This window comes from Apteryx mantelli, chromosome 7 (genome assembly GCF_036417845.1).
Source record: "Apteryx mantelli isolate bAptMan1 chromosome 7, bAptMan1.hap1, whole genome shotgun sequence".
In the NCBI taxonomy this organism is placed as follows: Eukaryota; Metazoa; Chordata; class Aves; order Apterygiformes; family Apterygidae; genus Apteryx; species Apteryx mantelli.
The window spans coordinates 36,649,485-36,937,842 of NC_089984.1; the positions used below are offsets into that span (position 1 = coordinate 36,649,485).

At 37.4% G+C, this 288,358-nt stretch overlaps 5 protein-coding genes across 5 annotated transcripts in view; 4 read left to right on the forward strand and 1 right to left on the reverse strand.

The window, feature by feature from the left end:
- Window positions 1-307: 307 nt before the first annotated feature.
- Window positions 308-143,814, reverse strand: GFRA1 (GDNF family receptor alpha 1). Its single transcript, XM_013948689.2, is given in 10 exon segments — window positions 308-2,525; window positions 3,741-3,797; window positions 26,941-27,119; window positions 31,171-31,305; window positions 36,705-36,814; window positions 53,648-53,987; window positions 140,565-140,648; window positions 141,962-142,264; window positions 143,357-143,408; window positions 143,411-143,814. Coding segments are annotated over 10 exon segments (1,470 nt in total). The 5' UTR covers window positions 143,459-143,814; the 3' UTR covers window positions 308-2,363.
- Window positions 143,815-170,113: 26,299 nt separating this feature from the next.
- CCDC172 (coiled-coil domain containing 172) lies at window positions 170,114-193,957 on the forward strand. The gene is made up of 8 exons (XM_013948668.1): window positions 170,114-170,192; window positions 170,440-170,525; window positions 173,993-174,109; window positions 175,557-175,722; window positions 177,722-177,823; window positions 178,550-178,652; window positions 192,989-193,076; window positions 193,925-193,957. The coding sequence occupies exons 1-8, from the start codon at window positions 170,114-170,116 to the stop codon at window positions 193,955-193,957; spliced, it is 774 nt and encodes a 257-aa protein (XP_013804122.1).
- Window positions 193,958-220,329: 26,372 nt separating this feature from the next.
- Window positions 220,330-238,612, forward strand: LOC106489482 (pancreatic lipase-related protein 2-like). Its single transcript, XM_067299614.1, has 13 exons — window positions 220,330-220,389; window positions 220,563-220,611; window positions 222,088-222,242; window positions 224,499-224,624; window positions 226,003-226,137; window positions 227,275-227,383; window positions 228,535-228,654; window positions 228,745-228,867; window positions 231,564-231,679; window positions 233,218-233,347; window positions 234,722-234,833; window positions 237,572-237,734; window positions 238,538-238,612. Exons 1-13 carry the CDS (start codon window positions 220,330-220,332, stop codon window positions 238,610-238,612), a joined length of 1,473 nt encoding a protein of 490 aa, XP_067155715.1.
- A 15,281-nt stretch (window positions 238,613-253,893) lies between these two features.
- LOC106489483 (pancreatic lipase-related protein 2-like) lies at window positions 253,894-267,418 on the forward strand. The gene is made up of 13 exons (XM_067299615.1): window positions 253,894-253,980; window positions 254,466-254,514; window positions 255,298-255,452; window positions 257,044-257,169; window positions 258,582-258,716; window positions 260,958-261,066; window positions 262,327-262,443; window positions 262,534-262,656; window positions 263,510-263,628; window positions 264,449-264,578; window positions 264,851-264,962; window positions 266,051-266,218; window positions 267,355-267,418. Exons 1-13 carry the CDS (start codon window positions 253,894-253,896, stop codon window positions 267,416-267,418), a joined length of 1,494 nt encoding a protein of 497 aa, XP_067155716.1.
- A 5,183-nt stretch (window positions 267,419-272,601) lies between these two features.
- LOC106489494 (inactive pancreatic lipase-related protein 1-like) overlaps window positions 272,602-288,358 on the forward strand; it is a 15,952-nt gene continuing 195 nt past the window's right edge. Inside the window, exons 1-11 of the mRNA XM_013948680.1 lie at window positions 272,602-272,650; window positions 273,484-273,638; window positions 274,209-274,334; window positions 276,545-276,679; window positions 277,797-277,905; window positions 280,663-280,782; window positions 281,016-281,135; window positions 282,573-282,691; window positions 283,850-283,979; window positions 285,264-285,375; window positions 287,139-287,306. Of these exons, the coding sequence (XP_013804134.1) occupies window positions 272,602-272,650; window positions 273,484-273,638; window positions 274,209-274,334; window positions 276,545-276,679; window positions 277,797-277,905; window positions 280,663-280,782; window positions 281,016-281,135; window positions 282,573-282,691; window positions 283,850-283,979; window positions 285,264-285,375; window positions 287,139-287,306 (1,343 nt within the window). The remainder of the gene's footprint in view (window positions 272,651-273,483; window positions 273,639-274,208; window positions 274,335-276,544; window positions 276,680-277,796; window positions 277,906-280,662; window positions 280,783-281,015; window positions 281,136-282,572; window positions 282,692-283,849; window positions 283,980-285,263; window positions 285,376-287,138; window positions 287,307-288,358) is intronic.

The following is a 288,358-nucleotide window of genomic DNA, read 5'->3' on the forward strand; positions in this document are numbered from 1 at the left end:
TGTCAAAGCTGTAATAATTGGTATAAAATGTAATAGAGATACTGTAATCAAAACAAATGTATAACAGCTTCAAAAAGGTATGTGTTATACTAGGAGATTATTAAAATTCCTGATACTGCTTAAAATGTTTAATACGATGAATACAAATGATATTTTAAAGAAAGCTTTGTGGGCCAAAGATAGATTTAATAATTGTAATGTTTATGAATTTGTTTTGAAAATATTTTTAATTGGATAATGTCAGAATTCTGAATTATAATGCTATGTTCATTAGCATTTCAATAGGTTATACTATCAACTCCTTTTGGCATAAAAGAATTTGATTTATTTTTTAAATCATGAATCTCGTAATCTTTTCTGTTGTCACTAGTTTTCAGTAATTTGATTAGCTTCTACAAGAGGAGCAACAGGAACCACACGGGCTTTGCTGGTAATGATATGCTATACATTTCTTCTCCAAAAGCAGCTCTGATGCCTTTGAAAGCAATTTTCCATTTCTTATCAGCACAGAATTAAAGAGTAATATTGTCTAATTTGTTACGTTTGGTGGCAAGCAGTATCCTAGAATTCTGTCAAACCCACAGTGCTTTGAAACCTATATTATTATGTGACCATAATCAAGAGTACATAAATGAATTTTAGAATTTCTGAAAGTGTTTATTAGCTTGAAGAAAAAGCTCAAAAGATGAACTTGTCAATAGCTTTAATAATCTGTTAGTAAAATGTGTATTTTGCATACTCCCAAACATCATTGCAGTTTATAAATCAGTAATTTGTAGTATATAATTGTATTGTAAATAACTGATCTGGACATTTCAAAGCAGACCTGCACACAATTGTGTAAGTCTTAACATAAATCCGTAAATTTAACATGATGAACTCTTTGCCTGGCAAAGTTATCTTCTACTTTCAATACAAACAAAAACAGATTACTGTTGATCATTTGGACATAACTGCTTGTAACAGTCACCAAGCCATCACAGTAAGGTACAAAGACAGCCCTTAGGAGAAATTCTGCCTATTGGATGACATTTAAAGCTTTAAAGAATCCCTTCTAGATACTGCAGAAAATCATCATGAGCCAGCATACGCTGTCAATGTCACTGAGTAAAAATCAAAGTGATCAAACCATGTATAGTGGCAATATTCCATCCAAACTATTTAAACAATTTATGGGACTGGTCTTGCAAACAGTTCATCATGTCAACAACCCCATGGACTGCAGCAGGAATTACAGGTGTGAGAAAAGCTTGTCTTGTGGGTAAGCATGTATGAATCTGCCTTGTAACTGGATCAATAATCCTTTTGTGTTGATTTTAGCAGTTTAAGAAACAAAGCTCAACTTAAATGATGTCTTACCACCTCTCTTCCCTCTACAACGGTGTGATAATAGAACTCAGGTATAAACTCCTGTAACTTTTTGAGCTGACGTTATCATCTGTGCATAAGCAGATAACACTGTTTTAGTAGAGCAAATAAAACTGTATGGCATTTTTATTGAACAAACAGCAAAATAACTGGACTATATTATCACAATGGAAGCACAGAAGACCAGTAACTGTACAGCTGAAACCCTGTAGAAAAATTTGTTTCTACTGCTTATCCTCAAATTTAAAGAAACATTATGAAGCTTTCACAATGGCAGTTTCTTGTTAATTTAAAGACTCTTCACCCTTGTTAAGGCTAGATGATTATAATTAAAAATTAGATGTAATGTTAGAAAGTTCTATGCCACACTATTTTTATGAAAATTTAACTGAAAGATGTACATTATACCTGTATGCGACTTATAATGGCTTCTCAGCAGGGAATGCAGAATCACTTACAGTACATAAACATTTAAAGAGGAAAATGATAATACACTGAAAGAGTTTAACATCAGTAGCAATTTATCAAACGAAGACGTTTCATCAAGTCCACTCTCTGGGAGAACATTCAATGTTAGACAAAAACCTGGCATCCTTGATAGTCTGAAGTTCAATGAATTTGAAAACCAAAACCATTCAATAAGATAAATAGGATCTTAAGAAAACTGCCATCCTCCTTCTCAGGTAAGGGCCAGAATTAAAATAATAATTATTAAAATAATCCAACCAGGTCGCTTTACAGGCAAATTTACACACTGTCTCTTTAAAACACTGCATGCCCAAAAGCCTTTTTGGGTTTGGAATGTAGCACTGCACCAAGTATTTCACAAAGCCTCTAAATATCACAAGAAGCTTTTTTAGAGAGAAAAAAAATTCCAGCTGACTGAAACTGTTCTAGCAGGAGTGCCTCAGCTTAGCTCCCAGACCTGGAATTCCAGATAAACAACAGAGGACAGGAAACGGATTTTTTTTTTTACATGTCCTTTTGTAATGCAGCTACAAGATGACTGATGAACTTAGGAACAAAGAGAGTGAGAGTGCGATTGTTATCCGAATGAGCGGTGTGCTTAGATAGAAGCTTGTAGGAAGAGCAAACGAATTCTCTGAAGATATGTGACTGGTGGAGACTCCTGCTGTGTTGTCTTTCCCAATAGCATTCTGCAAAACATAATACTTCCCTTGGTTATCATAACACATTTTCATTGCAAATTATTTAAATTTATGTCATGAAATTTTGTTTACAGTGTCACCTGTATTTCATGGTCAGATTGAAAGATATGAAAGGTATAAAACCCAACATCAAAATGACAGTAGTTTCTAAATTATTTTTTTCTTGTAAGGACAAAAACACCATTAACGTATAACAGTATGGCAAGACTCAAAAAGGGAAGAAAGTATTAAAAAGATCCTAGTCTAAGAGTGGGTCCATGTGTAAAACCTACTCTGGTTAAGTACAGTATTTTTTTAAAGAGATCTGCATTTATCATGCCAGGTTATTTTAAAAAGCAGATGCTGTGAAACCACAACTTCTTTGTAGCCAACAGAACAACTTGTTTGATAAAAAGTTAGTTCAGGATGTAAATAGATAAAATCTAGTCCATGGGATCAGAAAAGATTGATGTTTCTAACCTACAAGAAAATGTTTTTTCTTAAGCCTTTTTTTCCCTTAATTGCCGTATTTTTATAGGTCTGGTCTTCTTTGCTACTAATAATAAAGCAGTGGGCATATACTGGCAGATTATAGTGAACTATCCAAGGAAGAGGTGTAACAGAAGTATTGTTCATTGCTTATCATCCCTAGTAAAAGTAACCAGATATAATCACAGAATCAGAACAGTTTAGACTGGAAGGGACCTCTGAAAGTCATGTAGTCCAACCTGCTCCAAGCAAAGTTGCTCAACCCTGTCAGTTCAGGATTTGAAAATCTCCAAGGATGCAGTTTTTACAGTTTCTCTGGACCCCTGTTCTGGTGCTTAACCACTCTCCTTAGGATTTCCTTTCTTTCCTTATATCTCATCAGATTTTCTCTTGTAAATTTTGACTGTTGCCTCTTGTCCTTCCTCTACAAACCTCTGAAAAAGAGTCTGGCTACATCTCCTCAGTATGCCCCTTTGCACAGCTGAAGTCAGCAGTGAGATCTGCCTTAGCCATCTCTTCTCCACCCTAACCAACCCCAGCTCCCTCAGCCTCTCCTTGTGTGCCAAGAAGCTGCCATTGCTGCATGGTGGGCTAGTATCAGTGATGGCACTAACCTCACAAAGAGGGCACAGGACTCCCCCATGCTGCAGAGGCAACAGGCCAAGATTTAGTTTCAGGGTTTTATATTAAGGGGAGATATCTGTGCTGAGAAATGTTTAGGATCCACACTCTTACCTCATTAAGACAGAGCTCTGTATCTATAGATTCATTGGATTTCCGCTTCTTCTGTGCCTATGAACAAATGTAAAAGTTAGTCCCTATACACTGATATGTATAGTATCACAAAAGTTAGATAAATTCACAGGGGTTGTCATATTCCTATGACTTTCACAGTATAGTACATTATTAGCAAATAAACTCTCTTAATGTAACAGCATATTTTCCAATAAGATCCGCATTTTGATTTGAAATTTACAACAAAACCGTAAACAGTCAGTTAAGGATACGATGTACTCCCTAATTAGAGTGATGAGTGCCATCAGCTGCACAGAACATGTTATGTTCTGGGGGCTCTTAAAAATCGTGTTGGATCTTCATGAGAAGAAATGATATATGACAGTTAATTACTGTAATATTACTGAATATTAACAATCTATTCTATTCTTAAGTTTTATGAAAATAAATAACATTGGAATGTTTTATTCATGATAATACTTGTAATTTATCCATGTGTTATTACAACAAATACAAATATAATTTTAACATATTGCACGGCTGCCACAGAGCCTCTTCTGGAAAGTTACAAAAAGAACGTTTAATGTCATTTAACATATTTATGTGTAAGTCAAATTGAGCGGTTTGTTTACATTATGTTCAGAGATAATTATAAATGGAATATTATAAATGCAGGAATATTTTAGATGATCAAAGCCTACAAAAAAGAATCTGATGTATCTTTAGCCATATCTTATGATAAACATCTATCTGTTACTATCACTGTATGCTCTCACACACACTGACTCAAATAAGTAATGTTTCTGATGGCAGCATCATAGATAATGAAAGCAATAGTATGCACTCTGTCTAGCATCATAAGATATTTAATATTTCTATTGCTCATGTGAACTTGACGGGGCTGGAACTTTTCTTCCGTTATATAATAGCAATATCTATCCCCATGGTGCTGACAGTATTTCCAATAAATGTTGCTGAGGTTGATTTAAGTACTCTAGTGAATCTCAATATCATTTCATTTCTTTGTATATTTTGGAAACATAAACAGTGTTCTTTTATAGGAGCTACTTGTGTTAAAAGTACAATCGAGTCTTATAATAGAAGACTTGGATTTATACAACAAAACTACTGACAGCACTAGCATGTCTGGTATTTCCATCTGGAAGTTTTGTTGGACTTGCAATTTATTTCCTGCACAAAATGAGGATCTAAATCTCACTGTGTTATACAGACCGATGTTCCACATACAGATATTTTATTTTATATCTGAGAGTCTGCCTATAAAATATTCTTCAACCCTAATTATTAATTTTAAAAAGTTAAAATTTAAAAATTAAAAAAAAAAATATTAAATTTAAAAATAAAGAAACTGAAATTCTCATTAGTAAACATATTCCCTGCCTTTCATGATATTTTAATGTTTATTTATTTATTTTTATATTTATAAATAGACATATTACAGACAACTAAAAAACAGAAACAGCTGGAATTTAAGTGAGCGACAGCCTAGCTATGGTAAGAATGCATATAGATATATATGCTAGTTTTAAAAATATATGATAAAATAATAGCTCAATTCATTAATAAAAACCCTTCTTGCAATCTTTCTCTTACATACCCTCTCTTCTAATTAGTACCATTAAGTTAGTCACAGTAAGCATAAATTTAGCTATCTAAATGGAAGAAGAAATAAATGCCTGGAAGCAAATTTGCTAAAACAAGAAGCAACATACTGAAGCATTCCTGCTTTTTTTTTCCTAAACAGAGAGCTGTTTGTCCAGGTAAGGAAACTCATGGCAAATATTGGCAACTCGGTAGATTTTAATTCCAGCTGGCTGGCTACAAGGGAGAAGGGTGAAGAAGGAGAATCCAAACTGGATGTCAGTCCTAATTTTCTTATATCCTGCATATCCACACTACATTGAATTGGAATGTGAGGCTTCAAAAGAGGTATGAGTAGATATTCAGATCTTGAAGTGTAAACTGTAAGGCCCATACAAGTCTGGTGTTTTCTAGTTTGTCATTCAGTGTTAAATTTCCAAGTCCACCCAAGCTTCTGTCTATTGGAAGCATCGTGCTGTGTTGCATACGCCTGCCTAGGGTTCAGAACACTGTGCGAACTACAAGGGTACTGTTCCTTGTTGGTCTCAGCCTAACATCAAAGTTAGAATTTTCACTCGTTCAGTGCAAAGTGTGTTCCTCAAATAAGAAAAGAGAAAAATGTCATCATTTTGTCTCTATGCAAAATCTTTCTTTACTTCATTCAGCCTGATAAGCAATAGAGTGCAGCAACTAAAGCACATCTATCTTTTAGAAAACTATTTTAAGGGTAAAATCAACAGCTAGAAACAAAATCAACATAAATAAGCACTTTTCAATAATTTTGGTCAACACTCCCTAGCTTTAATTTGGAAGGTACTATTTATCTGTATCCATATACTTAATGCAGTCATTCTAACAACAACGCTTATTCATACATGTCTTCTATTATAGAAAGCCCTTCTTTCTTAGGATTGAAAAGTAATTTTAATAATCAGGCAGGCTTTTCTCCCATGGAAAATGTCTTCCTTTTAAAAATACAGCAAAAAAGCAGCCTCTTTTGGGGGGCGGGGAGAAGGTGGAGGGAAAGAGATTTTCAGAAAAAAAAATCACTTTGAGGATGAGATGAGGCATTATATGCCAAGTTTCAAATTGGAAGAGTACATTTTTACTGTTGAGTTATAAACCTGTAAAAACAGGCTATAATGGAAATGCTGGCATAGGCTGCCCTACTATAATACAACAGTACATCTCTAAATCACAAGTAATGGGGAGAAAAAAAAAAACTATGTGTAGAAGAAAGTGCTATAGGAAGCTTATGTCCTGTAATTACAGCCTAAGGGGAAAATTCTTCCTGCCCCATTCCCAGGCTCAAAGGGCTCTATACATAGCAGAACTGCTGTATTTGTGCTTTGGGGTGAGTGAACGCCTTATCAGAGGTGAAAAATCAGGGCTTGGATATTATGCCAATTGCTTTGGTGGAAGTACACTCAGATGGGGAGACACGCATTTGAATTATGAAGGATGTCCTGAGCCATCAGCTGTTTACTGTACAACATCTTCCATTACCTTAAAAAAATTAAATCAATAGGAAGCTGTGCCCCTCACAGACGGTTGCAGACAATTCTGACAGGGAATATCTGCACCATCAGCAAGGAAGAGAACTTGGGAAAAGAGAGTTGTACGTTATGCGAGATTCCAAAGATTCACCACCAAACACCCATCTCAGGTCTCCTGCATGTTTAAAGTATAGGCAAGAAGGTATCTTCAAATATGCTGGAAGTAACTATTTCCATATTAGTACAATAGCACACACAAATGGCTAGTAAGTCTGTATTCAAACTTTTCAATCTTAATATAAAGCTCTTATCTGCTGACAAGAAAATCTATGGGAATTTCCTCATTAAATAAAACACAAGCAGGGTTGGGCTGATTAAAAAAATAATTAAAAAACAGTGAAAGAAAAGCAGCTTAAAATAACTTGTTAAACATATGAAAAGAGGTATGAGATCTTTTCTACTGGGGTAAAATAACATCTGCTAATGACTTATACACTCAGCTGTGACATGCTGCTGACTGTAAAATGAAGTTATGTCAGATGGGTTGACACTCACCCTGGCTTCGCAGGGAACTACAGTTCAGTAATGTGAGCTGCTCTGATGAAGCTGCCCCCATACTGCCAACAACCTTGCACTCACTTAAGCTTTTATATTCTGTAAAAATGAACATCTGCTTTTACAGAAAATCTCATCGCTGTAGTAGCAAAAGCAACAGATGATATTTAGAGAGAGAAGCATATTCGTGCACCTCATGATGAGCTTCAGTACATTGTACATTAGTCACACAAGCCTTATTTTAGCCTTGGCAACCTTTAGCTTTTAATATCCACACTAAAAGTGTTTGACTTAGTCAAGGACTGGTGACAGACCAGCTGCATGTCCATAAAGAAAAAGCTCATGCCTAGAAAAAAAAATCTTACTTCTTTTTCTCCTAGAAAGAAAGGAGAATCAGGACCAGCAGAGCAGTTAGTGGTTTGCCTAAAGGAGAAAGGAATACTGCTTGTAGAGAGATTTCTCCTCCAGTCTTCCTTTAGGATTTATTTAAGACAGACTCTGCGGACCTCCCTGTTTTCCTCTAACCTCAATGTCTCCAAAATGGGTTCATTCATAAGTCCTTGCTCAAACACACCCTAACCTCATCTTCTCTTTTCCTCCATCTAATGACCATCATAAAATCCTCCCAAACCTAGTAACGCTCTGCTTCCCAGCCCCCAAATTCCTTTACCTCCTTCCTTTGCAGACACTAGAGCCCTGGATTTATTCCCGGGAAAGCTATCTTGCAATTATGAATCCAACTTCCACAAACCACAGCACTGCAGGGTTAATAAATGCATTAAACATTGCAACAGTATTTCACCAGGAGTCAGTATAGAATGCACATTATTTATGGCTTGTCATCCAGCAATATTTTTTATGTATACACTATAGCATGCATATCTATGTTACTTGCAGCATGTAAAAGGTCTGACTGGGGACTGTTCCAAACAGAGGTGAGCTTTAATTTGGAGGGAGGGGAGGGAAGGCAAAGCATGTAAAGGGAACTGAATACCTTGGACCTGAATGCAAACAGACACAGAATGAGCATCTGACCTCAGAAACCAGTTTCTCGCTGTTAGCTACACTCTCTGGGCTTTATGAATTTTATGGAACTTACTGCTTAGATATTACAGTGAGAGGTAACAGAAATATGGTTACAATAAAAATCTGTTATGTGGGTTCTTTTTTCAGATAATTTTAATGAGTGTGCCTTTGTCCTCTCCTGAGATGCCTGGTTAGTTATGCTCATTAACAAGGTTTTCTGAAGAAGAGGGACAAATCCCCCAGAACACATCCTTCAGATGGCCATACTTCTGAAGTAGCTATAACAAATGAGGACGCATGTTCTTCTTGTTCTTTTCTTCTATTGATAAGAGAGATTTACTATGCAACTAGCCTGTTTTTCTAACAGTGGGATACAAACAATAAGCACAGAAATACACAGACTGTAAAAACACAATCAGTTTAACTCTTCTGCACTCACTAAGTGCTAGGTGCATCTATCACAACTGTCAATAGTATCTTCTTATTAGCACAGCACAACCATGCCATGCTGCACTGTAAATTACTTTCAACAGGGAAAACAAAGTGCATGTCAGAGGCACAGGCCACTAAAATAAGGATCCAATTCAGCATAAAATAATTTTGAAGACTATACCACACAGCCAGGGTGAAAAGCTATTTAAGCCATAAAAACAATCAGCTTTGCACAGTCTTAGAATAAGTCAAATCTTTTTTCCTGGTTCTTCTTTTTTTTTCCTGATGAATCAGCCCTAGATATGCAAGCTTGTGGCATGAGATTATTGGTGGTCATGTAGTGTGTAAGGGCACTACGTTCTGCCATCCCACTTTGCACAGTAAATAAAGTACCTTTTAGAAACAAGCATTACCAGGACACTGCCGGTATTAGTCTCCAAAGGTAGGTAGGTAAGACTCAGCACAGTAAGAATCAAACCACCAATTTTTCAGCTGGGAACATTAAATAATACAAACCAATTATTCCCTTGTGTCCAAATACGCATTGGGGAAACATACAAATGGCTTTAAACTTTAGGCTGCAATGTACTGAAATGAACAGTCTATCAGCCAGTCAGTTCAGATCCCACCATCTCCTAACACTAACCTCTCATCCCCCGCAGCTTTGTACCTTCCCGAACTTTCACAGTTTGTCCCACAATCTCCTGCAAGGGTCTTGTTTGAATTCCCCCTGCAGCTTTCCCACAGCTGGGCACAGCAGCAGGACCTGGGCAGTCCTGAGCACTGGATGATGCCACCACTGCCTTCAGGCCCCGCCACCCACAGCTTTGCCAGTTCAAGCATTCAGAAACGATGAGTCAGGCCCGATCCCAAGCCAACAGACAGCTGCTCAGTGGGCAGCATTGCCCACTCAGACTCATCTTAAGAAAGCTCTGGCTTTCTTAAGGGTACACATATTGCATGTATAAAAAAGTCCTCTTACCCCCTGACGCCAATAGATTATCAGTGTTTTTGAGTGCTTAAGCATCAGAAACAAGGTAATAAAGAATAGAGGGAATGTGAAAGCAGGGAAGTTCATATTCTGGTCAGGAAAGAAAAAAAGGGATGGTGGCTCTCCTAAGAACATTTCCAAGCATTCGTTCAGGATAAAAGGGGGTTGAAAAGAAAGGGCTTCACCCCAGGGTGTGCAAGAGGAATCTCCTGGGAAGAAGGGCTGGAATACATATACAACCTTGTTCTGATAAAATCAGCTTTCTCACTCTTCAGTCACTAGAACCTCCCATTCTGTGCTGGGGATTAAATAAGGAGGGAGCTCTGTGGTCCCCTGTGGATACTCTACTGCTCAGTTTCTGCAGGACTGGATCAGATGGGCTGGGAATGGTGTCTCTTCCCCAGAGCAGCTGGATAAGTATGGATCAAATTAGCTCTAGTTTAATAGGTATCCAGAGCAGATATTTGGATCTCTTGATGACTCTAGTTGCAAATCGACTTAGCAGCAGACATCACCTTAGAAATGGGCCTAAGAGTTGATAAAGTCCACCAGAGGTGGAAGACAATCTCCTCCCTCCAACCTCTTCAGTCTTAAGAAGATGAGAAAATTTGATTTGGAGAGAGGGAAGGCTGGAAGTAAGCCTCCCCAAAGGAGCAGAAACAAGTGTGGAAAGAAGGAAAGGTGACCTGTACTGTATAAATTATTGCTGGATCACTCCCAGATGAATTATGTTAATAAAGCTGCAGCCTAATTAAGTCTCATCCCTCACTGCATTCACATGGCTGGGACAATATGGCACAAAAACTGCCTAACATTGCTCTTAAAGATTTTATAAAAAACAGAACCTATCAGAAATACCAAACTGATCAAACAGCTTACAGACACAGAGATCTTCAAATATTTATTTCAAGCAATTAGTCTCTGAGTGAGCACAGTACAAAATATGACACCCAGCCAAGTCAACTGAACTGACTGACTTACCTTTCATGGCAGTACAGCAACTTGTTACAATTTTGTTTTCATGTTCAGTCATTCATTACTTGAGTAAAATGAATTTGTATAGTCCTAGATTCCTGCTTCCTATTTTTAGAGAATATTATGCAATGCTCCTAATATGGTCTTTTTATGGATTTGCCTCAAGCAAATATTTTTGCATTAAGAAGGACAGAGGAGAAAACAGAATACTAAAAAGCATAGATGGAATAAGTTTTGCTAGGTTAATATCACAATGGCTTAGGCTGCCTTTTTTTTTTTTTTTTCTCCAGCTATCAAATTGAAAAGTCATGTAATCCAGAGTCTAGTTGTCTGGGATTTTATTATTAAAACTCATTTCCCTAGTGATTTACCACAACTATCAGCCCAGTGACATACACAGCAGTTACAGGTAGCATCTGGCTATTGTGCACCGAACATCATTTAAAGAAAAGAAACATGAACACAAAGCCATTACAATTCCAGTTAAAAGACATATTCAGATTTTAATCTTGAACAAAGGTAAGCCATTGAAGAACTACAGATCCTGCAGCACTTCCTCAGGCTGGAGTGTGTGCCCTTGCATGTCCGAATACGCAAACAAAGTTGTTCGGTTTGGCAGGCAGGTAGAGTACCTACCTCCCCTATTAGGCTAGGCTACCTGGTGCACTGGAGTGTGGAGTAAACATTCCTGGGCAGCTGTCAGCCAAGGCTACTATGGGACTAGAAGCAGCTCAGCCAGAACAGCACAGACCTGTATTGTGCTAATGAGCCTTGAAAAGAGACACCACACTAATGCAGCTATATTGCCTCTACACCATATTTAATATTTGCATGCGTATTGTCACAGGTAGTTGCTAGCTGGAGGGTTGCTGCATTGTGCTCCTCCGTGCTGGCAGGCTTACACTAAGCATGTTACAAGCAAGTTCTCATTCACATTCACCAGAAGATATTAGGATGGTACGCAGCTGGGACTGTCAGCTAAGACAAGCTTGGGAGCCTCACAAGGCAAAAGCAGAGTTGCACGGAGAAAGCTCAGTGGGGAAGCCGTGCATGGTGCTGGCTGTATCAGTCAGCCTCATGAGACATCCAGCCCCAAGCTGTCAGTAGGTGGAGGAGACTAAGAAAACAAGGTCACGCATCTCCTTCACACTCCAGCAGCAGGACCAGGGGTGCTGTCCTCTGGTCCTGCAGCTGGAAGGAAAGATCAGTCAAGCTTGCCTGAACACCAGCCTGCATAAGGCCTAGAGCGCTGAGCATTACATTCTGCTATGCCAACCTTAAGCAACTGATATTATTGCTGGTTTCCTGAGCACTCCATTTACTCATAAATTTTAAAGGGAAGGGAGGAACCATGAACATCTGCTTTTAGTTAAGTGACTAAAAATGCTCAGGATTTTTGTCTTTCTTAACCATATGTGTATGTGCATGTGCTGTGAGTAGTGGCACAGACACACACACAAAGAAAACACAGCGGTCAGCCTTAAAAAGGTTTAGAAAACACTTCAGATAACAAGTAACTTTGCTGCAATTACAGTGAGGTAAAAGGAAGGCTGCAGATATTAAAGTAACCTTGGATGGAAAGGAAGAAGAAATTAGCCAACTATTTGAGGTGCCCACCATATAGCTAAGCCCGCACATCCTCAGTTTTATTTATACATATCACTCCCAGTATATTAGCTTTCCTACATCTGTAGTTGTGTGGCTATGCCTGTTACTGAGACCCATTAAATCATGACATGATTTAGAGATTTTTTTTTTAAGTAATTCAATCTTGAACAGCTGTGATTTGGATTAATTGATGAATTTTGCATTTTTGGCTCCAAACAATCTGCTCTCCAGAAGTGCCACTGAAATAGAAATTTAAAGCATTTTCTCCCTGTTCTTCTAATGCTGTAGCTGAATTATGCAGGTGCACAGATGTACCCTCAGAACTGGCAAGGCTGAAATTTTAGTGAACTTGCTACACTACCTCAGAATCTACATTCCTTTTTAGCACTGAAAATACCATTCAGAATAAAAATATGAGGAAGAAGATTATTTTTAAAAAACACAATCAAGTTTATCAAGGTTGGACAATAATGAAAACAGGCTATGGCACACTGTGTTTTTGACAAAGAGCTGTTCTGCAAGAATTCAGCTAGAGCCACACAAGTAGCATGGTTGAAGGAGAGAAAAATCAAACCTTTTCTCTAAATATTAGGGATGAAATCCTAACCCTAATTCGTAGGTAGTAGTGGCCTTCCTCATATCCACTATTTGCACATGAACAATGCTCTCACACAGAACAATTACACTGGAGTTAATGAAGCTATTCAAGTAAGCAGAGATACTCTTCTGTGAGAGGAGTCTGCAGAATCATGACTTTACTAGGAAGATGTCTTACTGTTTACTGGGCAGATCCCATTGCACCAATGGGAATTCTTCCACTGGCTAGACTGCAGCAAGTGAAAATACAAAGTAACTGCCTAACATCATCTGTGTATATGGTCTCAAATTTGAGCTCACTAAGAAGTACTGAGAAACATGTTTCCATAACTGAAAGCATTTCTGAGACACAAAAAATATTGAGAATTTTAAATGTTTAACAATTATAACCATATTAAAATAATTCTGAGCCTATAATAATCAGATCATGCAAATAATTATCAGATTATGCAAAACTGTATTCACAGGATATAATCCATTTTGTTTCATCACATAAATCATCCACAGAAGAGACAGAGGCTTACATTCCTGTCTATATTTAATAAACCAGAAAATATAAATGCAAGTGATTGAGATCAACAGTATCATTTCAGGTAAACTTTGTAAGGTTTCCATACTAGACTGGAATAAGGTTTTGAAGATTTATTTTGAGTAGTTTGCCTACTTTTTGAAGTATTATATTGGGGCAGACTGCAGAGTTCAGGGTATTATTAATAAATAATTAATACAGCTTTATAGTTATAGGTAGCTAGTTTAATCTAACTCAGGTCAATACTGACAACTATTTAGTAAGATTTTTGAAATGAGTGGGTGGTTCTCAACTCCTTCTCTTAGAGGACAGGTTCAGTCCAAAAAAGTGGCACAAATTTGCCTGTCAGGCAGTGTACTTCATCAAGAGAGACTGAAGAATTAATGGGATATAGGTTCATAACATCACAAAGCACTTAGGCTGTTTCCCCATGTCTTTCATTTCCCTTTCTGTGAGATAAGCTGCTATGTTAAAAAGGGTAAGTTCTTCCATATCCTGAGATTTTCTAATTCCATTGCAAACCCTAGAAGAGAAATTTTGAAGGTGCCCTGTGCTACCAAATTTTAACATGCTTTTGTGGGACCCAAGAGAGAGATTAGAAGGTTTCACCTAGAAAAACATCTTTAGAGTGCTATCTAAAGAGGACCTTGATTAATGATGGTTGGCAGCAAATATCTCCCTGAATGCACAGTAGTTTTATTAATAGTTGAGGTGAGTAGAAAACAAGTGGATGGTATTTTTTGATCTACCTATTGGTAGATTCTTATATGGTAGGAAATCTACCTATATGGTAAATTTTTGATCTACCTATTCCTATACCTAATACTTGCATGCATCAGCTTTGCCTGACTAGCAATGTTCAGTGTCAATAAATTGTCATCGAGTCATTTCCAGAAAGGGAGGTTCCAAAAAAATGCATCTGGACATGCATCGACCTCAGCAGCAATACGACCTCTCATATTACTCCTACCTCTGAAGACCAGCGTGTGGAAAGTTGAAACTAAGACAGCATTATTAGAGATGAGGGATGAGTGTATTGTCTATGCAGATTGTGTCTGTTGTATATTACCATATGTATACTGTATATGCAGTGCAGATCATTTCTCACACCAGCATTGATACTGCACTGGTGTATTTGGCTGTCCCAGTGAGAAGCGAAGTTGTGGGCTGAAGAAATACCATGTTCAGTGGCCCAGCTGGGATTAGCCTCTCTAGTATTTGAGAACAGCATCCTTAAAAGGGATCTGGGGTATCACTATGCTGCTCACATGGTCACCACTCTAACAGCAAAGTACATAGTATTTCTGATATGCTGTGCATGGATGAATGCAATTGCACTACAACAGGCTGTGTACGTAACAAAGGGCAACAGATGATGAATGAGAACTTTCAGAGCATATGAGCAGATGTGTCTCGTGTTGAACAGGCTTGGAGATTATTTGGAGTTGTAACTTTGGCAGTTGTTCTCTTTAAATGTTCATGAAACACCAGAGTCCAGTCTACTGTTAGTGATGTGTGCCAGCATAGCTTGTCTTTCAGGGGCTGTTCATGCAGCGTGGACCCATGGCTACCAGTTCAGCTCCCAAAGAACAGAGCTCTCTCACAGAGGCCACTTATCAAAGAGCTGTCAAAACAAATACAAAATACAAAACCGTATCTCACCTGAAGGTGAAAGGCCTTTGCTTAATTAGTAATTCCTTAGTATCCTCATTAAACTCATACACTGGGTATGATTTTATTTAAACCTTTTCAGTTGTGTCTATAACAATCTGAATTTCTCATCTGCAAATAAGCATGGCTGAATCCTCAGGAATAATCAGGAAAACTTAATTAAAAGTACTAGGTGTTAGACTGGCTCTTGATGAGAGTATGATTCTGCAAATAGTTGCAAGAATATGCCAAACTAATTAAGCTCCAAATCTGTATGAAAAAGGGACAATTTTTCCTTCTAAATTTGCATTTTGACTTCTGAAATTGCATACAGGCAGTTCCCTACATGAAAAAATCCTTGCATTTGCCCTCAGAATATTTATTCCCAATGGGTTTCAAGAATTTAAGATATATGCAACCTTTCAATGCACTTCTTTTCTAGAGGAAGGCAACCCATGGTAAAAACCATACTAAACACTGTTGATCAGAACTTGTCTGATTAAACAAGTTTTTTGAATGCATACATAGGATTTATGCAGACACAAATTTAGGATCAAATTTTCACTGCTTTGCATTCATTTGTGTATGCTTAATTTATACACCCACTTATACAACTTACTGCATAAATCAGCACTTATGGCGGCAGCTAGCTATATAAGGCCTACCTGGTACACCTCATACCTGCCGTGTACACTACAAATTTGAATGCACACATTTCAAATCTGAGCATGAATTCAGTACATGCAAATGTTTACATGCATGTGGTAAGGCATATCTAGCCTTAAATTAGAGGCAATTTGAAGCTTCTGAAAATGTCAATCTGGAAAAAAATGTACAGTGCAATGCCACACTTAGCAAATTACTGCCCTGAATACCTAATTCTGTTTTAAGACATGAGAGAGGATAATTCTATAATTCTTTAGGATACATGCTAAGTGAACCTATGAAAAAATATCCTACATTATACACAACAGCCAGTCTGTTTATCTGTAGTTCACAGAAAGAGCTAAGGACACAGGAGGGCTTAACCTGAGGTGGAATTATTAGACCTAGTCCACTGATTAGAACTACAATCTGGCGTGAAACTGCTAGGATCTCATTCTCCAAAGTACAAACTTAAATAAACATTTTGAACTCCCATTGATTCTGAAAGCAAGGAACCAAAATGTGTGTCAGCTTATGTTCTAGAACTCAATAGCAGGTTGAAAAATGTTGCAGAGTAAATGGTTTAAGGGTAATGCAGAGATCTATTATTCAGGTAAAGCAGCTGATTAAAAGTCATAGGGATAAAAGGTAAGTAGGGGATAAGAGATGTGATTTATTTCCAGTATTTGATTATAAATGTGCACTGAAGACTGTAAGGAAAATGAGCAGACAGGTTAAAAGCAGAATAGAACTATATTTATGTTCAGATCTTTTGTTACCATTAATGTTTTTTATTAAGAGTATATGTTAGACAATTTGGTTAAAAGACTGTGTTTCATTTTCTCTCCTATAAACTCGGTTTGACTACTTGAAAGATTTAGGCATGCTAAGGAAAAGGTTCCAAACTTTAGGTCTTCAACTATATGCTATTTTTGCAGCTATGCTACTTTGTCATCAGTGTACAGTTTACAATGGTTACTTATTATAGTACCAGTTTCCTATGGGCTCTTCTATATTTCATTTACTGCTGGTTACAAGGAAGAAACTATTCCTAAAAAATCTTCATTACTATTATCGAAATGCTTTTGAACATATCTGCCACATGATAACTGAGAGCCTGTTTAGTTTATTTTTTAAGAACATTAGCTTATGGGTTATATAGAGAGATTAAAGAATGATGAATATATAAGGAGTAACTGATAATTCTAACACACAGTTGGTGGTAATTACGATGCATAAAACTGTGGAGTTATGTAAACAGAACCAGAATTTGATTAGGTCATGTGATTGCCTCAAATTAAATGACTTTATCTGCAAAAACATAGTTCATGTATTTGGGCTCGCTGTGGGTAGAAGGCAGCAAAGCATCCTTTTTAATCAAGGGTAGGAAGCGGGATTGCTTCAGACTTTCTCCCAAACCAACATACAGACGTACCCCAATCTCTTATTGCACCCCAGTATGGCCACAACCCTCCGCCCCTTCCCCAGCCTCCACTGTAGCTTTCAAAGCAGCTAAGTCAGTTATGGCACGGTGACTCCTCCTGTGCCACACAGGCACAACATCTCTTCTGCTCGGTCTTCTATGGCTTTTTTTTTTTCCCCCCTGTATCTGCATTTAGCCATTATATCAGACATGGGGAATACAGAAAAATTTATGCTGATGAATTTCATACCAAAATGATTCTAAGAGTCAGTTGAATGCCCAAAGATTAAAAAGCAGATCTGCAAGAAGAAAGCTCCCCCCTCCAGCAAAAAAAAAAAAAAAAAGGGGGGGAAGGCACAGACAGAAAATGGATCTAATAAAGACTAATTTTTAACTAGAAGTGATATTTCAGAGATGGAGTAGATAACCCCATAAACTGAAACTAACAGGCCCACAACTAACATCACATAAACAGGCAGAATTAGTCTTGGTTATTGTTTCCTGAGAGGGAACTTTCCTCCCATAGGAACACAGTGTATTTCTTGAGTTTCTATTTGCACCAGTAGGGAGGGCTTTCAAGAGCACAGGCACAGGTTTTAAAAAGGATAATCATGTTTACAGGTTCTTATATGTTTAAGGGAATCTCTTTCTCTACATGTAGTGTGATTTTCTTTGCTGATACTACAGGGAAAGTAATGTTGCCATGAGACTAAGGATGAACACAGCTGCAACATCCACTCCCTTAAATGGCAAGATGCTGAAAGTATGCTTAAACCTAATATTATATGATTCATTCTGGCATAAAGGGAGAGAATATAGCAAATGCCTTCAAATCCATTTTCATCTAGTGAGTAACATCAAATCATGCTTTTTATTTTTCTTTAACTACGATATCTGCACTGGAATGCCTAAATTCATACACCTTTCTAGAATGCTTTTTTAATTCTGTAAAATTCATAACAATTATTCAGCTAAAACCACCAACAAGTCATCCTGAACATCTGAAGTTACCAAGACAATTAAACGTGCATAAGACTCTACAGACTTGAGGCCTGGGTTGTACTGGGGAGAACTCTGCCAGATAACTCTTCAAGACCTACAATAACAAGGCAGGAGCTTCTACCTACTACCACCATAAGAGCAGTAATAGAATAGTAACACTAAATTATCGACACAATTTTTATCTCCTTTACAATTATTTTGGACTGAAAATACATCAAAATCATAAGTCAAATGGAACAGTCTGTTGAGGTGTAGCAGTTAGCATGAGTTAGGCCTAGTTAGCATACTGTTAGCATAAGTCCATAAACTTTAACTGACTTTTTGCTGTAGTAGAAGTAGACAAAATATGGTCAATCACTTGTCCCAAATAATAAAATAGTCAAATATAGCCAAACTAAGCAAGCCACCAGTTGATCACCAAGAAGTTCAAGTGATCAGAAGTGTCCATGACCATGAGCAGATTGTGAGCACCACCAACAGCAACAACATATTGTTTTCTCATAGAAAACAACAGCACAATTTGAATGGAGTAGTCATCAGCAAGGTATGCTCTAACCAGTCCAGTAACTAAGGACACTTAAGAACGCTAGTGAACAGATATTTTGGAAAAAGACTCCAGGAAAGGCAGCCCCTAAACTCTACACCAGGATCTTTAATCTGTGATTAAAGCACTTTGGTATCCAAATCCATTTAGCCTCCACACTGTCCTTTGGTCTTAAACCATGACACTGGGAAACAAAACTATCAATATCCACTTCAATCATGGTGATTAAATACACGTTTCACTTATAAAAATATCATGAAATTGGCAGCAACTTAAGCAAATCCCTTTGTTTGTCTTGTAAATAAAAATTCATTGCAAAAAATGGCAGAATTGATGAAGAAATATTTTATTTGACAAATGTTAAACAATTTTGGCAACTATCAAGCTATTCTGATGCTTTAGGAAAAAACATCTCTGAATCAACAATTGTATCAAATACCTGAGATTTGTACCAATCCTTTGCTTTGGCTTTCCTCATGTAGCTCTGTGTATATACTTCTTGAGGATAACATAGTGCATTAACATAGTTTATAATAGTAAAGTATTTATCATTTGTAGAGCACTCAAACATACTATGTGGTTTTCAGAATAAATAAAGGCTATGAGGTGTTAGCTTTACTGAAGTCAACTGCAATTCATTGGGGCTTTAAAGTCAGTAGTATCTTTTCATTATCAGCCTGTACAATATCTAGTACGATAGGATTCTGATCTATAAGTAGAACTGCAAATTATTCCAGGAAAAAACAAAAAAGAAGTACTAATGACTTCCAGGATTCTATTCTTGCTCTGTGTTCCATTAGAAACATCACTGCATCATTTTCTCTTGCCTGTGTTTGCTTTGCAACAGCATCAGTCTGCTGGCATAACTGGAGATACTTTTACTTATGCAAGTGTAAATGGAAACAGAGTCATGGACAGAACCTAGTATTTGCTAATGACAAACAATGTGTTTTAAACAAAATACTTTGTCAGGTTCCATAAATGCACAATATATTATGAACTGTACTTCTAAAGACAATATGATTAAACATCTACCATCACAATGCCATATCCTAGAATTTTATTAGTAGTCATTATGTTTTAAAATTAAATTATAATGCTATGCTCCATTTTACAGCTGTTTTTTGCAGGTTGTAGTGAGCTATCTGTTATAAGAGGGAAGTATGTGATGGACTAGATATTTGATTGAGAACTGAAGTTGTCTGGCATTAGGAATACCTTTAATATGATGAAGAACCATATAAAGTAATAACTTGGGCTATGAATAGCTTGATTTGGCTTGATCTGATGTGATTCAATTTTCTGATTCTGGTTTATTCTAGTGCTTTGTATTTTTGTGGGTATTTCTATAATAGGATACCTATGTGAAATGTAGAAACAACTGTGGCTTAGGGGAATACTGCAAATGGTACATCTGCTTTCAGTAGCAATAATTTGCAAAATTCTTTCTGAGAGTAAAAACTATAATCTGTCCATAGAAATTTCAACTTTCTGTAAAGGTATGCAATACACTTTAATAAAATGGTATTTTTGTAAGTCATTAAATTGGTTTTTAGGAACCTCACACTCACTTTCAATTGAACAATTATTAAACTATAAAACAAAATTACATGATTCCTAAAACTACAATCTGGAGTTTTACAGTCTACTATAAAGCTTTGTATTATTATAATTCACTAAAGATGCTTAGACTATTAAACTTTTAAAAAATGAACTGTAAAATATTTTATCATTGACAAAATAATTCTGAAATATTATGCTCTCCAATGGTATATGTGTACCATATTTTGGTATAATGGGAAGCGTACTTACAAAAAAGCATTATTTAAATTGTCGTTCTAATATGGAAAATAAACCATTTTGCTATCTTTCAGTAACAGAAGTTTATTAAACCTGATTTCCAACATATTTCTACATTAAAAATGTTTAACCAGAGAACTGATCATTAAATATAAGGTCAATTTTTTAAGAGAGCTCTATGTGCCAAAGAGACTGAACATTAACTGATGCACATCTGTATAGCTGTGATGACAACAGAGCCATGCTGATTTACACCAGCTGAGAGTTTTCACCTGTATTTTACTCCACAAATTGTAACAGAATTTGTAAGTAGGCCCTATGTCCAAGGAGGAAATTAAACTAAGGCTGGTAAATGAAAACAATTTTCTACTGGCTACTAATGTCTGATGTTTCACAGCAACACTGACACTAATATGACACATCTGGGCCTATAGGATATGATACTTGGCTATATCCTCAAACTGTTCCTCTGATGTCAAAAGACAGGCAAAAGGTTCCCTGTACTGAGAAGTTAATCAGCTAGCTTAATCAGATCTTAACTTCAGCAGGATTTCAACAAGCTTGAAAATGATCCATCTTGTGTGGTCCTGAAACTCTTTGGCAAAGGCAGCGCAGCACACAAGTGCAGTCTTGTTCCGAGCAGGAGCAGTCATCATACCATAATACAGATGTATGTATATGTTCATTGCAAACCAGCTTTTTGCCACTGAAGTTCCCTGTTTGAAACAGCAATGCAGGAGGACTGCTGATGGCTTTCACACCTGGAAACTCCAAGACACTGGCTGTACAGCCTGAGAACCTAGACCCACCCACCTCTTATTGCACCTAACTTTCTTCAGTTGTGTCTGGAAGGTGCAAGAAGTGTGCATTACACACAGTCATGGGGAACCTTATTCTCCTCAGAGCACATTTTCTTAGGATGCACTCTGCCATAGTGCTGAAGCAAATGAAGATTAACTTCACTGGAATCAATGTCAATGGACAAAGCAGTCTCAAGTTTGGTGAAACACAGGATTTAGTTCAGTGGTCCCCGAATTAGAAGGGTAAGACTAAAGATGAAACTTTAAATTATCCCTAGCTGTCAGATATTAATCTGAAAATGCAAAGCACACAAGACTTCTTTAGGTAATACAGAAGTGTTGCTGAGGTAAATTAAAAAATGTTGATTTTTTAGAAGAAAAGCTGCCAATAGGTATTCTGTAAATCATTTGTGCCAGCAGGCTGTCCCCATTATGTCAACTAATCCTGGAAAAAAGGGAGGTAAATTTAAATCTTCTCATATGAAACATCTAATCAATATTCTAATTTTGGTTTTTTTTTGTTTTGGGGTTGGTTTTTTTTTTTAATTTGTTCTGGCACAGCAATGGGTGTTTTATATTCCTGCTATTCTTTTGCCCCAGACTGAAACTTTCTGAATAGGAGCAATGTCTGGTGGAAGATGCCCAAATAAGAGTCCTCCTGAGGGACAGACCTGGCAGGGCATTTGAAAGGAGAGCACTTGTTTTCTGCAAAATGCAAAAGAAACAGAAAGATCACAGGCTAAGTGAAGGGAGCAGGGAAAGAGGGTGCCAGCCACATGGAATAGCTAATACTGGTGCTATAAAGTTCACTTTGTCTTTATTCCAGAGTACTGTTTCAGCAATTGTACTAGTCCTTAATCAACAGAACACCTACATGCTTCCTGTGTTTCCTATTTATGTTCACCCACCACCCAATTACCAATCCATGAAGCTCTACCCCTGCTGTGACTTGATCCTCAGACCATTACATCGAAGCTTTTAAGCCTCTCCTAACACCTACATATTGATTTATAATAATAATATTTAGCACACAGGTAGCTACATTAAGTAATTATAGACAGTATTTCAAACACAGGATTAGCAGATCCTTACCCAGCGCTGAGGATCTGCAACACTTAAACCTACAGCAAGCTAAAAGCACAGACATTTTCAATCTGTGAACCACATTTAAGTCCTTGTCTCCTCAGAGAACTGAGTCCTGTCTCCTGTTTTTGTCCTAAGACTTGTCATAACCGATTTTTCTTGAAGTCCTTAAAGTTCTGAAATTATGTGAATTTGTGGGAACCCCAGCTTTCTTCTGATGAAGGAAAAAAAAAGATTTCTGAAAAGAACAGTTTGAAATATGATCTACTTGTATTCTAAAGACTCACAAATCATACAAGCAAATAGAAAGAATTCACTTATCTACGTTTCTAAATTTTTTTTTTTGCTTCTTGTACTCCACAAAATACCTGTGCATTTTAATTCCTATCTCTCTCTTTTTTTTTTTTTCTGCTGAGAATACAAAAATATTCACATTCTGGACTTGACTGCGAAGTATCTGCCTTCAGTATAAAGGGCCATGCATCTCAGTTATATCTGTGCCCACTGCCCACACTTCTTCAGAAGCAAAGAAATCTTAAATTCCCTCAATGCTGAATTAAGTTTTACTAGATCAAGACACTTATAATAAATGTGATAAGAGAAAGAACAGAACTAGCTAGGGAGCTGATAGATTTTGATGCACAAAGTCAGATTTAAATGTCCTTAATCACAGCAATTTCTATCATTTTGAGTCTTGTGCAAAATGTCCTCTACACTATTATAGCAAATCCTGTTAAAAAGTCTGCATTTTTTATTTATCTATGATGATGTTGTAGTAACATTTGGTCTAATCTACTCTAATCTATCATTTGAATTTTATATTATTATGATATTTCAGTTCCCTTCACCTCTCCTAAATATAGAAACAGCAGTTTTCTTGAAGAATACTTTGGGGAGTACAAGTCAAACTCATCCTTTTGTCCTTTTCAAATAATTCAACACGATGGATCAAGCAGTGGTGGTAGAATGCAAGACTGAAGCACCATAATCTTTTGGGGTTGGAGTGCTGAACATGAGTTATGATTGAGAATGAAGGAGAAACAAAATGTCAGTTAAATAGAAAGCATTAGAGTACAGTTATCAGAGAAAAGATAGGGATGACAATTGCTTAATAAAATCTGTCTGTATAAGGATGACGTTGGTATTCACCCTTTTTCCTTCTTTCTTTTTGTACAACATAGCTTACCAATTATTTTTATATGTTGCTGATCATCCTTTGCATGGTGTTTAGCATCTTAAAAAATATTTGAATTTAGCATTTCATATAAATCTAACCATTATTTACTCTTTGCCTGTCATTAGCAAACTTTCTTAAAGGTTTATAAAAATTTATAAAAGAGTTTATAAGACGCTTCTTGAAGTTAATCATCTTCCTGGAGAAGATGGAGTGCTGATTTAATTTGGGGATAGAAATAAGAGTATATTATATTACAGAAAGTAATGCATATGTAAACACAAAATAAGCATATATCAGAAATCAACATATCTCTGCACCAATGTGAAATAGGAAAAATACCGCCATAATAGGAGAACCTACAAAATGCTTGTAACAATGGTAATTTTAAATGAAAACCAACTTCTAAATGGTATCACGGAAGCAAAAATGATGTAGAAGTCCTTCAACAGGTATTTGAAATAAATACTGAATTCTGATGAACAGCAAGCGTTTTCTTTAAGCACTCATAACCCTTCCAGATTCCCAGGCATGCAAGAGAACACAGCACAATGACAAAACCATTAGTGTATTCTTTCGTAGTGTGTTTATGCTTTTCATATGACTGTTCTGAACAAGCCAGAAAAAAATGTATCAAAAATCACTCAGCCGGTGACACTCTTGGCAGATTAGTTAATGCCCTGTATTTTACTACCTCAGGAGGTTAGTATTTGTTCATTTCTACGGCTATTTATACTCATCAATCACTTCCTGCTCTTTCCTACTTACTGTATTTTTCAAATCTACTAACTACGATAGGCAGCCTTGAACCACCTCAATGATAACTTTCTTCTGCCCTGTCTGTCACTGTCTTTTTGTACTGAAGCAAATGCTTTTAATTCTACTTTTCACAATATTTAGGCTATATTCCCATTTTGAAATATTTCAGCTCAAATGCTAAGTGTATAACAAAGCCCTTCAGATTGTTTTTGGTAGCACAAGTGCATGTTTTGAAAATACTACAAAGGCATATTTTTCATGGGAGGAAAGTCTTGGAATGAATATGTTTGTCCAAGTGCGATATGAATGCCTCCAGTTCTTTTGTAAAATTTGAACTGAGGTTTAAGTTTCACATGCAAAGTGGCGCCATACTGTCCAACAAGCACAGGACTCTCTTTTTAAAAAAGGGGAGGAAGAGAGCTTGGTTTGGCTCAATTTGTAAGTTATTTTTTGAAAAATGCAATAAAATATAAAAGCTTTGTTCTTTTTGTTCCAGTTCTGACACAGGGAAGTAGCTAGCACCAGCATGTTGTATTTCACAAGAATAAAACTGCTTGATTCACATAACTTTGGTGACCTTTCAGTGCAGACATCTCTACAGCTTCTGCAAACCAGCAGATCATTTATTTAAACCAAGTTGTTTTCCCAAGAGATCCTTTACTTCTTGCGTCATTACTGATCAAGTATATAAGGGATACATTTGAAGTTTGACAAACTGGTATGGGATGTGACTTTAAAATGTCAGAGCATCAGGAGTAAGGTGGGGAGGACAGGGAAAGAATTTCATTCATTTTCAAAACACTCGGACATATATTCAGGGCTGGGGAACATTTGCAAGTCAAATGGAAACCAATGGGATTTGTGATTCCTTATCATTTCTTCAGTTCATTATTTATTGTGCGTACTTTGGTAGCATCTGGAGGCCTTATTCTACAAGGGACTGTACAAACACTGGAGGCAAACATGATTTCTGCCATAAAACAACTTTTTAATATAACATGAAGCGAATCAATAATATCCCGTCAAGTTCTTGCTTTAAATACAAGATGTTCCAAGTTCCAGCTTTAAAAGATTAAATTTCTTTTAGCCTATTTTTTTCTAGTTAAATGACTACTGCATATGGAAATATGCATGTATGCCTACAACTATCACTCTCTTCTCAATAGCATACAAAGCTTAACTAATAATGAGTGTACAGTTATGCAAAAATAGAATCAAAATTAAACAACCTAAACTCAACACCATCTATCACTAAACCCATATACTTGAGACTCAGTAATGCCAGTGGGGAGTGTTAATTCATATGAAATTTGCCAATGTGGTATGCAAAGTAAATGAAAACAAAAAAAAGGATTAAGATGAGAGAGTGGTGAAGGAAAAATTAAGAAGTGAAATACATTTCTGAGATATATGAACTATCTCTTGAAGTGAATGTGGAAACTCTGATACTGTTTAACATCTAAAGTACAGAATCAAATGTTTTATAAGCAAGTGAAATGTGAATGTTATCTCATAAGAAGACGATGAGTGTGGAAGTGTATGTGAATCGAAGATAAAGGCATCTTCATACCAGATGAAACTTTTAAACCTTGAACTTTGAGACTTTCATTAGTACCATATAGCAATTGTCCTTCTGTAAGGATACAACTAAAAATGGGCCAGACTGATCTACCCAGACCTAATTTGGTAATTTTAAATCACCAGAAATTTTTATAATACAGGATTTCTACAATCTTCGGGCCTAGAGATGCTTTCAGTTTACACTTCCTTTTTCCTCATGCTCTTTCCTGCCTAGATTTTGTAATTCTCTCCTGCCCAAATTCTCCAGGCTTTCTAAGAGCTGCATATACTGCCTAGCAAGTGGCTAGCTTCTTTAATAACCAGAATTGATGACATATCATGAACTGGCTGACTGAAGTGCCAAAGAATATGGCTGCATCCATCGGCCAAAACTTCATCAAGACTTTGAGTCCAATTCAACAGAGTACCTGAACCAGCACAGCTTGTATCTTTGTCTAGTTTCCGCACCATGTAGTTTGTAGCATCCCATATTCCCCAATATCTACACCTACTCAGCCTAAATAAATAAGTCTATTTGCACTAACATAACGAAATAGCTGGAAGAAGGCAACACGACATGCTAGCTCACATTAAGACTTATCTTTGAATTTGGATTATGCAGGGGATTAATTTCATCCGACCTACACTGGCAGACCCTCACTGGTTTGGAGAGTGCCATGTTCATATCCAAAACTGTGATAACAGAATAAATCCAATGCCCTGTTTCTGAGCCATGGAGCCAATGCAATCCACTCTAAAATATGCATGTTATTTTACCTAAAATATGAGTCTGATATTTTACAATGTATCAAGCTTGTAACTACAATGTCAGAATAAACAGATATTTTAACCAAAGTGGATATCTATTCATGCAACAGCAGATGACTCTATATATGAATCTACGAACAATTTCCTTTTATGCACTGCAGCAATTACAAGGCTCTCTCACCTGCAAGTTTGCACATGCTGGAGAATCATTGTGGGTTGGTATTTCATTGTTGGTGGTCTCTGAACCCATACTTTTAAGTCTGGAAGCTGTTGTAGTTGTGGCTGTAGTGGTCTGTACAGGTAGGATTGGCTGCCACACATTCACATCAGTACCATTGCCAAAGGCCTGAATTGCATTTTCTGAAAAATACATTACGGATGAATTTCAACTTATAAACAAATGGTAGAAAGCAGAACTGATATTTTTTTTAAATCAATGCTAAAGAGTACAGGTAAATGGAATATTGTTCTTCCATGGAAAACGTTGATATATAGAAATTCAATTTTTATTTAGAAAAGTAAATTAATTTTTGACACATCAGAAACATGAACTAAGAGGATTCAAAATTAATAATAACATACCTAATCAGATATGGCATCTTCTGTGCAATATTCTCAGTCATTCCTGACAGAACCTATAAAACTTACTGTAATCATGTTTGCTACCATCTAAAAGCCTAAAAAATTTACTATTGAGATTTAAAATTTAGCTTGAATGTTATGTCCTAATTCAGACAGGTGATGTTACATAGCAAACTACAAACAGAGAGTAGGCAACATATCAGTTTCTACAGCTTGTTGTATTAAACCAATATGTCCATAACTACAAAATGGTTTAACTAAGACAATCTTTTCCTTAAAATTTTTAATCAAAACCTGCATAATTAGGTCAGGGAAGCATGCTTCAACTAAAACTTTGGAATATAAAAGCTAAAAAGTTTTCACAGTTTCATGGGATTAAAGAATGTGTTTATAGCAAGAGTAAATTGGTTGCTTTTTTATAAACAAATAGAGAAATAGTTTTTAATCAGGTCTTTGGGGATTCAACATGGATTTAGGGATTTCTTATTTCAAATTCATTGTATAAGAAATCAAACAATTTCACTGGGGACTAATATGTGGAAGTTATTAATACTACTTCTCATTGGCATTCCTTGCCTTATAAAATAATTTACATTTAATTCTCATTTTAGAAAGATGTACTTTATTCTAATACTAGTTCTTAGAACTCCAACAAGCACAGAGATGGATTTATAAAAGGCACCACAATTAGTTAGCTTGATGGAGACAAAGTGGGAAGAATAGAGTGATATTTTTACTGGTTTTACCTAAAAAAGGCAACATATAAAGCAATATATTCCACTCAAAGTATTCATAAGTGTCTGAATGCCTTCCTAAATTAACCGCTAACTGTTTCCATTATTGTAAGAATCACAAAAATATATGCAGTCCTTCCACCTTTCTAAACAGAAATGGTTTTGTAATTAGCCATCTTTAATTATGTCTTCAGTGGTCCCATATTGCCATAAATTTTTTTAAACACATTCCTCATATATACCCCCAAAACACCATATGACTGCAAAAACATGCTTCAGATGTCTAACTGCTCTAATGAAGGGCTCTTTCAATACTCTCTGTTAACTCATTGCTTTATGTTTTTCCTTCCACTTGCCAATTCTTTCTACCAACTGCAGTATAAAGCAGGTGTGAACAAATCCTTCAAAAACCACTTAATTATCTTGACTCCAATTCAGTTCAGCAGGAATTCTAGAGTATGCAAAAATTTGTAGGATCAGGCTATAGGGATTAGAATAACTGAAAACTGAACACATTGTCAAGTCATTTGCTTTTGGAGTAACTAAAATAAAATCTTAAGATGGATTTCCAGAATTTGAAGGGCACCAAACCATACTTGTAGAGGCAGTAATTAGGATTACAGTAATATTTTCAGTAAACTTGCATCTTTGAATAAACAGGAAAAAAGTATAAGCAAGGTAATACACAATCCCAAATTTTAGGGTGGAGTGTATTTTATTTGTGCCCTATTAATCTGGATTTTTAGCTGCAAAATTGAATCACTTTCACAGTTCTGAGATAAGACCCATTTTCTGCAAGCCCACATAGACACACATTTTCAAACACATGTATATAGAAAAGCCAGGTGCCTCAGTACCATATTTAACTTTATTGGGACTAGTCACTAAAACAAACTGGAATTTTCGCTAGTATTTTCACATCAACCTTTCAAAAGCAAAATTTCAACTCCAGTTTCAACTTAACTTCTGTTGCAAAAGGCTTTTCTACTCTAGAGTGGAATTTCTGGGCAACAGCATACAGAGATGCAAGAAAGGCCAAGATTTCAGGTGTTTACGTGGGACATGGGAGGCTCAGGTTCATATTCCAGCCCCACATCAGGCACAGTAGGCTCCTGGGTCTCCTGCTTTCTGAGTCCCCTAACCCTCAGGCTATAGTCTAGTCTAGAGTGCAGGTGTCTGTTGTCTGAGCTGTTCCACTTCACATAAATAACCAAATAACTCTTGGAATAAATATTTAAGCTAGGTTTTCCACATTTTCTGTAAATGCCCTAAATCACTGGTTTACTTCCTAGTCTGAAGATGAAGAAGATTCTAGCAAAAAAGAGCAACAAGAAATTCCCAAAGGTGTCAGTTTCATCCCATGTGGAAAAGGAATTTTTTTTTTTGTCAAAAAAAAGGAGGGGGTATTTTAATTCCTCAGCCAATAAACAAATGCCATCTTTTCCAGGCACTGAAAGGCTATTAATGACAACAATAACAAAAAAATTTGAACTTTTCCCCTTCTCTGTGAAGGAAAGAACATTTTATTAAACCAGAAACACCTTTAATTTCATCATGAATAAGAGGTCTCTCACAGCTAAGAGGACTATAATTTGTCTCGCAGTGACCTCTAAAGTCATTGATTTGTCTTCATTAAAGCAACAAAAGAGAGGACAAAGGATCGGTTTGTCTTTAAGGTCTAAAGGGAATCTGTAGCATTATAGCAATTAATACATTCACAAATGAATGAAATCTGAAGTATAACACTATATACACAAGGTAGCACTGTTAGGTTTGAAGGAAGTCTGATGCTATATTCTTAACTGTTCTTTTATAAAATCACAGCCTGAATTTTTTTTTTTTTTAATTAAATGATCTTTATTAATTCTTTCAGACTTCCAAAGCTTACTAAATAAAATGGCAATTCAGGTCACTCACTTTTTGTCCACACAGCTCACCACGTTTTAACAAAAGTGCTGCTTGCTGAGAAACTATGAGCAGAGATTTTTAGACTCCGTCCTAAAATGCAGACCGAACCCTGCATTAGCAGTAACACAAGTATACAGGACTGGATGGGACATTCTTGATCATTGAGTTCATTCTCTATTTTTGCAAAGAGCAACAATGTATGATTCTTCTCATAACCTGATGAAGCCTGACTTTTAAAACAGTAAGAATTTTTCCTCTCAAAACTCCTGTTGGAAGCCTTTTTGGCAACTTTACAGTGATGGTTAAAAATTTTCCAATTTCAAGCCTAAATATGTGTGGCCAGTATCTCCCTTTTTGATCTTATGCCAACATTGTCCTACAGCTTAAGTAATTCTCTTCCCTCCCTTTGCTTGCCCCTCTAATATAATTTCAGAGGACAATCATGTACCCTTTCAACTTTTGTTCTGCTGGGCTAGGGAAGCCAAGATCTTTTGGTCTCATTTATCTGAAATTAAAACTCTGGTGCACACTCCACATCATCCAATTAAGCTGCTCCAGGCAGACAGGAAATTTGAAAAGAGAACCTGCCAAAATCGACTCCACTGAACCATTCTGAAATTTATAATAGCCTCTAATTTGGAAGTGAGTTTGACCGAAAAAAAAAATCAATAAGTTAACAAAATCTTGAAAACAGGTACCATCAAGATACATTGAAAACAGGCACTTGAGATCAAGTAGCCTAAAAAAAATTTAAGCTTGGCCATAAATTACACACACAATCCAATTTATACTTACCTACAGCAAATCCTTCATAAACTACGTCTCTTTTATATGAAGTTCTTAAACTGTACACAAGCCCCTCAGGTGCTTCAATTTTTTGGTACAGATGCTCCCTGACTGCTAGGGTTAAAACATGATCTGTGATGTAACATTTTTCTATATGATATACCTTTGTTATTTGGAATTTTTTCAAATAGCTTCTCATGTTTGCAGTCTTAAACATCAACCATAGAATCAGGCATATTTGCTCAAGCTCTTTTAATTCTAGTTCTTATACCTACAGCAGAACCATGTTTATAAAATGCAGAGAGATTTTCTTGATGTATCACGACATACTTAAATGGTAAAACGATTCCAGAAGAACACAATAAAACACATTTAAAGACATATTATAATTTTATACTCACTAAGGCATGTGTTGTCCTGGAAAAAATTCAGAAATTTCTGGCATTCGTCTATGTCATTACCACTGTTGCTGCAGTCACACCACGGGGCAACGCTGAGACTACTCGAGTCTATGTAGTTTGGTGTCATCACTGTGCCTATTATTAAACAGTAAAGCACAGTACTGTGAGTAATCTTTGTAATGAAATATTCTTTCCATACTAAGAAGGTAAGAAACAACAATTGGTAAGTCATGTATTCAGAGCTGTAATCACAATACAGACCAATGGTAGGGCTCTAAAATGTGGACTTAAAAAGTTCCTGGCTCCCTCTGCCATCTGACCCCCAGTCCTGTAAACCCATTTGCTTCTGCTGAAAAGGAAGGAGGGTTTATCTGGACAGGTTTATACTGCAGTACTATATAGAGCTGCATCAGCAGGATTGAGAAGCAGAAAATTGTGGCACAGGCGTTGGAAGGATTGGAAGGGGATAGGAACCTCTTAAAAGAGCTTTGCTGTCAAAGCAATCACATGTTGACTTGCATCCTGAGAGTCACGCTGAATATTAGCACCCATTTTTCTTCGTTGCTTGTTTTTTTTCTCATTTTTTTTCTAGTGGCAAATAAATGGTTGAAACTAAACCTCTAGACCTGAGCCTCCTCTCTGAGTCTGCAGCCAGCCTGAAAAAACAGTTCTGAAACACATGAACAAGTAGACTACTAGCCATACTGAGAAGAGTCCTAATACATCTTGAACAGGTTATGGTGATGAACAAAGCAAAAAGATAATCAGCATGTGTAAAAAGGTACAGGAGATTTTTTGCAGGTAATAAATTACTATTATTCTTGCTTTTAGTGTCACTACTTCTTAAGTGCAACTGTCAGCAACTTACAACAGCAGGTTTTTTCTAAATCTAACAAATCCTAGGGTAAATACTCTCACATTCATATGACAACTCAAGTCTATCAAGAATTGGATGAAACCAAAGAATGAGTTCTGTGTCCAAAAAGAAATATAGGTAGTGCTCACCACTGATCTAGATCAGATAGCTGTTACATGATCAGCACTTAATCAAACCACTGGTGTCACTGAAGACGTTGCCCTGATAGACCAGTGATTTCAAATTCCCCTAAGGACTTTATTTTATTTGTCTCATCAAGCAGGAAAAAGTAAACAGAAAGGGGCAGCTATTCCAGAAGTGCATTGAGGACAGCATTTTCAGGAAACAAGTTCCTCACTTGGTAATCTACAGTTCTAGGACAGGCCATATACCAAGAGGAAGTGTGATTGCATCTCCTCGAACCTGATATCAAAGTAGTCATTAGGAAGATGGACTGGATGAAGGATAAATATTAGAGACCCAAAGTGTACGCTAGAAGAGAAAATTTTGTCCATAGGTCTAGGGCTCAAGAGTCTTTAACACCACTAGGGAAAGGCCTATCCAACACCAAGCTAAAAGAAGAAACACTAGAAATAACAGAAATCACAGAATGATGTCAAATAGCCTTTCAGTCACCAAGCACCACTGGGAACTGAACAAATCAACATGCAATCTTTTCATACATGAGGTGGGAGACAAAGGAGAACAGACAGTAAGGGCTGGCCTGAGAAAGGCAAAAATGTATGTCAGAATAAAGGTAATGCAAATGCAGTCAGCAAAAGAATCTTTTGTCTTGTTTTGGGGTATTATTAAATTAGAATGCTATCCCATAGCTTTATGTACTTGCAAATTTTAACAGATAGTTCCAGTAATAATTGCTCAAATTCTACATGAGATCAGCACATGAGTAAACAGCACAGTCGAAAATTTATTAAATGGAGGTGAAGAATTTAGTAAAATAGGCAAATATCACTTGCACCACTAATGAAAACTTGACAGTAGATAAATAAGAATAAGAATGCTGTTAAATTAAAATAAAACAAATGAAAATAAATATCCATTATTTGTTTGATGGTTCAGCACATTATTTCAACGATGTGACACTCATGACTTGAAAAGAAACAAGTGAGGTAAAATGAAAAGCAAGAGGATTTTGCCAATGGAAAGAAAACAGTAAATTAAAAAAAAAAAAAAAAGGCTAAGTAGCAAATACTTAGTGAAGGTTTAAGAAAACAGAAAGGTATTGAGGAAGCTAAAAAGGTCACTAAGGTAAGATCTTCTTATCCCAAAGAGGTAGTAAGGTCATCAAAATGGGTCTAGAGAGAGACTAAAAGTGTAAGAGACACCAAGCTACAATTTAAGGTTGATGAATACAGAAAAGACAGGACAAGGAATGTGCACATACAGCACACAAACTACATGTAGCTAAAACACAGTGGCTGAAAGAGCAGCTAGCAGAAAATCAGTGTCATTTAAACCTGGGGGCAGACGTGAACCCAAGCGGATTATATGCTTGGTTTCCTGGGGTGGTTTTTCTTTTTTTTTGCCGTGTGTGTGTGTGTGTGTGTGTGTGTGTGTGTTTCCCCACTAGCTAGCATCTTGGAAATCTGGCTGAAGGATACTAACAAATCAGAGAAACCATAGTGGGTGGCATAGTGGTCGCCCATAGTGGGCGATACTAGGTTTATTGTGTTCCCTATATCAAATAGTTACCTAGTGGTCTCAATAGTAGGCAGTCAGGTCTCCGTATTTTAGTCAAAAGCAGATTTGACCTGAACACAGCTAAGAGGTTGCTCAGACTAGGATCAGTTAAGAATGAGGAGATGGATGGTGGGTCCAGGAAGGAGGGCAAGTGACTGAAGTTCCTTTGACCCTCATGTGACACTGAACAAATGAAATCCAATGACAGGAATTGGCCAAAGACCAGCAAAGGCTGTCAAATGCAGCGAGCACCAAGACCTGAATAACAAGAAAGCCAGCAGAGCAGGCAGTCCTTTTGCAGGTTGGAGGTAGAAAATAGCTTAGCAAGTGAGCATTATCATAGAAACCATTGGATCCAGTCCTAAACACTGGGTACAGGATTGAGAAGTATGCACCCTGTTCTGCAATTCCAGTTTATTCACACAAATTCTCAAGAAATTCCACAGAATTCCAGGGCAATTGGATGGATTTTGCTGAAACTTTGAAAATTTGTCTGCAAATGAATGTTAAAGGATATTTTAAGTCATCAGTTACAGCAATACCAAATTGATGTGGGAGTGCAGACAGGTCCAGATAGCTTAACTAGGCTGTAACCATTGCACAGGGTCTAACCACTGCACAGGGTCTCAAACATGGGTATCTCCTGTTTTATTTTACATTTAATAATCTTTATCTTTTCCCTTTACATGATATCATTTAAAAATATTAATTGATCTTTTTGACTATAATAAGGAGCCAAAAGTAATGCACTAAGTTTTTCAAAATTCCTGTAAAATAAAATATCTCTAAAATTATGTATACAACACCCTGATGCAAACTTTAAAACACACTATATAGTCTGTTCTCCATTTTACTGGTATAGCACCTCACCTACAAAAACTGTGCCTGACTCTACTCACACTTATGTCATTTGTTTCAGGAGGGAGTCTACTAAGTTCACTGAAGTTAACTCCAATTTACATCAGTGTATGTGACAACAGAATCACATCCTTCCATAGAGAAACTTCATTTTCCTGAATAAACTCTGTGGAGGTACAATTTTTGTTACCTTTAATGAAAAGACTAAATGAAAAAAATATTTGATCTTAATGAACTATATTTTACCTTAATTAAAACACTTGGAGATCCTGGAGGTCTTATGAATGAATGAACCTGTAACAGCTTGTTACCTCAAGTCTGTTAATCTCTTCTTTCTACATTTTCTACATATTAAGCAGCCAGTAGAAAGATTATACCTCTGATTTTGATCTCAGACAGCCTTTTACAAATTTGATGGGTCTTCACATAATTTCCTCCAGTTCTATATCAGCCTGATATCAGAAGCAGGAGTTTACTGCTTCAGAACACACAAGTTTTGTTTTGGTACTTTTGTTGACTTATCAAATTATCTCTCAAGAGGTAAAAACTCTTGTAACACTACTCAGGTCCCATCTATCATGTGGCATGTGTCTGGGGACTGATAGGAAAGAAGAAAACTGTTTATTTTTCCCTTTGAAAATTAGGTCGCCTTTTGATTTCACTTCCTCTGGGATCCATTCCATGTCTTTGATGTCTGAAAGTGTTTTGCAGTATGGTCATCCACAGGAACACAAAAACATCTGACTATATGAACTGGCTCATCCTTAACGTTAAATTAAAAAAACGTACTCAACAAAATCCTCAGCAAAATTTACTAGATCCAGCAAGAACTTATTGGCAGCTCTTACCCAGAAGTATCTATTAGTACCAGTTACTCTTTGCCAGCAGCTAGTTTTTATTCTCATTGACTAGATCAGATTTCCAGACTATTCAATTCTTTGAGAATCAAATGACATTCTGTCATAACTGTTCATATGCTATACCCTCTGCATACTTTTTAGATCTGTTAAACCTCAGAAGTATGCCCTTTGAAACCATCATACCTTATCTTGCCAGTTGCTCCATGGACTTACCTCACTTTTTAGATGCTACAGTAATAAAAATGATAGCAATAAGCCAGTGAATATGGCTTTCAGTCATTTTTTAGCAAAAACAACCTATTTCAGAAATATTTTATTTTGGATATTATCTCAAAAGAGATTTTTTTAATTTGCTTCAGAGGCTCAGCTAGGACCTTCACACCCAACAGAAGGGGCTATTACTGCATTGCAGCAGGTGCAGGCTGTAAGCTTAAAAACATCTTATCTGACGGCCTTTTTAAAAATTTGTTTGAGAGTTTTGACATTCGCTTATTCTTTATTGCCCAGCTATGATATCTCTACAGCAAGTTCACCTTTCTGAGATGATCTCTCTCATTCAGGAATCAAATACTGTGTGTGGCGTATGGAATCTGACTTGCTTATAAGCTTCCTTGTGCCAGTTTACAGTCAGGCAGGTGACAGCAAGCAAAACGAAATATATTGGAGAGGGAGAGGATTTCAGAAGATAAATCTGGTCTCAGTTAACCTCCATTGACAAGCATGTCAGAAAACACTTAGAAGGGACAGAAGGAGATCATGGAAAGCACAGCAGTTGGAAGTGAAAAAGAACCAAGCTGGTTTATTGTCGCATTCCTCAAATGTCCTGTAAACTTTTCCTGAAGACCTAAAGAAGTATTTTACTCGACCTTGAGATGACAGCTGCAAAAACAAGCAAGCTCTAGTTTCTTCTGCTCTTTTAAACTTCTTATTTCTGAGTCTTGTCCAAATTCAACCACTTTAATAAGGCTTGTTTTGTAAGCTTAACTTGTATTTGTTTTTCCACATTCAAGCACCTTTCTCTCCCTGTCCTCTACCCTTAATTTGCTTGCAATCTACAAATTTACTCCAGTAATCTATGTAAGGTAAAACAAGGCCCACACATTTAGGCCCATACAATTGGAGAATTTTGCCTAGAATCATATTGTACAGTATGACGAAGAGTATTACCTTTCACTGGTTTTATTTCATGTGGGCCTTCAAAATATTTTTTGAGTGTTTTTGTAGACCGATCAAGCCCCCACCCCTCCCTGTGTTCTTACCAATAAGCCCCGAGTAAGCGAGGAGGCAGTCAGCATAGTTCTCCTTCAGACAGCTACTAACAGACCGTGACTCAGGCTGGCAGTTTGTGAAAAAATCTGCAAGGCGAGATCTGCAACATGGTAAGAAAAAATGAGTATCTTTAAAAATCAAGCCTGCAGGCATCCTTACCTTTTACACTCTTTTTCTCTTTGTACAATGCTTAATATTCTTTACCTTAAATATATATTGGAAACCCTTCAATTGATGAGAGTCCCTTTTTAAGACCCATCTGTCTTTTCAGAATCCATTTATGCAGTCAGAACTAAAAAGCATTAGGAAAAAGAAAGACAGCAAAAGGGACAGAACAACAGGGAAATGCACGTCCTTTACTAAAAAGAAATGTTCTGCATTTTCATGCCAAGAAAAGACAAAGAGAGAATTTATCATAAGAGTGGTCATTTTGCCTGGATATGAACTCTGACTGAAATCTGTTATTCTATATGAATAGAACACAGTATCTGCTGTTTTACTGCTTACACAAAACTGTATGCTTGTGCTCACAGAGTCCCCTTACTACATGACTTGAGTCTGCTTTAGTACTGCCCTGGGTTTCCAGGGAATGGGCTTACCCATCCTCTGCATTAGCCTGCAGAACAAGCTGGCTGAACTGGGGTTGCAGGCAGATCCAGATGGCATGATCTACAGAGCTCCCTGGAGCAACTGTACTGAGATCTATTTGTTCTTGTAAAATGTCCATTTACCAGAAGTCGACAGCATTGTGCCCAGGGCTCAAAAGAAGGGAATGTGAGCTCTACACCCAGTTCTGCTAGTGAATGGCCACACAATCTTCACTTACCTCTGTCACCTACTCTCCGAGAAGAGGGATCACTACTTACCTATGACTAAGATTGAAGCGGTATCACAATTAGCAGATTATTAATACTTTGGAAATCAAAGACAAGAACTAGCAGCCAGGAACTCTTCACTTGCACTTTAAAGGCCACATAACGGTTACATTCAGATCTACTGTAAAATTTGAGAGGCTTCACTGACCTGTATCAAGGTCCCACATCACATGGCCAACCCTCCTGTCCATCTTGGCCTGCTCTCATCAGCTGTGCTAGGGCTTTGTATGCTTCTTGGACCAATGACTTTTATTTATTTAAAAAGTGTAATTTACACCTTTGATTCCATGAACAAAATTATTCAGCCTCCCTAGTTCAATCTCCTCCTCTGTGAAACAGGGATGAAAATATTCTCTTGAATAAAACTACTCACAGTGATGTTTCAGGACAAGGCATTTAATCTTGGCAAAGCCCTTTCAAAATCAGAATAATACCATCTATGCTTTTCCAGCATCAATCTAGCATTATGTAGATTCTCAATATAAATGCTCTTTTTTATTTTTGCAACGAAAACACAAAAGTTAGTAGAACCAAGTGATTTGCACAGATTTACTTTATTTGTTGACATGCTCTAGAGACTAATTATTTTTGTTTGCCTTATTGTTTTACCTATCTCAGATGCGGAGTGGATGTACATCATTAATTGGCCTGAAAGTACTGATAGGCAAACTTCAAAAGGTTCAAAGGCTTAGTTTCAGAAAGCATCTTATAAATAGACTGTATTCAAACTGTATCTGAATTTATTCAAGCTGTTCTCATGACCTCTTTTTAGTTTCATCCCTCTCTAACTCTACTGATTGACACCAGCAAAACAGTGCTTGTCTCCAAACCACAGTTAACTGTAAGTATTTCACTATTTCTCTTCCCTTATCTAACCATTTAACCCTGAGCTGGACATCTCTACGTACTAGTTGCCTTTAATAGCTTTAGAAAGTCAAGCTCTCCACAGATTCTTCAAGACATCCTAAATGTACACATTCTAAATTTCCTTAAAATCTCTACCTATTTGGTGAATATATACTGTGCCTACCAGGTGACAGGCTGAGAAGAGATGGATTCCAAGGAACAGGCAGAGATAAACAGCACCATGAAGAGAATCTGGGCAAGGAAACCCCTTTGTCACTATATTAATTTATTCTCTTGGTCAATAATTAAGATAGTTGCTGGGATCTAGCCTTCTGAGCAACTGGGAAAACAGACTATGGAGGGTTTCTAAGGACTTTAAAAGTTCTACAAATACCTAGATGAAGCCTGTTTTAGGATAGAAGATAGCATATTAAATCTATCTTGTATGAAACCTTTGCCATGGTAGCAAGAGCAAGACTGCTCTCATGCAGTACTTTTGTGTTTCTAAAACACAGTGGTTCCTCAGATTTAAATTTCATTGTTTATGTAAACTTGCAAAGACCCCAAATACATCCTTTCGGAGACGAAATAATATAATCAGTGTCTTGAAAATCCTGAAAACATTTTTGGCTATCATTTCATTATTTTTAATTGTCCAGTTCTCTGTTAGATTATTAGGTGCATTGGTTCATGTAATATACTCTTCTTTTCTCAATGTTTTTAAGGACTGATAAGTGTGGATTAACACCAGTCATTTACTATCCAGTCTGCTTAAAGAATTTATTTGCTGTAGTAAACCCTTAAGGAGGCTAAGAATTTCTCTGATGATCCCTTTTGCATACAGCTTGATTTCTGCGTTAATTTCTGAAGAATTTTTGTGGTCATAAAAGTTAATGAACTGACAATGTTGCACATTTAAGTTTTCATAAACCAAATACAGCTCAGACAGCTGTGGTCCAAACATTACTAAACATCTTCATACACTCCCCATCTCTAGCGAGTCATCCAAAATTCATACTACCAAAATTTTTGCTCTCTCTTGAGCTGTTAACTACACCTAATATTTGTGTGGATTAATTTCCACCAGTGATACAGTAAAGATCAACAAGTAAAATGGAGACAGACCTCCATCCTCCATAAATAACTCCATCAATTTCACTGAAGGTCTGCTGATTAATGTTCACTGAAGGTCTAGCTCCAAACATTTCCAGTAGAGTGACACTGATGAAAGTGTGCCCATCAGCAATACCAGAATAGTGGTACTGCTATTTATCTAGAGAGAGACAAACTAGCTTAATTAGGAACAGAAAACTCATTTCCTAAATATATATATATATATATATATATTGCATATGGTATTAAGAATCATTTAGACAGTAGAGACAAGCCTTTTAGGGATGATTATAAGAAACAATAAGACGATGCTAGTCCTATAAAAAATATACATTCCACGTTAACTTAGTGTTCCTTCAACAGGAAGCAACTTGTGGGGAGTAACTTGTGGTTAAGTGTCTTGGACTTTCTCCAGCCCTTGACTGAGCAGTTCAGTAAACTGAAGGACAAACAGTTGAGTTCTAACTTAGCCCTGATAAATCTCCTCAGAGTTAACTGCATATCTTATAGAAAGCTTACTTAAATATTTTGTATACCATGAACTGAAAAAATAAGAATAATCCTATTGGCTAATTCAACGAAAATCTGCTCAAACAGCAAACAGTGTGAGAAAAAGAGAAAAAAATTCCAAACCTCCTATTCACTAGTGCTTTGTATTAGCACCAATAAAATCATTTGTAACAGTTAAAAGTACAAGGAAAACAATGCTAATTTGTTTTCTTTAAGATACTGGTTCTTCCAATACACAGCAGGATAAATCAAAACTTTCAAATTTTGCTTACAAATAAGTTTTGCTAATAGCAGAATTGTGTTTAATCTGCATACAGTTTTTGAGGCAATTTAACTTTATATTAGCACAATCTGTTGTGTAGGCGACATTTATTAGGTTTCACTATTTTTTATTCTCAAAGTTTTATAAAAGTTCTTTGATGTTCTGAAATTACCTTTGATATTTATCAGTTCCACCTCTTTAAAGTTAGTTAATCAAACTTTGGTATTGGCTGCACAGAAATGCATATTGCAATATTTAAAAATACAATCTCAGTAATGAATTAGCATTAAATTTCTAAAAATGCATTTTTATTTTGGATCTGCTGTAAATTGTGGCCTAATAGAAAGCAGCAATATGAACCAAACACGTGACGCCTCCTCAAGAAGTACCCTTAATGCTGGGCTAGCAGGTGTTGACTTCTCTTACTGATTTTTTTCTCTCTGTCTGTATGGATTTTGGGTTACTTTGTACCTAGGGGTTGAGCCTCGAGAGACAGAAATCTCTCTTAGCCTTGCCTTCAGAGTGGTGGTAAGAAGGATAGGTATGAAACTCTTCAGACTGAGCAACTGTTGAATCTGTATTTGCACTAACTGCATTCAACTACGCTATGAAGTCAAAGTGAGTGGTTGTAACTACTTGCTCTGTTGGTGAATGCAGGCAGCTACGGCTGCTGTCCTCTGCACTCATGTCAGTGATGTTAGGTAAAGTCTGCACCTACTGGCTATCCTCTCTCTTTGCATCGCTGGTTGTGTTTAGGTATCTATTTATGGCTCAACAGCAGTAACACAACGGATATACAAATGGCAAAGCTGAGTGACTGGGGTGCTACACTAATTAGTCAAAGCTGCTCTAGCGTCTAGACACCATTTGGCAGACACAGTATAGTCACGGAAGGAAAGTGCTACATCAATATTCAAAACAGAAGAAAAGCATAAATCTGATGCTGAAAAATTTCAGACTAAGTAAATGAATATGTGCCATAGTGATAAATGACATCATTATAGAAAAAACAAGCCAAAGTACTTGTTCTTCTTTTGTGGGGGTCAAATACAGTGTCCTGCTCTGTAGCTACAAATAGCTCCCATATAGGAAGGGTGGTACTATTTCAAGTGGGAGGTATTGGGATGCGATAGCGGCAAGAGCAGCTGGTCTGTGCCCAAACTAATGGGTTCATTGCTGCAGGAGCTTTTCACTTTCCTTCTCTTTCATAAACACACAGTGAGTTGGCAGTGAAAAACAGAGGCAAAGGCTACATAAGAAACTCTATCAGACTATTTCAGCCAGTGAGCTGAAAAAAGACTCTGAAGAGCTTCAGCACAAGAGAGATGACCCTACCAGAACCTGGTAATTTAGATTTGACCCATCCATGAGGACATTTTGCATTAAAAGTCACTAGAGCTGCATAATACGAATATGATATCTTCTTATTTATGTACACACCCTATTGAGCAGCTGTGAGCAACTATGAATTTTGACAGCTTAATTAGCCTTTTTTATACTGTCATTTTTACATATATTAATTAACCAGCAGCTTTATTTTTATTTATTTATTTTTCTTGGAAAACAGGTTAGTTTTCCCTTGGCTTTTAGCCTCCTTCTCAAACAGTTACAGTGTCAGTGCCCTGCGGGCATTGCCAGCCCTTACTCACCCTGCTCATCTGCCCCAGGGCCTCCCCACACCCTGCCCAGCCTCAGGCCCCCATTTCAGCTCAGCCCAGGGCCGTCAGTCCCTGCCCACGATGCCGCAGCGGTGCTGGGCTCCAGCCCCGTCACGGTCCTGCCCCTTCCTGGCCATGGGCCCGGCCAACCCCACCGCTGAAGCACGGGCGACCACCCGACCCGACCTCGGCCCATCGCTGTCGCCGCAGTGGTGCGCAATGCCCGGGACTGGGACTGCCCCCGGTGCCCTGCTCCCGCGCGGGCGGTGGGATGAGCCTGGGCGGTGAGGCCCTGCCCTGCCCCACGGGAGCCCCTGCCGCTGCCGGTCCCAGGGAGCCCCCAGCCCGCAGGGCACCCTGACACACAGGTCAGCATTTGTACTTTTGGTCAGATGAGAAGGAGGGTAAAAATTTAAAGATTTAATGACTGACCATTTGGCTCCCAAGACCTGAATACTGAAAGCAGTTTCTCTCACGTTAGCCATTACAAATCTTTTGCAACACTGACAAACACCATTACAGAATGTTGGAACCCAAACATCAGCTACCGAATGAGAGAGGCTGTTTTTTATCTGGTTTTGCTTCTGTTTTGCTATTTTAAATGACTTGCAGTTTAAACCCACGCAAATATTTGATTCTGGATTTATCTGTAAAAATTATGTAGTTCATCTGGAAGTACAAAAAAGTCAATCCTCAATTACATAGAGGCAGCCTATGCAGATTGTGAAACAACCGGATACAGAAACAAACACCAGAGACCATGTAGACATGAGACATGTTCAGATGTCTCTCAGAATCAAGAATGCTCCAAGCATCCAGCAAAGACACGACAGTCCACCAAGACTTACTACTCCAGTTGGTGCTAAGCACTTATACTTGATCAAATTGGCTTCTGCAAAGCTAGTTGACTCTGTACCATGTTCCCCACCATGTCTGATAGCATGTATGTTATCCAGGCTTTTTACTTACCAGGGGCATTTTAGACATCTAATACCCAGATAACGGAGAACTAACTACTAGAAAGACAGACATGCAAAATTAAAACATTTCCACCTGTGCATATCTGTATCATATTTTAGAACTAACAATACATACATTGTATTCTGTTTTGATATTAAACAAACTCATTTTTCTGATTAATAAGTGCTGTAAAATAAAAATATTCCATGTCCATGTTTTGCTACTGTATTTTATGCAAAGCAAAAAAAAAGTTATATAGGATTTTCTCTTAATATTATCCTTTTCCCTTGCTCAGGTTAACTGCTAGAGACCTGTTAGATCCTTTTATAGAATGTCTGCTACAGCAAATACAAAGAACTTCCCAAAACACTAATCTCATAGTTTATCAATGTTAGGTAAAACCCATAAGTAACTCAAGATCATGCGTTAGAGAAATTTTAGTTTAAGATACTTGGTGTCCTCTGGGTTTAAGGAAAACTATTAAACTCAAACATGATTCTAAACCGGTATGGTTTATTTGTAATTTGGTAACAAAAATATTTTTATACTACTGACCTTTTGTATAATAAAACCAATTTTGAAAAATATGGTGCAAATCCTGAGCAAAAGGTAATGCAATAAAGAATTAGAACAGTGATTTTATGATGCAGTGACACAAAACAGAATTTTCTCTTTCTGCTTTCAAAAAATTATCTCAGACCATATTTTAGAGGCCTGTTTGAGAGAACATCTGGAAAGCATTCCACAGGAAATCAAACCTATATTAAATATGTTTTGTGGGGCTCTGTTTCCCTGCATTGACTTTAAGCATGCATAATGCATTTCTGTCTTCTCAACTGCAAATAAAATACTTCTCTGAGAATCTCCTACAAAATGATAGGCTGAACTGACAATCCATGATTTCTAGAAGGGGATGCCGGTAAGATTTTTATTTAGTTTATCCATCTCTGTAACAAAGCTCTCCAAAAACACGAACAAATCCACTAGCTACTTTCTGAGTACTATGATTTTGTATATTTTCATTTTATTTCCTTTATGTTGCTTAATTTGGAGTTTCTATATATAAATGACTGTCATGTTTAAAGATGTCCAAGTATCAAAGTGTTTCTTGATAGCACATTATACAGGAAAGAACCAGTCCATTACGGATAGAGTTGTTCTCACTTCATTAACTGGACATACAAGAGTGTCTTTGAATTACAGCCTGGAAACCTAAGAAAATCATCGTCACTCTCAAAAAACAAGCCAAAGAAATTAGTGCCACTGCAATTCCTTGAATGTGTCGCTGGATGCTTAGGTATTTATTAACAACTATGTCACGAGCGCGCATTGAAAGGATGTGGTACCAAGCACCCGGAAAAGATGTCCATGACAATATTCTCTGTAACCACTTGAATAAACTATAATTGAAGGCAACTCGCTCAAGCATGAGGCTGCTGTGGAGTTTGGAAACAGTAAATAATCTAAAAAGTGCAATGCAAGCATCCAGGTTCTCTGTTGACCACAAAGGCATTTGCTGGCAAAAATATGATGCACTAGATCATCAGGTTTCCTCAGATTAGTTAGGGATTGTTTTTGCATCCTTGAGTGGCACTGTGATATGTGTGGTGGCATCCCTGAATGGAATAGTTCTGTGCCCTCGTCTGTTGTCAGAGACCTGGCTAAAGGAAAGAAAGGCTGCACAGGGTGTTGCACTTAGTTGTGCCGAGTCTGTGGGCAGCTGACATAGCTGAAACTCATCCTCAAGCTACTCTGAGCTGGTCTTGAGGACTCAGACAACAAATACCAGATCATAACCACAGTAGATAAAAGCAGATTACAGTTTCTTTTATGGGAAACTCTTTTTCATGCACAAAACAGCCTCATCAAAAAGCAAGTCACAAAGTTCTGGTGCTATCAAACCAATACAGCATTGATCTTACTCAATATGTTTTCCTTGCTTTTAGTAGATACATGGATGTATAACGCTAGTAAGAAAAGCACTGATTTATAGTATAAGATTGGAAAATAAACCATTTTTACCAGTTAAGGATGATGTGGATGTCTTAACGGTTTTTTTTGTCTCCCCTGGCAAAAAACCTGAACACAGCCACTGAGGCTAAAAAAGCTGACAGCCTGTGATATATCCAGATGTTTACAGGAGTTCATCTGGAAGATATTGTCCATTTTGAAGAATGTTTTGCAATGCTGTATGAATGCCAGTTACTGAGACACAACGCCAGCATTTCACAATGCTTGATTAGAAAGGGGAGCATCGGAACTGAGAGGACAATCACTGTAAGCTGTACTCGAATCAGAACAAAAGAAAACAATTCAAATGATACGGTTAAGTTTTAATTTAGCAGAAGTCTATGTCACATGTGCTTTATAATATAAAAGCCTGTTTTAATGGTTTATAGCATATGCTTGAACAAATAAAGTATAAGCACTAATACAGAAATGTAAGGTCATATATTAATCTTAAATGTGACCTCAGGCAGGGTCACAGTAAGCTCACACAAAAAATTTGTGTTTAACAATAAACACACACCAGGAAACTTTTTGTGTCTCTTATTTTAAAGCCGGCAGATAATCAAAGCATAGGAAACAACTACCTTCTGTGTCAAGAAGTCTTTCCAGACATTGGTACCTTTAAATCTGGCTTCCATTTAACAGTAAGTTACTCCGTTAGTAACACAGTAGTGTTTAAAATATAATAAAAGCAAAGCAATTTCTATTTAATAAATATTAAAATGCTCAGATTCAAAAACATACATGTAGATGTCACTTGTTCTGTTGAGAAACAAGGTACTATTTTTAGTTCCTGTGCTTACATTTTCTTGCAGCTATTTTAATAGATGAACTGTCACCAGAAATATTCTCTCACTGGGGCCTGATGTAGAGTGAAATAAATAACATTTACAAAGTCCAACATAATGGAATGGTAAAATCCGTTGACATTCTTTTAATTAGCACTGCCTGAAGATTTACCTACATAGAACAGGAATAGCTAAATTCATCCCTGGAAAAAATCCACTGAAGTCACTGATGTCAGAGGAAGTATACTGGGTATGGACTTGATATAATAGCTCTGCTATTCACATTAAATATACAGCAGCTTCTTGCCTGTAGTATATAGATGGTTTGAGGTAAATGAGAAAATATTTTGCTTTGTTAAAGAAAACACTATTTCTTTGCCCCAGAAACAACAAGTTAGCCAAATGTGACTATCAGATGGAGTGTGTATGAAAAGGGATCAAATCTTCTCTTCACCAGATTGAACAGATTAGTGAGCAGAAACTACTCGTGCAAACATGTGGATGCTAAATTTCTGCTTTCACAAACTTCCATTAACAATTTCACAAATCAGTTGTAGCACTACCCTTACTGGAACCCCATCCAGCAAAGCAATTAAGTGCTTGCTTAATACTAACAACATGCGAAGTTCCAAGTTTAGAAGCTCTATTAAAAAGTTTAGTGCCAAATTTAACTTTCATGGTTTTGAGTAATTTTGACTAAACAGGATGAAACTGCTTCTGCAACATATGTAGTTTAATATTCCCCCCAATGATAGAGGAACAAAACAAAATGGGCCAAACTTGCCCTGCTGTAACTTTTCTTCCTGGGTGGTGTTTCTAATCTGTAGTCTTCATGTTTATTGTACTATGCAGGCAGTCTTCATTTCCCACTTAGAAAGAAAAAATAAGCCTTTCAGACAGAATGATACACAAACAGATGACTGGCCATATTTAGATGTTCCAAATTCCCCCAAGTTCCCAGAGCTAATGTTTTCTAGTGGCTGTGAGTACTTAGGCCACTGAATCATTTTGGGAATCAAGGGACTGACGTGGAATGTAGGGTATCTAAATACCACCCATTAAAGTCAAATCATTTGTATCCCAGTTTATTTTATGATTGCTGTATGTTCACACTCATAGATACTTTATTCCGTCTTTCTATTTTGTAACTCTGTAGACAGGTAATAATGAATATTCAGTGGTACAGTTAGTTCTTAAAAATAATCAGAAAGGGACAGGAAGACTTCAGCAACATCAGAAAGACTGTGAAAGCTACACCATGCAAAACGTAAGTTGGCTGAACCAAATCGCTCTGACAATGCTAAGGCATAACTTCTACCTTATACACAGAAGGGCACAAAAGAACTTTCTCTTGGTTAGTGGGTTTCAGGAATGAGCCAAGGTTCTAGCTGAGTGAAAGGGATGCTGCTTTGAAAGTATCAGGCTTGCCTGACAAAGGACCTCAGTGTAAAGATAGTGTCTACTTACTGCTTCTTAAAGCATAAAACCAGTGTGTGTGAGGATCTCTTGACCGTTAAAGCACAAAGTGATGTTAAACTTTGGTGCAGGAATAAAGCTGAGCCATTTTTTCTAATTACTATATTCTTGCTTGCTTCTTTGCTCCTTTAGGAAAAATGTCAATCATCCAGCAAGCTTTTAATCTTCAAGACTCTCTTAAGCAGAACACAGAGAGTAGAAATGAGGACTGGCCAAACAGATCTTGGCACCACAGAATGAGATCTATCTATACTGTAACGGGGACAAAGCCGTCTTGTTTTGCTGAGTGTTCTGATTTTTAGATTCCAAAGGGATTTAGGGATATGCTTTAAGGAGGAACTGCTTGATTCATTTTGAATTTTATTCAGAGGGAAGAAATTTAAAATGACCTTTGTTTACGGGGTGGAGGGAGAGACAAAAAGTAATACTACATCTATTTCAGTCTGCTAAAGAAAAGCATCATGGTAATGAATCATATAAGGGATTAGAAGGAAAGAAAATAATATCTGATATTGCAGCATTTTCTATCTTTATTTTGCTTTGACTTGAAAGGTTTTTGCTTATTTTGCAGAGATTGCATTCATCTTTTTTCCAGGCTAGCAATTCCCCCCACACATACTCTACTACACCATCATGTTTCCCCTGCAAAGCACAACAGATTCTGTCCCACCTTCATCCAGATCTCATTCTAACTGAATTTTATGAACTGTGATCATTCCTTACTATTAGTTCATTAAAATGAATTAACACATTTGTTTTTCTAAATAAGTGTGGTACCTCTAGCTATACATACATACATACATATATATATAAACTGTGCTTCTCCAAGTTAAGGCTATGCTCACAGACATGAGGTGAGCTTGTCAGCACGCTGCAGTATATGGGCCACAAGCTAGGTTTGCTGTTGTATGCAGCTTTTCCTCTCCCACTTGGTATTGTGCAGCCACGGGGTCCTTCCTCACAAAGCCCTGCTGTGGTGTGCAGCGAGGGCAGAGAGGATTTGCAGGTAGCCTGAGCTCTGGCTAACGCTGTTACACTGCAGGCTTCCTACATCTAGTGCAGGGTGAGTCAGGCAGCACATGAGGTTTTTCACCCACTCCCTGACTCAGTCTCCTAAGATACAATATAGACACAGTCTGCATGTCTCTAGAAATCAAGAATGTCCCTGTTTCCATGTCCTTAACAGCATTACAAAAGCTATGTTGTTGTCCTGGTTTTGTATACCCACAGAAAAACAGTAATCTGAAGGAGCTGCCAGACAGCTTTGAGTGCCAAACTGATATAAATACCCTTCAAGGACGCAGCTCCTGCTCTGTTCTACAGACGTGTATAATGCTACTCTATCCTTCATGAAAATATCCAGTGAATGTCCTTTTAACACCTAAAGCTAGAGCCGGTCTGAGACTGAGCAGTCAAACTTAGTAGCTGGCCAACTGAACTGTAACTCATATAAGCTACAAGGCTCAGAGAGTGGGGTAGCACCTATGTTTTTCCTCTCATCTTCTGAATTACAGATGATCACTGGGCTGTGGCAGGATATTATGGGAGGAAAAGAACAGCACGCAGAAGAGCAGGTGAGGGGGGACTGTAAGTGGCTGTAATAGAGAGAATTCAAATGTGTCAGAGAGGCAGTAAAAGTTAGATAATGACCAGGAGATCCAGAAAAAGGAGATGAAAGGAGACTAAGCAAAGGGAGAGGCATGTGAGGAACGCAAGGGAAGAAGTGAGAAAAACGAAAGAAAAGTCTAAGGAACAGAAAACTTCAAGCAAAAGGCATATTTCTCCTCCCTTCCCCCACCCTCCAACCACACGCACACACATCCCTTTAGTGCACTCCTCCTTGGTACTTATTAACACTGTAATTGAAGAATGCTCCCTCCTAACACGAGATGCTGGGCTCCCCCTCTTCTATAGCAGGACAAAAAAGGCTGACTGCATATTTATAACATCTCATCATAAATTTACCTACAATATTGAACCGCCACCTCCTCTGGCAAATCTCATCCATGAGGGTGTATGGTTTGCAGTCAGTAAGGTTATGTATTACAGGAACAATCCAGAAGTCTTGCACAGAAAAGCCACTTTTACAAACAGGAACTGGTATAAAGCATTTGCAGATTTGCACATGCCTTATAGAAAACAGGCACAGAGATAGTACCTTTCCATGGTAGATTATCATTAAAAATGTCCAACAGAATATAAAGAAGAAAAATTAATTTCTTGGCAAGTTTCTAACATTTTCAGAAAACACAGAGAGCAGCTGAGCTTTTGTTCTAGCTTTACTGTGCATGAATTCTTTTATGCAATGATGGAAATGTTTGCATATCTGCACACGACGTTCTTATACCTGTAGATGCAGATATCTTTCCTACAGAATTGAATGGGTCGTTGCAACAAAATTAAGACTGGATAGCACAGCTGACCGGACACTGGTGACCAGATACTGCTGTCAGCAGTATCTAAAAGTGTTTATAAGAATGTGCCAATGAAAATACATTTGTAAAAATTTGGTTCTCCAAATACATAGCAGCAAAAACATCTTTACAGGGTTTTCAATGCAATGACACCTCCATTGAAACCTAACAGGATATTTCACTATTGTTCTTCAGACATCATGTGTCAAAAAAGTTATTTAAATATATTTTGCAGCCATTTTATCTTTTCTTTTCAATATCACATATCTGTAGCCAGTAACATGCACTAACTACAAAACTAACGGCAAATCTTTAGGAATATTAATTTTAGCTAAGAAAAAAGCCCTTGTTGCTGATTTCTGAAATTAGTCAGGAATCTATCTGGCTATCTCACACCAAAAATGAGCCAAAATGCTTTGACCAACCATTCTGAGTATAGTCACTGTGGAGGAGAAGAAACTTATGTTCTATTACTAGATTCTTATTTTAACAAAAATTGACTTGTATTATTCTACCATTCCTTTCAGATCTTTACATCACATGACTGTATTGGTACTGTTCAATTTTTCTGTTCTTTTAATAAATAATGTGTCTGTATTGCTATCATTCTGCTCAGCACCTCATGAATGTATTAAGAAGACAGAGGAGATATGCAAACTCAAAACAGATTATTAAAAAGACCAGACTAATGACTCACATTTTCATTACTCAAAGAAAATTGTATTCTGAAGTACTGTCAAATACGACACTGGAAAAAATGAAGCACACCGTCCTATGTGTATTTACTGTATTCTGCTTTATTTACAGCAGAACAGTGTTTTTTAAATATGCCAGTCAACTTTCTGAAGTTTAAGTGGTGGCTGAAGCAATCAGAATAGGATTCAGACATTTGACCTATTCCAGGATGACATAGTTCGTGAAAGTTTTTGACAGTACGCTGACTTTCCTTATAAATTTTGTTTATGTTTATAATAAGAAAAAAGTCTAACTGCTTCTTTTATTTGGCTTTTTTTTTTTTCAGTTGGCATTTACAGGCATGCCTGAAAGACTCCAATATCTTTCAAAGCTGGATATGGAATGGGATACAAGGAGAGGCAGCAGAAAAATGATAATGAAAATGAACCATTCAGTATTTTGATGAAGTTTGAAAATTAGGACTGTTTACATGAGTCAGAACTTACTTGCATTTCTTGACATTTCTGGTCCCTTTTTCCCTCGATCAAGAATTTATGTTATATAACAGATGAATGAATGAATATAAAGAAAAAACAATCAGCAGCAAAGTGTCCTATCGTCTCAGTAATGAGTTGGTGGTACCTGCAGTTCAGCTGAATTGCTTCCCTGTTCAAAACTCTGTTTCAAAAACAGATTCAGTGATGTGTGCATCCAGGGCAAAGCTTTTAAAGAGCATCCCAAACTGAATGTTTAAATACATATTTGCATAGGCCTATGCAATATTTTATACGTGAATATGGGCAGATTCAAATCTTGCTTTTCTGAGTAAGCAGCGTTCATGAGAGAGTGCTTTCAGAGACCTTTTAGAATTTATCCCCCTTTTCTTAACTAGCATTAAGAAAAAGCTGTAATGGAAGTAACACGCAAGCAAATAATAGTTTCTAAATGACTGCGTTTCACAGTAGTCAGAACACATTCCCAACTTATTCACTCATTTAGGTATTCTTTCTGATTTCAAAAGGAAATTGAAATTATTAGAGTCAGAATTACGCGTCTAGTGGCTACTGCTTTTCATTATTCTAAACATATCTGGAATTACTATGTAAGCTGATGTTTATCCATGCTAATACTCCTCCTCCCTTTCCTTCCTCCCCTCCTCAAGTCCCTCTTTTCCTGCAGACCAAGGGGAACAAATCACAGCTGACTCCTCGTGAGTACATGGATTGGAGCATCTCTGGTGCTGATTTCTCCTCTTCATGACAGTAGAGACAGAGGTACTAAATATACTAGCGGTTTAGACAACCTAGGAGGTATTAATGTCTACATAAGAAGACTCTCTGCAGCACATCACATTTATTGTATCTCCAGGTGTAGGACAGAAGTGCTGCACTCTCACCCTGCTCCCACAAGCATTTGCCCACCTTTTCCATTGTACCACTGCTGTCCCTCTCCCTAACAGCCACGCATTACCAAGCCATGAAAGAGTCCAAACTATTTAAGATGGCATTTTAAAGAAAAGAAACCACAGCAAGGACCTACAAAGAAATCCATTTTCACCCCAGTGCCTGTTGCAACTTTGGGCACCAGGAACAGACATTTTACCAAGCTTGCCTCTGCAGCTTTGGAATGGAAAAAACACAACATCAGTGCAAGACTCATAAAGCCTAATTAAATAAAATGACATTTAAAAATTACCTGCTGAGATAACATTAGACCAAAGCTGACCAAAAGAAAGCACAATCAAAAGAGAAGCAATGGCATTCATTTAACTAAGGAATTCCTGACACCACTACAGCAGGAATATTAGGAAGAACTTTCCCTATAAAATCCTCTCCCCCATTTGATTGGCACTGTAACAATTTGGAATTTTTTCAGAAAACACAGTAAAGATGCTGTCATTCTGCTACTTAACAGGGAGTGTATATAGGAAAGACAATATACATAAGCAAAAAGACTAATGACACAACATGGAAACGGAAAACTGGTGGTTCTGAGACCCAACTTATATAAGCTTATATAAGCTGTAATAGCATTATCTATGAAGGTGCTGAATGCAATTCACTGGGCTCAAATGAAAACCCTCCACCGATTTCAGGCTGCACTAGTTTGTGTCAGCACGAAACCGGCTCCTGACTTCCCCAAAGCCATAGCGGGTAGAGAGCTGCTCTCCTCCTCACCTGCGAACAACCCTCAGGCACATCTGACCAGCTATGGTTAAAAGTCTAAGATCAGGAGAGGAGACCTCATATTCAAAATTCTAAATATTTTACAAGGCACATATGTGTAACTGCTTATCAAGGTATCTACAAACATAACTTCACTGTCCTTGACATATGAAAACAGCGTTTATTGCCTTCCTTACTAATTCACAGAATTTGATAATCCACAATGAATTTACACATTAGAAATGAGCGAGATTCTTGGGTACAACTTCATTAATGAGACATTAGCACAACAGCATTCTTATATAAACATACACGATGTTAAGCAGGCCTAAAACATTTCCTAAGGGCAGAGAGGTTTCTGTATGCCACTGAATAAGCATGGTATGACAACTTGCGGGGAACCTGTTAAAAGCAAGGGACCCAGCTTGTCCTGGGAAGCTGCGCTCTGTGCAGCCTCTCTCCTTCTGAACACAGAGAGGAGGAAAAAGAGTGGGAATTAGGTCACTGAATCAATGACCCTCCAGCTATAGCAGCCTAGCACTTTTGACAGGGGAAGGCAGATAAAACATCCCCCAAGCCTAAAACAGCTCTTAAGGTAGTAGAAGCTGGTCCACAAATGTGAATTCTTCTCCTTTCCCTGAAGAACCCCCCCGACAGCCTGTGTACTATGACGATATATATGAAGTTCCATGTGTGGCTTGTGTCCACAGACGGTTACTATTTGTGTCAGTTTGTGTCAGTAGTAACTAGACAGTTACTACTTGCTCACATGCAAGGTTACAATGAAAATAAAACCCACTATAATGAATAATTCTATTTTCACCTGGTCACTGATAGGGAATAAAAATCATTCTGAGATATCATTTCACAGAGACAATAAGGGAAAGGTTCCCAACAAAAATCTATAAGAAACAGATTTCTGTTTCGGTATCTTTCCTGGGGCTTTAAAGATTCTTCCATAATGAGAGTGAGTAGCTGTGAACAGTTTTGGAGAAGGCGCACACTGTAACCAGATGCAGGCTTTTGTTATTCTGTTAAAGATGTCAAAGGCTTTTGCTCTTTTCCCTGATTTATCCTACTCCCTAGTGGATATTCTGACCCTCAGTTCTGGCAATTCCAGCAGTACCAAAAAGTTCTTTCTGGTACCTCATTAATCATTCCCCTGCCATGTGCTATCTTACCTGCAGATGTAATTCTTCTTGCAGGATTCTTGTAAATTCAGGCAGTTTGGTTTCTCCCTGTCCTCATATGAACACACAGGAACAATAGTCTGCCGTCTCCTTTCTGTACAGGCTACGTCTCGACAGGAGCAGAAGAGCATCCCGTAGCTGTGCTTTGGGGGAACTTTGTCAAAAAATAGCCGGAGGGCCTTATGACACTTCCGCTTGTTACAGATTTCATTAGACGTGCTGCTGGTGCAGGGGGTTATGTAAGCAGATCTGAACCTCTTGCAGGTATCATTTAGGTTACAAGCTTTTGCTGCATCCAAGCAGTTGTTCCCCTTTGAAAGTACTGGCTCCACTAGAAAAAACAACACAACAGCAGTAAGAAATGTGTCACATTTATACTGTGCTTTGATGTTTGTGTTTATTTCACTGTTAATGAGATCCTGAGTATATATTTGTTACATAGAAAACTTCCAGTGCCAGAAACTGTGACCAGTGCTTATGTTTCTTTGGGTAATGGTTTAACAAGTGAGCAAGAGCACAAGCATGCGTTAAGATCGGAATGCTGGCAAATGAATGCTGATTACACTAAGCAGGCTGTAATTTATCGTCTTTGTAGCAGACATGCAGGGTGAATATTGTGTAAGACTTGGCCCCACTAGAAAGCTGTCAAAATCACTGGTAAGTTGGAAGAGATACATTTGGCCGATTGCACAAGAACACAATGAGAATACGGGTTCCTAACTTTGATTTTGTAAACCAGTTACTTTGTGATGTCCTAATCTTTCCTTACACAGTAAAAATGACATTCTGAGTCTTCATCAAGTAGCATAACATTTAAATTTAATTTGTGTACTCTGCAGAGTATAAAAGCCATTGGCCTATTACTACAGCTTTTGAGGTACAAAGCAGCCCACACAGCCAGAAAGGTAAGCACGTGCAGCCCTACAATTGTGAGCTATTGCCAGCCAAAAGGCCTGTAAAATCCATGCTTTGTTCAAGATATTCCTATAAAGTCTGCAGTCTGCAGATATCATCTGAACCCTAGAAGTTTTATGAAGTTTACAAGCTTTGAAGAAGTTGGCATAGAATTAACAAGTCACTGTTACAGACATATATGAAAACAAGGAGTATTTCTCTCTTTTACACACACACACACACACACACACACACAGGTGACACACTACAACAAGTTATAGGAAAAATATTCACATAAAAGCTAAGACTGTAATTATAGATTTAATTTTATAATATATTATCCAGATATTAAATAAACAACATATGCTTTGCTTGAAAATGAAAACAACTGGTGTTAGTGTGCAAAATTCAATTAAGAATAATCTTAATGCTGTTGTGGATATTGGGAATGCCAATGTCACAGATCCAAGAAAACACAGTAACTTCCTATTGCTACAGAATTTGCAAGCTGAACAAAACTTGTTTTGCAAATATCTAAAACCCTGCAGCAACCTCTTAGAAGGGCAAGCCAGAGGTAAAACATCTCAAACAAGATCTAAAGTTCTAACTTGTTCCTAAAAAAAAGCTTTTAATCTAGATCTTCCGCCTTTTCCCCAAAACTCAGTCCAAAGCCCTTTTACAACTCAATGTCCCTCCTCTCCATTCTTCTGCCACTTTGTCTCACCTTTCTAGATCAGGATGTCAACCTTTTCCCTTTTTCATGGCAGAGAAAGATGATGTGGCTTGGCCAGCACAGTGCTCAGAGGTATTGCAGTTGCCGTGCCTAAGACTGACCCTGGATGCTAGCACACACAAATACAACACTTGCTACTATCTCACATATCTTACACATCCAGAAATGACCCAAACCATAAATGACATGCATTCAATTTGTTTTTCACTCTAGCAATATGCTGTAACTACATTCAGTGGGTTTGTATATTTAGCATTTGTATATTTAACATCCGCACTCTAAGTCCTTCCCAATATCAGTTTCCTGCACAATAAACTGCAACTGTTTGCTTATTGTCACAAATTACAAAACTAAAAAGATGCAACATCTGACTATAAATTACCACAGCCAAGCATTTCTTATACTGGTTTCCCACAGCTTAAGCAGCACCAGATCCAGAAGAAATAGCATATCCAAAACACATCACTCTCATAAAATTGTAACACTGTTATATAGAATGTTGTATTATATTAACACAAAACTGTAATCTTAACTATGCACTCTAGAAGTTTTTTTCCTGTAATGCAGTATAGAGAATTATATGTTAAGTACAAATATAATTACCATGTAATCTGCAGGGCATGTAATTATGTAATATATGAATAGTACATGCTAATTACTATGTGATTACAGAGTAATTACATAGTAATTTTGTGCCCAGAAGACAACTGCCGAATTCTACTCTTTAAAAAAATATTTCGTGGAGGAGCTCTAAATAGGGCATACCAACACAAACAGACTCCAACTTACTCTATGATACATTATAAAACATTCTTTACAAATAACCAAGATTCAATAAAGCAGGCTCTACAGCTCTTTGCTCAGAATCATATACCTGTTTTCCATTAAGGGTCCAAAATATAGTAAATGCTGCTACAGAATTAAAAAGCAATGTGAGTGAATATGAGTACCTTAAAAACCAAAAGTGACAGGTTAATGAATCTTTTTTAAAAATAGAGCATAAGCCAAAATCAATGAAAACATAAACAGCAAAGAAAGTTATCTTGAATGAAAATTGCATTAGGTACAAACTGCTCATAAAACCACCTTGATACTTACATTCATTCATATACTTTGCACAGTTGATATCTACCCAAGACTCACATTCCTCTACATGTCACCTCTGAACTGGGACCAGTTGTTTGTGGTTTTTTTAACTACCTATGGCTGTAACTTGCTTAATTTAGCTATTTGCCACTTGCCTTTTCTATTTTGATACATATGTCTCTAGTTATTGACTCTGGCATATTTATCATCACATTACACAGACTATTTCTACCTTTCAAAACCAAAACTAGCATCCAGCACATATAAGACTAGCACCCAGCACATATAAGATCTGCATCAACCACATTTGAATTAAATATGACTGTCTAAACAAATGCCTCTCATTATTGTTAGCTTCTCCCAAGCTTTTAAATCATGTTTTGATGTAAAATTTACAAACCAGAACACACTTTATGCTTTAGTTTTTATTACAAAAGTACAATGTAATTATTCCTAAGTCCTGTGGTAAGTATAGTTAAGAATACTGAGAATATTTTTGGAGATTACTTACACAGCAGTAATACATAATGTCAAAATTTCACCCCACTCCTGTTTTGCAAAGCTTAAATTATTAAGACAGGCAGAAGTTTGGCTCTTGCTAGGTACTGACTACATTAGAGCAAATGGAGCTAATCCAGAGCTACTTTTCCTGTCAGCATCCCTCTGAAAAGGTCTGTGTAAGGAGATCTTGCTTCTGTTCCCTCCTCCCTTGGGGCACTCGGGTATGGAGTGGGGGCAGTCAGACCCAGCAGCCTGGCAGAGGTAAGGAGTCCTGCCCATGATCATTTTCCCATCCAGTGTTTTTTTCTCTCCTAAGTCTGCTTTGCCTAGTGCCCATTTTGGAAATCTCAGCCAAACCTTGCAGCTCTCAGTTCCTGCCAAATTACTGCAGACTCTGAGGTAAGTTATTTCCAGTCAGTTGACAAGCGATACCCTGTCCCTTTGCGTGAGGCACTGCTTCTCACTTGCAGCTATGGGCACAGCAGAGCAGCTTCTGCAAAAAACGAGACACAGCCTATCAGCAAAAGTAACCAGCAGCTGCAAGCTGCTTTGCTGCTATGGGCACTAGCCTGCTGTGGTGCAAGGCAGAGCCACCACATAATTTTTAAGAACTCAACTGTAGCCAGGAGCTGCTGTCTTGGTAGGAAAGCAGCAGCTCCCAACATCTGCAAACTTAGGATTCCCAAAAACTTCCTTCTGCCAGGCGGTTTGCCCTATAACATGTGCAGAAACTCCAGGACAGCAACAATCAGCTGACTGATACTAACTTACCTCCATATGGATCACCAGCTCCCAGCTCCTTTGCTGTGTGTATAACACTTGAATGCAAGGCGAGATGATTTTAGACCAACTTTACCGAAGAAAAAACAGGCCCTATATTGTAGTATAAGCTGCTACCACTTTGGCACTTGTCATCTCCTGAAGTCCCCCACCCCGACTCACAGTTTTCACAGCTGCAGCAGTTCTGGACTCAGGCTCCTGTTCAGCCTTGGGAAAAACAGCAGAAAGGAGCCAGCCAAACACTTCATTCTTTTATTCAGAGATTTTCTAAAGTTTTAATAGGGCTTCCTCTGCCCTGTATGATATTCCTTGTGCTTCACTCTCTTTCAAATAGTCTCTTCACCTTAATCTTTCATCTTTCTTGGATTTCCATTTCCATTTCATTTCTGCATGTAGTAAGCCTTCTGGCTATCTCTACAACTCCTGTTAACCCCATGGTTCACTAGAAGGGATTCTCAGAGGATCTTAGGAGCTTCTTATTCATATGCCTAATAGGTGGAAGGAATGGAAGAACTATCACTTGTTCTATAAGATTCATATTAAACTGCAATTTACATAAAAACAATTTACTGAGGTTGCCATTAAAATTACAATTACTATTTGGAAGTAATTAGCATTAGTAGGCTTTCTAGGGTATTTAGTGCAGAGACTGCTGTAAAAAGAGCAGTATATGTTAATGTGATGGAAGGCAAAATTGCAAAGCGATAGAGGTGACCACATGGGTATGTGCCTACTCCAAAGCAGGTGCAGAATACTGCATGTAGAAACCAAAGACCAACCAGGATAAGGAGCACCTTGATCCTACTTGTATAGAAGGGCAGCTATGAGCTTCACCAAAGCACTTGTGCTTTGTAACAAGAGCAGATTAAAAAAAAATAACAAGAACATGGGAAAGATTGTCATCTGCACCTAAATGGTTACAAATAAACTCCCATTTTCTTTGACAAAACAGAAATGCCTAAACTGATACTTTAAGTACCTGAGTCCAAAGCCATAACATTTAAAATTCCTGGTCAGTCCTTCCCAATGCTGGGCTGGCTATGCAAGTCTTTGATACCACAAACTACTACAGGGACTTTAGGGACTAAAGGTCCCTAAAGTTCTTCTCTGAATACACTCACAGATCTGCCCTGAGTTGAGTGGATAAAGACAATCTCCTGTCCAAGTCATATAGAGATCAAAACATATACATTGCTTCGTGTGAACCAACAGACATGATCTGGAAGTATTCATCGCTCAACTGTGATATAACCCAGGCAGAAAACAACAAGAGAGAGCATGATGCTTCAGCCCAAGGATGAGAGCTCTCCTGGGTAGGCAGAATGCTGGGTTGTGGCCTGTGTCAGAACAGAGAGTTATTTCCCTTACAAGAACAATGACTGGAAAGCAGAAAGACTACTGCCTTAATTTTAAGTCTGCAGAGGCATGATCCTACTTGCACTCTCTTCTAATCCCATAAACAATATAATCCTTTCTATACTATAGCTCTTCCCCTTTCTTCCAGGCCAGCCAGCTTACCTCTTACTCCATAGGGCACTCTCCCGGGCTTTGTGAAAACCTGTAAGGAGGCACACAGAACACAGGCCTCTCGCTTTCTGAGAGAGTGCACTGATCACTAACTTAATGAATAAAGCACCATGGTATCTCCAGCTAGGTGCCCTTTAAAAGAAGAGCCCTGCTCCGTTCTTCCATGCAGCTCTCTACTCCCAGGAGCATACACTGAATGCTGAGCGGACAAATGCTCCTGCCTGAGACTGAATCTGGCTCCTCAAGACCAAAGACTTCCAACAAATCTCAGGCTTTTGGGTTTAGTATTTCCTACTGTCTACCTAGACATTTGTCACACAGGATTTTGGAGGGTTTTTTTTGTTTTTGGATCAGCACTCCAGGATATACAGTACACACTTTGTAAGGACTCTGGGTATCTTACTACGGATTTTAGATACCATCCAGGGGCAGGGGTTCCTAACTTTTAGGTGCCTAAATACATCTTTTGGTCTATTCCTAGATGTGTAATTCTACTAAGGGAGCCACATGCCCATGTGTTGTGCCTTGCACTGTTCAAGTTCACCATTGGATCTGGGGTCTAATGCTTAGCAGGACTCTTGTCTCCATTCAGAGTTAGATCCCGCTACCATTCAAGTTGACCATTTGCCAGTGGACAGTGCAGATAAAGACTGTAAGAGCAAAGTCCTACAGCTGGACCTGCACTGATGAAAATGGGGAGAACTGATGTCACAGGATTTCCTTTGGTACTTTCAGTCTTCCTTGGGGAAGGATGGGGAAAGGGTAAGAAGAAAACTCAGAAATGATTGCTTAAGTTGGCTGAGGAACATCTACTCTGACTTACAGGTTATATAAGAGGAAAGTTTTGTAACCCTACTATGAACTGATTTAAAGTTTTGTTCCATAAGAGCAGAGATGGAGAGGAAACCCTGCTTCCTAGTATTAACAACTTTGTGGTCTGCTGCTTAAATTCATTCTGTCCTCACTCACACAAATATGCTGATCTGCTACAAATATAATGAAAGCTCATGCAAGGGTCCCTAATTTTCCATGTGTAACTGAGGACTGCAGTTTTGCACTGTATTCATACCAGCACAGTTAAATCCATTTTATTCACTAGAGGTATTCTGAATTTTCAATAATCTAAGTTACAAGAATTTGGTTCTTTAATGCTACTTTCACTTCTGTCCAAGGTATCTCACATAGGAGACAGAAACGTACAAATAAAATCAGAAGCTGCTAAACAAAGAAATTTCAAACTGCTGCTAACTAATCCTATCACTGTTTCTCACATTACTGCACCAATGATTTCAATTCTACCCTAAAGGGTTTTTAGGGTGTAAATGTTCTTTTAATCTACACTACACTAGTATTCAAATGAATTATGCCTGACCAGGACCGTATACAGAATATATTCTTCTGGAGGAGAGATCTCCAGTCATTCCATATACAATTCACGCTCTGTACTGAATCAGAGACTGGTTTTGTGATGTGGAAGGCTATCACCACGGTTTCAGCTGAGTTCTTCTAATTAATTTCCCTTGAAATATTCAAAGTGGATCTGTGTTACTGCATATGCTCTCCAGTTAAACTGTTCAGTATTTTATTATTAGCTAAATACTAAGTCAACAGAATTAAGAAGGAACTTGCACACACAGAAATACAGAATAAACCTGTGAAAATACTCAGACCTACACAGTTACCATGAGAAGTGATTTACTGCATGCAAGTTCTCAAGACACAGTGAGGGACTGTTTACCAAAGTCATGCCAATTTACAGGGTAACTTTCAGCATTTCTTTTTATTACTGCAGAATTGAATTCACAACTTGTTTCCTCTTTTCCTCAGACTTGATTAATTACCATGTTAACATAACTACTGTTCTCTTGCTTATAATGGGCTCACTCTAAAGTGCTGCTCCAGCAAAATAAACCAAGAGAAAGCTTCTAGCTCTTTGCTCCAGCACTGCAATCCTTTCTAATCTTACTATTTTTCAAATTTATGTTCCATTCCAATAAAGCTTCTGCGAATATTATAGCAAATCAGATAATACAAGGTTATGACCCTTGTAATTGATCCTTCAAGGTTCTTTTTGCTTTTTTCCAGTTGACATGGTAAAAATTACATTTAAATGTGCTTGTTGACACTTGAGAATTCACTTTGTTGGTCATATACACTGTGTCAGAGAGATTACGTTACATAATGATGCATTTCTAGTGCTTTATTTCTTCTATACCTACAACCCCATTAAGCTGTAAGCAAACCTCCCCTGGGCTGTAAGACTACAAGTATCAAGGGGGCAATGCTCCCACACTGTTCAGTGGGAGTGTAGCTGCAGAAAGGATTACGTGAGGATACAGGGCTAAACATTAGCTACTATTTAAAAATATGAAAATATTAAAAATATATCCAAATAAATATAAGTGGCTTAAAAAAATCAGAAGTTAAATTTTCCTTTGTGGTAATACACAGACCATGTGTACTAGCACCAAAAATCAGTTACCTGTAGCAATGGTTTCTGTATCACAAGACCACTTGAATAAAGTGATTAATTGGACTGTCTCAGTAAATGTGATCATTACACTTTTAATTAACCTTCTATACCTCTTGCACCTTTTCATTTTGTTATACATTAGATTTTTGCGGTTTTCCAGTTATTATGCTTGACTAAGCTTAAAACAATGCAAAGCTCTGTTAGAAGGAAAAACAGTTCAAACAGCTCTTACTGTTCCTAGTGAGAAAATACTGTGGATACTGTCATCATGAGGGTAGTTATAAATCAGATGGAGGACAGACATTCTGAACTCTGTGGCTACGTTCCCACCTAATTTTTGTTTTGGCAGCCTACTGTTATTTAATGGCTCTGGATACCAGGAAACTGGCTTTCGAACATTCTTTCTCAACCTAGTTATAATTACTCCATATAAATCATACAATGATCAATTATAATAATCTTAGGTTCATCCATTATTTAAACTTAGCATTTGAATCTACACAGCAGGAGTGCAGGAAATTCCAGAGTCTTCTCTCTGCTCACTAACAACTGCTGTATTCCTGAAGTAATGCCAGTTACTGAAAAAAGGGGCCAGATATGCTCTCAGCTATGTCATGGAAAACTGAAATAACCACAGATTTCAGCTGAGGAAAGGTTTTTGGCCCCAAACAAATATATATTTTTTCCAACCACACTAGCTTCCTGTTGTTGAAGCTAAAAATCACAGTGAAATTTTGCTTTCATTTACCTTGGTACACCAAAATCAGAGGAGTTCCTCTACATTTACATGCACTAAGAGCACACTATGTTATAATTTTAAGATGGCCTAGATTTCTCATATACATATACATACAGATACATTTATATATGTTCAAGTATACGTACATAAAATATTTCAATACTATTTTGTTTCATGTCTCCTTTCACAACAAAACTACACATGCATTTATTAGTTTGTATAAGAAATAATTCAAATGTTTTTGTCTAACTTAAGATTGATCCTAAGATATCTGAGCTCAATGTGATCAGAAAGATAAGTCTGATACAAAGAGGAGAGATACTGAAAGGAAATGAACTTTCACAAAGGCTCAAGAACAACATCCACACATTTTTCAGAAAAACTTTAAAACTATAACTCAATTTAAATTAGTAATAGGAACTTTTAGACAAACTATTTTAATAAACTATACCTTTTTGTGACTATACAAATACTAAGTTCCCAATCACTGCTTTTTTGTACCCTGCCCTATTTCAGTCTCAGTCATACTTGCTATAAAATGTTAATATAGGGCCTGTTTTCAAGTCTAAAATTTTGAAAATTTCTAACACATTTTTTAGAGTTTTAACTGCATGCCAAGAATTGGTTTGTGAATAAAGCATTATTTTTCAGTTATGCTTTCTTCATTTTCATTAGCAATAAAGCTGTAAAAATGCAGAAGGTGAACACATAAAAAGTGCTGGCAAAATTAAAAAAAAATAAAGTGATGCTTTCAGACATGCAAAACTGCATTTATTTCTCAGCATCAAAAGAAAGAGTAGTGGGTGTACCAAGGGGAAAGAGGTCAGAGGTTAGAATGTCTGCCACAACAGAAAAAGGTCTGACAAAGCAGACATTTACACCATAAATGAACATGCAAATAAGTACAACTCCAATACTTTGAACCAAAATATAGATCTCTAAGTCCATATTTGGGCAAGAAATGAAATTCGTTTATGGACAAAATACAAGTAAGAGCTCAGCAAATGGTGCATAACTAAAAACTAACTGGTAGAATTTTCAAAAATTCTTAAATAGAGGGGACCCTCTATAAGGGGACCCTCTATATCTAAGAGATACAAAAGCTCCTCCTGATAGGTCTAGCTGGGAACTCCATTTAGGTCATCAGGTAGATAGATGCACAGTGGAGGAACCAAGGAAATTCTCCGTGCTCCTCAGTGGAGCAAGAATTTTAGATTCAAACAGAGAAAGCAGATGACAAAGGAGAGCTGCTCGCAGCAGGAAGGAAATTCTAGAAGGAAAAAAACTCATAGATGGTAAAGCTGGTATTCATATTTGATCTTAGGACCATAAGGCTAGAAGGAGCTTCATAAAATAACCCCTCCTCCTGTCCCACAGCAGGACCAACTATAGCCAGAACAAATCCTGACTAATGCTTCCTTGGACGGACATAAATCCATGGGACCAGAAGGGATGCAAGCAAGAGTGCTGAAAGGAGCAAGCTCATCACATTGTGAGGCTGCTCTCATTTTTGTAACATCATGGCAATCAGGGAAACTTCGTGATGATGGAAATAAGGCAAACTTCACACCTATCTTCAAGAAGGGCAAATAGGAGGATACAGGGAATGGCAGGTGGGTCAGCCTAACCTCATTTGCAGGGATGGTTATGGAGCAAGCCATCCTTAAAGCCACGTTCATGCACATGAAAGACAAAAAAGTGACTAAAAACAGTCGGCATGGATTTACCAAGGTCAAATCAGGCTGAATGCCTTCTGCAATTTGATGACTGGCTGAGTGGACAGAAGGAGAGCAAAGTGTCACTTACGCTGACTTTAGTAAGGCTTTTGATAAAATCTTCCATATTATCATTGTAGCCAAATTGGAAAGATATAGTTTGGACAGTTGGACTGCAGGATGGGTGGAGCTGGCCGTGCTTTGAATGGGGAATAGGACTGGATGACCTAGAGAAGGTCTCTTCCCACCTAAATTACCCTATGATTCTATGATCTAACCTGTTCTTCAATATCTCCAATGAAGAGCCCACAGCCTCTCTAGATAGCTATCTAGTGCTTCCCAATGCATCCTATTAAAAGTTTTTCCTGATATCTTATCTACATATCATTTCCTACAATGGAATCCCACTATTTCTTTCCTAACTCTACTCACTATCTCTTAGCAATGACTTTTTAATTTCTTACAAAGTGGCATCCCCCCATCACTCCACTCTTCTTTTAAGCTATTGCTTTCCAATCTCTTCATTATTTCCTTATAAGTCATGTTTTCTAGATGTCTAAGCTTGTGCTGTTTTATTCCCAGATTTGAAATAAAATGGAGATTACTGACATATCCACTGACTGGGAGTTACTGTACTACTTGTACTCAGGAGATCACTACAGACAGACAAAACCTGTTAATTCAAGAGTTGCCGAAGAATAACTTACTCCAGCCTCAAGCAATACCAGCGTAGTTAGGGATGGTTTACACGCACTGACTGTCTACTGAAGGAGTATACATTAGCTTATCTATGACAGCAGCTTGCTCCTGATGGCTATAACCTGAAAAAAGAGTCAAAGTACATAAAACCTTAGTAGAAAAGTTATCCTGCTTATTCTACAGTACTATTCTTTTGGAAGGAAAATCAAGAGAAGACAAAAGGCTGGAGAAGTGATTGTGAATTGAATCTGACAACAGCAACTGATGGGACAAATCAGGAAACATTCAAAAGCAGGGAGTGGGGAAAAGATGTGCTTTCCAGCATAACAACCAGAAAGCTCTACCTTCTCAAAAACTCTTCCACTACTCCTATCAGATAGACACAGATGAATCTATGGTCATAACAAAAGTACATTAGCACAAGTAAAAGATGAGACTAAAATAACAGTGAAAGTAACGTAGTAACAGAGATGAGGCACATGCTGTAATAGCGGCAGCAGCAGTCACAGTTGGACAAAGGTGGCCATCATGGCAGCAGAGAGAGCCATAGAGTCAGAGAACAGCAAGAGTCACAGCAACTGCAGAGGCACCAAATCACCACCCTTTCACTACTGCTAGTAAAAACTATTTGGGGCAATTATCTGGCCTATCCACCAAACAATAAGAGCCTCATTCCACTAATCCACCACCAGCTGCTCTTCTTTCCTGTATCAGTTGGCCTCAATGCAATCCTGCTGAATAAGAAAAAACACACCATGATGTGAAGACGGCAACCCTGGTAACTCAGTAAGCTGCAGTCACTGTGTTGCTGCTCACTTCATCTTAAGACTCATTGCTGAGACTTCAAAAGCTGAGAATCAAGGAGAAATGTACATTGAGGCAGATGCACTTAATGGAAAAGGGAAACAGGATACTTTAGAAAGTAGTAACTTAAGTGATACTGAGTTGCAGACTTAGAAATGTTAATGATGGTCACTGTTCTACTGTGTGTGTAGAAGATAAAGCAGTACAAAATGAAGATAAGACATCTATACATGATGTATGTCACTTACCTACATGCAGCTGGGGGGTTATTAACTTGAAATCATTAAGTTATTTAATAGATTAGAAAATAGCATTGCCTACTGTCTGCGCTAGATTCCTTTAACTTCCATTTATGTCACATAATACATGTGACACACAGGTCCTTCAGTGTTCTGCTCTTTGCTCTGTCCTCTACTGATTCTCTTTCCTGAACTAGTCTAGTTTACCTTTACCTCTTACAATTTTTCAACTTTTTTTTTTTTGGAACGTAAAAATGTAGTTCCTTCTGAAAAAAGGAAAGCAGGAAATCGAACTTCACAGCCCTCATGCACCATTGTTGAGGGGCTGCCCCCACGTCTCAGATGTGTTATTTAGTGTCTGGCCTGAAGCCCACTAAACACGGCCCTTTGACTTCCATTTGCTTCAATAATTTGCTCTGGATCAAGGTTTTTTGCCCTAATTCAGCCTGTGTTTTAGACCCATTTAAAGCAACTTAAGCATTTTATTAAGTGCTATCATGAATTTGGCATCAGATTACATTATCCTTGGCTTCATTTTTAACTCTAAAATACACATGGAAAACATGGGCTTCTATTTAGTGTACAAGTTTACAAATGTGTGAATGCATATGTACACAGAAGTAAAATAAATAAAAGAGAAAACTAGCACTGTACTGACATTAAAAGTAATTATTTCAATATTCAAGCACTAAAATAAAACTAAGTTAAATGACAACACCACTTACATTTAACTAGCTATTTTTTTTCAGAGTCGCTTCATATATGCACATACACACTACTGAATTGCAGTCAGTTCTGGAATGGAGAGTTATAGCTATCCACCAGCAATGCTGTACAAGAGGCACTGGAGAGGCAAGGAGATGAGGTGAAGTGAGAGCGTATAATCCTGTAGCTGAAGCTATAATAATTACCCAAATCAGGGTTGTGGTTTTTTTTTCAAGATTAACATTCCTACTCAGGTAAAAAGAGTTACTGCCACTCATTGAAAGCATGAGACTGACAACAACACAGCTTCCATCCTGCTGGGACACTTGTTCAGTATTGACTTAGATGGTTGTGAAGCTAACAAGTCACCCAGATACACTTCTGAAACACTAACACCCCAGTATAAACATTAACAGAAGTAATGAATGCATTCATTGTGGATGCAATCAATATGGTGTTGCTGAGACAACAATTGTACAGTGTACACTAACTGGACAGTGGTACAGTTATTCCTCTGGCATATAACACAGCAGATGGATCACTGCAGGACGTAGTAACATGGAGACTACAGCTCCCTTAACATCCTTGCATACACGTCTCTACTTTATGACAGTTGCACTGGCATTACGGTGTTACTGAGGCCATGAAGGAACGTCGGGCGAGTCTTGTCTCCAGAGGCTTGGTATTGCTAATTTCTCTCTGCAAATTTTGATGTAAGTAACCAAATGGAGCAGAAAACTTTCTTAAGCTTCCGTTTCCCACTTTTCTCCACTATCTTTTCCTTGAAGAATGAATTCAGTACAACTGTTAGGAAAATCCTGTTAGAAGGTTTAAGGTACCTAGAACCAGTGTCCCTCGCGAACAGGTTGATGATCAGGTACGCGAGCACTAGGAAGCAGTATTGAATACTTGGGTACTTTTTTTCCTCATTCCTGTTGGAGATAGGAGATTAACAGTACCCTATGTATATTTACTCTTTTTTTTTCAAGTGTATTACTGTATAAATTTAACATGCACCCTCATCCCTGTTGAAACCAAAAAAAAAGTTTGTTCAAATACCTAATGACTAGTGTCAACAGCAGTATTTTTGCATTTGAATATACTTACAAGTGTACATATTTAGTTTAAAAAATGGTACCAGGATTAAAGCCTTGCAAACTAAACTAAACCTGCATCTTGAAGCTATTGCTGTTCTGAAACTATTGCTAGCTCTGGAAGAGATACAAAATAAAAAAGAAGAAAAAGCCCAAACCTCTAAAACAAACCCAACACACAAAAAGAAGTATTGAGGAGAAAACAAAATCTCCAAATTCACTATATGTTGCATCCCACCACACACACTAGGTACTGCATGTGCATTTCACCATCAGCAGCAACTCTTACTCTCCAAGGCCCTCGTACAACCGTGACGCTTTCTCACATTCTTTAAGCGTAAATCCAGTACAATAGCACAGTCTCTTCTGTAATTCAAGAGCAAGAGAGAAATTAAGAACTCTATTGAAAGCAACACAAAAACTTTAATAAAATGAATCATTATTAGCTGTTAAAGCTAAAACGATGTAGAAAGGAGAGTTATCCACAGTGCAGTAGTGCACCAGTAAATAAATAAAGTACAAAAGTCCCACATATTTGACATTTGAAGAACAAAACTATCCATCAGTGTCTTGGCATAGATCGATCAAACAGAATGCTACTGCCGAAAATCTAATAGTAGGATGGTAATAATGTAGCCATAAAACCTCTACTCTATAATTGACTGCTTCCACTTCAAGCTAACATGTCTGAACGAGTGACTAATGTTCACCTAAAGATTTCACTTGCATTGAATGACAATCAGTTACACCTCACACTATTCTCTGCAGATTGCTTATGCCAGATAATTGTCAAGGGACATGAGCCAGAGAGGGAATAGTCCACTTAAATAAAGAAATTCATGTGAAGAATTGCATGATAATCTCAAAAGGAAATATAGCTTTGCATCTGATTGTAAAATACAATGCAATACTCTACTTCAGACAATGCAACACCTTCCTGAAGCAGAAGCATCAGTAGTGACTCCATAAGTCACAGTAAGTTCTATATTTCAAATAGGTACTTAAGCTTTCAGCAAGGTATAAAAAATACACTGTATCCTTTCCAAAATTACAGCCTATATTCTTTGAATACAGAACATATTTCTGAGAATTTGCAGAAAAATTACAAGCTTTGGTCAGATTTTGCTTTGCTGTAGAGGGGAAAATAAAGAAATTCCGCTGAAAGTCAAAAGAGTTTATCAGTGTTATAAAAACAAACAGAACTATACACTTCAATGAAATGACTTGTCTTTACAACTTACTTTTGTGATCTTACAGAGCAGAATATCTTAAAAATAGTATTAGATAACACACAGATTTTTTGCTTTAATTCAGGAAACCAAGATGAACTTAAGCGTATTTCTGTATTTTCCTGAATGGGAGTCTATGTTAGAAAAAGAATCCGCTTTGTACACTTTTGAGGCTAGAATGAGAAACTTAAATTTACTTTGTAAGTTTCACTACATATATATATATATGTGTATGTATATAAATAAAATATACACACACACACATACACATATACACACACACACAAATATATATATATATATATATATATGTAGGTATATATAAATTAAAATGTTTGGAACTCTCTAATGGACCATGAGCATAAGTCAGATTGCTCTGTTGCCTTTGATATATACTTAAAGGTAATTGGCTAGTCTTAGTGATGTATTTTTAAAGAGCTACCTATTGATTAATAATGTTTCAGTATTAATATAACCACTTCACGTGGATTAAGAAACATCAATAACAGAAACCCATATTTATCCACAAAATTAACTGGATATAGATCTGTTGCTTTAAGTCAAATGGGGTGCGTCCACTCATTATTTTACAAGAGGAATGAGACAACTGTAACAGTTAAAATTAAAGCAAAACTTGGTTTTATATTTTAGCTGCATACAATGGATACAGCTCACACTTTTATGCTCTTGCAGAATGCATGAAGAAAGCATGCAAAAGCAAATTCTCACCAGCTGGAATCTGTGACACAGCAGTTTCACATAAAGGGGCCTTCTGTGCAAATGCTGGACAAAATGAAATGTATATTTCAAACAGAGGTGTGTTTTCCTTTTTAATCCAGTTAAAAATGGATTAAACCAGTACATGATACTGTAATCTGATCCATATAGCCAGAGCTCTTACAGTCACACTCATCTCACTGTTACCCAACAGGCTCCATAAGGATACAGAGGTCTGCTGATTTAAAGAGATATTTGAAAACAATACCCTGACCTGTGGGCGGTGGGCCATCACACAAATATATAACTGAACATGAAAAACTGCCTGCAGGTGAAATGCTCAAAGTTATCTACCTGAGAGTAGAGTTCTGTGTTAATTATGTGAGCAAAAAACTCAGGTAAGTTCCACAAGAGGAAATGGTGGAAAAAACAGTGTCGTGTCTTCTTCCTGCAAACACTAATGAACAAATTCAGAAAGAACCCTTTATCAATTATGTTAAAAAGCAGTTAAAACCAGAATTGTGCTATGAAATCTTAATGAGATTAGAGAAATTCAGGTCTGGAAGGGACTGTAAATGCTATCTTGTTCATCCTTCAGTGGTGAGCAAAGCTGAATCCATCTTTTGCAAAATATCTGTCTGAATTTCACAATGGAAGGGATGCCACAACCTCCAGGGTATTAGCTCCAGTGCTTAGTCTTTAAGTTAGATTCTTTTTTCCCTAATATGTTGCCTAAACATCATGTACTACAGTTCGGACCAATTGACAATTACCTTGTCACTGAGGATATTAGACTGCTTTGACATCTGTTCTTGCTGAATCCACATCGACTCTCCTTACCACCTTACCATCCTCTAGGTGCTTTCAAATCAAGCTTTTTAATACTTTGTTCTATTATCTTCCTAAGCACTGAAGTTGGGAACTGGACATAATTCCCTGGCCACCTTTTTTTCTAGTTTTATTTTGTTGATGGTATATATATGTGCATGTGTGTGTGTGCGTGTATGTGTGTGTGTATATATATATATATATGTATATGTATGTATACACACTTATGGGTATATATATGTGTGGCGTTTTTTTAATAAGATGGGTACTATGTTAGTCTTCCCCTGATCCGCTGGGACGTCCCCTTTCTTCCATGAGTTCTGAAAGATAACTGGAAATGGTTTAGTGATAGCTTCGGCTTGTTTAAGCACTCTAGAGTGAATTTCATCAAACATTTCAAAAGCATTTTCAGGCCATTAGAAGAAAAAAAGTAAACACTTGTGCATTTTTGTTCCTTTTTATTCAACAAGGACTTTAACTTGAAAACGGAAATATAAATCTTTAACATCAATTGTTTTATTGTACTATGTCACATGATAACACACCATACGTTACATGCCAAACATCTTAAACTGCCTTCCTAAATAATTTGCCAAGTTATGTTGAATACTTTTTAGATGATCTTCCGCCAGTAGACAATAGCAGTTCTTAAAGTTAGCAATCTCTTTTTTCATGTCCAATATGCAAAGAGCATCAAGGAATAAATAGACACAGGAAGTGAGGCCTAATGTATTGACAGTCTCTGGTTGTTTTGTGCTACTCTGGAAAACAAACCTTCACCCTAACTTTTCAGTCAAGCCAGATTTCTGCCAACTTTGTGTCATGAAAGTGGTGCGCAGAACTAGAAGCACTTGGACAAATCAGATCCTGAAATAGAATAAAGCTTGCCCAAACTTTATTCCTGTCGTTTCATGTTTGATTAAAGACATAAATAGATAGCCTTTCCATAGAAATTAACTAAAGCCACCTACAACAAAAACAGGATCTTCCAATGTGCATTCACATTTCTAGAGCTTCAAAGCCCCAAGCCGTGATCAAACTGTCTTTATCCAAAAGATATCATAAGGCTACCAGAGCAGGACAAGCTATCTGCCACTAGTTATCCCATAACTTCTCCTGAACTTGTACCAAGCCATCAGAATGAAATAAGGATCTCTTGAATCTCAAAAACATGAAACTACTCACCTCTTTCCATATTTTCCTGAGCAGCAAGCTGGGCTATTTGATCTCTCTTCTGGTCAGCATATGAGCAAACTATCTAAGCTGGGACAATGGTGACTAGGGCTACTGCTACAGGGGCATGTGATACTGCTAAAGAAACACAGCAAATCCAAACGGAGTCTCCACAATGGTAAGGGAGATCACAAATAAAATCACGCACTGCCCAGAGTGAAGAGGGTATCTTAGTCATGACCTACAGTGCTATGTGGCTGTGGACACAGCAAATCAAGGACTTCCAAAAGGTGTCCTTTTCAATCAGACCAGCAAGGGACTTCTTCACAGCACCTGTCCACCACAAAACTAGATGATTTGTTGAGCCTTAGGGATAACAGGGTCTCTTCTATCAGTTCAGAAAACTAGTGACAACACCTGGACTGGAGGAGCTAATCAGTTAGCACCCCAAAGGCCTATCTCCCTAAAGCTGTCAGTCAGTCAGAGCCCAGGGAGCTCCAAACCTGCTCCCTTAGCCCTTCCCGTTTACCCGTAAAATTGCAAGAACCCAGTGAAGGTGCAGTACCAGGAGCATCAGCTTCCATTTTTGAAGGGCTCCTGAAAGAGGAGTCAGTCTGCTCAGCATTTGGCCCTTGAGTCATGGAGAGCTGAAAAGGGATGGGATCAGGCAATGTCACTTCAAATCAAATGTACTGTGTGGACTTCAGATGGGAGCCTAACCCCTTACATGGTCCTCCAGCTGCAAAGTTTTGGAAAACCCTGCTATGAATGATGGAGATATAGTTCCTGGATTAAGCACTTTGTCCTTCCCTCACAAGGAATTATTTTTCAATGCAAATTAAGGTGCTGAGATAGACATACTATATTAGAATGGCTCTTAGGAGAGTTCCTGTCTCCTCAGAGTTTGTAAAAGCTTAAAATAAGCTCAATAACAGAAGCATCCATTCCACATTATAATAGTCTATGTCATCCTGTCTCCACAGTTAGATCCCACAGGCTTCTGAGTACCAGTGGAGGAAGGGGAAAGTAAAGGAAACAGAGCTTACGATAATCCACAATTTATTGTGGATACGCATGTTCTAAAAGTGCAGCTATGGCAGAAACAACACTGGATTAACTGCCTCAAGAGATATATAACTTAAAAAAAAATCTCTATTTTATTTCTTCACTAAGAATAATTCTAAGGTCATTTTTGTCTTTTTGCGAAGAATAAAATAGTCATTTTGCTAGTTCGTCTTCATCCAAATACTTCTGTAATTCTCATTATTAGTTGGACTGTTGCTTTAAAAGCTCATCTCATATGTAAAACTTGCTATTGATGGGATGTTGTAAAGCATGTTGAGAAGAAGTAACATGGTACTATACCAAATGAAGTTTAACATTTTCTTGCTTTCCTTTCAGCAACCCCACAAGTGCTTTATATTTTGATACAATATTTTTATGCAATGCAGAGTTGTATGTCACAATGACCCACCCAAATTCTAACAAGTTAAACAGATCCGTAAGAACCAATTCAGAAAACAAGCTAAGACACTAAGAAAAAAGCCATTAAACACGCAGAGAAAGCTTTTACCAGGGCAGAGGAATAGGTCAAGTTGTGCAAAAAGGAAATGTAAGAAGCAGTTTAATGGCCTTAAATGCATCAGTATTTTTAAAGCATTTTTTTTTTCATATGAAAGGATGAACACAGTACCTAAAAGCTACTATATTTAACTGGACAAATGAGTGACCATTGTTTATCACTACATTACTCCAGGCTCTAGGTTCATATCAAAAAAATTACTACTTATTTGAAATCAACCAGCCAAAGCACTTTCATATATTTAAAATACACATTTTTCTGAATTTTCATCCAAGATTCCTCACTGTCATTTTTGAGAAATGGCAGCAAATTAATAAGGATCTCTATCCATGGTTGAAAATAGTTTTTGTATAACAATGAAGTCATTACTCTTTTTATTTCTGTAAATTCCATGAGAGCAAGAAATAGAAGCACAATAAAAATCTTTTTCATAACAGTTGATTAGAAAATATGGCCTGCAGAAAGCCTAGCTCTCATTGCACTTTGCACATTAAGAATCCAAATACGTTACCAAAGTTGGGATTTTAACCCCCCACAGCTTCAGCACAAAGACGCACATTAATAAGATACAATTTAGATTTGCATTTTTTAATAAGCAAGGGGATCAAAGAAAACTTGAGTGCTGAAGGGCTGTTAAACCATGTGCAAATTCAAACATTGAGGTATACTACAGAATGAAGACACATTTGCACTAAAGTAAGAGTAGTGAGGTTTTCCAGAATTCGTGGTGAACTAAATATTCTTTGTGAACTGTATGCCTGCACCTAATAGGTCTGGGAGAGAAGCAGGTGCATTCAAATTGCACCAAATATTTCTGTGATGTGCATAATATTAATGGTTGATGACAAATCAGCAGAGATGGCAGTGGACCAGCAATGAAAGGATTCATCTTTGTAATAACCTAATACTGCTCTCATTAAAGATGTTGGTCTGTTTCTACATGAGTGTATGAATATCTTAAACTATCATATAATTTTGCTCAGACATCAGGATGGCGTATCTCATTAAGGTGGCTATACTGCTGTAATCTTATGGGAGTAACCGTTAGTTAGTATTGGTACACTAACTACCACAGACTGAGAAAAAGACTACCGATAGTCTGACTTTAAAAATAGCTACGTATGCACATCTTCAGTTCCCATGAGACGGTTGTGCTACCTCCTAAATGGCAGAACATAAACCAGTACCAGGACTTCTGGCATTTGTTTTTATCTAGGAAACCTGACAAGTACACAAAGGGGTATATGGTTGTTGAAAAGGGCACCAAGAAAACAAGGAGGAAATGGCCTTGACGGGCTAATGACAAACATTCTCTTCTGCAAAGCTGTTTTACATTTTTTGAAGAATTGGGTTCAGAAGCTAAAGCTGCCTCCAGGCGTGACCAGCATTTACTCATCAGATCACCACAGGCCTCAATGACCTTGGCAGTCTTACAAGGATCATATTTTCACAGGGATGAACTGTTCCTGAACAATTTCTCCAGTCAGGATTTCTATCAATGTCAGGCACACTTGTCTTCTCATTCTACCTTTCTTTTCTTGATTAAACATATTTACTGTGGATATTTAAAAGAGAAACAAGTCTTTACTAACATGCAGGTTTAATAAAATGAAATCCATCAATCACAGAACTAAAATAGTGTTTGCAGCTATCACACTCTTCACCGTTCACAAGCTTTGTTCTCTTCCTCTACCTTCTGTCTATCCTAGTGATTTACTTTGTAAGTTCATCAGGATAGGGTTTATCTAGTATTCCATGTTTGCATACTGCCTTGCAGAAAGGAACTTCATTCCCAAATGGCTCTTGAACATTACTGTAATAAACCTGATTTGTATGTGAATTATCTCCATCACTCTTACAAAGAGCATCAGAAGATAGTATCTTTACAAAGAATCACTTTCCATACTTTAATGTCAGAGTGGAGCAATGGTATATATTTATTGTAATCTTCCAATTCCAGGACTTTCTCAGGAATGTTGAGGGTAAAATGCTCATCCCCACAACTGGAATATAGAATGGACTATACTCTCTGCTTGCAGTTAGCCTCATAAAAATCTAGAGCAACTTTATTGCTCCACTGAGAGAGCTCAAATTCTGTCTTATGCCTTCTCCCACCTTTAAAAGAGACCAACACAGAAAAAGAAATCTAATCTACAGCTCTTTAAGAGTCACGCAGAAAAAATAATTTTTTTTTAATTCTTTTTTCTGCATAAATAATGTATAATAGATATCCTGAGAAGTCTGTTCTAGCATCCATGGAGCAGTCCCTATACAAACACACATATAGAGTTTATAAGCAGGAGTCAGGATTTAGTTCTTAATTACCAGTTCCTGTCTTGCCTTCCACTTGTATCAATAGCAAATTAATTGATACCATGCCACATACACACCTATCTTGCTACACTGAAGTTTAATGGAGAGAAGGAAGGTAAAAAATGTCCTGTGAAGCTGCTGTTATTGGATCCTGTTGGACAGGTATAGACTCTTCTGTTCTGATTCACTACAGAAATCTCTCTACTCTTAAATTCTTAACAAGTGTATAAATCACAAGAGGCTGAACAGAACCATTGCTCTGTATCTGAACATTATACATTCTGCTCTTTTTAATGGAAGATGAACTTGGATAAAAACATCACCAGAAAGCCTGACTGAAAACTTGCCCTAATTTTTGCTAGTTTTCAACAACACATTTATTAAGCCATATTTTCAGTCACAGAAATACAAGAACAAATGAATAAATCTGCTTCTCTGAAAGCAATACAAGAGTTAAATTTCTGGATTCAACAACAATTCATCTAGTGCCCTGTGAAAAATTTAAAGCATGGCTGCTTGAATGTAAGATGGCACTAGTATCACATGGCACAGTAATCATGCTGGATACATACTTGAATTACTCACTGGGACAGATCCATCAAGCTTTATGGAGCTGGTAAAAACAAATGGCTAAAAAGATCAACTTTAGTTTATGAATCTGGCCCATAGAAAGACAGACAGAAGCACTCATTCAAATCAGCTTCTAGCACAATAGTTGAAAACAAGCACCAGACAATGAAACAAACTGGTGTTTGATCTAGTACTATTCAATATATTTTAAACATGTTATAGTATGTATTGTTATATATGTATTATTCAAAAAATATTCCATTTAGGTATTGAAAAAGTTGGTATGATATTAATGCCAAATCTTAACAAAAACATTTTTGTCTCAATCAAAGGGAAAAAAAATACACAAAATTCCTTTTTTTTTTTTTTCAGCACTGTAACAGGATAGATTGCATGGATACTGAATTGTAAACTAGCTAGAATAAAAGAATCACCCTTTTAATGAGGGTAATATATCATGACAATGTCAATTTGATTAATGTAATGGGGCCACATTTCAGAAAAAGGAAATTACAGGTCGTTAGGGTAAGTTTAAATTATGTTAAGGGTTTGAATGATTTTCTTCATTTTGCTACGAATTTATCAAATATTTTTCTTCGAATGCCTTATGTTTTGCTTTAAAATCTTACACCATTCTTCTTGCCTCCAAGCAAATTATAATTTAACCCAGAATTTGACAGGCATGATATGTAAAGCCTTGTCTGGTTATACAGCATCTGGATTGATTAGAAAAGAAAAAAAAACTGAGAATCTACGATGACAAAAAGCTTCTTTTTATTAATATAGTTATACACAACTCCTCTCCCCCCCCCCAATAGTGTTTTACTAAACATACAGTTGGATAAGATTTGTGCCTCAGAAACAGAAACAAAAAATGACAAGCAAGACAAGGCACAAAAGTTTAAAGAATGAGAATGACGATTTTGAAGGCAGAGGAGGCAGCTTAGGGAATGCACAGTATAAAAGAGCAATAGGAAAAGCAAAACGGAAGCAATGTATAACATACAGAGAGGCAACCGGAGCAGAATATGTATGTAGGGAAGAGCAAGAACACTGGAGGTTTTAAAGGTAGAGGCAAAGAGCTTGAATGAGATATGGTAAAAGATAAGGAGAACATCTACGGAATTCACAAAGCTAACAAAAACAAAGAAACTGCTAGGCTTCCAAAAATGAATAATTTCATACATCTCTACTGACAGAGTTTGAAAAAAAATGTATGTGAAGGAATGAGATTCTCCTTACTACTGAAGATGGCAGAGAGCATGAATATAAACAGAGTGGAAGAACAGAATCACCAGAGGCAGAGAAGATGCCCCAGAAGAGAGGGATGATTGGAGAAAGAGGGAATCAATTCATACACATCCGTGAAAGCGCTTTCTTTTTGTGAGGGGAGAGAGGGCCTATTACTTTGTCTGAGCAAATCCAGGAGGGCATAAAGCACGACTACCAGAAATTCATGGCCAGCTCCAGTGACCTCAAGTCGCAGTACAAGAAAGGTGTGTCAGTTAAAACCAATTCAGATCATATCATGTCTGCACACTAAATGCCTCTGTGCTATCCTGCACTTTGAAAGCTGCTGCAGAGTGGCTGCCTTGCTCTACCCTTTCTGCACACCACAAAGGGCATCTCCCAAATGTAGTCAGATTTCATTATGAGGGTTTGGAATTTTGGAATCTTCCTACGGGATTATTTTGCCCCATTTATCTACAGATGTTGTTTTAAACTAAAATTAAGTCGTCTATTTCTTCAAGCAACTGGAAAAAGACTGAGAAAATCCAGCAAGTTTCACTATGAATTTTTGCAAATACTGATTTGTCTTTGATTTGAAGTAGGCAAATCATAATTGAAATCATCAGACCTAAACATAGCTTTTTATTTTTGATGTTTGAGTAATTCTCCTTTTTTTAAATAAATACATGCCTCTTCCTGCTACCACATGAATACCACACGAATATTAAAGAATTTATCATTTTCCCTTCTAACATCTCAGGGGGGCAGCATTATAGCTCCAATTTATAGCTATGGAATCTAGGCTCAGAAAAAAACTGTTTATGACTTGTTAGGATCACCCATGAAATCTGTGTGTTAACAAGGGATTGAAGAGAAATCTTGAGCAGAATCTCAGGTCCTCCAGTATTGTCTTAACCATAATATCATCTTTCCATACAACATTTTGATATATCCAAACGTTCTAGTTAACATTACAAATAAATGGACATAGGCATAGGTCTAAGCAGTATTAAATAATGATTCTTTTGTGGGTCCCAAAATTCCAAAATATAATTAAGTTTTTAAGGTTACATTATTAAGAATTGTTAAGAAATCTTTCTCATGCATTTTAGAGCAGAAATCCCAACCAGTCTCGAATGATGTTCCAAGCCAATTTGAAATTTATATTTTCATCCAGTTAGTGATTCATCACTCAAATGCTAAGTCCCTATTCTGACAGGCTTCCCAGTAACATTTATAGACTAAGCCAACGTTAATTTTGTTCCAGTGCAGACAGTTGAAAAAGGTTCTTAAACCAATTCATTTTTTTCTTCTTAAAATGGCCATGACAGTTTTTCAGGAAACATATTTGAAAAGGCTGAACACACTTCAATTGTCAGTGTTAAAACACTGATCCATAAGCAATAAACCAATACACAATACTATACAGCATGACAAGGACTGCTGTAAGTCTACTTGTCTGTAAGAGTTAGAATTCTAAATGGGTTACAGATCAATGGCCAATGTACAATTTAGAAAGTGTATACTCTCTTTAACCAATGCCTACAAATATTGGAAATGAAGCATACCAAAATCTTGAGTACTCTGATGTTTTCTACAAATGTCAAGAGGTCAGTTAGAGGAGTATGGCTGAAATACTGCTTAAATAGTATCAAGATAGTCAAAGTTCAGTAGCAGCTGGGAAAGCTATTTCAGTATCTTTGGATCCTACACAATTCATAAGAAGTTAATCAGATTCCTATTTGTCACTAATATTCTTCTAAAGGAATATTCTTGAGCACACTATTTAGTATTCCAGCTTACCTTCTAGCAGACTTTCAAATAAACTTTGTCTGAAAACTAAGGCAAACCACTTTGTAGCTGGGACATGACAACAAGACATTTCTATCCATGATCAAAAAGCTCATAGTCATACAGCTAGCATCTGTTTTTAAGACTGTTCACAGATAATCCACCTGTAAATTGAAATGAAAAGAAAAAAAGAAATTTTGCTGATCAAAGATTACAAATTTTAACCTAAAAGATATTTAACAGGTCATGTTCTTGTGCATGAATACGTGGAGACACAAACATGCTAGGTACACACCAGAATGTTAAACTCAACCTACCGATGTACAGTAACATTTCATAACTAGTATTAAGTGCAGTGAGTCTTTACCTTGTTCAGCTGCTACAGTAAGCAAGCTTATAATACTGTTCTTCCATTACATCATGAGAATGTAAGTACCAAAACACAGCAGTCTCTGCGGTAATGTGGAGTACATAAAGAGGCTGATGGACAATGGGAGGGAGAGCATGAAAAATGGCAGTGGACATTTAGTACTGTATAAAAGAAAAAGGCCACTGCTAATTTCCCAAGGGATGAGTCTATTTAACTGTCACATCTGGAATCCACTTTTAAATATCATTAAGGGAGTTGGTTTTCAAAGAAAGGCTATAAATTGAAGTGTCCTGAAATCACTATGCAACACTGTTTACCTAGCAGAGTGGCTGCAGGTTTTACAGCTGTGTGTTGGATACCAATGGCCACAAGAATCAGTAACCCAAAGGGACGTTCACATGGATGCTCCACCCGCCCAGGGACTTTCGCAAAAGCAAAGAAGCTGAACACCAGCCAACGAGTATGAAAGGCTCAAAGACAGTTCTAGAGCTATTAATACAACAAGAGACTCCTGTGGGCCAAAAAGTCTATGTCAAAGTATTTCTTTTAAAGGATTCTCATCATGATAACGACGCTCCAGCCAAGCGGCTGGCTGAAAGAGCAACAAAGGACAACAGCAGGAATTTCACTGATGTGGTGTTTGAAAAATATCTCACACATAAAAAACATTCTGTTTTCAGAACATTCTGTTTTTTCTAACAAAATACAGGACCTACTTTACTCAGGAAAAAACTTACTCAAAAAAGTCTACTAAAGACGTTCAAGGTTAGTGGGAACTTTGAATTAGTAAAGGGACTCAAGATTCAATCTACTTCTATTCATCTGTGTACACATGCACTTCACACTGAATTTAAAAGCCCCCAAAACAAATGAACAAGCAAACCTCATAGTTTCGGAAAGGTCAAAAGCACTTTGATTACCAACAGCATTGGTGAAGTGTTTTGGACTGCTACTGTAATCATCTTTAGCATTATGGCAAAGATGAAAAAATAGAGAGCGGCAGACAAGGTACAAAGAAAGACACTATTTCTCCTGCAAACGCATACGTGAATTCTGCATGTGCTAGTTTGCTTTGAGCTATGTTAGGTCATACTGTGTGACACACATTTGACCTGATATAAGATTTAGAAGGACACCCCTATCAAAATATGTTTATAAACTGCCTGCAGAATTAGTCAACTGCATTTTGCCTACATCTGAACTAGATGCAGGATATTCATTTGTAGACCCAAAGGTTAACTGCAGTAAAGGAATGCTGCTGGATTCACTTCATGTAGGAAACATAACTGGTGTTCATTCTATTGCCACCATATTAATCACTACTTTGTTTGAATATGGAACTTGGGAATTAAGGCTATTTTCATCAGGCTGTTTGAATAATACAGTACAACATCTTTACCTAATTATTGTTTTTAAATTATAACGAAGAAAGGAAAACTTAAGACAAATGAAAAACAAAAATGAATTGGTCCGTTTACATCTGTACACAGAACACAGCAATGAATAACACCGATTGCTGTTATAAAACAACATTTACACTTGAGTAAATGAGGTGTTACACTCTACTGGAGGAACATAACTGTGGCATCTTGGAGAGCACTGTTTAAAACAGCAGCATACATAATTTGTATTTACAGAAATTCATATTTTTATTTCCATCTATCACTCCATGACTCTCTACAAGCTAACTTTTACACAGGTGTTCCCAAGGAGAACACGTATGGGCTTTCATTCTGCTTATAGATTTCTTCTTTTACCTTAACGTCCTCAGAAAGAGGATAACCAGATAAAGATACATAAATTGGAAGGGACTATTCCTGCAGAGTGGAAATTTAGCATAGGCTCCCATCTTCCTTTGGTGTGGTATTCTTGCCTGGAATTTCCCCCATGCACCCAGGGACTTTCAAACCCAACTCCATGTGGTATTCATAGAATGAAATGCCAGGCATTGCCATTTTTTAGCTTAAGTTTTCAGACTGCAAGAAGAAAATATGCTTCATAGGTAAAGTGTGATGGGTATGGGTAATCTGTCCAATTTCAATTTAGTTGATATATTAGACTGGATTTTTAATTCTCTGTTTATCTGCAGACAAAAGACTACGTTCTTAAATACATGGCTGAACTGTTCAAGTGAAACAGAGATCAAAATGCTAATTGAGTCTTCTCCCAGAAAGGTTCTGCTTAGATCTGTTACAATACAAAGGGCCAGTTGATGTACGCAAGAAATTTTGTTTATTCCGTACAAACCATATAGATAGGTTAATTAAAAATGCACAAAGGATTTGTTTTCTATATATCAAGCCTAGGGGTTCTTGGCACAGTGTTTAAATAGGTGCATAAAAGGGCAATGAAGGGAAAATAGATATGCATCCTGAAAAAGGTACTTTTAAAAGAAAATCAATATCATAGGCAAGAGAAAAGATGGAAATTATAATTTGTATATGCAAATGAGAGGGTATTTGGAATATGAGCTAATGTAAATTTTTTACCTTTTTAATCCAGTCCATTCTGAGACTTTAAACTTCAGCATACTATAATGAACAGATAAAGATAAAAAAGCAGGTATCATGAGAGGCCCCCACACAAAGAAGGTTGTGAGAAGTCTTGCATCCTTTGCACAGTGCATACAGGCTGCCTTATTAGGGAGCAGAAGGCCAAAGGCAGAGCAGAGCCAGATTCTCTCACTCTCTGATCCGGAGAACAAGTAATGCATTTCCTAAGACAGGTGAGTCTGGGTAAAGCCCCTTTCAGAATTCATCTGGTTTAATTTAGGCATAGTCAGGACTAGAGTAAGTGCCATAAAAGGACTGTGCTGGCCAGACATATTACAGTTCTGACACTGAAACCAGCTCCAACAGAAGCTGGTCATTTCATATCCAGAAAACATCTTTTCAATGTAATGAAAGATAATTGCTTTTGACTTTTGTAGCTATAACCATTTTTCTTTACTTGTATCCAGATGCAAAGTATTTAGGCTCCCAAGCTTGTGAAAACTTAGGGCCTGAAACAGTGTGTAGATACTTTGCTTGACTGAGGCCTTGGAGTTTAAGCCAATCTTTATTAGAGTCAGGAAAAAGAATCTAATGGATTTTACGGATAAAAACCCTGATGTGTCATTGACTTGTATTTTCTGTTTTCTCACTTTTCTATAAAAAGCTGATAAATACTTCTATTGCTTAATCTAAGATGGGAAATATCTCTAGCTGGCACACTTGAAGGAAACAGAACTCTGTTCTCCAGAGAAGCGGAGAAAGATCAACTTTAACCGCCAGAAGATTGTGGTTTTCTTCAGAACAACTATAGGCAAGGGCCACTGCATAGACAAATGGAGACAGCTTGTCAAAGCTCAAATATGAAACACCAAAAGCATACCTCCAGTGATAGACACCCAAAACAAAGGGCACAAAGTTATTTGCAGGAAACTTAAGATACTACAGAACTAATTCTGTTATAGTAACAGAGTCTTTCTACATCCCATGTTCCAAAATTCTGTATTGCTGACAAAATAAATCTCAGTAATAGAAAAGTAGGATCTTAAATTCGTGTACAACATAGGTAAACTTTGAAGAATGTTTTGGAAGGGAGTAACAGATGAGAGGCAAGCAGAGTAGTAAATGGCATGTGTAAAGGTATGTTGGACTAATACAGGAATAGAAGACAATGAACAGATAAGAGACTCACAATTCAAATTGAATTATTTAGAAAAGTATTCATACAATATGAGAAAGCACTGCTTTAAACACACAAAAAAAAATTTAAATGACTGATTTTACATGCTGAATGTTGATCATGTAAATATGATTTACAGAATACAGATCAAAAAAAAAGTTCTTAAAAATACCAGTTTTACCTCCACCTTCCCTACAGGTAGAGAGTTTCACTGTCTATTGCACACTTTTTTACCATTTCTCTGGACACACTTAAAATATTAAAAAAAGCAAACAAGGGTAACTGATACTCTGTAAGTACAGACAAATTTACAGCTCTAAGCTGGAAGTTGGTCTGAGCTGGAAGCTTTCTTTGGCAAGAGAATTGCAACCACTAATTCCTTCAGAATGTAAGCTTTTACTAAAATGAGAAGCACATTAAGAGCAAAATGGTATACCATGTTACCTCATCTTATGCTTCTTAATAAAAGCAATGTTATTTTTAGAGTTACCAAACAAACCCAGCTCCTCTTGAGTCACTGGTAGCTGGGGAAATGTGGCAACTCTGAAAATCACCTTGATTTGAGTACCTAGATAGTAACTGAAATGCCTACCTTTAGGTACACACGTTTGAAATATCTGGCCACTGTTTATTAGCCCCTGCTGTTTACAAAGGCAATCTCCCAAAAGGGAATTGAATGTAAAGCAAATGAAGAACTATCCTTACTGAAGCTGCTGAGGTGGAGGTGTGTGACAAAAATCAAAACCAAAGACAAAAAACAACTGACAAAATAACACAGCCCCAGCCTCTCAGCAGGTGCTTACAGCTTTGCCAAAGTGGCAAAAAATTAAAATTGACAACACTCCTGTCATAACATGGGTACCATTAAGAAACATGCAGGGCTTTTGCAAAGCTTTCAAAAGTCATGTTTTTCCCATGCTTCTGTAACCTGGAAAATCTAGGATTGGAAGCACAGGTTAGCACTGACTCCACTTTTTAGGGAAGAAAACACAGCAGAAGTGGAGTCAGAGGAATGCTATAGGGCCCAGGACTCCACTTGCCTTTCCAAATCCAGAAAATAAAGCAGTGGTGAGCACTAAATAGTAGAGAAGATGGGCCCTTTACGTATGCCAGAAGGACTGGAGGAGAGGTAGAGATGGGGAGGGAGAGAAATAACATAACAAGGACACTTCAGCTTCCATTTCTGGCCTGCTTATGCAAATTCTCGGAAAGCAAAAGAAGAGAGAAGAAAGCAGAAAGAAGATGCAGAAGAGATGTAATTTATAAGCAATTTACTAATTAAAATCTTTTATGAAATCTAGACTCTCAAACTGAGCTCTGAAGCAAAAGTGGGTGAAAGCTCTAGGTGCCGAGAAGGAAAATTACATTCCCTCTGAGGTGTTGTCAGAAAGTCAAACTTTTGGCCCTCCGTGTCCTTCCTTCAAATTTAAATGCCGTTTTCTGCTAGTAGCTGTTTAGAACCTGTTTCTCAGAAATATTTCAAACATATCTTTTAGCTGGAAACTAAGCATCTAATCCAAAGTTGTGAAGTTCCAGGCCCCTGCTCAGCTGCTGCCAGAGAGACAAGGTCCATAAGCACTTAGTTTACAACACTGAAGTTTCCACATGTTTGAGCTTAGACTTTGGACCAGCCTGACAGTCATCCAATTTAATCATTAGAATCAACCAATTGAGTTATTTCTGTGAAATGCAAAAGCCGTCCTCGGAACAGAAGTGGAACTCTGTACTCCACTTCCCCAAGAGAAGGCTAACCACTAGATTACAGGATCATTATCACTCCTACTTCTCATCTCCTCTGTATTACAGGGCATAAGTCCTTGTGTGGACATGGGGCCTAACTAATTTTTCAAACCTGACATAATGCATGTGTCCAAACACATTTAAGCACTTTCCAACTAGGAGGAAAAAAATGGGGGGGAAAAAAAAAAAAGGAAGAAAAACAAATGAAACATGAAACAAGGTAGAAAGGAAGAAGAAAAAAGGAAAAAAAGGAAGAAAAAAAAAAGAAGGGGATACTTGAACATTTCAAAACTACCCTCCCCCTCAAGTTCTTGAACTGTATCCATCCCAGCACTGTCTCAACACTTGAGGGCACAGGAAAATCCTGATTAAATGGACAGGGCTTGGAATAAATCCAAAAGATCAAAACCTCAAGCTTAGTTAAAAAGTACCTAGCATTGTGTAGGACTTACTCTCAGTGCTATGTAGATCTTAAACTAAAATAAAGGCAGAATTGTATGTTGCTTGTTCAAAAGAGACGTAAAGACCTTATTTTTCAAGTACAAATTGTACGCAACTTTACTAGTATGAATTCTGTCAAGTGGTCCATAGAATAAATTTGCACACAGTTCAACATAACATGTGCACATTAAATAGGATTTGGCATTAAAAGACCCAACATTGAATGGAAATCGAAAATAAATGCCCACATTCTCCCCAGAAGACTATTCACCCCAAGGCCTTAGGCATTAATTTAAGTGAATGAGGAAGCCACTAGGGCAGCTGTCGGTAGCTTATTTGATTTGTGAATAAACAATGGCTTCATTTTAAATGCTATTTACTCCTACTCCATACTAATGTAAAAATCGAAAACACAAAAAAGAACTGACTATTTAAAAACACACATTTTTTAAAAAGGTTTTGCCCTGCAAAGTTCTTCATTTCAACATGGTAGGAAAACAAAATAATAAGAACTTCTGTTGCATTATTAATTTTTAACTGCTACTAATGGTAAGAAGCCCTGAGGTTGTATCTTATAGCTAATTGATATTGTGCATTTGGCTGTATATTAATGAGAAGTTAGGGTATCATAGGTCATTCCAATAACATCTTTGGGCTTGTCAGCTTGAATTATGTATCTTTACATCTGTAGAAAACAGTGGCAATATGATAATTACAGTAGTTGATACATGTTGTTATAACTTGTTCGTACAATCAGGTACATCATGTCCAAAGTGCAGATGCCAATCCAGTCTGGCACTAATAATCCATCAAACAGATTATTAATTATGAACAGTTTCTATGCAAAGGGAAGCATTTAGTGACACAATGAATTTTCATACTGGATGACAGTCATTTCTTCCTGATGTTATAAAGATGTTATCACAGCTCAAAAGCAACCATCTCCCTGGTGCTAGAAGATGAAAATGAAGGCCTTTACCTTATACATCCATATACAAAGTGTTGAATTTTACATGTAGGTGTGTAAAAAAGCAGTAGGTGCTCATGAATTTGCAGATACCTAGATATGAAATCTCATGCAACTGTATTTAGGTTTCACATAAAACTGCTTCATATTATCAGGATTCATATTTGTATGTAGATTTTACCTTGTACACAATTCAGAGAGGATCTGTTTAGAAAGATGCAATTTTATGGCCTTTCTCTGGCAGAACATACATGCAGGATACTTTTTGGTTTCCTTGTAATTTGTGTTTTAAAAGGCACAGCAACACTGCTGCCCCAGTCTATGCTCACTTTCTAATTCACATATAGACATCTTGTCCTATGATCAGATTCTTGTTTGAAGTGCAACAGAGATATGGGAGTCCAAGCAAAGATGAGGAATTTACATAAAAGAAAAGAAAGTGTTTTAAACAATGAGCAAATTGTATCTGTCCATGAATGCAAAATCTGACTATAAAGTAAACTGAGTGTACAAGTTAAATATGCCCTTGTGCAACTAGCACTTACAGCAGCTGATAACCCAAGATGAAACTGTCCTTGAAAGCATTACAGTGACAATCCATGGATAAATTGTTCTCGAACAATTTCTCCCATATATATTAAGCACAAAAAGGCTTGTTTTCAACACACACCATACAAGGTTAATCTTTTTGTTTTCCCTGGTAAACATGAGTATTCAGGATAGCAAAAGAAAAAAATCCTACTGAGCAGCTCCCATTCTGATCTCTCTTGCTAAGATATAAATCTAGAACAATTCTGCTGAGATCTATAAAGGTGCTCTGAATTTACACTCTATTAATAAAGATCAGAATCTAGCCTTACATATGCAAATACATGGTTAATCTCTCAAAAGACCCGAGCCCACATGTACACTAAAGATCAACAAGCATTTGACTGCACAAAATATCAGTGTTTAGGGAAAGAAAAAAGCACAAAGAGAAACAGAGGGCAGCCACTCCTGTCCATGCACAACGAACCTGTCCAATACTCAGGACATTTCAGATTTTCCATCCGTGCGCAAGCCAACTGTGTAGCACGTGTAGGGAGAGAATACGACTCTTCGCAGTGCTTGCTGTGCACGGCTATGTGAGACTTCATGTGCAGACCAGTTTCAGCTGGACTGCCAGATGTCTGAGATTTATGGACATATGGCAGCCTACACAGTAGCATCCACACTTTTGGGATATCCAGGAAACCCAGATAAAACTCTTAAGTTCTTGAAATCTACATGGACAAAACGTGTGTGTGAAAAAAGGAATGTGTCCAGGAGAATGCAGATGAATGGCGCCACAGTACGGATTCTCTCAGATTCAGAGAAGAGCCATAACCCCCACTATTTTTTCTTTCTGAGTTATGAAGCAGAGCTTACCAGGTCGGGAAAGGGTATATTTGATATAGTGAAAGCGTACTGACAGAGAGTATGTTTTGTCTAACGTTTAATACCTAACACATTCCTGAGGTATTGCTCAGGTAATTCAGTTTCACATTTTTTCCTTCTTGGACTGATAGTTAACAACAGAGGCACAAAGGAGCCCCGGCTGAGCAGGTCAGAGTTGGAGCAATGTGAGCTTTATGTTGTTGTATCCACTGTAGAGGATAAAATCGGAAAAGAAAGGGAGGTGAGTTGTTCGAAAAATTTCTCTCATCTATAGAGTCAGGGCTACAATCAAACTATGCATGTTATATAATGCCTCAGCATGTTATTTCTGTTGAGCCACATTAACTGTGCTCACCTTCTGAATCTGCAGCAAGCTTCAGGTAATGCAAATTACATCGGTTACTCTGGGCTAAACTACAGTGAATCACCTCCTTCTGGCACGAGTTAGGAACTCACAGAGACAAGAGTCACAGCTCAGTTGATGTGCAGTAACTTCTGAACCTCAGTTTCTCGTGTCAGACATCAGAGAAACATGAATCACAGCATGGCTGCGGGAGGAGTCTCCAGCGACTAATCTTACTTAGCCGAACAATGCTTTTCGAACATTTGTATTTTCATTCCTTATTTTGTTTCACAAGTGTTTAGGCAAAAGAATTCTGCTGTGTTCTTGGATTCCAAAAATTAAGCACTGAATCTATATTTCAGTAGCTAAACAGAGCTGGTCTGTTTCTCAGTATCATCAAAGCACTGCGCTTTCAGCCAGGGCTTTTCAAGTTCAACTGCTCTTCCCCACTCCCTCAAAAATTATTCATCTTTTTCCTTGCATAAAGAGTGCTCAGATTAATAAGACATGGAAGAAATGCCCTTGTAAAAGAAAAAGGGAGGGACAGACAGACAGACACCACACTCACTTAGGCCTAACAACAGGCCTTTTCATTAATTATCTTCCTAATGATGGTGTCTTGAATAATGCTGCAAAATTTCATTCAAAATCTAACTACTCACTGGGGGAAAAGTGTATTTTATCTTGTTCCCTCAAGAACTCTGAAGCCATCTTCCTCATATTTATATTCTAATCTTTCTATGCTCACTTGTAAAAGCTGATAATTAGGAAAGCCTCTTTGATGGTCAGAAGCTGCACACTATTTCTGTGTGCATGGTAACAGGATGAATCACTGACTGCACTAATCCTGTAATAGTGTTAAAGGTCCCATGCGACGGTTACTGTGAACGCTAAACCTGCCCTATATTATGCTATTTCCCACTAATCCTAAGAAAATTAATGTTAATTTATCATGAAAAAAAGGTTAATTACACATTTACTTCTGATTTAGGCACATTAGACCAGACTCACAAATAATACAGCGTTTTATTTAATTTTTTTTAAAGGAGGATTTCTCTTTTAGCATTCAATCAGGGACAATACTCAGAAATCATACATACGGTGGTGGTGGTGTGGACCCAGAGGCAGAACAATGACAAGACTCAATGACAATTCTAACTAACCTTCTGTTCCCATTTAAAAATACTTTGGCTTATGTTCTTAATATAAGACTTACAACAGTATCTGTTTTATCTTTTAACTTTTCTGCTACTAGTTTTCAAGTATATGTTGAATGCCGCGTTTGGTTCAGATAACGGATTCAAGATATTTAATTTCCCTTTTGTTGCTTATTAAAATATTAACTTACAGAATAAAATGTGTTCCCTCATGAAATATTTTATTGTAATTAAATCACAGCATTTACTTAACATGAAACAACAACAACAACCCTCCACCCACATTTGGAATGATTTATTAATATTAGCAGGATCTAATCCTTAAGTACAATCTTGGCATTTTACCCGGGGTCATGTAATAGCTGCACTACATACTATAGAAACCAGCTTGCAGAAATTGCTCACTGTTCACCCAGTTACAGTGGAAGCCTGTAGTAACGTGATGGTGCTCAAAGCTTTTCTGACAAAGAAGAGATAAATTAATTGAAAAATCTTTTGCTGAACTACCCAGTATATTAATTCCAATACCAACGTAGCTAACTGGTTCTGTATGACTGGCAAAACTACACTGACACGCAATTTCTTTGTTGCGGATGCAAGTAGCATACTTTTTTGAAACTAAAGGCCTAGATTGCTATTACATCTTCCATCAGGTTCTCATAATAAAGCACCCAAAAGGCACAACTTTTTCCCAAGTGCTAACTCAAAAACACATTTCATATAAGGTGTTTTTTTAAATAAGTGTTTTTAATAACCACTTTTGCCTAAGAGGAAATGTAATTTTTCACATTTTCCTCAAGAGTCGCATGTATGCTGTGAGCATGTCTCACAAAGGGTTTTTTTTGCCTCAGACTGTCTGACCAGGCTCATTTATGACCAAATTCACATCCAATTTCGGCAGGTGCAGTTCCACTAACTATATCATCTCAAACTTTCTCGATTTGCCAGTTGTCTTAACTACTGGAAGCAGAGGTGTTTAAAGCAACTGCTTCCACTGAGGGCTATTTACAATATCGTTTTGACAGGCCACCTCCTAGAGAAAACGACAGAGCCTTGTCTCTTCGAAGTGTGGGATACAAGAAAGTAAGTGTGGTTTTTTTGTTGTTGTTGTTGTTTTTAAGATCAACAAACAGTTGGTTTAATGACTGTCTTATTCAATGTACATTAATCAACAGGCACATCTTCTGAACTCCCTACTGCAAGCTTCAGTATCAGGCTACCTCCCTACTTTCTTAAGCAAATCATTATCCACGTTAGGGATCCCTAAGCCTATTCCCTTACAACTGAGACATGCTTCCTAAAATCATCCTTTAGTCCAGTGGTCTGGGTTCTTCTCTGTCCCACTGCAAGGAAGCATCTGCAAATTCCTTAAATATTGCACAAGTTGTGCAGTACTACACTGTATCTGCCAGGAGATGATATCGGGGGTCACCCACTGCCTTCAGCCAAAACCAAGCAACAAAGGCAATAATGCACATCACTAACATTTCTCAGTCACAGAGGTTAAAATTTAATTGACCAGAAATGGAAGAAGTTAAACAGACATCAACTATATCATCTGCATATATTCCAGTGTTTTCTCTGGTAAACTTTAACCTCTACTATATCATTGTTTATAGTTAAATATATACATTTATAAAACAATGTGGATCTGGCCAATTAATATTACTAAAGTGGCATTTACATTTTTGCTTACTTTTATTTTAAATGTGCCACAGTAATATGTGATGAAAGATCACTTAAAATTCAGCTGCTTTTCAGAAAAATTATACTGCCCAATTATTAACAGACAAGGTCTATCTAATTTCCTGCATCTTCCAAATAGCCTTTTAAAATCGTTTCTCTGCTTAATATCCTATAAATTTTTTGTTAGAAACATTCTTCAGTGTCTGTGATAGGAAAACTGTTCTGAAAATCAATAGTCTGCCTACTTTTGTGACTGTAGCATGTTATATATCATAATCCTGTTTTATAAGAGTCTAAAATGAGCTAAAACAGATTTAATTCTAAGATTCAGAATTCAGACTAATAGGTTTTAATTTAAGAAAATATCTGTCACTGTGAATAAGCAAACAAATGGATTAGATTTTTCAGTTTTATTCCTTGGGCCATAAGTGTTAATCTCTCCACAGAACCAACATAATATACCACTATAGATTATCAAATGTGACTACTCAGTGCTGTGAATTATTCATTTGAAAGGTTATGCACCAGTGATAATATAAATTATTAAAAAAAAACCTCATATAACATTTTAATAAGCTTTAAAAAATGGTTCCTCTCCCAGTGTTTAAACTTAAAATAATATTTAGTGTCTCAGAAGGAATTATGGATTTATTGGATGTGTTCAAAAGTCCTGCCATAAGGTATCTAAGACTTCAGGGGAAACTGATCATCTAAATGCTCTTTAAGATGTACTTGCTCAATAAATTAAAGATGATACATGTACATTTCTCTCAAAGGCTTCTAATCAAATTATTCCCATACATGCAAAGAGCTGTTAACTATTTACAGTTTATGAGAAAACCTAGGAATTTTTGCCTGTGCTGCAGAAGAAGGATCTCAAGGAGGAACATCCAGGACAAGCAAGTATATGTACCGACACAGCACTTTGGAGCAAGGCAAAGGAAGCTCAGGTTCCATTAGGACCACCCAATGCAGTACCTGAACTCAGTCCTATGTTGCAGTATACCTGCACTACTCACCCCAATGCAGATAACTATCAGAATGAGAAAGGTTGTAATAGTCCTTTTTAAGATTCTGAAAGCATGGCCAGAGTTTTTAAAACATAGTGATTTGGGGTATCTTACCTGTGAAAAAAAGTGAGAGACTGCTGAAAGGAGTCTGATTTTCTGATTTTCAACCCTTAGAAATTAAGGTCCTTTTAAAATATTTTCAAAAGGATAATCTAAAATTGAAACATAAAAAGTTTCTAGTTGCATTTTAAAATCTTAGTCTTCAATTCTTACATCTGCATTTTAGTGTTGTCAAGTGAATTTTGATTTATTTTAGTTCAGAATATAAGATATGATAATAACTTAAAATGATTATATTTGAAAATAAAGTGGTTGAATCATGGAAGGAAAATTTAGAATTTCTTCATCTACTTGTTGATAGCACCCATCTGTAATCTTTTTCTACTCACTCAAATGTAATAATCTGAATCAAGTTAGACCTGAGGGAGTAATACTACACATTGGACTGAATGCTTTATAGCAAAATCTAAGGATGCTTCTAAGCAGCAAGAATGGAATGACAGGATGTTCCAGTTGAGCTTCCACTATTTAAGACAGATTTTTCTTTTCCTTTTCCTGCAAAACAGAAACCAGCATTTTAACTATATGTGTAATGGAGAAGTTCAACTCATAAAATACTTTTTGTTTTATCTTGCCTCTTCAGGTATAGTACATATGCTTTTTTCTGTCTCCAGGCCTCACGATTATGATTTTTAAGTATTCTGTTCAGAATCCCCTTCCAAATTCCATACTGGGTAAAGTTTTGATTCTTGTATTAAATTAAGAATGTTCTTAGTAAAATCATGCTTTCTTGAACAATTCCAACGTCAGGCTCTTTATTTTACTGCATTCAAGGGCCCAGGTGTGGAACAAGCAGTATTTGTTCCCTCTGGGATTCCACAGGTCAGCATTCCCATTTTCCTATTTTTGCTTCCATTGCTCTCCAGTGCAAAATCTCAGCCACTTCTCTTCCTCCCTGCTCCTTTCTCTGGGAGTTCACCTGCCCTCGGCTTCCAGTACCATTTCAACACTGATGAATCACCAGTCTTCACTTGAATCTTTCATTTCCCATACATCCCATGCTATCTTGCTTCTTCGCCCGCTTCTCAAACACACAATTTTGATGTCAGACTCAGCCTCTTGAAAATTGAACTTCTTATCTATTCTTCCAGTTCTCACCTCCTTGCCATTACTGTTGACAATATCACTATCTTTCTCAATCCTTAGATTTCAAATTTCATGGCCTATTCAACTCTTTTCTCCATCGCCTTGCCTGCTCAAGCTGTCATCAAATCCTATCAGTACTTCTCTATGACATCTCCAGTATCCATGGTGTCCTTTCCAATCCTTCCATTAAAATCTTTGTCCAAGACTTAATCATTACTTGCATCAGTTAAAGCAAATTCCTGTTTAAGGTCTTCTTGACCTGCTCCAATACATCTAAAATACAGCTGCTAAAATAATTACCTTCCTGGCCTGCACTGACCGTGCCACACGTTACCCATTACTTTCTGTATCAAGCTCAAGATCCTGATTCTTACTTCCAAAATCTTGTACTCTCTTAATTACTCTTTTCTATATTTTTGTCCTTAACTACTCCTTTCCACTGCTTCCTGCAAATTGACTTACTATTCCTTTATTGTTTCCTGCTTCTCTCAAAATCTCATACATGCTGCCACATTGCTAAATATACAAAATGTCTGTTTCTGCCCTTCCAAAACACAATGCTTTCATGCTTACTGAGCTATCTCCTCTTAAAATTTTTTGCTTCCCCTCACCTCCAGTTATTCAATATAACAACATTCATACCTTTATTTTTAAAAGGAAAGTAGGCATCATAATTCAAACACTTTTCAGACTTTCTAGGCTGTTTTTGCTGCTCCACCTGTTGAGTGTTCTCATCCCAAGGCTCTCCCATCTTTGTTGTCCAATCACTACGTTTATAGATATACTTGCAACTTCATGATAGAAATGATGGGCCAAATTATTTCCTGGAGTTGAAATTAGCACAAACAAATCATCTTACAAGAATGACAATATTGTGAAATGGTTTTTCTTAAAAAAAAAAAAAAAAAAAGACCCCCCCCAACCTATGGGGAACATCGGAGTAGCCTCAACCTGTAAGATAGATAGAAAAGATGTTCAGGTGTTCAGAAAATGTGGAAGTAAAGTCAACTTCTTAATTCATTCAATATATTACTTATGAACAGATCACTCCGGTGATTATACGGCTCCTGTGATTCTGCCAAGGGTACAGACAAATAGGGAGAATTTATAATGATCTTAAGTAAGTATTAGCTAAGCAGTTTCAAGATTCCTGTCTCTTTTAAATTACCTAATTTATTTCTTTACATTTCCAGCTATTATGAGGAGAATATACATTTCTTGCTCATTCTACAAATTATTCTCTCCTCCACTATTTCCAGTGCTTTTAGAATATATTTAGTTCCTTCAGATATCTACTAAACTTTCCAAGAGATGCATGTAATTTTTGCAAGGAACATTATAAAGATAAATTGAATTACAGTTAAGGAGCTGCACTGCACTATTTAAAATATACCCACGACCTAGTGATATACAGGATTTATAAGAAAGATCAGAGTGAAATGCATCTTTCTACAACACTTGAGTATAACTTAAATTCTTTTGAAATGCCAGGAGCTTTCATAGGATATTATTTCACACTGTTAAAGTTACTTCTTTTGCCACTATTATCTTGTGTATCTTTGTATGCATTTTCAGTTATGTACTTTTTTTTAAATCTATTTAATATTTATATAGACCTTTTTAGTTTTGTCTTCTCTACCCACTGTATGCCCATCATCTAGTCTTTGGTGTTTTTTCTACAGAACAATTACAGCATGCTTTTGTGGAAAAGCACACCTCATAATTATGCATACAAGACACTGGTACCTGACAAACTTGTATAATTCCTTCACGCTACAGAAAAAATAATGCCTCAGTTATCGTGATCAGTATATTATTGGAGCAAGTGTACCATGCAGTTTGAATAGCCTCTGTTAGTAAAATTCAAAAGAAATGCCATACCAGGAGAACAAAGTCAATTACTTAAAAAAAATATGCAGGTTGACTTTTAAATTGTGGTTTTTATTGTAACAAAATTTCCCTAAAAATACGTTATCTAAAGATAAATCTGAATTTATGATGAACTATGTTAAAAGCATACACTTACTATAATCTCTTACACTGAAAGAATTTGAACCACGTACATGAAAGCAGTACATGTTTATAGTCAGCATTTTAAAGAAAGCTGAATCAGAACAGCTTACTGCATTCAGCATACTCAGAAAGAACATGTTCTTTGTTTCACTTTATCCTACTAGTTCATTCAAAGCTGTCTTGGAATTGAAAAATTGAGAAAATTTGTCTTCTTTTTAACAATCCATGAATAAAGTGAGGTGCAAGAAATCTCCTCACTCAAATCTCATAGGACATGGTAAACTGAAACTATCAGTTTACTCCTCTATATATTTCATTGCAAATCAATAGTATTTAATGTTTACTAACAACTGAAAAAAATCAATCTTTCTTTAGAAAAATCATGAAAAAATAAAAATGCAAATGAAGATTTAAATCAATTAGGCAAATAGAGGCTACTTTTAAGCCGTGATTTAAATCAAGATTAGAATTGCTGACTTAAATTAATCCACTCCAGACCAATGTAATATCATATTAACTTACGTAGCAATGCATATGTTCAAAGTCCTTTATAAAAAGCTGCACATTAATTTTATCTGCAGGACAGCTGCAGAGGTTTTATTCCTATGAAGCAGATGGAGAAACTGAGACAGAGATATCAGTCAGCAAGTCAGTGGTATATCTACAGCCTTGAACTAAGGTCTGCTGATCAACCAGCACTTCCTTCTTTGAAGAAAAAGGGTGATGGTCGTCAGCTGAACCACCCTGCAGATTGTCTGTCTGCACATTTGGACACTGCTTCTGAGCAGACAACTGAAGGCATGTGAAACCTGAACAAGGACTCCAGGAACAGGCCAACTTCTATATCATATAATCACCATCTTTCAAATAAATTATTTGTGCATGGACATGCGATTATTCCAGAAACAGCGATAGAGACTTAAAAGCCTATTACCTACAAGGCATTTGACATCACCCCTACAGAAGAGACGTTATAATGGATTAGGTGAATGCTGGCAGCCCCCCCTTTTATGTGAAATCATCCTGCACTAGTAATTCAAACTGAGCTCCACTGAAAAAGGCTCAGAGTCATCACCTAACCTACTACAGAAGCTCAGATATGGGGAAAGGTAATATCCAGTAAAGGAGTGGTTAAGAATAATTGAGCCCAGCAGTTTCATAAGCTTCACCGGTAACTTCCCAGGGGATCCCAAAGGTATCTCTAGCTACACTTCTGATTGTTGTCATACCTCACTTGGGGCAAAAGATTTTCTGGAAAGGAATGAATCATATCATTATTATTATTATAATCCATTTTACAAATTCAGCAGTATTTTCAAGCTTCTGATCAGCACAGACAATACTGGAAGCTACTATTTTAGAGCACTGCAGCGAGCAAAACTTTCTCAAAAATGAAAGACACTTCTCCCAAAACCCAACTCCACTGGAGCATGATTTTTCATGATGATAGAACACATTTAAATATAAAATTCAGTACTCTGGTCGGAAAACCTATTTATACAACAAATGCAAAGAAAGTAATAAAACTTAAAGAAGTGGCCTGCCTCTCAATCAAATGTTTTACTGTTTCAGAATTTCATAGGTAACTTGATGTTACAAATATTTAATTCAAAGGTTTTTCTAACTACGAAGACTATTGAGCACTAAAGCAAGAAGGAAAACAGGGTTAAACTAAAGGTGAAATGAACTGATTATGACAGTTGTGAATCAATCCTCCATTACTGACTGAGCTATTTCAGCAGCATGTAATAGATTCTGATTAAGCTCTTTAAGTTGAATTATAATGCGCTATTAGAAGACTACTCAATAAATATTTTTTCAAGGCCCAGTAGCAAATTTTATCAGCAACCACTAATTTTTACCAAGGTCTGATCAGTAACCTTACCAAGGTCTTCTCTCAGGAAGCAATGAGCCAGCTTAAACTTTACCAGACCTACTAACAAAACCTTCAAGATGACTGCAAAGCTCAGAGTTCTGGCAGCATATGGGAGTTTCTGCCCATATAGCTGGTAAGAAATATGGGATCTCCCATAGGAAAGTTCCAGACATCACATACCTGGAACATGGGAAAATTCCAGGCAAAATTTGCCTGTGCTCTGGATCTGGACTGGAGCTTCCCTGTTCAGTAGTCCTGCACTATTGTAAAGTTATCAGATGCTATGGCAAACATTTAGAAACAGAGACATGAACAACTTAAGCAAGATTTCAAATCAGTTTATAGAGTGCTCCTACCAGTAGAAAGTGATTATCACAGAATACTGTTGCTCCTTTACTGCACAATAGATTTTGAGACACTGCATTCATTCACTTTCCTACTGGAAGAGATACAGGCCACAAAGTATTTTTTACGCTTACCACAAAATATAAGCAGGACTATCAACATTTACTAGAAATGGCAACAGCTAGAACAAAATGGCACTCCAGCAGCTCCATCTTCAGAAACCCTAGGTAGGAAACAACCGTGTCTAACTTAGAGACAGCAAACAGCTCTCTCCCTGACTTATGGGTCATGTTGGGGAGAAAGAATGTTTCTTTTATGAAACTCCTAACTGAGAAGATATTTCACTGTTGAATTCTGGTTTAACTTTACCTATCCACCCTTATCCTAACAATCATTACAGATTTCTTAGTGTAGGAATCTCATTAATAAACACACATTTTCCTAAATGCTTCAAATAGCTAGTCTTGGTACTGAGAATCACATAGCCAAGGCAGTCCAAGCTTAGCAGTCCAAGAGCTTTTCCCAAGCTCCCAGCTGTATTTTTACAGTCTGCACTACACTGCATGCCATTGAGACTACACTGCAAACAAATCCAAATTGAATTCAAATGCTTGCACGCTGAATGCAATGTGAACACACCCTATCTAAACCACGAGGTTTCTCAGATTATAATATAAAGCAGTGCACAGTCATAGGGTAACTCAGATGAGCCTGATCATAAAATCCCCTTAGCCTTATAATAAAAGTGATTCCTCAAGCAGGTTTGCTAGACAGAATACCAATAAAAGCTGTCATCTCTGAAAACCTATTGAGAAGACTTTACTTTTCCAACCCACTCAATTGTCATCCAAGGTTGTGGATGTTGTAGTCATCCTTCATGACTTCTACTGAGTACAGTCTTTGGGTCAGGTTCTTCAATGGCATGGTTTAATGTCACTGCTATCTGTTTTTAATCTCGTCTCTGAAAATTTTTATTTTAACTGCTAATATTTATCAGTACAGATAGACATCAGAATATGTTTCAGCATCTCCTTTGTTTTAACAGTATTTTTTTCTATGTTTTTGTTTCACGTAGAATAGTAAGTAGCAGTTGTATTTTCTTACAGCTCATAAATAATTACAGATTGTGAATAACAAATACCATTTTTTTTAATCCTTTCTCATATTCATACACACCACAGGAGGAAAAAGAAATTTACCCTCCAGAGCCCAGGTGTGGGAGTGCATGTCTTGGCATTGTGTGTCATGGAACCATCTGAGACAAAGGGGCTACATCCATCCTCTTACATTCATTTTATATATATATATATATATATATATATATATATATGCACACACACACACACATAAACATCAATGACATCATGCACCTTTAATGCTTTTCTGATAAATTCAGGCAGCTGGTCTTTGAATCAAGTTTTGAAATCCCACCAGTCTGGAGCAAGGAGGAATCTGGAGCAGGTGAATAAGTTGTACAGGGAATTTCTAAATTCCTCCACTGAATTATTGTTTCATTATTTTTTAGTTCCATTAAAAAGAATTGGAAGTGGTTCATTTACATAATAAAACCAAATCTTTAAGTGTTGGTTTACAGCAAGCTAAAATTCATGCAGTCCCCAGATATTTACAGCTAAAGACTGGCTGAAAAAATACCCCAGGTGACCTACACTTCTGTGTCAGTACATGATGAGACTAGTTCTCTCTCAAGGAGGGCTTTCTAAATCTGTATGAGCAACCTGAGTAGCACACAAGTGAATAGGGAACCAATTTATTCTTTGGAGAATTAGTGCTGTATACCCTCTGAATCCTATAACATCAAGTAATGCAAACAGTTGCACTGGACACTAGTTATGAGCTTCCAAGTCATCTTTGGAGTTATCCCAGTATAGCTCAGTTGTTATTTTGTTATTGCAGTAACAAAATGTGGGGTTACACATGGGCATAAATAACCTGGTTCACAGAGAAATGGCTATAGTTGGACTGAAAAACTACTGCCAGCAACTGATTTTTAAGGAATACTGTTTACCAATTTAAACAGATGAACATACCCAAAACCACCTCTGAATTTTCCTCTCCCCAACATGGAGGATTCTCCAGCTTTTATGTGCATCCCAAGATAAATGGTTTTATCTTCATTTATGTGAGTTATTTCATTGTCATTCAGGTTTTGATCTGTCTAGACTATGGGCAATCAGACTTTTGTATCATCATTTCTAAAGGAACAGCACTGCTCAGAATCACCCACACAATGCAATTTCGTCTAAATCTTATTGTCCCCCCCGCCCCCAGGTTTTTACATAGACGAATAAGCAGCCCACCAATGAATGCTCACCACCCAGCTGAGCATTAAAGATGGACAAACAACTGTCCAGGACCATCCACTCATACATCTCTTGGAAGCATAAAGGAAACTCTCCCACCTACTCCAACTGGAGTCCATGGGCAGGTCACTAAGCACTGTCACAAAGCTGCTGTAAAGTTTATAATAGCTTTGCTTTAAATCTGTCCACTTTAATAATAACTTAGAAGAGATTCTTTTCTATGAGTAACAGCTTTTAAAAGGAACAGAATCAACTTCCAAGTACGAATTTAAAGTAGTTTCATGCAATATGCCTGACTCCAAATTACCCTGTTAGGTTTGAGGACTTTACCTGCACACATCCACACATGCAGAAATACTGTTCTCCTTTAGTCTTCAGACTTTAGGCTTCAGTGAAAGACACCAACAAAAACAGTGAAGAAGACTATGCACAGAATGCTGTTGCACATAAAATGCATGCCTTGGAAGAGCAGAGGAACTGTGTGTTCTCATAAAAAGTGATTTGTAACAGAGTAGGTTTGCAAAGATACTCTCTTGATCTACCAAGGAAAGGATACTGAAATGCAATCATATAGCAAGATTGTCCATCTTGTTTGCAACCCATGCTTACAGAGGTTTGATGATTTCTGGCAGTTTAGTTATTGACAGACCTAACTTCACTGTGCCCTTCGTTGTGCCCATTTGTCTTAATGGATGAAGAGCTATGAGGTCAGAGAAGCCTGTATGCTAAAAATCACCAGTAAATGGCTTGCCACTGACCTTCTAAATAGGCTTATATGCAAATGTTCCTTAAAATAAGGAAACAACTTATTTTTTACATTTTTAAAACATATACTCCTAACTGTAATACAACTAAGTATATTAATTAAACATTATATAGAGTAGGGTGCTTTGCAGAAGATCTGTTAACTCAAGAGCTACCTTTCATATAGGTATATAGGGTAAAAATACATCTTTGTAATTATAGCTATAAAAATTCTACCCTTACACTTTCTGATATTTTAAAAATGGTATATAGACATCTTGAGGTGTCCAACTATGTTTGTACTCCAGGACAGATGAAATGTGATATGTGATTTTTTTTCCAAAGAGCAAAATAGCAAGAGAAGGAAAAAAAAGTGTTATTTCATATATAGACAGTGACAGTTTCTAATTATTGATGCATCACTAAGCAAGGTTTTGCTAACAGCTAAATGAGCTATTGCACTTACAAAATGAGGGCACGCGGCATATCTGATTAGTTTTACTTACATGTCTATGATATTATGTAATTCCAGAAGGCTGATATCTCTTTATCTTTTGGAACTGTGTGCCACTTAAAGAAACAGTTGTATTAAATGCCATATTGTTTTCTACCCAATTATCTTTTGCATTCAGCATGCAAATGGAAAAATGCTGAATGCTCATTTTAAGTCCTATATATCATCATCGTAATTAATTGTAAGCAAACTTCTGCTTGCGTTTGTCACGCACAGAACATAAAAGAAATTAACTATTCCTGGCAAATTAAGGTACAGTATTCCAAGAAATCTGCTTTTTGCAAACTAATGAAACAATTTTTAACAATTTTTATTACAAGCATCTGTGAGCTCCCACCAGGCAGCACGAACAGACTTGTTTCTGCTTATATTGCTCAGTTCCAAGCTAATGTCCCTTAAAGCTGTTAGGCTGAAAGCCAATGCAAGATATATTCACAGAGAGACCTGACCCTTCTCCCTACAACTAATAAAGTCTCCTGGAAGTTTTCAGGTAATCGTCTATGTGAGATTCTTATTAGCAAAACTTTGCCTTCTTCCCCAACCATATTTGGTGAGTTACACTCTTCAGATGGTACAAATTATGTACAGGAACTGAACACACAGCAATATAAAAGAAACAGACTGAAAGGGAAACTATCTACAAAATATTTGAAAAGTCAAATAAATAAATAAAATCTAAATCTAGAAGTCTCTTTTTCTTGGCATTTATACTAAATAATGGTTTTACTTTTCTGCTTACCAAATCTCAGGTCGTCTTCAGAGAATTTGGCTGCCTGTGAATTCTGTTCTTAATTTCTTTGTTCCTACACTTCACATATATGAAGGAATATTTCTGTGAGTTATTAGATAGTATAAGTTCTTAGCCACTGAAATACCACAGGTGTGGTGTTTTGGGGTTTGTTTGTTTGTTTCTTTTACCTGTATTACTCGTTAAAGATTTAAACAACAGAGGCCACTGGTTGGCTGCTATTGACTACCCTCTTTCCTGAGAAAATTTTATGTTTCTGCTACTGCAACCACAAAAAACATTGCAAAAACTTGCATCAATAGCTTCAGTAAACAGATTGATGGAAGCTATTTGATTTTACAGTTGGTAAATTATGTGTAGCTGAGTCTCTGAGCACTGGAAATAGAAGGGGAAATAAAACCAAAGAAACCACAGGGGTCAAGACTTCTAGAGCAGGGAGCCTAAATTTAGGCTTCCTTGTCCATATTTGTATACTTAAGCAAACAGTACTTGACTCTTCTGGAACAACTATAATCTATACTTAAAATTAATATAATTATATAATGTGGATTGCTCTGTTGGTGAACGGCCAAACTCAGAACTGAATCTAGGATTTCTGACTCCAAGGCCAATGCCCTATCTGTGGAAAAACACTGGCTGAACAAGAATCATTTAATGCATGACTGAAAGTCCCTCTCATGGAAAAAGAGAAGATGACAAAAAGAGAAGATCACAAAACAAAAAGAAAAAAAAAGAAAAAAAATCAGTAGAAGAAAGAGCTGAAAATACAGGCTGCCTGAGTCAAAGTGATACAGCATGACAACAGCTTGGAGGAGTGGATCAATTTCTAACAAAAAGCATTATTTGCAGGTAAGATCTTTCCTCTGAATATTGTCTCAGAGAAGATCTGCAAGAACATGGACACAAATTCCGTGGGAACAATAAAAGTACTAACCTGCATGGTCTTCTCAGAAGCCATTACTTGTAACATGTTGCAGTTCAGAATACCTTGCACAGGATAGAGTAACAGGTTATTTGGCAAGAGCTCAGAAACTATGCATTTTTGTTATGTGAAAATTCTTGTTAGGTACTGTCAACAAGTCTACGGCCACAGATTTCATATATATGGGATAATGCAGTACATTATGCAAGTACTTGCTCATCTCTATCCGTAAGTTATTACACAATGTTTACTGATGAAGAAATGCAGACCACACTGTAAGATTAATTCAAGCTGATTTTATGAATTTAAATCAAAAAGTTCCATCTAGTTACCAAAACAACTATATTTTACAGTAGAGATTAGCTAAAATGGACAACTTCAGTTCCAAATTATTTGTTGGAAGTTTAGGGCTGCAAATTGTAAGAATTAGGGCATAAAGAAACTATGAGGTTTTATAGCTAACAAAGTTGAACCCCAGGATATTTATGACTTGATCCTGAATATTATCTAGATTCAGGATTAATTTAGGGATCATTTATCTGATAGTTTAAAAAGAAGCTTTTAGCCTACACTAAAGGATGAATGGATACATAAAACAACAAATAAGCAAAATTTTACAGAAAGCAGTGACATTACCGCTTGAGCTCCTTGCACTAAGGTGTGTACAGGAGTTTTAAACCAAACAACCAAACTCTGTTAAAGAGCAAACAGCTTGAGTATAATGAAGTAGAATTTATTTTCATAATGATCAAATTCTAACACTAAATGTTCTGAAAGGCACAAATGGCAATTAGACAGCTAAGTCCCCTGGGAGTCTTCAAATTTCTCCTTCCTTAATGAAATTGAGATAAGCCCAAAAGAAAAGGGACATGTTGCTAATTCATTTTTGCTACATCTTCATAAACATGGAACAAGCCAGATAAGAAAGTATTCTGATAAAACAGTGGAAGGGTGGAGGGAAAGTTAAATTTTAAAGTTTATTCCCTTCCCATATAGTAAAAGGGCAAGTGTCACATTCAGAACAGTTTGGCATAAACATAGTAATTTCTGGATAGCTGCCAACACTAAGGTTAAAAAGCAACATTACACAAGACTTCCATGATGACAGCCTACCAGGAGGCATTTGTTGAAAATTGCTTTGCCGATCATTTAGTCAGCAAAAAAAAAAAAGAAAAAAAAAGAACATACAGTTCTAGTTATGTTAGAACTATGTTGAGTCTGTATCTATACATGATTCAATTGTAAGCTTATAAAGCCCCCATACAGCTACAATCAATGTAAAAGCCTAGTATTTCTGTTCTGTTCTTTTATATCAGAAAGCCCTATGTATTTTCACCATATGCAGCTCCAATAAGTGTGTGTAATTACAAGGGAAGTACGATCTAAGATTTAGATTCAAGTTTCAAAAATTAAATTAAAATGACTTTTTTGACAACAGGCAACAAAGTTTTCACCAGTTACACTGCAAACAAGCCTTAAATCTTGCAACATCAAATAAAACAACATGTTTTAACTATACTCTTTTACTCTGTTGGAAATGACAACTTAGGCAGTGCAAGTACTAAATGGTAGTATTTTAACTGCACTATATATGTCTGTCTTTGAAAGTCCACTAAATACATGTAAATCTTTTATAATAGTTTGAAAGAAATAAGAATAAAGGACTAAACCTCAAATTTTCAAAGAGGTCCATATAGACTTTGTCATTTGGCTCTCATTTAAATTATCGGGATTTAATCAGCTATTTCCCAGAATACTGCTTCAAAAAAGCAGGGCTAAATGGTCAGAAGTTAATTTTTTTATATGGTCAACAAATTAATACTCATTAATACTCAAATTAATACTGGCAAAGAGAAATTAGAATTCTGATCTTTTCAAGGGTTGCTGTGTGTTGGTATCACTAGTGATTTAAGAAAATGTCAACTTTTGTTGTTTCCTTTTTTAAGAATTAGCCAGAATCTCCAAGTGAAACTCAGTTTAAAGTGATTCTACCTTGCAATCAGTGGGCAAGAGTTTATATATGTGCTCCTTCAAAATATGCTACATTATACAACTGTTTTTTTTTCTTTTTAGGCCAATCCTAAAGCAAAAGCATGTGCTTTTGCAACAGTCTCAGTAATATATTTGTTTACTTATCCATGATGTGTAGAAAGTGTGTTTTTTTTAACAAAATTCCTACTTCTTTCTCAAGAAACTATAGTTTCTCAGAGGAAAAACAAAGATAGACAACCCACTAATGCATTCCTAAATCCACAGAGAATTCATAGATCTCTCATTAGCTCTCCTCTTTTAAAGTATTACTTAGGAAGTTTTTCTCAATAACTTGCTTGCAGTAAAATAAAACAGTAAAAAGTGATATTTGGTCTAAGTAAAGGATTAACTTACATTAGCATGATTTTTCCTTGTCACAACTGGATAAGGGTCCAGTGCAACTCATATTAAATCAAAGGAGAAACTATTTAGTACTTTACACATAAGTTGGTCTCTAATCTAACATTACATATTTATACATCATATTTATATAAAGGAAGAAAGAAAAAGCATTGTCTGATGGTGGAATCAGGTTTATATTTGCTTACACAGTGTAAAAGAATTTCAAGTTTCTTGCTGTGTGATAGCCTGTACCAAAAGCTTCTCTATAAGAAGTAGGAACCTCTGATATTTTTACCCCACTGGTACAAACTGTACTACTGGAGATTAAAACCATGAGGTTTGCTATGTCAGACTTACAAAAAACAAATGATAATACTGAGAAGTTTTGTGGAATTACTGCCATTTGAAAACAGTTCCTTTTCCCAAGACTTGTAGTAATAATGCTCCTAGGAGGACCAGACACACAACAAACTTTTTGCATCCATAATTAGGAAAAAAAATTGCTCCTGCAACTCCAGAAATATTGATCTGGATTATGCTGAGTTCAGTTCATACTTTTTTCATCAAATGTTTCTACCCCTAATAAGTTCATACACCAAATTCCAAATACAGCACGCCACAAATAGCTGTAAATTTAGTGGTGTTTTATTCACTTTCACACAAAGCAATGTTGGCCCTAAATTTGACCTCTTTTATCATACCAATTAGCCTGTGACTATCAGCCTTTTTAGTTCCATAAAAGCAAAAAAAAAAAAACCACCCAAGCATCAAATTTGTGCCAACATTCACAGACAGGCCTGAGACACATGATTAAGGAGACAGATACTATGTGAAAATCCCATTAAATCAAAGGGAAAAAAACATCCCCCAGATTTAATACAGGGGGGAAAAAAAAAACAAATCAGGTTTGTGCAAATTAACCCTGACATGACAAGAAGATAGACAAATCTAACCTTAGTGAGTGACATGCAGCCATGACATTCCACATAAAGAGGTGTATTTAAAGAGAACCAGAGAATTCTCCCTTTTTCAGCTGAGCATCAAACAAACATAAGTGAGAAGAATCTCTTGGGCCTTTGAAAGAATCATTTCTATCCCTCTGTGCAGCTGTTAACTGTTCTACCTGGATATCATCACCTCCTTCTGCAAAAAGGTGTGCTTTCACATAAAGTATCTTCCAAATGGGTAAACTGATTTGGATAACACTAGTAATACAAAAATATGAAAATACAAATATCTGTACTTATGTGTAAAACTTTTGAGTCAGTTTGGGTGGAAATCTTTCTATTTTAAAAGGCAGACTGAGAAAGAAAAAAATGTGAAGGAAGGAGAGATATATGTAATGGTCAAAAGAGAGACTGTGGTGTCAGGAAGGCACAAAAGGAAAGGAGAACACAATCAATATCACACAGCCGCTAGTCCAAAGGTTCAGAATTTGCAAATGTGTTGTCACAATGTTGTTAATGCTGCTGTAATTTATCATATTCAGAGGCTGCTGGGTCAAAAAAAAACAGTCAAGCTCCTCTGAGGAAGCAAAGTTTAATGTAGAGATTAGAATGCCTTCACTCACCATATGTAATGTCACAGCAGCAGCGAAACAGCTGTGGAGCTACGACATACCTGCTTCTGCTATGTAAATATCTTGCTGCAATACTGGCCAATAATTCGTGTGCTCACAGGCTCACCAACTGCTACTGCCAACCTTCTCAACAACTTCAACACACCACTGTGAAAACAGCCAGCATGGAAGTTTTGGCTCTCCACTGCTTGCACCTATCCCATAAATCAAAGTGCCGCAGCTGTGAAGTTTTTTTACACTTTCAACACTTGCACTCCAGCAAAAAGAGGGACTGGACTTGCTCCAAAGGACATTACTTCTATAGGCTTTTAGAAGGACAAAATAGATAACAATTTCACTCTGACCTCTAACCTTATAATGTTGCCACTTAATAAAAACAGCCACATGAATGGCAACTGGAAAAGAACTCAAAATCCACTGACTACTGCATATACAGTGCTCATCTATTCCTTTTCTGATTTTCTGATTTCTGCGCTATCGTAATGCAGAAAGCATCTCAGAATGAATTCAGAATTTGCTTACAAAGCATACGTACACACATGTACAGAACCAAACAGCCTGGTAATTTAGGCTATTTTACACCTATTATTACACTTCAGAAAATATGCTTCTGAATATTCCATAGTGGTCTAAACAGGACACAGGGCAATGGGAAATGGTGTCAAAATGCAATAGCACTTTCTTAGGGAATGTGAAATGGCATCTTGAACAAAGACAACTCTTTCAAACTCATGGTCCACAGGCTGCAACATTTAAGAACCAATCTCAGGGAGTTTGAGAGGTTTATGAAAGGATTTCTATGACAGTGTGGATGGCAGAATTTCAAAATTGGAGAGCCACTGAACTGTTATTTATATTCACCAGCAAAACACACCACAAACACACAATTAAAAATAAGAGCTGTAGAGACACCCTACTAAACATAAAAATGAAAAGTAAATCATTGGTAGGGTAAAAATAGACAATTGGCAACAGAGAAAAGGGAATCTATTTATATTTTACAAGTCAAATAAGCAGCAACTTTCAATAAAATAAAATGCATCAGGTCAAAAACCTCCCTCATCAACTTTCAGATCCTTCAGGCCTTGTCTCAGTAAGGGCTTACTGTACCTTGTATGGGGCACTAAGCATAACCAGACTTCTCTATTATGTTAAGAGTAGTAAGAGTCAAGACAAAAGAAACTCACTTATGGTGGCTCCCATGGAGGATATCTGGGATCTGCCAGACTGAAAAAAGAAAACCCAAGAAATCACAGATTTTTTCATGTAGACTAAGAGGTCTAGCTACAGCTGTAAGTAGAATTTCAATGAAACAACAGCAAATGCTGTTCAACATTCTGCTTCTCCAGCAGTGCAAAGCATAAAAACAGCCAAATGTATCCTTTTTACAACACAGCAGCAGAAGCTACTCCAGGGATGCGTTTGGACCATGGAGGGTTTCTTTGTTGAGTATTCAGGATCAAGTACAACAGCAAAGTCTGGACCAGAGGGTACCAGGTGCTACTAGGCTGCTAGATAGTGCACAGGAGCGCAGATGCCAAGCATCTCTGCATGTGTCCTGTCTACTGGTGGACTGAGAGGCATTACCAGCAGCCTCACAAATAGCATATTCCACATCCTGGCCAGAGGGCGAATACTGCGCTGGTTACAGCAGCTGGGAAGGAGTGTGTGTAGAGGGAAATAAAAATGGGGAAACATGGAAAGACTTACTAGCCAAAAGAGATAAACACGCATACACAACACACACAAATAATCACTGCAGCTTCACAGCCTGTTCGAAAGCAGCACTGTGATTTCTAGATCTTTCTGTCATATGTAATACCCAGTAATAGATATAATGAAGAAGATTAATTTTAGAAGTTTTTTAATGTTGCAGTATTAACTGGGGTGAGAAGAACTAAAAAGCCCACGCAAAGGACTGCTGTAGGACTTATGCAAATATTTCCATCTGGGTTTAGAGTAAAAATCAAAGCCCTGAATCAACCAGTAGACACTGTTTCACGCACTGCTAATGAAGAGAAAATTCAATTCTACTGTTTGCCAAAATGAATACTGAACTTGTATCTTGATGTTTTACAAGAATATGGCACTTGTGTAAAAAATCAGAGATTCACATGTAATCTCAGGAACACTGGCAACTTCTTACAATGATAAAGGGCTAGATCATGGCTTTAGCCTGACACCTGATTAAAGGGTGTTGAGTAACTGTGCTCCTACCTACTAATATTTGAAATTCAAACAGTAGTCAGTTCGATGGCTAGGTGCCAGCCTGCCCTTTGCAGGGCTCCCTTCCCTGCTGAATGAATGATACACACATATAGAGTGGGGTACATATCACACAAGCACTGCTTGTCCTATATCCTTATGCATGCTCCAGCACCTGAACCTGCCAGCTTTTTCCTTGGAGGGAGGAAGGCAAAGAAGCGGAGCTGAATGGAGCCCATACAGCCCTTGGGAGGGTACCAAAGGGACAAGCTCCCCGCCGCCGGGCTCAACTGATGAGCATGTGCACGTTGCTCAAACAGCAGCCTGGAAGCAGACAGCACGGGCAAGATTTGAAAAGGAGGAGGGGGAAATCTGTTGTCTCACACTGGTGATTGATAGAAAAACTGAAAAAATGGTAGGATGATAGATGACTCATAAAAGTGTTAGACTACTGCCAAAAGCGGTAGATTTGGCAGCAGTGCAAGATATGCTGCCTCAGGAGAGGCACACTTCAGTCCCTTACTCCCGTGGGGAAGCAAGATGCATGAGCTCTCAGCCAGGGCAGCTTCCTTCCTCCCCTCTGCTGGCTCAGTCGCGCTGCTGAGTTTGCTCTCCACAGCACCACGGAGATGCCAATAGCCTGTCTATTCCTCCTTAGTCCCAGTACTGATATAGCACTTCAGGTAACAATTTGACACTAAATTAGTAAACATATTCCTACCCTCCTGAGTTTGAACTGGTTTATAAATTCAATTTTTTTTCCTCCTGCCATGTTATTAAAACTCTGCTTTCCTTCCTCCCTCCTTCCCTAAAAATTTTTGTCTTAAATTTTTCATTTGTGGCATGTGGACTTGGGATTCCCTCCCCCCTCCCCCCAACTGTTCAATATAAATCAGACAGACATTTGGGAAATAAAGGAGATCTGAAAAATGAGACGAGCTGAATTTCTGGAGACATGCCAAATAAAACTTTAGACAAAATTAAGGCAGTAAATACATATCAATTACTCAAGGGAAACTTTTTTAGAGTGTTTTATCAAAGGCTATCTGTTCCCAGTCCTCTCTACTCTAAACCATTAAACTGCCAAACCACAATACTGTTTCAGCATTTAGCTATCCGTACTCTAAATACAACACTACAAACTGCTTCCACTCATCACAGGCAGACAACCAACCCAAACACTCCTCCACTTCAGGTGCACACATGTTGACTGCAAGAGTCACTAACAACCTTGTCCTTCCTTAACCTATAAAATACAGGTTACTGAAGCAACGACATTTCAGATCTGCAATTACATTAGGAGACTCCTTGGAATCTCAGGTTCTATATCTGCTAAGTCTTTGCCATATGTTGACAACAAAAATGCTGATTCATATCTACATATTTTTACTATATTTTTGTAAAAGGCACTGTTTGGGCTACAGAGAGGTATGTAAAAAAAAAAGCAGAAAAAAAACATTTTCTGTGGTACTTGAAGGTGCAACTTTTTCTAGTAGAGTATCTTAAAATAGTGTAATCAAATGGTGTCCCCTGATATTTTGAAGACAGGTTTTAAAGTAAAAACAGGCACCCAAATGGGTTGGTGCTTTTAAATCCTTCTGCACAGAGTTAGCAGAAAGGAAGACAAGGACACATCCAGAGTTCCAGTGATAAGAGAAGCTCCATGTAGCATTCAGATTCTGGGAAAGCACAACCCACCTGGAAACCCTCATCAGCTTAAGGGCTATTGTACAAAAGCTCATCAACGAAAAAATGGATTTGCACATCCCGGTATGTTTATGGGGCCTTCCACAGCTTTCTGACAATACCAGCTAATTGAAGATTTCTTACTGGTGCTAGGAACTCACCTCTATAATTTGGTTGACTTCTCATACTAACTGTAAAGCAGAAACCAGTCACCAGCCCACAGAGGGCTCTGACTTTAGCAGCTGCGATTAGAGAAAGTTCAGTCACTGCCTTGTCTCTAAAACAAGAATGAAGCAGATATTGCAACCAAAAGTGGTATATGCTCAGCCCTTCTGGACAACAGGAACATTACTATTATTATTCTGCAGCCTACAGTCAACTTTTACATTCTTAGATTCTCTTGTTACTTCCATTTACAGCCAGAGAGGTGTCTTTACATGACCTTCAAGCTGCAGGTCTTCTAGCTCTGAAAAGCTACTATAAAGGCGATGCAACAAAGCCTGGGCAAACATCCTACAGGCCCAAATAAAATGGTGAACAGGACTTCCTCCTATTTAAATTGTATCAAATGGCAGGAGGAAGGGGAGAAACCAAACACTGCTGGCATGATGAAGTGCACCCTCATTATCACTGCTGAAGTGAATTTAGGCTATACTTTTAACATCATCACTTAAAGCTGAATAGCATCATCAGCCCTTGCAGTTTCTGTCTGCAATGTGCTTGCATTGGTGTATCAGCTCTACACAAGTTTTCACTTCTTTGGAAGTTAAAAATACTTCAGACACTTTACAAGCATTTTACTATTTCACTGAGAAATTTCAGAGCTCTAAAAATTTCAGTCACCAACCCATTCCTTCCAGAAACTTACTGAAGAAGGAAATAACAAGGAGAGGAAGAATGACAACACCAAAAAAAACTTTACTACAGACTGAAAAAGACAATTAGCTATTTCGGGAACGAGGGCTACATAACTGCACAGATTAAGCAGATAGTGACAAATATAGGTCATTTTCAAAATGCCTATATTTCTCAAAAAGTCCTTTCTCAGTATGTGTCGAAAATCAATCACTTTCAAATTTCTGAACATCATCAAAGAAATAAAAAGGCATACCTGTGTCTCAACACTGAAAACTTTTTAAAAATACTGTATGTTTTGTCTGACATAGTTTGAAGAGCTCAGAAGAGATATTTGCACACATACTACGTGTGATTGTACCAAAACACAAGTACACACACAACATGAATGAAATCTTTAAATTTCCATATGTCTTCAGAAGTTAAAAAAAAAATGCTTTTTGTGCATTTTCAGAATAAAGTTTTCAAAATAATATGTACCAAAAATAACAATTTTCCTAGCAAGTAAAAATCCATATTTCATTTTTGTGACAACATCAAAGACTACACATCATGGATGGAAAGTTACATATGTGAAAGACAAGATGATTTTCCTAAAACAGCAAACCAAAAAACAAATCAATTTTAGAGCATTTTTATGAATAAGACCTAAGTATACAAAACAAATACAGCCAGCACCTTCAGTGCTAGTTGATTCATTTTGGATGTCAAAAAGAAATTCTCTAACGATGTAGTTTTTTACAAATATGTAAAAAAGATTTGGAGTGTAACAACATAAGTATAATTTGAAACAGCATTATCTAGTGAACATGCAGACCATTAGGATTCTGTCTAAAGAGAACAAATAAGAGTTCTAAGACAATGATTTTTTCTTCAGCAGATTGTGTGCAAACATTGCAGTATCCAAGAGATTGGCTATGGATTGCCCTTTCATACAGAGACAAGCCACAATCCCACTCTTCCTTGCTTTTTTAATACTTCTTTTCTCAGAAGTTCAGAAGTAAGTTGTCATTATGCAAAAATTTTGGATTCTAAATGGTACTGCCAGACATCCAGCATGCTACTGTACAATGTGACATTCAGAAAGCAGTGGTATTTATAATAACTTTTCAATTATACTCCCTGAACCTAAAAACAATTTTATTTGATCTTTGTTTAATATCTGAAGCAAAGACTGAATTCACATAGTGAAAGCAGTAAACTGTATATCAAGTCCAACAATTCCATCTGCCTTACTTCTAAAAACAGAAGAAAACTCTGAGCAAAGAATTGTAGGCATTTTATACGCTGACTCTTCAAGCGTCACATTACAGAGTAAACATTTTTTAAAAGTTTTCAGTATTTTAGTGCTCATAATATTAGTAACACCTCCCAGTAAGAAAACTGCCCTCATGTAATAATGTGAGGAAATAACAACATAACAGTAATTGTTTCGTTCTTTAAAAAAGTCTACTGAGTTTCTAATTACAAGGACTTTTCATAAGATTATGCTTAAGAGTGTATCATTGTCACTATCAAATCCTATCAACAGAGTGACAAATTTTAGAAAACATGGCAAGCTATCTAGTAATAAACCTAAATTTATTCTTTGCACTTCAATGGTGCTCACAGATAAAATATTTAGATTTTATCATCCTAAATGCTAAATCTGTTGGGTGTTCTGCACATAGAAAGATTGTTTCACAATATAAATGGATATTAATGTTAACATGACAAATACAGTCTATATTTTTGCTTGTGATTATTTCTAATTTTTAAAATATATTATACCTAAAGCTGTCTAGATGCCCCAAGCCAACTAGGAAGGTTCCCAATAGATACGCATTTCCACAATAAATGTCATTAAAAAAAAGGCTTCATCCCCTTTTCAGTTTTGTTTGTTCAACCTCAACTAAATATAACCTCTGATGCAACTTACAGTATGTTGGGTTATATGCATTACACAGAAAGTCTCTGTAGGAAAAAAAAACGGTAATATAGGAGCCTCTGGAAATAAATAATGGATAGCCTACCGACAGTAAGCATCTTCTTTCCCATACCATATGCCTCCAGCAATCATTAATATGTCCTTATGTTCAAAAGACAGACAGACAACTGTGCAAATAAACAAACTACTACAGATTGCATTTTCCATGGCTATATAAATGAAAAGTGTATTCACTATTTAATTAATTTAATTAACATACCAGCTTCCCAAATCTTCGGAAAAACATCAACATGCCTGCAACTATTCCTTCCCATAGTTACGTACTTCATTTATTAACCTTAAAAGAATGTCAAATTGCATGTGATGGATCTGAAATAACAGTGGAGAGACACTAGCTTGGTGGACCAATTCTTCCCACTACAGCATACATCCTTCTTTGAAGGGTCTCAGAAACAAAGCAAATCTGTAAGAAGAGAAACATGAATCATCCTGTTCTCTGTGCCTCTTACCTGCAATGCCCTTGGAAAGCACAACAAAAAACATTCAGGCCCAATCTGATTTGATGAAATGTTTTCTACCCATTGTGAGCAGGTACAGAGACTCCATAAAGCAGAAGGCAATAGAGAATATGACTCGTGAATTCTGAATGAGAGTTCTGAACCTCCCCTTGGCGGATGGGAAAGCTTTCAATGACTTTTACCCACAAAGATTTGGACTTTTAATATAATCTGTTATTTGTCTACAAAGTAATGCCATATTACAGCATAATGAGAACTTTGTATTATAACCAGATATCATTTTGGAAAAAAATCGGTTTTGCTTTATTTAACAAATGCAATATACATGTATCCTCAAATGCTGTTGATTGTTCATAAAATCATAGAATACTTCAGGTTGGAAGGGTTCTCAGGAGGTCTCTAGAGAACCTTTTGCGCAAAACAGGGTCAGCTGTAGTATCACACTAAGTTGCTTGGGACTTATCATGGCACGATTTGAAAACCTCCAAGGACAGAGACTGGGCTGCCTGCTGTATATGCCAGAAGCAGCTAGCAGGGAGGTAAGCAAATAGCTAACCAGTGCAACTGGCTTAACAAGCACTCTGCCAGAGAGAAGCCAGTAGGTATGCTGTACAACATAGCTGGGGAGTTGAATGTGGTCCTTTGTCAGCAAGGCATGCTTCCTTCTTAATAGCCAGATACATCTTTCATCCCTGGGAGATTCTGCCTTGTATGTTTTATGAGCACTGAAGGTCTCCTCGCTCTCCTCTTCTATGTCAATCAGAAAGGCACTTGCTCTACATTGTCACCAGCCACCACGTGGAAGGCAAAAATTTGCCTTTAAAAAAAATCAGAGATTTGAGCATAATCACCACTCACCCTACAAAAGTACACTTCTTTTACAAAAATATCCTCCTGTTTACAAGAATATCCTAAGAAGTCAGTTGTGACCAAATAAGAAAAGGAGCCTTACACAAGAACAATCCTGAACATAGCATTCTCTCTGTATCCTTCCTTGAGGTGGGCACTGAACTAGTTTCAATCCATAAAATTTTCTCCTTTGTTCTCATACAATAGTAATTACAGCAGAATCAATAAATCATTTAGGATTCATTTGTCCAAAGAGCCATCACTGTATCAGTAAAGTTACTAGTCCCAAAACAAAGAGGAAGGTATGAAAGCACAAGCACCGTGGGATGCAACTCACAATGAACTACACATCCTCTGTTTTATTATAATATTAAAAAACAAAACAAAACAAACAAACAAAAAAACCCTACATCTCATTTTCTATGTCCTAGACATGTATCCACACAGTGCAGCCCAGAAGAGAAAGAAGGACCCAACTGACCTCAACCAGTTTGGTCAAAGAGAAAAGACTCCTCACCAATCTAAAAAAAAAATCCCAGGAGACAGGGTAGACGCACGTTTGGATACAAAGCTCTCTGTCTTAAGTCACAGAATACAAGAAGCTGGAGTAGCACAGGGAAAGAGTCATGTTGGGTGGGAACATAACACACAGCCAGTTCATTTCTAGGTGAGGCGCTAGGATGCAGTGAACCCAAAGATGGCACATATACCAGTCTTCGTTCAGAGAAACCAGAAGGAGATTCTCCTGTCTAAGGAGCATCTCCTGCTTCCATACTAAGACAGTATCTTCCTCCTCAACTAAGCAAAAGATAACCCTCCACCCCACAGAAAAGGGCAGGTAAATCAGAGAAAAGAACAAAACCTTCGCTTCCTCGAAAATAACTTGAAGCCCAAACGGAGCCTTCCCCTTGCACTTGGTCACTTCAAGAATCAACCTATTCATAGCATTCACAAATTTCACAGTTCCTCATGTTCTTTTTCAGAATCCGTGTAGTCCACACCATTCCTTGCTTCCTCTATCATACATTTATTCTTATTCTCCTTTTATGTAAGTTAGAGTTTAAACTATCACATTTGCCAAGTAAGCAAGCTGTATCTATCTCTGGGTGAGTTTCTAATGCTAACAGCAGGCAAAAAGAAGAGAATCCCATCACTTTATTGACTGTCTCCGTAGAAAGGCCAGAACTGATTTATCATGAATGGTACCATTTCTTATGTTTAAGGGCCAGAACTGATTTATCATGAATGGTACCATTTCTTATGTTTAAGGGTTGTCTCAGAATTAATACTTGTATTGCTCCTGCACATAACCTGGGGGAAAACAGGAAAATACTACTCAGATGTAGAAAGGGAAATATAATACACAAGTGTTAAGTTTATTTCAAAAGGCCCCCCAAAACTGGGTGGTGATTTGATTGCAATTAGGGAAATCATCAAGAAAAGTAACAAAACAGGACAATAAAAACCCTTCAAAAATAAGCTGCACTCATTAGGATATTAATTTAATTAGTCCACTTAACCTGATGGTTAATCATATTACAGAGTGCAGGGATATAAAAGCTATAACTCAAGATAAAAAAGCTCAAACAAACTGCTGTTCATAGAATCAAGTGAAAGGTATTTCTAAAATAATAGCATAGGAGCATCAGCCTAATGCTTATTTTACACTTGAATACTTTCTAATATCCAGACAACCTCAGTGTGCAAATTGGTGTAGTTCATAAAACTAATTAAGAAGACAGGACAGAAAATCCAGACATTGTAAACATTCCAGGCAACTGTTAAAGCTTCTTTGTCCTTTTTTAATAGGTATGTTCAGCCATTTTTCCACTCACAAGAATATTCTTAAGAAAGATTATGGAACAACATGTATTTATAAAAACATTAAAAAATATAAACCCCAAAAGACAAGTGATTCTCTGTTAATTTTAAAAATCAAGATTCAGAAGGAAAGTTGCAGGAATACTGCAAATGAAAAATCACCCTGGTGCAAATCATTTACACTGAAGCTTTATGGGGTTCCTGCCAGAAATTAGTTCCATTAAATGGAATTCATTGTTAGAGATGTACTTTAAGGATGAGAGACAGAGACTGTGAACAAGGAAAAATGATTTCTTTCATGTAGGGTCACGATGTTTATGATGCCTAACACCAACACACAAAAAGCGAAGATTAGGAGTTTGATCGAGTTCCGACCCAGACATTCAGTTCCTGCCTGCCCTGCTCCCTACCTCTGCCTACTCTGAAAAGCAGCAGAATAAGCAGGTTAGTTGCAAAGATGGGTCAGTTCAGAGAGATATGCCCTGAAGCCCTGCACTGTTACACACCACTGCCTGCACCCTGTTCCATTTCCAACCCACAGTTGCTTATGGTAGTTGCTTATATAAATAAAAATAGATACCTATTTCTAGATATAAATACATACAATACAGAGAAAGAGAGTGTGTGCTCTCTGTATTAAATATAGCACTGCACAATGAAGGTGAGAAAGAGCTCTCTCCTACACACAAAGGGCATTACCAACTGCATCACAGTTTAACTGGAACTTGCAGCCTGGGAGAAGAATCTCACTTCTCTCCACTGTTTCCTAAAGAGCAATACTGGACCAAAGCTCCACTGCCCTCCAGTGAAGAAGTAAACACATTTTATAATACCACTCAAGATCGGCCTTTGTAGAAAGCCAAAATGCTAAGTATCTGTATTTCTTTTCATACTTTATTTGGAAGAAAGCATGGGCACTCTAATATGCCATTCTCTTTATAAGATATGTATTTTGAATGAAGAAAGCATGAAGCAGGATGTTTGAATGTGGATCTATTTAAAAGAAAAAATAATGCTCCATCTCACCCTGCAAAATAAGTACTGTTGCAGAAAAGGAGTGATAAATACTTTGCCTATCAGTTGAGGTCCTCATAAAAAATTAGAAAAGATGACTGCTCTATATCCACAGGTTAGTATTGAGAATACTGAGCCACTGGAGCTGTATGGTTTCTTCACAAGGACACACAAATCAGCAGCAAAGTTAGGCCAGGAAACATGCCTCTCATTTCTTGCTTTAAACTTTAGAACACAATTCTTGCTATTGCAGAATTTTCTGAAAAACTACCTTTGGGATGTAACTTTAAAATGATCTATTTAGTCAGGTTGTACAGGGGAAAGTTTCCAATTGTATACAGTTTACCAAAGTGACCCTGAATCATGCTTCTGAATCTGCTTCTAATTTACTGCAGCTCCATCACAAAAAAAAAAAAAAAAAATAGTAGTAATATTGCCTAAGTATAGCAAGACAGGTCTACATAACGCTCACAAATCGCAGAATCAAAGAAGGGCTGAGGTTGGAAGGGACCTCTGGAGATCATCTAGTCCAACCCCCCTGCTCAAGCAGGGTCACCTAGAGCATGTTGCACAGGATCGCGTCCAGGCATGTTTTGAATATCTCCAGAGAAGGAGACTCCACAACCTCTCTGGGCAACCTGTTCCAGTGCTCTACTTTGATATCCTGAGATATAGACTGCTTTTGAAATGCAAAGTTTTGTCACTGCTATTTCTTAGCATAATTCATTCCACTGCACTAAAAAGAATCAAATATGTGCTTTTTTAAAAATACACATAGTCAAAAATCAAACTATTTTGTATCTACTGGGCTGCAAGTTTGCAAACAAGTATCTGCAATTTAAATGTTTTTCTTCTGAGGAAGAGGCCTGTGTTTCTTGGTAACACTAAAAGTTCTGGACAGAAAAGTACAATTGCTTTCTCTAGTTCTTCAGGTCTTTTTTTCTGCCTTGTGGAAACCAATTATGACAGTATTGTTCTATTTTTGCTCCACTGAATTATCATGTTTTTGATACATGCTGTAAAAAGATTTGCCATTTTTCCTGCTTTTGGACTCTCTTCACTTCTTATGATTAGGAACAAGCCTCTACTTGCCACTTTCTTTACTTTGGTATCTATCCTGTCTCCAAGTAGTACGGACAATTGAAGATGTTTTCCGCTATCTCAGTCCACTGTTGCCAGGACTCATTTTCTAGACATTGTGCTAGCATCCCTTCCATTTCATGCAGTTCAGAATATCAGCCCCAGATCACTTCCCATTTTCAGTCAAGGCCAGTTAACCATAGCTTTATCATTTCCTTCTTTAGATCTTTAAAGTATGATTCCTTATTACAAGAGCTGTAAATGCCCTCAAAGAATCAAGGAGAAAAGATATGACCAAAAAAACCCCCAAAAAAACCCAAACCCAAACCCACATATACTTGCTTACATTTAAAAGGAATGCTTTTTGCTACAGTGCTTTACAGCTTTGATTCGTTAACAGATTATATACACATAAATAAAATAATAAAAATAGGCTTGAACTATTGATATATTTATAATTCTTATGGAAGGCTTTTACTGTTATGGATCATATTAAATTTAACAGAACAATACAATTTGCTGTTGATGTTTTTAAACATACACTGAAGTGCAATGTTCTTTTCTGTTCATAAACTAAAAACCAAGTTCATAACAGGACCTGTTATTAGTAGAAATATGCGAATACCACATTTTATAGCCATTTAGAATTCCTGAAATTGAATTACTTTTTAATTATAATACACTTAATTCAAGAATAATGAATTCAAGTACAAATATTTAGGCTGCATTATTAAAATCTCCAGGATGATATAAAAATATATTAAGCACCCTCCCTCTAGCAGTTACCTGATGACTTATCTGAGTCTAGCAAAGCAATATGGATTACTCTTCTTCCAAGTACCTTAACAAGCTCACTTGTTTGAGAGCTGAAATGTAAATTACTTATATTACTACAGGACTCCTAGAAGTTTTCATTTTGTGCATTAGTTCTGTTCTGGTTTTCCCTCCCTTCATCTGTGCTATTTTAGGATTGTGAAATCTGAAAAGTTTGCTTTCATAAAAAGTCATTTTAGGACAGAACTGAGACAACAATCTGTAAAATGAGTTTTCTTTAGTGTGACAAATGCAGTCAGGTCCTCCCATTTCTGATCTTTCAAGTTGATTTCCTCTTCCTTACAATACAGAACTTTATATTTATTAGCAGCTAATCTCCCTTTACTCCCCATAGCCTCTGCCACTTTAATCTCTCAAGGTCATTGCATTTTGGCCTGACCACAAGAGCATTCTCTGCCCATCTGGTTTTCTGTTGCCCACAAATTTGATCATTGTTGAAATTACATCAAAGAAATATCCAACAAAGAAGATGTAAGGCAGCTGCACATCAGACAGAAAAGCGATAGTTTTTAGTCCCTGTCATGAAAAGAGCCTCTGTAAATGCAGCTATCCAGAAGAGTCGGACGCTACTTGAGAACCAGTAAAAAATTCACTAGCATGGAGTGTCCTGCACACTAGTATTGGTCCACAAAAAAGACACATATTGTGAACAAGATTTTTTCCAAAAGACATGCTACTATACCTAACTTATGTTGCCGAAAAAGAAATTATGAGTGTTTCATTATATTATACAACCTACAGTGTGATATCCCCTATAGAAATAAAAATACATGCAACAACCCAAATAGATACAAATACATACTTGTAATAAGACCACCCTATTCTAAGCACACTGTTCTATGGAACAGATATTCCATTTTTTTCCCCAAAAATTGACAGGCCAGAAGGAAATACTTCTCTAGGACACTTGATACATCTCAAGTCAGCAGTGTGTTCAAGTAGCTAAACTTGCAGACCTTTTTTCTAACTTTCTGACAAATGCTCTTTCAGCTGCATTTACGAGTCAGCTAATAATTAAATCATGTCTATAAATTCCCTTTGGAGAATTCATGAGGTATTTCAGAGATCTTATTTAAAGTTTACAGCAAGTGAGGCCTGAATTTGAATAGGATGTTGACTAATGCTGACTGCACATACCATCTTGCTCCTACTTGGATTTTATTTCAGTATACTGTTTTAAAAATAAATATAAAAGTACGCCAATAATCATTACTATGATAACTCAGCACCAAAATATTGTCAAATGCAATAAAAGCTTAAATACTGACTCAGTTCCTAGAATCCTGGAGTATGGACTAGAATGCATCTGAAGCAAATTCTTGTTGGCGTGCTCCAGCCCTAATTAACATGCAGAAAGTTTTATTTGTATAAATGGTAACTGTACTAATAATGATTTTACATTTGTATCTCATCATTTTTCCAGAATAGTCCTCAATATTTTACTGGAGACATACACCCAAATGGGAGAATCAATTTATGCATCACTGATACCCAGGCATTTTTTAACAGGATACAGGTGATATAGTCCTGCTATGCAGCATCAAGCCTAAAAATGAAGACCACTATATGAATTTGAAGTGGGAGATCTTGAAAGATAGAATAGAAGTAGCTTAGTTTGGACTTGACACCACAGCAAAGAATCCACAGCCTTGGGAAATACAAATTCATGGGAATTTTAGGAAGTTTAGCAGAACTTATTAGGAATTAAAATTTATCTCTGTTGAACGGTGATAAAGGAATTCTCTAGCCAAAAATATCAGAGGATGCAGCTGGCTTCAGTAAGACTCTGTGGGAAGGAGATAACCCAATGATTTTTAATGAGTTTTGTTTTCTCCCATATACTTTTCACAGGTTTTCCTGAGAAAGGAGATATCAAATACAGCAGCAAGTAGGCATGAAGACTAAGAAACTCATTCATTCCCCTGGGGTGAGAATAGTTGGGATTCATTTATTTTCCCTTGCTTCCCTTTCCTAGGTGTTTACATCCTAGAATGCACCACCTTTCCAAAACTCTGGAAACTCAAGGATTTATTCATAATAACAATATGATAATAAATTCAAAATACACTCAGTCAAGCCCCTTGGTTACTGTAATAGAATACTCATACAGCTCCAAACATGAAAGATGTTGGCACTGGAAACAAAAACAGAGGGAAAGGAAAAGGAAAAGGAATGTAAATTATCCACGCGCCCTTCCTTTGCTCTCTCTGTTTTCCAGTCAGTGTCAAAGCAAGACATTTTGCAGCAAAATGCTTCCTAATATAATGCAGACACTAACTTCTCTAACTTAAAAGTGAAAATTTTTGTTAAAGCCAGTTAAGAGTAAATAATTAAAAACTGCCATTTCATAAATCCTTAAGAGCAATTCTTTATTCCTGAAAACAATATACTTTCCACTGTCAATGCCCTACAGACTATAATGTGCTCAATTTGTCCACATCAGTCACATTTCATGGCTTTATATGGCAAGATAGAATACAATGTACTCAATGACAGAACAAGCAAGTCAAATGCTTGAGAAAAATGGGACTTGTCCAAAAGTAGGGATAAGGAAGTAAAAGGCAACAGAAAGTACTTCTAAAGCTTTTTGATGAAAAATAAAGACATGACTTTGGAACTGAGTCAATGGACATTGACTGAGAAGGTTTGGTACTTTGAAAGAGAAGAATGTGAGAGTATTATAAATCTGATTTTGTCTATAGAACTGATTACACAGAGTAATAAAAATTGAGCACACTATTGATGAGTTATATTTAGCTTAATATGGAAGCAAACTTGCTTTGAAACAATGCAAAATAGCTGAAGGCTCAATACAACTGGCAAAAATATAATAATAATTAAAAGTCAATGAAGGAAGGAAATACAATTGCCATATACCTCACAGAAAGACCATCTCTGTCCTTACATTTGCAGAGTTTAACCTAGATCAAGCCTGAACTAACCAAAGACACTGGAGGTGCTGAAGACTCTACCATGAGAGTCAGTGGACGGTGCAGACTCCCTTGATGGTCTGTGAACTAGGAAGGAAACTCACAGCACATCTTCATCAGAATTAATCCACTTCAGCTCAGGGTTTCATGAAGAAACCTTCTTCCATCTGAGGCACCCTTTCTTCAACAAGTTAAATTTGGGTCACACGTCCACCGCTAGACGATGGTTCTTGCAGTATGTTTGTAGTACACTATACAGCACTATTTTAAAATACTCTAAGCAATGGTGGATCCAAGCAAGTTCTTTAGTGAGTCTTCTCTCTTCTTTTCATTTAAGTCTCTTAAGTAGCATAATCGTGTGGCTCTCAATCCATTTATTAAAAATAAGACTTCAGCATCATAGGGTGTGTCTATATAGCACAAATACAATTGAATGAACTATTTTTGGTTCTGGATACAGTTTAGCTGCATTAGCACTTTGTTTGACTCAAGCTAATTAGCCCCACTGAGAAGATGCACTTCTCCCCACAGCCTGTGATTCAAATCTGACTTCTGATTACAACTGCAGTTATAGCTGACTAAATAATAAATAGGATGCTATATGCCATTAAAATTTTTTTCAACCCATTTTTTTCTGGAGAATTATTTTATTTAGACGCTAAATGGTAATTAACTTAGGAGTACACTCAGCAGTTGTAAAATTCATGCTGTTCTGCACTTGTAGAGGTACAAAAGGTCCCTTGTTTGCAGTACTATGCTGATTGATTCCTACAGTAGAGCTGTTGATTCTCTGCATGAGTTTTCTCAGATAACACATGGCCTTTTAAATATTGGTGCACTGGGTATTTATACAGTATATATTTTCTACAGATAAGGTGGGCAAAGAAGGCTTATTGAACTTTGTAATTTAAACCAAATACTTAAAAATGATCAAAGTTTTATACAACTACTTTTAAACAATGAAGGTGAGCCTTTTAATGACAAAAATGACCAGTATCAAAGAGAAATATATTTTAAATAACATTTAATTTAAATATTAGAGATTTGAGGTACTTCAAGAATGTATGAGCTTTATATTTGTGACAAATATACCCAAGTTTTTTTGCACTATCATGGTCAATGGGGCCTGCACTACAACTCTTTGCCAGTAGGCTAGCACCTCAACCATGTGACCTCAGAACCTTCTAAGGTCTGTGCCCAGCATACATGACCTCTAACCTTCATGCTTCCATACAGAGATATAGAAAGTGGAGCAGCAGTCACTCACTCTCATTTTCCTTATGATTCAAAACTTTTGTCAGCGGTGGACTTCAACTGACCAAAGTATGGAAGCAGCTTCAGGAAATTTACCTTTTTTTTATTTTGGGTACGTGACAGCATAGAGCCAAGTTAGGGTGACTGCTAAGCTGCAGTCTCTTCAGAGTGGTGGCATGAGAAGTGTCAACATTATCAATTAAAAAAATAAACAGGAATATTGCTTGCCAACCCATCAGCTCAGGGTCTAGCAGCTAACCCCAATATATACTTTACAAATATGAACAGCCTGTTCCATGCAAGAGCCTTCTAGCTTACATAAACTACATAGTTTTAAAAACAGGCCAAGAAGTTTCTGAGGATCTAGCAGGGAAGGAAAATACAGCTGCCTTCTGATTGAAAAGCTATAAACTGAGTTTCCAACATAAATAATTTTCCCCACCTGTAATATTAAGTTTAGGGGAAAAACATAAGGCGGCCAATTCCATTCTGCACAATGCAGACACCATCTTTACGAATGGACTTCATACGAGGTCTCAGAATGACTTATTCCCTATGGAACAAGGCACACAGCTGTTATATCATAATTGTTCACAGCTTGCTTGCTCTCCTGAAGGGAATACCACTTTTAACAGTCAGGTGATGATCACAGGAGTCCTTAAAACACACAGAAGCAGCATGATGAGCTTCAGAAACAGGATGTTGAAGTGCCACAAGAAAGCATATTTTGTCACTAAAAGGTACGTGTTCTGGGTCTTCAAGAACTTTCAGCAGTATGAGATAGAAGATCAGAAGGTAAAGTATTGAACAGAGACACACAAACGTTACTATCACAAGAACTTTGACCAGTGTGAGAGAGGGTATGAAACATCCTGTGTTGTAAATAATTGCAGATCTTCAATATCAAGAGCTGTTCATATGGAAAATCTCTTGTCCTTGCATGGAATTTTCCTGACTCTGGATATCCTTACCTGGTTGCTCCAAGCAGAGAAGCAATAGTGGTAGTAACAAAATATTTATCAAGAAAGTGTCCGATTTTGTGGAAGAAATCTCTTTAGGGTTATCTATCAGAGACATCAGACTATGGCATGAAAGCCCACATTAAAAGCTCCAAAGGCTTTTAATCTGTATTTTTTATGACCAATCAAAAATAAAATTGAGTATCAGACTAAAGGCATAAAAAAAATTTTTTTTAATGTTATGGAGCTTAGGAAAAATACCAGAGAGGGTAAACTCTTTCCTCACGTAACTTGAGAGATGGTAATTGCCATATCCATTTCATGTGTGAATAAAGCAGGCACAACACACACATAGAGTTCCAAAAGATGCAATTAATCAAATGACCTTGAGGTCACACAGACAAGGTGCTTCAGCAATGTAGGATACACTCAACAAAGAAGCAACATTGTTGACAGTGGCTATATTCTGCAGCTTGCTTGGGAAAGTTTCCTTTGATCTTAACAAAAATTTTGCCTGAGGAAGGACTGAAAATCTGGTCCAGCGAAGTTGGTCCTGATCTAATTCTGATGGAAAACAACTGGAGACTCATTGTAACTGAGGGCCTACAGTACTCAAAGAGACCTTAAGAACAGAGGGTAAATGGCTATTCTATGACTAAGAGAAAGTACTTCTCTGTGGTTAAGTATAAAACATGGCCTACAGTAAATATTTGTCATAATTTAGTGCTACGAATATGGCTTTTCTAGATTAAAAAAACATATATTTCCAGATGCAGAGACAAAATAACACAAAATCTGTTCTTCCCCAGTGTTTCCACCGTATATGAACTAAAAACTAATGAGAAGCCAATTTCACAGGATCTCATCTCACCTGGACATTTAAAAAATTCTGTAATTAAAAGTAACTGACATACTGCTATAATTATTGCAACATGTATTCTTCACAGAACTGTGTGCCCTAATGAAATACCACAAGTTTAAGCATGCAAATATCACTTTTCTTCCTCTGTCAAGTGTGCTTAAGGATTACCATTTTCCTTGGAAAATGGCTACTGCAATTAGACTGGTCTCCGTGAAGCTGCACTTCCCAGTAACATATCTATAAGTTTTCTGTTAGTGGCCAGTTCACAACTAGTGACAATAGCAACAATCAGAATAATGTTTACGCTTCATTACATGTTAGGATTATTAGAATACAACACCATACCAAAGTTTACGTAATTACACCATGTTAGAAAACAAAGTGGTCATTTCTTTCTCTTCAACATCAGAGGCATTATACATTCTCCTCTAGGAAGATGTTGTCAGCTCTGAGCTTTGGTACCTAATGGAACGGCTTTTTGATACACATTGAAGTAGAACAGAAAATGATCAGTGGATTGTCTGCTTAAATTAATCTTTTACACTAGCTGAAACTCTCCAGTTTACAGTTTGACAAACTCTTTAGTTTTATTCAAGTAAAAAATGTTGCCTTCCTTCCTTCTATTCCTCTGCCTCATTCAGATGTTATCTCTTTTAAAAGTTTCCATTTTTCCAGTTTTAAAAATTTCCATTGATTATTCAACATTTGCTAGTCACCAGTGAAGAAAAGAAACTGCTAGAGATAAGCTATTTAAATTGTAAGTACAGTGTAAAAATTAATACTGTATGACAGTCATCACAGGATACATTCTCTAAACAGCAGAAGACAGATTTTCCTTATTAAGGAAATGTAACTTGGTTCTTTTTTGATTGTCTTATTAAATAAAGGCGGCCAGATTGTCTATCTGAAGTATGATTCATTTTATTAACTTTAATAAAATAAATGGGCTCTGAAAGCCAGATGTGACATAGGGACTTTGTATAGTCGTTTCCTGCTAACACCTTTGAACTCATTTCACTGTGATGCACCAGGTGAGGATAGAAGAATTAGTACAACGAAATAAACCCTGATACAGCTAGCAATCCAACTGAGACAAACACTGCTTTGAGAATATTTGGCCTACCCCTATTATAGGTATCTTTAAAAACATGCTGACCTAACATCCTATGGTATAAGGATACCACACTGTATTACAGATGGGGAGATTTGGGTCTTCACAAATTGAAAACTGCTGTTCAGATGCATAAACAGGTATGTACTTACACACATATACCTCGTCTGTATGGGCCTTTCCAAAAAGCACTATGAAATAAACGGTGACCCTGCTGATACCAACTGTAAAGGTTTTGAAAACTCCTAACAGTTAGAAAAATACAGTCTCACAGAATGACCAAAGTAAACTACAGTCAGGATATTGGGATAACCACACCTGTTCGAATGGAAAAGCGCGATTTGGGGGGAAAGATCTGGAAGTTTATAAAAATAAGCCTCCTAACCTTCCTTCTAGTAAGCTCTTGTTGAAGGATTTATAAGAAGAAACTTTTCAGTCAGATGGGCCCAGAAATGGAGATGTCTTTGTACCTTAACTTTGACTTCTTTAATATATGTATTAGTCAGATTTTAAATACATCAGCAAAGGTGATCTTAGACACTGGTACAACATTAAGTCATATCATATACTGGAAAAGGAGTGTTTGACTGTAATTTCAAGTCTGTGTCAGATGGGAATTGTACAAAAGAGGAAAAGCTAAAGTCATAAGTTTCCTGACCTCCAAGTGCTTCTGTTTGCCAAATATACATTAGCTTAGCTTTTATATTTAATATGAAAAAAGCTTGAGTCCTGCCAGCACTTATTCACTGAGATCTTAAAATGACAAAGGATAACACTAACAAAAAAATGAACTCAGCCTTATCTTCTACAAAACTGTGCGACTTCTAGAAAGCTATGCTAACATTTGGGTGTTATAATACGAAACAGATAAACACTCCATTTGCCACATAAAACTAACATGATCCTCTATGACAAATATGTTAGTTCCACCTCTTCCACCATGAGCACACCCTCCACCCTCAAGCAGTTAAAGCAAATTAGAGGTACTCCATACTGTACAGAACAAAAGTGAACAGCAGGAGTCCCCCAGTGGTAAAAGTATCTCAAAGAAGCTTTCTCCTATGCCGAAATATTTTTTTGGCAGTTGGCCAAAACCTGGTCTTTTAAATAGCTGTAAGGTGATTTACAGAAGTGAGTATTTTATTACTTTTGCCACTCTCTAAAAACAAATAGTTCAAATTAATACATTTACTGCACCCAAATATTATGCATTTGAGAAATTAAGACCTTTAAAAAACCCTTCTAGCTTTCCTGTTCTAATTTCTAATAAAACATGCCTAACACACATACTAATTTCTAGAGTTTTACAAAAACACTTTTCTGTTATTGTATTGTCACACAACAGAAAGTTACTACCCAGAACTGGCTCACTGATCTCAACTAAGATCTGGGGAAAAAGATGATTTGTAAAGTATCACTCTGAAATACCAAGGTTTTCTGAATTTAAACATATTTCATATAATATAAATCCTTTTAAAATGCTGAAAACCCTGAGGAAGGATAAAGTAATAAACCTTAATTCTCCCTGATATGCTCCTTGAGTCTCTGATCTTGTTCAACATGTAGCATGCACTCTGAGGAACACTATGAATTGTCACCCTCATCTATCAGTGACACCCTAAACCACAGAAGTACAACCTGCTATGTAGATACAGGAGCTATCTGTTACAAGCAGCTCTTTACATGTCTCCCATTCTGATAGCTGTAATGGGTAGTAGCTCCTTTTCACCACAGTCCAGGTCCATAATCATTTATTATATTTCTCATTCTTGCTAAAGACAGAAACTAGTCACTTTAAGTATTCTACAAGCTTGAATATTGATTCTTACAAAGGAATCCTGCGTCCTTCAATTAGCACATATTACTGCTCAAGGGGAGCTAACTATTTGCTCTATTTTATTCCTTTCTGAGCAACATAATTCATTCTGTAACTTGTAAATTACATTTCTGTCCACAGTCTAGACCAGATACTGCATACTGCCTGCATTACAGAAACCTGTGATTGTTTTCTGAAGATCCTACTGAGAACAGCTTTAGAGAAAAGACTGTCAGTTATGAAATCAATTTCTTTTGCCTCAAGTTACTGTCCTAGGTATAGCCACTTATTGATTACCTTTTAGATATGACTTTGCTTTTATTATGTTCTGTGTAGGATTAAATACATATTTAAATTGCCAAATTCATTTAAATAATAAGGAAAAGCAGTATATACAGTTGCAATGCTACAAATACAATTTTGAAAGGCAAACTAGAGTAATATTTCTTGTTTTCTTAGGTTTGCAAAGTATTGGTATGGATAAGATTTTTACAAGGACATTTTCTCCCTAAAGCAGGACCAAAAGGAAGGTGAATAAGTCTCTTCTTAATAATATGAGGAATTATAAGTTTACTTCCAGTTAGCATAAATGAAAGCTAGTATCAGACTGCATAATTATTGCACAGCAATGCAGTACAGCACTAAATATGACAACTTCACAAGTGCAACTATTCTTTGTCTTGTTAAGTGAATAATTTTAAGTGGATAATTAAGAAGACTGCAGAGTGGCTGCATAGAGTGCATATCACAGTCATCTGTTTTCAGGAATATCCCTGTAAAGGATGCCCAGACACTGACACATTTTGGAATAAATAAATAAATAAATAAAACCCACCCATCACAATTATCCACCGTTTATGGCTGTGGTTGTGCCATTAATGATGTCTTTAATATATGGACAGCTTCACCTTTTAGTCGCTTGTTCAAATACAGTCCAAGAGGGTAATCACCAAAAGTATTTATACAGCTGTACAGTGAACTACACGGAACAAGTCAGGGAGCACACGTGAAGGGATAGATATCCGAGCTACAGAAATCATCATTATAATTGTCACCTTTGTTGGCAGCTTCTGCAAGGAGGTCAAGGATTGAGTGGGGAATGAAAAATGAACTACCCTCTTGTTTCTAGGAGTACTAGAGCCCTGCAGTATAGGTTGCTTTACTGAGCTTGTGCCAGACATGTTGTGGGAATGAAAGCTTAATACCATTTTAAGGACAGCTAAGGCATTTTTCTTTAGTACCATCTTTCTTAAAATAGGTAAATTCTAAATTTACTCTCATCTGTACTTTTTAATCTTCCCATGGGTCTTGGGGAAAGGCCAAGGGCATGGTGAGGTAAAAAGATATGTTCAGCTGTACACAGAAACGTACTAAAAAGCTAACTGGAGCTCCAAGTCAAATTTAAATAAATTTCTGTTTCGTTAATTTAAAAGTATTGTAGGCCTTTCTGCCTAAACATTACTGCAGTTAAGAGTTAAAATACTCACTTTTCACCCAACCCAGGAGAGAGCTGTCTAGACATTTTTAAACTGTGCAAAAATTAAAAAAAAACAAATGCACCCTGTGTCCAACAATTCTAACACCAATTCATAGACAAAATTAAATACACTTTAACACACCACACTTCTTTGCAATTCTCCTTTAATTTTCTACTGTGAAGGTGGGACATTTGGCAACAGGAATAGACATCTCACACATCATCAGCCTTGGGGAATGTTTGCTTAGAAACACACACTATTTGACCTCTGGAAGGATCAAAGAAGTTGACTTCATCAGGTCATAAGTGTTATTGGAACACTGCAAGCTTTAGTGTCTCCATTTCACTATTTAGAAACTAAAATTAACTAAATAGACTATCAGAGAAAGAAGTGACACATTTTCTCAGTCTATATGGATTTATTACAAAAGGCAGGACTTTTCATATGGGAATACTGTAGGTAGTCCTTATCTACACAATCCTTTAAAGAAATCTGACAAGCAGATTTATCAATTTATAATAGAACTTCATATAATGCTGGCACCTTGCTCTCTTCAATCATGTCTTGTTTCATGATTGTGCATGTGTAGAAGACTTCTTTGTCTGGGTCCTAATGGATAACATGATGTACATTCCCATGGCCATAAAAATGAACAACAATAAAAATGATAATTTACTGTGTTGTCAGGTGCTGATCCTGTGGGTGGGAAGGAAGACAAGTAAAGCTACAGGGACTGGGTTTTGCTACAGTATTGTATTTAAGTATTCTGTAGCTGAGATTTAATTGCACTTAATCTGCTCAATAAAATTATCTTCACTGTTATTAGTAGCCTAGATTTGTGTTATTACATAACACGAACCTATTTTTTAAACAGACATTTTAATCTGCTACTTAAATGTTCATTAATGCAAAGCCTCTGCTGTGCAGAATAGATTCCACTCTATTTGCAAGTGGAATTTGGACATGAATTCTTTGAAATTACTATCAAAAGCTGGTATTGCCTTTCTTGTTTTTTTTTAAATTTATGGCCTTTCCCCCCCCCCGAAAAAAAAATCAGTAAAATTTAAACAGTAATCCTAAAAATATTCTATCTAGGAAAGAAGATGACTCTAAATAAACTGCAATGTCATTTGTAAATATGATGTGGTAGTATGCAAATAACTAAAATGCAACATATCTGTTAATACACAACAGCTTTTGGACAGATCCTTTATTTCTTGTTTAATTTCTAAATCTGAATAAAGAATCTTCACACTAACTAACCTAAACGCAAGAATTATTTCCCATTTTGAGAATCCCGAGATACTCAGTTATCTGCCAGCCATGAACTGTACTCAATTATCTGTATTTTTCAAGCCTGCTGCATGTTTATTTTTATCACATCCACAATACATTACATGTTCTGTTAGACTAGAATAAGATGAGATATGTCATAGTCTAGCATTTAGTGATATGATAGAAATATTTGTTTTTTTAATCCTAATTTTTCCAAGAAAACGTAGGTAAGTTTAATATTAGTCTCACCTCCAAACCCCTACAGCTCTCAACAAGTTTTTAATCTATATGACATAGGCAAATTTGACAGAAGAATGAATATGAAGTTCTTGCAGATTTCATGAAAAACTGCAGTTTTGCATAACTGAGTGAGACCCAAATGAATGTGCCTACTGAAGAAAAGGCAGGTATCACTCTGGCACTGAGCCATTCCAGGAGGGAGCAGGCGCCAGGCAGCCAGCACACGCATATACGGTCACCAGCACATGTGCAACCCTGAACCAGTCACAGCATGTGCTGCCCCGAACAGGTAAGTGATATGGGACAGAATTTAGGGAAAGCAAAGGGAGAAGTATCTATGGAGAGAACATGGTACAGAGAAAGGAAAAAGGAGCTCTGTCTGTGCCAAGAGCAGGGGGGCATCCAGGAGATGGGGGACTCAAATTAATAGGAAACCTGGATATATTAGCTCCATTATTCAGGAGCAATTTCTTTTATTAAATCACATTTCAAACTCTTTATATAGAGAGTGAGAGAATCACTTGGCGAATGATGGAAAAAGTGGAGAGTTTAAGAAAAGCTTTGAAGGAAGAGAGGACGCATTGCACCACCCAAGGTACCAGATGATGGAGGATGGAGGCATTAGGGGGACAGAGAAAGAGAGAAAGTAGGGAGGAGGGAGAAGGGAAGAGGAGGACTACAGGGCAAAGAAATCAGACAGGAGAGCAAAGAGAAGCCTATCATCAGAAGGAAAGGGAAGAACTACAGTCAGATTTCTGAAGAGTGGCTGAGGTGGCAAGTAGAACTGCTCTATGCTGAAGCAACAGAAAAGGAAATGGGAAGCCTTACAGAAAGGAAGGAGATTCGGTGGAGGCATCTGGTTCAGATGGAGCAGAAAACTCCGGAATGTCTGAGGGAGTACTAATATGCATAAAAGACATGACAATATATAGGAAAGGTATGCAAAGGCAGGAATGAGTTTTGGTTAGTTGCTCCAGGAAGTGACAGTGGTTAGCAATAGCCTGACTGTCGGGGTAAATGTCAACAGTGGCCTGGAGGCTGTGGGACTGGAGAATGGGGAGAAACATGATACTGTCTCCTGTGGAGGAGGAAAAGGGAAACAGTGACTTTCAGTTTTGCTCAACTGAGTTTTAGTACTGAATTTAGGGTTCAGAATTTAAAAGGGAGAGTGTGGAAGCATGAATACTTTTGAACCTTATCAGCTGCACGACAAAACTTTAATGAGAAGATGCATTTTATGGACACCAGACAGTGATAAAAATCATATAACCAGTGAATGCAGAAATTCATCTTTATTTATGGGTTTCTATTCAAATTGTTTGATATCTTCAACTCTCTTTACAACCCATCATTTCTGCAAATTTCCAGGCAGGAAGAGCTATCTCTATGCCATTACTTTGTGTCATGCATCTCTCATGTTAAATTTTAGGTTGAGTGCAGACTGTACAGGACTATAACCTGGCATATATAGAAATTCTTTTCAATGCATGATAATAACTAAAGAACTACTCAGAAAATAACTTAATTGTGTTAATGTTCTAACTATACCGACTGCATTGCTGCTGCATTAGTTTCATCCACAGAAAATACAATGTCAAAGTAAGACCAAAATACTAATATAAAATGAATTACAGAATTAGTTTCATAAACAAAAATGATTACTTATATTTCTAAAATCAGAGCTGTAAACACATTCCTTCCTAAGGTTAAAATAAAGTAATATACAGGTTAAAATAAGAAATACTGGATCCTTGCCACAAATAAGTTCTGCCCTATGATTCAGAAATTCTTATTTCTTTTCATCAAACACAGGCACTTTACTCTTAGCATTTTTAGCATATTGTCAACTCCTGACAGATAACACAGGCTCTTCCAACACCATCAAAGTTATCCTTGAGAGTCAAACATAAGCAGGGTTATAAAGTTTTAAAATATTTTAAAACGTAAACAGTGAGAGTGAAATCACTTGCCATAAATTGCACCTTGCTGTGCCATCAGGAGACAGAGAGCTGCAGGATGCTGCTCTTTTTGGCACTGTTCTCTTTGCATTTCACCAGGGGATACAACTTATGGACAAGGCACTTCAGGAGCCCTCTGAAGAAGACTGCCACAGCAATATGCCTAACAAGTGCAGGTTTCGCTTCTACACCACGCCTCACATCACCTTTATCACTGGAGTATTCCCAACAGGACGCTCACATTGCAACTAAACTATGTCACAGGAAGCATACGCTTTTTCTCTCACTCTTGTCATGTCTTCAGCCAGCCTGCTCATGGGGCTGCAGTGTCCACCGGCTTACCCCTGCAACACAGCAGAGCGTGTAGATACAAAAAGCTGAACTTCTTGGTGAGCTGTATGTTCCTAAGGTCCCCCTGCAGTCCATGATTGTTTCTGCTAGTGAAGTCCTTGAAATAGCTGTATTACGCAAATTTTGTAACCAGATTGTACTTCCCTCCTCACAGTGACTAGCAAGTATCCAAACTCTCCAAGTAATTCCACTGATATCACTAGGAATGCCTGCATGCTTTTGGTCCTACTTGATATGAACAAGCATGGCACTTATGGAAACCATAAAGGAGGCCTGTAATGATAAACAAAAGGATATACAATTTGCTACTCAAAGAGCATACAAATTTATCCATTCAACACATGGTGCACCACACTACAGCTGAGCCTTTCCTGGGTATGTACTTATTAAAGGGATGGCAATTCCCCTCTCCTGAAAAGATGCTTCTCTAGACAAAAAGATGATTTGATTTGATTTGTATACTATATAGTGAATGCAAAATGCCTGGCCATGTTTATTCAACTAGTCATGCCCCAATACTTTTCTTTGAGGCTGCAAGAAAACACTGCTCTCCTCTGAGTTTCCTTTGAGACTCCTAAGTATTCTAACTGCTCCCAGCATTTTAAGGAGACGCTGAATTTTCATGCATAAATGCTCTGTGTTATATCAGCAGATATTCCTTCCTTCCATAAAATGGATTTCATCTTATCTCTCATGTTGAAACAGGTTGGCAAGCCGTGCCTAGATAGACTACTGGGACAAGCAGAAACTCTACCTTCACCCAAAGCTGTGCATTTAGAGACTTGAGGAACAGAGACCTTTTCTTCTGTCTTACAGATCTTCAAGCAAAGTAATTAGCAAAAAGTTCCAGTAATCTCACCAAGAAATATGGAACAAGTTTAAGTTATTTTCATATTCCTAGCTGGTGTTTAAAGGCCTTTCATGTTCCTCCTGAAATTAAAGTGAATATGCACTGCTTTTATAAACTGGTCAATCAGTTACTTCAGCAAGGTGCTTATTTCCCCTCAGATCAAGCTTCCAGAAATGCAGAAAACAGGAAATTCAGAGACCTCCAGCAAGCCAACAGTCACCAAAGTGATTGCTTTTGTGTGAAGTCCAATCTGATTATGTAAAAGCAGAAGTGGAAATCAGCAACTAGTATCTATGCACCCTTGATAACTTGTTATCTGACGGGCAGCTAGCCTAGTTGTCGCTGCAAAGAAAATATGCAGGAAGAAATGTCACAGAGCACAAGCATTGTACACACTCATACTATTTTGTCAAACTATTTTCATTTTGTTAAATGCATCTAAACTAGACGCCTGCTTCTTTTCTTGCCATAGGCAAAGGGTCCCAAATTTTCACTGGAGACAAAAGACAAAAGAGTTAGTTTAGATTTATCATTGTAAAAACTGTAACAGATTGGTCCAGGAACGATTACTCTGATTAATACACATATTATCTTACAAAGGAAAATATACCTGTGCATGTGACAATCTAGTGTGGGCAAAATAACAATTTGTTTTTACTCTTCTGATACCAAAAGGCTCAAGCACATATCTGAAAAATCAGAACTAAGCCAAAAAAAATTACAACAGGAAACAGAATACACCCTAATCAAATAAAAAAAAAATGTTGATGTGTTATGCTTACTTCAGTGGGAACAGAATCAGATTGCAAGACTCCTATTAACTTAATAGCATCTGGTTTATTGTTTATGAAATAGGGTGAATGTGCAAGGTAACTAAAACGAAATGTCTCTTTTTCTGAAATTTAAAAAATGCAACAATATGAAAAATAGGAGCTAAAAGGAGCATTTTAAATTGCTAAGAGAAATCAACATTTTAATAATATTTCATAAATTAATTTGCCTTTGTAGAAATGTGGCATATCAAATATTCTTACAAAATGTCTGAAAAAGGCATAATGTTAAATTAGAAAAGTATGTAGTATTTGGAATATATACATATACTTCGGAATAGACCTAGGATTAGAGGCCTCAAGCTGTAGGAATAGGGGATGTCATTCAGTATTAATTCATGGGAGAAGCCACTAATTCACATACCACAAACCCCAAGAGGAAAAAGCAGTGATCTGTTGGCTAGGGCAGAGATGCTAACTTATCTTTTTGATTAAAAAAAAAAAAAGAAAGAAAAAAAGGCTCCATATGGATTCAATTAAGAAAAATAAAAAAAGTAATTCACCACGTGGGGAAAAAGGAGCAAATGATCATTAAAGATTCAAATACCTGCCACCCTGACCTCAATTCTTACATCAGTACAAGAATTGCACAAATGAATTGGGGAACCATATTCATTTCTTGATTAAAAGAATTTCAGGGTAATGAAAGTTTGGGTAAAAACAAATTCACTATGAGATCGTTTTCTAGTTCTCCATCTCCTACTTAACAGGACTAGTAGAAAGAGCAGGGATGAGCATGAGGAACCCTAAAAGGCCTTAAGCACAAAAACAAGCAATCTCCATTTCTCTGGATTCTGGGAATTCATTATGAAAAGCCCAGCCTTCCTTCCTTGCCTCTGCTGCTAGCACCTCTTCCAAAGGAAACACTTCCAGTCCATTCCCTGTGAGGTCTCCAGTCCATCTCTGGGAAGGATAAATAAGGGGGAGGATCCCGAATAGCTGCCAATACTCAGAGCAGGCTTTATGCTGGAGAAGGAGAAATTCTCCCAACACAAAATTCTGCCAAAGCTGGAGAAATGTTTGAGTACTGGAGTTCATTCTTTCTCAGTACCAATTTTCTTAATTGTGCAACCCAACAATACGGGATGCCCACAAGATTTCTAATAGCTCAGTGGCAGAAGGGGGAAAACTACTGATTCACTCTTTCCTTCTGAACAATGTAGAGATCCTAGAAGGTGACCCAGACCAATCACTACAAAATCCTTAAATACCAAAAACAGTGTGTATGAGACTGCCAAATTTAAGTGTCACCAACACACACACCCTTCTGAGAATTCCAGCACTGTTATCTTTTTTATAATCTTAATTTTTAAAATACAATAGAAGACCATCTTACTGACCATAATTATTTGTATTTGTACTTGTAGCTCATTCGGTATGCGAAGCAAACACACTAACTTCATATGCAGTGCTATTTACATTGTTCCAGCATGGAATTATGCACTCCAGTAGAACTCCTACGTGCTGTCTACTAAACTCTTCTTTTTAATTAAGAAATTTACCCTTCTCTAAATACAAACTTCCAGATATCTGCAACTGAAGATTCCCAGGGTTTTTACAGAGTAAACAGCCTCTGACATGAAAGACAGAATAGGGGAAAACTCCCTTTGATATATAACTATACCAGCCAGTCTCTCTCTTATTTGTTGATGATACAACATTAACTTTGAAAAAAAAATTTACTACATTAAAAAGACATATTGATAAAATAATTAATTTCTAGCTGTCTTGCAATTTAACAGTTAGAAACAAGATGTAACTAGCAGCATGTAACCAATTCTCCACAGATTACCAGCAAATCCTTCATGTTTTAAGAAATTTCTGATTTAAAGTAGCATGCTATTCAAGATTATGTCCAAATATAATAGACACAAAAGTAAAAAAAAAAAAAAGAAAAAAAAGAACAATGGTATAATTATCTTGTGATTAACTAGTCAACTTAAAAACAAATCCATGGATGGATAGCATTAGGTCATCCTAAATAAGTAGATCTAAATAGTCTATACTTCTTTTTACTATTAATTTTTCTATTCACACCACTTCACAGATATGGCTTAAGGTATTTTAGTCTGCTTTAGTGGCTCTCCATTCTGTGTTGAAATGGATAAGATATCTCAGAAACATTTATTTTGTAAATATTTCTGCACACATGAAACTATAATTTTCAAACGAGATATTTTCTTATCTTGTATGGAAATGACTACTGCACTGTATCAGTTGATACCAAAACGATAGAATACCTTCCAGTTGCAAAGTGCAATGTCAAATACAATACAAATTTAAGAGGCAGACTGTTCCCCATGTAGTAAAAAGCTTTAGATAGCTTTAACAAGTGACAAACTAACTGAAGTATCTGAAGTATTTGGTGTGAAATTCACCTCTCAAATCCAGTCAAAAGATTTTGTGTTTACTGTAGTTGTGATGGAAGTTAAAGGCATTAAAGTGTTTTCACCTCTCAAAAGTAGGTAAGGTTTAAGCAGGAATGGCTGTTTTCACAAAATCTTTACATCAGCATATCTAGCTCAAATCTGCTGCTATCAGAAACACACAGGCAGGTCTTCAGTAATTTCAAGAGCTATCTCCTAGCACGAAATTCAAAACCTGGAGGCAGAAGCTCCACATCAGACACAATACTTCTAAAGAAAAATCAGACATACATATGTCCCCCCCACATGAAAAAAAGACATCCTATCCTTCAACTAGGAAAGGCTCACAGTCCTGGATTTGGCAAGGGGAGGTATCCAAAAACTAACTTTAAAGAAGGAGCTGAATTATGGGCTTAAAGTGTAGATGGAAAGGAAGGAAGACTAGGCCTTGAATACACAGGATACATTATCACAAGTAAATCAAACACGGAACTCACATTCCCATTTTAGCTGTCACTTTTTTTCATCGCACTTTCCCTGCAAATTTAATAGAGATTGAAATGCAAATACTGACAAGCTCAGCAACAGGTTTAGCAATGTATTCCTGAGTTTTGTTTTAAGTCAATATATTATTGATATTTGAGCAAGTAATGAGAAAGTGGTATGCTATTTCATTAAAGGATGCAACTTTCAACATCTTTCAGTAAAGAACTAGACCAACATTAACTGCTTTTAAAAACTGTCCTCCATTTCTTAGACTTATGTATGCTACACGTAGCATACAGACCAGTTATCTTAGCCAAACTCTTTTTCCTCTCCATGTACCATAAAAGAAAATTACTGTGATTTTTTATACTGTTTCAAAATAAATACAAAATATAGCAAAAAGATTAGGCTTGATATATACTAAGTCATACAGTACCATAGAATATCCTTTATGAGATGCAAGGGTTAATCTCTGCTTTTAATTACACTCAAGTAACTTTAATGAGTGAATACTGTAGCAACATTTATAAACAGCAATGACCGTATTAGCAGAAGAGCAGTTATGAAACCCCTGCCAACACTGCTTGTACAATTTTTTTTTTTTCAGATCAAGATATAAAAATCTTGTAAAGTTCCACTGTTTGGGGTACTTGCAGATCCTTGCAAAAAACTAAGTCTAGGCAGCTTTAAAGAATGTAACACACAGTAGTAACCATGACGATAACAGGAAAAATGCTTTTGCTAATGACTTTTTCTTTTAAATAATACTACTTCCAAATACTGGTCATTTTCCTCTATATTACAACTTCAGTTTATTGCTGTCTGTGAGTCTAAACCTGCAATCCCTGTAAACCTAAAGCTTCCATCAAAGTGAACAGTAATTTGGGGTGCACTAGTAACACAGAATCAGTCCTAACCTATACACCAGTATCCTAAGTGGTAGGAATGACTGCACTTGTTGAACAGTATGTATTATTTAATTGTTGCACAGAACAGGTGGAAAAAAATATTGCATTTTAAGATAACCACTTTGCCAGTAAATGAGGAATCTAGGAAAAAAATAACAGAAAGGTAGAGCATACATAAGGTATTTCCATGACCACAGCACTGTTAAGGTAGCTTAGAATTTGGTCCTGGAAAGACTGACTGTAAACTTTAAGAAAACACCATGGAACTCTTCTGCATTCTTTTTGCTTGGTTTTGTATAGAGTTGGGTTGTAAGGGTTTTTTAAGTAATAAAATAAAATACAACATTTCTTCAGAAATCAATCTTTTTTCTCCACTGTTCCCAACAGACTTGCTCACCAATCTAAGATAATGCGTTCAAAAGATGTATGTGATTTGGATCTGAAGTCACATTTTGAAAAGTGACTATGGGGCTGATTTTCAAAGGCATTAAGATACCTAAAGTTGCATTAAGCACTTAGAATTTTTTAAACTGTCTGGGCATCTAACACCTATTTAAATCACTTAGTCCTTTCTGAAAATCCCAGTGGACAGTTATCTACATTTTATGTGTCTGTATATCTCTGAAAATCTGGCCCATTAAATACTTAACAACCTGACTTTTAGTGAGACTTAGGGTCCTAAAAAGCATAAGTACTTCTGAAAATTGGTCAAGCCACTCTCTCTGGTCTTTCCTTCTTATTTCTGTTAAAGAGCAATCTAGTAATGCTCATTTTTAGCAAGTCAGTTAACCAAAGGTTCAAGATGGTCAGACTTGCACTGTGTATGTTCAATCTTTTATGTAAATACGTAATAAAGGTCCTGAGTACAGACTGCATCCTCACAAGACTTTCTGAAACTATAAAAAATATGAATTCCAATCTGTAATGCCTGTCAGTGCCCAAAATTCATTGTTTCAATAAATATCATCCAAAATGAGTTTAGTTTAGTTCTCCCAAAAAACAAACAGCATATTCTAATTACCAAGCAAGTTCTGAAAGACATCCACACAACAAGAAAAAAATTCCAGAGAAAAATGAGAAAGAGAAGGAACTGGTGAATAGGCTTTTTAAGCAGCCAGCAGTTCCAGAAAAGACAAGCCTTAATGCTGAAATTTCTTTTCAAAATATGAAACTATAAGACATTCCCTTATGCAAACATTCGAAAGATTATCTTCTGATCTCTTTTAATGTCAATGGGAGGTAACTTGCACTGACCATATTCCCAAAAAGGAACTGATTTGTAAATTAGAAACACAGGGAATCAGATTGCCACCTACAGGAAAATTTAGCGTTTATTGTCAAGAATGACTGAAAAAGAACACAAATTGCCATCCTGCCAAGCCTTCTTTCAGTTTTAGTTATTATTTCAAAACCAATTAGTATTTTCTTTTTATGCAACTATATCATGAACCAAATCCAGAAAGCCATTAACTTTTCCTTTTATTTAAAACAGTATTGCTCCATGAGCTAAGAATGCTGATAGCTCAGCTATAAAGCAGCAGATTGTAATCATGCTTCAGTTAAAGAACTTTAGATCTGCTTACCTGATACAATTGGCGCTAGCCTGAATATGTCTGACAGTCTGCTGTTAACTGGTTCATAGGGGGAATCTTCAAGCAAATCATTTCCTAAAGACAACAAAGATTTGGATTCTTTTTATACAGGAATTCAGGACAAGATTTTGTTGTTTATATCTACTCTATAATGAAGTTACTCTGTAACAGTAAAGGTACTTCACTTTAATCTGCTTGGCTATTTCTCCTCAAAGCACAACTTATGAAAACACCTGAAAGCAGCGAGTTGTTTATCCTTGTCACTATTTTCTCTCCTTCCTCCATGGATAAGGTCATGATCTGCAGAGACAGTTTCCAACATCACAGGGACTGTTTCATCTTAACGTGCCAGCAGGAGAGAAGCGATAGCAGGGATGTTCCTGTTCACTCACACTCATATTAGAGCTCTTATTTGGAGAAGCAGCCCAGGTAACACCTGAAAACTGGCATCTTTGGAATAAAACATTCCTAACAAAATGCTGTTGGAAGGGAAATTAATTTATGATGCAGAAAATGTCCAAGCAGAGTAGTGTAATTTATTATGAAAGCTGGAACAAAGACATATATTAACTCATTAAAATGTTTCAACTGATGCCAGGATAAATGAACAGAAAGGGCTGGCTTCAGTGGAACAATATAGAACCAGAAGCAGCTACAGCAAAGAGTTAAAGGGGGGCCACATTGAAATGAAGGATTGTATGTTCAACTCCAGAGGTTCTTAAACAATGCAAAACATGGCCAGAATGATACACCTCACATAAGGACCTGACTGTTCTCAGTAGGCTATGAAAATTCAGCAATGACATCAATGAGAACAGAAGTCCCAAGCCAATCATCGCCATATCCCTTCTAACTCGCACTTCTGCATACTCTGGGAAGCACCAACTTCTTTTTTCTGTCTCTGCATGCCCCAGGAATGTTGCTGGCAAATACAGGAAAAGAAAGAATAAACTTCTTAAAACAATCATCCCCCTCTATATTACATTTAACTTTTAGCAAAGAGCTAAGGAGCTAGTTTCAGCACCCTGTGATCTTGTTAGGCGAGTTCCAGTTAAGGAGTTAAAATGTTATTAGGAACATGTCTCCAAATGACTGCTTTTTGTAGCTTTTGCACTTGTTAATGCCCTCATCTTTGACTTTGGTTTGGAAAGGTCAGCTGGGTCCCCTGGAGGAAACCCGTATTGTGGATTTCCCCAAAACAGGAGATGCAGCAGCAGCTGTTCCCGAGTTGGATGAAAGGTCCTCAGTTTGCAGCTGAAGAGCACAATGTGAGTTATGAGGTCAGACCCTCCGTTTAGTCTCTGTGGCGGTAGCTAGCTGCGGATGTCATGGACTGGGAAATCACATTGCATTAGGGGAGTGTAATGTTCCTGTGTTTTGCAACATACCCTGTAAGCTCTGGTACATGCTCCAGTAAATGCGCAGGCAGTTTTTCTCCTTCTTCATGCCTCTCTTGCAGCGGCAGTTGTACAGAGATTTCTGCTTCAGAGCTTCCATGGCGCTTTTGCATTCATCCTTTGCCTCCAGGCCTGTCGCCCGGCTGAAGTTGCTCTCTTTGCCGGCTACACACTGCCTCAGTGTCCTGTATTTAGTACTACAGCTCTGCTCCTTGAGACACTGATCACTGGCTTTCACACAGTCAAGGCGATCCCCTCCAGGCAACCCGCTCACTTCTGCGGACAGAAGTACATCTACAGAGAGAAGAAGACACAAACCAACAAACTCTCTTTGAGGGGTGAGGCTGATTTAACTAGGGCTCCAAGGCAGGCATCTGGGAAGCACAAGGCACCTCCTAACACAGCACATGCAGCCAGCCCGACAGGCAGCACCTTGCAAACCTCAGGGCTTCACGCTACACCTTAGGAAAAACACACAGGGTTTCCATGGTCTCAGTCAGATCCACTTTAGTGGAAGTCCACAGGAACAGTACATTTTAACCCCTCTGGTTGAATTAAGACAAAACGCAGAAAGGAAGGAAAACCCACAGGAGCTAATGTGCCCGACAAAATAAGCATTCATTGTTCCTTACATCCACTTTGGTGAAGCAAATAACCTTCCCATTCGGGTGTTTAACTGAGGGGTTAAATACTCGGCCTCACTTTCTGCAAGTGCTTTGCTGTAATTTCAATTACATCCACGAACAACCCGCTCAGAGAGATAAGTATCCTCACTGATTGTTATTAGGTTCTTTTACGTCAGCCACTTTTTAATAGCTGTACCCATTTTTGCTTATTCCACATACATCTTCACAGGTGGAATTTATGACCCCCTCCCCTCCATTCCTCTCCATGTATGATGCTTTTGCAGGAGAACAAAGCAAATCACAGTAACCCTCTCCTCTCCAACGTGTCCCCGTCACGCTCTCTCAGACACACACACATGGAAATGCAAACAAACATCTCCTGTGGAAAGGAAACCAGTTTCGGCTGCAAACCGCTTGCAAGCGGGCAGGTTGCCAGGTTCAGGTGAAGATGTAATCCTTCAACTGGCTCGTGTCAGCCTCCCTGAGCAGTCTTATTTTATTAAAATGAAAAGTTTCCCTCTAACTTGTGGGAACCCAATTTAACAAGAAGCTACGCAAGCAAGCACCTAACTCTATAATCTCCCAGAGCTTGAAATGCAGACTGGGCTAAATGATGTGCGGCAGAGCCGTAAAAACTACTGGAAACTTCACTGTTCTGCCCAAACAATAGACTGACAACCATCAGGCACCCGATCCCATAAACCCTATGTATTGCTTTATGAAGCGACGTACAGAGAGAAATCAGACGCCAGCAACTTACCCACTAAGGGCAAAACGAAGTACAAGATAGTGAGAAACATCTTGCTGTCTTCAGATGGTTTCCCCAAACGAGCAGATGTGCCACAACAAAGAGGATCAGCATGTAGATATTCCACAACCGCCGAGATCCAAAGACTCCAAGTTCAGATCCATTGAATTCCAGGAAAGCCCCCCTCTCTCCTCTTCACCGCTACCACCGCCAGCAGCTGGAGCCGAGATGCAAACGCTGAGCTTTTCCCCTTAGATTTCAGGTCCGAGCAACCTGAAAACACAAGCACGACTTCAGTGAGGGAGAGAGCGGCGCACGCACGGAGTATATGTGTGCGCGAGTGAGCAAGCGGGAGCGGGGCAGGAGCCGGTCGCCTCCTTGGGTGGGCAGCGCTTGTTCCCAGGGAGGGACCGGGAGCGCGCGGGGGGGGGACGAGAGCCGCGGCGCCCGCCCCCGGCCCGCCGCCCGGCTTCCCCCGCAGCCAGGGCGAGCGGCAGACAGCCCCTCGGCCAGCCGGAGCCCCCGCCGCGGCAGGCTCTCCGCAGGGCTGCCCGCGCCCTCCTGGGCAACCACCCCTCCACCCCCCAAACCCGCGACTTGATTTGCTTGCGCCGCGGCGGGGAGGCGGTGCGCGGGGGGCCGCGCTGCCTGCGCGGGGCGCTCGCCGCCGCCTCCGCCGGGTCAGGGCGCGGCGGCGGCGGCAGGTGCCCCGGCGGCGGCGGGGAAAGTTTGGCTGGGGAAAGCGGGGCGGGCGGCAGGGGGTGTGCGGGAGGCGCGGAGCCCAGGCGGGGGCGGCGGCTGCGCCGCCGCCGCCGACCTGAGCGGAGCAGGAGCAGCAGCGGCACCGGCGGCGCGCAGCGGACGGGCCGCCCCGCACTTGGGGCACCGGGCCCGGCGGGAGGGTTTCCGAGCGGAAGCCGCCGCCGACTGGCACCGAGTTACGGGAAATGCAGTGGGTGCCGCTGGCTGCACCGTGACTGCGCCTCGATCCGGAGAAACCTCCCCGTCCCTGCCGCCCGCCCCCGCCCTCCACGCGGCCTCGGCGGCGGGGCCCCCCAGCCGGCCCCGCCGCCCGCGGGGGAGCGCGGGGCGTCCGGGCACGCGAGGCGCCGGCGGGCGGCTTCTGTGCGCCCTCCCTGCGCAAGGGCGCCGGGGCGCGGCCCGGGCACCCCCCGCGCCTGCAGGTCCGCGAGCGGCTCCCCCAAACCCCCGGGCGGCTGCGGGGAGCCAGCAGGTACCCAAGCGCCTCCGGCCTCGGGCCCCGCGGCGCCCCGCGCACGGTGCGCTCCGCCGGCGGGGCCCGGGCGCCGCGGCGCGCTGCGGGCGCGTCCCCCCCCCCGGGCGCGGGCCACCCTTCGGCCACAACTGCGGCTCAGTGTGGCGGTTTTCACTGGCTCCTGAATAAACAACGCGAACATATGTCCCCTATTCATGACAGATGGTTCAAACAGAGAACTATTTAGTGGTTTTCCCACAGTTGCTACTATGTGGAGCTCCCCGAAACCTAACAAAATGCAATTAGCCTAAAATAGCACCAGTTTCCAGATTTCCTCGTATTCATACACAGAGAATTTGATTCAGGTGTCTGTATGTTTTAGCTGCAACCAAATGCTTTCTTTCAAAAAAAGTGGATATTTTCCTTGGCAATTTTGTCAACAAGCTCTTTGGCCTATTAGACTCTAGGAATTTGCTTCTTCTCACAATGAATTTTGCCTAAAGGAATGTGCCTCTCCTCACGGAAGGAAGACGATCAGGCTGACCACTTTCATAGCAAAAACCGAACTGCGGATGAACCAAATACTGTTGTAAGGTACTTCAGAAACACTTATTTAAAACGCTAGCGTATGCTGTGATATACAGAAGATATGATATACGGAAGTCCTTTCTGAACAGAAGCTTTTTTTATTTTTATTCGGCCACTTTTTCTTAACATGTAGATTTCTATTTCTCTTAAAAAAAAAAAATAGCTGCGCAGAGTACTGACTCTCCATGAAACCACAATAGTGATGTAAAGTTATTACTAAGTTGCACCTTTTTTTTCTTTAAGATATGAAAGTATATATACACTGTTATATAGTGAAAACATCTATTGTTTGCTGTATAAGGATATAGTTGAAGAGGAACACAGTGAGTAGATTTTTAGAGTATTTAAAGATAATTAGAACGTGCTAAATTGAAAATGGTGTTGACAATACAAGTCAGTTTCCAGCTTTTGAAGTACTTCATTCAAGCAATGAAACAAGCTGGCCTTCCAAATATTTCAATACGAATCGAACTGGATGATATACAGAGATAATTACTCCTTTATTTGCAGTTTTGGCATCATTATCGCATATAGGGTTAGTATAGAAGTTATTTGTATGTCTAACACAAGTAGCAAAATTCTCTAATTTACAAGTATAAATCAGGAACAGCTATAACATTCACAGCAGACCAAGATAAACAAAAATAAGACTGATCAGGACCACTATTTACAAAACCACCTGTGCATAAGTGTCCTGAATATATATAAATGGTATTATTTGGCATATAGAAGTGACACGTAACAGTGTAAGTCAGTAACTCAGAGCTCTACAATAAAACACAATGTATGTTGGGTTGTTGGGTATTTACTATTACAGTGAAATTGAAATAATATTTTTGAAGTGTTAAAAATCAAATAAAATTACTGACAGTTACTGACAGGTCAGAAATAAGACAGCTAGAATGGTGTGCATTGAAAATTCTGAAGACTGCCACTAAACACTCCTCTTGTCAGTATTTTGATTCAGCTCTAGAAAACAAGCACCCAAAGTGGAGGAGGGGAAAAAAAAGGTTAAAATGTGTTAATCCCCAGAAGTTTTAAAACACAACCACGATATGAAAAGAAATCCAAGACAGAAACTCCATGCTAAATAGACTTGCACAGACTGTCTAACCACTGCACATTCTTTAACAGGACAGTAGATGGGAGAGAGCTTCTCTGCACCACTGCAGAAATTCCTACGTGATTATTTTTCCTTTCTTTCAGAGCTGGAAGGCTTTCTTACTTTTGTCAACTTACTTCCAGTATTCTTTTATCTCTGAATGCCATCCTTCCCTTTATTTTTTATTTTATTACTGAGACAATGCAAATACTTTACTCTTTGCAGATCAGTGTGGGTTTGGACAGTTGAAGTCACTGGCAGGTTGGACTCATGCCACATAACACGCAAGGCATGCAACTCTCAGCTGAAGTGCCTGTCATGTTCTATTAGTATTGCGTAAGCCTACTTTACCGCAAATCATATCTTCAAATCATTTTCATTTTTTTAAGCATTTAAGAAAGTACCAGACTGAAAATACTCAGAACTGAAGTCCCCCACGTGTAGAACAGATACAGCACTAACCGCCCATGCCCCCCTGCTGACCTGTCTACTGACTGTTCTAGTTGTTTCCACTTACCATGGTGACTTTGGTGAATTAATTCCAGACTTACATTATGCAAAGAGTACAGCCCAATCTGTAAATTCAGTAATTAGCTAGTCTTTGTTTATCCTGTCTCACTGGAGGCTGCCAACAATAATGTCAATTTATAGCACTATTTTTTGTTTGTTTTGTTTTTTAATTTATTTAAGTAAACAGTTGTCCCCCAGAGGCAAGCAAGACAACTGACTCTGGGGAGCTGTAGCTTGCAGTATGGCCAACCACTATTTCTAGATTTAAGATAGCAAAAACAATGAACAGTGAAGTAATTTCTTAACTCACAACTAAGGTCCCTCCCCAAATCTTGAGAAAAATTTTCAGTTGCTTTATCACTCTTCAATTCATATGAAGATACTTATCAAAAAAAAGAAAAAAAAAAGCAAGCTCATAATCCAGTCTGTGGCCGGAATCATAATCCTTATACTCTTTTCACCTTCTTTTCCAAATGACTTTTAGCTCCTCTGGGATAAAATGAAGTCAGTGGAGTCTTTGCTATTGATTTCAGTCAAACCAAGGTCCACCTTTTGATTTATATCTGACAATCACTCAAGCCATAAGGCTCTTCAGCCAAAGGAATATAAACATAAGACCTAAATGTGAACATTTCAAAGATATTTAGGCTGATTTTCTATTCTGTTGATTGCTTTTTTTAATATAAAAAATTTCCAGAGCAATGAATAAATAAAAACAAATATAAAGTACAGCTGATAGGGACACAAACATTTCAATAAAAGACAGATGACAATTTAATCACCATTGAATTATTGTTTAAAGACCATTACAATATCAGTAACATGCAAGACAGTATAACTATTTACTGCCTGTATAAACAGCTAGTACTTCAATTTTTACATAATTTTAGCTTCTTGGTTCTTTCTAGTCACCTGCAGTGGCTGGTATTCTTTCTCTGCAGACTTACAATAAAGAAAGGACATTGTGATGATGATAGAGGGGCTATTTGACATTAAACCTGTAAAAACAGTGCTTCAAACATTGTTCTTTCAAAATAGATCCAGATAAGAGAGCTCCTTATGGTGGATAGTTTTAAGCTTCCTGTTATCTTACAGGCTGAACCCAAAGCACTGAATACAGCAGCGATATCAAAACATCTGTAGTCAGGGTGATACGACATTTTAGGCCAGTTGTATAAAATATGCAAAGTTGGAATACCGTTTTTTCTACATTCAGGCTTACTAGATTTCCTCCTGCCTCCTCAGTTGCATGTAAATTAATGGTTGACAGCAAATTCGCAGAAGTGTTAAGCGCAAGAAGAACCAACTCAAATGCAAGTTAATGTTGTTTTGCACTTAGTCCCATGTGCAAAAGCTGCAGTGTTGCAGCTCTGTGTCAGGTGGTCATGGCCTGCAGCAGTCCAGAGCTGAACATAAAGGTAAGCTGACATGAAGGATGAGTTAATACTAGCCTGGGCCACAGCTAGCTTGTAGATCCCATTTGCCATCTCTGCCATAGACCTCATTTTAAAGACTGAAACATGCAAGAAAATACTGAGGTTGGAGCCACTGAGCCGGGGGAAAGTTAAAATATATTATCTGTGGGTCCACTAAAGCTGTGGAGAGAAAGTATGCTGAGAGTAAGAACCATGCCATGAACTTTTGAATGTAATTCTTTTGGGAAGGAACAGGTGAAGCAAAGCTGAGGCTGAACTAATGAGTCAGCTATAACAGGTGGGAAAAGCAAGCAACTAATGGCAAAAAGTCTATGTGTCACGAGAGCACAAAAAGCAGTGTTTATACAGGAGGTTTTATTCAATAATGAGAAAGGGAGAATAGAGAAGTTAGAGAATTACTAGGGACTGGGGGAAGAATCTGAACTGCTTTTTTTGTCTTACATTTATCTGCTTACCCTAAAGTCAAAGTGGTGGGAATAAGGCAAGAAGGATTTGCTCAAGGCATTAAAGTTTTTGTAAAGGACAGATTAAGTAACAATGCTCACACAAAAAAAAAAAAATCAATTTTGAGGAGCTTATGAAGCCTTGAATGGGCTTTTGTAGCAGAGAAGCAAGACTGAAATTTTACTTAACCTGTCAATTATTTGGGTTTAGAGCTTTCAGCAAATGTCAAGAAAAACATAAAACAAAAGCAAAGTAAGCAATGCACATTCACACACTAATCAAATAAAGACCACGTGGAAGTGCAATCCAGATTACTGAGTGACTTAATTCATGTAAAAGTATAAGGTTTCCCCTCTCTCCCCTGAGCTTTAGTCAGGCCTGTTATTGAATTCACACAGCTGTTCTTGGCCAGGAAGTTTTTCCTCAAAAACCTTGTGCCTTGCTTCCCAGGCACTGTCCTCACAATTTTATTTAATGTTGTATCAGACCACCTGGAAAAAAGAAAAGCTGCAGAATTCCTCAGTGATTCACATCTAATGTGTGACCTGGTTTTATTTCAGTAGAATTGACACATAAATAGCAAAACACTACAATGGAGTTCAGAGAGCAAAACATACAGTTAGCCATATCCATTTACCATCAAAGATTTGAAAATATGGACAAAACTGAAGCCACTTACGATGTTCTGTATGTTATAAAATTGATTCTATTAAACTTTAAATACTGATATACAGCCATACACATTGACGTTTGCCCAAATCTTGTGCGGCACATTCCACTTTAAAAGTGGAATGCTACAGCCCCCTAGCTGTTAGTAGAGGCAATTCACGCTAACTCAGGAGAGGCAATTCATGCTTCTACATCAAACTAATATGCCAAATTTTGTAGCAGAAGAGGATATAGTCAGCAAAGCAGCTTGATGTAAAGCAGTTAGGCAAAAACATAAAAGAGTAACAGTATCAAGTATTCTGATATGAAGTACTAGTAATTCATGTCTGGATTCATAAAATCTAGAACAATACAATTCAGATGCTAGAAATGGCATCGTTTCAAACTTCAATATAAGCCCTATGCCAGTGACCTCAACCTTTAATGTCCCATGGGCATTGGCAACTAATGTGATTCAACCAATATCATAATTTGGTTTGTTGACTTGTATATACAGGTGGCAACCTTCATTTCATCTTTTTAAATTTCCATGATCACCAGCAACATGATCTTGTAGAAACCAAGCGATCCTGAACCACAGGTCAGGAATCCCTATCTCATACTATGTGCGTTTGTGGACCTAATAGTCTGGAGAAAAACTAAAGCTTTAGGAAATGACATATTTCTACAGCAATAGTCTTAATTAAAATAACTTTCCAAACATCTTTTAAAAAAAAAAACTTATTTGTGGAAAGCATTAACATCTCAGAACACTGATGTTGGATTCTTGGACAGCACCTGAGAAAGCCAATATTAAAAAAAAAAAAGAGAGAGAGAGAGCAAGAGACAGACAGAATGAATATGTTGGTATCTTCTAATTGCATTGTTTGACTTAAGTGTAAGTTTCATTTTTCCCCTATATTTAATTGACAGTGATAAAATTTCCCTGTATACAATGGTATGTAAAAAGTGGTAAGATTCCTTTTTCAATTCCACACAGCTCTAGTTAGTGATGGGTATTAAGCTTTCACTGTTCACGGTACAGTGGATATGCACGCATTTACAGAGCACAGAATATTAAATCCTAGAGGAATATTTTGCTTTCACTTACTGTATGTATCTTATTCTAAACTGTAGGACCAAATCTGCCCTGACTCATGCCCTGTGTAAGGAAGTCAAAAGTGATGCATGGAGGTGAAAGTCATTTTAGAATTTAGAAACCAAAGGCAAAATTATCATCTTGGATTTTCAAAACTGTATTTTGTGTACATTTGCTACAATAACACTGCCTAATCAAATAAACTTTTCTCCTGGTGGTGAATATCACTAAAATTGTAATTTTATTGGAAACCTCTAAAGAGGTTAGTGGCTCTGTCGATGTTAATTCCTACAGTGTGTTCTGCCTTCCCTTGTGGTGAGAAATTTAGGGTACAAAAAGTCTCAGGAGAGTTATACCAAAAAAAAAAAAAAAAAAGGAAGTGAAAGAAACTAGTATTGTAAATTCATTGAGATTTCTCCTAGAGAGAGAGCAAAACTTACTGTTCTTAGATACCTGCCATCAGCTGGCTGTGGCTGTCTCTCTACTAAAGGTAGAGTGATAATTGGGATTTTGTTTGTTTTATTTTTGTTTTTTAACAATTTCCTGAATAACCACACACATTTCAGGAAAAATAAGTGCCAGAAAATAATTTAAACTTAGAACTTTTGATCTTAGTCATAAAAGACATTCAATATATATAAATTATATATATTATATATATATTATATATATATATATAAATGAAAAAAGTAAATATTTCTTCGGTCAGAGACAATAGCTCCTTAATTAACATGTGCATTTTCATTTCCAATTTCTAATTTTATAGTTTAGAAAGAACTGGATGACTGACAAATGAGATAATTCTCTTGTAATCTAATTGATGATTAATTAAAAACAGTGTTGAAAATCAGGACCTCAGTTTTTTCTACTAAAATGACAGATAATCCCATTAATAATTCTCTCTGTCACTACTTCTGTACAATTTTGATGACAACAGAATACCTGCGAGGCACTATACACACTAAATAAGTAAATACAATAGGCCAGTCTGAGAGGCCGGTTTAAAGCTAGAGTCCCAACTGATATTACCTGCAGCTTCTTCCCTCCCCACTCTTTTCTGCAAGTATTCATTACATCAGCTTCAGCTGGGTCTCATCAAGGAAGTTTGCTGGTACAATTTTGTGAGGCACAGATAAGTCTACAGCACTTCCTTACTGTGGATGTAGTCACCTGCTGGTAACACTGGTTAAAAAAAAGTTTTTATAACAGAACACCTGGATCTATGCTATAGCTTGTACTAGCAATAATTCACACATAATTCAGCTGAAAAAGTGATACATACTTACAAACTATGAAGGTACGCTAGTCAAACTTTCTGGATGCTGTCTGAACTTGATCCTGACTCAAATCATTTGCATGTAACTGTACTCTGAATATTCCTAAATACATTATATCCTAACTCGGCAGTAAATATAACCAAATATAAAGGAGTCCACACTTTTGTCCCTCTCACTGTGGGGTTTGCGAAGGTGGATTTGCTCTTTTCTTTAGGCAGGCACACAGCCTTCTAAACTCAAGACTATATTTTATTAGAACAGAAAACAACAGATTACATTAAGGTTTCCCTTTAAGTAGAGAAAACTCACCTTAGTTTGATGGGCCAGATTAAATACAAGGGGGTTGGTGGTGGGGGTCTTTCCTCCACTACTACGTGGTTGGAACATGAGTCTTTTTCCAGTCCTGCCTTCTAGTCCAGAATCCTCCCTTCAGGTGGTTTCCTGGCTCAAAGTTTACCAGATTCTCCTACAGTTACTAGCAAAGTCTCTTGCCGCCACCTCAGAGGCTTTTGCCTTTGGGCCTCTTGTGTCATTCAGGGAGAGCCTGAGCTCTTAGGAAGCCCTCAGCCCTCCCCAGTCCTTGCTGACTTTCTCGCGCCTGCCCTACCCTCAACTGCAGAGGCTTCTCCCTCCTCCTCCTCCTCCTCCTCCCTCTGGAAGGCCTGGGTGCAGCAGCCAGGCCAGCGAGAACACAAAAAAACCACCACACCAACTCTCCCCCCTCCCCCCAGTTGCATCTATTATAAGTACCTAAATAAGCTACCTAAATAAGCACCTATTTTAATTTACACCTTGCTTTAATTGTACTTCATTTAAATTACACAAATTAAATTACTCTGGTTTTCTTGGATGGTGGTGAATAACTTTAGGTCCACTAAAATGAGAAGCATGCGCCAAACTATGGAGGTTCATCTTTTCTGAGTCTCTAAAGACTTGGGAAAATTATGTCCTGATCCTAATGAAGGTTAAAAGCCAATCTTGTAATATAAACTGGAAGAGCATCCAGGATACTCAGAAGACAGCATACAAGACTGTATAATGCCCATTTCTTTACTTCTTGCAAACCATATCTGAAAATGGTTTCTAAAGACCGTTCTTCACAACACAGCCACTGCTGTAGGCATGACCAACTGAGCTGTATGATTTATTTTATAAATCACAAAAAAGCTAGAGATCTACTAGCCCCAAGTGAGGAAAAGGAGGACATTTCTGATAAACTAATAAAACTGAAGTTTCTATGAAAAATGAGTTCATGAAAGCAGAAAAAGATAAGACAAAATGTTAAGATAAAATGTAGATAGTTTATAGAAATCCAAAGCTGCAACAAGTTATTTACATCCCCACAGTGCGAGTCCTCCAGGTTTGTGAGTTGGCTAATTTCCAATAGATCACAATTCATAACAAAATAATGCAAGCTTTTTTAATAAGCACAATAATGACAGCTTGCTAGAATAAGATATAATGTTCCCCAAACTGCAAAAATACAAGGTAATTGGGACTAGTATAAAATTTCTGAACAAGATTACATTGCAACATATATAAAGTAAGACTGGAGCTAGTCAAAGCATCCTGACAGATGCATAGTCAGCATATTGTGAAACACCAGCATAGCACATCTGAATTCTTTTTCCTTCTTCTTGCTTTCCTTTTTTGACAAAAGAAAGAACATGAACAAAGGAGTTTGAACCTGAAACCATCTACCAGAATATCTTCTCCCAAAACATTTTACTTAATATTTTACAAAGGAGCTTTACAAGAAGATTTCAAAAAAAATTACAAAAAGATTTAAATGTAAAAAATTAAAAAAGACAAAGAGAAAAAACTTGTCTTTTCTCCTGTCTTGTTTCCTCTTTTGGTCTTGTCTATATGTGTTGTAAGTGCTTTGAAGCAGAAGCTCCTTTCCGTGCCTCTTAACAGAGTCAAAGGAGGCTAGGGGCTTAGTTAAAACTTGGTAAGAATTACTGTAAAAAAAAAAAAAAAGAAAAATCATAAATAGTTTTGGTGAAGCCATTTCGAGAGAGATAGTCTTCATCTTAAGCATCAAAAAAATTGGTAGGTGTCAGGGCACAGTAAATTGCTTTCAGAATACTTAACTGGGCCACAGCAATTTTTGGAGACCTCAAAACCAGAGAGAAGCAGAAGCAAAAAGGTATTCATTCCAATGCATCTATTTCACTGGATTACTACAGTCTTATTTGAAAATGCACACTTTGTACTTTTTGATGGAATGCATTGAAGTGTCTAAACATTGAGCCTAAATTGTTATGGTTCTACAAGCATTTTAATTCACATTCAACTGGAATACTCTATTTTAATTCAATTATCACTTTTGGATGCTTAAACTTCTTCAAAGTTTACTTGTTGGAGATATGTAGAATCATTCTATTATCACTAAACAGACAGATGATCAAAATCCTAGAGTTGAACATACATTTATAAAACAAAAGTAAATAAATGCCTCAAGATGCAAGCATTTGTGTAACATGAAAACTGAACCTCAGAGCTGCCTTAGTCTGCTGGAAAATATGACACCTCAAATTCAGCATAGTTTTTTCATCTTAAACAATATGAATTTTTTTTTTCAGTGTGCAATGTTAGAAGTTTGTGTAATGGACAACACTGCTTTGCCAATCATTTGACCACCTAAAATATCTTAAAAAGGTGTATCTCCTTCATAAATGATATGTTCTATAACTTTTCAAATGTTTTGAAGAGAAAGAAATGGTTGATTTTAGTTTAATTGTGGTCACAGGTTATCCACAGGTTATATATAGCCACCAAAATGTTAACTCCTATGATATTCTGAATTTGCACTTTTTGCAGAGGTTTAATACAAATATAGTTAATACTGCAAGTATCAAAATTATTTGTTCTACAGTATAAGAAAATATTATTTGACACATAAATGTGCTTTGTGACCACTGTTCAAATCACTTTTTCTTCTACAGTAAGCAGACTGAATTGAACTGATATACCAAACTTAAAGTACAAATAGCACAAATTTCAAAGTTATTGATTCCTGACAGTGCTTACAGGCATTAAGCAATACTTTTCCGTCATCTGTAAGAGCTTACTGCAGCACAGAGACACTATATTAAAGGAAAGTTGAAAATGTGTCAACTGCCCAGTCAATATTAATTTAAAACTGAGGTTTGGAACTTCTTAAAAAAACAAAATAAATAAATTTAATTTTTAACTCAATTTTCCAATCTTCTTTTAGCCCATGGCACAAAACAATAATGCTTAATCCCTGCATAAAAAGAAAAATGTCATAATGCTTTTTCAGAGGAATAACCACAAGTGTTTTGACAGAAGCTTTGTACTTTCTGCATGGTTTCTATTTCATGTGGAAAGGCACAGTTGATGAATATTCACTAACAATGCTTAAAACAAGCATCAAGCACACAAACGTTTCCATAAGTCTGTTTTACTTCTCTGAACCGCATCTTTATATGATACTTTTAACTAGCAAGAGTCCTAAGAAAATCCTAAACTAAAGGTGAAACAGAACAGCTGATGGGATTGGTAAAAAGACTTAGACTTATTCCTAATCACAGTTCTGAATCCAGCTAGGATGTTAAGATCCACAGTCTTGTGACTTATTTGAAAAATGTTGATGATGTCAGTGCATGGCTGAAGGGCTACAAAAGTCTCACTCATGAGACAGGAAGATGCTTATCAACACACAAATTCATGACAGGGAGGCTCAAATATATCCGGCTGTCTACTATGTGGCCAAGCTGACAAGGACTGATCAGACAGAGAGGGCAGTTTGATTCAGGCTCCCTGGCTGTGTTTTTGAGCACGATGTGCAAAGCTGGCCCAGATTTGGCCTGTAAATTTGGCATATATCCAGCCAGAAATCTTCCAGTGGTTTGAGGACTAACAAGGTCCTACTTTGAGCTTTCTGACAAAGAACTAATACAGTATTTTTCGGAGTTTGAAAGATTAGTAATTGGAATGTCAAAGCTACCTGTGTAACATGTTTTAGTATTAAAACAAAACAAAACAAAAAAAGAACCCCCCCACACACACACACACAAAACATGGAAGATAGCTTCCCCTTTAAAATAGAATCATTTATAAAATACAGCACTTGGTTGCTGAGTTGAGTTTCCTGTACAGTAAAGTCACTCAAGAATGTTTTTATTTTTGTAATGATCAGAGAGAAGTCATGTTTCCCAGAAAAGTATCTAAAATTTTAAAGATGAGAAATAACTTGATATTGTATTGCAAACCACCCTATCAAGGCAGGGTCACTACTTTTCTATGCAAAATTCACAAGACAAGACTATGTATGCCTACACTATGCAAATGCAGCTCTTATGGGATAAATCTGCTATTAGGCTCACCATGTACATATTATAGAGTCAAAGCATTCCTGAGCAGAGGCCATTTATCCTAGCTGTCCAGTTGCCTAGAAGCCTAGCTGAGGCACCGACAAGGCCACCAGATATCTAGAAATACTAAACAAATTGAAAACATACTCAAAATCTGTTTGAACAGACTCCAGAGGTTAGTCTAAGAAAATACAGGCATATAATAGCCCTCTGTTTAGGTAAAGTCTGTAGGTATTGCCTAAGGCAAACATAAGATGGCCACAACATCTGCCTAAGCTACTGGAATAATACTGCATTTTGGTTTTAATATTGTGACAACTTGTTCTGTGACAGCAGAACAGAGAACAGTGCCTTTTTTGCTTTTTGTTTTTTTAATTGCATACTCTGATCATGAATCAGAAGGAAAGAGGATAGCTTATTTTAGATATACCTTTTATTAGGAAAGCAAATCCAGAGTCCAGTGAGTAGGGGCCAAGAGTTTCCCAACACTGGTGACAGGAAACAGCTTATCTGGAGGCTGAAGAGGGAACTCTGAGTGGTGAAAGTAACTGCTGCTGTGAGGCAGGAAAATTAGACAGAGAGGTTGGAGACAATTACTGGAAAAGACCTTGTGTTGACCATGTACTTTCCTGTTCCCAACTGACCAGTATTGTAATCCTATTCCAGTGCTTCCTTGTTAAGGTTCATAATCTTAATGGTTTTAGAAACCACTCAGAGACCCTTTCTTTCATCTTCTTTCCCAATACTAGCCAAAACAGTTCTCTATACCCATCGGGTATCAGTGACTCAGAGGAGGCAGCACACTGCAGTTACTGGTTCTTGTTTCAGAGTATCAGATCTGAATTTGACCAAATAGAATCCAGTTCTATAAAATAGGATGGCAATCACATCATGAAGCCTCCTTGGGAAAAAAAAGGATAAATAAATAAATAAATTTTATATATATATATATATATATATAAAAGTTTTTTATATATTTATTTTTATATATATCCCAGATCTATCCCCCCCAAAATACATCCCCCCCAAATAATACTAAATAATACAGTCTTACTGTCTTAGAAGCCTTTGTAATTTTCTCTAGAGTTAAAAGGGAGAAGCATATTTTAATTAGAATATATATTCAGACTAATACTGGTACTGAATGATATCTTACTTTGAACCAAGACAAAGAACAAAAAAAAAAAAAAAAAAGCCAGATTTCAGAAGACTGAGCACATGCTCTTGTATCTCCGCCCTAGGTAACCCATTTCTTAAAACAGTTTGTCATATGGATAAGACCCATGTCGTTTCAGTTGTGACAGTACATGAAAGATAAGTCTGGTCTATAATGAACTAAGAATGTACTGTAGACTTCAGATATAAAAGTGGAAGTAGCACTCCAAAGACTGTATATACATTTTGCACAGTTATCAGATAAAAATAATCGTGGGAGCAGACTGTCATAATCGTTAATACAAACTGCACAGCACGTTGCTTGTTCTTCTTCTTACCCCGTAACTCCTGTACTATTTGCTGTTTAGTATCCGAAACTCAAAGAGGTGCCTGGTAATAGGCTAGGAAATTAAGATTTTAATTCCCTGGTGCTGGAAGAAAATGGAACCAAATCTTCCCTTTCCTGGGCAAACACTCTAGCCACTAAAATACCTCTACCACAACATGCTCTAATTGCTTCTTACTGCATTTCGAGATCTCAATAGAATGCTTTTGCAGTTTAACACAATATATAGTTAACTAATATTTTGGCAACTAAAATTCACACTGAAATATCGTTCAACTTTCTCTTCAATTAAATATAGTGGAGTTCACTTTCTGCCTTGCAAGTGGACCTTGAACTATAAGCTCAGCCCTGTCCTGCTTTCCAACAGGCACCTTGAAAGGAGATGGCTAGACACTTAATTACTGAGGCAATCTGAGACAAATGAACAGCACATAATTAAAAGGACAAGAAGGTAACTAACAGAGACTGGTGGCTGTCGAGCGGGTACTTTTTTTTGATATCAGGAACCTAAAAGCTTCCCAAACGCTGTTTTAGGTATCAAAGTTTTCCTGTGGCACAAAAGTAGAACAAATGCCCAATAACAATAATTTAGATAACAGTGATTGGGGGGGGGGAGGGCTATTATGGTTATCTAAAGTGAAAAAAAAAATTGACAAGGTCAGTTTTAAAAATTCTGTTGTTCTAAACAAAACTTTAAAAGTAATAAACTTAAAATGACTCAGCAGATACTTTTCAGCTTAAGTGTAATTACACAATTTAATAAACAAACAAACAAAAAAACCCACACAACTATCTTCGACTGAATTTATGCACCTAAGATGTTGAGAAAAAAAACAGCTTTATTTTATTGCTGTTTCAGATGGTAGCCAAGAGGGACTGAGAAACATGAGAGTAATCTTTCTCCATCTATGGGATGCAAAGTTTGGATTTATAAAGTTGCATATATCATATAACTGCCAACTATTTCTTAAAAGGTTCCATGGTTTTGAACACTGTGCTCCACAAAGACAGCGTTATGAAGAATGGGGAAAGTCTAATTCAATGTTTTTGCTGTTAGCATCACTAGCTACAATCAGTCCAATGCAAATGCAACCTGAGGATTTGTGGAGGACTGGCAGGTTTAGAGACATTCATTTTCTGTATATGAGTCAGGCCATCTCTTCACTGAAAGATAATTTATCTGAGTGTATCAAGACAGGACTCAAGAAAACATACAGAGTAGATCTGACCTGACTTACGAATCTGCTATTTTATTTCTCTGACAAGAAATGTTAGGAAAGGGACAGGCTGAGCCGCAGTAGATTATATTGCCATTTTAGTGATCCATGCCTTGAGAAAGACCTTTGAACTCCAGTTTACTGGATTGCAAGAGATAAACCACATCACTGCACGGATACATTGATGCCACTGGGCAGGCTATGAGAAATAAACAGCCCTATTTCACAACACACTTGCTTAGAATTCAAGAAACAATACAGAGATAAGTGGAGTATCTTGCTTTCATTAATGGCAAGAAAAATGTCAGCATGGACATTACACACATGGATATCAATAATTTAGATTGAATTACCTAGTGGATTTTTAGCAACATATGTTCTTTGTGGCCTCTAGTCTGAGGATCAGTATCTGTGTAGAATGCGATCTTTAGAACTAAACTTTATAAGCACAGTACATTTACATCCCATCTAATTTTATCCACTTAACAAGTGAGTTAGGATCCTAGCTATCAGAGATGCATCAGACATTTAATAAGAGAAACATTCCTAAAGGAAGATTTAGCTTTCCTACATTCTCAGTTACATTCCCTAGAACTGTTTATCTCACACCTTTGGTGCCTTGTTACATTTAACAGTATGCTTTTAGGCAGAACAAAACTCATCTTGTGCCTTCTCCTGTGTTTTTACAGTCTGCATGACCTACTTGGAAAAAGTCTGCTTCAACATCCATGCACAAAATTTATGATTTTTGTGGTTCTGCCACCTGCTCTGTACTGCTGGCTTGTCTACTATGTATCATTCATCCTGTTCTGGTCATATGGTTATGAACTGTGTAACAGCGGATTCTTCTGTTGTAAAAAGGAGTTTAACATGAGTGTTACATATGAAGGAAGATATAATCACAATCTCTATATGGTAAAGTAGCATCATCTTCACTTTTCAAATATTTCTTTTTAAATAGGAATCAAGAAACCAAATCAGGAAGAAAAACAGTGTGTCTGTAATTATTGTAAAAATGGATTTTATGAAGGCTTAAGAATCTAAATCACTTAGTAATAAAATGAGGCATCCATAAGTGTGTTAGTAGAATACCTAAGCTATTACAATTATGCTGTAAAATCCCTTTGTGCTGTTTCTGTTGGAATTAGTTGTCTTTTTGTTAATTAAATCCTCTCAAACAAGAAACACCAACAGATTCAGAAAAAGTAACTTAACCCTGGTTAAGATTCTCAGTTCTTTTCCTTGTTTCATCACCTCTGTTCTTCAACTAAAAAATACTTGACTATAAAAACAACTATACTATTACAGTACTCTTAATTGATTTGTGACAATTCCTACCCTCTATTCTAAATAATATATCATTGTATTGAAAAAGCAACTGACTAGTTTATAAACTTTGATATGAAGTAGTAATTAGTGATATATTTCTCCAGACAAAATGGAATAGTACAAGTTTTGACATAGTGATTGCTTATTCTTCTATTTTTAAACATTTCTACAATATTTTCAAAATTGCACGTGCACACTTGAAATTGATATCACTTAATAGAATAGATACATACAGGTATGAGCTTTGAGGAAGGAATTTTCACTCCTCCATAGCATGAGCAAGGCTCCATACTAAAACTGTTTATGCATGCTGAAAACCTGCTGACAATTATCAAAATCTAACATGCCCATGATTTGTTCTGGAAAGCTCTGAGAATCCTAGCTAACAAAACATGAAGATATCTTCTAGATAAATTTTTTTTTTTAATTCTTTGAGCTAGAAACATCAATTAAAGGACTTTTGCAGCTGTAAGGTCTCAGGAAGATCTGGACCACAAAAATGATCAACTTTTTCTTTTTCAAAAACTTACCAATAGATATGAAGAATCCTTGACTGCCTCTCATTCAGCTCCAGTGTCCCCAAAAAGTAAGATGTTCAGAGAAAACTCTTGAAAGATCTGAAAAAAACAAGCATTAAATCAAATCTTATAGCATCCTGAAATAATTTCCCACAGCCCAGTCACACTCTCTTGTGGCTCAGACGAATAAGACTGAGAAATGTCAATGAGTCAGAGAAACACAGCAGAAGATATTACAGTCATGGGATTTCTCAACCAACATCTTAGAATCCTGCAACAGCAGATACTTCACTAGGTGAAAATTTATGTGTGATTTCAGACAGTTTGTGTTAGAGAGGAGAGCAATAGCCTCAGCAACGCCAGCCAATATGACATGGAGGAAAATTCCTTCCTGATCCCAGTCAGGTAATCAATTTAACCCTGAACATGTGATCAAGACGTATCCAGTTAACAACTGACAGGCTCCTCAGTGTTTCTAGGAGCACCAGCACATCCTAACCAATAGCCCAGTTTTCATCTGCTGCCAATCTCTTATCATTTAAAAAAGGGCGGTTGCTTTCTCCCATGCTATGCACCAAGAAGGAATGTAAAAGTCCTGATCTTCACAGAATAGTAGAAGTGCTAGTGCACGGACCATTTAAAGACATTCTTGTGTATGAACTGTGTAAGAAAAGTACACCAACAAGTTTCCTGTTAAACTTCTCTGGCAATGTCAATAAGTTAAGTATCCAAAGCTCCTTATCATAAACTTTAAATTCTGACTCATGATCATCCTCGCTCTGTCACACAAATCCTTTCATCAATTTATAAAGTTCCATCTTGAGGTAGTTCAGTTACTTGCCTCCATGACCCTCTCTGCAAAGCAATTCCAGAGCTTTACAGATTGTCAAGAACCTTCTTCTAAATTTCCCATTTATTCATAATTGCTTGTATGTATCTGATCTTGAAATAGTGTTATCCTTTAACATAAAAGTTGTCCTCCCTCATGTCTACCCCACAGGTACTCATAAAGATATAACCATACGCCCTTTCAAGCTTTGTTTTGCCAGATAAGCTATTTTCATCTCAGCTGAGAAAATAGGTTCTCCTTTCCCCTAACCATCCCACTCTACACCTGCTGTGGATCAATGTGGGCCACCAGAACTGTAAACAATATTCTGAGAATTGTCTTACCAATGCAACATTAACACTTTATTATGTTTACTGACAATACCATCTACTATACCATAAACCTGCTTCATGGCCATGGTATATTGATGGCTTATAGTTACCATGCAACTAATGCATTAAACCCCTTCTCTCTACTATGACCAGCAGTTATCAAGTCACCAGTTTATACTAAAAGAACATGATATTAATCCCTAAGCATTCAGCTCTATTTTCTGTACTATTAGGTTTCCATTATGTCAGTCCATAAAGTCATTTATTTTTTCTGATATTACAGTCATATTCCAATTTTGTGCCATCTGTTAATGTCATATCCATTCCCCTACTTCTTTTACCAAGGTTAAAAATGACTATTTCAATCAGTCCCAAGACCAGTCCTAGAGGAATTCTACAAGCAACCTCCTTTCATTTTGATAATTCCATTTTTAAGATAACCCTGTTTGGTCTTACTGTTATTCAGTTCCTCATCCACCTTACAATTCTTGCATTAAAGCCCATCTTCTCCACCTTAAATAATTTCCCACAAGGAACAACATAATGCCTTTCTTTGATCAAGGTAGATTAGGTTCACTGCATTACTCTTCTCTGGGACAGTTATCTTATCAAAGAAAGATATTAAGTTAGTCTGACATGATCTACTGTTGATAAAACCATGTAGTTTATCCCACTCTCCATTTATGTCCATGTCCTTGATTATGATTTCCTTCAAAATCTATTCTAAGACCTTCCTTAGTGATGAGGTCAAACTACCAGGCCTGTATTTTATTTGACCACCTCTTTTCCCTTTTCTGAATAGAGGGAATGTTTGTTATGCTTTTGTAGTACAGTACCAGTCCCGGACTGAACAGATACACTTAAAATCCCTGCTAATCCATTAGCATTTGGTCATTCTTTCAGTGCTCTGAAATGGGTATTTTTTAACCCTCTTTATCTCATCATAGTAATCAGGCTATGTTTAGCTGCTAGCTCACATATGGAAATTTCCATTAGTCTGTCTTCTTTCCCTTTAAGCACACTTAGGTGCTATTTTAACCCCACTGAAAACTGAGGCAAAGTCTTCATTTGCTATTTTGATAATATCTAGATTATAGTTAATCTCCATTTCATTCCCAGTATTCTATGTTTCCTTACTTCTTACCTCTGTGCTACCTTTTCATTAATGTGTCTGAAGATCCCTCTCGTATTTGGTTTAATTGTGCAAGCAAACTCATTTAAGTTCTTGGTCATGCTCATATTTCTACATTGCTTTAGAGAAGATCCATTTTGAAATAAGAAAGCGTGTGGGGTGTGATACTGAGAACCCTGACACATTTCTGTTCCTTATTTGCTTCAGTGTTCCCCAGAAAAGTGAATTGTACCTTGATGCATAATTATACTACCTTTGACAAGGAGTCTACAGTATTGGCCACAATAACGAAAGAACAGACTAAATATTTAGGTATGTTTATGCCAATAGGGTCTTATGCATTTCTGTTTACAATCTTGCAGGAACTAGACAAAGATATTTCTGAATTGCTAATGCCTATGTTCAAGAATTAATGGAGGACTGGAAAGTTCCCAGAGAACTAGGACAGGTTAAACTTTGTGCTTGTCTTTAAAAAAGGGAACAGAATATGGGTAGAATTTTAGACCAGACAGATTAAGTTCTGGGGAAGGTACTATAACAAATTATTAAACAATTAAGCTGCATATACTTGGAAGACAAACAAACAAATATAATACATCAGTCAACCTTGGTCTGTCATGAACAGATCATGTCACAGTATTCTAATTTCCTTCCTAATGTGGCAGCTGGCCAGATGGATGAAAGTGAAGCAGGAAAAGTGTTATACCTGGACTTTGATAAGGGGTTTTGACACTGACACTGAATTTTCACATTGTATTATATCATAGTCTCTCAAAAGTAAACCATTTCCTAAATTGAAATTGTTGGAAGATGGAAAGATATACCAAGGGAAGTGTCATTTCAGACCTAGTTTCTTCTTACATCCTTCCCTAGGCCTTCAGTATTGGCCACTGTCACAGACAGTATAGTAAGCCAGGTAGTCCTTTCATCTGAGCCAGCATAACCGTCCTCGTGATCTTACATATGGTCTTCACTCATCACTATTATCTGGGTGCATAACTGGTTGAAAAATTGCTCTCAGTGTATAGTTATCAATGATTTGCTCTCCACTTAGGAGAGCTTTACTAAAGGGAACCCATAGGCGTCTGAGCCAGGCACAATTCTGTTCAGTGTTTTCATTAACATCTTAGAAGATAGAGTAGAGAGTGCACTTATGAAATGTGTGGAACTCAACTCATAATCTTAAGGAGAAGAGGAAGAGAAAGTACTCTGGAGGAAAGAATCAGAATTCAGAATACTGTAGTATTTTGAAGGTATGTATGGAACATTCACTAAAGGCAAGAGCAACATGATACATTTAGTGACGAGAAATCTAATGCTCTTTAAAAAGTGCACTTTTTACAGCCTAGCTGTAGAGTTAAAATGGACAATCTCCTGATATGCTTTTTAGCCCTTCAAGCCTAAGATTCTGTGCTTATGTCATCTAACTGATATGTCTTTACTGGATTATTCCTATAAATAAAGATTACAAATATAAATTTGTGTGTGCATCAGACTCTTCATCATGAAGTCTGATGATTAAAGAACTTTTTCTTCTCTTTTTGTTTTGTTTAGTTTTCTTTTTTTTTTTCCCAGTGTGGGAAATCTAAAGGCATTCACAAAGCAACAACAGTTGCTTCTGAATTGATATTGAAGCTATTTCTTTAACCAATGGGAGAGGAGGATTAAAAATGCCATCAACAGAAGCATAATTATGATATGGCTTAAAAAAAAAAAAAGTAACAGGCCAAAACATATATGAAACACTGTGTGTATATACTGTTTTACAACCTGTGCAGCCTCACCCATAGATACTACTTTTGTATTCAAATAACAGACCTACTGAATGTTAAATTTTAATTCTCAAAATAGGAAAAATACAATCATTTCACAAGGAAGCAATATTTTGCTATGTATTCTAATTCACTTTCCTTCTCTTATTTTTTTTTCAATAAATTCTAAAAAGACAAACCTGCAGAAGTATTTACACACATTTCACACAATCTGTGAAAAGACTGTGTGAAAAGAAGTCACTGGGATACAGTGCAAATTACTAGTTTATGTATGTAGAACAATTGATAATACCTGCTTACTGTAACTGTGATATTCTACTGTGGCCCAAAATTGGTTTGGAGGTTTTATGAGATCATGCAGTTGTAATAGTTATGTTTGGAGCAGTTTTTCAGATTGAGGATGTAAGTTCTAGTCCGACTAAGATACCCATTCCTCAAATAGGCAACATTTATGTGACAAGAATGGATAAACAAGCATGCTGGGGTTATATGGTAATAGGAAACATACCAATATACTTTAATGATTGAAAGTGAAGAATCTGCAACAGATTGTTTACTGTATTTCAATGCAAGATTACATATCTTGCATGAAAGCCCAGTTCCTCAAAATGTTAGGTATCTTTAACTCCCCTTCATTCAGAAGATTTAATGGCACCCATCTTCTCATAGGACATTACAACATAATGGATAATGCATTTATGTCTCTGCTAATTAAAATCCTATCTCTTTTATAAATGTAACAAAGGAATAATTAAAATTTAAAAAAGTAGGGGTTTTTTCACAGTTTCTGTTGTAGTTTCCCCTGGGTACAAACTTAGTGATAATCAGTATATATGAAAAGCAAACTGCCGTTTTCCAGACAAAGAACTAAGAAAATTTACGACAACAGTGAAAGCCAAAGCAGTATTTTGTACTGTGACACGCACTTCAGATTTGAAAAATTCCTTCTTCATTACAAGAGTCACTATCATCCTGCCAAGATAAATAAGAGTTCTGATATGTTCCAAAATGAGAGCCTCAGTTGTCACTTATCCAAATACTACAGAATCACAGGGTAAAAACGTTTAAGGATAAAAACTTAGATCCAGCAAAATATACAACTGAACTATCTTTAAGACTCCAAAACATTCTCAATGAACAACGTGAATGCCTGTGTAACAGCACATTTACTAGTCAGCAAAGAAAGCAGGTGCTGTGTGATTATAACCAAAGACAATAAAAAGCTTAGATTTAGAAACATGAAAGACTAGTCTTTACTTCTGTAACCCAAAGGGTTACAGAATCCAGTGCAGTCTTTCCAGATGGAATTACACAAAATCTTGGATATAAGACTCAAACAGAGATATCACAATGCAAATAGCAGGCTCTCCTTATAAAGAACATCTGCTGTGAAGTTGTTTACATTCCTACCAAAATGGAAAAGAGTAAAACTAATTCTCCAGTGTAACCAGACATATAAGGGTGAGTAAGCTGTTACTCCCTAGTGCTGTTTTTTATATTAGAAATATATATAAACATATATATATGTATACATTGTTTTTCACTAAGTCATGATTTTTTAACATAATTATGTCACCTGAAAAAACAGAAAACAGAGGCTTGGGGCACAGAGAAACATGCTATATTCATTTCCACATAATTTGTAGAGGTTTATTTCTACATTTTTCCATACTTTATTATATGGATTCGTATAGTTTATTTCCTCCCCATTACAGGGAGGAAACACAGCATGTCCATTCCTGAGTCCCTTGCTGAGAAGTCTACTAGAAATGGAGAGTTATCAACCTATAGACTAGAACTCAGCTCTCACTCTTAGAGAGATAATAACCAGACAGTACTTGACTTGAGTTCACCAGGAAATTACAGTTAGGTCATCAATTATAGGTTATTACTGAATTTTAATATTCCTCTCTCTGTCATCCTGCTCCGAGTTTTCAGAAGTAGTTGGGGGTTTTTTTCCTCTTAGGAACTCAAATAGATTCAAGCAGAGCCCGTCAAATATTTGTACTGCTATTTTTGTGCCCCCTCTACCTGAGAAGGAAGTTGGCAATGGAAGAGGCAGAACGACTCTGCCCTCCGCTGTGATGCGGTGGGTGACCAGCAGGAGGAGGAGTATACAACCATGCAAAATAGTCTTGATTTGTATTAAAACTGCTTTATTACACTTCACCTCTGAAAAGAGATCTTTTGCTTGCTCTGTTCTAACAATGAAGTTTTAACTTCACTTAAACTTTAACTTTTTAGCAGAGCTAAAGTTTTGATTTTAAAAGGCATGTTATAAAATTAATTTTGAATCAGTCTGATATTTTGTATGTTTTCTTATGACAAATTATTACTGGGTTTCTCACTATTTGTGGTCTCTCCCCATCAGCATTGCTGCTCAACACGGCACTCCAGGTGGCTAGTGCTCTCTCATATATGTATGCTATTTCCCAGTAAAGAATACCTCAGACTTCTGCACAGAACACAAAATGATATCTGTGGATTTATGCCACAGAATATGCTTTATTCCTCAGTGCAGGGTAGAAAAAAGTTAATGTAGAAATAGATGGAACATACCAAGGAAGATCAAAAAGATATAATTTGGGAAGAGGAGTTGCTAGAAATACAACAGTTCAAAAGTAAACAGGATCATCTGTAAAGGTAAAAAATAATATTAACAGTGTTTAAGATCAAAAGAGGAAATTTATTTATAAATATAATTCTGTAATTTCTAGTTTCTACTCATATTTTTTACAGTGAAGACCATACTGCATAGTCTAATCCTTACCCTGCCACTTCTTTACCTTTGCCTCTACCATTTTTGGCTTTCAGAAAAACAATTTTTGAAATAATCTGAGAATATACCATTTAGAAATAAATTACATAGAAATATTTTTATATGGACTTGAAATTAGAAACAAAATCTTTCTTTTCTTCTTCCTACACAAAATAGAGAAGAAGCTTGTAGAAGAAACTTTACTATTAGCACAGCAGCTTGATTATAAAGGGCAATTACTAATTTTGAAGTACACTAGAAAGACATGACCTGATTACAGCACAGTGATTAAGATACAGATATAGATTAAGATTAGGATGTACTGATATCACCGACAGAATAAAATTAAAGTCACCTTTCTAACAGCCAGTAATTTACTAAGGATGTTGTACTTTGTAAAAGTTGAAGTTGAGCAAAGGTAAATCACATTTTACTTTTATTCTGGAACATTTAGCTTCATACCATCTCATCCATTTCCATGGGAGCTGGGCAACCACACAACTTTGAAGAATTGGCCCTAATCCTGATTCTGAAAGCACTTTTATGTTTCACATGCATCATTCACTTTATACAATCCTGAACTTATTTATGAGTTATTTACCATGTAAAATCAAGCACATGGCAAATATCTGCAAGAGTCAAAAGCTATCAAGCTAAATTTCAAAGACTTGTTCCACTTTGAATTCTTTAGTCTCTCAAGGAATCTTTTACACTGTTAATCGTGCTCAATGGTCATTCTCAGACAGTGAGAAGTATAACTGGAGCCAGTCTTTCCTTTCTAGGGAGAGCAGTTCCTGTACCATAATTAAAGGCACTGAAGAACCCTTCACCAAAAACAGTTCTTTCTTTAGTAAGTGACACTGAACACTATCCCAGCCTAGAGCAGCTTTCTCTGAACACAAAAGCATTCAAGTCTCAAAAACTTCAAAGAAGGCTTTTCATTTTATTTTCTCCTTCTTCCACTGATAGCGCAGTTCATTTACTTGAAGTTAGTAAAACAACTTTTTCACTCAACAGACCTGCGTAACAGATCACTGTCTCAATTGCCAAATGTTACCATTTGACTCATCCGCTTTTCCTTTGGCCTTTGGATAGGAAGCTTCACTTCTGAAACATTTTCTAAATTCATTTTTGTGAACTTTTCTCCCTCAGTTGCACGTTGTTCCACTTTAAAAAATGATTACATTTTCTGCAACATAATGTGCTAGCTTCAGGTTTTAAACTTCATCAGAATCCACATTTTCTTTCTTAAACAGAACGTTGTCTTCTCTTTAAAAAGTACCATTTTATAGCAGCTACAACATAGCTAAAACATGTTATAACATATTATTTTCCCAGAATTCTCAGTATCATTCTACTAACTTAGAAAGTTTTTTCACTACTAAGTCATTGGTACTCTCCTTTCATGGATATTGCTTTATTTTCTGTGGTCAAGGATTTTCTCTTTCTAATTTCTAAATATTCTTACTGCATTCTATTCCAAGACAGTACCTCCTCTGAGGAAAACTCTAACAAGACAGGACTGTCAATACTCCTAATCTTTTTCAATGTTAAAAAGGCTGGAAGGGTATAAAGTTACATTCCTCCAGGCTTTTTCCTTCTCAAAGCAAATAGGTCAACTTCACACAGGTAAGTCTTGCAGGAAATGCAGTTAGGCCTTTTCAAGATGCAGGAACAAGTTCTGTAATATGAATTTTATTTTAGATTAGCTATTTACATTTCCAAGTATTCCAGGCAATAATGTACAAACTAAAAAGCTGCAGAAGCTCATCGCATAGTTAAATTATGCATAAGTACATTTCCGGACATTTTATAGAGGGCTAGATTCTGATCTTGGTTTGCAGAGCCCATCTGGAATGGAAACGCTGTCATTTCATATAACAGTGATGCCGCTGAGTTGAGCTTGATCACTGCTACTTAGTTTTTATGCAGTCAGCTTTATCAGCTTCCTGGGGATTGTATGAAAATAGCAGATTTTAGCCATAACTGCTAAGGTTATGTATCAATCTTCAAAATGTAAATAAAACAACTGGGCAGCTATATTAAACTTATTAAAAACATACGGTGAGCACTCTGTAGAAAAAGGAAGAACCTGCCCCAGCTTTTGAACAACACAAAACCAGTACAAAGTATTTGGCCCCAGAGAAATAAAGTTAGAACTGTTTGATCAAAACTCCCCAGACCCTGGGTAAGAATCAGATTTTCACAAATGCACACAAGTGTAAGAAGATCGAGCCAGTCAGATGCCTTTTGCCTGCTGTAATATCTTCCTCCCCGCTCCTACTGTGTTTCTTTTCTGCCTGCTAGTTTGGACTGCTCGTTATTTCCAGCATGGGCTGCTGGGCTCTCCGCCACCTTTCCTTCACGCTTCCGTCTGCCCAGGGCCCCCCGTCCCCTGCTCTCCTCAGCCCACCCGCCTGCACAGCCAGGCCCTGCCGCCAGGGAGCAGCCCCCGCCTCCAGCCACTCGCCTCCCCTCCTGCTCCGGGGGAACCGCTCGCCTCCCTCCTGGTCCCGTCTCCCGCGGGGAAGCCCTCCCGGGGAGGCCAGGGCAGAGCGGAGGCCGAGGGCTAGGGGAGGGCAGAGCCCTGAGGGGAGGCTGCAGCCTGGCGCAGGCCTCCCCTGCCCGGGGCACCCTGGGCTTTCATTAACCAGCCCTCCAAGAAGGCCGTGAGCACTGGAGACCCCACGTGCTCCTGGAGCTGCCCAAGAGAAGGCAGAAATGAACCTAGATGCTCTGTTCCAACAAATACAGCGCACGGAGAAGCAGGCCGAGGAGAAGAGGCGCCTCATACACCAAGGTCAGCCCCCGGCCGCCATCTTGTGTGCCCAGCGGCAGCACCACCTTGCCACTTGGCCTCTCCCTTCCCTGGAGGATCCTAAGGGGGAGCAAGGGGGTCCCGCCACACTCGTGCTTGGAGCGATATCACGTAGGGAGCATAATCGGCAAAAGCTAGGCTGGCTGCTTCCTGCCAGTGGCACCTTTTTATAAGAACCTAACTTCTACAAACCGATCACACATGCTTACAGGTTCTTGTTGTGTTGCAGTTAAATTCGACATAAACAGAAGCTATGAAAAAATTAACCAAATAAAAGAAGAGTTGAGCAATGCAAAAATAAAATTAGAAACTAAGGTAAGCTGGCAATGTTTATAGTATATATAATAATGACATACAATATTTTCACAAGTACGTGATCTGTCCTTTTTATGAATAAGTTCATAAACACTTTCAAGAAGTATGTATCTACTGAGTAGCTCAGCATTTAACAATTTTACAACATACATTTCTGTAGTGATCACTATCAGCACATCCATGTGCTTCACATGACAAAAAGTCTGTCAGTGACTATTCTCTTTCACAGATCTCGCTCCTCAGGCTGGACATGTGCAAGGACTGCTCACCTCAGTGGTAGGAACATTTCCAAACATCACCTCCAAAATCCATATTCACTGACCACAGCACATTCACATAGGAAGGTCACACCTGCTCCCCAGAAAGAGCTCGGCAGGGAGCAGACCGCCACTGTCAGGTCAGTCTGTCCACAAGAAACAGACACCAGAAGTCAGCTGCAGGACAAATTAACTGTTTTGGTACAGTCTGAGCAGCCTTAACTTAACAGTCTTGGAGGTTGTTGCAGCACTTTCTTTTTTGACATGCACATTCATTCAGAAGCCTGGAAATCATTCCTTCATTGCCCACTCCAATTCATTAAAAGCTTTATTTATTTCACAGAAAATATATGAAAAAATTCCCTGGATTTACTTCACTGGATCATACACTAAAATCTTTCTGTGAGCCTATGTTCACAGTTATGCCAGGCCTAAGAGTTTCGTTAGTGATACTAAAGACAGAGGAAAGTTTCTAAATCTATTTAATATTTTTAAGATTTTATTATGCTTTCCCCTTAACCAAACTGCAATCCTATTTTTAGATTAAGCTTCCAATTTTGCAAGCTTTTTCAGCATTAACACCTGTTGCTACAAATTATTAAAAAAATCCATTTGCTTGTGCCTGAAAATGAAGTCATCCCTTGTTCTCTTAAGTATCTGCACTGGCAAAACGTGTGTGCACAACAGGAAAGCATATGGAGTCTCCTCTGAAGTTGGGACTGTTGTGTCCTATTACTTAAACAAACATCTACAAGAATACTTGGGCAATTACCTCAGCTAATTATGAAAATAAATGTTTGGGGGGTGTATGTCATTCTTGCACAAACAGGCTATTCTGTCTTTTGTTAAAAACTATATGTACTGTATATAATACACATCAATACCACTGTGATAGGGTCAGAAGAAAAAATAGAAGTCATTTACAATATCTTCTGGTTGCAAATTCACTCTATAGTCTTGCAAGCAGTTATTCACATGCTTACATTTATGAATGCCACAATCACAGGGTCCAGCAGAGCTTTAGAATAGTAACTGTTATTTAGCCAACACAAATTGTATTTGGGCGGTATTTGTTAGGTAAAGTCCTTTGTAGTCTGCTCATAAATTAATTTATGAGCATCACAATTTTATTTGTATACTGCTTATTTGTTATTGATTCACTGTGATTTATAATCAAGATTTATGTGGTAGGCATAGATGGTCCCAAGAGTAGAGCCATTATTGTAAATGACTAATGGGAAGAACTGAAGAACCATTCCTAGTTAAATCTTGTGTGCCCTTCCCACCAGAATTAATAATAATCTTACTGGTGTCCACAAAAATATATTTTATTTGACTGTTTAGTCTGACATTGATTGATTTATAAAAAGAAAATGATACAGAAAATAAAAAGAGTGCAAAAATGCATTTCAATCAGACTGTCTTTAGGTTTAAAGTTTCAATATAGTTACTGAACTTAAATTATTTAAAGTAATTTATTTTTCACTACTGGAATTAAGTTTATTATTTACACTTTAAACGTATGTGCAGTAGTTAATATAATTCAAATCATACTAAATAAGACTGTTCAACTAAATTCCTGCACCAGATAACTGCACATCTTCTCTATAAGCATACATACCCAAGCACATGCATGCAGAGGGGCTTATTCCTGAGCAAGCAGATGAGACTGAGTTCAAAAGTGTTTTGACATCTATTTCACAGAGACTGCCTGTGGTCAATCAGAGGTTCCCAGGAAATGCTATTTTTTCTCTGTGTTCTGTAAAATCAAGTAGCATGTAATTAGAATCTGAATTTAAGCATTTTGCCTTTCATGGCTCAATGATTTCTTCAAGAAAACCTGTTGCAAATGCATAGATTATATAGGCACTATACGGATGAAGAAACTACACTGTGGCTAGTTATGTTCAGTAATATAAATACAGTAGAATAAGACTATCTACTCTCTCTGAATTAGTATGTAAAATAAATATTTTTGAGGCAAGCACCTCCTTGGCACTCTGCCTGTCAGACATATCAGGGACAAAGAAAAAATCTTGTCCCTTCCTTTCCAACTCTTATTCTAGTTTCATCACATCTGATTCCTCTGTCCTCCTCCTTTTTGATTCCTCATCTGTACCCTCTCCAAAGTCATCTATATTATTTACAGATCTTTTGTTTTTTTGTCTCTGTAATATTATTACTAACTGGTCTTTTCACCTTCTGCAAACATGAACAGTCATGCATCACCCTGACTATTCAATTTATTTCCTGATACCCACTCTGTGCCTTTATGGTCTGTGGACAATTCTGCTGCTAACTTTGGTTTCTCTACTCATTGTTCTGATTCTTACAGGTTGAGTTATTCTCTTGACCTCCTCTTCTCTGCTACATCAGATGAATGCTTCTCAACCTTCAAGACTCTTCAACACTTAGCTGTTTCCTATTTACCTGCTGTTATAATTTATCCCACCATATATCTTAACTCAGGTTAAATAATGATACAGTAGGTGTGATGGAAAACTGAGAGGTATTTTTCAGAAAATTTTGAAAATGCAATGGTTGAACAGCATAAACTACTCTCTAAAATAATTAAAACTAAAAAATAAAACTATATACAAAATAGCAGCTTGGGTTTATTTGTGGTTTATGGCAAACTGTCTTCAGAACCATGAGCAGTCCTTCCACACTTCCTTGGCTGAGAATTCCAGAAATTGTGCTCAGAAAAATATGAGCATCTCTCTCTCTCTCCTTCAGCTACACAGTACTACATCGCAGAGTTGATGACATGTACAGCCATTCAGATAATCATCTCAGTCACAACAGTGATCTTGGACCTCTGCCTCTCTGATGTTATTGTCTGGTTTGGTACATGATGAGCAGGACCATGGGATGGAGGACACTATATTATGTTGGGTATAAGATTCAATGCGATCACTTTTTTCCCTATTTTTAACATGAAAATATTTGTTCTAAACTGGAGAAAGTTTAGAATGCTCTTTCAGATAGAGTGACCAGCACTAAATCTGGCCTTTAAAGAGAGATACTTCTCCAAATTTCTATGGAACATTGGAAGCTAATAAGGGAAAAAAGAGCTATTATGTCCTTGCTAGTCCACCAGCTTTGCTAGCTGTGTTCTAACTGGACAAAGATCCTGTTGTCAGATATCAAAATATATGAACCAATAAAACAATATCCTCATTTTATAACCTTTTTTTTTTCTCTTGGAAGGTTCAGCATCTTTCTGAAAAACTCTTCTACTTAGAACTTCTGAAGAAACGTGAAGACAGCTTAGAAAAACAGAAAGTTGAACTTATTAATCAAAAGAGCACTCTTCTTAAAATCTTTGTATGTTTCCAGCTACCATATTCAGATGGTTCATCTCTACCAAACTGCATGAGTGTAGTCAGCTTCAAAATTTGAAAATATGGAAGAATTAACATTATAAATCTCAACAATCAAATTATTTTTTGGCTCTAGCATATTTAAAAATATAAATGTAAATAAATTCTCACTTTTAATTTAATCTGTGATTTTAGGTAATGTGTACTCCAGATTACTTACAGAGCTGATTTAACATTCTTAACTTTACGTCTGCTGTTAAATGACTGAACTCCAATTCTCACATATTATTTCCTTGTAAAAGAAAAGCAACAAAAATAACCTTAAATTGGAGTGCATCATCCACAATAAAACATATTGAGAAGAAAGAAGAAAGATCTCAAGGAGGCCAGCACCACATTTTAGGAATCCTGAGATTTCACACAACCTTTTAATGCTAACCACACCTATCCAGAGTTGCCTAGGCCACTTCTTAAAAGGGAGCTTCTCACAACATACACAGGCGACATGCTTGCCAGTTCACTCTTATGCTAACCTGCACCTGAATATTGCCGCCTTCTTCCTTCATTGTGGATCTTTGGATCTTTAGATACTAAGTAAGGCCGCAGATGAGCTGTCTTCACTGCATATGTGTTAGCACTTTAAATCAGCAGAGCTGAATTTTTACACATTCAGTATGTTTCACCTGGATTAGCCCTAAATATTTATGGAGATATCCTTATAATTAAGTAACATTCCTTCAGCATCCAAAGTATTCTCAATCCTAAACATAAGAAGAAAGAAAGAAGAAGACATAGTATAAATATCATAGTAACATTATTTAGTTGTAACAGCAAAATTGTTGTCATCTGATGAAATGTAAATTTTCTTCTAATTATAACCAGTCAGGTTTAATGTATATGTTATCATTTCTTTCTTCCTGTATGTAGGGTCATTTCTTTTTATTTAATTCAACAATCAGTTAACATTTTTAAAAAGAGTTTAATATTGTCCTTGTATTTAGCATATTTTTTCCCAGAAAATAAAACAGCTTTCTTGGGAGTTATCAAGAAAGTTATAATGAGTCTGCTGCATTCTGCAGAAGAATAAACAACACCTCTGTTTGATTTAAAAATAATCTAAGAAAGAGTGGCCATATCATGCTACTGATTTGAAACAGAACTTTCTACTAATTTCAATAAAGACTTGAACTTAAAAACATCTGGCACAGGGTCTATAACATAATTTAGCAATTTTTTAAATGTTTGCATATAAGGAACATACCCATTTACTTTGTTAGAAAAGCAAGGTTAAAACAACAGAAAAAATGATAGTTGTAGACCATTTTCATTTTCTCGCATGTCAGGAAAAGTAAATCTATTATTTTTATAAAGTGTAAGGGTAACCAATGACTGTGTTTCAGCCTGCCTCTCTTTTTTCACCTGAACATTCAATCTTCCCCTTATTTTTTCAGACAGATGCAAAGAGAAAAATGACTGAAGAAGAAGATAATTTTACTAGGGAAGTAACAGAATTTAACAACGAATATGGACTAACAAGTAATAGAGATCTTCTAATTAAAAAAAAAGTCAAGACTGAAATAAATGATTTAGAGAATGAGGCAGCTCTTTTAAAAAGTGGTAAGTCTTACATTGAAGGATTTTATCTTAGACTACCAGAGTATACAAATCAGTAAAATATAGTTCTGCAAAACATTATTTTTAAACCTGTTGTCTTTTTGTCTGGACACTCTTCTTAGCACTAAATAGGAAGAGTGATCTGACCTACCACATTACACTAACATAATTAGCCTCTTATACACCCCATCCTCTTCAGTCCTTTCTGACAGTGAGTTTTATGAGAAGAAGCAGACCTGCAAAAGTTGCTTCCAGTGTCTGATATTATAGCCAGCACAGAGATGCACTGCCATACATAACATTTGCCATACATAAGGTTTGCAATGATTATACTCACCTATGGCTGATTTATTTAAGTTTCTTCAGTAAGAATTGTATGCACAGATGTCTTACAGAACTGGTCTTTTACATCCACAGGATAACATTATCTTTGACCCAAGATACAGAATATCAGATTTCTCAGAACAGAGAGTCAGACTGAAAAATAGTCCTACAGCAAGGAAATAGAAGTTGTCATGGATCACAAGCTGAGCATGAGTCAATTGTGTCAGAAAGCCAACACCATACTAAGATGTATAAACATAATTCTAGCCTCTAAGACAAGCAAAATAATCCTTTGCTCTATTTAGGGCAGTTAAGCTCTTAGCTGGGGTACTGCACATCTAGTTTTGGATTTTACGCTTCAAGACAGGTGTGGACCAGCTGGAGAGGAGAGAGAATGATCAGAGATCTAGAGGACATGACAAGGAAAAATGGAAAAAAATGGGACTATTCAACCTATGGAGGAAAGGACTGATGGATGGCTGATATCAGTCTTCAAAGCTCTAAAAGACTTCTGTAGAAAGGAAAGTTATATATTCTCCACACCCGTAGTGAACTGAATGAAAAGTAGCAGGTGTAAACTGCAGTAAGGGAGTGTCAGGCTAGCTATTTGAGAAATGTTTCTAACAGTAAGAACAGTGAACAAGGGAAACAGATTGCCTTAGGAAATTGTAGTCTTCATTACTGAAGGTCTTTAAGAACAGGTTAGACAAGCATCTGTCAGAAATGACAGAGGTATAGCTGATCCTGCCTTTAGGAGAAGGAATGCACTAGATGACCCCTCAAAGTCCTTTCCAGTCTTATGGTTCTACGATTCATCAAACACCAGCACTTTGTACTCCTTGGCTGCTGATGCAAAGTCACTGAAATACAACTGTCCATTTGAGTTTATACTTAATGGTACTTTCATTTCTATTTGATGTGGCTCTGATTCTGATCTGCAGCTGAAAAAAGAGTCTGTATTTGGTGGTAAATGTTATATTTAACAATTAATTTATTTTGATATGATTACATATTCAGACAAATCTGATCAGTTAGTCTCTCTGAGGTTAGATCAGTAGGACAGAAAAGGCGACTAACATCCTTTTTCGGGTTCAGTTGCTGTCTTGATTCCATCCTTTTTAAGTTGCAGCTCTTTTGAGGTACAGATTGTCTGTTTTTGTGCTTGCTACAGTCCTGAGCACACTAGCAGCACTAAAGAGAAAATGATTAATAACTAAAAACAAGTAAAGTATGTGAGGTCAACCAGTTGTGAGGGAAACAATCACAATTAAATCCAGATGCTGTCAACATTCTGGTTCAAATGCCCATAACACTAAACAAAATATGGGGGTTTTTTAGTCCTGCTGAAAGGTGTTTGTTCATCAGCTATACAATAAGTCATCTTCCTTTATGGCTGAAGTAAATCTAAAGCAAAACACTTACAATTATTTTTATGTTCAGTCAACAAAACTGTCAAACATCTTAATAAAATTTAAAAAAATTTCTTTCATAGTAATGAGTGTATTATAGGATATATAATTTCCTGTGAACTGGGTTTTATACAAGTAATTTTAGTTTTATATTTAATGTTCTTTTTGAGAAGCTGAAGATGGGTAGAAGTAGTTAAGAATATTTAAAATTATATCATGAAAACTAAAACTGTAATGCTTTTAATTTAGAATATAATTTTTTTTCTTAGAAATGGAGTCAATGGAACATAAAAATGTTCAGTTAAATGCACTCCAGCTGCAGAAGAATGAATTAAAGCAGGATTTATTTGCTCTCCAGAGCAAACTCAAAGGTATTTGTGTGTCTGATAATCACCTGTGTGTCTGTTATGATAATTATTTATGATTTGACAAATGCATTTGAAAAATCTTTTCTGTCAAGTTATTTTTCTCAGCGAATTAGAGTAAGTCATAGAAATAAGATTTGTATATTTTTTTACATTATGTAGCAGATCATTTTAAAACATGACTATTACAAATATTGAATTTTGATATTCATATTGAGTGTCACTGATACTGAGGTACATAAAGATTTGCTGAATCACAACCTGTAAATATGAAAAAGCAATTTCTACTTTTGCTGGTAAGATGTATATTTAAATGGGGAATTTAGGGTTTAAAAGTGAACTTAAAACCAGCATAAATATATTTTAAAACCCATTAACCTATAATTGAAGAATATGTCTAACATTCAAATGTTTAAGAAGCAATATGTTTTGCACAGATAAAGACAGATTTGGCTAAGGAGCTAGACCCCTGTAAATGTGTAAATAACATGTCATAGTGAGGCAGGAGAGAGATGTTCATAAATTGTTTAGAGCAACATATCAAATTGTCTGAAAGACTGCAGTGTTTATACCAATTACAATAGTAAAACAATGTCTCTCATTCTGATGCTTTTACCCTCCAAAGAGTTTTCACAGCAAAAAGTTTAAAAAGATAAATTTAGAAAATACAGGATGCCTTGGAATACATATGACTAAAATATATTTCTAAGGTCATTGTTATTTTATGTTTAGATCTTGAAAAAGTAATCAGGAAGGCTAAAGGAATCACAAAAGATTTAGAAGCAGAAAAAGTCCAAGTCACTGAAAAACCTCAGACTGATCCTGAATGTTTAAGGTAACAGTGTCATTTCAGTAAGTTCCTAAATCAAGTTTTAGATCTGTAATTATAGATCAGTCCTAGTGGCAATGCCTATTTTACATTTCTTGTACAATATAAGGGAACGGACTGGTAGTGATTCAGTAGGTGTTAGTTTGCTCAAATGTGACATTTACACTTTCCCCATACACAAAAGTATGCAATGTTCTTCAACAAGAAATCTTTCAATGCAAAAAACAACTATACCTAACAGTTACCATCTTTTTTCTGTTTTATGGTGTTCTCTATGAAAGTGTCTGTGAATATTTAAAACTATTTAACAGACAATGCAAATGAACTCCTCCGAAAGAGCTGGTCCAAAATACTCTCTAATAGAAATTTTCAAGGAAAACACAACTTTTGTTAACATCATATTTTTTCCTATCCATTTCTGAGTTCTTGACTAAAATAAATAAATATAGGGGTTTTTTTCTGAAATCAATGAAAAAATAAAATTTTGCGGGGAGCCCAGAGCGTTTTTCTGAAAGATGATTTGTTAAGGACCCATATTTTGCTGAATACTCATGAAAGAAAATGCCCTATTAATAACTCTCTTCAACTCTTTATATGTTGTTGAGACATGGCCAAAATTTCCTCAACATAAAAATCAATTAGCTTACAATTCTGCATACAATAGCAAAAACTTTGCATTCAACATATACACAGAGGACACGGTAAATAATAATAGCGGCTGTAGTTCCAAAAGACAGCCTGTTTTAATTCACTCTTTTATGTTATTCATTCCATCGTGATATATTGGTGGAAGACACTGGATTCCACTTCTGGGTGGAAGACACAAAGTGGATAAAATATATTAAATTATCTTAACCACAAAACCAGCAAGCTTCATTCACAGGCAAAGCAAGAAGTATGTTAAGATTTCTTATTTCATAAAATGCTTCATTTTATGATCAGGGTAAGCTTACATTATTTAACAGTTGCATGTAGTGCCTGAGGATATAAAGTGCTACTACTGCTATTACTACAATGACAAACAGCAAGTGTTCATTAACATGCAATAATATACTGAAGAAAGTTTATTTACATTAATATGTTTTTTTCATTTCAGAAACTGGAAAAAATTAGGAGAGTTGCCTATATCATATTTTTAACTTGCACTTGCTTTTGATCTCTCGTATACATGCAAAAGCGCGATGATTTATAGAGATAGATAGCTCTCAACAATCTAACTTAGATGCCAGAAGCAATTTAGCTATGTTATTGCACTTTTGTGTCAACACAAATAGATTTTGCTTTTTGATATAGTTAAGCACATTAGCATAGGTACCACACTTCCAGTACCATCCTCATTTGCCTACCTCTGCATGTCATTGCACTGTGCTGTGTAAAATAATCCCAAACCTCATCAGACTCATATACTTCGATCAATTTATTTTTTTTTAAAAAACCTGCTCATCACTTCTTGGTTTGGACATCTGAATTAAGAGAAAGAGAACTATTGAATTAAGAGAATTAAGGGAATTTAAAGTATTATATGCTATTAATAGCATATTTGGGATCAGAAGAGAGTGAAAAAGAAAGCTAATTAAGTAACTGCAAATGGCACCTCAGGTTATGTTATCTTGAACTCTCTGCTGACTTGGTCATCTGTAAAATAATACAAAGGGAGAAAGGAGTGAAAATTAAATCATAACATTCCTGAGTCACTAATTATTAAACTACCTTTGATTGCTTTGCTTTCTGTTCTTAAGCTGCATATTCAACAAAGAATATGACTTCCTGACCTTCAAAATGATAAGCTATTTTACATCAAACAGCTTTTAACATTAAATGAAGGAGATGTAACATCAGTACAGTTCATTCAGAGTTGACTCAGCAGGAAAATAAATTTGCTTACAGGTTAGTCAGTGTCTTGACAAAAGCAGGGTATTTCAGTTATTATCTAAATAATGAGGAAAATGCATTAACATTTCTGCTCAAAAAATATTTTATTACGAATTCTTAGAAAACATTAATAAAGTAAATGACAAAAATAATATGAAGCTATGTCTCAGTTCAGTTTCAAAGTTTATATTGTATGTTTTGCTTGTGGAATATTTCAATGTTGCCTAAAAGTTAAACCTCTTAACTGCTACTATTATACTCTTTTGAGAAAATTTATTATTATCTTCCAAGAAAAACAAAATGTCAATTTTATCCTACTATTGCTTCTGCATGCTTTTCAACTGAAATATTTTTACAAAGAAGTTGTTGTCTCGTATACATGAAGTACCTGGTTAAATAAAATTTTAAGCCCTGATCCCAAACTGGAACTGTAAAAACTTGTTATATTAGCTTGCCCATGCTTTTACTAAAGTCAAAGGGCCATGGCTGATTGGCATTATGTTTGTGTTCTACAACTAAGTCAGCTCAAACAAGTTTGACCAAAGCAATAAAGTCTTCCAATCTTATTTGTTTATTAGTTGTAAAAGGCTGAACAAGGATGTTCAAATATAAGAATGTTGCTGAATGGGGCAGGTGATTTGGTGACAATGGACACACATAAATCTAAGGTATTCAGTGTCTTCTCTACTTCAGTCTTCACCAGCAAGGTCTCCCAGGCCTCTCTGCAGTGCATGAGGGTTGAATCAGGGATTATTTAAGAGACTTAAATCCATACAAGTCTGTGAGACCAGATGGGCTGCACCCAAGTTTGCTGAGAGAATTGGGCAATGTCCTTGCAAGGCTGCTAGATGCTGGTAACAAGTGGAACACTGCAGGGATCCATCCTGGGACCTATCCTATGTTAACATCTTTATCAATGACCTGGAGGAGGTGACTGAGTGCTTGTTCATCAAGTTTTCAGATTATACCAAATTGGGAGGACCAGCTGATATGCTCCAGAGCATGATTGCCATCCAGAGGGACCTAAACAGGCTGGAGGAATGGGTCGACAAGAACCTGATAAAGTTCAACAAGGACAAATGCAAGGTCCTGCCGACTGCAATGATACAGGCTAGGGAGCAGCTCTGCTGAAAAGGACCTGGAGGTCTTGGTAGACACCAAGCTGAACATGGGCAAACCATGTGCCCTGGCAGCAAAGAAGGCCAATGATATCCTGGGCTACATGAACAGGACCATAATAAATAGATTGAAAGCGTCATTATCCCCCTTCTACTCGGCACGTTAGGCCTGATCTAGGCTACTGTGTGAACTGTATTTTGCACCGCCCTCCCTCCCCCCCAATTTTAAAAAAAGTACAGAGAAAATGGAGTGGGTTCAGCAGAGGGCTACCAAGATGGTCAGGGGCTGGAGCATTTGCCCTGTAAGGAGAGGCTGAGGAAACAGGAGTTGTTCAGCCTGGAGAAGAGAAGGCCTGGGCTTCCAATACAAACAAGGAGGTCACCAAGAAGATGGAGCCAGGATCTCCACAGTGGTGCATGGTGAGAGGACAAGAAGCAAAAAGTGTAAGTTGAAACAAGAGAGGTTCAGACTGCCTTTAAGGAAAAAAAAATTCAGCATGAGGACAGTCTTGCAGTAGAAAAGGTTGCCCAGAGAGGCTTCATCCTTGGATGTTTTCAAGACTTGACTGCATAAAGATCCCAGTAACCTGGTCTGACCTCATAGTCAACCTGCTTTGAGAAGAAGGTTGGACTAGGTGACCTCCTGATGTCCCTTTCAACCTGAGTTATTCTATGAACCTATTATCATTGTGGCTTGCACGAGGCAGAGAAAACAGTCCATAGATCAATGCATATGCATTGGCTTGTGTCCACAATGCTTAGAGGTAGTGTTCTCTGCATGCTGCATAGCATTTGGTCACATCATATCTCCTCTCGTCCCTTTGTGGTGTCTCTGTGACCTTAAGGTACACTTTTCTTGTATATACACATACTTTCCATTCAAAATGCCTGAAATACCGAAAGGAATTATGTCCAGCACAACACATTGGTGTTTCAAAAGCACGGTAGCAAGCATGTGTGTTGTATGCCCTGCAATGTGGCACAGAAGCATTTGAGGAACTATGGCTGTTGCAGCAGAAGAAATTCTGATGCAGTCCTCATGCTGATAATCTTTCTGAAGCAGATTCTTGAGTGAATTATCCTGTCCAGTGCTCTGGGTACCCTCTCAAAGGGAACCTGAGAGCAAAGAAGCATTCATGCAGTGTCAGTGAGAACAACTAAGGTACCAGGCACCTGGCGTGAAACAGAAAACCCTTCTGACCGTCTGCAGACACCTTTGGCACTTGTGAACATTTTGTAGCTAAAGTGACAACTAATACAATCTTAGGCATACTAGCATATATTTTTATATGAGTCAGTTTTGGTTATGTTAAATCAATTTGATTGGATGTACTCTGTTTGAAAAATGACCCTTTTTAGGCTAAGACAAGGCTTTGCTTTAATGCAAGCTTTTTTCACATACAGAATCTATTGCAGGAATATCATTTTAGTTTTTACTGAAAATCGTATTTAGTGTACATTATACAGAGAAAGATACTTTGACACAATACAGGCAATGTGGATCAAAAAAATGCCTATTTTTTTCAATGAAATAAGCACAAAATTTGATTTTCTCACTTTTTACAGAACAGGAAACCACACCACTTTCTACAAAGGTAAAATTACCCGTGATTTTAATGCTTCCTTAGAACAAATGCAAGAGACAGTTAGCATCAATAACCTAATATACGTAGCTCCCAGACCACCCTCTAAGTCTGTTATTGTATCACATACCTAGTCCCAACTTAAAAATCAATATCAAAAATAGCTGGCAAGGCAAGAATCTTCATTATAATTAAGTATATATCTTCAAGCAAATTGCATTTCAGCTGAAGAACGTAGCCAGCTAATTCAAATTACAGCTATTCATCTTTGATCTGAGAAAAATACCCTGTAACATATCTACACATTCATAAAATGTCTCCCAAATCCATCAAAGAATTACAAAAGGTCATGAGAAGTGTGCATTGCTAATTCCTACAGCTGTTGGTGCTGCAGTTACAGATATGTTCTAAAACATATCAGATACAAGAAAAAGCTAACTAAAATTTGGATGTTAAGAACTGATATGGTTAAGGGCTAAAATAAAAGTCCAATAAAATTTGGATTTTTTTGAGTGTGTACTTTTCTAAAAAGTGGTATATTTGGAGAAGAACAGATTATCATTTATGTTGTCTTTTTATGAGATATGACGGCACTGAAAGACACACTTTTCCAAATGCCGCATTTGAACGGACCATCAAGCCTAGAAGGAATGTTTCTGACAAAACACTGCCAAAGTTCCTTGAGGTCAGGGAGTGCTGTACCTTCTTGTTGGTTTGGGAAAACTGCTACCAACATTATCGCTAATGGCAAAAAAACACATTACATGATTGTTGCTACTATAATTTGCTTATGGCTGTCTTCTGAACTTTCAAAATTTCATGTCTGCTGTCTTTCCTATTAAATTATCATATGCTATAAATGACTAATCTACCTTCTGCACATAATAACCCCCAGCACAACTACAAATATTCTGAATCCCTCAGTGGTTTGATAACTGTTTTTTTGTTTTGTTTTGTTTAAGATCAACCTGCACAAAAATATTTCTTTCACGATTGTTCAGTGTTGACTAACTTTCACTCCCATCTTCAAAAAACTACAATTTTCACACATTCATGATAAGCTATAGTGTATTCTGCATTTTGCATGTGCATTTTATTTCAGAAGATTCCCCACTTTTATTTTTTCATTTAGAATACTGTTCTTCAGGTTTTTTAAAAAAATGATACACCAGACCTTTGCTTTCAAGTGATGTCCCAAGTAAGTCTGTGGGATATACCTACTCCTGGATATCCAGGCTTGTATGTTCGGTAGTTGAAAGAAGTTGAGTTATTTTATTTTCTGAAGAAAAACAGTGTTCCATCAAAAATTATGCTTTTATGGAACATTTCAAATTTTTCTACTGCAAACTTCAGTGCTAATATTTTTGTATTGAACTAAATTCTAATTGACTTTAATTTATCCTTGAACAGAATGACAATGAATTAGACTTTCAGTATTCCTTAAACTTTTTTCTACTCTTTTTGAAACTTTTTCACAGAATACTGAGAAGTTACTGAACATGAAAAAAAAATTAAAACATTGCAATTCTGTTGTTTTGTCCACTGTTACTTTTTAGTAACTAGTGAAATTCTGAAAAGCTAAAGAGAGAGGCAAAAAAAGAATAGGAAAACAAGACTCTTCAAGTCAATCATAAAATTTAAAAGGGAAGTAAATATTCAAAGTTAAAACAATCTGAATCCCCTCAACACTCATGAAAAATATGGATCTAATTAAAACCTGTTCTGATTAAGAACATGTAAAACAAACCATTTTACATTTTCAATTCATTTTCTTTTATAAATGATTTTCACTCATTCAGAGAAGTTTTGAGGCTTTTGTTGATGTTGCCATCTTGATTATTAATGTTAGAGGCTAAATTCTTCATGCTCTTGTCAGCTTCCTTTGTGCACTTCTTGACAGCATAATGTTGGTTCTTACTGACCTAAACCTGAAAGGTTTTTCCTTCAGTAGTACTGAATATCATCAGTTATAAAATGCTATAAACAAAACAGTGGGGTCAAAATATTAATTAGATTGCATGCATACAGGTTTCTATTTTTTACTTTCTCTCTCTCCAAGACCCTGTGTACCCTCTGCCTCCATGTAGGCACCCTGGACATCATAAGTCTTGTGGTATCAGTGCATAATTCAGAGAAATCTTTAAGAAAAGATGGCCTTTTCAGAAGATCTGAAGATCTGCCATTAAAATCAAAAGCCTTATTTTAATCATCTGTTCTGTCAACCCCAAACACAGAACAAAAGAGAAATTTGGCATCAGCTCTCTTGAGTCACATTTCCCTGGCAGATAGCAAATAGCGTCATTTAAGTGGTACAACACAGGAGTCAAGCAGGGCCTTTAACTGATACTAGTAAATTCCTAGCTATGGCATTTGACTCTATTATATTATTTGTAATCACTTACTATATTAATTATTTATCTTCTTTCACACTTTAATTTTATATTTTATGTTGGCTTACATAAAGCAACCTAGAAATAATTTTAATTACAGTTCATTTAGACTAAGAGCAGACAGTTTCTGCGTAAAATTGGTGTTTTTCACAGTTCTAAAGGTAGACTAAGGATAAATTCTTTCTTTCTTTAAAGCTTGAATTTCTGTTCTATTTCAGAAATGCAATAGCAGAAGGGAAATGCATGAAGCTAGTTTACTTTATAAATGGTTTAAGGCTTTGTTTACTTGCCTAATTCATAAAGATATAGTATTACTTCTGATACTTCATAATACAGAAGAAGAAATTCCATTACCAAAATTATGAAGGAACAAATGATGCTTTCTTTCATATAAATCATACAAGAAATATGTCATTTAGAGCTGAACAAATGTTTCATACTAACAGTGGACTGCTTGAGGCCATGATTCTGGTGGTTTTGAAAAAAATACTTGCAATTTAATTTTATGTTAAATTTTATAAGCAGGAAATATCAGTCTCTGGAGTAATATATGTGATTCAAAATGAGTTTTTTAATGACAATCTGCTCATTGATTTTTGAAGCTTTTCTTCTTAATAGTAGTGCCCAGTGGAACTATTACAGTTTGAATTATGTTAAAATAGGTTTCCCGTATAAATTGCATTATGGATTTATAAAAAGTAGATCAACTCTGACTAATGATATCTTTCTTTGATAACACAACTGACTGGTTAGACAGAGAATGTGTAAATGTCATCCATCTGGACTTCAGTAAAGTATTTGATATTACCCCAGTGGGAAATAGTGGGAAACTATTAGTTAACCTGGAGAAGACTGGAATTAAAAATTTTGAGTGTGGAAATGACTAATGGTGACAATAGTAATAGAGCTAAAAAAGAAGGTGTCGAGATGGAAGGTAACTACAGTCATGGCTGATCTAGCTTAATGTTTTAAATAATGACTTTGCTATAGAAAGTGTGTTAAGACAATACTGTGAAAAAATGGAAGAACTCTAGTGCTTGTAGACTAAAGTAATTAAAATGATGAGGAATATAACTGTACAAAGTGCAAGTTCATGTATTTGAGTACAACTAAGGATTAGGTGCCTGGAAGCAAAGAAGAAGAAAGACCTTAGCACACTATATTATCAAAAGATAGCTATAAATTAGTAAATATATTGTAACTCGTAAATATATATAAACTAGTAAACATAACTGTGAAAAAGGTAAAAGCAAGAGATATTTCCAACAGAGACCAGGAAAGTATATCATTTCATGTCAAGGACACTTCTTTTGCAATACTGCATACAAATCTCTCAACTATTTTGAAAAAAGATGCATTCAACCTGCAAGAGGTGTGGGGAATGAAGACCCCATCTTACAGAAGAAGGCAAGGACATGTCTACATGCTTCCTAAGTCTGAGAAAATGATACAGTCCTCCTGAAGCAGAGCAGAACAGTACACAGATGGGATACAGATTAGTACAGCAATAGCATAGCTGCACTAATACACTTAGATTGAAATCTACATTTCCCTGTGCAAGTAGAAAAATCAAGACATTTGGACTAGAAGGATCATTGGCCCATTCATTATTTTCCCTGCCTTCAATAGGAATCTTATTGACCCCTAAATACATGTTTCAGTTTCGATGCATGTGATGCTTGTACATTTCTCCTTTTCCTTATAACCTCTTCTTATACAGTCTGTTCCTATGATAAGTGGTGGTGTTTACTCTTTATGCAAAAGCAAATTTCATCCTACATGTGCAGTTTAGTTCAATGTAGTTCAACCTTTCCACACTTCTCCATCTATAATAATACATTCCTTAAAGCTTTTCTTGTGATGTTTTAGGTGCTTTGGGAATATAAATTAAGAAAACACTTAGACCTAAATATACTTTTCACAGAATAACATAATAGTTGAGGCTGGAGGAGACCTCCATAGATCAGCTAGTCCAACCCACCTGCTCAAAGCAAGGTCAACTAGAGCTGGTTGTTCTGGACATTGTCCAGTTGAGTTTTGAATATCTCCAAAGTTGGAGACTCCACAACCTTTCTAGGCAACCTGTTCCAGTGTTTGACCACCCTCTCTGTAAAAAAGTTTTTTCTTATGTTTAAATGGAGTTTCTTGTATTTCAGTTTGTGCCCATTGCCTCTTGTCTGTTCACTGGATACCACTGAGAAGAGTCTGTCTCCATCTTCTTTCCACCCTCTTAGGAGGTATTTATACACACTGGTAAGATCCCCCCAAGCCTTCTCTTCTCCAGGGTAAACAGTCCCAGCTCTCTCAGCTTCTCCTCCTGTCTCACATGCTCCAGTTTCTTAATCAACTTTGTGGCCCTTCTCTGGACTCGCCCCAGTAAGTCCTTGTCTCTCTTTTACTAGGGAGTCCAGAACTGGACCCAGCACTCCAGATGTGGCTTCAGCAGTGCTGAAGAGAGGGGAAGGATCACCTCCTTCAACCTGCTGGCAGCGCTGTTCCTAATGCAGCCCAGGATGCCATTCACCTTCTTTTATAAATAGTTGTCTTATAGCATTCTTTATTAAAGCAAACTTTAATCAATGATAATTATGTATTTTACAATCAGCATTTGATCCAGACCAGCAGAAGCTGAAGTTTTCTAATTTTACCTAAGGTATTTCTATTTCTTTTCATTTACTCCCATTTTTATATAGCCTAGTACCCTGTTTGTTTTTGTTACTATGTTGCATCTTCTTGCTATCATTTACTATTGCTACTAGATCACTTTCTTAATTTGTTTCTTGTATTTCTGCTCCATCAAGCACATACTTTTATAATTTGTTTGTTCAACTCAAGTGCTTGAGTTTATATTTTGAGATACTGACTTCCATTTAGGACTCATTTTCTCCCTTTCTCAATCAATAGATAATAGTCTGAAATTTATTGATTTCTTCAGCAATAACATTCTCTGTCTGGTATTGTCAGCAGATTGTAGATACCCAGCAAAATCCTGCTGTCACTTTAGAATCGCACATTAATTTAGTCCCAATACTGAATTGAGGCTGGTCTCATTGCATTAGCTCTACTTTGTCTCGAGACAATAAACCAAAATCTTCTATACTTTTCTTCAGTTTGATTCAAGTCTTAAAACCTTGATAAATATTTTTCCTGACCTTTCTGATAAAATTCAGGAAAAGCAACATACGTGCTTTCAGGTTTATAACTAACTTTTTAGGGAACTTCCATGTTTGTACCATAAATTCTATTTCCTGTAAATCAGCATTGAACATTTCCTTTCCTGTTGTAATACATTCTAATGTTTTCCTTTGTATTTATGGTAAAAAATAAAATGGTAAGCATAAACAAGGCAAAGACAAGAAGGAGAATAACAGAAAATGTTCTGCTTGTCTCAGCAAAACAAAACAAAGAAGTAGTCTGTCTTCTGCAACTGCAACAATATCTGGGTAGAGCCTGCTATCTCTCACTTATTAGGAGAAAAAAAAAACACTCTAAACCACATATTCACGCTGTCTTCAAAACAAACTATTTCTTCTCTGAGACCTCTCTACATAAAATCATTCCTGGAATGCAAGTTTTGGCTACTGGAGCCTTGATCCAGTAGTATGAATCTGTGGATGATTTTCAGAGAAACCTATATGCCAATAACATTATTTTCATTGTAGTCCAATTCAATAATAGCAACATCTATTGATTTCACAATTATTTTTCCTATTTGCCTACTGCATATACAGCTGAATTGCAAGAAGCGTGCATATCAACCACAAATGACAATGACATTTAATAGCTGTACTCATTTCAAAGCTGCAAAATCTATCATCTTCAGTGATCTTCTCCACCTCCATCTATTTCTCACTTCTGGCACTCACAAATAATGGAAAATGGATCATTGATAGCAGAGTGCAGCCTAGGAAAAATTAGCATCCAAAAAAAAAGCTGATGCTGTTGTCCCTCCTACTTGATTTAAAACTAGGTTTTGCTATTGTTATTTATCTTAAATAATATTTTTCAAAGGAGCAGTCAAGCCTCCTTTCACAAATCTGGCATTTCAGCCCCAGCTAGTTATTACAGACCATTAGTTGTGACACTGGAACTGACTAAAACAGTGTTAATCCAGTGCAATGTCATTTTTGAAAGATATATTTGTCCTCAAAGAGGCTAAAATGCTAAAACTAAAACAAAGGATGTGGGGTGCCAAATTCTAATTTGATTTTTCAGAGATTTTTTTTTAAAGGGATTGCCATTTTGTCATAGATATAGGGAGGGTGTAATGGTAGGATGTACATCTCTTTCCATTTCTGAAGGTGACAGAAAACATATCCTACATCTAGACCACATAGTTCTGTGTATAACTGATTTGCATATCCATTCTGATAGTTAAAGGATGAGGATGAATATCTTCCTTATCTTAGATCTAAAATGAAAAAGCTAAATCTATTTCCAGGTTAAGCATTATTTTGAATAGTTCTATTGTCTCACATTCCTTCTGGTAAAACTTCATCATTTATTCAGTAACTCAGACTTCTCTACTGCATTAATTGTGTAGACTGTAACCTAACAGACAGCCCTTGTTTTGTGAGCATAATATTCCTGGCACATACTGTAATTACCTAGCTTCTAAATAAGAAAGAAGGAAGACTTGAAAGCAGAATCAATTGATTAATGTAAAAATTAAACATCACATTTGAATGAATGAATTTTACCACTGCCACCCCATACTATATAAGAAGTTGTGCTGCCGCCACATTTAAAAGTTTTCTAAAGTATTTTGAATAAAGTTAAAAAATCCATTGGCGGAACTTTACAGTTTCAAAGGACATCACCAATAGTAATTAATTCACAGTCCCAAGAGACAGATAAGGAAATGTTACTGCTTATCTCCTGGTTGTTTCATGCTTAGCATGTACCTAATATGGACTGGTATCATTCTTAGCTGACACTCAGCAAAGAGGCCGTGCATCAATTTCACAGGGTGGAGGACAAAGAGGGATCATCTTCCCCCAGAGTAACAGGTCATGTCTTTTCCTAAAGTAAATTAAACAAAGCAGGGCTTTTGTTTGTCTTAAATAAATTAAGGGTCTAATATCACATGAACAGAGAACATATACAGAAAATAAAAAATGAAGAGCCAAGGCAATGAAGTAAATCTAATTTAATCCATGTAACCAAGATCAGAATCTGATCTTAGACCTTGAGATGAATTTCTCTCAATGAAAAGGGTCTGTAAACTAACACAGTAAACTTTACTACAGTACAGTGCACTCTACATTTCTTAAAGTACAGTTTAAAATTTCCTTTTGTTGGAACACATGCATATATTATGAATTTGGGATGAATATTTCTGAAAGAAGAGGCATTTCTCCCTTTCTAATACACACACACACACACACACACACACACCCCACACACATAGGTCAAACTGTTTCCATATTCATGGTATGATATTTACATTTTCCAAGGGAATAAAACAAACTTAAGGTTCAGTTTTATGCTACTGTTCTAATGCCAGATTGTGACTAAACTATTTCTGTCTAAGCTATACCTTTTTTCATTATCAAAGCCATTTAGATATCAAACACACATTTTCTTGTGTAGAAAACAAAGTCTACCTGCACTAGGATAGCTAAAGATGTGCATCATCTATATAATAGGGTTAATTAATTTATTCTCTATTATAGTATGTAAAAGAAAAAAAATGGTAGCTACCTCCTCTCTCAACTTAAGTAGAAACAGGGTTCTGCCTCAGTTTAATGTATCAGTTTAGCTATTTAATAACAAACAGAATATATGCTTTTCTTTCTTTTTGTCAGTCTGTGTATATGGCCCACAATATCCACATTGATTCCTGAAACTATATTAAGGGTAATCAACTTTAGCTTTCTCATTATGCTTTTCTTTTAACTGACAGCCATGGAAAGACTCAATATAATCTTATCACCTTGTATACTTGGGACTCCTAAAATCTCTGGCTTAGATTTCTCTTGTCCTATTGAATATTACTCTGAACAAAAAAGTGGGTGATGTGTAAAGTTCAGATGTCTACTTCTAGCAGGACTAATGACTTACAGGTGTCCTAAACACTGATATTCCCCTTGAGAGCTCTTTTTCTATAAAGGGCTTTTCTCCCAGGTCAACAGCGTTTTTTTGCTTTTCAAACTCTGGATATTTAACAAACAGTTTATTTGATATCCTACAATGAACTGTGAGCCTGGTTTGTTAGACAGTATTAGGTAAGTCAAGCCCTCTGTCTCTTTTCATTCTATGAAAACATTTGGAGAGGAGCTGCAGTGTCTCAGGAGCTCCAGTTATTGAGATTCCTTTTGCTGAGAAGGTCTATTTTATTAACTGCTTCCATGCCAAATGTAAAATTAGCAGAGAGATGTTTGTGAAAGCTGCTTAGGAGCTTGTCTCTGAGAGACAGAAGAAAGCTTTATCCATGCAAGCACTGTTGTTATGAATATCTCCACCCCTTTAGGGAAAACCAAATTGCACACTATAATTTTTTTTTGCAGACCACTTCTTTTGGATCCGGAGGTAACTCCCTGTATAGTGCATGCTCCATGCTTTTGATTTTCAAATAACAGATTTTAATGTTAAGCTACCAATATTTTACATCAAAAATGTAAACAATACTTTTACAGGTAATAGCTACTAGTGCCACAGGGACTGTCAAACAAACCTGAAAGAATGGAAAAAGTCTATGCTCTTTTGAATGGGAGAGGAGAGTAATGAGAAAATCTCTATATTAAAATCAGTCCTCATTGTAGAGAAGTTTGAGAATACCTGGCTGAGACTATGGGGAAAGAGACAGCAAGAGCAAGGAGAATAATAGGAACAGTGGGGAAAGAACTGCAACAACAGCACAGAGAGTCTGTGGAGGGGTATGAAATCACACAAGAGTGGCCGTACCAGGTCAGGCAGGGGGTCCAACTACTCCAATATTCTGTCTTCACCCATGGTACAAGCAGATGCCCAAAGGAAAGCAAGAACACGATAACCATATGACACTTAGTGAGCATCAGCTTTCAAATTCACATTTAAATAAGGAAAATGATGACTAATGACAACATCACAGTCTAGAAATCTGTCTAATACAGCACTTACTGAAGATATATTTTGTAAAAACCCCAGATCATCATTTTCTGAAGTTCCCCATATTGCTATCACAACTGCCAGTAATGAACGAAATCCAATGGTATTGCAGCAGAGCAGGATATTGGACTGCCTGTTACAAAACTAGCAAAATTAAATCCTGATCACGAAAATATATCAATGAGGGTTTTCTCACATAAGTCAAATCAACAATTGGGACCAAAGCTGAACAAAATAATTATCCAAATAACAGTTCTCTGGAATCATAATTTATTTATTTTTGGACACAGGCTTAAGAAAGAATTGGAAAATTACAAAGAAGATCATTGGGAAAACATCTGCGAGACTTTTCGAACAGAAATTGAAATTCTGCAAATGGTACGCCATTTTCACTACATATTTTAAGTGTTTGATAATTTTAGTTTGAAAGGTGTAGTTTATAGTGATTAGCTGTGCTTTTAGATAAGCAGTTTTATACTCTGTACACAGCCAAACGTCCTCATATGGAAGCGCACCCCCAATTCTCATTTGTTTTAGCTTCTTTTGTCCAAATGTCCAGGAATATAATTTCTTATTTCTTATTTTCTTATGGAAAATAAAAGTACAGAAAACATTTTAAGACACATTTTTAGCACAAGAAAGGCCTACTTGTAGGACTAGCACTAATCATTAGTTTCTTCAGAGCTGCAAAAGATTACGCAGTCAGGAGCTAAATTAATCTTTAACTCCAGCTGTCAGTCAAATGCAAAATGGGAATGTGGAGGCATCCTTTTATGTAAACATTGTATTTGTCCAGTCACGAACTCTTTATGAAAAGTTATTAGATTGTGTTTTTCTCTAAATATCAATCTTATTTTCAAATTTCTTAACGAAATTTCTATGACAGTCTGTGTAACAATACAAAGAGAAAAAACATTTTGAAGTTCCATTTTTGAAATTAAAGAGTTTTTAAATGTTGATTTCAGAGCCCCTGATTGAGTTTTATGTAGCTGCCACTAGTATCAGTAACAGAACAGAAGTCAAGGAAAATTTTTTACTGACTTTTATGATCAGTTTAACATTTCTATTGGAGGGAATGTAACTTTCTTGTATTTCATTCATTAATTTTATCATGTTTATCATCTTCAGAAACAAAAAACAACTTAATGTTTAAAAACTTCTCTGTAAAGAACACAGTGAACTCATTAGATATGATTTTCTGTAATTCAATTCTTTTTGTTTTCCAGAAACTATCACAAAAAAAGTCTTCAGGCAACTGAATATGTGACATATCATACAGAATGCCACAGAAGCTAGTCTTTGTGTATTTTAAAGACATTTTATTCAGCCTCTGTAAGGATTGTTTTTATTTTTTGTTGGTTAAAACAGAGTTTGTCTCCCTTCACTTTTCATTAAAATCAAATTTTATTGTTTTAAAAGTGGGGTGTTTTGGTCTTATCCTCAAGTTCAAGAGATACCCATTCTAAGTTTCCTCTTTTTTGCCTATGAAGGGACACTACGCAGTCCGGTACACATACAGCAGTGTTCCTGTACTACCAGCTCCATTCATTATGTACCTTTTTTTTAGAATAAGCACTCTCCTCCTATTTTTAAGGTAGTGATTTTGTCTCATTTGAGAGAAAAACTGATATTACCATCAAGAATTAAAAGGAGCTGTGGCTATTTATGCCTTGACAATGTAATTCTTTAACAAACTCTTCAAAACAGTTCATCTCTAGCAAACCTACTGATTCCCAGACCTACTGATCAGTAGTTGACACCAGTGATGGTAAGTCACTCCACTCTATTACTAGTACCTGACTTCTGATTATATCAAAACTCTTCTCTTCCTCTCCCAAAACCCCCAAAATACTGAGTCCTAGCTTCAGCACTTGGCAGCAATCGCTAAGCCCTATTCTAAATGGAAAGATTGAATTTCTAGGGAATTGGTTAAGAATTTCCATGGAGTAAGAAACCCTCTTCATTTGTGCCTGTATGATCTATAACTGGTACATCAGATCCTGGCCCCATACAAGCACCTGACTTTATAATTCAGGTGCTTACACTAAGGCCACATAAAAACATTCACTGAGCTCAACCTCAGCCCAGTGTGCAACCATCATCTGGTCATGTGCAACTGTGCATGCAAATAATTTTCAATCCACTTCCCACTCAGAAGGATGGCTAATATCTTTACTACTTTTTCTACAGCCAGAGCCCTCCAAGCTACAGGTGGTATCTGTCTCTCAGAAAACTGTAAGAAGTGTTATTAAGAGGGTAGAAATCAATATTTTTTGGAAATTGAACACGTTCTGCCTGAGAAAGTTTTCCCTTTTTAGGACGCAGCAGCAATTCAAAGTCTGGCAAGATTTGATCTGCAGCACTGGTATCAAAGAAGATTCTGATCTGCTGCATTAACTAAGATAATCCTAAGAGGTTGGAATTATCACTAATAACCAGTCCTGTTGGAGCTGACTTCCTTATAAATTTTATTCTCTCTCCCCTGAGAGAGATCCTCTTAGGATGTGCTTAATTTTAAGTAACTTAGTCCCTCTGACTTCTATGGGACTGTCTAACTGCTTTAAAGTTAAGCAGTTGCTTGTGCCCTTTGATCAAACCCAGGGCATATGAAAAGTAGTAAAAGTTGTATATCTGAGAGTCTACAGGCAGCTAAAATAGTCCCATTTCCAAGTTTAGAGGCTGGATAAAGGTGTAATTTGGGATTTCCTAGGAGGGCTGTTTGTCCTGGTCATTTTATTCATGTAGGTAACCTTGCTGATGTTATGTGTATTGATTAATCAACCAGGAAAAAAAAAAACTTGTTTTTTAATTTCAGTCTTATACACTTACAGTTACTTTTATTTGCAGGAAACTCTTTTACTCTTCTTCAGTGGTCTTGTATTTATACAGTTATTCAGTCCATACATAAAAAATATTCAGCTGTGACATGAAATAGAATTCATTGACTTTTAATTCCACATACACATTTCAGAAAAGTGAAATGATCAATAGCATCCAATAACTAAATTGGATCAATAAATAATATATGTTAGTTTGCCTAAAGGCCTGAAAAAATCTGGAAAAAGAAATACATGGTCAGCCCTTTTCAAAGATATTTCAGACTCCAGGAAACTGGTTGAAACTTGAGATTTTTAATAGCTGTGAAACAGTCTAAATTCTTGATTATTTTAATGGAATTACAGCATAAATATAGCAAAATTTGTAATAACAACTCAAAGGGCTAGGACACTCAGAATCAATAGAACAGCAAAATGAGAATAAAGCTCACCAAAAAAGTGAAACAGAAATCAATACAAATCCTCTTGGACTAAACAAATCCCTCAATAGCTCCAAAAAAAAATAAAGCTAGATTAAACCAGCTCTTGCAGGGTGAATGTAAACATACTGATTTGCCCAAGTATAAAATACATTTAAGTTTGTTACCACTGTCTCATGATTAATATAATCTGGGACTAATATTTCTTTTTGGACTAATATTTCTGTTTGGAAGACCCAAACTAAAAATCAAGCAGTGTGAAAAAGTACTGAATCTTTTGTCATATTTAATTAATTTGTTAGAGAACAGAACATTGCCAAATTGCTATGAAAATACACACGCACACAGTTATTATGAATAAATCAATTATTTTACAGATGACAGAAATAAAAATTTGATTTTTTAGTATATAGATAGATAGATAGATAGATACACATGTACTATAATCGCAGAGTCCAGAGGAAGTAGCTGCCCATCTCTTACAGCTAAAAAAGGAGAACTAGAGACATCATAGAAATAACTTGATGCAGTTAATGAGAAAGAGGAAGATGGTCCCAGAAAAAAATTATTATCCTGGAGAAAGAAGGTATAGAGAAAACTGGCCAGTCTTCCCTCTTAGGTCTGGGAACAGTTGTTTTTTAGGATGACCAGAGGAAATCTCCCTCATTTTTGAGGAGATCTAGAGAAATACTTCAGACTACTAAACTCACCTGAAAAAGATCAAGATTTGGCAAGTGTCAAGTCTTTTATCCTTTATAAAAGATTTGATGAATTGGAATTTTATCTCAGGCTTACACAGTGGCAGTGGCATCACAGTGTCTCTCCTCCACTCTGTGACCCCATACCTAAGACACAGCTGAGCAGCCTGATTTTTGATCATAAAATCACAGCTCACAACCAAGTTCTCTAAAAGAGACTTCCCAGGAGCAGCCCAGTGAAAACAGATGACTCCAAAGGAGAATCAAGATCAAGTTGAAAACCTAATAGGAGAATAATAAAGCCATGACATAGACCTGAGAAGGCTTGTGAAATCACTGAACTTGAAAAAAAGAGCTTACAGGCCAGGGACCTGAACACACAGCCCCCAAAACAAAAGTCTGTTAAACTCTGTCTACAAGAATAGTGTTGGGGAAGCTTGTCCAGGAAATGGTCTGTCAGCTCTTATGAGTTTGGAAGTAGAGCATGGACTAGTGAAGGTTAGGAACCAAAAAAACTGAGAGATATGCTAGGCCAAAATGCAAGACCAAAGTAATGGCCAGAGGCCATGCTGAGGAACAGAAGATCCAAGAAGTAAGATGCTCAACAAGCCAAGAGCCAGAGCATAACCAAAGTAAAGATTATAGCTTAATTGGACAAAAGTCCCTGATGACCTAATGTTATTTACCCAGACATATACTTGTTCTTGAAACAAGGAACAACAACTACAACTAGGAAAAAAAAAGAACCAAAATGTGTTTATTTTGTTTCCTAAAAGGAGTTAAGCTATGACATTTCATGTTACTTCATTTATTAACAACCCAAATCAGAGATTCTATATAAATGAAAACCACTATAATATTTGACCACAGAATAAAATTACAGTTAGCTAATGCAACACTATCCACACAAATTATCTCTAATCGGTTGACATAAATATGATTGAACTAATGATAGAATCGTTGAGGTTGGAAGGCACTTCTGGAGATCATCTGGTTCAACCCTCCTGCTCAAGCAGGGTCACCTAGACCAGGTTGCCCAGGACCATGTCCAGCTGGGTTTTAAATATCTCCAAGGACAGAGATTTCACAGCCTCTCTGGGCAACCTGCTCCAGGGTTCAACCACACTCACAGTAGAGAAATGTTTTCTTAGTGCCAAATTAATGTTACAAACTGAAAAGATGAAGCAAGAAATAGGAAGTCACAAACATGTACCTCTAACTGAGTGACACACTGAGCTGCTAAGAAATGCCTCATATATATGACATGGGGGCAACACATCACTTAAGGTCACAGATCCTTGTTCAGCTAATCTAGCTAATGGGGTCCTCAGTCACAGTGGTGACTGACAGAGTCCAGCTAGAGGGCTGATTGCCTAAGTAAAGTCTGACAACCTGGCAGCTGACTAGTCTAAAAAGTTAGACCTCAAGGGAAGGGAATATTTGTTTTTAACACCTGTGACAGAATTATATCTATAGGTCAAAAATGGATAGAAAAGGTACCTGCACGGCCAATCCCTGCCACAAAGATGTAGCAGGGAACCCAAGAGCACAGATGATGGACAGGAGATGATAGTAGAGGCCTTGAAACTACAAGCACAGGATGACAGCAGAAGCCCCAGGAGATAAACAGAGATCAAAAGTGGTCCACTGCAGGTCACTAAAGGAATGCAGCACTGAGAGCTGGATTATCATTAGAAATAGTTTGGGGTCTTAGGAAAGAAAATGTTTCCAACCTACACAAAACATCCCATTTTGATGAGAATACAGGGAAGAGAACAAGGAAGTATAAGAGAGAGTCACAGTGCTACAAGAATGATAACAAAGGAAGAACAGAAAGAGAAGATGTATTCCAGCACTGTCTGCCTGGTTAAGGATGCTGTGCCTGACCAACATATCCACAGCAGATCCTCCTTCTCCTTCACTAGAGCACTGCTTTTTGATATGCCATTCATCACATTTCACTGTTGAAGATTCAACAACCAAATGTAGTGCTACATCTTACTATATAATTGGGTAAAATAAATTAGAATTTTGAAAACAGTGTATATGTGTGTGTGTGTGTCTGTCTGGATGTTTTATGGTCCAGTCTTCCCACATACAAAAAGGTGATTGGTACCACAGTATCTAGTCTGAGTTAATTTGGATGCAACAATGGGTATATCCCTACACTGCCATGCTGACCCAAGTTTAAACTCATATTAACTCAGCTCAAGTGTAGGGTGAGCCACCTGGCTTACCACAGTCTTCTCTGGTTTGACAGCAGTTTGTAATAACATGAAAAAGGGTTTTACCAGTGACTGAGCTGAAGTAATAGATATGGACCTGTCCTGCAGCTTTTAGTAAGAGAAAACACTTTCATATGATTTCCATGAAAAAGATTATAGGGTTAGTAAATATGTTGTATGCCCATTCCCATGGATGGCAATGCAATAAACAGATACTAGGTAAAGAAAGCTAACAAAATACTTTCAGTCCTCTGCTCTGAAGTTAGATGTAATACTACAATATGCTAACTGGGTAAAGGACCAGATTCAATGCCTAACGATCTGTGCCTTGCTTGTCAATAGAGTATTTAAGTAGTTGCTCTACTTCTTTTGAACTGCTTGCTGATCAGAGCTGACATACAGTGCTAATATATCCTAGTGGTGCCCCAACCATCCAAATTCTCAGCATTGTCACCGTATCTGCTAGGATTTGTCAACCTCTTATCTGAACGACTTCTGTAATTCTTTGGTTGTTCATTTGTTAGATTTTGGGGCTGATTTTTATCAAATTTCTAGAGGCTTTTTTATATTCTATATATCCTTTTGTACAGCAAAACATCAATAGTCTAGGTTGAAAAGTGATTATATTTAGTATCACTTTCTTCTACAGAAAGACAATTGTCTTATCTACAAGTAAACCTCCTAAAGCTCAAACTGTCAAAAAATCCACATGTGATTTCTGAGTAGGGGACATGCTATCCCTGATTGTCCTAAGAGCAATACTCATAGTCACATCCATTCACCCTGCTAATACATGTAGGTTTTGAATGACCTTTTCAGGGTGAGGTTGTCATCTGCAGAAACCTTGTATTTCATTTATTTTCTGGCTAAAATTGTATCAGAAACTACCATGCTGCATCATCTGCATTTTTCAAAACATTGGATGTGTTATGGTAAACTATATACTATCTGCAGTTCTTCAACCAGACCTATACAGTAATTCCTAGATATTATTAGCTTTCACCACTCCTATGACCCCTCAAATCAGCACAAGTCAGTCAGTCCCTGATATCTGAGAAGCTTAAAATTTTATCTGGAAATGTGCAGTGGCAGCTGTTTCTTTTCTTCCACTTTAATGTCTTAAGTATTTAAAGACCGCATCTCTTTGTCTGGAAGAAACTGCTTTCAGCAGTGATAAATTTTTATGTGTAAATAATTTATTAAATAGACACAGTGCCAGAAAAGAGTCTACTTGGGTTTTACTAAACCAATAATGCTTCTTATTGTGTACTAATAAACCTTTTCTATGCAGTCTTGTTATCATGTCTTAGTGGGAAAGGAGACCACAGATTTTCTCTTTACAATCAAGTATCACTGTAATTTATTTAACTGAATTCACTCATGCAGGAAAAGAATAGGGTATGGCAAACAACAAAACTATGGATTTGAATGGCATGCAATTCCATATTCGAGGAAGTATTTGATATAATATGACACCAATTAAGTTCTTTTAAACAAAGCCTCCAAACATGTAAGTGTGTAAAGATATTTCAGATAATCATACACTAAAAAGTGAACTATATGTTTTATACAATAAACAGAAACAAAGAAAATGCATCTTGTCCAGCATCAGAATTTTATGCTGCTTGGATTCTTCATACTACTTCATAAATCCTTGTTTGTCTTGATTTTAAAAATAAGGATAATCAGGCTATCATGAAAAGTGTATTTGTAAAGGAATGTTTCAGTGCCATCTAGTGGTTTTTTCATTTTAATAATAAATGTTCTCTCTCTTGTACAACAATTTTCATTTAATAATTGTAATCAGAAAACACTTATTATTACTACTATATGTTTATTTTTCTTCTCAACTTTTATACATAATGATGCTGGAGATACTACCTTTAACAGTATTTATATTGGCTCTATCTAAGGACACGCTGTTTCTGTGTAGAAATAGAAAAAACACCATGCAGAGTGGGAATATACTAAGCTGTATTACAAACAAGGGGAAGGCATCATACCATGAGGTCGAGCGCAATAATCTAGCCAGGCTAAAACAGCCTTGGAAAGGAACACGGCTTTCACTTGAAGATTTCAAGAAGAGAAATGCATCACTTCCTCGACCTGTTCTGCTAACTGGCACACTAATCTGTGTCTAATTGCTAATTTGAATGCATTGGCTCTAGCTTCTAGCCCTTGGTTATTCTTATGCTTTTCTCTGAGATTAAAAAGTTTTTTAATACCTGGTATATTCTCCATGTGTTAGTACTTCTGTGCTGCAAACAAGTTACCTCTCAGTCTCCTTTTTGATAAGCTTAACAAATTGCATTCTTTCTGTCCTTCACAGTGAGGTATTTTTACAGCACTCAGATAATCTTTGTGGCTTTCTTCTTATACCCGATCCATTTTTTGCACTGTTAGAAACACTGACACCTGACTTATAAGCAATATTCTAATACTGCCTTCATCAATGCTTATATAAACGCAAATTTGCCTCCCTACTCCCATACATTGCCTTCCTGAATAGATTTACAGATTCTTGTTGATCATTTTTGCCTCAAATGTCATATTAGAAGTTCATGTTGACTCAATTTTTCAAGATGATTTGGACTCTGTTTACCAACCTGTCCATGTTGCTCTGTGACTGTCATGTTTTCATCATTATCTATCATGCGTCAGCCTCTGTGCCATCTGCACATTTTATCAGCAATGAATTTACATTTATGTCCAGGTTATGTATAAAACTGTAGCAACACTTTGGTTTGAGCACTGTTCTTCAGAGAACCTAGTTGTGAACAGCCCCACTAGATGATTATTTCTCATTGAAATTATTATTCAGAACCATCAGTTTTAGGTTTTAATTCATTGATGTGGACCGTATATGGTACAGTGCCACTTTTTAAAATAAACAGTAGTAGATTGTGCTAGCTGAATATCTTCAAACAGTTAAAGCATATGATATCTATTCAGTATGATTACATCTGTAATCTCTCAAAGAATTAAATCAGGCCTATCTTCTATAAAACCATGCTGACTAGCATTAGTTGTATTCCCGTCATTCAATTCTTTATCACCGAATTTCTATGCTCTTTCCTGTTATTTTGCCTGGAGCTCAAGTCAGGCTAACTGGCCACTTACCTGAGAATCCTTTTCAAATACTGGCAAGCCATTCAAAGGTTTCCCGCTTCTGCAATTTCCCCAACACTCCAAAGTTTACTTTAAAAAATCGTTAGAGTGTGTGAAGTGTGTCAGCCAAGTGTGTTTTCTTTATGGACTTCTGGGTGCAAGTGATTCAGACTTGATTGTTTTAAAAAGCTTATCCCTAACGGATGTCTAACATCTTCCTTGTTTATTAATGAATTTAATGGGATGAGTACATTAACGTGCTTCTTTCCAAATACAAAACAGAAACAATAAATTGAAGTTCTTTGCCATTTCTACATTGTTCTAAGTATCTTCAGTATTAACCTACTCAGAGGTTCCATTGAAATGTGTATTCATGAGCACTGCCCAAAACCTTAAAGAAAATTCACAAGCAGTTGTAAGACCGTCAGTCACAATCTTTTACTCCTCTAAAGCTCATAAGGTAAACTTGTAGCCATACCTGCCTGTCATTTAAACATACACACACAGTGAAAGTAAAACCAGTGACACTATATTACAGAAGCAGTCATTGCTGGTATGATGGACAAACTGTAACATCGTGTTTGATATTTGCTCTTAAAAGAGTTTAATCTTTCAGAAAAGATAACTGTATAGCTTATAATACTTCAGCTTATAGTTATTAAACAAATTAACCGACTTGCATTCTATTCATGTTTAAACACTTTCCAGTCTCATTCATTGTAGTCCATATAACTATCCATCAACCACAAATTTGGCCCTCCATGTCTGTATCCCAAGCTTTTAATACTGATTTTTCAGGTAGGTAGGTTCCCTGTGCCACAATCACACTGGAATTCCAAAATAATAAAACTTTTAGGTTATTTATGTATTAAGTTTATAGGTTGTTTGATCTTTCCTATCTCCTCAGATCTGACTCTTCCAAATGAAGGACATACAGGCCTGGAAAATGCTGAGTTCTGCTAAAATGCACCACAGAGGCTTGGCAGAAAACAGGACCAGAAGTAAAAGGTGGCCAAGCAAAGTCATGATGCATATGGCAGTGACTCCACCACTCCTGTGAAGAGTCACTGTGACAAGAGGAAGACAAAGGGAAACACCTCTGTGGTGAAGCCTGAAGAAACTAAAGAGCAATATTCCTTCATTATCCTCATGGGCTGTTATTTTGGAAATCAGCTGTAGAGTCTGTGGTCATATGTAATAGCTGTAACTGTAGCACATAAAGTTAAATTAATATAGCTGTTCCAGCAATGATTATAGATTTCATAACACTCGTTATGGAAGAGTGCCACCTACACAGGTCAATGATGTCCCGAACATGGCACACGAGTAGTGAGAAGAATCATGTCACTGGAATGCTGCCACAGAAAATACCATTAAACTTCTGAGTATTAAATCTGTGGTACTTGAGAAAATCACAAGCAACTACTGCTTTTTTATGACCCATCACGCCATTAGCACTGTCAGGCTACTGACTAGCATGAAGTCTATCTAACGGCTTGCATATATTTATAGCAGCAAAGCACAGGGGTAGTTATGAAGACAGAAAAAAGAGGATGTTTAGAGAAAAAAACAGATCCTCTATATTGCTTACTCTCTGAAACTAAAAGGTATTTACTTCTCTGAGAATGAGGAATGTATTATGTGTAATTTAGCTATCCCACAAAGAGAACAGCTATTAATATATTTGTATTATGTCATATATTTGAATTAAGTATAATTCTTTTACTTTTGAAGAAAGACAAATATAGCTAGTTTTAGAGACAGAGTTCTGCTGCACACTAAGTTAGTTATGAGTATATTTTCCTTACTTACACAGCATTAAAATAGGGCTGGAAGATTAAACATATTAATAGAAAGCATCAATTTGGCTGACTTCCTTTAAAAAGAGATGATAATCATATCCACCTGGAACTCCAAAATAATTTGCAAATAGGGACAAAATGCAGATTCTGATATTAAAAAAAAAGCCCTTTGTAAATGAATATAAATTCTTAGGTATATTCATTATTCCATAGTTATACTAAGGACCAACAGTACATTTGGCCTTCAATACCTACAAACTGTAATTGCTTTATGTTACACATTTCATTTGAATTATTTACTAGCAGCAGGAAACATTCTGGAAAACTATCACGTGATTGTAAGGGTACTTTTTACACTTTACCCTAAACAGTCTTTCACTATTCATTCGGGGGGGGGGGGGGGAGGCGGGGGGAGGTTCTACTGTTTTTTTTTCTCACATTTTCAAAGTTTCCAAACTAGATATCTGGAAGAGCAAGGAGAGGAAGGCGATATATTTTTTTTTCCTCCCAAATTTCCCCTTTTGAAGGGCTGGAGAATACATTGCTCAGGGGGTGGAAATGGGAGGAAAGAATGTAGGGAACTAAGGATGGAGTTGAGAAGTGGGAAAATGCAAATGGGAAGACAAGAAGAGAGAGGGAGGATGGTGGAAAGACTGAAGAAGGAGACAAACAATGAATTCAACAGGGAAAGGTAAAGAGAAACTGAATGATTTGATGATGTTTGGGTATAGAAGTGAGACAATGCATATTCAGTGAATATGGAAAGTAGATCATTATAGCACATATGATTTTGGATGTTCTCTCCAGTTGTCTGAATGGCATTTCTATTATGTATTCCCTAGTACTTATAAAATAAGATGTATAAAGCATTAATATGCAGAAGATATGTTCGAAGTGTTCAGGCAGCCAAACAAGTGTCTGATTTTCAGACAGTTTAGCAAGACAACCACATTTATAATTTGTTCAGGCCTGTCACGAGTTACCCGTGCAAATATGAAAATACATTTTTGCACACAATTAAATGTTGTGAAATGGACAAGTACAAAACCATTTGTGTAAAAAATATGCATCTAATTTTATGGAAAATCAACTTGATTCTAGTAGTCAGAATACTGAGACTATTATCCAAATCCACAGAGGGTTTCCTTACTTCTAGCAGAAATATGTAACAGATTATGTAAATATGATTTATTTGTAAATGGGCTCACAGGCCAATTTTTGCACTGATATGTTTGAACAGTTTAACAATCTTCCCCTCAGCTAGCTAGTTTTTCGTTGCTGGTAAGGGAAAAGGAGTAGATATCTCTAGTCCCAGTGCCTGATACTGCAGAATGAGAAAATCCAGAGGTAGCCACGGTCCCAATGCAAAAGGGGAAAGGGACAGGATCTTACATGAGAGAGAAAGATCTGAGTCTATGGGCTTGCGCAAAGCATTGGTTTTCAGCTGGAGGAAAGGTTTAACCCTACATCTGCTGTGATATAATCCCATAAAGCGGCTTCAGTTTTTTTCTGGCTCTCCAGATCTGAGCCTGGGGAACTGGAAAGGAATTGCAGCCCTGAGCCAGGAATGTGAGCAGTGCCAGCAGAGACAAGGTTAGGCCCCTGCCCCTGCTAAGCCTATACTGGAGGAAATCCACAGGCACACCTTGGGAAAATATCAGAGTAGACTCTTCAGTGAAGGACAGAGTTCTCCAAGGAAAGGGGGAGGCTGCAGCTCTCCCAACAGCACTGCTCAGTGTATATGCTCCTAGTCATAAGAAGAGGGACGCAGCTGTCCACAGCCCCACATCTATCCTGGATGTCCAACCATCTGTCTACTGACTATACTATAAAGAAATAAAGTAGCATTTATGGTGTCTCCCGCAGTATTAACTGTGAGATTAGAAATAGATGCAAGGAAAGCCTAAAAACCACCAAAGGAATCAAACATATCAGTGACACAATTCCAACTCACAAGAAATAGATATTTTATTTTAAAAAATCTCTGTGTCATTTCAGGATGCCCACTGGACATATCTTTTAAAAAACTGGACTGTTTCACTACAGAAGAGGAATGATACCACAGTAATAGTTACACAGTAGGAAGGAGCAACACTTGCTGTTTAATACATACTACTCTTTGTTAAGGTCAGAATGCTAATACCTATGATCTTACAGATTTACTGTGGTTTTACCTACCATAGCACATGGGATCAAGACAATCTACTTTCCTTTTCCAAATCACACCACAAATTTTGATAGGATGCCCATACAAACCAAGCACTGTTCATTCATATACAGCCACAGCTGCATAATTCAGCAGGAGGGTAGGTGTGCATTAATATGCTGGGGAAATGATTACTACGTTGAAATTACTAAACACATGCGAGAAAAATATGCAGATAAAGTATGAAAGGCAGTGTACTGCTTACATGGGGGGTAGCGGTAGAAGACCAATTATATTCTGTTTTCATTTCTTCTTTTAATAGGGAGCTATTACTGTGGTCAGCAAGCACATCAGCTAGCTTAATCATTCAGAGGAATCCATTAACAATAAAGACTTCAAACGCCATATATGAACATGTGCCTCATTAGAAAATGGTCTAGGATTAACTGTAATAGTTGTGATGCCCATTAAAAAATCTGCAGTGCCTTTTCTTTAACCAGAAATACTTCACCTAGGAGAAGCTACTCGGCTGGGCACAGAAGAAAGTACAGGAAATCTGAGAGCTTTTTCAGCGGTTAACTTCTCAAAAAGAAAAAAGACAACTCAGCCTTGTCTCTCGTATTTGTGTGTGTACAGTTATAACCAAATATGTAAGATATATCTTAATGCTTCCTTAATACTAACAAACTAAATAAATGAGAGGCCAAAAATAAATGGGATGTAGTCCTTTTTTTCCCATCCCTTAATCCTGCTTTTGCTCCTTTGAAAAGATTTTTCCATTTTGAGTTTTCTCAACTTGCCCACTTATTTCAGGGATCTTTGCTATTTTATTGTTTGTCTCACTTATCTATATCCTCAGCACCAGTTTTTCTAGGCATCTTCAAGATGCTCATGCTAACAGATTTTTCAAATTCCTCCACTACAGATCATCAACTTCAAGTTCAGAAAAATGTACTAGATTTTGAAAACCTTATGCTCATCCAAATGGCTCCAGTTTACTTCCCTCATGACTCAGTTCCACCACTCCACTGCATCATTTCCAGTTGGGGTTCAGCAACTGTAAAGCAAGTATCTGTGTACTACACCCTACATGCATACAGGCAGCTAGAGTCCTCCACAAGGACACAATACAAACTCTAAACTGGTAGGCAGAGCAATAATCTCCATACAAAAATTATCAGCTATAAGTTTAGAGCATTAATATTTATTGGTTTATGGCACCTGGAAGTGTACTGATAACTCAGGGCACAGAGAGATGACATGGCTTCACAGAAGAGCTAAAAATCTCATTTCAGTAAGGCAGGGAACACAACTGCGTCACGAAGTGGGAAGAAGGGAGACTGATAAGCGATGTTCCTGCAGTGAGGCTAAAGTTACTCAGAGAAGGGTTGAGTACACCATTATGATACACATAAAACAAAGGAGAGAAATGTTTTGCAGGTGACACACGTAGGAAGGAGATAGTGATGACAGCAGATATGAAGCTCAGGTTCTAGGACTAGGAGTGGCTTCGTAGGAGTCAGCGCGCTGTGGAAGAGGTGAACAAACAAATCAAGGCTGCCATTATCGGCTCAGCAGTGACTGGGGCAGCTCAAAGAGCATAACAAAGTTGTGAAAGCAGGTAGAGAAAGAGTTACATTAATTCACTTCCCACTTAGGTAACTAGCTGTAAAGAAACCTATCAACACACCAAACTTGAAGACCATCACTGGAAGATATCTATGAATATCAGCTCATCCATCTCTCTTTCACACTCAGAACTGTAACTCTGGCTCCTGGCCATGACTATGTCAGATGTTGCCACTGAAAATAAATACTTGTCCAATGTGTATGTATTCTCACTCACACTTACCAAACAAAGCAGCACCAAAAGAAACAACTGCAGTGAGAAGAATCCTTCTGAAGTTTCCAGAGAAACCACCTTAACCAACAGATTAGTCAAAATCCTTTCAACACAGTTGTCTCCAATTACATCTTCAATACAGTTATTTAAACCAAATGGTTCGTGCTAATACTTTTTGGAAAATACTCAAAATTGAAGCAAATATAAGCAAGTAAATATAATTTCAAGCAAAAATAAGAAGAAATCAAACATATTTGAAGGTCGTCTTTACTCTGGGTCTGGTTTATTCCTGTTGAACTGAACGCACATAAATGGAGCTTTTCAAACCCTTTGAGGACTGAAATTACATAAACTGTAATTTTCTACATACTTGCATATGCCACTTTGAAAATCTCAAATGTGTTGATATATATTTATATCCCAAATTATAATGACAACATGCAACTTCCATTTGTACATTTAAATATATTTGGTTGTGTGCAAATATTACTATCCACTTGCCAACAGTCCTGTTTTTTATTTTATTTTATTTCAAATAAGGTGCTTCACTAAAATGTGCATGCCATTGAATGGAACTGTCTTATTCTCAAAAGGGCTTTGCTTCACTACCAGAAATGTAGTTTCCTGGGATGTATGTATGTTTTGCAGTGAGTTAACATACAAACAGTTTCTCACTGTTAGTTCTTCAGGAAAATTAGGCATGACAGTTTTATTAACAGTCATGGGGAGAGGGAATGTATAACTTATCTAATTTAAGGCTTAGTTCCAATTCTGGAAAAATTCAGCCAGCTCTAACTTTTCATATATAAGAGCACAGGTATAAACTAGAATAAATTTCACAGGAGAACTGTCATGAGACAGTAAAAATACCAAGCTAGTTGTTATCTCTAATTCCTTTAAATCCTTCTAAGAGGCACTGCAGCACAGTTTCACCTACAGAACCCCATTAACTCCTGACTGCTAATGGGGTAGGCAGTAATGACTGCTGTTAGCTGTCTCGTACTTTGCTTGATTTATCACTGTTTGTCTCTACTTCCTCCATCTCTCCTGTTTATTTCACCTGTTTGTTGCATCAGGACCATAGTCTTTCCACTTCAAGTCTGTACAGCATTAGCCTCTAGGTGCTGCTGTGGTGCAAGTAACTGGCAATAAGTATGTTGGAAATGACACTACTATAAAATAGAATTGAAAGGTGCAAGCAAAACTGCCCTCAATTTCATGACTGTCTGGATTAACAGCTGTCTTGAAAATATATTTTGATTATAAAACTACTTGAAAATTATTCTTAAGTAGACAATATTAAGTATTTTTTCCTTTAGGCAGCTAGTGAATTGATCTGAAAGTGCCAGTATTAATAAAATGACACCTCCATGGCAATCACATTTCACAAACACCGAACCCCATGGACTGCCACTGTGTCCCAGGTTTGGAGCTTTGAGCTAATGCAGACTATAGGGTGGGGAATGTTTCATCAGTGAAAGAAATCAGTTCTGGGAAATTCATCTTAGAATAAAACATACCTTAGAATAACAAATAGAATACCAACCGTCTCACACATGCCATGGCTTTTTTCTTTTCCTTTTTTTTTGGGGGGGGGCGGTAATTGTGAACCACAGTCTTGCATGTGCTCCTCACAAACTGAGGCTGCTATATTTGCCTAGTTTCGCAACCAAGACCCTGTAGTCAGCATTTACGTAATGGAGAGGGGAATTATGTAAGCCTTGAAAATACATACTTAACACTCTCCCATTGTCTACAGATTTTATAATTGTCTCAGGGCACTTCTCTCTTTTTTCCAATAAGAAACTTGGTTTCAATGACACAGAAGAGTATGCCCAGGCAATATCCTATCCATAAAGGCTAAGGTATTCAGGGCAGAATCCAGTAATTATGTTAAAAGCCAGGCATCTACATAGTGCTATGGAAATAATAATTCAACTGATTAAATTTCAGGAGTTTGTAATATTACTCCAGGATATAAGAAAAGTTTCAAAGATGAAATCTTGGTTGAAAATAAGGTGCAGCAGAGCAAATCTATAAATGCAAAACCAAGAACTTAAAAAGTGTCATTTCCACTATACTTAAGATTTCATGCCATGGAATGCACTTGTAGTTAGTAGAACAACAGTGCTACACTAAACAGGCCTTTAACATCCTTATTGCCTTCATTTTGTGTAAAAAATTGCAGATTTTTTTTTAAAGTGTCAGTTTACCCCACTTGATAAATTTTATGCTTTTTGCACAGAGAGGACCAGTACTTTAAGAAGTGATAACAGCTATATGAAGGCCATGAAAAACAACCCCTTCGAAGTGTGTTTTGCAAGGCTAGCAGGAAGTTTAAAGGAAACAAAAGAGCTGGTTTTCTTAGAACTCATGAAACTGCCAGCAATGAATTCCCTTTGATTTCTTGACCAAATGCTCTGTCTTCTAGGGCCAGCCAGTGAGGGCAATGAGATCCCTGGCATCAGTCCTCCTGCAGCCAAGGACGATGGAGTGGTCTGTCTGGAGATCCCTTATTTTTGATGAGATCTGACACAGGCTCTCACTGCTGTTCATGTCACTGGTAGCCAGGATGACTTTGAAAACTGCTGGCTTCACAAACTGGACTTGCCTGGCTGACAGCACATTCTGGTCCCGAACAAATGCTCAGCATTCAGAGAGTCAAACCTTCCCCTTACCTGGATACTGAGTCTGCCCGTGTATAATCCAGTACTCTGAGACTATGTGCCTGGCGTGCTAACCCTAGCAGTGAAACACTGCAGCTGAGCTAATTTGTCCAAGTGGTGCCAGTGGTACTAAAGGAGTCTGCAGTAAACTCCTAAATTACAATGGCTTATTCTGCTTGCCGCCTAGGCATCATTTGGTTCTTGCTTCTTGTGACTGTTGATAATCCTAGCTTTGATCATGAGATGTTTTACATTAACCTTAACCAACTCAAACTGTAGTCCGACTGCTAGCAAGAGAAAGCAGACAATGGTTTTATACAACCTGCCATTAATGTCTGTCGCTTATCACATAATACTACAAATGACAAAAATAATCAGTGCCACCTGCCTTGCATATACCTGCATTTTTCAAACCAGTGTTCCTCAAGTTTCGCTCCAAGATTAGTGTGTCTGTAGCACACTCTCAGCACCCTCTCTCCTGAGAGCAGACAAGGATGTACACGTGCATGGTGTAGAACACATCTGATAAGACCAGCCCTTCCAGGAAGCAAGGACCTGCTCTGCACACACAACCTCACTATACAGTGCATCCGTATCAAGTCCAGTCATGACACAGGGGCGGGTAAACGGCCTATAAGCCTTTATTTGCCAATAGAAGATTTTATCCTTCTGTCACGTATTTTTTCAAATGTAGTTTAGAAAGCTGTCTAAATAGTCAATTCTTTTAATAAGATTTAACTATTAAATAATCCTACAACAGAGCTATATGAAAACCCAAGGCCTGTATACTACAATCATTTACAAGGAGCGTGTTCACAAACAGCCCAACCGGTTTTCAGAAGCATGAAACCTGCATAGAAACCAGTCCTAAAGGTTTTAACTCTCCAGTTCTTCATGCTTAGTATGTAGCTCACCCAGTAACAGCTCACTGAAATATTACTGAAATCTGATAATTTTTCAGATATTCCATTGCACCTCAAAGAAATCACAAATATATCACACTGAAGTTAATACTGAAATGCAGGCTTCTACCCTTGCTTATTTAAAGCAATCGCAACAATTCAAGGGACTTCAAAAAGAGGCTGGGTTGGACTCACATTGTGAAATATTCCAATTAAGCTTAGTAGATTTAATCGGTGTGGAAATGCCTTTATATATTGCATGCTGGCCTGATTGCAACATTCCACTCCTACATTGCTTAGACTTCAGATGACTCTGCTTTGCGATCATGCTTTATAACTCTCATTCAGAATAGTCCTTTTCAGCATTACATTTAAAGAATTTTCCCTGGACCTCCTGTTTTTTCCAAATTTTGTAAAAATATGTGTGTTTGTAACTTCAAAGCCAAAAGGCTTGCAACATAAATGGTGATGCTCAGTTTTTTTGAAGTCGTATTGAGCTTGATATTGACAGTTGGCATGTATGCCATCCTGCAGCTGTTTCAGTGCTCCATTTCAGGAAGATGCTACAAATTACTTACTTTTCCCCATAGTCTATCCTTTAATTGCTGGCCCTTCTCAAATGAGTGCTGAGAGATCTTCCAAAAATAGCAGAGGGCAAAGATATTAAGACCTTATTTAAGACCTGAGAGAGGCCTCGAAGTTATTAAAATTCCGACAGCATTCTCAAAATATTCTAAAAAAAAAAACTACTGAAGAAACAATGGTATCAAACCCAGAATAAAGAAGCTTTCTTGTTTTTAGATAGTCCTGGATCGCAATTAAATATGGTAGAAGTTGCTCCCCTGTGTATGTCAACACTGTTGTATAGGGAGTGGCAACGCAGGTCTGAGATGCTAAAACAGCCCTTGGGACGTGTCCATGAACTCCTTCTGCTAGGCCTCTCCAAGAGTCCCTCTGTGGAAGAAATCCGCAGATTATCAGGCATCTCAGATGAACAGCTCCACATTCGAACTTCCATTCCAGATGAGACACAAAGCAGGGACATACACAAACCCACAATGCAGGCTACAAGCATTAAGGATAGTCACAAAACAAAATACAGTTATTAAATCATTACACATGTTGCCACACCACAAACACTTAAGAAACTAAAGATAGTGTCATATACATAACAGCACCTTCATGCAAACCTTGTGTACTTGACTGAAGTTAAGGGATGTATAACTGAACAAAACCAGTGCCTGCAAAATAACAACCAAACCGACATAATCCAAGCTAAATATAACATAAAAAACTGATATGCAATCACTTAACTATTTTATTAGGTATAGATATTTAGAAGCAGCTAACAGCCGGCATAAATTAGTACCATTCAATTGATTTCATCATCCTTTTTTAAACAAGGAGGATTCTGCTCCAGCAATTACAGCCCTCATTTAATAGTTCAGGCAAAGAGAGATACAAGGATATTAAGAGACCTGATTAAGATTGAAACGCACATGAAATCTGGGAGAGTGTTGAATACAAGAAATTTACTGACTATGTCTTCACCTTTAGTGTCTAGTTTTTCAAAAAAAAAGATAAAAAGATGTTATCAGGATATAGAAAATAATTCAGCCATCTTGCAAAATGATGTTACCTGTTTAATATAAAATGTGACATCTCTAATTTTAAACAGGAGCAATACTTAAAAAAAATCATATAGTGTTTCTAAAGGCAGTATTCTAGCAATTATGCTACCAGATAGATTTGTCCCAGTTACCTCACAAAGGCTGTCTTCCTATTTTACTAATAACCACCAACTTTAACACAATTTAAAAGTCAACAATATAAAATCAAAGGCCTTCACATAGAGCTTTTATCCCACCACAGCATGTAATCCTGAAACCATATAGTAAAATTCATCATTATCAATTACAATTCATTTAGCATAACCTTCTACAGGATTGTCAAAACCAGCTATGCTTATAATCTTTATTCCATGCTTTCCCATTAATCCGTGAAATCCATACTATATGGTATTTAACCATTTATTCTCAAAATAATCTCTAACTCTGAAAAGTACAGACCAGATAATTTCATGCCGGATGGCTGCTGAGTGAAAGAAAAAAATGGCAATTTATTTAGGAAGAAGTCCAAAAGTTTAGTTATTTTTTCATCATTTTTGCACTGTAGATAACTAATTTATATCTTGAAATTTAGATTAATCTATACAGTGCCCTTAGGCCTTAAAGTACCTTATCAAAGGAGATTTTAAATTTCCTGTTTTTATTACATTCTTCAGTGCCCTAATTTGTACTTCTAAATTCAATGTTGTCCTCAAAATGTGCATAAAGCACAAGGGTGTTTAATCACATAAATGATAAAAACCTATCTCAATTGTAATTCTATCTCTGACACAAACTAAGACATAACTGCAGAATAAATTTATTGCATTTATAAAACCATAAGTTTCTGATCTTAGCTGGTGTAAATCAGTCTAACTCTATCAACCCAATCAATGTCTCAGACCCCCTATATGTGTTTCAAATACGTAGCCTAGACTCTTACAAACGGCAAGCAATTGCTGCATGCAACCACAGTCTGTTACTAATCACATCGTTATTAGCAATTGCACCACCATTATGTGAAAAAAACAAAAGTGCCTCAAACTTGAAATCACTATTTTCATGAATTCTTTGCTTCCCTGACCTGTTTCAGTGAGAGGGATATTTTATCAAACTGAAGCTCTGCACAAATATGGCATTTTTTTCCCCATTTTTTTCTAGTTTGAAGTTGATGTTATTTAATCTTACCAAATGAAAGTTAAACAATATTAGGACTGAAAGAGAATGCCTATCTCTGCTCTCTTACTTTGACAGGATACAACTACCAAGTTTTCTAAGAGCTCTGAACTCACGCTGAATGAAATAACTTTGTAGTGTGGTAACAGGATGTTTTAGACAAACCCATATATGCCAGATTATGTCCAGGACAGACCAGGCTAGAGAGCACCTCCTGGTTTAGACAGTAAAAGGCCAGACAAAGCTGATGGAAATGCTGCATATTCCTTGTGGAGGTTAATCATTCCTCACCCAGCTTTTCAGGAGTGCGAGTAAGGGATGTAGTTAACCAGGCTGGAAGGCTAGTAACAGAGTCGAGTGACAAATAAAGGATGACTAGGGACACTGTCACATACCTGAAAACATTCACTGCTATAGAGGGCACAGATAGGAGCAAATGCTCTTAAACAACTTCTTCACTCTATTTTAATTACTGGGACAAAATACAGCCAGGATCAATACGGTTCAAGTCTCATGGTATCTCCATACTCACCTCAAGAAGTACAAGGAAAAAGTGCAGGCTTCTATCAGAAGTATAAGCCACACAACAGCTGTTATTTTAAATGGTGGAACTTAACATTTGGTGCCCTTTCTCATACTAAGAAGTATTTTATTCTATGAGTGATCCCACTGGGACTGACATCAATAACAGTATTGGAAGCTGGGTCACAATGAAGGAACGGAAGAGAAAGAGAATAGCAATCCCTTCACATCTATTTCAACAGACAAGCAAGACTGGCAAGAAAAGAAAAATACATGCTGGTATTTAAGTGTTTTATTCAGGAGTGCTACTTCAGTGCTACTTCCTGTCTTAAAACAGGCATGTTGAAAAAGATGACTCTTACATCACTGCTACTACTAATAAAATGATTCAGACTGCCCAAAAGTGAATTACACACCTCACAACATGCAGAGGTAGGTAGGTAGGTCCCTGACCAGAAAGTTTACTATCCAAGTTAAGACAGGAAAAGTAAGTGTAATTACAAATAAAGAGCAAAGAGATAAAATAGCATAAACAGCCTTGCACAAAAAGGTTAATAAATCATCCCTCTTAGTCCCATTTTTTAATGATAACGTATTATATGCACTGCACTTCACACCAGTTTCCCTCTTACAGATGTTGCTACAGAAGGGAGCTTTTAGGCAGGACTTCAGAAAGCAGTACTTGAGGTGCAGAAAGAACCTTCCTCCACCTTTGGCCACTTCTCCCCTTAAGTAAACACATGTGCATCTTAAGACTTCAGGACAGCAGGAACTTTTCTTACTGGTTTTGGTACTAGAAGGCAAAAGGCCTACTGTTGCATAATGGAACAAACAATCATTTCTCACCTGCTCTGGAATATGAGAGAAAAATAAAAGTGAGCCTGGAAAAGAGACGAGGGCATCAATGAGGTCTATAAAACTATGATATGGAGAAGGCAAATAGAAAAAGTCTTGTTCATTGTCTCTTCCACACCACTAGCAGGTGGCATGAAATGAAGCTAGCAGTCGCACAGTTCAAAACAAAAAAAAGGAGATTCTTCTCACAGTCGCAAAATTACAATGTACAACTGCTTGCTACAGGATGCTGTGTATACTAAAAGCGCACATGAGTTCCAGAAAAGCTTGGACAAGTTCATGGAAGAGAAATGCTCCAAAATTTTTAAAGGGTTGAGAGTCAGCACTTTGTGGCTTGCTCCTTCCTACACAGGTCCCAAATAACACTAAAGAAGTTAACCTAATTAAAGGGAAAAGTTTTCTATAAGAAGCTGGCATGGAAGTGCTGATATCTAACAGTGTTGCTGAGCTATGAGCTTTTCTGGTATTAGTAAACTAGCATAGAAAATCTATTTCATGCTTGCCAGCTGGCGTAAATCCTCTGACTAATTTGTTACAAAAATGAAGATGCCACACTGCTCCCCCAGTAACCTTGTTTTAAGCACTGGAAGAGAGCTGTGGTGTCTCACTTATTGCTAAAAGGCAGGAAGAATTTCTCTAAATAATCACTTCATAGGCTCTAAGAAAAGTCAATAGAAGTTAAGCTCTGACCGATGCCTGGTACTAGCTGAAATAATTATTTATAAGGACTGTATAATACACATCTTTGCATCTAGGACATGAGACAGTGATCCTCTCATCACAGGTAAAATCTAAAGCCTTTCAACACCTTATCATCCTAATTTTAACTTGACAAAGTCACTAAATCTTGTAAGTGATCTAAAATCTTCACAGATAGACTGCTGTTGAAGCCCATGTTGCAGCAAATGGTTGAGGTAGGGTTCATGATGTAGACTGGGAATGATAATGCCAGGTTTCTCAATGCAATGGATAATTCTGATCTCTTGAGCTTCCCAGAGAGCATATGCACCAGAATACTTATAGGTAAAGTCTGTGAATTTGAATTAATGAGAATAATTTATTGAATCAATCAGAATAATTTAATGGCTTGAGTGATCTGCTTCTGCAATAAACTCTGCTTCTGAAGTGGGAAGAAGTTTTGAGGACAGAATGAAATGAGGTTTTGGTCCAATACTATATATAATAGAATTAAATCAGAAAGACACAATGTAGATTAGATCTTAATTTTCTGTGGGGCCCTTAGAAGTCTAATGAATGAGCCTTTCTGAGTTCGTCTGTAAGTGCTTAGAGATATAAACACACAAGCATCCACTCCCTTTGAATTTGGTACTGTATCACAGATCCAAGCACCTGTAACTATCCCTGAATCCAGTTTTGCCCAAGATGACTTAGGATAACTTGGAAGTAGATATTTTTGTGCTTCTTTTAACCATTTCTTCCAAAAACCTGGTCAGGATATTTGCTTGCTGTATTCTACTGATGACTTGTTAACTGACCAATTGACACCCTAACAGCAGTCTTTAGTTATGCGAGCAGAAGACAACTCATATTAATTTGAATATGAATAATTCAACAGTTTTCCAGAGTAACTTAGGTATAAAGACATGAAAAACATGAGCTACAGAACAACCTTCCTTTTCAATTTTTTGCTAGAGTCACAGAGCACAGGAATGGAAGATCCATTTTGTTTCTTCAATTTGTACCTGAAGTGATTAATCTTTCTAGAGTAGCTAAGCAAAAAAGGCTGGAAACTTTTTTGTATCTCACACTCTTAAGAATCACTTTAAACCAGTTCCATACTTGTATGTGCTGGATATGAGAAAAGACTCATCAAGCCCTGGAAGGGATTACCCAAAGGGAGTCTCCCCTGTACACCCTTGTCTTAGGTGGTGCCCAACATACTTAAAGGTTTTAACATTAAAATGCTGAGATCCAAGTTACTCATTTTGTGTTTAAATATAGGAAAAAATATTTCTAGGAAAGCCTGATCAGAAGTGTTAGCATAGTAGTATGACAACAATATAGTACTATGTGAAATAACATTATTATCAATACACTTAAAACTAAAATTACTGCAATTAATAGTTTAATTTTGATGATCCATGACAATGGTATGTAGTGACAATCTGCCCAAGGCACTATTCTCCTGTTTAAAAATATTTATGCCATTTTTTCAAAGAAAAAACTACAAGATGAACATGCAACAAATGACAGATTGTATAATTTATTTTTTTTTAAATTTTTCATCCTTGCCATATTTTTTTGCCTTTTCTATTATTTCACATAAAAAAATTGTCAACATTTTCAGTCCTGGGTCCCAAATAGCACAATCTCAACTCGGTGCAAGTGACTGCAGAAGGATCTATAGTGTAACTCACAAGGGATATGGATCCATGAACAAACTACTGTGGAATAGGCCATGCTGTGAACTTAGTGGCCCATGTGCATGTTCCTAACAAGCATTAAACAGGAGACAGTTCAAGCAGTTAACACATTAATGAAAGAGCAGTAAGGTCTTTCATATTTACTGGTGATCACAGCTCAAATATTGCAAACGTACATGCTAGCTGGCCCCACAATACCTTATTCATGTTGTAGTAACAGACTTAGCTGTCAAATACATATTTGAAAATTTTGCTTTAAACTGTAAATTATTTGAGATAAGAGTCAGCTCAAGGAAGGATGTTTTTGCTATTAAGACTCTGGAGTAGGAGCTGTGCTAGTCTTCCTCTGTGATGCTGAGCAAGTCACTTGAATCCAAACTCAGTACAATACTTAAACAACCCAGCGGATAATAAGAGCCCTGTTCCTAAACTTGAAAGGCTGTGTGTTTGTTCAGTGTTTACATCACACTTCCCAGTACTTTTTAGTGATGAATGACAATAACATCCTATTTAAAACTTTGAATTAAAGATTAAATAGGTGGAGTCCTACAAAAACTGGTTTGAACTGGTTTATGTCATCTTAGATGAAGCATTCCTAGCACAATGAGACCTCTTTTGGCACTAGCCAAGAAAATCAGATGCTGTTGGGAACCTCTTAATCGAGCAGTGGCTGCAAGCAGAGTGCCTTTTTGGCTCCAGAGGGCAGGCACACTGTCCTTCTGCTTCATGCCAAACTCCTGAAAGGGCTTCTGCAAAGCTTCCAGGGCTGCCACAATCAACTGAGAGGTGGACTGAGAGGACATACTTGGAGCCTTGCCAAGGTAAAGTGAGATATGTAGGACCAAGAACATCTAAGGAACTCAGATAAGGTGCATCATGATAAGGCATGAGTGGCTTGAGATGATGAGCTGGAAGCAGGACGTATTTGAACCTGTAGTGAGTTCCACATGGATGAACTCTTTGCTCCAAACAGCACATTATGGACTTCAGGGGATTGTGGTGGGGGTGCAGGATTGTGCCTGTGCAGGACTTATTAGAGAATCGAGGCCTGATATTGGAATTTTCTAAGAATGTTCTATCAGCTTCTACGGCAGAGTAAGTGTGTCCTTTTTTCTCTTCCCCATGTTATGTTCTGCACATCTACCTAAGCATAATGTTTGATAACCAGGTCTTAAAACCAAACTGCATTTATCTTATGTCACTGACTAATGGCATCTGATTGATTTTTCATCTTTCCTTTAGTTTAATGATAAATTTACTAGTAATAAGACTACACTTAGAAGACATTCCTTACTTCTTTCGCAGCAGAGAATGAATGAGAGAACAATAGGTAGATTTCATGTTATTAAACCCGTTCTCCTTCCTCTGCTAAAATTTGCCATTTTCTAATCTTTGTTTCAAATCAAATTATTTCCTTGCCTAGGATCTCTCAGTGGCCTTTTTCTGGTATTATTAAAACTAAAATAAACATTTTTGATTACAGTACACTATTTTTGTCCAGGGTTTTGGGAATACAAGACTAATTTTGGCCCTTTGTTGTTTGTGTACCAGTTCTACTGCAGTCAGTGAAATTGAGGTATACAGCTGAGAGCCAAAGACTGGTCCACAATTTACACAAAATTTCTCTATATAACAAAATTGTACTGCACAACTGATGAAAATATATTAGTATATTTTGCTCCCAATTCTAAAGCCCACCCACCAAAGAACTCATAAACTAAGAAAGTGTATATTAAGTCTGTGTTCTAGAAAGCTGATTAAATTTACTTAATTTCTTGTTTTAAATTTGAAATATAATAGCAAATCCGCAGATACAAATCCATATTTTGTGGGTTTAGATCAATCCAAAACTCAAATTTAATACGTTCAAGAATGCATGAAATGTCTTAAAATCAGTATTTCTATAAACTGGTAACATAGCCTTGAATTTGACCTACATACTTACCCTGGAAAAGCATTTGGAATATTGCATTTGTTAATTTGTATAGTATGGTAAAAACTAAGTTGCATCACAGCAGGCATCTGAACAAGCTCAACTATTGATTAGGATTCAGACCTAATGAAACATCTCAGCACATTTACCTCGAAGTACATGAGTGGTTCCATTAATTCCAATGTTAACATATTAGCTGGTGATTAAGTGATCAAGCTGATCAGGGCTGATAAACACACATGGCTGACAATGAAGATCAAAATGAGTTTTCTTGATTATCCATATGATTTAGAAATATAAATTAAGTGTGTTCCTTGGTTCTTTCAAGTACAATCACTGAACAGCAAATCTGAGTAACTTTTTTATCAATTAGTAAAAGAAACTTCAATTCTGCAAAAAAATATGCTGTTGCAGTTCACTAAAATCTCATTTGTTTGCCTATAAATTGCAGTGCTAAAGAAAAAAAAAAGCTGCTGTGTGTCAAGGCAAGGAAGACAATCTTTAAGAGATGCCCAGAGGATATCCTACATACTCAAAATCTCCATTGCAAACAAAAAGAATTCCAAAGGTATTTTCTTGAAATCTTTAAGGAAATATTGATTCTTTAGTATTTAACTCATAAAATGTCTGAATTATGCTATGACCAATAAGACAATTTTTTTTAATGGATCAAGGCAACTCTTAGCTAAATTCCATATTCTATTTTTAATTAAATTTGAATTGTGTTCCTATTTGCTTTAGATGTTTGCAGTATGGATTACTACTCTTTCTCTTCTTGATGCAGCCCGAGGTAAGACACATATAAAGACAGATGACTATGAACAGTAAAAGTTGTTGTGCATAGCTTATGCCAGAATAACTATATTTTAGAAAATGGACATGCTTTGGAAAGGATTTCTTCATTATGATTAATGAGTTCTGAAATGTGTTTGTCACATTTAACCTACTACTCTTTGCTTCTGTAAAGGTTTCTGTACGTAGCGAACAGAATGGGAACTAGTAAGGTATTGCTATATAGGATTTGGCACTAAAATTCTCCCAGAACTGTTCTCCCCATCCACACCCCAAAAAATATTGCTGCTAAACATTCATGTTAGCTACAACTTTTGTAGTGCCAGACTAGACACTTACTCTTCACAGCGCTACACAGAGAACAAGAAAGTGGTTCTGGCTTCACAGATAGGAAAGAACAGATCAATAGAGACAGACACACAGAGATAACAGCGGGAAACAGCCACAGTCCAAGAGTTCACTGGCATCAGTGGAAAGGCTCTTTGAAAATAACTGAATCACCTGTGGAGTCTTAAACTAAAGCTCCATAATTAAGTCTTCCCTTTGCCTAGATGTGTTTCTAGTATATATCACACTACCCCTGCCTTTTTATAGAGTTATGAATAACGTAAGCCATGGCCAGTTGTATTAAAAATGACCACCTGATCACAACAGTTTCTCATCATTTTCAGTACTTTTTTAACAGCAATAAAAATGATGTTGAGTTTCACAACTGCAGTGTTATAATGGTGGGTAAAGAAGACATTTTAATGGCAACACCCATATGCCATATTTGCATCACTATTGTATTAAAGCCACAGTAGACACTGGGAAACTGGTCTGTCAGGCACAGACCACACTTCCCTAGTCTCTAGGTTTCCACTAAAATTCCACTTTATTGCTTCGACTAAAATCTTATGATAATAAAAGGATAAGGGAGATGTTTAATGTGAGATGTAGAGACACCAGAGGTATGTATTTTAATGCTTTGGTTTCTTTCTACTCCTTCATGAATTGTTGCATGAGAAATAACAATTTAGATAATTCCAGAAACATTAGCTCTAATCTGAGGGACTGTTCTGAGCCTACAGCAAAAAGTTGATTTGTTTTCAGGATACATACAGGGTCAAGACTTCACTGTCTTTTTCCAACAGCTGCATTAACGATATGTTTTACAAAATAAATCTTGCATTCTTCTCTGTTCACCAGAAGACCTCTACAGTCTATCAGGAACAGGGGTCTTCAAATCCAGGTCCCTGCTATATTCAGTGGGATGCTACCTCATGCCTTGTACATTCACAGTTTAGTTTTCATTTCCTTTCCATTGACTTGGATTGTTTGGGGCAGCCACAAAAGCCCAGCTGAACCCCTTTAAAAACTGAATGTAGGTGCCATTCTAATTTGAATCAGCTAATTTAAAACTTCCTTGTAGAGTGGTGGCAGCCTAAGCTACATTAATTTCCAAAGCACTAACATTTTTCTCTGTGTTCCCCAGGAGGGCAAGTTTGCTACAAAAGGCTTGGATGCTTTACAGATAATCCACCTTGGTCTGGGATCCCAGAAAGACAACTGGCAGGCTTGCCTAGCCCTCCAGAAGCTGTGAATACCAATTTCCTCCTTTACACTAGAGATAACATCATGAAATATCAAGTAAGAAACTGCTTTATTTTAAACACTGATAGTACAGTATGCGTTCAAGAAATAATACAGCTTGGTTTTTTTCTTCGATATTTTTGCTCACAAGTCTCCCAAGAAAGGCTTCAAGTCTATCTTATACACTCAATGAACAGTGCATGCCAAGTTCTTTTTATCTCATTTTTCTTCATTTCAGCTATCTTACAGACCAGGTATATTTACAACATAATAATTATAGCCTTCTAACACAAGTCTTCTGAGGTATTTTGGATACATTTTATATACTTCTCTACAATAAGCAAATGGCTCCAATTCCATTTCACTCATATCACTATAGTGCTAGAGGTAGGGAAGACACTGAATAGGAAAGGTCAGTTTTGGCTCTTCTGTGTCTCCAGCCTAAAAACATATTTCAGGCCAAGACCCAGGACTCAAGATTGTAGTTCATACACAGGATCACTAGGTCCTCTGACCTACATATGGTTGCTCTCAGAAGCTCTGCTTATGTGCTGAACAACAGTGAGCCCTAATAGCAGATAGGTAATAAAAGGGAAGATTAGAAGAGAAAGTAATAATGTTCAACAGAGAAGGAATGGAAAACGGGAGGAAAAATTAAAGAAAGCTTAGAAAGGAAAAGCAGATCCTAAAGGAAAAACACAGGAGAGAATGAAACCATGTGTGGAAAAGGAAGGAAATAATAATCCAAAAAAGAGAATGAAAGGGGGGTGGATAGAGAAAGAAAAGACACAAACATTAAACTTTTTTTTCAAGAATGGGGCTGAAAGAAAATGGAGACTAAAAAGCCAAGGAAAAAGCTATGGTAAGATATAGCATAGAGAGGGCCTGGAGGTTTCTCTTGCAGAGATCTGAGCCAGGTTAGCTCCTCATGGAGATGCATCAGGCAGTAAGGCAAGCCGAAGTGCAATTGGGGTGTATCTCCAGAGCCAGCTCTGCTGAAGTGGTGTAGAGACAGCAGACTGGAGCTACATGGAAGAAAAAAGGGAGAGGGTATCTGCAACACCTGCAAATTAGTGGCAGTGAGAGGAGGCTATGGACTGTGACAGAGCAACAAAGGAGTAACTGAAAGGAGTGTGCAGCGCTGTGTAGGCGGGAGTAAATGAGAATATATCGAAAGACATGAGCAGTGTCTCAGTCTTTTCCTTTGAAGACCAGCAAGCACGGGGAAAAGCTTACATCAGAATGCATACCTGACCTTCTTGAGATGTTGGACGTGTCTGGACTGAGCTCATCCACAGCACAAGGGGTTTTGTGGAAGTAGATTACTTTGGTGACAGAAACAACCCATCAGAGAGTGTGAGTTTTACTTGGAAAAAGAGCAAGGAAAAATAAAGTGATTTAATGATATGGAAAATGAGGGGTTTGTGATTTGTTGTTGTTTGCTTATGATATATGTAAAAGGCTTCAAAGTTTTTTTTTTATACATATATAAATGGCAGGCAGAAACAGTGGAGATTTTAAATGATTTCTCCTTTTTATGAGTCACCTCAGAAAAAGTCATAATCAGCCCAACATCTCTTACAGAGACAGCCTATGATGTTTGTTGTGTCCTTTAATTTTAATCAAACTTCCACTGTAGGTGAGACATGTGTTAATTAGTACATTATATTTCCTTTCGGCATACTGAATTGTTTTTGCTCACCAAACCATAACAAAAAGTAAATATGAGCCTAAGTTTTAAAACAAGACGGCATTCAGAATTTTTTAAAGAAAATAATACTGTTGTTCCTCTCAGTAGATCCAATAATACCTACAGTCTCTGATCCTATAAGTCTAGTTTTTTTTCATGCTGTTTGAACTATCTTTAACATAAAATATAAATAAGCTTAGAGATAAAGGTCTTGTTTTCAAAGAAAAAGAAAGCAAAATGGGAAAGAAAAAGAAAGAAACATTCAAAGTCACCTGCACAGTAAGCTGTAGATACTATTTTTGTATTTTTGTGGCTAATTTTGATAAATCCTCATACTTATGTGGTATGTCGTACCAGCAAATCTCAAAGTATTGTGCAAAGAATGCCAGTATCATCAGTTCAATCAATAAACAGAGGAAGTGAATCATGTGTTGAAATGATTAACTGATATCACCCGGCCAAGCAGTTTAAGAGTCAGGAACAAGACCCATCTCTTCAGAGTCCAGAACTACACTTCTACCATTGGGATACTCTGTCCCTGTATAAAAACATTCACTGGTACAGAGCATTCACATTGTTTTGTTTTGTTTTGTTTTGTTTTGCTTTGTTTTGTTTTGACACAGAAGATTTCTGCTACAAATCCTTCAACTATCAAAGCTTCAAATTTTCAGATACACAGGAAAACTCGTTTCATTATACACGGCCATCTTGCTGGAGCAGACTTCTCCTGGATAACAGATATGTGCAGGGTATGGTGTGACTATTATTTGACAGTCATTCCAATTATATTTGAAATTTCAGATCTCCTTCCACCTCCATTAATTGGCTTATAATTCCCAGCTAAAATTTACACCTCTGTTTTCCTGTTAATTCTGGGGATATAGGAAGAAAAAAACTCAGAAGCAAGTTCAGTTTCAGATGGCTGCCATCCTGTCTTAGGTACAAGTACAGTGTACTTCAGCCTTCTGCTAAATGCCCTTTGCTGAATTCATCTTTACAGTGAAAGCTATAATTAATTGATTTTTTCAATTCATTCACAAAAATAAAGACAAAAGTCACTTTTCCAACCTCAAGAAAAGGTCAAACTAAACATTTCAGACTGAGTAAGGTATTTGATATAATAAAAACAAATGCTTTGTTCAGGCAATTGGTTACACTTTATTCAGGTACATTTCAGAAATGAAATTGTTTCAAAATGAAAAATCAAAATATTTCCTGCCATAAGTGGCTAAATTGAATATTTTATTTTGAAAGTATATATTTGGGGGCTGAACAATTCAACCACATCAACACAAATATGTGGATCCTTTCAGATGACCCAAGCATATAATTTTTGGAGAATAAAGGTTGGAGAATAAAAGCTGGAGGTACTATCCTCTTTTTCTAACTGTGGTACTGGGATTAAGAGAAGCTGATTCCCTAAAGTCAACCAAGGTATCTTGGATGGAAAACAGAACTGAAACAAGCTATTGCATGTCTTAATATGTGTCCAAATCACTACCTCCATTCTGCCCCCTTGTGTTGACTCTACAGTATTAGTAGGAATAAATATACTAAAGATGTATCTTTACTAGTCACATAAACAGACAAAGCAGTTGTATATGGCATCATTTTACATTGCTACTTTTTGAAAAAGAAAATGAGGCAAGGTTTGAGTTTCTAGGAGACTACTAGAAAAACACACCACTAAAAAAAATCACCTTAGAATCACTATAATTTTCCTTCAGAAATAATCACTGACCAAATCCTGTTCATGTTATATACACCTATCCTCAGTTTATCCCCACTGCTCACCACTTGTGTTCAACCTCACTGACAAGGCTAACTACTCCACAGACTACTCCATAACAGTCTACTCAATAGACTTGCAGACTATTACCTATGAGTTGCTCCATAAGGTTCTGTAAAACCAGTGCCCAGAGAAGGGAGCAGAAGAGCAGGAGTGGAGCTCAAAAGAGACATCTGACAGAAGCAGTCTGTCAGTTCTACAAGTGGGATACAAAAATCAAACCTGTCATAACTTAAGCGAGACCCTCTGTTATAGCAAAATGAATTATTTGTATATGACCTAGAACAGTTGTAATTCATGCATGTTTTCTTCTCTTTTCCTGTTTTCATACCCACCAGTTCATGTTTCATGTTGAAGATGTGAACTGCATCTTGACTGACTGGAGAGGTGGTTCTAGTGGCTTGTACACTGAAGCAGTTAACAACGTCCGCATTGTGGGGGCTGAGCTGATATATTTTGTGAACCTCCTTGAGGTAAAAGTATCCGTGGGACATGAACACTGGTGTATAGTCTGTTTGACAAAGGATGTATAAAGGTGGCACTTTTACACTTGGTGCAAAATAGTCAGAAAGCGCAGAGGTACTGAATACCACAGCTGATAACATTATGAAAGCTCTCTAATCCTGCAGGACCTAAAGTACCTACCTCAGTGTCAGACCACAGATAAGCATGTCGCTAAAGGCTAACAGGTCATAGTTTCTGAAAGTTTTGCTCATGGCGGGCTTTTACGGGGTAAGACACAGATTAGAGACTATCTAACAAAATCTGCACTGCAAAGAAAGCAATGTCATAGAGGGCCAATCTGATTAAAACATCCCTCTGTGGGTCTCACCTGCAGACCTGCTGCTAAAGCTGGAGCAGGGCAGAGGGAAGCGATTCTCCTGCAGCCGCCTGGTGTCAGGCTTCCCCCATGGAAGCACAGCTGAGCGCAGCACTGCCAGCAGCACTCGCTGCACAACCCTTCGCATTCTGCATTACCTGCGTGGTGGAAGGGAAAGACTAACATCTCTCCTTAGTCTGACGGGAACTTTATTCACACAGAGGGTATGCCACAGACAAAATCTGAAAGCTTTTCCAGCATAGACCACAGTCCAGGCCAGAGAGCCAGGCTCAGTACTGAGGGAAGCTGGCTGGGTATGAAGAGGCAGTGGGATCATTCACCTGCTTCCACTCTGATAGGCGCAATACTGTTTTTTAATGATACTGAGGTGAACTAATACCACCATGTCTTACAGTAGCCCTTTGGTCAGTACAATTTTGGGAAACTACATGCAGGAATTCACTTTTATTTCCTTTCCATCTTGCTGAGGGGTAAGGACCTATTCCTGACAGATGTTACACCCTTCTGGAGGGATAACGCCAGACAGGAAGGGATGAGCAGTGAACTACTTCTCCACTTCCACACATGGGTACAGAGCCACCCTCCCATGGTAATAACTTTCCACCCAGGAAAGTTTCGCTCCCCTCCATCACCTGCTCTGACCCAGGACACATAGGACTCAGTGACAGTCCAGTCAAGGCCTAGTAGAGCATGAGGCCTTGGTACAGCGCCTCAGGCTTGTATTGCCAATTTAGCATGCTTTTTTTTTCCTTTCCATATATCTTCACAGAAAGACTATGGCTACTCTCCTGCCAAGATTCATTTAATTGGCCATAGTCTTGGAGCACATGCTGCAGGGGAGGCAGGGAGAAGGAAACCTGGCATTGGAAGAATAACAGGTACTGAAGCTCTTTCAATTGATAAAGCTTAATACTCTCAATGTAAAAGAGCTGAAGAATCACTTCTGCCTAATAAACCCACAATACAAACTGCACTATGCAGGGGTTGTCATATGTAGCAGTATATGGCTGGCATGACCACACATAAATGAAGCCATGTCCTATCACATGCCACACATCTTACCTGTCACCATTCATGGCCCTCAGAAAAGCTAGACTGGAACAGAGTCAGAGTAGCTTCATTGTCCCTTCTGTGCCTAAATATAGGTCACTTTGCATAGGTCACAACAAATCTCAGAGAGCACACTACTTATGATTTTCAGTGATATTAAAGAGCGAGAGCAAAATACTGTATTACATGTGGAGTAAAAGATTTATAAAACCGTAGCACCTTATTATCAACTTTTTTTTTTTTTTAATCCACTCTATCATGACTTTTCAGCAGTTCAGAAGATTGGAAATCTGAAATGAAAAATTAAAAACCTATATCTGGTATGTCAAGATGAGACAATAAATAGCCCTGGACACCCTCAAAAAGAAGACAGTCATTAGCTGCATAGCTATGCAGAGAGATGCAGCATCATAATACATTCACAAATCACTTTTTTAATGTCTCAGTATTTTCTACTTCCCTTTCTCCTACAGTCAGTTCTTCTGTCTGTATGTATATTACTTTGACTGAGCCGTATACCCAGTAAGAAGTGAAATAAGTAATTTAGGGAAGCAGGATCTGAATTCTACTGCTTTGATCCCCAAAAGAGTCCACTGAAACAGCAGAGACTAAAATTTTCAACCAAACTTTTTTGCAACTAAAAATAGATTTTTGACCAAATAAAAATTCTATGCTACATATCTTTCACTAATGTGCAAAACCCCCACACTTCTTCTGACATTTTTCCCCCAGAATAAGCCAAACATTTTCCCATCAGTCTTCTAATATGCTGCAAGGCTTTCAGTCACCTTCTATTAAAATCCTGCATGTTTTGCTGGCTTTCATACATCCACATCAGCACTACTTTGGGAGCACTAAATGGATTTTATACATGGAGTATCAGTAGAAATGCAATGACATATACTGTATGCACATCGAATGTGATGAGATACACATACCATGTTGTTTACACAATCAGCCACATCTCCATTTTATTTAGGTTTGGATCCAGCTGGGCCTCTTTTCCAGTATACACCAACAATGGTTAGGCTGGATCCTTCAGATGCAAAATTTGTTGATATAATTCACACCCATGCTGGTCATCTGTTCTTTGACTTTGGTAAGTTTTGCATAGGAAACAACATCTACACTGAAGTTTGCCATGGCCTTTCAGAAAGTGATCAGCCTTGAAACATTTTACATATTTCAGCTCCAGGAATTCTTCAGACTTGTGGCCACCTGGATTTTTACCCAAACGGTGGGAAGACAATGCCAGGGTGCAAGGAACTTCGTGCGCCTCCTGCAGCTCGGAATATCAATGACCTTATGAGAGGTAAATATATTTTAAAGGAGTAACGCCTCATTACAAGCTACAGTTTGAAATAAAGGCTAGGCTAAGATAAAGCCTGTTGGATCTAAATATTACTTATATACAGACTTGGAGTAGGGAGAAATGATCAAATATGAAATATTTAAAGCTGCCTGTGAAATACCCTCCAATTTCCTTGTATACAGATGAGAACTTCAGTTAAAGCATACAGACTTGCTTATCACAATCTGTTTCTAAGAGTCTTCCACTGTGCTAACTGACTGACTTCAGTGGGAATTCCATACATGAAGGACTGGTAGAATTTCATTCAAGTATAATCCCCAAATTAGTATTTTAAATCTGAATTTCCCTTCTCCCTAGGAAGACATCAGTCTCAATGTAACTGGGGCTAGACATAGACATCCATACCATTAACAGCTTTAGTGTCTTCAGAGAGAACTGCACAAGGTCAAAAATATAGAAGATAATAAACTGATAATAAACTGATAATAAACTGCATTGATAGTTCCTCACGTTCTTCAAAGAATGCTGAACAGTTAATTATAATTATCATGGGATCCAGTACAATAGATCCACAAAATCCTGTCTTCTGGTCCTAACCTACAGAAATAAGAATATCTGTTATTCACAGCAAAATGTTTTGAAATTCCTACCCATAGTTAAGTAGTTAGCTTTCAAAAATGACCCATCTTTTGCTTTGCTAAAGTTATTTTAGAAGTGGTTTGAGAACTTAGTAACAAAGCAGCCTGAAAGACTGCTCTGCTGGGCCTATGTTTTGTTCAGGTGAATATATTCAATGCTTAGTGCTAATTTCAGATACTGTGTGTATGAAATCATGAGATGTCAACTTACTAACATGGGAATGACTGGTATAATGGAATCATGCAGTGATATAAAAGTGTTTTTTTAATGCCTTCGTGAAATCTCCTAACTTGTCCAATCTTCCTCAAACACTGAAGAGCTTTTCCCTTTCTTCCCCTTCAAAAATGTGTTCCTTTTTGGAATAAAAGCTTCGTATTTTATCAAAAAATCAAGATATACTAATCTGAAATATTTTTATTTGGATAGCTTGTGAGGGATTCCCATGGAAACTGTAGATTATTGATACAAAATCATTTGGAACCAAAACACTTTCAACTTTGACCACAAAAGAAATGTTTCAATTCTCAGCAAAAATTAAAAATTTTCCATAGTCATTTCATAAGGCTGCTTGCAATGTTTTGCAGTTAAATAAAAGCCCAGCTCTATTGAACAGGAGCAGATGGAGGGGAGTGTTCATGCAGTTCCTAAAAATAGAGACAGCCTTAACTCCTGCCTCTCATTTAAACCTTACTTTGTGCTTATTTCTTCTGTCTGGTAATATTTACATTTATGTAGTGCTTTTATGTATAAAGTGCTTTAGAAATGCTACTTAGTAATTTCTCTCTATGGCTTTTGATATAGTAGGAAAAGGAGGATTATGACCCCATTATATAGATGTTAAGTGACTTTGGCACTAGCACAAGGTAAGCCAATCATGAGAGCTGAGATTTTTAAAGTTAAAAACACAGACCCTTCTGAGTTAGATTAGAAGAAGAAACTATAAAGTAAACATACCCAAGAAGCCTTGATGATCCATACCATTTTCAAGAAATGGAGACATAAATACCTTTCGAAAAAATTTTTTTTCCTTCTTATGTAAAGAACAATATGTATCAACTGGTCAATATCCACCAGTCTTCATTTAAGTTGCATAAATATTGACAGTAGATGAAATCCTGATTTCACTATAGTCTGTGCCAGCTCGCAATTACTTCAGTGCCTCCAGGACTTCACTCTCTAATTGGATGAGGCTCCTTTTCCACACTAAAGCAAAATAGAGCCTATTTTTATACAGTCTAAGTTCAGTACATTGTGCTTTGATAAAAGAGAGTCTTCAGAGACACTGAAGACAATAGCTGTAGCAAAGTACCTGTAAATAGAGTCCCCACTTTCTTCTTCCCAGCACTGAGTGCTTATAAATTTCACTCTGAAGGGAAAATGTACTTGTTTCAAATAATTCTGACAAAATCAAGGACAAACTGCCAAACATCTTTCTATTTAGAGCATTTCACAACATCACCGATGTCAAATGACTGCAGATTTTCTAGAGCTTAAAAATGGTGAAAGCCACTGAAGTTACAACAATTACTACCATTATCTTTAATTCTAGAAATGAGTGGAAATTATGGTTTTACAAAATACCATGTTGTGATAATGCTAAGCAAATGACAACTACTTCATGGCAACTACTATATGCTTTGCAAATGCTGTACCTATGAATTATTCCAGTCTTTAAAATATCAAAGGGAAATTCTGCAAAGTCCTCCTCTGTTCTCATGCTAAACTAAAGGCAGTGAAGTACACATAGTAGGACTGGAGGCTGCATGAGTTCTGCATCTCTACCCTTTGAGCTTCTGTATGAGCACAGCAAAACACTTGAGCAGATTTGAGCCTAGTTCTCTCCCATCTAAAATGTGTATGTAGCTACAAGCACACTTTTTACCATAAATCAAATAGTTTACACTTTAAAAGTCTTTTTAATTATTACTATTTTTTAATCTGAGACTTCACTGTATAAACAAATGCTTTGAGCAAAAAAGACCCATATGTGTTTTTTTTGGTGTGGACTGCATGGCTACCGTATAGCTTTAATCTTTCTTACCTGGGCTTTTCCCCAGAATATAGGTCTGTTGGATGTGGACATAAAAGAAGCCTCCAGTATTATGCTGAAAGTATTATCACTCCAAATGGATTTGTTGGGTATCAGTGTGAAACATACCGAGATTTTGTATCAGTAAGTATCAGGTACATATTGATCTGAGGGGGACTAAGAAGGTTATAGCCCTTCTCGATTAAAACTTCCTGGAACAGCTTCTGCGCTCCAGATCATGTGATACAGGATGGCTATACAGACCCACTGACTATCCCTATCCAGATCATAGCCCAACACAGGGCAAAACGGAAACACAGCAAAACTAAAAAAGATCCAGGAGAACATGAGGACAGTAAGTATACACACCAAAAAGAGGTACAAAGAAAGAGATGAAGAGTTAAGAGGCAAATATGAGAGGTGATGGCCGGGCTCACGTTTGTGTAGTTCAGCAGTAAGGGACATTCTGGCTAAAGGAAGTCCTTTTAAACCAGTGCCTCATTATCCTTGTGGAACCCGTCATCAAGAACTGTCACAGAGCACAGCCTCTGGATTTCGTAAGTGTTTAAACGTTTGTGCAAACAATATACAACCACAGTATTTAGACGAGGGGACGCAAATATTTATACAGCATAGCAATGCTTACATGTACATAACAACCCGTAGGTACCACAAGAAAGAAGACAATAGAACTTCCTGGCATTTCTTGCCCGATATAACTGGGTTTTTAGTGGACAGATTCTGGCAGTGCAATTGAGGACTAGATGATGAGGAAATACTTGACATTCATTTCCATCTACTTTCAAAAGGAATGGTTACAACACTGCTGAAATGTTGTTATTCCTTGCAGCAATGTTGCCACATAACTTGAAAGTTTGATGTAACTCAGGACTTGAATGAAAACCAGAACTCTGTGCAATTTACTGATGAGAGGAAAAAGATTTTGTCAATTGCAGAATAGATAGGTGACGATGACCATTTAGCCTTTTATTCATCTAATTCCCAAATAGCCAAAGATTCACAGATACCACTTCTTAAAACAGTACCTCCCAAATATCAAAATTCAACCATCTGAAAAGCAAAGCTGTTTTTTTTCAACTGAAATAAAATCACTTGCTCTGAAGATTTACACTTTTTTCCTTTCCTTTTTTTAATGGAAACAAGGTCTTGATCCCAATGTTCAGTCTACAGGTAGATTAATTTCATTGAAGTTCTGCATGGGTAGAAAGGCTGAAAAGTAGACAAAACACATTCCAAAATGAGACCACAAGCTTAAATATTCCTAAACTTGATATGGTTACCCACCCTATAATAATTAACAAACTTAACCTTTCAATGGGCCCTATGAAAGAGGAATATACCACCTGTATTTTACAGAATAGGAAGTAATGCACAGTATGCATCAGGGTATTTACTCATAGCCTCTGCCGCAACACAAGGAATTAAGTCAGGTTTTCAACATGATTTTTCTGATTTTCAACTTACTGAATTAAGCAGACTGACCATCTCAGCTCCTTTTTCCACCACACCAATAAACACTGAATATATGACCTGAACTCAGAAACACCTTTTCAAAAATGTACATTTTAGCCGGTAAAAATGGTGAAATACCCTAATTGTTGATACTTTGAGAATTAGGATTAAAATAGATAACCTTTTGTAACAGCCTTTTATTCCTCCAGGGAGCCTGCTTCCCATGTCCCAAGGAAGGATGCCCACTGATGGGTCATTATGCCGATAAGTTTTCACATAAAACGAGGAAAGAGCAGCAAAAAGTTTTTTTAAATACAGGGCCCCTCCCTCCATATGCTCGTAAGTGCTCATTTTGGGTGTTGCAAATGATGCTCATTTCTAAAGTGACAATGAATTCTATACGAACAAATACCTCACTCGCCTACAGAAATCCACAACAGTTAGTGAGTGGAGTTCAGCATAAAATCTGGAGATTCACGTGTGTTAGGAATATGCATTACCAACATTATCCAGGAAATGCTGAGATAATTATAGAAACAGATCAACTGATGGGGACCTCTTTTGAGTTAAAAGCTCTGCTAAATTTTGTTAATGAGGTGATGACTGAAAATTCTGTAACGCTATAGGTGGGAGGAGGTTATGCTGAAAGCACAAAATTTCAAAGCAAAAAGTTACATTACTGTCACTGAAAAAATGTATAAAACTAGATGATTTCAGGGTATTTTTGCAAAGCTCATCAAGTCATAATGGCAGGAAGTAATAAGGAAGGATAGTTTTAATCTGTGATTAATGTAGAAGCAGCCACAGAACTGGGAAATGAGAAAATTCATAAACAAGCTATTATCCATCAAAGATGATGAACTGCAAGGGCCATAAATGAGGCAAGGTCTTTGAGGACCTTATTCACTAAACACTAGAATACAAAAGCAAAAATAAGAAAAAAATTATGTCACATCTTGAGAAGAACAAAAATGAAAACAAAATGAATTTGAATGCAGAGAAATTAACCATTTCCTCAGTCTGAATGAACACACTAATTTCAGTATCTAAAAACTGTTGAGCTTATATAAATTATAACCTGAAAACAAATATAACTTTTTGAAGTGGGTGAAGAGATTCTCCTTTTAATAGCCCAAATTAAAGCCAGTGTAAAACCTTTCCAAACCCGGTTATTTGAAAATAATATTTACTATTGCATATTAGGTCCTGCTTCTGGTTTGGAAAGGCATGTCAGAAGACTGGATCTTCTGAGCAGTGAACAGGTATAAAAAAAACCTTAAACACTGTATATCAGGACCATTCTGGGAACGTTGCCAATTTTGTTTAATACACCTTTAACAACACAGTAGGCCAGTGGACATCCCTTCATAATTCAGAGCTAATATGCTACCCGTGAGACCCTCCAAATCACTCATAAGTGTAAGAAATTATGAAATTAACAGTATTGACCATCGCAGATTTAATTCTCAGCATAGCCAGCAGACCAGCAAAGGTTGGATCTGTGATTTAGACCAGTGTCAAGGTAATGAGTATTATCGGAAAACCCTGTAGAATTAACATTTGCCTTAATAGAAAGAGTGACATTTTGTTTGCTCACGAGCACATTTGTACGATCCTCTCCTTCCCCTGAAAAACATTGAAACATATGAAACATTCTACCATTAGGAAAGAAATCTCCGCATAACCACAATCTATTTCACTTTGCTTTGAAAGGCTGGCGAAAAGAGATATGTGTCAGAGTATCTGCAACAGAAACCATGAAGGGAAATATAGACGTAGCCTTGACCAGAACTAATGGGATCAGGAGAAAATATACAATCGACAAGTAAGTTTAACATGACAGTTGAAAAAAATGACTCTAACAACATTATTATATTGAATGCATACATGGCTATTTTTACATGTCTCATCATGTTCTGTTTGACCTTACCTATGACTTATACTGGAAGTAAAAGTAGCTGATCAGTGATCAAAGTTCCTCATGCTGTGGTCAAAATATGCTTGCTGATCTTTCTTGCTCTGCATTTTCTTTTCTGAGGATGACACTTAGCATAGCATAGAGGGCAAGATCAAAGAGGTGGCCTGACAGCAGACTCCTTCTGGACTCAAACATGTCATTTGGTGATCTTCCCCGAGAAGACAGAAGAAGAGCTATATGATGTACAATCATTTAAGACCACTGACCCCTCCTCTAGGGAATATGAAACAGCAAGTAAGAAAGTTGCACCCTGCTTAAGAACTGTGCTGAGGTCTGGAATTCCTGTCCACTTAGCCTGGCCTTTCTCAGTAAATGTGAACTCAAAACTAGTAAATTGATTGTTGTCAAGAGCACAGTCTAAATATTGTAAAACCAACCTTTCCTGTGTTTAAACATTGCCCTCTCACTGGTCTATACCAGAAGTACATTTGGTTGCAAACACAGTGATACAACTACAGGTAATTTCTGTGTTAATTTCACACTGTAATATGCATTCAACGGTAATGAGCACAGATTGCACAGAAGGCAGGGATGCCAATTTTATTTTTCAATTTCCTTCATAGCTGATACCAAGCAGAAACACTGGGAGAACTTTTGGACTTTGTTTTATCTAAAAATAGTTCTCATTTTCCAAAAATGTAAACTAGAATAAACCAGTTGTCAACACAAGTGAAGACTGTACTAACTAATCTAGTGTTATCACCCTGAAAGGTACAGAAAGTTAAACAACTAACTCACCTGCATGCTTTTGTAGATCCCTTCTGATTAGCTATCTGCTCCTTAGGTACTAACATGCCTAGACATTGGATTGATAGGCTGAAAGCTCATTTCTGAAGTGGGACCCAGAATAACGTCCCTACATAGCAGGAATGATGTTTCCTCTACTCAGTAAAGTAAGACTACTACAGACACTATGTTGCCTTACGCAATTTTCCTGGCTGGCAACTGGCCCACAGATTTCAGGCAAAGGGGAAAAAATGACAATCAGTCCTCAGAACTCCTTCCTAGTATTCAGGATCAATCATGCTGGGAGAGATGAGGTAGCCTCAACACAACCTCAATGCTTCAGTGACTGTGTGCAAAGATTGCAACACTGATTTGAAGGAAGAAATCAGTCAAAACATCAACAAGACATTCCTTCCTAATCCATACAAAAATGAATAAGTGAAAAGGGCATGATACATATATTTTTCAATCTTCCCTTAAATTTGACAGAGAAAAGACAATTAAAAATGCTCTAGATGTTTAAATCTTGCATAGTCCATGGCAAAGGCTGTGAGAACACAGAGTAGCCAGCACTGATTTGTTAGGAATTATACTATTCATATGCTCTTTCTCTAACCTAAACACTGTTAGCAGTACCCAGAAGATGTTAGTTGGCTTCCTTTTCTTCTTTATACTCCCATTAGAATTTTCCCATGACCACTCAATTTGGATATCATTTCATATTTGACATTATTACAAATCTACAAGTTTTTATAACCTATTTAGTCCCACTGAGGTCAAAGGGGGAGCTGCTGTCAAGTTTTAATCCAATGTCTCTCTTATGCATATTCGAATGTTGAATGCCTGGTCTTCCTATTTATCACTATCACTCAGACTGTTTATCTGTCAAATAAGGATTACATTACTTGCCTACATGACAGGACTGTTGTAAAGTTCAATTACTTGTCTGTTGAGTATTTCAAGACTTTTGGTTGATCTACACCACATTAAGTGCAGGTTATTACTACTGTACTATATCATGTAAGTGCAGGTTACTACTGCTACTACATTTCCATCCAGCCTCCAGCTAGTTTCTGAGTTTGCAGTTTCAAGGAGAAAGATGTATTTCACTGCTTACTAAGATTTCAGGAATGAATCTGGCAAGTGCTTTGGCAATGCTTCCTGTGTTTTCAAAGCACACAGAAGGAGCTGTTTTTTCACACAACAGCCAGCTAAGCTGTGGAACCTCTTGCCCCAGGAAACTGCAAGTGTTAAAAGTTTACATGGGCTCAAGAAGAGACTGGACAAGTTCACAGAAGAGAAATTCATCAGATTGAAAAATACACAGAGACCATCTCTGGTTCAAGAAATTCCTGATCCACAGGTTGTTGGAGGAAGCAAAAGCATTTGGGGAAAGAGTTCTATAGGCATGATCTAGTCTCATAGTCTTCCCTACACCTTTGCTTTAACCCAGCCTTTGAGGAAGGACACTGGACTAGAGGGAAGTTTTGTCTGATCCAGGAGAGCTGTTCCTATTACAATGTTGTCCAAATAAATATTTGATGTATTTTACATATGAAAATCTAAGATCCAAAGACATTATCACTTTGTAACATGACTTCAATGACAAGTCAGCAGAGAGGACAGAACTTGATGTTTCTGGATTTAGCAGGTGATCCTGTACTGCCTGAGCTGAAGGGCTTGGATCTGCGTGGGATTCTGAAATAATGTAACAAAATTATAACAATGGTGTTCAGAACTTCTACTCTCATGGCATCCCACACCTCATCTCCCTTTTTGCCTAAACTGTTTTATATAGCAACTTTTTCCCTCATTTTTAAAGTACACAGAGCACCACTTTTGTGCTTTTCCTTTGGCAGGGGAACTTTCAAACCAGGCAACACATATTTGAATTATATTGATACAGAAATTTCTGGGAACATTTCAGAAGTTGAGTTTCTCTGGAAAAAGCAACCAGGTCATTTACGTAGAGGCTGTATGGGAGCTGAAGAAGTCACTATAATATCTGGGGAAAATGGAAATGTGTGAGTACACAATCTCATTGTGTTTTGTTCTATGGCTCTGGAAAGAAAAAAAAAGAAAAAAAGGCAAACACCTTTGCATGGTAACATGTTCCTTAAAGGACATGCGTTTAAGTAATGAAAATAGGAGTCTAATCCACATTTCATGGGAGTACCTGGATGTTCGATTGACTACAGTTACTCCCACCAACTCAACATTGCAGCCAGACTTTCCCAAAGAACAGCACATACCAGATCTGAAATTGTGAGTGGCGGGTAACCCTGCACTGGTAAGAAAAGTTTGACCTGCTCTCCTGAACTGCAACTTCATACACTCAGGCTACATCCACATTATCAAGTAGCACAGCACATTAGAAGCAGCTCTGCAAAGTGAAACATTATACATGTTTTGGCAGGGTACCTTAGGCTGTCTATAATCTGATCCCACGGGCTGGACACCCACTAGCACCTGGAGGATATTAGTATTATAAGTATATTCCGAGACTACTCTGTCATGTAAACCAAAGGGTGGTAAGTGGGAGCTGAGAGATTCTCTTCAAAAGCACACTCCTTGTCCAAACAAGAATGCTAATGCAGTGTGTACATAAAAGTAAACATATCTTAGATTTGAATAATTATATACTAACTAGTATAAAAAATTCCTTGATAATACATACACATATTTATATTTTTAGGTTATTAGAACCCATCCTTTGGCCTAACATGAAATAAAAATAGGTTTTATATTTGTTATCTGGGGCTGCTGCTATGAAAATGTCACATTGTGCTGAAAAAGATTTGCTTAAACTTTTCTTTCATTGCCAGGTCTACATTTTGTGGCCATGGAACTGTGCAGTCAAGCATATGGCAAACTCTCACACCTTGCTAAGACTTCAGTGAGAACACTGTTTGTCCACCGTGGTAACGTTCACAGCCTAGAGGAAACTATTTTTTCAGTCAGTGGCAAACCATTAACAAGGCTCCTTCAATAGATATTAATAATTTGCTCAGTCCTCTACAAAAATTTTTATTTCCAAATTAATGTTTTCGGCTTTTATCTATAAGAAGGAGATATGCTTCTGTGAAGTTCCAGCTGCAATGACACCTAGCGAGTATTTTACTAGTAATACTCTCATGCAGTTTGATTGTATTTCAGAATAAATGGGGAAAATACTAAAACAGGAAAAAAGAGTCCCAGGCAATTCTCCTTGAAATATACTTAATTATCATGGAAGCTTCAAGGAAAAAGATAAAATAAAAAGGATTATATACAGCCATATTCTTTAATAGTGTCCTTTTCCTGAATAACTAAGCAGGCACTTTCATGCTTTCTGGAGCATCTGATTGTATATCAGGTATCTGAAGAATAATTTTAAATATAAAAATATTCAGAGCTTGAAAGGCATTGCCTTATTTGTGTTCTTGTTTCTTGAAGAACACATTTAAACCAACATTTTAGCAGCATATCCAGAACGGTGTTCAGGAACAGGGACTGTGTACCCAGTTGAATGGTGTACCATGAGAAACTATCATCAAAGTTCACCATGTGTCAAGCAGGACAGCTTAATGCACAGCAGAATATTTGATTGCTGCCTTTTTCTTTGGGAACAACTCATTGGCCAAATCTATGCAGCTCTGCTGAACATTGGGTAAGCAGGGACTCTTTCCCTAAAACTGAAACAGGTACTTTCTTTATCAAAATGATGTTGCATGATTCAGGCTTTTAAATTTCCTGGCAGCCTTCCAAATAATTATTTTCTCTTTATCAATGAACCTGGACTTTTCACCTGTAGCTTGCCTTTCTGAAGCCAGAAATTTTTTTAAGACATATCCTACAATTTTTAGGGACACTAACTTAGAACAATATTTAGGATCATGGTTATTTTCCCTGCATAAAGAACATATTACACCACATTCTGTGGCACAAACCTCTTTCTCGCAAGAATTCTGATCATACTGAAGTCAGGCCTGACCTGCATTGTTTGTATTACCTATAACATTCCCCCCCCCCCCCCAAATTTGGGAGTATTTTGGTTGTACTATTTAACAAAATCAAAGTACCCAGAATTACTTAACAGCATTAGCCAAAATAAACCAAGTTAAGGCTGTTTCTCTTTCAGTACTAACCACAGGTTTATCATTTGGGTACAGAAATCCTATGTATGAATCATGTTTGGCAACTCTATTCAACTCATCCTAGCAACTAGCCATTCCAGAATACTTCCAGTGAGGTTTAGCAGAAGGTGTTAATGAGATCAGTTACACAAGGCCAAACATGAATGATGAACAGGTGTGTTTAAAATTAGGCAGCAATAATTTTGAGATATCAGAGTTCAGTCACCTCTTGTGAAGTCTACCAGAGCAGCTTGCTTAGGAGGTTTGCGGCAAAGTTGACAAATCAGCAGGCCATCTTCTCAGACACGTTCCTCAGTACACTTACCATCTCCGCCCAGGTACAAAGTAGAATCCAGAAACCATCACAAGCAGGGAACTCATTCTCCTCTACCCCTCAGGAGTACTACTTAGGCAAGACCTCCTTCTTGGATCTTTGGATAGTTTCTAGTTTGGTGCAGGAAAGGGAAGGGACTCCCCTCTTCTGTACCCCCCTAGTGAAGTACAGAGCAAACCCCCAGGAGTACTTCTGTCTCATTGGGAAATATCTCCAGTTAGTAATTACACTATTGTGAACATCCTTCATGAGTGAGGCATAGCTCTCTGCCCCAGACCTGCACAAATAAAGCAGACTAAGGGAGGGGAAAAGGAAGACTTATTATCCTTTCCTTACACACAGGAAAGGAAGCAAAAGAAATCTAAGTATTTTCCTCGGGTCACAAAAAAAAGTGTGCCGCAGGGCCAGGAACTGGATTGGATCATCTGATTTCATGACATGAGAAATCAGTGTGACTAGTATAATGCTAGCCATTGCTTCTCACAAGAAGGAAACAATGCCCTGTTGAATCCAAGACTTTTATAAAGCACAATGCCTTCTCATTTCTTCCTCCATACTTGATTCTGCCATTCTTGCAATTCTAAAAATTAATTTGGTCATTTTTTGAATGGATAAATTATATTCTCCCTTTTAAAAATAAAAGTGTTCATTTTTTTTTATTTTAAATCATTGATTTCAACAGCATTCTGATGAAATGTAATGGCACACATGGGTTGATGAAATCTACTATAAATGAACTCCAGCTGATTAGATTGCTTAAAAATATACATTTTCTCACATGATCAGTTCACCTAAAAATAAAATATTGCATTACTTTCTTCTCCTTTCCCTGTCCCACTTTGCAATTTTATTATATACTGTTTCTTGAGTTAATTTTCCATCTTTGGTATAGTAATCATCCACACTGAATTACTACACTTTCTTGCTAATAGCGCTATATATAACTTAGAAAAGCTTTACTCTCCTGAACTAAGATAAACAAACATTGAAAGGAAGTGTGTACTGTTGGCAGCATTTAGTCCTCTTTCCTTGTGTTCTTTTTCATATTTAAAACTTAAAATTGTAACTTGGTATTTAAACTTTTGGTGCCATCACTTCATACTATTGGAGCCAGTCCAGAAAATGCAAGAGTCTGATATTTCACAAGACAATCTTTCTTTATTAAAGACTGGAACAGGTAATACTTTCATATCTTCATGGCAAGGTAAGCCAGCTTTTTATAACAACTTAAATTACATCTTTAAAATGTCAAGTGATATGTATTATTTGGTATGATTTGCTGCCATGTTGAATGGTAGATTTTTTTTTTTGCAGATGTGCTTTTTTGTCTAGGGTTTTTAAGGACATACTTTGATTTTCCTTCAGTCTTTCAAATTATGTAAATATTCTTTAACACTATGAGTGCTTCAAAACTACAATATAAATTTCATTCAACACTTCAGCACTTTTTTGCTGCAAAAATTATGCCAGAGGTAAATTAATAATAAAATCATTCTGTCTTAGTGTGTTTTCTCTCCCATGACACTCTTCTGGGAGTGGGGTAAGGTAAAACCAAAAAACCCAAAACTTTTAGATCTATCGAAAAAAGGAACAGCAATAATAAATAATTCAAAATACTGTCTGCTCCACCTACATCATCTGTTTTCACTTTATATGTAAGATCAGAAAAATAATTTTAGGAGATACAGGGCGTTTTTCAGAAAGTGGTATATACAGATATGCTGCTGAGAAAGCAAGAGCCATTTATGAGAATTCTCCATTATCAGGAATAAATACTATATTGCATGGCACAGCAGACTTTCTTCATTCCTAAAAGCACAGTCTATCAAAAAGTGCCTCTCATAAATATTTGTGAACTCAGAACCAAGTACATAAGAAAAATTTAAGTCAATTAAACAGAACTACCAAGTGGAGACCAAGTCATCTTTCTTCTCACTTTTCATCCTATCTATTTATTTCAGTGACTATTCAGATACTTCACGCTACTCTAATATCCCAGACTATATTGCTAAAATCCTTGTAAATGAACTACAGATTTGCATGAAATAAACCTATTGCATCAATTCATTCAAGAAGTTCTTTCGGTCTTTCATCTCAGTTAGAGATGAAGCTTCACAATCAAGGCTCTTATACAGAAAGCCTTCTCAGTGCATTCACTCTGCCTTTAATACTCTCTCCTTTCTTATTGTATCATTTTATAGCCCAGTCACATGCCAGAATCTTTCCTCATTCATGGGATATTCCATAATTTTCTCCAGGATAAAATGCATCAGACTTATTTTTTCTCTAGATAATCTCCAGGATCTCTATTTCACTTGCTCCCACAAGACTTGTCATCAGCTTTCATTTCTCTCTCCAGCTTCTGTTTCCCCAACAAAAGAAAAATTAATTCTCTTCTACACAGCTGCAGTTTGATTAGTTTTTCTGATCTCTCTCTCCACTTAATTTAGGTTAGAGTCTCTATTCTTGACGTACTAGAAGAGAGTGAATGATTACAGTGGCTCAGTGCCTAAGAACTCATGGCCTGAAAGGACATACTGGCAGATCTGAGATCTCTTTTCTTTTTTCAGATAATGTCTAAACTGATAGTTGTAACATATCAGTTACTAACTTACCCATAAGATATATGCAGCCACATGGCCTGGGAGCAAGTCCGTTTCCCCAGTCAGTATTCTTACTGGTGCATGATCTCGCTCTCCTCTCTTACAATTCCTACTGGATATTTTTATAGTGAAATTGTTTACTTTAAATTCCCCCACTCTCTTCCCTCAGTTAAAATTACTGATTTTTCCTACAATAGGTTCCAATCCCAAAACATGTGCCTGTTAGGTAGAAGAAAAAATTAAATCTGTTCTTTGGGACAGTTTTGCCGACGCTTTGACCCAGCCAGGCTATTCTGTATAACCCTAGGTTCTGACAGTTACATTTGGCATTCTCCTAGAACAGAAGCGAAAATGAGAAGTTTTGAATGTGCATCTCAGACACTTTGAGCTCTTCTTCCGTAATCAAAGCTGACTGGGGTTCAGGTTGCCACTGAGAGGGTAAATAATTGCTCATTGACCTATCGACAAGTTTATCTCCATGGACTCTCTTCAAAACTCATGGCTCTCTTATTCTTCACTTGTGCTAACAAAGTATCAGGGACTCTGTAAATTCAGACAGTCTCCAGGCTGCTTTAAGTTATGCTGATTCCAATACTTAGGAAGCATAAGTTGATAGTATGCCCAGATATATTTCTTATGGCATATTTCCAGAATTGAGGAGAGCCAAGAATCTGTTTTTTATCTTTAAGTATCAAGGAACTCAAAACCTCTGGAAAGAATATGTATCATCACCAACCTTCACACAAACAGAACACACCTACATTGCTATGTTACACAAAACACACCTCTCTCCTCCCAACTACCACAAGATTGGATGGGGCAAGATGTCTTACAACACCGGAAGCATAAGCAATGTTTAAAAAAACAGACTGACATTGGCATCAATCCCCTTTTCATCCTATAATTTTTCTTTTTTTACACTAGGAAAGCTTGGGACCTATTGTGGGAGTTGTCCAGAATCCTAGATAGCTAACTTTGTTCTGAGCCACTGATCTGTACTCTAAGCAGTTCCGTCATTCTTTAGCCATTCCCTTTTAATCCTGCTATTACCTTCAAATAAGATGTTTATTATTAAGTATTACTAGGAGGTAGAGCATCCGGAAAAAAGGACTTTACCCTCTTCTGTTTAACTCTATTACTTGTAAAGAAGGATTGGCTCTCCCTATGGATTATACCTTCTCTATGCATGGTTACTTTCATCACCGGCTGTAAAAGTCTCCCCTACTGTTATTTTCTTAACATGATACTACTCTCTATAGGTCTTCAGTTCACAAAAACTGAAGTTAACATTATCTTTCCTTGCTTTGATTGATTTAATTAGTGGACAGCATGTATTAATGAAGGTCATAAATATCCGTCATTTCCAAAATATTCCTGTTATTGCTGCTGTGCAATAGTGAAAAGGATGCACTAAGGCAAATTGGTTTTGTCTCCATTCAGTACAAGATTTGTTCACTTGACCAGAATACACACATCAGAGTTAGACAATAGAAATATCAAGAAAGTCTGTTATTCATGGCTTTGCCACTCAGGGACTAAATATAAGATACTCCAAGAAGGTGAGTGGTCTTTGTCTACACATACCAACAATTCTCTAGGGGATGCAATAGACAAACCTACTTCCATATGACCTCCATCCAAGCTAAGGAATTCATTAACTGTTTTCAATTTAGAATTGAAATGGGAGAGTAAAATGTTGCTTTTAAAATGTATTTTATTGTATTATCTTTCTATGAAAGCCTTGGTAATTTATACGTTGCTGCACTTGAAACACAGTTGCTGAGTTTCCTTTGGAGAACATGATTCTCAGTGAGTGTTTTGCTCCTCTTTTTCCTATTAATGTGAAGGCCACTACTGTCAGAATGCATTTATGTCCTTGATAATTTTCAGGCTGACGTTTATAAAACCATCTGGATGTGTCCACTTACATACTGTTGGAGGTGACTACAAAATCCAACCTTTTCTTAACATCCATAAAAACCTACAGTTCCTCTTAGGCCAGGAAACTAGAACAAGGAACAATTGGCCATTCCTAACACATGCTAAACCTCCAAAATTCTACAAGTTTGCCATCCTGAGCTGCAATAATTTAATCTGCACCACTGTGTACTCCCTCTGAAATACACTGACAGTGAAACTTGGTGTTGAAAATGTATATTGTCCCCCACATTTACCAGATTGCCGTTTCTCAAAATACAGAGCAGATGAAAAAGCAAACTAAATAAGATGGTGAACGTAAACTCTTGCCAAATCCTGTTCTCAGCTAGTAGCATATATTTGTCCTAGGAGGTACAGTAATACTGTATGTATTTCTTACAGTAGTGAACTATTTCAAGTAGTTCATAACTACTATTGTGGGGTGCTCTGTGACACACAGCAGTCACGCACAAAGTGCTAACTCTGTGGAAATTACAATAAAATATTTGAGCATCTCCAGCAATCCTGCTTACCTAGCAAACATTTCAGATGGGTCTGATTTTCACAGGAAGGTGTTCAGCAATTTCTGAAGATGCTTCATCATTAATAGAGGCGGCAGATTCACTAACTGCTTTCTATATAACTTACATGCCAATATTTTGTCAGATCTGGCACATGACATTCTTTATCTCTTTCCCATGGCTCCCCAAACTCATTCCTTCCCCGACTTAGCTAATGAGCTACATCAGTCTGATGAGCTACAAGTCCTGTAAGTGCTGCCTGATTTCCATCTTCCTGTCAGTGAACATAGACTACACTGCGATCATTTCTTACTAACTAGATCTGTTTTGTCTTATTTGAAGTTGCACACTTGACTTCAGCATGAGCAATATTTAAATATGAGATCCAGTCACTGACCACATCACCCGCTTCCTCCAGATTCCTCTGAGACTTCTTCATAATGATTAGCATTGTATATAGCACTGACTCGCACTGCTTTACCAACAAATAAGACCCAAACCCAGATCCAAGCTGTAAAACAGGCTCCACATACAATAAGGAGTGACAGACACTCAGGACCGAGTTTGTACAATGGCTAGCATGCTAGGTGGGTTATGTCCTACCCAGCATATGGAAAAACGTATATTTGGTGTTATTTCTGAAATTTTATCTTCTCTCAGACTCTGCACCTGTCTCAAGACTACAAGCTGGCTTCTCATATGAGCTTCAGATTCATCCCAAGTTACTTCCTGCCCTTAGGCACTTGAATCATTCCTTTGAGTAAGGATGACTGTCACTCTAACACAGTTGCCTGAATAGATGATCATGGCAACAACCATCTTGTAGATAGCAGTGTAGGTCATGTAGGTTGAGGTCTTGCCCAGGAACTGAATGACCTGAGTTGTGACATGTTCCTTAGACTGAGCTCATGCTCAATCTCCAGAGCAGGTGAAAGAATTTAGGATTGCATGATGGACAAGGCCTCTAGTCACTAAGCTACAACATGATTATCATCATCCTTTCCTTCTCTTCTGCACACATTTTTGAATGAAAGTGGCTGTGGTGTCTCTGCTCTAAGGTGAACTCAGTATTGTCAATGGGTGCCATTTATGTTCAGAACTCACAAACCACTGAGAAAGTCAGGAAAAAAGATACCTAATTTGTGAATCCTACATGGCCTAAGAGGACATAGATTAGTCAAAATGGTATTGGGTGGACAGAACATATGTAACTTTATCAGCAAAAGCACAGGTGCCCATAAACTCTCAAATGCTTATGTGAGTAGTTAAGTTTTCTGTGGGTCACACTTTTGAACTTAGGTACCTATGTTCCCCTTAATTTGTACCAAAATTTTTCCTACTTCCCTGCTTTTAAAAGAATCTAGCCTACTCTCTGCAAATAAATAAATAAACAGGCTTGATTATACCAAAACATATAAGGGTATGTTTCACAGGGTATGTGCATTAAGGTATTCACATCACCTGACATTAGACAGATAACTTAATCAGCTAGCTGGTCACTTCAAGTGGGTGACATAGAGCAGTGAAATTATGCTCCTATTCTGAACTGCCCTGCAGAAAAGGCTCACTTCACTCACTATGACAGGAGCTTACAATAAATGGCTAACTTATTTAAGTATTTCAAGTTGATTGGTATGAATGTTACACGCTATAACCCCTCCTAGGAATGAAATGGGCTCATCTTGTTTTTAATTAAATCCATAGCAAAACTTTATGAGGTGAAATTAGAAATTATGAGAGAGCTGAAAAGACAAAAAAAGCAACATTTTTATATCCAGCAATAATACTATCATTCTTACAAAGATTCTCAATCACTCATACTAAGCCTGTAATTAGATACCATGTGGGCAGGTCCACACCCACTGTTGTGGGATTGATTCCAACTGAAAAGAGCAGGTAACAACCAGGACTTGACAGGAAGCCATCTGAACAGAGGTTACAAAGCAACAACACGTTCTACATTCAGAGTGGTAAGTGACTGAAATATCAAAGGATTCTTGGATAACTGTGCTTGCTAACTGCTGTTTAGGTTGGAGGCCTGTAAGGTTTCCTGCTTAATAAAAGACAGGCTCAATGGTATGGTCTAAGGCAACAGGCAAAAAGCAACAAGAAGTACACAGAATGATCCTGAGGAGACTCTGACAGAGGCTACAAGACTTGTAGCATCTCAGTTCTGGAAAATTCCAGTAGGAGATGATAATTCCTGGACAGTGATAATGTAATGCAGCTAGGAAAAGGGCGTGGATTCAGTGGGGTGAAGGTGGTTTGACAGAGAATATCTATCTACATTTTTCAAAGGAAGATCAAAATGATGATAATTGTAGGTAAAATCTGTTTTTGTTTTTTTTTCCTTTTTTTTCAAGGGGAAAATACATGAGAGCATAGTTGAAGTCAAAAAGGAAGAAATAAAGAGAGAATGGAAGTGGGGAAGAATTACAGTTCTCTGATATGGAAGAATGTGGCAAATAAGAGGAGTTTTAGTTGACTACCACATAGCGAGAAAGAAACCTGGACTAGTCATCAAGACAGGGTATTCTGCACTTCAGAAATGGTGGAAGGCAAATGGTGTTGGGCTGAGAGTTGATTAAATTTAGCAATAGCCTAATCACTAAGAGGAATGGTGAGGGCCGTTCTGGAAAGACAGACAAATAGCCAGATAATGGCTGCCCATCAGTTGAAGGCTTCTTAGGTAGCACTGAACTGGCATAGCCACCTCCCAAAACTGTATCATGCTTTTTTTGATGTTGGTACTCAGATCAAATAATTGTAATTGTCTCTGTAAATTTTAAGTCTGATACCAGTGTAGGGACAAGGTGAGATCCCTATTATTTAGGAAATCAAAACAGATAATGCACAATGCCCTGAAGTGGGAAGCCAAGGACCCAATATTTAATGGTCTTCTTTATTGCTATCCTGAAATTTCACTGGATTGTACACTATTTCTAAGTGACAGACACAAACATCTTGAAAACCCAAATTTTACTGCAGTCTCTAATGATAAGCAAATATACGTACAACTTTGCATTCTTATTGCTTTTATGTTGGTCTACTTCCCACATTAAACACCTCAAGAAAAAAATTTGCATCAGCATTCTGAGTCATTATGCCAGGTTAATGCCTTAGTCCATTGTCTCATATTTAGTTTAAAAGGTCAGTAGATACTCAGAAAACTCTGCTACTGCCAGACTGGACAGTGCATGTGAACTCTGTCCTTTCTTGCTTACTGCTGCCATGTCAGGTGATCTGGAGGAAGGAAATCTACAGGAGGTTCTGGACATCTCTACTCCACTGAGAGATTTGCCTAATGCTAAGTTTGTGAGTTTCAGAGCTATTCATTGAAGATCAGTTACCTCCTGGCGAATTTAACTGTACCTAAAGCCCGGTGAGCTCACAGAAGAGGAGACTGGCTAATGCCATGATGCTCTTTTACTTATTATTACTTGCTTGTATTGAAGTTGTGCCCAAGAGCTTTCATCTGGAATCAGAACCCCACTATGGGCAATTTACAACCGTATCTGAGGGCTTAGGAGGAGTTGGAGATGAAATGAGGTCTTTTAGTAACTATACGAATTACTCTGCTCACCAGAATTAGTTCACTGTATCACCAGCACATTGTCCTGTACTGTGCACACCGGCCTTCAGCATTTGATGGTCTGGACAAATACTCATACTATGTCTGAGCTACTGAACAGTGACTGTGCCTGGAAAAGATAGTATTCTTTGTATGCTTGTAAAGAATGGACAGGACCATCTCTACAAAACTTTTATGTTCAAATAAAACAAAAAAAAAGTACTTTTAGGTATTTGCATATGGGAAAAATGCTTACACGATCCACTTTGTAAGACCTATAGATACTGTTGTAACGTTTTTAACTTCAGTTTCTTTTGCCCATTTGGGTAATGGGTTACAAGGCTCAGGTGTGAAATTAGCAAGCATTATCTAAATACTTCTGAAGCTCAAAGTCATACAAGACGCGTCTGGGAGAAGAGGAAATTTAACTTGTATCTTCCATATCCAAACTTGTACGCTGAAGTCTGGATGGCCTGTTCTCCTTTGTGTTGCCTTTCATAATTAACTGAGCACTATGCCAAACTATAAGGAGGAAAGAACTTAAAAAATATGAAAGAGAAAAATAAAACACTGCAAAGACAAACTGACCAAAATGTTCTAGGTGTAAGCACAATGCCAGAGCAGGAAATAAGGGAAGTATGGCTGGAGCGGTAGGGCAGGAAAAGATGAAAAACAGAAACCTAAAGGGTGAAAATTAAAAAGGCTTGAAAGAAGATAAAGAACTTAAAATCAGTGCAGGATGGGGAAAAAAAACAGACCAGAAAATTGCAAAGACAGCATATGACTGAAGGGACAGAAGGTGCCATGCTTAGTTCTGTCTGCAGATGAAAATGAGCAAGCACTGCAGACTGTTATTGCAGAATGTGCTGTTCTTGTTTTACCTCTGCTTGCTTTGAAGACACTACTATGAACAAAGTTGTTCCCCACATTGGTATACACTGCAGAAGTCACACTTTAACCTTCTGTTTGGTCTCTCAGTTCTTTGAAACATAAAATGAAAAAGTGGAAGGCACCCTCTAGATCATCAGTCCTAGTCCTTGCTGCTTCTCACTCTCACATTAAAACATGATCAAACTCCGCCTTAAAACTAGCTATGTTTTTGCCCCTATGACTTCCATTGGATGGCTATTTTAGGACAATACATTAGAAACTGTGACCTAATATCTGACAGAATTTTTCCATGGCTTGTTCTTGTTCAATCATTGCTACTTCTGGTCTCAGGCTATGTCTCTGGGGAACAATCATTTACACTATGAGACATTGTTCTCTTAGGCCAAGCAGTCTTTTCTTCAGTTCTTGTTCTGCATTCCCCTTTTTTCCGTTCTTATGATCATCCAAGAAGACTTTATCTCAACCTTTTCCAATTTCTCAAAATCATTCTTGAATTGTGAGTGCAGCACCAATGAAACCTGTATACTGGATAAAATATATATACTATAAATAGTACCCCCCATCTGTATGGATACAAAGACTTTATAAATCCTTTTGACCACCCTGTCTCTTCAGAAGATGCTAATAATAAATTAGCAAGACTTCAAAGGCCTTTTCAGTTACTGCTGCCTCAAATGTTTACCTCCGTTCTTTGTGTATGATCTGCAGTGTGACTTCATTTACTTTCCTGAACAATCCTAAATACACAAAACAATCCAAAATCCATGACCGGTCCTCTTTTTTTACTAATCCCTTAATCTGGTTGTCAGTAACTTTTTCAGTCATGAGCTGATGTCCAGCAATACCAATGTTGAATGTTGGCATACAGTGCAATGCCAAGAACTGATTCCTCTGAAACCACACTCAGTGATGATTCACCATGAGTAGTGAGTAACTAACTGTAGGGTCAAAAAACACAGCTAAGCAACGTGATTGCAGTTTGATCATGACTTGACACAGTTGTGCACAGCAGCAAGAACTATATTTGCAAATCCAGGAGCTGCCTTCTAGTTCTTTGCCATTATATTTTGAAATGTAATAATTACTCAATTTTTAATCTACTTAATGTGTGCATTCAATTTTTTTTATCTACTTAATGTGTGTAATAGTGCATGTATACAATTTTTAATTTCTTAACAAAATCTCAAGTAGTAGAGCATCTTATTGAAATCGAGGTATCATGAGACTCGGAATGCTGATCTCATAAAAGTGTCATGTTGGTTCGTCATGTCATGTAACTGAACTCAGTTACACAACTTTGTTTTGCATTTTTCACAATCTTTCTTTCACAATTGAGTATCCTGTGAAAAGTTCCACTATTTTGCCTCAGATTAGCTCATTCATCCACAGGTCACTTTTTTTTTTTTTTTAATGTTAGCATATTAAATTTCCTTGAATCACTTGTCTTTGGAACTTTCTTGATAATCAATAACTTAATGAAAAATTGTCAACAGATTTTTTTTTTTGACAGCTTTAAGACTGTCAGTTATGAGTTACCAAAATACACTGATTTTGGAACATTTAGTTCTCTCAGCTTTTCCACAGCCGATCTAGAATTATTGTCTTAACAAGGTATCGCCATCAACACTTCTTTTTTTTCTGGCATGAACAACGTCAGCTGGCTTTTGCTAAACATAGAGCAAAAGAAAAGAATAAACCTCTCTCTTAAGCTGCATCATTGTCCTTTGCCCAATTTTATTTAAAAATGGGCCAAAACCATTGTGTCTTTCTACTTCTTCCATACATGAAAAATTCCTTCTTAACTCACATCTTAATTCTACTGGCCATAAATATTTCCAGTGGCCTTGCTGCTTTCCTTACAAAAATTATGTGATTTATAGCTACTAATTATCAGTATTCCCCTTTTTCCTCCCCTTGTATGCCCTAAAAGTGTTTTACCTCTATCTTTTCTATCTTTATTTTTTTAATCACAGAGTTAACAAATCTGTATTTAAAAAAAAAAAATCCAGTGGCCATCTTGTATCCTGTTACTGCTCACCAGTGAAGGAGACTGGGTGATAAGAGAATGGTGAGTAAAATACTTAGCATTTAGGTAAATTAAATGTTTTGTTTCAAATAATAATCTCACTGCAGTTGTTTTTTTTTTTAAAAAAAAAAAAAAGGTGGTGATAACTAAAAATCCTGACACTTGGTCTTGCTTCTCTTGAATATTCTGTATGTGCATGTTTGTGCATATATCCTGAGAAGGTGTTTGGGTACATGTGAGACTTAAATTATACCGTTGACAATCACTGTGCAGACTTTCTCATATCTCACAAACCATCTACTAGCAGCCCATGCATCATAAGTTAAGCAATGCTGCCCAAAAGGGGCCTTGATGGCCTATTGTGAAGGACAACTATGTATGTACAACGTATGTTTCAAAGATTAGGATATCAGTCTATGAACATTCACAATCTTTTTCCATTGCTGTTGTTGGAAATAGGTAGTGCTGATTTTGGCTCAGAAGTGCATATCCTCTGTCCATTTCATTCTCAGTATAACAACTGAGTTTAGCATTCAGGAAACTTCTTGCCAGCAATACCAGCTAGACTGAGTTTAAACTCACAAACAAGTCATTCCAGTTCCTCTTGTTAAGCACTAAGCATCTTAAATGCTCAGAGAAAGAATTTCCCCTCATAAAATTGCATGCTGCCTCAACTCTTTTCATAAAGATGTAATTTCTTAACCTCTTTGCACTCTCCTTTTTGTCATTAGGTTAACAGACTGATACAGAAAACCTACCCCCTAGAAAATTGGCTTCTATTCAAACTACACACCTCTCTTAACAAAAAGATAGATCAACGTTCCACAAAAAGTCTTTTGCATCCTCCATTACTTATCTAGCTACTGTTCATTTCCACTTTCTGTATTCTAATGAAAAACATCTGAAAAGAAGTCACTGAACACTCTTGTTCAGCAACAATCTCCCACACTTTACAAAATCAGTAATGATTTTATAAGATGCTCTGAGAAGAGGTACTGCACAGACTATAGACCATAAGCTGTGAATCTTCATCCATTTTTATTATAAGCCTACTATTTTAGAGCTCTCTCTAAGGTTTGGGGTCTGAAAAGAAATTACACTGTCCCTCCTGCTATAGTGTTCTCAACACAGATTGTCCATCATGAATATGAGATCTCTTGGTTAAATACTTGATTATTTTATCGGCCAAACTGAACAGCCATCCATAAACATATCCCGCTGAGCTCTCCAATTCTTTCAACAAGCCATGTCTTCTGAGATTTTTCTGCACCATCATCAGGTTCTTAGCATGATGATGGATACTCATTGGCAGGTACTCCAGCTGAACAGAGGTCCTCCTTTTTTCTAACGGTTAGGACCTCTCCATTCTTGTTTGTCACCAGCTGCTTAGAATGACTCCTGATCCTTCTCTCTCTTACTAACTGCCAGCTTTCCTCTCTGCTTTCCATTCTTCCCAAGTGGCTAGTTTTCTTCTCTCTTGACTTCACCAGTGGCTATACTAGTGTTGGCCATAGAATTGTACTTCAAAAGAAATCTGATGCTTCCTCTCAGTTCTGCTCTTTGCAACTTCTATTCACTGCTTAGATATTCAGGCTTGCTCCTCTGCCCTACCACATGACCAATGAACTATTACCCACACAAGGGACTTTAGCTACCAGAGCTGATTAGGGAGTGCTCAGAGCCATGCTGCCTGCACTCAGAATTATCCTGTTTGGTTTGGCTAAGAAATCAAGTAATTACAGCCAAGTAATCCAACTTCCACAGAAAAAAAGCAAATAGAAGGACCACAAATATCTCCTGCCTGGTATTCCACACACAGGGTTCAAGGACATATTCTGTGAAAGTCCCAATTGTTTCTTTTTTGTCTCTGAGAGCATTTGGTAGCATCAATGACTTTTAGAGGACAGGCTTTCCAGTTTTCTCAAGTTGTCAAATCTCTAAAACTACCCATTGGAGACAGTTTCCCACATAGCAAATTTAAACCTACTAAATTTAACATTTTTTTCTTAATTACTTTTCATGATCTGTTTCAGTGGCTAGGGGAGACGGATCAAAATTATTCCTCTACAAGAAAAGCAGAATGTGTAAAATGAGGGGGGGGGGGGAGATGCCATATGAAACACCTAGAAAAAGAGGAAATTGAGAACAATGAATGAGGCAAACAGAAAGGTAGGAGAATGGTGAAATACATGGAACACCTGCCATGGGAAAGTCAAATGAGGAACATGTACAGGAAAGGAATTTGGATAGAGAGGGAGTTATGAAGGTGCAAAAATGCAAGGAGCACTGGGTAAGAGCAGCACAAACTGCCTGAAGAAGCTACCAAGTATGCAAGCTTCTACAAAGGTATTCATATCATGTCTTTGCTCTACCACACCTCTTATCTGTCTCCTCGTGGCTGGCAAAATAGAACTTTGTGATCCATTTAACTCCCTCAGCAACTTTTATCCATCATTGGTTGTGTAGGAAAAAGAAAGCACAGCAAAACCGAGTAGAGAAGAAGGGTCACCTCCTTCGACTTGCTGGTAATACTCCTTTTAATGTAGCTTAGTATGCCATTGACTGTCCTTGCCACAAGGGTGCATTGTCCACCAGGATGTCCAGGTGTCTTTTCACAAAGCTGCTGTCTACCTGCTCGGCCCCAAGCTTATACTGGTGCATGGGGTTATTCCCTGCCAGGTGCAGGACTTTGCATTTTCCCTTGTATTATACCCTTTTAAAAAGAATAAATCACTCTAACTAAAATGCTTAACCTGTATATTCAATTTGCTTTAGGTGATTGGAATGTGTATTATTGCATTTTATCTCCTTGGCCCAGTAACAGGTGAGATATACAATATCTATAAAAACTATCACTAGAAGTTGAATAAAGACAAAATAAATAACGTATATATGATACAATGACTAGTATTTTCCTTTACGTCGAAGTTGTAGTATGATTTGTGTATTGTTGTATGACAATGCCCATTACTGTGTATAGAACTAAGGCTAAAGGCTCTACTCCATTTAAATTTCTTTATTAAGAATACAGGAGATATAACATTGTGTTGAAAATTCATGGAGGAGAATTTTACAGTTGTATGCCCTTAGTCTATCAAGACAGTGCACTGCTGTTTATAAGGAACAGTTCAGTAACAGAATGGTTAGCGTGACAAACAGTGCTAGAAATGAAAAGTTGGGCATAAGTGAGTAAAAGACCCGTTTTGTAGTATCTTAAAATAAATGATAATATCATTCACAATAGAAGGTTACTGCATAAATATCCTTCATCCCTAGAAACACATGGCCTTGGAGCAGGAAGCATGCAGAAACAAGTCTAATAAGCACTTCTTAAAAGTATATAAAATATATATATTTATAAGTCTAGAAAATGCTGTCAAAAGAATGTCCTGGTCTTTTCTTGGTTTAACCTCAAATCATTTAGCTTTCATTTTGTTACCTGCTTCAGGCAATATCCATAAACAAAAAAAAAAATGAATCTGAGTTTCAAAATTAATAATAAAATTAAATCCTTAGGTTTTTTGCTTCTCAGACTGTTGCAGTCTCAAATACACTATCTAGCTGTAAGAGATTCCAAAATACTAACAAGTTGTTTTGTATACTCTAGGTAAAGAAATTTGCTACAACAGGCTTGGCTGTTTTTCAGATGACCCACCCTGGGCTGGGATACCAGGGAGACTTCTGACAGGTTTGCCTGACTCTCCAGAACATATGAACATCAGCTTTTCTCTCTACACAAGAGAAACGGGAAATAACTCACAGGTGATATTTATTTTAACATCAAGAATAGACTAAACCTACATATGTTTGTAAACTTGTTAAAAAGTCTACATCACTCATCATAGGCAAACAAGTCAGAATAAGAAGACAGTTCAAAGGTAATGAATGAACTTTGAAGCCATTTGGGGTAAAGCATGAAAAAAAAAATTGTGAAGTAACTGTAAGACACAACACTGTTCCTAGCATTTTCCTTTTCCAGCATGTGGGTTATGGAGCAGTAACTTTTGCATGCATTTAGCTCTCTCAGGAATGTCAAGGGCTTGTTCAACTAACCAGCCTTCTGGGTATCCAGATAGGGGAGCAAATGCTGATTGCTGACACAAGGAGAAATTGAGCCAAAGACATATTGTGACTTTAAAAAAATAAAAGCAAGTCTGAAGCAGAACAATTTTGGTACAATTTCAAAACCTGCATTCCTTCTTGAAATCTGAGCAATTTTTACATTCTTACCTGCCTTTCTCCATTCTGCAAATAAGACAGAAACACTCAAGTTGCTTATTCCTTGTAATACTGAGTAGAGCAATGCCTAGGAACTTATAAGACTCCAGGATTGGGAACACATCAATTTAGCAAATGCACATGAAGCTGCTAAATCCTTTGCGTGTGTCATCTGTGCTGTACAGAAACATTTAGGATTCCACTGGTGTGAACTATGATGACATCACTGTCATTGCAGACATCACAGCTTGTAACAATCCTGATTGCTACGCTAAGAATCAAGCTCAGGTTCTCTAAGGATGAAAAGTTATACTAGTAATAATTTTTTTTTTTATCTGCAGAGCAAGGACAAGTGAGTATACAATCTACACTCACCAGTAGGTTACTCAGGCATTTCTGTTGTTGATAAAATAAGACAAAATATACCTTGCACTACTTCCCAGCTATTAAACTTAAATCTATCTACAGTCTTAGGGCACAGCCCTTCCACACCCAAACTCCCTGAGCTTGCATCACAGCCCCTATATCTATCTGAAAACAATACAGATGGTCAGAGATCCTTCTCAGAGCAAAAGGAAGTAATATAATTAAACAGTTTGCAGCAATGTGTGGTGGACCAAAATCAGGTTTACCACTATTGCATATAGTATGAAATCCTTTCAGCCTTTCTGGAGTAGCTAATAACAAAAACACCTGTAGAAACATCACTGGTGCAGACAAAAGCCATTTCTTAGATGCAGAGCAGCACATCAAAGTGAAAGATCAGGTCAGTAAAAGGGCAGAAGCAAGGAGGTATGGAGTTAGTGAACTGCTCTCCAGAGGAGCTCATCCAGTTCAGGCCAGTACATATCATATGACACTGTAGCTCCTTTAGGCTGCTTCATATGCTGCATAAGGGTATAGATAGGGGCAGCAGAAACTACATGGAGGCACAACTTCTTTGGAAGCTGTGTCGAAACTGAGAAGGGTGGGACACTGAGGTAACCAGCTTCCAAAAATTAAAGACTTAGAACTCCTTTGAATGGTCAATAAGTCCTACAGAGGGGACAACCTTGATGACATGGTATTTTGCTACCTTCTTTAAAAGGAGGAATAGATAAAAGATCCAACTTTTGTTTTTGTTTTCCTCGCACAGGTGATCTCAGCGATAAACTCCTCAACCATCCAAAACTCGTATTTTTCCTCACGTAGGAAAACCTCCTTCATCATTCATGGATTTGGCAGCACTGGAAAAAAAGGCTGGGTTGTAGAAATGTGCTTGGTATGAGAGAGTATCCTTTGATTTCCATCAGCAGCTGTAGCTGCATTCAGACATTATCACTTAGACACTAATGTTCACCTTCCATTTTGCAATTCACCAGAAAGTATTGACAGAAGATACCAACCAAGAAATAAATTTCACCCAAGTCAAAATGCTTCCTTTATGGAAGGTGGTGCATAGTCAAGGCTTCTTGGTCATCTCTGACAATGTGCTTCTCTGGAGAGTTTTTGTTCCCAAACCGTGAATTAGATCAAAGCAACAAAATGAAGATAGATGTCTCCAACCTCCAGGCTGGTGTCAGAACATCAGATTAGACAGGCCAATTACTTGTCTTTCGTTAGGAATGACTAAAACATCCTTCAGCCAAAAGACCTTCCTGAATTGTAAAGTTCAAGTTTCTATCTCTAAACACTATTAAGTTTCAGCACTATTCAGTTCTCCCCAAAACTGATTTTTTTAGGCTTTTTGTTTCATTCCAGAGTGCAATGAAATAAAGATTCTAAAACTGAAATGGGGACGCTACCACAATATAGAGCTGCTGCACTCTGGACAACAGAGTTTACTATGTTAGTCTTGACTCTGAAAAATAAACAAAACCTTTTGTAGTTTCTCCTTCTTTCACATTGGCAGGGAAAGGGACAGACTAGAAAAAGATCACCACAGAACACAAAGTCACAGATCAGCAGAACTATTTTTGTTCAAAAATCTACGAGAACTTTTAATCTAAAATCTTAAATTTCAAAATTTTCCAGCTGAAAAGAAACAGCAAATCTAACTGCCTCTCCACACTACAAACTATTGTTGTGGTATGCATAAAAGAGAGAGAAGGCAGTCCAGGACTCAATGCATTATCACTTTAAGCTTCTGTTTCCCTTGTCATTTACATTTCAGCTGTTTACCCTGTGTTAATTTTTGTTTCCACTCCTTCTTCTTCCTCAAACCTTAAGTAAGCCTTAGTAACAGAAAGCCACAACAGACCTTAATATATGATTCTTCTGGTGGAAAAATCAGTGATCTCTGTAAGACTGTGACAATACAGGAGTTACCAGTACATTAGCTTTCTTTGCTAAAATAAAAACTTTCTACTTTGCTCAGAGCCTTTCCAGTCTAATATGACTTTCTCAGTCTTTCCAATTTATTTCAAATATGTATACAAATGGTTTAAAAACTAAAATAGCGTGATTGTTGTCTTTAAAATTTGAGACTTTTTGGATGAATAACTTGCTATATTCTGTTTTGTGAGGAGATTCTTGTTTCAGTATGGTACAGGCTATAGTGAAATGTTCTGTTTGTAAAGAATGAGAAATTCCATGAAGAAATTACAATGTAATTGTTTATTCTGATTTAAGTTGCATCTCTATTTGCTATTTTATGTTTCTTTAAATACTTTGCTTTATGTGTTTCCATATCAGCTGTTACTGGAAGTGGAAAATATGAACTGCATTGCTGTTGATTGGAAAGAGGGTGCAAAAGGCACCTACGTCACTGCAGTGAATAACATCCGTGTGATTGGGGCTGAGGTTGCTTATTTCATAAAAACTCTACAGGTAAAAGACACAGCTTTACAACCTACAATTCACAAGTGGTTATAGTTGGGTTATGATACCACTGCTTTTTTAACCTTGTCCAGTATGGTCAACCAGTGCTTCAGGAAGTGTTGTACCATGGACGTAGTTGAGACACAGCTAATTGTAATAATTATTAACTCTGTGAGGACTTCACACAGCCACAGAAGACACAAATTAAGCTAAAGCAGTTGAAAGAGGTTCCAATTTATTAAAGACCAGTAGGTGACAACATTTCCATATGATGATATAGGCAAAAAGGCATTCAATGGAGATGAGGCATGTCATATGACTTAAGTGCTTAGAAAAGTTTTGCTAGCGCTATAAACTTGTGCTAGAAGTAAATTAGCATCTCAATTTAGCATCAGCTGAAATTAACAGGAACTGAAAGCACCACAGAGGTTCACTTGATAATGCCAGCTTTGTTGTCTACAGGCAAAATAAACTATCCTGTTGCCTTCTATTTGTGAACTTCATGTTACTGAAGGCAAGGTTTCACATTTACATACATAACACAAAATTTCTTATTCCAAAGTTCAAGAGCACCAGCATTTCCCGCTGACTTCAAAAAGACTTGCTAATGCTTAGAACTTCTGAAAATAAGACCCTCTACTTGTCTACGGACTTGATGCCAATCAGTAGGCACTCATCTTTAAAAGTCTTGCAAAAGATATTTCAGAGCCCACAAGGCAAAGTACTAGCCTTGCAAACAGCTGAATATCAGGGAAACACTTTCCCAGGATCCTGTAAAATATACTCTATACTTGCTACCTAGAACCTCTCATATCTGGCCTCATGCATTTGTTTCTGTATCTTTCTCTTTGTATAAAAACCCTAGGTCACTTGAAGATGGGCATGGGATCTCTCCATCTGCCGCTTTTCACTTAATATCTCTGCACTGCACTGTTCACTGCACTGTTTGCCGTCTAGGCCTATCTTTCTTCCATTACAAAAATGCTACAAAAGTGACATTGCTGCATAAATGATTCTTAGACTTTCTTTCCTTTTCCCCATTTTACAAACTTTTGGAGTACTATAATTCATGTAAAACAACTCATATAACTGTTTTCTCTTCTACATTCATCTGGTCCAAAATCTGAGTTTTGACATAAAATTTTACCTGAGCCAAGTCATATCCTTTGTATCCAAATTAAAAATCCTTAGCAGACATGCTTCACAGTCAAATACTAACCCCTTGCATTTAATTGAATTGTGATAGGTCCTCCATTGCTTAAGTGCAGGTACACAATAAATGTTTCCATCCTACTCGGAGGAATTCTTTGAAACAGGACTTTGCACTATGAATTCTTCACCTCTGGCTCTCACAGATGGATCACTAAATCTATTTTTTCCTAACAGGCTTGTAAGGATTACTCACAGACAACAGAGATTTACTTTGATCAAATCTTATTTTTGCCTATGCTTTCTAGAAAAGTAAAGCTGCACTGTAAAGGGAAGTACTGCAGTAAAAAGTCTATTCAGAGGAATCTGTCATAGGCACATACTACAAATCAGCTTTTCTTTTGGCACATGCATTTCAAAAAAACTTAGTGAAAACCTCTTGCAATTAGCAGTTAATCCTTGTTGTCTATGATTGTTACAAACCCCAGCAAGTCCCTGAATGAAATGTATCCCCTGCATGCAGCCTACATGCTGATTAATTTCCATTTCCATCTTCAAAGCTTGTGTAATATCTAGAAGTACAGGTTTTGTACAGGTGATGTTCGGCAAAGAGAAGAATGAATGTCACCGCAACTAAGCTTCTCAGTGAAAATTTTATGGGGTGATATGATTACAGTCTCTAAGTACACACATGGAGAACAGATGTGCAATAAAGAAAGGACTCCTTAATAGAGGTGATGAAGATAAAACAAGTTCGTATTTATGGAAATTGAAATTAGGAGTTAATCCAAATGTGAAAGAAAGTTCATATTTTGACACCACAGGTAATTAAACACAGTAACCGTATGCCAAGATTGTGGTGGTGAATCCGTCACATGACTAGGCATTTAAAATTCAAGACTGGATCTTCTTCTATCGAATCTTAGTGTAATTTAGACAATAATTAGTTCAAGCAATTCACGCAGTGTTGGGTATGCAGGAAGACAGACTACATGTTCCCAACAGCCCTCAATGTAAGACACCACCTTTGCTTGATATTTAAAAAACTGTGTTCTTGTCTCTCTCCCTCCCCTTCCCTTTCCCCCTGCCCTTAATAATTAGAAAATCTTCAAGTACTCCCCTTCTGAAATCCATTTAATTGGCCACAGTCTTGGTGCGCATACTGCAGGAGAAGCAGGAAGAAGAACCCAAGGCATCAGACGAATAACAGGTAGGCTACTCACTGAGAGGCACATATAGGATACTATGTTTCTAAAGGAAAGAAAGTTGCAACACTCCCAACTGGCCCGGCCAGACTGATTGCAATGACAGCATTTTAATCATTTCCAATAGCAGTATGGCACTTGCACCATGGCTGTGAACTTACTCTAGCCAGTTATTTGCATTCTTCCTCTAAATGTCCTGGTGCATTCCTCCTGACTTTTATAATGAGTACACAAAATAACCTCTAATTAAAAAGCCACTGCAGTTATTCAGCATGTATCTTTTCAACTGTTAGCTGAAAATACGATGTAATATTGTTATCAGTATTACTTTAGTAGTAGTATTATCAAAAGAACAACAGTGGGAACTAGAAAAATTACAAAGAATCTGCATGCTTCAAGCAACGGATAATCTGAGCTCTACTAATTAATGTTATCATTTTTTTTTCTTCACTGTTCCTCATGAATACAGTCCAGCTGAAAAGCAGTAACTTAAGTTTCTCCTATAATATACTTTTTTAAATAGGATCGGTTATGGCTTGTGGGTGCATGCTGGCAAAAAGATGAGTCAACAACGTACAGATCCACTTCCGTTATTTTTTTCATGTTTCTTCTCCAGATGCATTACCATTAATTACTTTAGTGTACAGTATGATTCGTTATTGGTATTAATGACAGAAAGTCATACAGTTGTAGACCACTAGGCTAAGAGACTGGAATTAAATTACAGACTCTCCTGCAGGCACCTTGCATGAGAGTAGGCAAACTCTATGCTTCTCAAAAACAGGGGTAACTATTATATCTTCCATCTCATGTTAGGTTAAAACTCCTTAAAGTCCTTTAACTCTAAGGACTAAGAGAGTCCTCTAAAGGACTCTGTTAATATATTTGTAACTTCACTGTCATTCACCGAACTGCATTAAACACTACACTAAGGCAAAGCAACACATCAAGAATCCTTAGTTTTCCTATTCATAACACTTGTCAGACCACTAATGAGATCACCGGTAACAAAATCTATCCTTCGTAGTAATACGATGCCATTTTAGATTCTGTTGGAAAATGTTTTGCTTCTGTTGGAATGAGTTTGCAGGAAGGTTCACAAAACCATATTACAGCACATTTGATTCAGTCCATCTTAGAATTCACATTATTTTTCAACATACCTAGTGCATTATTTATGCCTGACATTGTAAGTTGGAAAAAGACATATATTAGTATGTTTAACTTTTCCATCCCTCCCCCAATCAATAAATGTTTTTGTTTAGGTTTGGACCCTGCTGGGCCTTTTTTTGAAGGTACTCCTCCTGAGGTGAGACTGGACCCTTCAGATGCAAGATTTGTTGATGTTATTCACAGTAATGCTGCCCACTTACCTGCTGTAGGTAAGTGTTCATGTGCAAGCAAATATCTGCAGAGATGGGCATGTCAGAGGGGTATCTTAAAACACCGACCTCATCACATATGTATCTCAGGGCTTGGAATGTATAACACCACTGGTCACCTTGACTTTTACCCAAATGGAGGAACTGTAATGCCTGGATGCAATGATTTAATTCCACAGATGAAACGAAGCGATTTTGAGGCTCTCATTGCAGGTAAATACACATTTCCAACATTCAAAATATTTTCTGAAACATGAACTGTGAAAGTAACTATCAGTTTGGGAAATAAAAACAACAAAACAAAACTGTTTTTTTTTCCTATTTAGTCATAAGTTAAAAAAGGAAATATGAAACAATAAAGGCTAGTTTAGAGCAGTGTTACCCAGGGAACACTGTAGAGAAAGGAATGATCAGAAATATAATACAGGCCTAGGCTTTGCTTCTGGAATTTGAAAGTCAAAGTGCAGAAGACAAAAAGGCAGGGAAGAGGGCGTGCACAAGTCCACCACCCCAAAAAGCCCAAAAGGAAGTTTTCTAGGTGGAGAGAGACCAGCATCATGACTAGACCTGCAGCATGACATGACCGTGTTTGGTTTCTTGCAGAGACTTCAAGGAGTATCCAACACCCACAAGGCATGAATTAGGCAAAAGCACATAGTGTCTTCAGGGAAGTCTCCACTAGAGACTTCTCTCTCTTCACAGGGTTTGGAATTGTCAGTAGAAGGCTGGTGGATTCTCCTTGTTCTATTAAGCCTTTTTAAACTGCACTTTGCCGCCTGCTGTAACATTATATATGTATGGCTGTCTTCTTAAAAGGGACTAAAGCCGATAACAGACCAACACATCTCCCTTGAAATCTTGGGCAAACTGGCACACAGTTCTTCAGATAAGTCAAAACACTGGCTTCTACTGCAACTAGAAATGTGTAAATTCACACAAAAATGTAATACAAGACCCTGCTACTGTTTTACTCTGGGTTAGCTATTTTCATAGAGGGGCAAGTACAACTCTTGTACAAGATAACAGGAGATTATTTCACAGATGCCCATAAAATTTGTTCCAACAGATGCTACAGTCATCGGAGGGTGCCATCACTCACGCAGCCATGAGTTTTACTTTGAAAGTATCCTCTATCCCACCGGATTCATTGGGTATCCCTGTGAAACGTACAAGTCCTTTGAGTCAGTAAGTATATCAGCTCAGGAATGGACAAGCTGTAAAGAAAATAATCAAGGTCTCTGCATTCATGATAGATGATGCTATATACACGAGCACTTGAATGCTATGATAGTTCTGCTTTCACATTATCCAAATAGCAGCAGAACTGAGATAAGAAATCAACTCAGTCACCATGGAACCAGTGCTGGCTGGTAGCAAGAAGTATGAAGTGAGGCACAGGATACAGTGGCTCCATCACCTATTCCCCTGTGTTCTGGAGAAGGAATCTTGAAGCATGGATGATACCACCAGAATAGGAAAAAACCTAAACCCCATGCAATCCTCACCCTAAACCTTTATGCAAAGACCATATAAATTAGCTATATCTACCCTAGTAACTCCTGGCTGTAAGAAGAGACATGTGAAGCTTCCAAAAGCCCTAAACATTCTCTAATTTACAGTGGGCACTGATTAGAGCACCTATGAAATGCTCTAATTTGCCTATAAGTAAATGCATCTATAAATGATGCTTAAAATACACATGCTACTTTTTTCCCCTTATATTGTGTTGCAACATGGATGCAGGCAGGTTCTTTTTCACTGGAAGGGTATATTTGGCTTATATTTTGTCCCAGACTCCAGCTGAAAAATATCTGAAACAGGGAGTTTCAGATCATCATCCACACAGGTATCGAATCTGCTCATTCCACACCCACTTGGGTAAGATAAAACAATACAAAGCACTGCTACAGTTTTGCAAGATTGGAACAGTGTCTTGAGCCTTAATTTTGTCAGAGTTGGGATGAAAAAAATACTCCTCATTAACTGATGTTCTTATTTTTCCTAGGGGGACTGTTTCCCATGTCCCCAGGAAGGATGCCCAATGATGGGACACTATGCTGACAGATTTCCTGCTAAATTGAAGAGAATAAATCAAAAGTATTTTTTAAATACAGCAGCAGACCCACCTTTTACTAGTAAGTGGAGAAGGTCTGTAACAGCCAGACACGTTTGAAAAGTGATTGCTTTGACATAATTTATAGCCACACACTTTTGTTGCTACCATAAACATCTGCTAAGATTGTTGAGAAAAAGTGCTGAATTAATCATCAGAATTCAAGCTCCCTGAGTCTTTCCTTTGCTAACATGAACAAATCCCATTTAGAAAAAAAGAACCTTCCCATTTACTGGCATTTTTAGATCTCATGTATCAATGACAATCTAGTTTTACTTTCTTTTTTTTATGTAGGCTGGAGACAAAGAGTATTTATCAAACTGTCTGGTGTAAAGAGAACGAGGGGGGACATAAACCTAGTTTTCCATGACACAGAGGGAAACACAAAAGAATATCAAATTACCAGGTAAGTTAAATTAAATTAATATTTCACTATAGCATTTAATGTTGCTGTCCTTAATCTACACATCTTTCACATATTTAAGCAGTGCAAACATATATTCTTTGTTGCAGTCATTCTAGTTAACATCAGATATGGACAAAAGTTGTCACATAGATAAGGCCTACGAGGGCTGACGGATGCTTACAGCATGAGAATGGAAGCCACTTCCTTTTCATGTGTTCTGGGACTTCAACAATAAGTTAGTAGCCCAGTTTGACAGAATAGACACTGTTTCTTTGAGTTGCTCTTAAAAAAAGACTTACCCCTCTAGAATGCACATAACTCTTACCGTGCGCATCAGCTTCATACACACGTTAGCACAACTGCTCCCACTCTAGCATAACACCAAACTCATTAGTGTATTCACTCCGCATGCTGACAAGACTCTGTGCTCTGCTGGTGACTTGCTGTATGATCTCATGCAAGGCAGTCTTGTATCTGAATTTATCAAATTTGCAAAGCAGATAGGTCCTTCTTCCCTACGCTACACTAAAAGACATCACTCCTATATAAATGGCACATATAGGTCTGACCAATGAATCATTCACAGCCTATCGTATCATCTCTTGTTTACTATCAAAATAGCAACTCCTACTGTCTTTTTTACTTGTTCTGAAACAAGCATTTCCATGTATCGCCCATGATCCTCTTTGTGTGTGCACAGACCAAAACCCCACAGAAATTCACAACTCTTCTCTACAGTCTTCTCTAAAAAAAACTTACCTGAAGTTCTCTTGCCGTGATAAAAACTCAACACTCTCAGGCTGCTGAGGAGCTCAGAACCCCAATGACAAACCTGTTACCCTTATTGTTTCCTGATATTCTCCTACCACATATAAATTAGAAGTTTCTGTGTTTCTTTTCATCCTCTCCTGTTCAGAGCATAACACAACAGAGGTCTGGTTCAGTGACCTGTGCTGCTGCAAATAATAGTAAAAGTGCAAATTTCTGTCATAACAAAGTGAACAACCCAAGTGTTCTGGAGAACATGACTTAGCTTAGTAACCTCTAAGTTATTTCAGTTAGCATTGCTGTCTTCATTCTATTTGCAGTGGAGTCCTCTCTCAAGACCAAATTTATACAAAATACCTTGATGTTGAAATTAACCCTAAGCTTATTAAAAAAGTTGAATTTCTCTGGATTAAAACTCCATTCACCCCACTTTGGTCAAGACTGGGAGCAGATACAGTCAATATAATTCATGGAGGAGATGGACATAGGTAAGTATATACCTTTTACAGAAAACATCAGTATCAGAAGGAATGGGAAAAGAGTGCAGCAACTCTGGAACACATGACTAAAAAACAGTCTTGATAAATTGGACACATGGTTTAGAATCAACAATGAATGAAAAGTAATTCAGTAATGACAATGATAAAGTATTACACTTTGCACCGAAAATCAAATGTTCAAATACAAAACAAGGAATAACTGTCTGGAAAGGAATACAGCAGAAGATGATTTGGGTAGTATATGGTGCCACAACAAAATGAGTACAAACCAACACTACAGTGCTGTTCAAGATAAAGCAAATCTCATTCTCAGGTGTACTACCAGGAGTGTTGTACAGAAGATCCAGGAAGTAATTATTCTAATTAATTAACTGTGGTAAGACTGTAACCAGGAGGAGAGCCATTTTCAAGTTTGTACAATATACTTCAGGAAAGACATAGACAGATTGAAGTCCAGGAAACTAACAAGAGTGAAAGATTTAGAAAACATGATGTATGTGGAGCAGCTGAAGGAAATGTTTATTTAGTCAAATAAAGAGAAGTTTAAAGAGAGGCATAAAAACAGTCTTCACTGATGTATAAGCTAGCTGTGGAGGGCCACAGTCAACTGTTCCACATATCCACCGAGTTTAGGCCAAGAATTAATTGATGTATTTTACAACAGATGAGATACAGGTTAGATATTAGGAAAACTTTCTTATAATTAGATATTGGCATGGGTTATTTAGAAAAGCTGATGAAATCCCCTTCACTGTGAACTCCTAAAGAAAGCTGCAAAGCTTTGGTAGGGACAGTCTAGTTAAACAGCTGGTCTCAATAAAGGGAGCTTAACAAGATGGTCTCCTGATGGGTTATCTAGAGCTCTATTTCTGTGAATCTACAAATGAATTTTATTCATGTATCAAGAACCAAAATTTACAGCTTGTCCCCAAAAGAAGGAAATTCACATTGTTACTGCTACTATGCAAACTGTAATATGCCCTATATTAGGCTTTCAGGAAGGCTTAAATAGGTTTATAGATCAAACTGACCACCTTCAAGGTAACAGCTGACACATTTCCTCTTTTCTTTGTTTTTGTTTAAAAAAAAAGAACAATATTGATTCAACTTGTTTTCCTTCCCAGATCAACTTTTTGTGGCCATGAAACTGTGACATATGGAGCTCCCCAGTTACTTACACCTTGCTAGAAGTCATTAGGTACAACTGTTCTCTATACTGCAGCTGGGTAAACAATCAGTCCTCTGTACGGGAATGCTTGTACACGTGGCTATTAAAGGAAAACTCATTCTTAAACTGGCTGTAGCTTCCTTTGTTTTTTCAATTCTGTGCAAACACATTTGGCAATGTTTTTTACATGTGAAGTGACTGTTTCAAGTTTATCACACTCATAATGATGGAAGCAACTCTATTCCCTTCTGTAAAACAGGCCTTCAGTTCCTCTGATTATTCTACTAGCCTTTTTCTATACCTTCTTCCAGTTGCAATTCATATTTTTTGCCATGACTAACAAGAATGGTACACAAAAAGACACAATTTTCTATTTCTCTTCCCCCCCCCCCCAAAAAATGTGAACCCTAAAGATGGTAACAGCAGAAGCTACTTGGCTATTTTAAGAACCTCACAACACTCAAAAATTAATTCCCTTTTCTGGAACTCACAGTGCATCTTCACTTAAATCCCAGCCTTGCAAATACTAAGGAGCAGGTCTACCTCTTCATATACCCACACTTTTTTTAAAACTGATGCAAGTAGTCCTTCTCTCTGCTTACCCACTATGCAGCCATCCACATGTCTAGACTTTCACACATGAAGAACACACTTGCAGAGAGAGGAATATTCTGGGAGGAATATAGGGATATCATTGGAGCATGCAGGGATGGGGCTAGAAAAGCCAAAACCCATTTGGAGTTTAATCTGATGAGGGATATCAAAGACAAGAAAGTACATCAGTAGTAAAAGGAAGACTAGGGAAAATACGGTCACACTGCTAAATGGGATGGAGGCCCTGAAGACAAAGGAGATATAGATAGAAAAGGCTGAGGCACTGAATGCTTTCTTTGCCTCAGTCTTTACTGGTGAGACCGGCCTTCAGAAATCCCTAGTCCTGGAGACCAGGGGAAAGTTTGGAGAAAGAAAGACTTTCCCTTGGTGAAGGAGGATCAGATTAGCCATCACCTAAGCAAACTGGACAAGTTCAGGCGCCCTGATGGGATGCACTCACGAGTGCTGAGGGAGCTGGCCTATGTCATTGCAAGACTACCCCCAATCACCTTTGACAGGTCATGGTGATTGGGATAGGTGCCTGAGGACTAGAAGAAAGCAAATGTCACTCCAATTTTCAAAAATGGCAAGAAAGAGGATCCAGGGAACTACAGGCCAGTCAGCCTCACCTAACTTCCTGGGAAGGTGATGGAGTAACTAATCCTGGGTAACATTTCCAGGCACATGAAGGACAAGAAGGTGACTGGGGGTATTCAGCATGGATTCACAAAGGGGGAATCATACGTAATCAACCTTATAGCCTTCTATGACAAAATGACTGGCTTGGTAGATAAGTGAAGAAGGTGAGAGCAGTGGATGTTGTCTACCTTGACTTCAGTAAGGATTTTGACACTGTCTCCCATAACACCCTCATAGGCAAGCTGATGAAGTACAGGCTGGATGAGCAGACAGCGAGGGGGATTGGAAACTGCTGAACAGCTGAGCTCAGAGGGTTGTGATCAGTGGCACAAAGCCTAGCTGGAGGCCAATAAGTAGCGGTGTACCCCAAGGGTCAATACTGGGTCCAGTACTGTTCAGCTTATTTATTAATGACCTGGATGATGGGGCAGAGCATATTCTCAGCAAGTTTGCTGATGATACAAAACTGGGAGGATGGCTGATACACCAGATTGTTGTGCTGCCATACAGAGGGACTTTGATAGGCTGGAGAGCTGGGCAGAGAGGAATCTCATAAAGTTCAATAAAGGTGAGTGCAGGGTCCTTCATCGAGGGAGGAATAACCCCAGCACCAGTACATTCAGGGGAGCAATCTGCTGGAGAGCAGCTTTGCAGAGAAGGACCTATGGGTTCTGGTGGACACCAACTTGACCATAAGATGGCAATGTGCCCATGTGGCAAAGGTGGCCAATGGTACCCTGGACTGATTAGGAAGAGCGTTGTCAACAGGTCAATGGGGGATGATCCTTCCCCTCTACTCAGCACTGGTGAGGTCACATCTGGAGTACTGTGTCCAGTGCTAGGCTTCCCAATAAAGGAGAGACATAGACCTACTGGAGCGAGTCCAGTGAAGGGCTATGAAAATGATTAAGGGACTGGAGCATCTCTCATATGAGGAAAGGCTGAGACAGCTGGGCCTGTTCAGCCTGGAGAAGAGAAAACTGAGGGGGGATCTTATGAATGTGTATAAATATCTGAAATGAGGGTGTAAAGAAGACAGAACCAAACTGTTTTCAGTGGTGACCAGTGACAGGGAGAGAGGCAATGGGCACAAACTGAAACACAGAAAGTTCCATTTGAATACGAGAAAAAACTTTTACTGTGAGGGTGACTGACCAGTGGAACAGGCTGCCCAGAGAGGTTGTGGAGTCTCCATCCTTGGAGATAATCAAAAACCATCAGGATGAAGTGCTGGGCAACCTGGTCTAGGTGACCCTGCTTGAGCAGGGGGCTCAGTCTAGATGATCTCTATAGGACCCTTCCAACCTCAACCATTCTGTAATTTTGTGAAGTGTAGTATCCATTCTTTATATTTCATTGTTTCATGGATAAATGTATGGAAATCATAGACCACCTAGTTCAACCTCCTGAATGTGTGTGTACATATACATATATATATATACACATGTGTGTGTGTGTGTGTGTGTGTGTGTGTGTATTTATTTATTTATTTATTTATGGAGAGAGAAAGAGAGAGAGAGAGAGAGAATATGCAATTTCATCCAGATATTTCTATATCCAGCACAGTAACTAATGGTTTGACTAAACCATTTCCTCCAGAAAAGTACCCAGTCCTAAGAAGTGTGTTTAAAATGGTTTTCTAAAAAGACTTTGAATAACTCCAGGGTTTATGAATACTGGGATTGACTATTTTACATTAAAATGAACGCTACTGCTCTGCAAAGCATGACATATGTGAGTCACTTGAAGGTCTGAGAGACTGAGGCATTGGATATTCTTTCAAGTATAAATAACAAACTCTAAGTCAATGAGCAGGAAGAAAATGGAAAATGAGTTAATCTTTTACTTTTTCCCACTTCCCTGTGTCTGAGAAATAATGAACAAGCATTTGGGTATAAAAATTAACTTCCAATAGATATCAATAGAAATACAGTATTAAAAATATATTTCTAATGAGTATAAAGATTTGAATAAAATAATTAACAAAAAGAACAACAGCCAGCATAGTATTCTTGTATACTCTATAGTAAACTGTACCAAGTTTACTATAAACCAAGGCTGTACAAAATTAAAAATGTAATTAAACACCAGTCTGGGGATCAGGCAAGAAAGATGTGCGATCATAAACTTGGAGATTTTACAGGTGGTAAAGGAAGTGCTAACAATGCCAGGAAGCACTACGCCATGTTCCAGAAGAAACCTACCTCAAATCTTTTTCACCAGCTCATAAAATACATGGGAAAGGCTGTTCCATCCTCAGTTTGAACAAGTATTTAATAAAACTCATCATTGTATTAGGACATCTGCAGATTCTCCTGAACCATTGATATGGACTTATTTTCAAACTGTAATGCTACTTCAATTGAGGATGGGACAACTCAGCTCAAAAGTGATGTTTTAAAAAAATTAAAGATCTTTACCACTATTTAAAAAATACTATGCATGATAGCAGTGAGATACATATGTACACAGCTGATATCCATTTGGTCTTTCGCACAGGTGGAGATTAGGAAACATTAGCTCTGTAAAGGTATGTGGCCATAGCCAAAAAGCATAGCTAGGTTGACAAAGCTTTTCAGATGCAGAGTTAACTGAGGTCACTTTTCTTCTTGAGTCCACTTATGCTCTTCTCCTAGGAATGAATAAGACCAAGGGGTTCCTAGACATAGTTCATTTGCACAGAACTGTGTTACATCTTTTAGCTGAAGTCTTTTATAGAATGGCCTACTGAGTTCTGCAGTCCTGTTACAAAACTTAACGATGCAAAGCAGCCATTTTGCAATGGCTGGAGGAATTTTGTATTTTCTTGCTGTGTATTTCCAGCATGTTTGCTCTCAGGTCATCACTCAGGATTTTCTCAGGACAAGGATCTTCTCAAAACTTGGTTTACATGGGGAGTATAGAAAGAGTTCAAAGGGACAGACAACTGACCTTTTATATCCCAGTATTTCAATGAGCAAATGAAAGGGACACCAGGAGATCAGCCTCTTTCACTATGAAAAGATGTACCAGTCCCACAAAGAAATTTCCCTAAAGGGATAAGGCTTCTCTGAACTGAGCTGATATCAGGAAATGGCCACCAAGGACCCAGAAGCATAGGAGCATTTCACAAACAAATTCACTTGAGAGAGGGTAGGAAAGGGAATTTAAAGCCTATGTGGTCCCCCAATAAATCCCTAGTTGACCCTATATCCCAACCACACAACACTCCTAAAAGAAAAAGGCATCCTTACTAAAACAATGCCCTAAATGTACTGCTACCCCGACCCACATAATTCTTTCTAATGTCCCATCAACAACATGTTGCTTCTTGGGAACCCACTATCTCAAATTACCCTACTTTTAGATCTCCAATCCTATTCTGGACTCCAGCACACCAGTTCAAGAAATCTATGTCCATGGATTTTGGAGTTGTTATAGCAATCACCAGTTAAAGAGGTTCTCCAACTTAACTATAAACTATAATCTGAAATAAATAAATTTTCCTATCTTTCTGGGAATGTTTCCAAGGATAAAGCATATTATAAAAGTGCATGCAAAGTTTGTTAGCTAGTGCATGGAGTTTCAAGGCTGCACTGTAAGTAGTTGGGTTCATTTTTTTATTACTTTGTCAGGTAGATGCCTTCCTAAGACAGCAGTTCAAAGGGGGGCTGCCCCTCATATTGACATCTTTATGCTACTTTTAAAGTAGCTCGAATGCATCCCAATAGCAGTGTAGCCCTGACTGGAGAAAAGTCACTCTGGACTTAGGCTATGAGCCTTTAATAGATTTTGCAGCCTCGCAATCACCACTGCAGCTAGCTATTATAAAACTGACTCATACACGTCTCACACATGAAACAGGCACAGATACAAGTTGCAGAGAAGACAAAGGGTCCTTTTCACCACGAGAAAAATTCAGCACACCAAAGCTAGCTTGCCAATCAGGCAGGTTAGCAAGTCCTAGCTGTTTCTTTTTTCACTGTTGTAGATGCTTGGAATTTGGATACTTGCTCTGTTTCTGGTCAGCACAGCCAGAGGTAAGAATGTGGGTTTAGTTTTAATACAGACTTTCTACATTGCTATATTTCATGAGATGATAGTATTCTACGCTACAGTGTCTCTACACTAACTGACTGGGGTTACATTGTACTCATTCACGAACAAGAACAGCGAGATGAGTGTGTGTGTGTGTGTGTGTGTGTGTGTGTGTGTGTGTGTGTGTGTGTGTGTTGGGGGTGGAGGGGCGGAGGGGTTGTCCTCTCTCTTCTCCACTCTGGAAAACCCACCCTAGGGCCATGCAATTAGAAGCATGAGTTTTTTCTATCTCAAAGCAAACCCATTGCACTTGTTTTCTCTATTGGACCAAGGTGTAAGGAAACAATTCTTTGTACTCTTCTTTAGTGCTGGAAAGGCAGAAAATGCAAGGAGGGGACAGCCCAATGGGCATATAGCTTCATACTCAGCAGAAGGCACTGGCTGGTATAAAATTTCTCATGTACAATGTAGTCAGCTGCTCAGCACAGTTTCAGGTTACTGCTGATTATTTGCAACATCTTGGCTCGGTATTAGGAAAAATTGATCAGCTGTCTTTGTGTTAGGCAAAAGACAGCAGAGGAAAAATACCCAAGGCAGGGTACAGAAACTCCATTGAATACCTTCTCTATTTACAGGCAATAGGGTGGCTACTTTCCTTGGGGTATACTGCAGCCTTTACAGAGCTGAGAGACCAACTGTTGGTCTTTGCCTTATTTTAACTGTAGGAGTTTCAACAGACCAAGAGACTGCTAGAGGGAAGAAGCTATGTATTATTACTAGACTGCTTGACTTCTTTGCTCATTCACATGTTAATGATCTGATCTGTGCGCTACAGGCAAAGAAGTTTGCTATGAACGGCTTGGATGTTTCTCAGATGATATACCATGGTCTGGGACTGTGGAAAGACCCGTCTATAAGTTACCCTGGAATCCAGAAAAGATAGACACCCGCTTCCTCCTATACACAAGAGAAAATCCTGATAACTTTCAAGTAAGAACTGTTGTGGTTTAAACCTTCTTAGATCACATGCAAAAAGAACACATAAACACAGACTCAAGCTAACAGTGTTCCTGGAAAATGTTAGAAATGGCCATCGCTCCAGTTTATTCAAGAGACAACCTTTTCCAGCTTCTTGGAAAAGTCTGTGGGGCAGAATTCTCACTGACAGCTCTTTTGCTACAGCAAAGAAATTCTCCACCAGCCCTCATGAAGCAACACACACCCACTTTTCTGTAAGACCACTGAGAAGTACTAGGAAACTGCACATCTATAAAGTTGTTGAGTAAATGTTTCCACATATGAGGAAAACATATTAAAAGTAAATTCCTGGTTGCCCCAAGATATGTGACAAAGCTTGCCTTGGTTTGAATGGAAATGCAAACCTTAAGTCATGTGAATACTTGCAGATAAGCTTAGTGTTACATAATATTTAAATGCCTATACAAATGAACGCAGTTCTGGTCTTCAATAACAACAAGTGTTTTCTAGTTCCATCACAATTTTAATAAGCTCTTTACAAAAAACAGATTTAAATATTTAATAATTCAATATCCACAACAGGAGATCTCTGCAATTGATGCCTCAACAATCGAGCAATCAAATTTTAATGCAAGCAGGATAACCAGATTTATTACACATGGATTTATAGACAAAGGAGAAGAAAACTGGCTGTCAGACATGTGTAAGGTATGTACCATATGGAGATCCTATCCTTGTGAGTTTCCTTATTATGCATTCATAATACATTCCTATAAATTGTCTATTTTCTCTATTTCTAGCCAATTTCTCTCATGCTACTTGTACTGATAAGAAGGGGGAAATGACCACTTATTTTCAAAATGTCAGCAACTCAAATATGTAGCTCTGCACCTTGAGGAAAAACTTCAGGCAAAATGAACCACGTTCATAAGTGAAGTGAGTGAGAAGGATTTGCTCAATCCATGTCTTTATTTGTGGTAAAAACAATATAAACCCTGAGGCAAGTTGTTGCTTAGGAATGAGCGTGATTACAAAAATCACTGCAGATTTATAACTATTGCCTCGTACTTCTGCAGACAAGAGACAGGTTTCTAGGTGTGGGAAGTCCATCACACAGGTATGGACTGCCAGTTGGGTATTGGAGGCTGAGGACATGGACTGACCATTAACAGAAGCAACAATATTGTCAAAATTCATAGCCAGAAGGGACCTCAGAGGATCATTTCATAACAATACCACTCAACCTAGAAGTTGCTATGAATAGTGGGTGAAGTACAAAGCACTCTTACTGATTTTGCACCATTTCTCCAATTTGTCAACTTATTTCTTAATCCTGTCCCCATACACAGTTGCAATTCCTACTGACCTGGTGTCTTCTCAAATCCTATAAATATCCTTTCTATTCCAGTTGCTAATAAAAGCAAGGAATTTTATGGAGCGTAGAACAAAATACAAGCTGACAGCTTATGATACTTTCTGGATAGGGTTTTTCAATTAACTATCCACACAACTACAACTTTGTTTAAAATATATATCCCTATTTTACTTATGAGAATGTTATAAAGAACAATGTGAAAATCCATGTAAATCAAGGTTTTATAATTATTGCATCCCCACTACCTGATTCTCTTTGTTACCTAGCCAAAAGAAAAGAAGTTAGATTTGTTTGAGAGTTTCTCTTTGAAAAATTTCTGCTGATTATCACTTATATATATCTAGGAATGTTTGTTGGATTTATTAGTTAATAATTTGTTCGAAGTATCATAAACAGATTGAAGTTTTATAATTTTCAGTCTCTCATTTTCCAGTCTAACAAAACAGAGTTTTGTTTTGCCCTCTTCTGTTTCTCTGGAACCTCACAGTCAAAAAGATGGTTTCAAATAGCTCGCATTTTGCTTCAGCTAGTCCCCTTAAATCCTTTTGGTTGATTTTCATTAGGCTGTACAGACTTGAAATAAATCTTTAATTTCTTTCCCTATTCTGGCCTGGGATTTTATCACACTATTCCAATTTATTGCAAAAAAAATTCAGTCTCAATGCATCTTTTTAAATAAAGAATGGAGCAAAAAAGGTTGTGAGTACTTCAGCCTTTCTATGTGTTCTTTGTTCTCCTTCTTATTAAGTAATAGTGCTACGTGCACCTTTATTTTCACCATTTCTAACATATTCACAGACACTTCTATTGCCTTTTCTGTCCTTTGCTAGTTGTAACTTGCTTTGCATGCTTTTCTATGTCTCAACATAAAGGAAAGTAGAATAAATATATCAAAGCTGCTAAAGCAAAATATACTTAACAAAACAATCCAGCTCAGAGGAGAAAAGCAAGGCTTCAGATTCTGTGGCAGACAATGAAGTATCTGCCCGTATATATATATGCCAAAATAAAGCCATGAATCTGAAATGAATATTCACTGACAGCAGCAATTTATACACCCTCTTAACAAAACACATGCACTGTTTTCTAAGAATCCATAACATGAAAACACTCTTGATTTTAATGATGATAAAATGCAAGTTCTAATTGAATTTATAATTAAAGATGTACTTTTAAATCACTTAAGTGAATCAGTACATGAGTAGAGCTCTTCTTTAATGTTACATACATAGCTTGATTGAAGTTGAAACTTAAAAGTACCAATATTCATCCTATTTTCTCCTCTGTAGAAATTACTGCTTTGGGCATTTGAAATGATGGTGTGGCCATTACTGCAATAAACCACCTATTTCAATATCGTGTGAGCACACGTGTGCCTGTGTGCAAGCAGGCCACAGATACATGCCAAGAGTTTGTTTCTTAAAATGTTTTCATAGGAATTGATACAGCATTTATGAGTTTGGCTGTAATAAGCAACATAAATCAACTTCAGATTGCATTTGCTGTGGAACTGTTTGGTTTTTACTTTTGTTTTACAAACCAGAGGATGTTTACAGTGGAAGATGTGAACTGTATCTGCATAGACTGGAAAAAAGGCTCGAGATGTCAGTATACCCAGGCATCAAACAACGTCCGTGTTGTAGGCGCTGAAATAGCTTATTTTGTAAATGTTCTTATGGTAAGAATCTTCTGGTTGTAAAGCTATAGTCATAATGTTGATTTAAATATATATATATATGATTCAGGAACTTTTAAGTATGCAGTGTGCATGTAACCAGCAAAAAACATTTTTTCCTACTCAGTGATTATTTTAGAAGTTCTGCTGAAAACAATAGACTTGTTTTTTTCAAGTTATAGAAACATAATAGCAGGGTTAGGTAACTTACAGATATGAATTTCTACCAGATATCCCCATAGTACAGCTGAATAGTTACTCCATATATGTTAACAGATGTAAAGAGTTTTAAATATGCAGAAATAATTAACATAGCAAACTGCCTTCTCATGGCAACAAAATCTACAAAACAGCCCTTAAGAATGACAGTAAACCAGCTGGCAGTTAGCAGCAGCTGCAGAACAACTGCTACTTCTCAGGTGAGCAAAAAAGTTTGGGAACAAATAGGAACTTCCTAGCTGCCGCAGAGGAAAGCTGTTGTACACAGTGCCTAAATCTACAGAAGCTGCTATATGCCCCCTTTCTTAGCCATTTGTGCAAAGTGAAGACACTTTACTTGGAAAGCGAGGCTTGGTTCAAAGCTTTGCTTTAGTCTAAGTAAGTGCTCTGAACACATTTCCCATGGAGACCTCTAAGTTACTAAATTATACAGTATGCTGGGGTTAGGAGTGCTGTAACCCACGTCTCACTCTCTACATCTGCATTCCAGCCACTGAATTATAACCCCAAAAGGCTGAAGGCATCTCTTCTTTCATCTCCACCTCAAGCTTATGGGATATCTGCCCTGCTAGATGTAGCTGAGAATCCTTTCCAGGTTGAACCTTGCAACTCAGATAAGCAATCTGTGAATCTCACTGAGTCTAGAATTTAGAAAAGATACAGAGCCCCTCAGGACTCTATTATAAACAGGAACCTCCAAAAGAGGGCAACAGCTGGATAAGGGGTTTTGGACATAAGTACCCAAACCACAAACAGATGCTGAAATTCTGTAGGATTCCCTTGGAGACTGGGCCCTGAGTCTGTTGTCAAACTAAGAGTAGCTTTGCAGCCCTTCTTTACTTCTCCCTACTGTTGATGAAAATTGAAATCTTTTTTTTTTTTACATTACTATTTTCCTCAGGAAAAATTTGGATACTCTCTAGCCAATGTCCACATAATTGGTCACAGCCTTGGAGCACATGTGGCAGGTGAGGCTGGGAGAAGGAGGCCAGGGATTGGAAGAATAACTGGTAAGTCAGAATTAAGAAAGACACCACAGCTTAGCAAAACGTTGCCTCCCATTTTCCCCTACAATTACATCTGACTGTGGGCTGTAGTTCAGTCAAAGGTTATTTGGGCAATATATAATTTACCATCTTCTCACAGTGCAGCCTGGAGCAGTACCCAGGTAGGTGTGGGAAAACAGCCCAATTTGATGGTTATTTTGTGTGCCTATGTTTACACAGCAATGCAAAGGCTCCATACAGCTAAAAGCACCCAGATCCCTTGCAATAACATCAGCTGACCTGGTCAGGAACCTTTACAGTTGCAGCAATTACTATAAAACTCTCTGGTGCTCCGACCCAGCAACATCACTGGAGGGAGCAGTTTGTGCTCCCTGAAGAGAGTCTCTGAAGCTGCATTACCTAAGGGCTGATGTTGTCCCTGTGAATGCTCAGAAAGTGATTATCTGTACCTGCACCCTGTGCCCACGGCAGGGGAAGTTGTTGCTTTCTTCTCCATATGGCAGGATTCCTCTACTGTCACCTGAATTTCAGACGTGGGCCTATAATGGGCCCACAGCTAGCTCCAGACTAACTCTAGTCTGGAACAGCACAAAACTGATGCCATAACATACTGACATTCCACTGAGACTGCTAAAAATGAACTCACAATAATTAACACGGAACCTGAACCAGCTTTAGCAGCTATGATTGTTTTTCTAAACCATTTGTTCAACACTACTATAATATAACAGACCAAGAAAGTCTCTGTCTTCCTCATCCTGGCAGCTTCTCTCCTGCCATCCTCATCTTTCATTATTCCGGCCTGTTATATAGCAACACATCTGGTGCATATCACTAACTGCTTGCAGGCCCCACCAAAGCATGCTAGAAGCAGCACAACAGTGAGCAGTTAGTTATTTTGTACCACTGTTTTGCTATCAGTTTTGCTAACAGTTCTGAGTTGAGACACTTTAAATGAACATGGACTTGTTCTCTTCCTTTTTAGTATGCTGTACCAATCAGTGTTCATCTTGCTAGCATGGAATTGCTCTATTTTCTTTCCCTGCTGTGAGTTACACACACTGAGCTCTGAGAAAGTAAGAAAGCAGAGGCTTTTTTTCTCTTTACTGCTGACCTAGGTTTTCCCTTTTAGTTCTTTCAAAGAAGATATTTTTGGATCTAGTTTACTTTAGAGATGCTCAAATGTCACCCTGAATATGAAGTCTATGGACATTCTCCACTGGGCTAAAAAATAGTCTCTCTGTCTTATAAGACATAATTGATCAAGCTTCTGTGACTACTACCAGAAGTGTTTTGATCTTCCCTTGTGGTATGTCAGGAGATCCAAAAGCAAGTTTTCATTTTTCAGCATTCTTTGGCTTGTCACCCGCACTCTATCCAAACTAGTTGAGAGCAAATAACTCTTGAAGGAACCTCACCATTTTGTAATCCTGTTATTACACACAAGACTTAAATGATGAAAATGTTTACTCCAGAGAGGCAAGAATAAGTTCCTGAGAAGTGCAGGCTTTCTTAGCACACAGTGACAGGCAGCTTCCACCTGGAGTAGGAGCGCCAGAGCAACACAGCCTCTGAATAACCATTCACCATGTCCCTACATCTTTCTTCAAGGAATAGCCCTTGTCTTTCTTAAATTTTTAAGTGACTCTTAAAAAAAGCAAATGGCAATCAAATATGCACATTTATTATAATATGTATTCATTGCTAAAAGAGGTATTCCAGATGCCTCACAAAGCACAGACTACATTTTGACTATTTTAAAATACATTCGGTACTCTCCCAGAAAACAAAACTGAAAAGAGGTACTATCACATAAACTTGTGATAAACCCACTCCTTCTCAAAATACAGGTAATTCATCCTGCAGTGTGCACTATTTAGCAATTTTTAACATGTTCAGCACTTACAAAATTTAAAGCTACTTGTTTGATCTCCTTATTCATCATACAGGCAGTGCCAAGGGTAGTGTGCATTAAACAGAGTGACTTTTCACACACAAAAGACAATTTCAGATGTTATCAACACAGCCCTTTTCAATTACTACATTTCCTCAGGGACTTGGGGCTTCCTGAGCTTTGGACTAACAGTTTTGTAAACTAACAGCCTACCAAATTCAGTCCACAAGCAAAACCAAATCTGCTTCCCAAGGACAATAAGAGATGTAAGTATAAGATAATATGTTTTGTAATTTGCAAGACTTTACAAGCTCCTGAAATTGCTGCAGCAATTTGAGCAAATGAATACCATTTCATGCTAGGATCAGAAGCAAAGATCATGATTTCAAAACCAGACATTTGAGAACTAAGTTCCAAAATCTGGATTGGGGGCCACCAGTAGGCATATTGGTTTTCAGTAGTTCAAGAACTTGGCAGTACTACCAGTATCAACTCCTGAATTGGTCAAACAAGGTACTCTAGAAACCATGCAGACAAGCTATATGGGATGCAGACACAGTAGCCTCAATTTGGGCAACATTTTCTTTCTAGTTAAACTTCTCTCAAAATAATAATATATTCAAGTGTTGGAATTCAATATTGATGTAAATCAGTAAAATTCAATAGGTATGCATACGCATTTCTCCTGCCTGGGATTCCACCCTAAGTAAAAGCATGCCATCCCTTTTTTAACGCCTATACTCTTTAGATACAAGGAGCCATAGAGAGCTATAAATGTGACATTAGTCATATACAATCATACTGTTATATAGAAAGATACATCTGTATCTCTTTATCTATATGCAACACAAATATTTTTCTTTCAGGACTGGACCCTGCTCAACCTTATTTTCAAGGCACTCCAATTGAAGTCAGACTGGATAAGTCTGATGCAAACTTTGTTGATGTTATTCACACCGATTCAGCTCCCACCATCCCCAACTTGGGTGAGTGTTCACCTTGCATTATTACTTATTTATTTAAGCTCTGTGGCACCTGAGTGTCTTAATCATTAATCATGACTCAATCGTGCTAGGTGCTGTGCAGACGTAACAAAAATACCATTCCAGTCACTGAGAGCTCATGTTCTAAAGTACCACAGACAAACTTCATGCCAGCAGCTGTATGTATGAGACAATATTCATTTAAAATGTGCTTACCCCTGCTTTAAATACTTCAGGTTTTGGAATGAGCTCAGCTGTAGGACATCTCGATTTTTATCCAAATGGAGGAGAGCAAATGCCAGGTTGTAAGAAGAATCCTATTTCACAGGTTGTAGATCTTGATGGCATCTGGGAAGGTAAGTATGTTAATTCAGAGGAAGGTCACCCTCAAAATGTAATGACTTAACTTTTCTTATTTCGAGTGTTTTGTATTAGGTGTTGGTGTGTCTGTCAACAATGACAGCCACAGAGTGCAGTGAAACTCTTATGTTCAGACATACCATATTCCAGAACCTATTCCCATACAGGGATCAAAAAGTGAATAATACAAGGGGTTTGCTTCTAGAAAAATAAGTCTGCTCTGAAGTATCTAACAGTAGAAACAAACGCTACTTAAACTGTGCCAAATTTTGGAATGGTCTGTAACAACACATTTAAGTTTGTTTCTATTATTTAGTTACCTAGCAGCAATACTGGGTGGAGTAGGACAATGATACTCACATCTCCTTCTATTATGCAATTCTTCGGCTGCAATTTTTCTGCGATAGAGCAATATATTTTTATTAGTTTCTCTTTTGAAATTACCTGTTACAAATCTAGGTTGCATAGAAACAATGTCATTGTGACTATTTTCAGTCAGCTAAAAAAAGATTGGCTGCTCAGATACATTTTTGTTTATTCTTTGTTTTGCATGGTTCTAGTAAAAGCTCTTCTTATTAGAAAATTTCCATATAGTATCATAAAGTTAAATTGTACTTCACAAAACATAAAAACATGTTTTCTGCTCTGGAAACTTTTTAATATATGACCCCTTTCAGTATATAAACTCTGGGAATCCAAGAACCTAATCGTGAGACCTCCTTCCACAGGTTTTATTCAATGCAGCATTACCTTTTTTTTTTTTTTTTTTTTTTGTGCCAGAGTAAACTTGTTATCAATAATGGGGAATTAAATCACAAAGAAATATTTGTGTTGTATATCACATATATATCACATATATATCATCTTCTTTTTACTCTAAAGTCAGGAAAATTAAGGAACTCAATAGAAATAACTTATTCATTATTTACATTTTGAGATTCTCCCTTCCTTAAACATGCTCCAAATAATAATAATAATAATAATAATTTTGTTTCGAAGTCCTCAGTTGGAACAGATCAGCATTGCCCTAGGAAGTTCATTGTTAAATACCTTTCATTTGGTTTCTTTTTGTTAAGGTAATGCAAACTGTTGCCTACAAAAGACCTGTTTCATGCAATCCTCATTTCTATTGTGAAACTCAGTCAGATTACTTAAGTGTTTGTGAGGGGATAGAAGGGGGATGAGCCGAGCTGCACAGTAATTCTCTACAATGCATTTCAAGTTTGCATTTTATGCCTGTTGAGTCCATGGCATTCCTTGGAGCATCAATTCATAATAAAAACGGTTCAAATCTCAAGTTTGACACTCCAAGAACTGCAACAAGGTTCTTGAGGAGGGATGATGCAGTCAAAAGACATGGCAAGTGCTATGTCAGTATCCTTTCTCATATATTAACAGAAATGAAGAACTAACCTGGGAGCATCTTTTCACAGGAACTCGGGACTTTGTGGCTTGCAATCATTTGCGGAGTTACAAGTATTACTCTGACAGTATTATCTTCCCTGATGGATTTCTAGGCTATCCTTGTGCTTCATATGATGTTTTTGAAACAGTAAGTATTTTCAGACCTTCTGGATGGACCATTTTAAAAGCAGTGGCTCTTATCTATGCATCTGAAGTTCAACCTATTTATGCTAGCTTGCACTCAATGAGTGTATTTGTAAGAGAAGTGAGGGGCATCTTAAAGTACTGTAGCTCAAGCAGCTGGCATGCACCAAAGCAAGAAAAGGTAACAACACAGCAGAGGTATTCCTGGTTCTGTGCTGATGTGAAAGCCATAAGGTACTTAACCAGAGCTGGTGTGGCTTCCCCAGGCCTACTCTGCTGTGTCAATCCAGGGAACAGGTAAGGAGTGCCTCCCCCGGTAATCACTGACTGTATTTATCAAACAGCAATAAGCAGAATCCCATACTGTAGCAGGTGAGCTTTCAAATATGGTTTAAGTATTCTCTATTCAAAACAATAGGAAGTAAAATAATATGTAATGGCGTCTCAAGGTCAGTCCATGGTCAAAGTACTGTGGTGACTTAAGATGGCCTCAAGGACAAAACATGTGGGCTTATGGACCAAGGTCAGGGAACTCTTCCCTGTCCCTGACTTGGAGGTACTGAACTACAACCTAATGTTAGCAGGGAGGTAATAGGCTCATTATATCCTGCAGCCAGGCAGCACAGACAGAAGAGAACAGGGCAAATAACAAGTATAAAAATGTGTAGTGCTTAGAATGAACGTTATAGCTTCTGAGCACCTGACGGAGGCTTCTCAGATCAATTTGGGAGGAGGTGACTACCTGCTTCTGTCACCATGGTGGAAAGCTGCATTTTTAGGACAAAACACAGAAGAATGAAGAGCCCTTGTTGACCCAGCCTGAAAATATAAGGGGACATCATTCTTTCTTATCAAAGAGTTGCTGGAAGGACACCTCATCTTCCATACTCTAGTTCATGCTTACTCAAAAATGTCACTGGTGTGGATGGAGCGAGCTAAATGGCACACGAAAAACCAAGGATCCCTGAAAAATCAGAGCCTTTGAGGAAGTTGGGTAGCTTATACGAGGTTTTCCTATTTACAGAAAGGATTATTTGAAAATTGTTGTTGCTGTAATTCAGAACCAATTAAGTAGGTATGTTAAAATAAGTTCTATGACTGATTTTTTGTTTTCTTAGCTGTGTTGGTAAACTTTGTTAATGGATCTGCTTGTTTTCACTAGGAAAGTTGTTTCCCGTGCCCAAAAGATGGATGCCCAAATATGGGTCACTTCGCAGATAAATTCAAAGGGAAAATTAAAACTCAGTTCATGAAACTTTACCTGAATACTGGAGAGGCCAAAAATTTTACTCGTGAGTCTTGAATGTTTCCACTGCTATCTGGTCCTTGTAAACATCTCTCCCTCCCCTCCATTTTACAATTAATTTGAACAGATGAACAGAGCCTACAGCAGTGCAATGACTGGTTCTCATGTCTTTTCCTCTTCTGCCCCAATACAAATATCCAGTTTTAGGACCTCCACTACAAAAACAGTGTCGACAAACTGGAGAGAGCGAAGTGGAGGCCACCAAGATGCGTAGGAGGCTGGGACACATTACGTAGAAAGAGATGCCAGGGAGCTGGGTTTGTTTAGTCCTAAGAAGAGAAGGCTGGGGGTGGGAGATCCAGTTTCTCTTTTTAACTTCCTAAAATGGAGTCATAGAAAAGAGAGAGCCAGACTGCACTAAGAGGTGCATGGAGAGTGGATGCAGAGAAGTTGCAGCAAGGGAAATTCTTATTAGAAATTAAGAGAAAACAATCACAATGAAAGTGGTTAAATGCAAGAACAGGGGCCCAGAGAAGCTGTGGAAACTCCATCCTCGGAGATATTCAAAAATTCAACTAGACAGCGTTCTGAGCAACCCTACCGAAGTTGGCCCTGCTTTGAGAAGGGGACGGACCAGATGACCTCCAGAGGTCCTCTACAACCTAAGTTATCCTATACATTCTAAAATATCAGCTCTCATAAGACAGCTCTTCCTTCCCCTTTGTAAACAAGAATGGGAGGGAGAAAAGATGCTTTTGCTAATTGCACGCTAAAGGTAAGTTCCCATTTACAGAAAGGATTTTCCTTGGCTTCAGTGTTTATTTGTTTTTACACTCCTTTTACACTGCTTACATACTAGTCAATATCAGTATTCACTTCCAACGCATTTAAATGCCTCCCTCTTTCCAATGTCACTTTGTATGTAAAAACTTCCATGGTCAAAATGCTGAGGCCTGTACTGTCTCCACCACATTATGGACTAGCTTTCTCTTTCCAGAAAATAACAAAAATCTCTACTCAATTCTTATGTTGTTACGTAGACATTGGGACACAATGACAAATCTGATTTGCTAGTATTTTATATTTGCTCTGCCTGGTTATAACCCAATGAAAAATAGGGAGCACAAAGATTCATGTGTGAGAACATTGTGGTAACTCCATTCAGTCCAGACAGCCTGGGATGTGGCCTTGAGCTGAAAGTCAAAGACAGTGATAATTTTCTTTTGCTTTCAACTACAGTGTAGGATACTGACCAAAAAACCCAAGACTTGATGTTTTGGAGACTATTTTCTGTGGGTACAATCTAGCTTACTGTATTTCTTCTGTACAGGTTGGAGGTACAAGGTATCTGTGACGCTCTCTGGGAAGAGTAAAGTAAACGGATATGCAAATATTGCCTTGTATGGAAGTAATGGGAACACTAAGCAGCATCAGATTTTCCAGTAAGTTCAAAATTTAATAGAAAAGAAACTTCTCCTATAGAATGTTTAGTTTGTATTTTTAATACTTTTGTTTAAATTGGTCCTATTTTACAGACCAAATTTTGCCTTCAGGTACAGCTCCCTGATAGAAATGCAGAAACAGTTCAGTCACTGTGGATTTACATTTGAAGGGCAAAAGTTAGAATGCAGCCCCTCATCTTTCCTAACTGAAAAAATAATCGTGATCTTGACTACACCACATAATTTTGGTGTAGCTTGTTTGATGTCTGGCATAGGTGTTATTGAATTTATGCTAGCAGAACTCTGATCTCTTTGACTTTGCTATTCTTGAAAAATGTTGCTTACAGCTAAAGTTACCTTGTGTTTTACTTCATAAAAATCTGCTTTTTGTTGTTCATGACTTTGCCTGCTTAAGCTGAAGTTGCTTGCTTGAGTCATGTGGTTTTGTTTATTTGAATTTTTCTTCATTTCAACTAAAATAGCTGAAACTATGAAAAATGGGGAGCATTCATTCTGATTTTGTTGTTGTTGTTCTTGAGATGCAGTAACCCTTCCACTCTTCAGAGAATAACTTCACATTTGCCAGAAGGTGTTTGCTATGAGTTAACCTCAGTTTGCATGCAGTCACCTGAGATGAGGCTGCCAGTACTGAATGGGCTCCAGCACATTAAAGCTGCTATTTGCAGCTGCAGAGCCTGTGTCAGTTCAGTTCCTGGGAGTGAGCAATTCTTTCGCAGTAAATGATGCCCTAGCCTACCAGGGATCTTTGTGGAGCACAGAAACAAAGAGGCAAAACGACTGTCTGTGCTGTCTCCCATTACTTCCACTACCATAAGCCATTTAATAGGGAGAAGACAGAGTGAACATCCTCACCTGAACGCAGATGAATCAAAGTGCAAAGCTTGGGGAAGGAATAAAAATGTCACCACCTGTCTTTCTCATGAAGCTTGTTAATATTGTAGAGATTTTGCCTTGGCGATCCTACTGGGTCCTCTGTTTTTCCCCTCCTGTTCTCTCAGGCTGTGCCTACAATGATGGTTCTACAACCATAACCACATCACACATTCAAATGTCTCTTGACTTCGTACAGCAGGGGTAAATTTTAGAAAGTAGCTCTTCACCTTCAGACTGTGGGAATGGGAGGTGGGGGGCAAAGGAAGAGGACTGAAGTGTTGACTCATATTCAGCAAGATTTAGTAGCTGAAGCCATTACCAGTCTCAAATTGCTGCCATTTAGAGCTTGCTACACTGGTGTGACAAGAATTAAGTAGTTGTTTATGTTAGTATGCCAGATTATAAACTATGGTGACCCAAGAGCAGATAGACATTTGACACAGCCACACTGCTGCAAGTCTAGGAATATCAGGTAGACAGCCACAGCTGGTGGATAATCCTTTTGGCCATCCCAAACAAATCCAACATCTGTATCATATAAATCAGTTAACACTAAATTAGATTACATCTATATGCAAAACTTGGTGCAAACGCGGCCCACATAATGAACAGGGAGCAAGCTATACTTCTCCACAGGGATTTCCTTTGGCTGGGTCCTCATTGTGAGGTAAGATTGCAGTGCAACAGGCCTACCTGCCTTTGCATCTTTCAAGAAACACTGGGCAACAACACTGTTACCATACTATAAACTAAACTCCATCTCATTACCTACATACTACTAATGCTACCACAGCCAACCAGTTGACTGGATTGGTAACTAATATTAAATGTCAGCATGCCTCATGTCTATCAACTTTTCTTTTTCAAAGGGGATCCCTCAAACCAGACAGTACTTATACAAAATTAATTGATGTAGAAGTTAATATTGGAACAGTTACGAAGGTAAAATTTCTTTGGAACAACAACTGGATAAATCCAACTTTGCCTAAACTAGGGGCTGCAAACGTCACTGTGCAATCTGGAGAAAATAGAGAAGAGTAAGTATATCCATTAAGACAATCTTGAAAGTTACTTGGGGAAGAGACAAAATTATATGTGGGGTAAAAGCATTTGCACGAGAAGAGCTGTTTAAAGCATTAAAAGACTTTAAAGAAAACCTTTAATTTTCTTCCTTTCAAGATACTGCTAATCCATAATTCCATTTACTAGTACTTCAGCCCTTTTTCTTAAATAACTTCAAAGAAAAATTTAAAATACATCTAGGCTTTAGAAGAGCAAATTTCCTGTATAGCTCTTTGGTAAGAAAAATTAGTACTGACTTGGATTATCAGCATTGTTCTTGCCAAGTTCCTACTCCCTGTCTACAAGAAGTGCTTATCCATATCTGAGCTTGCATTAGGATGACTGACTCACTGTCAGTTGAAATCAGTGGAAGTTTTCCACTGATATTGACGGTCCTTAAGATCATGTTTGACAAGAACCAATGGTAATAATAGGCCTACCATTCCAGTGAACAAGGCTAATACTTGGAAGCTGTGCTTGAAAGACTAAATCTAAAGTTTATTGAAACCAACTAAAATAGACTTCTGGAGACTTCAGTGGATAGTGGCTTGGATGCTCAGATTATAGAAGCCTGACTTACTGATCCAGTATACGACCAGCTATGTCATTTTATCCACCCCATGACTGGAGACTTAGAGGAGAGGGCACAGTAAATGTTTTAGGCCCATATAAAAATTCATAGTTAAAATGTAATCACATGAAAGAGAACACGGGAGACAGTTTCAAGCAAAGCAAAATAATTACAGCCCAGCAGCACTACCACTGAGCAGAGCTCCTAAGTTCTGTTGTAGTTTTTATTTACCAAAACATCTTGCTGACAAAGAGTGTTTCAGTAAATATGCACTCACTCTTCTATTGGCTCATGCCCCTAGCACTAGCATCTAGCATCTATCTAGTGCTGGTAGCACACAAATTGGAGGAAAAAAAATTGTAAAGATAAAGGAAGGAAGCCAGTCAACCAGAATAAATACAGTCCCTCAATACTTTTACCAGCAGTAATATTGCGAACTTAGGAGCTCAAAGTATT

Coding starts and splice junctions, on each gene's coding strand:
- CCDC172 (XM_013948668.1), top strand. CDS start 170,114: ATGAACCTAGATGCTCTGTTCCAACAAATACAGCGCACGGAGAAGCAG. Junction 174,110..175,556: donor GCACTCTTCTTAAAATCTTT/GTATGTTTCCAG, acceptor TTATTTTTTCAG/ACAGATGCAAAGAGAAAAAT. Junction 193,077..193,924: donor AAATTGAAATTCTGCAAATG/GTACGCCATTTT, acceptor TTTGTTTTCCAG/AAACTATCACAAAAAAAGTC.
- LOC106489482 (XM_067299614.1), top strand. CDS start 220,330: ATGCCCAGAGGATATCCTACATACTCAAAATCTCCATTGCAAACAAAA. Junction 222,243..224,498: donor ATAACATCATGAAATATCAA/GTAAGAAACTGC, acceptor GTTTTGACACAG/AAGATTTCTGCTACAAATCC. Junction 233,348..234,721: donor GCCCCTCCCTCCATATGCTC/GTAAGTGCTCAT, acceptor TTGCTTTGAAAG/GCTGGCGAAAAGAGATATGT.
- LOC106489483 (XM_067299615.1), top strand. CDS start 253,894: ATGGGAAAGTCAAATGAGGAACATGTACAGGAAAGGAATTTGGATAGA. Junction 253,981..254,465: donor AAAAATGCAAGGAGCACTGG/GTAAGAGCAGCA, acceptor AATTTGCTTTAG/GTGATTGGAATGTGTATTAT. Junction 262,444..262,533: donor TGCCCACTTACCTGCTGTAG/GTAAGTGTTCAT, acceptor TATGTATCTCAG/GGCTTGGAATGTATAACACC.